This window comes from Lonchura striata, chromosome 15 (assembly GCF_046129695.1).
Source record: "Lonchura striata isolate bLonStr1 chromosome 15, bLonStr1.mat, whole genome shotgun sequence".
Lineage (NCBI taxonomy): Eukaryota > Metazoa > Chordata > Aves > Passeriformes > Estrildidae > Lonchura > Lonchura striata.
Window position 1 is genome coordinate 1,023,762 of NC_134617.1, and position 220,097 is coordinate 1,243,858.

A 220,097-nucleotide genomic window follows, 5' to 3' on the forward strand; every position below is an offset into this window, starting at 1 on the left:
TGAGGCAAACGCAGCTTTCCCTGAGAGCCATCGCAGGGAGTTTTAACGAGTTTTAGCCCCGCAGAGACCCGAGTGAGGCACCACTGCTCCCACCAGCGCCGTGACAGGGCACGGCGTGCCCGCAGGGATGGCAGACCCGGTGGCACCCCCCTGCCATCCATGCTCTGCCCACATCCGCACCTCTGAGCCAGGCTGCCCTTCCCCAGCGCCCACTGGGCCCCTCCGGCTCTCATTCAGGGGGTCGGAAGGCACAAACAGGATAAAAATGTTCATCCTGACGGCACCGAGCGGGTGGCACCAGGGTGTCCCCAAGGATGTCCTCAGAGGGCACCGCGGGGCAGGCAGGGGCAGGATGCCCGCAGGACCCGGACTGCTGGCACGGCGTGGAGCAGAGCTCCCCGCGTCCCTTCCCGTGCCCCTGCTGCCCTGTCCCCTCGTGTCCCTCTGCTCCTGGCACCGCTGCCATCGGGGGTGCTGGCAGCACGGGGACCGGGCTCGCCGCGGCTCGCTGCCCGGCTGCTGCCCGCTCCGAGCATATTTTTAATGTATTTATCTGCTGCCAGCTTCCTGCCAGGCTGCTCTGCGGGCAAACGGGCAGCGAGGGGCAAACGCTGCTGGCACGGGGCGCTCCGAGCCCGCAGCAGCGCCAGCGCCAGCCCCGGGATGTGGCAGGGTGGCCGGGCCGGTGCCCTCGCCACTGCCCGCCTCCATCGGCGCTCCGAGTGCTGCCCGGGGCGGGCGGGGACAGAAAGGGCCCCGCAGCAGGACGGGAGAGGCTGGCAGCGTGCGGGGATGGTGGCACGGCTGGTGGCACAGCTGGTGGCACATCTGATGGCACATCTGATGGCACAGCTTATGGTACAGCTGGTGGCACAGCTTATGGTACAGCTGGTGGCACAGCTGATGGCAGAGCTGGTGGCACAGCTGGTGGCACATCTGATAGCACAGCTTATGGTACAGCTGATGGCACAGCTTATGGTACAGCTTATGGTACAGCTGGTGGCACAGCTGATGGCACAGCTGGTGGTACAGCCGGTGCCACAGCTGGTGGCAGCCTTTGTCCCCGTGCCGCGGGCGGGCGGGCAGGCACAGGTCCTGGGAGGGCCTCCGGGAAGGGGGAGGCTGGATTTAATCCCTGTCTTTCACCTAGGCTGGAGTCCAGCCCCAAAATAGCCGTCCAAAAACAAGATCACATGAGAGGAAAAAAATAGCAAGGCGACGGATTATCCATCCATACTTCCCTGTCGAGTGGCAGTGCCCGGCTCGGGGGCAGCCGCGAGTGCCGCGGGGTCCCGGCTGTGGCCCCGGCAGGCGCTGCCAGGCTCCGGGAGGCGGAGCGAGGGGCAGGGTGACCCCGGCCCATCCCTGCCCACCCCGGGCAGGTCGGCGGCGCTGCCTCCCCGCCGCGCCCAGCGCCCAGCGCCGCGGCCCGGACCCTGCCCAGGTGAGTGCCCCTTCAGCATCCTGCACCTCCCAGCCTGGCACGGCGCCGCGGCTCCCCGGGGGCTTTGCAGCGCTTCCCCACGGGCTCCGCAGCACGTCCCGGCTCCCGAGCTCCTGGCCGAGCTCGGCAGCTCGCCCACGTGTGCGGTGCTGGGGGAGGACTGGGTTTCCTCTCCTCTGCCCGGCTCCGGGGTGGCAGGAGCCCCGTGCTGCTCCCAGCTCCTTCTGGGCTGAGCGCTCCCAGATCCTCACCTCAGGAGGGATGGAACCAAAGCAGGGCTGGAGGAACCCGAGGGTCTCACTCTAAATGTACAGGAGGTTTTGGTTAAGTGGTCTCTGCTGCGGGACCGTGGCTTGGGGGATGAGGAGCCGCCGGGACAGCGGGGCTGGGGCTCAGCTGCCCTCACTGGCACTGCCTGCGTGCCTGGGGCCGGGAAGGGAGCACCGCAGCTCCTCGGGGCTCCGTGGTTAATAATTCACCGTGCTTCAGCAGCCCCCGGAGCTCGGTGTTACTGATGGGACTCGAGCCCAGGGGCTGCTGGGCGTGAGGTCAGCAGGGTCCTTACCACGGAGAGGAGCCCATCAAATTCATCCCGAGAGCCCGAGAAACACCACAGGCATCTGCTGCAGGCGCTGCTGGCACTGCCCAGGCAGGGCTGGACTGGGGAGGGCAGGGGGGAGGCAGAGCTGCTGCCAGGGCAGTGCCCCCACCGCTGAACAGGCCCCGTTCCTGCAGTGTCCCCATCCCTGCAGTGTCCCCCATCCCTGCAGTGGCCCCACCCCTGTATTGACCCCATCCCTGTATTGATCCTATCTCTGCAGAGTTCCCCATTTCCACAGTGCCCCCATCCCTGCCATGCCCCAATCCCTGCAGTGTCCCCGTCCCAGGTGAGGGTGTCCCTATCCCTGCAGTGTCCCCACCCCTGTATTGACCCCATCCCTGTATTGATCCCATCCCTGCAGAGTTCCCCATTTCCACAGTGTCCCCACCCCTGAAGAGTTCCTCATTTCCATTGTGTCCCCAATCCCTGCAGTGTCCCCATCCCAGGTGAGGGTGTCCCCATCCCTGCAGTGTCCCCATCCCAGGTGAGGGTGTCCCCATCCCTGCAGTGTCCCCATCCCAGGTGAGGGTGTCCCCATCCCTGCAGTGTCCCCATCCCTGCAGTGTCCCCGTCCCAGGGTGTCCCCATCGCTCTGGCCCTCGGTGCAGGGCCCGGGGCCGCTGCAGCACTGTCGGTGTCTGGGTTTTGGCCGAGCCTCCTCCTCCTCGTGCCCGGCGCAGATCCCGCTGCCCAAGTCCGTGTTTGTTCTGTGTCTGCGTCGCTCCGGCTCTTGGCTCCATCCCGAGGCCATCAGCCCTCGGGACAAGCAGAAAGGACACAAATTTGGCAGGACACCATCTGCAAAGCACCGCAGCGGGGCTGCTGAGTGCCAGCCACAGCCAGGGGGCAAGGGCAGCCGGGCGGGTGGGGAGGGCTGGGCTGCAGGGATGGGGCAGCCCCTGCAGCTCCGAAACAAGGCGGGTGTTTCCTTCAGTGAGCAAATGGACCCGGATTTCCTAATCTTCCCCACGTCCTCACAACCCCCGTGCCTTTCGTCCAGGAGAGCCTGAGGCAGAGCCAGGCCTGCTCTTCTGTTAGATTCAGGAATGTTTGGCTATACCTATTTTTTGTTTTTTGAGAAAGCAAGAGGAAATCTTGGGCGAGATTATTAAAAATAAAGGAAAAAGTAAGTGTATCGATATGTCCGGAAAGCTCGGAATCCACCTGCGCCCTGGGGAGCGCTAGGAGCTGTCCCCGCAGGGGCTGGTAACCGCGCTCAGCTCGGGAATGTTTTCTCCAAGCGTCTGGGCTGCGGCATTCCCAGCCCGGAATTCCTGCCCAAAGCCGCCGGCTCCCCGGGAGCCGCGGCTGAGAGCCCATTCTGAGCGAGCTTTAGATAACAGCACCGCATCAAAGGGCTCGTGGAGCCCGGCCAAGCGCTCAAATCAGCGCCCGGGCTCCGTCATTAGTGCTTCATTAGCGCTTCATTAGTGATGCGGCAGCGACCTCGCACCCCACACAGCCGCACCCCGACCTGCGCCCACCCCGGCACCCCCCGAGCCCCGAGCCCACCCCGGCACCCCCCGAGCCCACCAGTGGCCCCAGCAAGGGCGATGGCCCGGCCCCCAGGGCAGAGCCAGCACGGCCACCAAGGCCCCAGCCCCGTCCCTGGGGACACGGAGCTGCGGTTTATCCGGCTGACAGCGCCCCGAACGCTTCGGCTTTTAAGGCCAAACTCGCCCGGTGCCAGCGCAACGCAGCCGTGCCCGGCACAGCCCTGGCGCTGCCCCGGGCCCTTCTCGGCAGCTGCCCCCGGGAGGGCAGGGACCCCCATGGGGAGGGCAGGGACCCCCATGGGGAGGGCAGGGACCCCCCGGGCAGGGCAGGGACCCCCATGGGGAGGGCAGGGATCCCCATGGGGAAGGCAGGGACCCCACCCCGGGAAGGCAGGGACCCCCACGGGGAGGACAGGGACCCCCACGGGCAGGGCAGGGACCCCCATGGGGAGGACAGGGACCCCCACGGGCAGGGCAGGGACCCCGTCCCCGCTGCCCGGGGCGCTCGGGGCTGACAGGGACGAGGAAGGCCATCGCCTTCCCGGAGGGCACTGAGACACCCAGAGCCGCAGGAATGCCGTGGGCAGCAGGGAAGGGAAAGGCGAGGGACGCGGAGGCGCTCCGGGTTCCGGGGGGTTCCCGGGGGGCGCGGCCGCCTCCCCCGCGCTGCCCGGGGCCGGGCGGTGCTGCAGGTGCCCGGCCCCGCTGCGGGGCTGGATGCGATCAGCCTCCCCCTTCCCCCCCGCGTCCTCCCCCGCCCCGAGGCAGCTCCTCCTCATCCTCCCCGGCCCCGCTCGCTCTGCTCCAGCCCGGTTCTCCCCGCCGCCGCCGCCGGAGCGCCGCGCAGCCGCCGGTAGGTGCGGGGCGGGGGCGCGGGGCCGCGCCGGGCTGGCCCCGCGGAGCCCCCGGGATGCTCAGGCGAACCCAGGGCACGATTGCCACCGCAGGCTCCGGGATGTTCTGCCACCCCCAGGGAGGTTCCGGGGTGCAGGCTCGGGCTGGGATGTGGGGAGGCAGCAGGTCCCTGCTCCCCCCAGCTGTGACAACCCCCCAAAAAAACCCTGCAGGTGCCCCCAAATTCCGGGAGGGAGGAGTGGCTCCCTGGAGCATCATTCCAAATGACAATCTCCGAATTACTGCAGATTCACCTGAAGCTCTGGGTGGAAGCAGAAGCCCAGATCAGAATTTGAACAGAAATATACTAGAACCCAAATATTTAAAATGGCAAAACACAATATTTGGACCATAAAAAAAAAAAAAAAAAAGAAAAACAAACTAAAATAAAACCCAAACAGACAGAACAACAAACAGAAAGGAAAATTGTTGCAGTGACACAGCACTATAAATGGTTCGTTTTTGATGCAAAATAAATAAATCACAGAACCATAGAATGGTTTGGGGAAGCCACAGTTTCTCTGGGTAATTAAGTATGATTAGGGATGCCTCATCCCTGGAAGTGTCCACGGCCAGGTTGGACAGGGGATGAAGCAACCTGGGATGGGAGGGGAGGGACTGGATGGGCTTTAAGGACCCTTCCAAGCCAAACCTGTCTGGGATGATTCTATGATTTATGAGTGAAATAGCACCACAGGGATTATCCTGATGGGCCTGACAGCCAAAACTCCTCATCACCAGCACGCTCTGAGCTGTGAGCTGCTCTCTCAGCCAAACCAAAGGTGCCAAACACAAATTTCTGCGGGCTCAAGTCTCCCTGACTGGGGGTGCAGGTGTCAGGCTGAGACTCTGCACGGCCCCGGGGCCAGAAATCCCCACTGCCCCCTTCCCTTGCCAGCACCTGCAGCCTCTTGGCTCCTTTGGGAGCAAAGGCAAAACCCCTGGCAGGGCAGCAGCAGCTCCCTGTCCCTGTCCCCCCTGGCAGCAGCTCCCTGTCCCTGTCCCCACCCTGCCGGGTCCTGGCACCGCGGGGCTTTGGCTCAGCTGGTTGGGAATAAGGACAAGGAGCCAGAGGCAGCTGCACCAGGAGCTGCCTCAGCTGGGAGGAAGATCAAGGTCTCAGCAGTGAGAGGAAGGCCAAAGGCATTTAGGGGAGCTCAGGAGGAAAAGTTTATCCCCAGGGCTGGGGTGGAGCTGGGAAGGAAAGTTTATCCAGAGGGCTCGCAGAGCTCTGGCTCTGGCTGGGGGCTCTGTCCAGCCCAAACCCAAAGTTTGTGTTCCTGCAGATCCCCGGCACGGGAAGCGGGGCTGACCCGGTGTGCAGGGAGAACAATTGGACATTGTGCTGCCTTATCACCAGGAGCCCTGAGGAACCGATTAAACTTTAGACCCCTCTTTGGGCAGGCCTTCCCGCATGTCTCCTGTGCCTCTTCAGCCTCCCACCCCTTTTCACCCTCCACTTTTTTTTATCTCTACTTGTCTTTTGGCCTCCCACTTTATTTTGGCCTCCTGCCCTTTTCAGCCTCTGCATTTCTTCCCCTCCCCCCACCACCACACACACTTTCTTGGCCTTCAACCCTTTTGCAGCCTCTATTTTTTCTGTCCTTGTTATTATTTCGGATCAATCTTTTTTTCTCTTGCACTCTTCAGCCTTTACTTTTTTTCCTCCCCAGCCTTGTGACTCCAATTCCTTGTGACTCTTCCTTCTCACCTTTAGCCTCCATTTCTCTTTCAGTCTTCCTTGCTTATTCCATCTCCTTTTTTTTTTTTTTTTTTTTTTTGCCCCTTCTTTACTGCCCTCAAAACACATCACTTGCACTGGATCTTACAAACCCTTTTAGTAAATATTCCCTGAAAATAAATGTATATTCCAGGGAGGTAAAGGCTGCCCTGACCTCGCAGGCTGCCCCTGGGTACCAGCACTTCTCCCTGCAGGGCACAGCGGGCACTGACTCACGGCTGGGGCATTTTTAGGTCTGTAAATGCAGAGCTATTGGGGATTATCGTGGGGGTTGGGTCTGGCTGGGTCTGTCTTTCAAACAGAAACCTCACATTAGAAATCTCTTTGCAGAAGGATTTGTTGAAAACCAGTTCAGTGAGAGACACAATGGCTTTGCCACGGTCTCTGCTGGGTGCAGGAATCCTCCCTCTCCCCCGTGTTTGAAAGGTGCCTGACTCGGTGTTCAGCTCCTAATCCTTCCCTTGTCTCCAACAACAGATTCTGTTTGTTTGAAGCTGTTGGGGAACCAAAGCAGAGGCCAGGGCCGTGCAGAGCAGCTGCAGCAGCAATCGGTGACTTGCAGGTTTTCTATTCCCCAAAATGTGGCCGTGTTTAACAGGGCAGGTGGCACTGCCCACCAAGGGATGGGGACTCGTGCCTCAGGCCTGCATCTGGCCTCCAGCCCTGAGGAGGCAGAGACAGTCTGCACCTGGCATCTGCAGTGCCAAAACTGTCTGCCACAGGTCCTGCTTTCCCCTCTGAAACCTTGAATAACAAAAGTGCTCCATTTCCATCTGGTGAGGGTGGCAGAGAAAGGCTCAGACAGACTCAGGTGGCCGAGACAGACTCGCACTGTGCCAAGGTCAATATTTAGGAATTCCCTTCAAGAATAGCTAATACACAGCCAGTGCTAAATAAAGTTCTATTAACCCCAGCACAGCATCATTAACATGCACCCATGGTCCAGCTTAAAGCCTGACCTCTGTTTTAATTAGGTAACAAACCCCATTCTGCTGGGTCTTAACTCAGGACTGAGCTCAGAGCCCCTTTCTTTCCCCTTTCCCCCCCTGTTTGTGCTTTCCCTGCCCCAGACTCTCTCCCTTGCCCAGGGAAAGCACCAGACTGAGAGAGCTGCTGGGGAAAGGACCAAGCTGGGATCCCACAGGCACATTCCCAAGCCACAGCATCAAAGCCTGGCAGCTGTCCCTGAGGACAGGGCAGAAGGGGGTTCACAGGCTGGCTGCCGTGCCCAGGTACCACTGACTCATGGCATGGCATCTAAAACCCTTTTGTCCCCTTCAGACTCCTTTTGGGAGTGGTGTTGTCTGCCCCGAGCCGTCCTCCCAGGCGTTTGCCCACTGCCCACAGCAGTCTGGGCACACAGTTCATCCATGACTCACGGCCCCTGGTGCTCACAAAGTCTGTCCTGGCTCCTGGCTCTTAATTTAGACCTGAGTGTCAGCCTTGAGCTCAGATCTTTCCTTTCCACAGCTCCAGGGCTGGGAAATCTGCCTGTCCCACCTGCAGACCAGCCTTGCCAGCTCTCACCTGTGCAGGAACCCTGTTTCTGCAGAATCACAGAATCCAAGAGCTTTCGTTTAGAAAACTCCTCCCAAATCATCGAGTCCAACCATTCCCCCAGCACTGCCAAGGCCACCACTAACCCCTGTCCCCAAGTGCCACATCCACACATCCTGCAGCGTGGAGCCAGCCTGGCAGTGACCCCTGTGAGGGCACAGTTGCCCACCCTGATGGTCCCACGGGGCATTCCCAGCCCAGGGGTCAGGCAGGCAGCTCCCCCAGCTGCACACTGAGATTCCTGCCCTGTGCTCAGGAGCAGCAGCCTGAGGAGTGCTTTCCCTCCCATCCTCGCTGGGGGCAGACAGGAGGGGGAGATCTTCACTGTGACAAACCCTGCTCTGCATCCCGAGATGAGCTCAGATCCCAGCTCAGATCCCAGCTCATCCCAGACACTCTGCACGCCATAAATCCCCTGGAAATTATGCTGATCGGTGCCAGACAATCCATCTGCTGCCTGCCCCTCTGCCTGGGACAGTCCCCTGGGCACAGGGAGATCCTGTGCCACCCAAACAGGACATGCCAAACCCCCAGACCTGGCACAGGGCCTGGCCTGTATCCATGGCAGGCCCCAAGGCTGCCCTGCTTTCCCCCACTCCAGTTATGTTGTCCCCAGAGAGGTTTCCTTGCTTTTCCCAGAGATCCATCATTACTTTGACAGCTGCACAGCCCCACAGGACGTGTGGGTTTTGTACACAAAACTACCCCAATGTGTACTTTTTCCACTGGCATTTCTATCTCTTTGATTCTCTGTAGAAGGTTAAATCTTGGGCACAAAGTACAAATATTTAACATCAAGTAAAACACCCTCCCTTCCCCTTCCTCAGTATTCCCATTGCTGCAGGGTGTTCACAAGAGCTTCCACTTGATGGAAGAGTTCCTAGTTCCTGGCTGCCAGACTCCAAAAGGGGATCTTGGTGCTCACACCCACCCTGGTGGGGATGTGATCCTCCCCAAACCACGGGGGATGCTCACTGACCCCCTGGGATCCCAGAGCAGGGCTGAATGTACAGGTCATGAGTAAGGAAAAGGTAAAACCCCACAGGGGTCCTGGCTGTGGCCAGGCAGGGGCACAGCAACTGCTGATCCACACACTCTGCCTGCTGGTCCCAACTTTTTTGGTTTAGTGTGGGTTTATTTTTCCACTTAGACAATCCAGGGCATTTTTCTGTCTTGATTATCACAAGCATCACAGCAGAGCAGCTGGGGCTGCCCCTGGATCCCTGGCAGTGCCCACGGCCAGGCTGGATGGGCTGGGAGCAGCCTGGGACAGTGGGAGCTGTCCCTGCCATGGCAGGGGTGAGGCTGGATGAGTTTAGGGTCCCTTCCAACCCAAAGCATCCTGTGATTCCATGATCCTTGGCTGCATCCCTGTGGGCCAGCCTGGCCCCAGAGCAGCTGTGGAAACAGCGGGCACAACAAAGGCCCCGGTGTCCCTGAGCTGCCCACTGGGGAGCTGGAAATAGCCAGCGTGGGTGAAACCTCCGGGGCTGAGCCTCAGCAGGTTGCTAAAATTGCAGCCTTCTGTCCTGCACCGTGCCCTTTGTGGTGCTTTGTTGTTTACGGAGAGGAGAAGGGGCAGAAGAGCATCCAAAACACATCCCCTTCCCTCTGAGGCTTCTGTAATGGAAACCCAAGGCCGGGCTCTGTTTTCCTTGGAGCAGTGGCTGCACTGCCTGCTCCTGCTGCTGTCACAGCCTGTGCTCACCCTTGTCACAGCAAGGCCCACACAGGTGCCCAGCTCTGCCGGGACACAGGTGTGCCCTGTCTGGGGCAGCAGGAGCAGAATCAGGGCTGTGCCCTCCACGGGGCCTGGCAGGTCCCCATGAGTGACTCTGGCTCATTCCCAGGCCAGAGCTGAGGGGGAACAGGAGAGCTCGGTGTCCTCCAGAGCCACCCCTGCCCCAGTGAGAATTCCCCATGAACACAGACCAAAGCAGTGACCTGTCTGCTTTACACACCACAAGAGGTGGAGATGCACAGCTGCTCTCCTTCGTTTACTCCAGTGACTACTTAGCCACACTAATTCCAGTTTTTTTTGCTGACCCACTTATCTCCATTTAACAAGATTCAGCCCTGAGCTTGCCCTGCTCTGATCTTCATCTGAAACACTCCTTGCCCACTCCTGCATGCTGCAGCTTTTCACTGGAAGGCGTTTTCTCCAGTCCCAAAGTCATGCAGATAAGAAAATTATTATTTATTGGAGGATTTTCCTAGTAATAGCCATTATTAACTCAAGCTTTTATCGCACTGTTATTGAGCAACAGCTTAAGCTCCTTATTCAGGCAGCTTGGAGGAAAAAAACAGGAGCTGGAATCCAGGGGTACTAGAGACTGAGTTTAAAATAAGACATTGGGCAACAGAATTAAGAACAGGATTCTTCCAGCCAGGCTTACTTAGATGTTAAAAAGAGCAGCTGTATAGCCCTTACACAAACACTGCAGGATGAACACCACTAACTGCCTGCACATTTTCATGGTAAATCACTGCTGAGCTGATGGTGAACCCAGAAACCAAGTGATTTTCCTTGGAACAGCCCAGACCGAGTCTGTGCTGGAGGAAGTTGGATTTCTGAGCGGTGATCCGTCTGCTGCTGGTTAACCACCAGGGTGGATGTGGGGTTTCGCTTGGCCTGGAGATGAAACCCTCGATTCCAGCACCCTCTGCTTCTCTGGGGAAGGACAGGGTATAAAGGCTGAAGCCAAGCTCAAATCCCAGTTTTGAAGCCAGAGCCAACCCTCGGCTGGGCTTGGCCACCCTTCAGAGGGCCAGCTGCAGGAAGTGCAGCCTGACCCCGGGTGAGCATTCCTGCTTTTCACTCCCAGCTCCAGCCCCTGAGCAGCAGCAGCAGCCTGGGAGGTGCTGGCACAGGGTGGCCGGGACACAGAGGGACTGGCACGCGCCTGGCAGGGCTCAGCAGAGGGGTGGCATTGCAGGGTTCACACATGGTGCCACAGGAGAGCCAGGTCACCATGGGATTAGCAGCACAGAGGGAACTGCTGGGCTGGGTTTGTCATTCGGTGCCGTCCGTCCGTCCGTGGGTGTGCGGGGCAGCCACACCTGCAGCACCAGCCCTGCCACAGCCAGGCTCTGCGGTCTGACTGTGCCCAGCGTCCTGCACGGACAGCGGGGTGGCAGGCAGGGCACAGGGACAGCGGAGAGGGCACTGCCGTGTTCCCAGCAGGAACCGGGCAGGGGTGGGCAGGACCCCAGTGCAGGGCTGCTGAGCAGGAGCCCAAGGACACACCGAGTGCCCCGGGTCCCCCACGTCATCACAAATCACCTGGGCAGCTGCATCTCACCTGCTTTCCACTCTCCCTTCCCCGGGAAGCCAAGCCCAGGCAGATCCAGGGAGGAGAGGTGCCCACAGCCCTGCCCAGAACCCAGGGGGCAAACCCAAAAAAAGGCAAACCTGGTGCGTCGTCCCTGAATCCTCAGGTTAAGGCAGCACAGAGCCACCCTCCTCTTCCTCCCCGGTGACAGGAATGAGACTGGTGTCACTCGTGGCACTGGTCAGTGGCTGCTCCCAGCCAGCTCCACGTGCTGGGAGGCAGCAAAGCACAGGAGCAGGGACGGTGCTTGGCACCGGTCCTGGCACAAACCTGGGAGAGGGAAGGGGCACCTGGAAAGGGCAGACAGGACCCACTGCATCCTGGAGGGAAGGGGAAGCCCGGGGTTCTTGCACTGCCTCCTGGACTGCAGGGACTGAGTTTTGGTGATCCTCTGCCCAGGGTGTTCTTCCCACCCAGCAGGTCCCACGCACCCACCCAGCTTGCTCCGGGGGACGCCGAAATCCGGGACAGGAGGCACTGGGATCTGCAGGGTTTGTGTGTGCAGCCACTGCTGCTCGTGCTCCTGTCCCTGCCCTTGGTCCCAGCCAGGACACGGGGGCAAGACCTTCCTGGCAAAGCTCCTGGGTTTGCTCCTGGGGCTGGAACTGCAATTAAGTTAATTAATGGGTGTGAAGGGCCGTGGGTGGGGGGTGGGAGAGGCGGGCAGGTAATTACAAAGTGGAGGTTGCCTTGGTTCTCCTGGCTCCCCACGGACAGCACCAGGTTGGTGGGAGGTTGCAGTGGCTGTCCCAGCAGCTGGGGTGTCCCGGGCTCAGAGCTCTGCAAAAGCCACATCTGGTTCCAGGGCAGGGATGGGGCTTCCCCTTGGGCATCTCTGAGGGCACAGGGCTGGGATGGGTCAGCCCTGTCCCTCTCATGATGCTGCTGTGTTGGTCAGCAGCCACTAGTGGCACCCACTCAGGAAACTGCTCAGGTTTCATCTTTCACAGCCCCTGTTTTACCTGCCACAAACCCAGCGTGCCTGAGTGGAATGGCTGTTTTCTGGTGGAGAGCAGGGAATGACGAGAGCAGGCATTAGTTACATTGATTTTTATGCTTTTGCTGCAGGTCACACAACATATTCCACTTGCAACGGGTAAAACCTGGCTGATAAATACTTCATTAAGCAGTTAATCACATACTAGAGATTAAATCACCTGGCCATAAACAAGACTAGAAACGAGCCAATGCATTCCACTGTTAGTCACAGAGTGATCTATTACATATTTATCGTATGTTTTGCCTATCATTTATTAAATCCTTCTAAGAGGATGTTCAGTCCAAGGAATTTGAGCTGTGCCTTGCACTGCCAGCCCTCAGGAGGGGAGGCTGCCCTCGCAGGCTGCCCATACTGATGATAACCCCAGACCCACTGAGCTGCTCCTGCAGCAGCCAGAGCATGAGGAAACCCCTGCCTGGTCTCAAATCCTCTCCTGGATGAGGAAATCCATCCTATGAAATGGTTCTCTAAAACTTACCATGAATAAAATCCCTGTTTATCTGGGAGATGTTTGTTCCATGTGCCCAGGTAGATCTCAGATTGCCCCAAAGCCCACAGGAACCCCTGGGAAAGGCAATTCAGAGCCTGAATTCCTTAAAAATATTCTACCTGTTCTAAGAGCTTTCCATTCCCATATGGAGTGTCTGCACTGCCTGGGAAGTGACTGTCCTGTTCAGGTGGCTGCAGGCAGCAGTGGGAAAGGGAAGGGAGCCCATCAGGAGGTGATGCTGTCTGATCCCAGCTGAGTCACACGTCCTGGAACAAACAGGATTTCTGCTTTAATGGAGAAAATAACACTTTCCAAAGTGAAACCAACTGGAGTCTTTCCACTGAATTCACCACAGCCAGATTCAGGAGACACTGATCTCATTACCCAGAGCTGGACAAAACCTCAGGAGACTCCTGGGGTTAGCAGTTCTCATCCCTCTGGAGCTCTCTGTGTGATCTTTAGCTGATCACCCAAATGACACTTGTGATTAGCTGCACTTTTCATCACTGTGGCCACTCAGAGGCCATGCAGGACATTACTTTCCAACCCTACATAAAAGATTGTGTCCAAAGCCAAGAACAATTTTGATGCATTTGAATCAATCCAATCTGGTTTTAACCAGAAGGTGAGATACTTCTGCTTTCCTCCATGTAGTAGCCAGGTATTTCATACCTAAGGAAAAAAAGGCTCACCAATGAATAAATAAATAAATAAATAAATAAATAAATAAAGCCACAAAAGTTCCTGGCAATTCTGACATGCAAAAGACTTTTGGACCATTAGGAAACCCCCACATTTCCATCAACACCACCTCTGTCATGCAAGCAAGGGCTGTGTGGTGAAGTCTGCATCAGAGAGACGGAGCTGGGAGGAGAGGTCCCTCTCCTTGCATGGCTCCAGCGTGTGCTGTTATTTCAGAGCTCACACGCCTGATGTTGGCAGCACAACCAGCCCTCCATGCTCAGAGTCAGATGCTTGCAGAGTTTGGGATCTCACATCAAAGCCACTGGTTTGGCCAGTGATAAAGTTTGGAACCGACCCCAAACTTCTCAGAATTTCACAGCTATTCCAGCCCTGCACTGGGCTCCCGTCCCTCAGAGCTGTAGGGAGCAGCACAGCGCAGCCACCACGGCCCAGCAGGACCTGGATCAAATGAGCATTCGGGTTTAACTCGCTTCCTAAGTCTTTTTTTAGCTTCAGAAATGATTTCTGGTCCTTTGGGGTGCTGCCACCTCCACCCAGCAGGGCGAGCTGGGTGCCCTGGGCTCCCCTCGCATGGGGCTGGGCTGTGCTGAGCAGGAGCCCTGGTGCAGCTCCCAGGGATTCCTCCTCGGTGTGCAAGGCTGTGCCCAGGGCTGGAGGGGAGAGGAGCCACAGACACAGCTGCCCGTGCACAAACAGGCTCCAAATCCAGCCCTGCTGTGAGCAGCACCCTTCCAGCCATCTCCTCTTGGAATGTTCTCCCTCCTCCATGGGGCACCAGCTAACCACGAGTGTGGTGTCTCTCAGCTTTGCATATTTGAGAGAGCTTTCTGCTCTGCTTTGAGCTATTTCATAGCATTGTTGGGCTGCTACCCAAAGAAATAAGGCCCTTTATGTTGTCTTTGGTTCAGGTTCTCCCTCTCACTTGAGCTTTTTAATTCCCATAAAAACCTAACATGCTCCTGCCAAAAGTAGAATGCTAGGGCCATGAGTGGTGGTGTTTGTAGAGGAACAACTCCATGGCCATAAAGTCTGAGAACAGCGATAGTATTTAGGAGACAAGGGGAGTGGAAAAGTGTTCACTGAGCTTTGCTGGGACACTCAGGGCAGCTGGCAAGCACTGGAGTCTTCCTGAAAATAGAAAAAATAACCTTAGAGGAAATTAGTGATGATGAAGAAGCTGTTTCCAGTTGCGCTGCTCTGGTCAAGCTGTCTGGAGATGCCCTCAGACCTCGAGGTGGCTGTGGTGGAATCCAGCCTGCTCCTCTGCTCAGAGCCCTTGGATCTGGGCTGCTTGCTTCTCAACACCATCCATCAGCAAGCCAGGAGACTTCTGGGTGCCTTTTACCCTCAGATAAAGGCTCAAGAAAAGCTTTGGTTCTAGGAAATTACCCAGTGCTGCAGATGTTGATTAAAGCTCAGGGGAGGACCAGAGCCCTGTGTGCCAGCCTGGGTGACCTGGCTTTTCCTTCAGGGAAAGGCTGGCAGCTGGCAGCTGAGAAGTAGGATGTCTTGAGAAAAAAATAACTTTTTATTATTATTTTATTGAGAGAAAAATAACTTTTCTTGAGAGAAAACTTCTTGAGAGAAAAATAACTATTTCTTAGACACTAAGAAATCATTTCACCTGACAATGGTGTTAAACCAAGATGTTGAGTCTGTATTTGGCACCTCCTGCTCTGGAAAGCACCAGGAGCCAGAGAGCTTCTGAGGCTGCATCTCCAGCCTCCTGCCCACAGGTGGGGGCTGGCCCATGTTGTCACTCCAGAAAGCACTTCCCAAAATCCCAGTCTGTGTCAACTGGGGCGTCTGAGGGCCTGGGCTGAGGTCTGTGTAGGCAGCAGAGTTGGTGCAGTGCTGGGGGTGCTCTCACCAACAGCCACACTCTTCATTTCCAGGAATCCATCTTTAGGCAATCCAACTTCCCAAGGTTTTTACTCTCTGCAGGCATCTGGGATCCATTTCCAGGAGTAGTTTCCTCTTCTTGCAGCTGCTTTTGCAGAGTTTTTTAAATACTAAAGACTTTAGAGGTGAGTGTTCAGAGATTCTCTGTGTATGTACATGTGTGTGAGTGTGTGTGCTGCCACCCTCAGCATCTGCCAGGGCACTCCAAGCACCACAGCAAACCCACACTGTGTGGTACTGGCTCCATCCCAGCGTGCCAGCAGCACAACTCAGTCCTAAAGAGACATTTTTACAATCTATAAACACATATAAACACTGACTATAAAATATTTTCCATAATATAGCTGTGGGAATACATGACATTTAAAGCAACTTCTTGTACCTAGATTTATTCTGCGCCGTGTCTTTTTCTGTTCATAAATCCACTTCTCTCCAAGCACTACAGAACCCTGTAGAATGAATTAGTGGGAGATTTTAAATGTAGTTTCTAGGCTGAAAGCATGACTGTACCTGGAATATCTGTGGGACTCTGGCCCCACCTGTGGCACCTCCTGATGCCACGTCTGCGATGGCACTTCTGTGACAGCACTTCTCACTGCTCAGCCTCCAGCATCCACAGCTCCTTTCTTTGATTGCCCCGGTGATGCCTTCAGGTTTTGGCACAGCATCTGCTCAAGCACAGATTGTGACCACAGGCTCCAGCAAAATGAGGTTTCAATGATCTTTCATTAGAGCAGCTCGCTCCAAGCCCCAGTGTCCTCCCTGGCCTTGGGCACTCCCAGGATCCAGGGGCAGCCCAGGCTGAGGGTCCTGTGCCAGGGCCTGCCCACCCTCCCGGGGAAGGATTTCTTCCCAAAATCCCATCTAACCCTGCCCTCTGGCAGCAGAAGCCATTCCCCCTTCTCCTGTCCCTCAGATCCTTGACCAAAGCCCCTCTCAGCGCTCTTGGAGCCTCTTCAGGCACTGAGATGCTGCTGGTTGACTCATGGCATGTCCTAGGCTCAAAATTCCCATTTTCCAAATGCTGTTGTTCAGAGTCTTGGTAAACCTGCTCAGGCCAGGCAGTGAAAGCTCCTGCCCCTGCCTCTCTCCCACCACATCTAACGTGTGTCCTGACCTTTTCCACGTGTGTCCTGGGCAGGTGAGCTGCAGAGTGTCAGGAGATGAGCAATATTTACTACCTGACACGCAGTGGGTGTTGCAATTCCTGCTCATAATTGTGTCTGAGAGTTATAATAGTGGAGGGAGAGTTTTACCTGGGCTCCCTTCCCACCTCTTGTGGGTTCCAATCAGACGCTGGGTGTTTTCCAAACTGGTTTTCTGAGCGTGTAATTTTAGCACGTACGTCAATAGAAGGGAGAACGAAAACAGAATTCACCGTGATAAAATTAAAAAGGACAGAGTCCCTCCTGCCCAGCCCCACCCAGCCAGGAGACAGCCCCCCACACCTCCCACGCTGGGGGAGCATCCCCTTGGGCGGGGGCCAGCCTGGGACCCCCGGGCTCCCTCCCTCCATCCCTGCCTGCCTTTAAAACCTGGAAGCAGCACAGCATGTGGCAGCGCTCGGTGCCACCCCTGCTGTCACCCGGGACCCCCAGGTTCCCTCCCTCCATCCCTGCCTGCCTTTAAAGCCCAGCAGCAGCAGCAGCAGCACTCAGTGCCACCCCTGCTATCACCCAGGACCCCCAGGCTCCCTCCCTCCATCCCTGCCTGCCTTTAAACCCTAGCAGCAGCAGCATGTGCCAGCACTCAGTGCCACCCCTGCTATCACCCAGGACCCCCAGGCTCCCTCCCTCCATCCCTGCCTGCCTTTAAAACCTGGAAGCAGCACAGCGTGTGGCAGCGCTCGGTGCCACCCCTGCTGTCACCTCTCTTGCAGCCCAGCCCCGGCACAGGCTGCGGGATGGCCGAGGGGGAGATCAGCACCTTCAGCGCCCTGACGGAGAAGTTCAACCTGCCCCCGGGTAACTACAAGAAGCCCAAACTGCTGTACTGCAGCAACGGGGGGCACTTCCTGCGCATCCTCCCCGACGGCACCGTGGATGGCACCAGGGACCGCAGCGACCAGCACAGTGAGCACAGTGTCCCGGGGGGCAGCCGGGGGACGGGAGCTGCAGGAGGCTGTGGGACAGCCCACCTGCCAGGGCCACACGCCCGCAGCTGGCACACGGGGCAGGGAGGGCTCACACGTGTGCTGTGCAGGAGTGGTGATGGAGCCAGCCTGGCTCAGGGGCTCCGTGTGGGGAAAAGTCTCTCCTCCAGCCCTGCTCCCAAAGAAAGGCTCAGCAGTCTCTGTTGTTGGGTCTCAAGGTAGTTTATTGCAAGTTATCTCAAAGATTTTCTCCTCGGGCTGCTGTGGTTTGCTCAGAGCTCAGGCAGAGGCACACACACACCCTGACATCCTCTCTGACCCCGACTGCTTCTTGTCTCCCACCCAGGGCTGCTGCTCTCTTTTATATGGGACATTACGTGTGACATGGTTACAGTTTTTCCCAATGCCTATTACCTATATCAAATGGTGCTTTTCTATCTTTTATATGGTACATTACGTGTTACATGTTCACAGTTTTCCCCAATGCCTGTTACCTATATGAAATGGTGATTTTCTATCTTTTATATGGTACATTACGTGTTACATGTTCACAGTTTTCCCCCAATGCCTATTACCTATATTAAATAGTGCTTTTCTATCTTTTATATGGTACATTACATGTTACATGGTTACAGTTTTTCCCCAATTTTACCTATATTAAATGGTGCTTTTCTATCTTTTATATGGTACATTACATGTTACATGTTCACAGTTTTTCCCAATGCCTATTACCTATATTAAATGGTGCCTTTCTACCCTAAACCAATCTGTGAGTGCCAACATCACCAAGAACATGGAGGTGAGGAAGGAGAAAGAGGGAGGACAGGGCAGGCCCAAATCCCAAATCCATCTTAAACCTTCTGACCCCCATGTACAAAACCAAAACCCCACTGTACAGCACTAAAATTTTTTTCCCTTTACTTTGTGACTACTTCTACTCTAATATCTAAACTTTTGTGACTTCTTGCTCTTCCTGCAAGGTTGGTAACTCATTCCATGGCTCAAACCCAAAATCACAGCTGTTTCCAGCTGTGCCAGGGTCTCAAATGCTTCTGACCTGGGCCCAGAACATCCAAAAATGTCTGAGGGACATTTTGAGTCCCACCAGTGTGGATGTGAGGTACAGGAATGTTCATCTCCAGTACTGAACCTGACACTGGCTTCACCTCGTGGCAGGCACAGGGGCACAGCAGGGCTGGCTGGCACAGGAGCTGGCAGGGGGCTCAGGGCAGCCTGGCACCCCACACACACAGCAGCACACGGAATTCTGTGCTGTCCTTGCACTGCCATCGTGTGCCACGGCCATTTCCTGGGTCACCCTTGCCAGGGTGTCCCCTTAGCTGTCCCCATCCCGGCAGTCAGGGACCTGGTGGCTCCAGCCCGTGGGACACTGGCACCTCTGCTGGGAGGAGCTGCTCCCACTGACTTGTCCCACTGAGGAATCATTGGGAATTCAATGCTTTTTGTGCTCCTGCGTTACCAAAAACTCTTCAGAGGATTTTTTAACCCGCTGCCCAGGAGAGCTGGACAGGCCACACAGCAAAGCTCCTGCAGGGCTCCGTGGGCAGCGGGGCTGGGCTCTTCCCCTTGGCAGCAGCCTCTGGGTTCATATCCTGAACATTTACTGGAATGGGACTGGGACCTGCCAGGCTCCTATCTCGTTAGAAGGAAGGGCTGGGAGGAGCCAAGCCAGCCTTACAAAGTGCTAAGAAAAGCACTTTTATTTTCTTTAAACCACAAGCACGCATGTGGCTTCTCCCCCCAAAACTTAACCTTTCCTCTTGCTATTGTTGTTTTACTAACAGGCAGTTTAGAGCCGAGTTTTAATGACAAACACTGTCTCCCCAGCACGAGGCAGTGCTGGGGGATGGATGAAGATGAGCCCCCTGAGGCTGGATAACCACAGCGTGCAGCTCCAGCCTCCAGGCAGGAATAAACCCAGCACATAACCCTCAAACCCCTGGAAAGGCTGTGGTGACCCAAAGGATCTGCAAGAGACAGGACTGGGCTCACAGACACAGCAGGAGAGGCGGTAGGAGCTCAGGCAGTGTCTCTGCAGCATTTTCCAGAGGTTTTGCTGGAGTCAGAAGGAAAAGCCAGGACCAAGACGGCATCTCCTGGGACATGGGGAGCCACCAAGGCCATGAGCCCACTCCTGTGCCCTGCCTCAGGCTGTTGTCTCCCAGCCCAGCCCTTTTCCCTCTGGAAAAGCAGCTCCAGCACCTTGGCGTGGTCCCCAGGGCTGCGCCGTGGGCAGCTCCTGCATCCCCCACCTCCCTGGCTGCTGGCCTGGGGCCACGTGTTTGCAAACCTGTGCCAGAAAGGAACCTCCTGCAAATGATCTCATAAACTGGGATACAGGAATATACTAATATTTACGGAGGAAACTCCTGGAAGGGCTGCGTGCCAGCAGAGCAGCCTTGCTGAGAGGTGCCCTGCTCTGGGCAGCCGTGCTGCCCAGGGCCCTGCCCTGCAGAACGCCTGGAACGTGATGGAGCCCTCAGCATCATTCCCTGTGTGCAGGAGGAGCAGCCCAGACCATGAGCAGCACTGTGGGACATTGTCACCCAGCTGGGACAGGGAGGGACACCCAGGGAGGGACAAGAGTTCTTGGGAGGCCAGTGGGGACAGCAGCTGCACCCGTGCTCTGCCAACTGCCCGTGCCCAAGTGCATTTTGTTCCAAATGCCAAAAATTCTTATTATTCTCTTAAATGGCCTCAGAATCAGGGAGGATCTCTAAGAAGAGCAGAAGGAGTCACTCTCTCTTAGCCTTTGGTGTCCAGCCCCACATCAGGATCCACTTCCCACAGCTTTTATGTGGGCATTCTAAACTTGCACCAAGGAATGGAAAGAAATCTCACCTGGACTCTGCAGATTCTCCAGGATGAAGCTCATGCCCATCTCTACAAAAAGTCTACTTTTGCCGCTTTCATCCCATTACTTTATGGAAGAAAATCCCTGTACAGACATGGAAGAGAACCTGAAAGAATTTAGTGCAGCAGCTCCTTCCCCTGGACCACTGTTCTCCCTCCCTCTGTGGCCAAAAGCCTCAGCACCCCCCTGGCAGCAGGAGGGTCCCTCCCTCCCCTCTCTCAGGGACAGCTTTTAGCACAGCATCATCCTTTTCATCCCCTTTCCCTCTCCTCCCTGGGCTGCTCCTGGGCCAGCTCCCAGGTCTGCAGCACCTCGGGGAACACAGGTGGGCTGGGGTTTTCCAGGGCACATTCCCAGCCCAAAGCAGGCCAAGGGTTCCTGCAAACCTGCACCCACACTGCTTCCTAATTAACTGTCATTTACTGAGCAGGAAATGCCATAAATGAAATATGTGAACCATTACAGCAAAGATTTCACTGCAATGGGTGTTCCACCAGGCCAAGAGGTAACACTGCCTTTTACCTCATCTAAATAAGGATAAATAAATTAAATATAAACAGGAAGGAAGGAAGGAGCTGGAGCCGAGACATCCGTCCATATTTCATTCCAACCAACCTAAATATTGCTGTTACAAATCTTAGGGAAAGAAGCTGCCTAGGAGATGGGAACGATCGCTGGGAAGAGCTGGAATTTGCAAGTCACTGTGACTGCAGGCACAGCCTTTTCTATTTCCCCATTCTCCATCTACAGTGCTCTGGATAAATCCAGCTGCAGCAGATGGCTGGATGGGATGCTGGATCAGGGGGTTGCAGTGCAGCATCTGGAGTCTGCCCGTCCCTGGCTCAGCTCTCAAAATACTTCTTCATATGTCACTCCTTAAGTGTCTTGTCAAACCACATGAGAAATTTGTAAATTAGAGCCAGAATTAAAACCCCAATCTCCTGTGGCCCATTCCAGCATCGTAACCAAAAGGCTGTCCTTCCTTTGATGTAAAATAAGGGAAAAATTGGTCTTTGGTTCCTAAAGGATGGCTGTGGGATTTCTTTGAAGCAGAGGGTACAAGGAGACACTTTTATTACACACTGTACTGTTTCCTATAAACTCTTTATAAGCCAGACTTCAACAAAATACCCCACTAAGCTTCCTGGCAGCTCTTTATCCCCCCCTTTTCCTATTTTCCTTTCACTGTTGTTGTTTTATCTTTCCTCCCAGTTCAGCTCCAGCTGAGTGCAGAGAGCGTGGGGGTGGTGCACATCCAGGGCACCCAGTCGGGGCAGTACCTGGCCATGGACACCAACGGGCTCCTCTACGGCTCGGTAGGTGGGAGCATCCCCTGGGAGCAGACAGGGCAGGGCTGCAGGGCTGCAGACACCTCACAGCTGAGTAAAGCAAACCACAGGCAGGAATCAGGCTCTGCTTGTGATTCTGGCAGCTGCACGGCCACTCTGCATCTGGCTTTATTTTGGGGGGACAGAAATAAATTAGCCAGTAATGCCATTTACTGCCCTGCCTCTGACAAATATTGTATTTCCTATCTGACACTGGATAAATATTGTGTTTCATACCTGGAGCAGCAGCTGCTCTGCAGCCCCTCAGCAGCTGCCACCCGGCGTAGGTGTCCCTGCCCGTGGCAAAGGGCTGGAGCTCGATGGTCTTTAAACCCTTCCAGCTCAAACTGCTCTGGTTCTGTGCTCTGAGCCTGCAGCTGCCACCACCCAGCCCAGGGCCAGAGCAGGAGCCAGGGCCAGGAGCAGCTTATGGGGCACGGGGCTGATTGGACACTGCCAATTAAAATCGCCAGCTCACAGACACCTGGCCACAGGAGTGACCCAGGGGAGTAAATGAAGGCCACCTAGCCCACAGTTTAACAGAGAGCTTTAGTGGGGTGTGGAAATCTCAGGGGTGGCTCTGGATGGCTCCTTAGAGGGGAAGCTGAGCAGGGATTGTCCCTCAGGAACATCCCCCGCTCACGGTCCCTCCCCGGGCTCTCTTTCAGCAGTTCCTGGGTGAGGAGTGTCTGTTCCTGGAAAGGCTGGAGGAGAACCATTACAACACCTACGTCTCCAAAATGCACGCGGACAAGAGCTGGTTCGTGGGGCTGAAGAAGAACGGGAACAGCAAGCTGGGCCCGCGGACTCACTACGGCCAGAAGGCGATCCTGTTCCTGCCGCTGCCCGTGGCGGCCGACTGAGCCCCAGGCTGAGCCGTGACCCCAAACCCCAAACCCAGCTGCTGCTGCCTCCTTGGAGCCCAGCAGTGACCCCAAACCCCAAACCCAGCTGCTGCTGCCTCCTTGGAGCCCAGCGGTGACCCCAAACCCCAAACCCAGCTGCTGCTGCTTCCTTAGAGCCCAGCGGTGACCCCAAACCCCAAACCCAGCTGCTGCTGCCTCCTTGGAGCCCAGCAGTGACCCCAAACCCCAAACCCAGCTGCTGCTGCCTCCTTGGAGCCCAGCAGTGACCCCAAACCCCAAAGCCAGCTGCTGCTGCCTCCTTGGAGCCCAGCAGTGACCCCAAACCCCAAACCCAGCTGCTGCTGCCTCCTTAGAGCCCAGCGGTGACCCCAAACCCCAAACCCAGCTGCTGCTGCCTCCTTGGAGCCCAGCAGTGACCCCAAACCCCAAACCCAGCTGCTGCTGCCTCCGTAGAGCTCAGCAGAGCTCCGAGCTTTAGGCCAAGGCTTTGCCAAACCCAGCCAAAGCAGAGCCCCTTTGCTCTGCACGAAGCTTTGCAGGGACGAGGGGACGAGCCCTGACACCATCCCGAGCTCCATGGGTCCCCATCTCCCCCTGCCCTCAGCCCCCTGCCCACGTGTGCCAGGACCTTCAGCCCTGTGCCACATGTGCCAGGACCCTCAGCTGTGTGCCCATATGTGCCCATGTGTGCCCATGTGTGCCCACGTGTGCCATGACCACGCTGCAGCTCCCGGGACCTGCCCTGGCCTGGCACCCAGAAACGTGCCCAAGGGTCATGCCAGTTCCCAGGGAAGTGCACACTTTGTGTCCCCAGGCATTCTAAGGCTTCCCTGGATAAAATATTTCCCTGTGTTAATATATTTATCCACCCAGGTGTGCAGCTTCTGACGTGCCCTCGAGCAACTCCAGATGGCACTGCCAGTCCCGTTATCCAGCCAGGGCCAGCCTGGTGCTGCCAGCTGGGCAAGTGGAGCTGCACTAGGCAAAGCTCCAGCCTCAGACCTTATCTCCCTCACATCAGTAGTGTGTATGTCATGCTGGTACCTGCCATGTGTTGTTTGTATTTATTTATTAAGTAAATATGTCTCTTCTACAAGCTGTCCACAAGTGATTGCAGGCACCCTGAGGCTGTCCCAGTGAGGATGGGCTGGGGCAGTGGCACTGAGGGGTGTGAGGGTGTGATGTACAACAGCAAGGGGCTGCACGAGGGTGGCAGAGCATCCCAGAGGGATTCCTCCCCCTGCCTCCCTGTCTGGGCTCTAAAAGCAGCCCTGAGGCCCCTTGGTGGCTCCCAAACCCCCTGAGAAGCTGAGCTTCTGCACAATGCACATCTCCCAAGCAGCTCAAGAGCCACTCGTGCCAGCTGAGAACATCAGAACACCACGCTGCCACCCGTGGCAAACACACAGCTGGGCAAGACGGGGCCGCGAGGGCAGGCGAGGAGCCACACTTCCCAAACTCGGTGCTCACTCACCCTGCAGAGCTGAGCCGGCGCTCAAGGGAAAAAAGCGAATTAACGCCTGAGTGGGGCGTGCGGGTTTCTAATGAAGGCGGAAGGCTGGACCGTGCCCTGCTGGCTTTGGCTGCCTCGCACCGCCTCGTTAACCCGGGGCTCGCTCCTGCTGCCCGCATTGCCCCGCGGGCACAGCTGGGCAATGCCAACAGCTGCTCCCAAAAAATCTCCGGGGAGCCACGGGAATTGCTCCGGACCACGGACAAGGCAGCGCCGCCCGGGAAACCGCGCTCACCGCGGGGCGCTTGTCCTCGGTGAGAGGCAAAAACCAGAATGGCAAGGCTGAATCAAATCCCTGCACGTGAATCTTTCCCGGTGAGTGCTGTGAGCCCCAGCGGGATGTGAGAGGGCTGCTGGGCAGGGCCGGGCAGGGCGAGAGGCAGCGCGGGATAAAGGAAATTCAAATGAAATAATGAAATGAAATGAAATGAAATGAAATGAAATGAAATGAAATGAAATGAAATGAAATGAAATGGAAAGTAATGGAATGGAATGGAATGGAATGGAATGGAATGGAATGGAATAGAATAGAATAGAATAGAATAGAATAGAATAGAATAGAATAGAATAGAATAGAATAGAATAGAATAGAAAATAGAAAATAGAAAATAGAAAATAGAGAATAGAATAGAATAGAATAGAATAGAATAGAATAGAATAGAATAGAATAGAATAGAATAGAATAGAATAGAATAGAATAGAATAGAATAGAATAGAATAATAAAGTAAAATAAAATAAAACCACTCGGGAGTCAGGAATCCCGAGAGGCACCATGGAATAAAGGAAATAAATAAATTCAGCCCGCAGGCCGGCTCGGGAGCCACCGGGATGCCTGGGAGGCACCATGGGATAAAGGAAATAAAATAAATAAATAAATAAACAAACAAATAAATGCATAAATAAATAAACTCGGGAGCCGGGATGCCCGGGAGGCACCGTGGAATAACGGAAATAACTAAAATAAATAAAACTCGGCAGCTGGGATGCCCGGGAGGCGCCGTGGGACAAAGGAAATAGATAAATAAAATAAATAAATAAACTCGGCAGCCGGGATGCCCGGGAGGTGGCAGTGCCGAGGCGCCGGAGCTCGGGCCGGGAGCGGGGACCGGGCATCCCCCGGCGGCAGCGCCAACATCTGCCTCAGCATCTGGCGCACAAACGCAGCGGGACGAGCTGCAGCGGCCCGGGCCGCGGAGCTGCATTTCTATTGATTTCCTTCATTTCTGCAAAAGGAAAGCTTGGGCTTCTGCTGCTCCCCTGCTGGCATTTTGGGAAGGCTGCCGGAGGACACACACGGCTCGGGACAGGAGCTGTGGGACAGTTTATTTAATAAACCCTCCCTACAACATTCACAGAATATTATCAAGAACACAGAATATGCATTCTTTGCAGTTAAAAATGGCTGTGACGCTTATGATAGCGGCAAAATAGTTTCCGTTTGCCTGTTAGGGGTGGGGTGAAGCCGGAGCGGGGGCAGAGGGAAGCAGCGTCTGCACTCCAAAGCCTTTGTAGGTCTGTCGGAATGCTCTGCATGCCCTGGACACGTGCTGGCCACCCCGAGCTGGGGCAGCATCGCCCCCTCCGAGGCTCCAGCAAGGACCCAGGCAGCCCCACAGCCCCGGCCTGGCCCTGGCGATGCCCATCCCTGCAGCCCTCCCTGGCACTGGGGTGTGCCCCCGCCCCACGCACCCTCCACTGCACCCCAGAGCTCCCTCCCCACTGGCCCGAGCTTATGCCAAACCATTTTGGGATGTCCTGGCTGGGAGAGGCTCTTGGGACAGCACATCCATCCCCCTTTGTGCCCTGACCGCTTTTAGAGGCAGCATCTGAACAATTCCCGAGCTGAGGAGGGAGCTGGGGCAAACCTCTGCCCAGAGTAGCAGAACAGTGCAAATCTGTTTGTTAACGAGGAGCGATTTCCACCAGGAAGGTCCCGTTGGGAAGAACGGAGGGATTTGCTGAGCAAAACCCCCAAAACTCTGCCCCACAGCATCACCAAGCTCTGGCAGGCTGGGCTCTCTCAGCACGAGCAGCAATTTGTTCTGGCTGGCGAGGGCGGCTGGTGGCAAGTGCTAATCCCAGCTCTGGGGTCGAGCCCCGGCTCCTCCCAGCCGCTGAGCAGCCAAAAGCAGCAGCTTTTTTAATTTTGTGTGTAATCCCCACACAAAGAGGTGCTCACTGTGATGGGTTTACCTGCCTCATTCTCCCTGGCCCTTCCTGGCTCTCGGGGTTTCCCTTCCCACCGCCTCAGTGCTGCAGGAAACTCTGCTTCCCACATCAAGCAGCTTGTCTGCAGCAGGACAGGCAGATGAATTTATCCTGCTGAATTGCCCAGGCGTTTCCAGGATATGAATCCTCTGTCACTCACATCCTTCCCTGCCCTGCTTCCGGAGCTCAGCCGTGGCACATTTATCAATTTATCACCGAGGCACAGAGCATCTTCAGCCCCCTGCTCCCAAAGCACTTCCCCTGCTGCCATCCATGGCCAGAGGAGCCCTGAGGCTCCTGGTGACCCCCAAATCATCTCCCACCCACTGCCAGGGCTCATCCCTGCCCAGCACAGCCCCACCTCGGAGGTCCTGGCGGTGGGTACGCTTGGGACACACTCAAACACTCCCCACTCCCCCAAATTTACTGCTTTCTGCAGAAATTATACCAACATGGGTTTCCTCTTCTTGCAGGAGAGAAGGTGGAAAGGACAGTCACACCCACATCTGCCAAATGAGCCAACCCCAGCAATGTGCCTCGATTAAAAATGGTTTCTAGGCTCAGACTAGCAAATGTTGGCCCCATTTGGGAGGAGGGGCTCGATCACAGATAGGCAGGACACTGGGCAGGACAATAATTTCCAGGCACAGCCATAGGGGTTGCAGCTTGATAATTCAGGCTGCAAGGTTTGTGCTCCTTGGAGAACAAGGCCTCAAGCTCCAAACCCTCCTCTCCAAGGACAGCCCCAGCTTTCCAAAGCAAACCCAAGCACAACTCAAAGCCATCAGAATCCAATTGCTGCTCACTCGAGCAGATCCCCCTTGTCACTGAGCATGGAAATTCAATATGTGGGAAGAACTTGCAAGAAAAAAAATGAAATTCTGTTTATTTTCTCAGCAGGAGTTTGGCCTAAACCCTTCACTTTTGGAAAGAGAGTCAGAAACTCTGTCACTTCTTTTTTTACCCTCCTTTAATTACTTTTCTAACCTAAATGAGAGCCAAGAGGAAGGCTTGGGGCACTATCACAGCATCGTTGGCCAGATGTACCCTGGCCAAAAATATGATTCCAAAATGAGACAGAGCACAATGAATTATAACTAAAATACCGTTTAACCAATTTTCCTTGGGATCTGGACAGGTTTTCTGCAATACAAAATAAATATTTTTTTTTTCCTAGCCAAACAACCTGTGGAAGGAAGAGCTTGGGAAGGGCATGAAGAGGATGTCAGTTGTCACTGACTCTGCTTTGTCCAGAGGGAAAGGCACACGGACACTGCTTTAGCTCCACCAACAGCCTGAGGAACCCTCAGCCCACGCTGCCGAGCTGGGTAACAGCTCCTCCACACGTCAGGCTGCAGCTCTGTGTGCACCACGGAGTTTATGTTGTTTGAAGCCCATCTAGACACAGAACCATTTCCTTCTCCCAGCCCCAGAGATTAACACTGTTCCACCGAGGAGCAGAGGGGTCCCCATGGCTCCTAAATGCCCTCTGCTCCCCCAGCCTGCTCTGGGCTGCCTTTCTGGAACAGATCTTCCTCCCTCCTAACGCTTGGGACACATTAATTCGTTCTGTGCCCATGGGATGGGTCCCAGTATGTGCAGAGCAGCTCCATGGACTGACTGGCTTCCCCAGCCAAGAGTTGTTCCATTCTGTTCCTCCAAACCCTTCAAAACCACCTCTTCTCCTTCCTCACTGAAATGCAGGTTTAGACCTCTTTTTTTCTTTTTTAGTAAAATCCTTTTTTGTGGTGTCCTTCACTGCTCTCTCAGGCTCTGCTGCCCGCTGCTGCCCACCCCATCTCCCAGCTCACCTGCCCCTGGAACCAACCAGAAATCACCCCCCACAGAAGGGTTAACCCAGCCTGGAGAGCTGCTTCTGTTTCTGCCCCGCTTTGCTGCCTGAACACCATCCAAAAGCAATTCCAGAGCACAACAACCACAGCCAGGAGCGCCAAGGGTCCGCAGGGACAGACAGACAGACAGACAGAGAGCAGCAGCATCGGCCACCCCGTCCTCGCCAGGATTTCCCCCAAGGCCATCTCCATTCCCAGACACAAACAGGTTTTCTTTCTGAAGCACTGAGCCCCCATTCTGGCTGTCCCCCTGGCAGGCTGGGCTGCCTGGCCCTGTCCCCACACACTCCTTGTGTCCCTGCGGGGCACAGGGACCCCAGGGAGGCCAACACGAAGTGCCACCAGGACACCACGCCTAACACCGGCCAATCTCCCAAGAAGTGCTGAAAAGAAGAAGAAAAGAAGAAATAAAAGGAGCCAGAGGAAGGAATCTGCTCGGGGAACAGCTCCATGTGGGCTTGGCACCAGGGCACTCAGCACATCACCACCAAGGGACGATGGGTCCTGGCCAGACGGAGCTGCTGGCCACTTCAACGCCGAGGCTGCAGGAATTCTCTGCTGGAAAAGGGGCCACACAGCCAGGGATTCCTGAGGAAAGCAGAGAGGTGGGTGCTTGCCTCGCTTCCCTGCCCTGGCCAGGCTGGGAAGGGTCCCCAGCAGCAGGAGCTGGGGACTGTGGGCAGCATCACCTCAGGTCTCCGTCCCACAGAGTCATCACTTCCTGCCTCTGTTCATTTATCCCACGTGTTTATTTTCTACCCAGTTTCTCCTGAAATATGGCACTTTGGGCTTTCGAGGCTTTCCTATCTGCTGGGGTAAGCTCCACATGTGGGATGACGAAGAGATGGAATCTTCTGTGCTCTGGTTTCTGCCAGCTCACAGAGCCTCTGTGGGCTTTGGGGGTTTTTGTTTCTTGGCCCTTTTTTTCTTTTTTTTTTTCCTCCTTTTTTCAGCTGAGCTCATGCTTTTGACACTTCCTAGCTTAAATATTTTCAAAATTTAGAAACAAGAAAGAAAAAAGCTCCACTGATAACAACTTGTCCAGGTTGTCCTGAAAATAAGAGACTCTCTCAGGATGCTGCAGGTGATTGCTGGGATGTGCCAATGGAACAGCCACCACAGGTCCTGTTCTGGGGGTGTAACAGTGCTCCCCCACCTTACCAGGACCTTAATTCTGGGCATTTTGGGACAGAGCTGCTCTGTGATGATGACAGCAGGATGCTCAGCCCCAGCTGGAGCAGTGCCATGACCATCCCCCAGCCCACGGATCAAGAATGAGAATTAAAAGAAAGAAAGGGGAAAAAAAACCCTCTTTGAAATCAGTTCTAAGTAAACAAAAAATTGATCTCACAAGCTTCAGTAACCACAAGCATAAATTTGGGGCTGGCTGGGCTCTGTTTTGCTTGGGTTCTTCTGCATCACATATGAAGCCTATTTCAGGATGATTTGCTTGAGCGGTTCAGCTCATCCCCAGGGCCAGCGTGCACTGCAGAGTCACCCAGGAGCCACTGCTGTCCCCACGGCCACGGGGAGAGGAGAGGCAGAGCTGCAGGGCAACAAAATCCCTCATCCCTGGGCTCCTGCTGCCACGGGCAAGGCTGGGAGCAGGACCCCAGGCAATGGGGTGAGGAACAGGACCCCAGGCAGTGGGGTGAGAGGAACAGGACCCCAGGAAATGGGGTGAGAGGAACAGGACCCCAGGCAGTGGGGTGAGGAACAGGACCCCAGGCAATGGGGTGAGAGGAACAGGACCCCAGGCAATGGGGTGAGGAACAGGACCCCAGGCAGTGGGGTGAGGAACAGGACCCCAGGCAATGGGGTGAGGAACAGGACCCCAGGCAGTGGGGTAAGGAACAGGACCCCAGGCAATGGGGTGAGGAACAGGACCCCAGGAAATGGGGTAAGGAACAGGACCCCAGGAAATGGGGTGAGAGGAACAGGACCCCAGGAAATGGGGTAAGGAACAGGACCCCAGGCAGTGGGGTAAGGAACAGGACCCCAGGCAGTGGGGTAAGGAACAGGACCCCAGGCAGTGGGGTGAGAGGAGCAGGACCCCAGGAAATGGGGTGAGGAACAGGACCCCAGGCAATGGGGTGAGGAACAGGACCCCAGGAAATGGGGTGAGGAACAGGACCCCAGGCAGTGGGGTGAGGAACAGGACCCCAGGAAATGGGGTGAGGAGCAGGACCCCAGGAAATGGGGTGAGGAACAGGACCCCAGGCAGTGGGGTGAGGAACAGGACCCCAGGCAGTGGGGTGAGGAACAGGACCCCAGGAAATGGGGTGAGGAACAGGACCCCAGGCAGTGGGGGACAAGCTCGGAGCTCTGGGGTGGATGAAGCCCAGTGCAGAAAGCCAAGTGCAGCACAGAACAGTGCAGCTGCTGTGAAATCAAAGTAGGAATTGCTGGGGCTGACACACCAGCGCTGAGGCTGGAGGCCACACACAGCTGGAGCTTTACCCACCCTCACAAAACCAGCAAATCAAACTCACACCTATAAAAGACCAGCAACTCATCCCCGAGTGTTTTGCATTTAAAGAACGGCTGCTGTTATCTTCCAAAACTCTGATGAAAATCTCTGTCTAACTGGCATGACTGCAGGTTAGCTGTGTTTATTCATTCACTAGGAGTGAGCTGCTCAGTTTTCCAGAATCCCAGCACAGAAATGCTCCCCGCTGAGATGAACAGGACGTGCTTTTAGTGGTTTAGCAACTGTGCATCCTGTGTGTCCTTCGTGACAGCCACGAGCCCCACCACGGCTCCCTCATGCTGCTTTAAGCACATCTGCACTTTTGTAGTAATTCAATATAAATACATATTTATATCGGGTCCAGCAGTTGGACTCGATGATCCCTGTGGGTCCCTTCCAACACAGGATATTCCGTGATTCTGTGATATATTTGTCATACGTTCAGGAAGGCTGGCTTTTCAAAGTCTTGCAGGGCTTGGAACGAGCAACGATTATAATCAGGAAAAGAGCAGAGTGAGACATCTCCCATCTTTTTATGGAATAAAAGTCCCATTTCCATCATTATAGGGATAGATCTGGTATTAAACTCAAGCTACATGAATACAGGAAAAAAAAAACCAGGATTCTACAGAGAAAATTCTATACTACTATTGTCAGATTTTAATATTACAAGACAGGTAGGAAAAGTATTTCTCACCTATGGCAGAATTCCACCTGGATATTCTGTGAAAAGAGCCTGAGCTGCTGTAGCACACAGAGGACATCACATGGAGACACCAGGGCCGGGGCAGCAGCTCACCTCACTCACCAAAGGCAGCTCAGGTGCATCACCTTGCACAGGACTTGGACCTCTTCCCCCCACAACAGCAACTCCTACCCCTGTGTGGTTTTTGTGCGTGCCCAGATGGAAAGAATAATTCCAATTATCCATTAGCTGTGATTATTTGGCATTAGTGAGGTTCTGCATTTTGCTGCTGGTGCTTAAAACCTGTCATGGTTGGCTGAGGAAGCCTGAGGATGGCCCAGGAGGTTTCTTAAAGTGTGGTTTCTATCAAGATAATGATTTTTTTTAATATTTTCTACGCTTTTGCCAATTTTATTTGAATCTAATAGACTTTAATCTCTCTAGCAGCAGCATCTGCACTCCGTGGACAGATGTGAGGGGGCACAAGGGACAAAGCCCCCATCCCCAGAGCTTGTCCTCCCTGGCCCTGCAATGTCCTACTCCAGAGCACAGGAGCTTTAGCCACCTGCTGCCAGCGGGAAATGACAATGACAGGGAGAAAAGGCAGATTTTATTGTGTCTGGAGAACTGCAGCTCCGTGAAGCTCAAGTATTTAAATAGACAAGAATCTTTTGTCCAGGAAACTGAGCACTAATAATAACATTTCCTCCCGCAAAGAAGGCTTCTTCCCAGCTGCTTTCCACGGTCTCTGCCTCCTCCTGTTCCCTGGCACCGTCCCAGACCTTGTCACCCCCCTTTCCCCTCTCAGGCTGCAGAACACCCCACGGTTTTGCAGGCTGCCTTCACGCCACTCCCCAGCTCTCCCTCCTCCACCAAACATCCGGATTTTCTATTTGCTCCCCTGCTCTGTTTTCTCCTCCAGGCTGCCTTGGCAAGCACACGCCAGAAAGAGGAAGCCTCTCCTCTGGTTCTGGTGGCCAGAGCCACGGCACAGCCCAGTTGCCCCAGCCTTACTGGGACAGACTGGTCCTGCTCCTACTGACATCCCACTCAGAGAGCACCAGCACAGAGCCACCACCTGCATCTCTTCCCAAATGCCCACAGCTTCCCAAAGCTGGGGGGGAATTTTACGAGGGATGAAAGAGGACACAGCCCAACATTCCATCTGCTCATCAACTTTCCAAACCCTGGCCAGAGCATGGAGGTGCTCCAGCTCTCCAACCAGCTACAAATTATTGAATTATGCATTCATTTCCTATGGGCACACTTCCCAAGTCAGCCCTGAAGAAAATCCACCCCAGGACACCAGTGCTGTGTGTGGGTGTCAGCATCCACTGCCGTGGCAGCAGCCGGGTACCTCACCGAGGGAAGACAGGGAATTTCCTGGAGCAAAGACCAAGCCCTGATTTGTTCCTGCCAGCACAGAACAATGTGCTGGAGGAGCCAGCAGCCATCCTCTGGAGAGCAGAGCTGTTTCCCATCCTGCCCTCTGGAATTGCATCCCTGTCCCCATGGCTGGGGGTTAGACACCAGAGCTCCAGGAGCCCAGGGCTGGGCGTTCCCCGGGACCATCCCATGGGACAGGAGCCAGCCCTGCAGCCTCCTGCTGGGACAAAACGTCAGGAAGAGATGGAGTGGCCAGAAAGGAGATCTTTTGGAAACTGAGTCTGACCTGGAGGAAATGTAGGGCTGAGGGAGCCGTGTCTGGGGTGGAAAGGAGGGGTCAGAGCAGAGATCTCAGCTCAGATCCTGCAATATCCTGCTGCTGCCAGGGGAGCAGAGGCTCAGCAGCACCACGGCTTCACAAGGTGACAAATCTGAAAAGCTAAGTGCTGGGTAACAAGAGGAATAGAAAGAGATGAGCAAAAATAAAGGGGTTTAATGAAAACATATCTTGTTTCCATCTTAAAAAAGGGGAAGAGGCAGAACAGTTCTTATCCATAGCTCAACATATTTGTTGGAATTAATTTAAGAGCAGAAAATTCACAGATAGAAAAAATATAGTTCAATCATGACTGAAGTGTCCTGACAGTGTTGGTGCAAAACCTTTGCTGGTTCTAGTAAAATAAATTGGATTTAATGGTGGTTTGATCTCTTGAGTTCAACAGGACCACAGCCCTGCCCTGCACCCTCAAGCCAGCCTCAGAGCAGAGGATGGGTGTGGAGTCAGGAAAGCTGCAAGATACTAATAAAAATATTGAAATTAGGGTCCGGGTTTCCATACACAAAACCCTAAAGAAACTGGATCCCAAGTGCCAGTTTTAATTAAATACCAGCTTGGAATATTATAAAAATCCAGGAGGTAACATGTTATTATGCATCTACAAAGCTGATGACTCAAATGATTCTATTGATTTGAAATACAGTGTGTCCAAATGCATTTTACATATGTAATAAACTTGTTAGCTTAATAAATGTGTGGAGACAATATTGAAACTTGTGTCTGATTTTAGAAACAAGTTGCTAAATCCCTGACCCATTTGTCTGCATGAGAAAAGTGAAAAAAAAAAAGGTTTCACTCCTTTTATTTTATTTTATTCTTACAGAAGTAATGATTTAGAAAATGTACATTATCATCAACACTATAATCACCATCCCAAGTCTGTAATTCCACAAGGGAAGCCTGCACTGCACATAAACTAAGCCTACTGGGGGCTGTTGAAGCTTAAGTTCCTTAAGAATTATTTTTAAGTTCCTCTCCATCAGGGATGTTATAAGTAATGAGAGCAGCTGCAATTGTGGCTTTTTTGAAAGCGTTCTCCCAGCTTGTTCTAGAAAAGCTGCTTTAAAGGTCGTGCTGCTGAGCCTGTGGTGCCTGGGCTGGCTGGTGGAACAGAACTGCATTTTAGCTGGCATCTGGCTGAGCTTGTATTTCATTTGTAAAAATTGAAAAATTCTTGGAAGAACTCCACAGCCTACAAAAAAATAAATGTTCTTCTTGAAAACTAGTTACAAGTTAATGATAATTCCACTTTGGGCAGGAAGGAAGGGTTTAGGCTGGATGTCCCTGGGTGAGTGGGGAGGATGTTAAACCACAGCCCAGCTCAGGTCCCACTCCCAGCCCAGGCTCTGCTCAACAGGACAAAACCTCCCATTTCCAGGAGATTCATGAAACCTCTTCCACAGAACCAAATTGCTTTTATAAACACTAAGTAATTCTGGATATGGGAAAACTTTCTGAATGGAGTTCAAATGCAGCTTTTCCTTTGATATATCCCTAGAAGGAACCTCAAACATTAACTCTTGAGAAATGTAGACAAAATCACGTAAAAGCCGAGACCTCCTGGATGTACAATGTACTTGGGTAAGCACAATGGGACCCCTTATGCCAGAGATACAGGGTAACAATCACAGACATCACAGCAAAACTCAAATTCTGATTTATCCCCACATTTACCTACAACCAGGCTACAATTCTGCTTAGAGTGTCTATTTGTTGAAAATATATCAGTTTAACAATCTTAATGAGCTTTGGAGCGATCCTGTGTTGGGAAAAGAGCAGGTCATTATTCAGAAGGACTTAATGAACTTCCTCACAAGAAAAAGGCTGGAGCACTGGAAATAACCAAAGGGGAGCTGTACAAGGACAGATGAACGACTCTCCTCTGCACAGAGGGAAAAACCTGCCCTGCTATTCACTTCTTTCCAATAAATGTCCAGGTTTAGGGTGGTTAGCATGGATTAGCAAGGTTCAGAACCCTAGAATCCAGCTTTACTCCATCTATTTCTTCACTGACATAAATCATGAAATCACATAGAATTGGGGAATTGTTACGGTTGGAAAAGACCTCTGAGATCAGATTCGACCATCAGTCCATCAGCACCATCATGTTCACCACCAAACCACGTCCTTAAGTGCCAGATCTACACTTTCCTTTAACACTTCCAGAGGTGATGACTCCACACTGCCCTGGGCAGACTCTTCCACTGCTTAACAAACCTTTCCATGAAAACTTTTCCTAATATCCAGCCTAAACCTTCCCTGGTACAACTTGAGGCCGTTTCGTCTTCTCCTGAGAGACTCAAGGGTGGGCACAGGACTTTTGCAGCTCCATAGTTTTGTACCAGGATTTATGCACCATACAGAAATAAGGAGCTGAGGAGAGGCAGGCAAAGCTGGAGAGCAGAGCGGGCAGCACCTCACCAGCTCCTGCCTGGCCCTGGGACATGTCCAGCTCTGCTGGCCCTCCAGCCAGGGTACCTGAGGGATCACCACCTCGGAGAGGAGTGAAAATGAGATAGATGTGTCCTGCTAATGCCTTTGCTGACAGCCCACACGAGCTGGGAGGTGCACATCAAAAACCCCGACTGTCCCTTGTCCCCTGCAGAGCTCCGGAGCTGCACCGCGTCCCGCGCTCATAAATGTTTCATTGCACTTCTGGAAAACAGGCGCTGCTTTGGAGCAGTCTATGAAACAGTATTGTAAACAGCTCAGCTATTCTCCCCTCTGGCCTGGGCAGAGCCAAGAACAATGTGAATTCAAGGATGAAAACCCTTCGCCTCGGGCATCCCCATCCAGGGATGCTCGGCGCTGCCTTCCCACTGCAGCAGGGAGAGGTGATGGGGCTGGATGGAGGCTCACGGTACAAAATGAGCCAGGCAAGAGACAGGGCTTGAAGCAAGCGAGCCCACGGTTGACAGGGATTGCAGGATTTAAGCTGGAGCCAGTGAACACCCCGGGCTGGATGCACCCGCCTGAAAAACAACAAAAAATCCAATAAAATGGGCAGATGGTCCTGGAGACGCAGGGGGAAGGGGGGCTGGAAACAAGGAAACCAGATATTAAAAAATGTAAATGAGAGGGAAATTATAAAAAGCATAAAGCTCCTGTCCCTGAGGGAACAGCTGTGTATGCTAATCCCTCCTGGGCTGCTCCTTTTGGATCTCCCTTCCTTCCTTCCTCCGTCCCTCTCTAATAGCTCCCTTGTTCCTGCTGGACAAAACCGGCCCTTTGTGGCTGCTCTCAGAACAACATTAAAAACAGGAATAGGGAAATTGTAAACAGGAGGCTTTTGGCCTACAGGCCAAGGCACACACCGGCCTCTGAGGTCTACTTCATGCTAAGCAAAGAAACAGATCTTTGTTGCTAAAGGGATTAGGGCTGCGGGATTTGGGAGGCTCGGCAGAGGCATTCAGCTGGCCTGAAGTGGGGGCTTTGTAAAGAGATACCTCCATTATGGCCCCGCCAGCGGAAACGCTCCCGCTCTTTATGCACCGGGGAAATGCGATCTTGTGGGGGGCTGAAGGGCTCTCCTGAACCGGCCCTGTCTGCTCAATGGCAAATTCTTTCCCTGCTCAATGGACGGGGGTAATTACCTTTGCTGGGGGGCAGGGAAGCTGCCCATCTTTAACCCTTAGGTGCTTTAGGGAGAGCCACCACCGCCTGCGGTTGCGATGGGTTTCCAGATGAGCATCCACCACCCTTTGTTCTAGCTCAAATTCCTCCGGCAAATAAACACATCCATAAAATATCCACCACCTGCATTGTTCCAAGGCTCCCTCAGGCCACCTTTGCTCCCAGGGTGCCAATAACCCACAGCACAAACCCCAGCACAGCCCTTGTTCAGAACCATCCATAGCACCAATCTTCCCAGTGCCCAGGGTTAGTGCCCTGCGTGGGGCTTGTGGTTGGGGTTTTAGCTGGGGGTGGCCTTTTTCCCCATTTTTTTTTTTTTTCTGTTTTAGAAACAATCAACTAACTCCTTCCTGCTGAACAATAACCCACATTCAGGTTTGCATTAAGATTATCCCTCAGCTGCACACAGCCCACACCACCTCTATGTAAGTATTATGGATTTTTCCATGGTTAACTTCTAATTAAATTCCCCAGCTGAGCCATGGGAAGATAGGCATGCTCACAAGCAGCATGGTACTGCCAGCCCCTGTGCTTCCAGTGGGAATCTCTCCTGGAAAAGAGAGCAGGGAGCACTGAGCCTGCCACAGCTGGGCCCTCTCCACTGGCACAAACATGCTGCCTTTGTGTTTGTAGGGCAACCAGGCATGGCTGCTCACACTTCTCTTAGTGCTACCTAAGAATTACTCCTTCTTCTCCCCCAAAACCAAGAGAATTTGCGACTGGAAGGTGGCTCTGTTCTGGAAAAGAAACAGAAGTTCACTGCAGAATTCAGAAAGGAGAATAAATACAAAATTATTTGCCTTGGGGGCTGTTGGACAAGAGATTCTGCTCAGGCTGTACCAGTGTCCTGCTGCTGGATGTCACCTCTGCCACCCACCCTTCTCCAGTGCCAGGGAGTCCTGTGGGGAGAGGAAAGAGCTGGGTTTGATGGCACTGCTCTAAGCCATTCCAATTTTCAATGACACAAACTGGAACTCACATTGGAATAAAGTTCCTTAAAACCCATTAAATTGAAGTTTACAGGTTGGCCTGATAATAAAAGCCAACTAGCATGCAATCCATCTTTAATTTTTTTTTTTTCAGGCACTGCCTAAATTTCCGTCTTCTCCTTTCTGGCTCTAGTTTCAAACTCTCTTCCCAGGAAAATGTTTGTAAAAATAATTTGCTATAATTAGAAAAACACTTCATTGGAAATTCATTACTGGAAGCCTGTCCTGCCAGTGGGAGCAAGGCAGGCTCCAAGACACCTCTCTTGGTGACATATTCCTGCTGAACTGACAACCCAAGAGACGCCCATGTTTGTGTTACAGGAGCTGGGCTTTGAGTTCCAGCTCCCAGAATCAAAGGATTATGTGTGGTTTGCTCCATCCATTAAAAAGATCTCTTGGTTCCAGTCCCTGTGCCTGGTGGGAGTCCTGACTCCCAGCGAGAATGGGAATAACAAGAGCAGGATATCTGTTATTTTGAGGGTATTTCATGTGATACCTGCTCAGGTGTGGCAGAGCCACAGAGCTGGGGCTGTACCTGTTTCTAGAACTCAGAATTTGGCCTCAAACACAGACACAGCCTCAGCATCCTGCCCTGGGTAACCTGGGAACCACCACCCCTGAGGAGAAGGGAGAACATCACGGCAAGGACGAGTGAGTTTGGGTGAGGCCACTAAGCCCAGCCTGAGTTTTAGGTGTGCCAGTGCTCTGAGTGAGGAGCTGTTATGCCATGCTCCCCCCGGGGTCAGCACAAAGGCTTCCCATGACTGGAAACCAGAACTCCAGCCAGGGATGAGCATTCCCTTCTCCATCCCTCTCTCCACCCCTTTGCTCCGATGCAGAGCCCTGCAGCATCCCCCTGCACTGCTGCAGCACAAATCCCTCTGCTCCCCCCGCCCCAGAGCTTCACCCCAGCAAGGAAAAGCAGGAAAAGCAGGAAAAGCAGGAAAAGCAGGAAAAGAACAGCTTGCTGGTGGTGCTGAAAAAGGGAGATGGCACAAAAAGGCCACCCCTGATCACATCCCTCTGGTCTGGGGCTGTGAGCTGTGAACATCCCTTCAGGTCTGGGACACAGAGAGGAGGCTGGGGGCTGAGGGATGGTAACTCTCTGACCAATTACAAAGTAATTAAGAGAGCCACAAAGAAAGCTTTGCATATGGATGTACAATTACTACACCACAGTCCTGCCAGAAAAACACAAAAGAGGATCTTGGGCAGCTCAGAGGATGCATATGGCTTGTGTAGGTGGAGAGACCTAAGAGACTGTAACTTTGGGTAGGAAGTGGATTTTCCCTCTCCTATAATCTTGTTAAATTACCTTGCTTTTAAATCAGTGATTTATATGTCCCTCTTCAAATCCAGAGGGAAAAAAAAAAAAAAAACCCAAACCCTCTCTAAACAGCCTGTGTGTGACAAGCAATACATTTTCACTTTCATTTACCCTCACACTGCAAAGTTCACTTAGCGAACCAGAAGTGTTAAAGGAAAATACTGGGAAGGACTGGTTAAAAAGAAAACCTTGGCTGAAGCGAGATGGAAAACAGATTTCCCGGGTTAGGTAAGTATCAGAAAATAATACATAATGTTAGACATCCGAAAAGGGAAGTAGGAAAATATTTAGGAATGTGCATAGCCATTTGCAGCCTACGAAAAGCACAAAAAAGCAGTTTCATTAGGAAAGGACACTCACTGCAAACAGTGCCAGGAGGTGCCACGCTCCAGGACCATCCTGGGAAACGGCCATACCCTGTGCCCAGCACTGGTTTTCTGGGAGTGCCTGTGTGCAGCTGGCTGAGGATTCACAGATTTTTGTTTCCCTTTGGGTTTCAGGGAGCCTCCCACCCTCCTCAACCAGTTTGCATCTGTGGGTCCTGCAGCTTCCAGGGGGAATCATCTCTTAGCAACACTGACAAAAATAAAATCAAGTAGGACCTGGCACAGACCTGGAAGCGAGGCCATGCTGCAGCCCACCTGCTCCACGTCTGCCCAATTAACATCTCCTCCACCTGCAGCCTTGTGAGAGCCCCTGGTGCTGCCAGGAGCACCAAGCCTTCGTTATCCAAAACCAGAGGTGCCCTGGGCTGCTCTGAGAGCAGGGTGGGCACAGGTGGAGGGAGGGGATTCCTCCCTCTTCTCCTCTCCTTCTCTCTTCTCCCACCTGGAGCCCAGTGTCCAGCCCTGGGTCCCCAGCCCAGGAAGGACCTGAGCTGCTGGCCTGAGTCCAGAGGAGGCCACAGAGCTGCTCCAAGGGCTCCTGCTCCAGGAGCAAACAGCTCCAGTGCCCCGCTGAGGCGGCACCAGCAGGGAGGAACTGCGTGTCCCAGAGCCAGGAGGACGCACAGACATCACCCAGGGATGCCTTCAGCCCCACTGAGTCACTGCTCTTCCTCAGCAGGGACAACAGCCCAGCCCCAGGAGCATTCCCAGATCCAGGAGCATTCCCAGCTCCAGGAATATTCCCAGCTCCAGGAGCATTCCCAGCCCCAGGAGCATTCCCAGCTCCAGGAACATTCCCAGCCCCAGGAGCATTCCCAACTCCAGGAACAATCCCAGCCCCAGGAGCATTCCCAACCTCAGGAGCATTCCCAGCTCCAGGAACATTCCCAGCCCCAGGAGCATTCCCAGCCCCAGGAGCATTCCCAGCCCCAGGAACATTCCCAGCCCCAGGAGCATTCCCAGCCCCAGGAACATTCCCAGCCCCAGGAACAATCCCAGCCCCAGGAACATTCCCAACTCCAGGAACATTCCCAGCCCCAGGAGCATTCCCAGCTCCAGGAACATTCCCAGCCCAGCCTGGCCCTGAACAAGAAGGGAACTCAAAGCAGCCCTTTCTGTTTCTGGGTGAGGTGGATGGAAGTCCCCAGGCTCCCTGTTCCCATGGGAAGACGTTAGGATCCTCCTGGACACTGTCCCCCCCTTTAACAGCAGTGCTATTATGGGATGCTGAGCGAGCAGCCATGGGGCTGGTGAGCCCCTGGTGAGCCCCTGGTGCCCCTTCCCCACCAGGCACTGCCAGCCTGGCACAGCACAGGACGGGACTTTGTGTGCCTGTCCCCACTGCCCACGGCGTGTTTGGAAAGGAAATCCCCCCACGTGGCCTGGAGCACCGTGAGGGGAGTAAAGCCATCTGTTCATTGAGGCAGGCCAGCTCCAAACCAATTAATGCAAAGAGCCTGCATTAAGGAGTCTCTCCTTGATGCAAATCCCCTCTTGTAAACAAACCTTACAGGCCCTAGCCCCAGTCTGCGAGGCAAGTTCCAATCTGATTAGTGACTCCACATGCCTTAGATTTCCCCTTACAGTCACCAGTGAATGAAACTATCTTTTTGCTGAGATATATTAAACACTTACTGATTTTCACCTTGAGGTGCCCTTTACTGTGGTAATTAGTGAAACTGGGACCTCTCTGGGCGAAAAACAAGCAATTTAATTTGGTTTTTTGGCAGTAGTTGTCCTCCAGACCATCACCCACAGAGCACAGCACCAGACCTCCACCACAGTCCAGCACACGCTGATTTTCATCTCCCATATTTGCACCACTCCAGACCCCTTTGGGTGCCTGCCTGGAGCAGAGCACAGAGTGCAAGGTATGCAGTTCAGTATATCAAAACCAGGAGGATGAATTAATGAGAAGGGAGTTCAGCAGCAGCTTTGTGCCATTCTCTGAGCAGCAGCCCTGGAAAGGATCCATGGGCAAAGCACTTGGCGCAGGTGAGCTCACCTGGGCAGGACAAGGGCTGAGAATTCCTGCAGGAACACACACTGTGGATTCTGGAAAGGCAGTGGGATGAGAAAACAGTTCCCCTGTGGAGGAAATGCATTTGTTAACTGATGGTTTAAACATGGGAGCAGCAAACTGGAGCCACAGGCTGCTCCTGCACAGCTCAAGGAGCCCCAAGGAAACTCCACAGCTCCTCGGAGCCTGAGCCTTCCCTCCCTCCACCAACACCCACTTTGTTTTCTCAGATAATTAACTTGTTGTCTCAGTCTCTCCATTCATTTCCTGAAAGCTCCCCAAATTGTAACACGGCCTGGAAAAGCATGATGTGCATCCCAGTCGTGTCCAGCTTCATCCCTGCCCCACTCTGCTCCTCTCAGCAGGGGTGTGGCTCCAGCTCACCTCAGCCCAGCATTACCAAGGGTTTGATCCTGAGCTGAAACCGGCCTGATCTCTTTTCCTTGCTTTGTACATCACTTTTTTCTTCTATTCTGTTTTAAAACAGACATGAAACAGATAAAATTATGAGAGATAAGTGAATATTAAGCACTTTATATCTCAGTGATTTGCGTTTCTTCCCTGCAAAGCAGAGCCTGTAGATGTTACCTGTGATGTTCATACAGAGGCTTTGCTTCTCTTGTCTTGCTTCAAGTCAGATCCCACAGTCTTCACTCAGGAGAAGTCCCTTTCCCCCAGCAGTAAGGGAAATTTCCCAAACATGGATATAATGATGGTCCTGCAGTAGAAGACAGTAAGAGAAGAGCGAGATGCATTTCCTGAAAGTAAAAAAAAGGATTTGCATAGGAGGTGAGTTCTGCTGTCAGCCCAAGGACTTCCAGGCAGGTCAGAACAAACATCTCCCCCTTGGCCTGAAGGACCAGAATGGCAACTTTTGGTCTTACAAAGAAATGAATGAAAAAGTGAAATTGTGGGTGCCCTGTGCCTGTGTGTGGGACTGAAGGCACCCAGAGCTGCTGGGCTGCCCTGAATCCAGTGCAGGTAAACAGGAAACCTGACAGCCAGAGAAGAGTCAGTGCTGGGAGAATTTGTGATTTTGGCATTGAAAGTGTTACAGAAAACTTGCCATAAAGTTCCTCTGAGGCTTTCATTTCCCTCCCCCAAATCTTCCTTTGATTTTGATCCCCTCCTTTCCTCGTGTCCTTTGAACTCTTAAAAAGGCACTTTGAAGAGATGTCATAAAGTGGGGGCTTTATTCAGGATCTCCTCTTTGATGCTTCTGCTCCGTGTGTGAAGTGCAGCCCCGCAGGATGTGGAGCCAGAGGAGCTGAAAGCCGAGACAGAAAGGAAAGGGCACAGAAGTAAAAGTGTGGATGTGGTGTTTGGGAACAGCTCCTGGAGCAGGGCACAGCCCCAGGGTGGATCCCGGGCTGCAGGGACCTGCTGTGGCTGCCCCTGCCAGGGGGAGCGATGGGGATGGAGGAGAGGGGCAGCGGGATGGGAATCCTTCATCCCAGTCCTTCATCCTTCATCCCCCTGGTCTCACCACAGGGTTACAGCTGGGTGACAACCCCCGTGCCTGGGTGACATCCCCGTGGAAGAGCTGTCTGTCACTTGGAGCACCTCTGGCAGCCCCCAGGGCTCAGCCCAGCCCAGCAGCTCCAGGAGTCGGTGCTGCCATCACCCTGCAGCCCTTCCCACCTCCAGCTCTCCCAGCCATAAAAGGTCCTGCTGTCCAGGACAGAAAACAGTATTAAATAATCAAAAATGTAAATAACCCTATTAAATAATCAAAAATGTAAATAATCCCATGCACACAAACCACCAAGAAGAGGCCTACAGCTTCCAAGCCTGTTCCATGGGAAGCTGGTGGCACTGCCCAGGCAGGAGGAAGCAGGAGCAGAGCTCAGCCCCAGCTCTTCAGACCCGGGGAGAGCACACTCCAAGCACCCTTTCCACACTGGAGTATCTAGAAAGCTCAGAATCAATAAACCCAGAGAGTCTAGAGAGCTCACAGGATCATCAAGGCTGGAAAAGCCCTCTGAGAACACCAAGTCCAACCCTGCTGCAACCCAGGCTGAGGCTGGTGACTCCTTTCCCCTCCTGAGCTTCTTCCCCTCCTTCCTTCTTCCACCATGGGACATTTCACAGTGAAGCTGCTGGTGCAGCACAGGCCCCGTGGCACAAAGCCACTGGCTGGAGCCTCTCAACTTTGTTTAACCTTTGCATAGGGAATTGCATTAACTCATCCAAGGGAACCTCTCAGCCAGGCAGAAACAGATGTTCAGGCCTTAGATAAGCTACGAGCAAGTCCACGGTGTTTATCAGCAGGGACGTGGGGTTGAGGGTTGAGTTTGGGTTTGTTATTTTTATTGGGTGACCAGTAGTAGGAATTATTCAGAAATAAGTGAAAATTATCCTGAAAGCTGCTTGAAGGGCTTCTGAAAGGATTTTTCCTCAGTTGCTCCTTCTTACCTGCAATATCAATTTTTTTTTTTTTTTTTTTTTTTTTTTTTTTTTTTTTTTTTTAGAATTACAGCCAAGTATCTGCTTCCAAGACTGAATGCAGATGCAGCTGGAACAGGAAATTTTAACTTGCTTCCAACCTGGGAATTTTGCACTTTAAACTTGAGATAAGGAGAGAACTTGATTTTAAAGACACATGTCCCCTAACAAAAGACAATTGTACTTGCAGAGGGGCCACCCCACAGCCCTCCTGAGAAACCAGTACTGCAGAAAATGGCAAGATATAAAGAACTAAGTAACCCTAAAGTGCAGGGACACCTTCCACTAGCTCAGGTTAATCCAGCCTGGCCTTGGACACTGCCAGGGATGGGGCAGCCACGGCTTCTCTGGGCACCCTGTGCCACCCAGGCAAAGCCACAGCTGCACTGGCATTGCCCAGAAGTTCTCACAGAGGACAAGGGAGACCTGACAAAGCAACCATGGCTTTTCTTGGTGCAGCCAAGGAGCCCTGGGAAGAACCACGGCAGCCTGGCTCCTCCTGCAGCTGCTGCCTTCACACAACCAGCCTTGAGGAAAGCAGAGAAAAAAATGTGGCAGTGAATGAAAAATTAGTATTTTGTGATGGGCATTTTGTGTTCCTGACCTGTGGCAGATGTTTTAAAGGTACAAACATCTAAAGCTGCAAATATAAAAGCTGGCACTGGGGTGAAAGCCAGCACCCAGCTCCCCACACATCACCTCAGCTCAGAGCCTGAAGTTTCCATCTCCTTAAGCCCTGCTCTCCCACTCACCCAGGGCATCTCCCCAGGACCTTTCCCAAGAGGAGGGCAGGGAGCAGAGAGCTGCCCTGCCCCGGCCAAACCCACTCTGCAGCAAAGTAGGTCAAGCTGAGACGCTCTGCTCTCAGCTGAAGGTCACCACTGTCTCCCCAGCCTGCTCTGGGCAAAGTGTATTTACATTGAGAAGATGTGGAGAGGTTTTGGAGCTGGAAGTGGTTAGAGGAAAAACAGGCTGTTAAAGAGAGCAGGAGCATGAGCCTGCATCCGAAATGCTGAACGCTGAGGGAGGAAAGAATAAGGAATCCCAAAGAACAGACATTTCCCTCAAAGGGCAGGAGTGTTAGAACTGCCTTCCCCGCTCCTGGGCAAGCACTGGGAGGTGTTCCTGTACAAACTACAGCACTGATGAGAGGTCTTGGGTAACATTTGCAGAGGGCTTTGACATGGAAAGTCCAAATTTCCCTTTACAGAGGCAAAGTCTGACAAAAGCAAAATGGAAAGAGGCTTCTGACGGACAAAAATTGACTCCCTGGCACACACACAAGCCCACGCAAACTTTCCAGCCTGCCCTCCAAGTGTGAGCACTGGTGTTTCCATTAAGTGCCTGAAAGCTCAGAAAGCTTCTGGAGAAAAGGTAAACTCATGATTAGACTGAGCACGATTTTTTCCTTGGGTTTCTGCAGAATTTTTACACATGGTTTTGTAATGGGAGCAGGGATTACCTGGGGGCATTTGTGGGTGTCTCTTCTGGCTGCCCTGCAGGAGGAACACAGATGTAGCCATTTTAGGGTATTTGTCTGAAATCACTGCTGGGGACATCTGTCAGAGGAGACTTCATACAGAAACAAAATCATAGGAGAAATCACAGAATTATTCAGGTTGGAAAAGCCCTCTAAGATCATTGAGTCCAACTCTTCCCCAGCACTGCCAATGCCACCTCTAACCCATGTCCCCAAGTGCCACACAGCTGTTAAGTCCCCCTGGGGATGGGGACTCCACTCTTCTTCCAGGGAAGAAATTTTCTCCAATATCCAACCTAAACCTCCCCTGGTGCAAACTTGAGGCCATTTCTTTTTGTCCTGTCACCTGTTGTCAGGAGAGGACACGATCCCCACCTGGCTACAACCTCCTACACAAAACAGCCCTGGCTCTGAAGGCACGCTGGACTTTGGGAAAGCCCAACCCTACAGCAGGCTGCCTCCTGTGCCCTGCTCTCCCCAGCACCATCCCACCACCCCGGGGCACTCCTGCAAGCCTCAGGCAGGGCACACGTGTTGAGGAGGTTCCACCATTGTCACCATCTACAGGCCATCTCCTCTGGCCCTGTGGAAGCCACAGCACTGCCTGCACAGGAGAGTTATGTTAGAAGACTAATTAATGTATTTTGGCTGTCTCCTAATGAAGCTCGGCAGCTGGAAGCGGGCACGGTGCCAGCGCCACGTGAGCGCCCCGCTCTCCCTTGGCCTGGGTTCAGGAATCCCTGCTCAACTATCCAGTTGTCCTGCACGACTCTTTTTCCCCCCAAACTGAACCAGGCAATGTCTGGCTGCCATTTATCATGGAGGGAGTGGGGGGAAACGTGCCTGGAAGAGCTGTTGTGCATCTCCCAGTGTATTCTAAGCCCGCTCCCATGCAGCCATACCCAGGATTCCACTCCTCCATTTATCTTCCCGTGAGCAGAACGGCTGGAAGCGGATGAGTGCCTGCCATGGAGAGCAGTTTTGAGTGAGGTTATTGCATTCTTGACTTAAGCCCATTTTTCTGGTTTCCATGCAAACGTCAATGAATTTTAAAAGGGAGCATTCAGCCCAGACCTTCCGATTCAGACAAAATACAGAATCTCTCTATATGGGGATTATACTCCTGCTTGGCAGAGGGGGAATCCATTGGATTTCTTCTCCTCTCCCCATTGTAACCCCTGACTGTCCCACACATCCCTGTTACATCCATCGGTTGCTGGACCATTCCCACGACTCCAGGCAGGACTACTGACTCTAAAAGCACAGGAATATAAACGCTTGCACCCCATACATGCACACCCACACACGTACAGGTGTGTGCCGGCACCGAGCACGGCAGGAATGTAAATATGTTTTACTCCTAATTCTGGAAAGTACTTTGGCAGGAGGCAGCCGGGGACACAAAGAGCTACTATTGAGGTTCCTCAGGCTGTGGCCTCCATTCAGCACACAATTGGCAATATTTAGACAGCATGGGCTGGTTCCTTCCTTCGCAAGGTAACTTCCTCCTCTGGCAGCCCCGGCAGGCTGTAAATGACCTTGTGTTTGAGGACAGTGTCAAATCAAATAAGTGCTCAAAGGCGAGCGCTGCCTGCTCGCTGCTGCTCCTCCACCTCCATGCCCTGCTCCCTGCTCTCCACCCGCAGCCCTGGGGCTGAACAGAGCTGCAGGAGATGCTCCTGTGCTGCCCAGCAGGGAGGCAGCACCGGGAGATCCCGCTGTGCAAAGCAGGGATAAAAACCATGGCATGCAAACAGAGAATTATATCAATCCCAAAGGAATCTCATCTGGGGTTTTGTCTCGCTCGTCTCTCCCCTCCCATTTTCAGCCTTCCCCAGGAAAACTCTGCCCTCTGAGATGCTCAAAGGTTTGCTGGTCTTCCACGGGGCAGCTTCGCTCCCAAACCCTTCCTCGCTGTCCATGCCCTGTTCCAGGCTGGCCTCTGTAACACACAGGGCCAGACCACAAGGCACATTGACTTCTGCAAGTCTGGCTCTAAAACCAAATAAAAAGCTTTTCATTGACACTCAAGTGTAGGTGCAGCAAGTCAAAAGCCTTATTTTCATGTTTTACAGCACTCCCACCTGAATAAATTCAATTTAAGTGCCACTTTTCCAGTTGTGGATTATGAGAGGTTGGGAGGTCTGGATGCCATCACCAGGAACCAAAAGGCAATCTATTACCCACTGCAGGAGCCTGTCAGTGCTGCTGTACCCCAAGGCATGGGCACTGCAGAGCCTTGCCAAGAACTGCCCCCGATGACTCCAGGAATGAGCAGAGCCCTGCCTCGGACACGCGGACAGACACACGGACACATGAGCACACAGACAGACGCATGGACAGCAGCGTGTCTGCTCCTTGCAGAGTGGGACAGGCACACAGTGGCCATAAAGCAATGGTGGGACTTGAATGTGACATGGCTCAGTGGAAAAAAAAATCCCTAATATAAAATATTTCCTAGTCCGCCCACCTTCCTGCTCCCGGTTGGAGCAGAAGGGCTCCATTGTGCTCTGGGGTTTGCTGAAGGCAGAGCCTGCACAGGGAAAGGAGGGGCTGCACATCCCTCAGTATGAACACACCCCCAAACTCAACTTGCAAACACCCAGCTTGGATCCAGGGCTAGCCCATTTCCAGCTACAATGCACAGCATCACCTTAAATTACAAATCACATGTACCTGTGGGTGTGAGTGCAAGCGCCTGAGGCAGATTTGGCACACCAACAGCTACAGGAGAAATCCGAAGAAATAAAGTGTCATGGGATTGTTGGCTTTGCATATATTTAATTTTCCAGCCATTTTTAAGCATATGGAACCACAGCTTAGGGGTGTTGGAGCATCACTGCTGCCAGCCCAGAGGACAGAGGTGCTCTGTCTGCTCAGCCACAGATCTGAAGCTCTGTCCACAGTGGGAACAGGCACCATCCTGTCAAACCCACAAAGCATCAGCAAGCTCAGCACCTGCCAGCAGGAAGGATCTCCAGGTTAAAAGCTAGGCCAGAAACAGGAGGTGCTCCCTGTTTTCTCCCTCAGCACACAGAAGGTTTCCCACAGCCCTTGATGGCTCTCGAGCCAAATTCCACTCGTGCCAGGAAACTCCTCTGAGAGAGCGAGCAGGGTTTGGCCGGGGAGCTGCAGCACCACTCCTCACACACAGCAGTGCAGGGACAGAAGCACTAGGTGGCAAAAAAAGCCAACAGGTCCTTATTAGTTACAATCTGGCAATGAGCATTAATGTCTCTATAAAATTTCAGGGAGTTTAAAACTGACGGGGCTCAGCCCAGGACTGTTCTGTTGTTCCCAGTGAAGGATGGAAAGGAGGGCTCACAATCAGACAAAGAAAAGGGGGAGAAAGGGGTTAAACCCCAAATTGTTACTGAATAAATAGTACCAAAGTAGAAAAAACATCTTGCTGGATTTCTGAGCACCATTTCCTTCCTGGCAATGACCGTGTAATAAAGCATCAAAATAAACAGTAATCAAAAAAATAAATGTCTGGAATTGGTCTGCATTCCAGATGAGAAACATCTGCAAGGGTAGATCAGCAGATCTTTTCTCTTTTTCCTGGGCAATTAGTTGGACAATTCTCTCTTATAAGTAAAATTATTCTTCCAGCCTCTTCTATCACCTCATAAATTAAATCAGTATTTTTGCAAAGGAAGGTAAAATCAATAAATACCTCCAGATAAATAAGAGCAAAAATCTCCCTTAGACACAGCTGAGCCATTCTCCTTGGACTGTTCCCTGTGCAGCTCTCCTCATTTCCAACTGCACTTTCTCAAAATGATGGGGGGGAGAACCAACCCTGAAATGTTTTAAAATTTAAAAATAAGGTGGTAATTTTTCCTGTGCAGAAATGAACATGAGATAAGGCTGGATTAGACCAATGTGTTGCCTGTGTGACTTGTTACAGACCACAAACAAGGACAGAACCATTCATTTTGGAACCACCACTGCCAATTATGAAAGCATTGTGCTTGCCATACACATTGATTAGAAAAGCTGTTTATTTGAACTAATAAAGCAGTAAATGAGCTCAAATTGTCTTTTCTTTATTTTTAATATGATAAATGGAATAAACTATGGGTACATCTGTTCCAAGATTCTTCTCCACAACATGTTATGTCTGAAAAGCCTGAAAAATGTTCGTTTCTATTCCAACATTTCAAAGTAATGATTTTCTGCAAAGCATCACCTACAAAACATCCATCAGGCTTACACAGTTTAATCCTCATTCTGCATTTAGTTCCCTTTCAGAGCTAAACCACATTACATGGGGAGGAGAAAAGAGGCATTAGTCTCCAGATAAATCATGGGCATCTCTGGCTCAGCACCCCAGGGTGCAGCTCTCCAAGGTGCCACAGGATCATGGAACCTTCAGGTTGGGAAAGGCCTCCAAGACGAGTGCCACCATTAAGCCACCACTAAACAAAGTCCCCAAGTGCCACTTCTACAGCTGTACCACTTTCAGACAAACCTGCATCTCAACAATAGGACACTTGCTCTATTTTAGCCACAAAATTAGTTTCCCCTCTCCCATTACCTCTGTTTTTTAAACCTTGCTGCTTAGGTCTCCGAGCCTCTCCCAGCAGGATAAACCCCTGGTCATCTTGAGCAGGAAAATGCACACAGACCTCTCAGATTTTAAAAACATTTCCACCAAATTACAAGAAAATTCCCTGCAGCATCTGTGCAGCACTGCAGCAAGCAGGCTCTGCTCCCCTGAGACATCACACCATTATTCCACAGAGTGAATGCTGAACCTTTTTTTGCCCAGGCACTGTGGTGACACAGCACATCAAGGTAAATCCATAATCCAGTTTTGGGGTCTCCCATTCCAGCTGGAGCTGCTGGGAATGCAGACCTGCTCCCTGCACTGCCGCAGAATGGGAGCTTAGTAAAATAACCAATAGAGAAAAAAAGTGTCACCAGATAATGAACACCTTATTTTAGGCTGTGGTTAAGTAATTTGCTTTTCTGAGAGGAGAGTTGTTTTATTGTATTTAGTGGGGGTTTAAGGGCAGCCATGGTGAAGTTTCTACATAAAGGAAAAGCAAACAGCTGAAGAGTCCTCCCTGGGCTTTGATCCTCCCTGCAGTGAGTAAACCATGAAGTGATTGTTAAATCCTAATCCGATTTAAAACTGCTTTTGAATGCTTTAGGGGAGGAAGTGCTGGCTCTCACCGTCCTTTCCAGCCCAGGGGTTTAAAGCTGTGTCACTCTGCCTGTGCACAGCCAGGATCTCCCTCCCTGGCAGCCCAAAACACCCACCACCTCGAGATGAAGCTCATTCCAACTGGGAGTGAACAAATCTCCCGTGTGGGCACCAGGAGAAACCTCTGTGCAACTCCCCATAACTCGGGGGAGCACTCCAGCCAGAGCCTGAAGCCAGAGCTGGCAGCCAGCACCAGAGAAGCTGCAGAGGGGTTGGACACGAGGGCATTGCCCTGCTGCCCACGCCTGGCACGGCAGGGCATGGCTGCAGGAACACGGCCCGTGGAGCAGGAACACGGCCCGTGGAACAGGAACACGGCCCGTGGAGCAGGAACACGGCCCGTGGAGCAGGAACACGGCCCGTGGAGCAGGAACATGGCCCGTGGAACAGGAACACGGCCTGTGGAACAGGAACACGGCCTGTGGAACAGGAACACGGCCCATGGAACAGGAACACGGCCCGTGGAACAGGAACACGGCCCGTGGAGCAGGAACACGGCCCGTGGAGCAGGAACACGGCCCATGGAACAGGAACACGGCCCATGGAGCAGGAACACGGCCCGTGGAGCAGGAACACGGCCCATGGAACAGGAACACGGCCCATGGAACAGGAACATGGCCCGTGGAACAGGAACACGGCCCATGGAACAGGAACACGGCCCATGGAGCAGGAACACGGCCCGTGGAACAGGAACACGGCCAGTGGAGCAGGAACACGGCCTGTGGAACAGGAACACGGCCCATGGAACAGGAACACGGCCCATGGAGCAGGAACACGGCCCATGGAGCAGGAACATGGCCTGTGGAACAGGAACACGGCCCATGGAACAGGAACACGGCCCGTGGAGCAGGAACACGGCCCATGGAGCAGGAACATGGCCCGTGGAGCAGGAACACGGCCCGTGGAGCAGAAACATGGCCCATGGAACAGGAACACGGCCCATGGAACAGGGTACAGAACACAGCCCATGGAACAGGGTACAGGAGCACAGATCATGGAACAGGGTGCAGAACACAGCCTGTGGAACAGGGTACAGGAGCACAGATCATGGAACAGGGTACAGAACACAGCCCGTGGAACAGGGTACAGGAGCACAGATCATGGAACAGGGTGCAGAACACAGCCTGTGGAACAGGGTGCAGAACACAGATCATGGAATATGGATCCCCCCATGATCAACTCCATGGAACAGAGCCTCCAAGGAGTTCCCACGCTGGGCAAAGCCTGCCTTTGATGTGACAGACCCTGCTGACAGCACAACCCAACCCAAGACCAACAACCTGCCCTGCCTCTCCTGAGGCGCATTTCTGGGTTGTGGATCCAGAGGAGTACTTCCCTTAATCTCTGTTGAACTTAGCACATAAAAATATTTATATTTTTTCTTCCAGAAATGCCATTCAAAAGGAATCAGGATCAAGCAACCTGCAAAAAGTAAGACAACAATTGCCAACCAAATTTCAGCTGCAGCATCTTTCCTGTGCGAGTCTCCCATGACACATGACATGCTGGCAGATGAGGTTTTTGCCACCTGTTGTTTATTCCATACCTTATTTTTCTGTGGACCCCTCTGGTTTGTCATTGAGATTATCTAGACGTGTAGCCCAATGACACCATGGTTACAGAGTTAGAGAGGTGTAGGACCCTGCCAGACCAGGAGCTGCACAGCCAGAGTGACAACCCTGGTTTCAAAGGGTTTATGAAGGAGAAAACCAGGAATACTGAAGGTTTAGGATCCTTACATCTGGATTCTGTCACTGTAGCAGGATAAAACAAAGCCATGATCCAACCTTCTTTGGTCAAGTGTGGATCAGAAGATGAGCAAACCCATCCCAGCTCAGCAAGTCGTTATTTTCTGTATGTTCAGTCCACCAAGAGCCTGGTAGGAACAGAGATTTCAACATGAAAACCAAGGCCCCAGGACACCAGGATTAGAAATGTGCTGGCAACTGGCAAGATATCAGAACAGTTTCCTTGGCCGCAGCCAAAAAGCAGCAATTTTGTCTTGGAACTGTTTATAAATCCCAGCTCCAGAAAAGCTTAAGAGACTGAGTGTGATCATTGACTCAGGAAAAGCAGGACACGGGTGCTGGTTCCGGGGACACGAAGCAGCATGGATCTTCAGGGGAAAAGCAGCTCCCGTGTGCCAGTGCACATTCAGCCCTGGCAGCTCCCCTGGCACTGGATCCCACCTTGGGCATGGTCTGAGAGCTGCTCCAGCCCCACAGCGAGAGACTTCTGCTCTCCAGCACGTTCCCAAAGGTGGGAATGAGGAAAGGCAAGAGCAGGACCCTCCACTCCCATCCACAAGCAACTTCTAAAGAGCAAAATGACCTTTACTCCAGGAGAATGTGCTTTTGTAGCAAGACTCTTACATTTTTTGAAATGATCTCTTTTCAAACAATTAAGATCCACGCCCACGCCATATGCAAGGCCACGAGTCAAATCTCTGCTTTACATCACACACGGCACTTTTAAATGACATCTCCTTTTTCCGGGGTGGAAAATCACAGTCAGCATTTGTATATAAATATTATTACACAGCTTGAACGTAGAAGCCAGGAAACAGAGTGCTGCATGACAACGTGCTAAAAATTCCTCGCTGCATTTTTTTTTTTTTTTTTGCGTGGAGAAGCCAGCACTGTTTGTGCAGGGATCCCATTGTCACACAGAGCGTTGTGCTCACAGCAGCTCGCCCAGGACCAACACCTCCTCCTGCAAGCAGAGTGAGCAGCACGTAGGAAATTCTCTCCTCAGCTCCTGATAATCATTCACCCCTCTCCTGAAAATTACGGATTCATTTAACCTGTGCATACATTAAATCCCAGGCTATTGTCATGCTCTCACTACTCACATGCCTAAGAACAGGAACACCATAATTAGGAGGGTGAGCTTGTCCTCCAAAGAGAAGCAGATGAAGAAACTGCTGGCACACATTCTCTTTTAAGTCATAATAGCATTAGTTATCTTAATAATATTGCCTTATTCTAATGAAAGTACATTTTATTAGACAGATTTTCGACCTCGCCAGTCCCCTTTCATTGCTTACAAGCGACTAACAGGGCCAAAGACTAGGACTGGACTTTGTTTTGGGCTAAGATCAAGCTTAGGGTCAGCTTGCAATAGCTTGAGCCTCTCTGAGTGGCATCAGATCCTCATTTCTCCTGGGATGCTTTAACTTGCCATTCCAGGGCTGGAGAGACAGGAGTTTAATAGCCCAGGGCTTTTCCATCGCCAGGGAACAAATGACAACACCTGAAATTGAAATCAGCCTCCAGATCACCAAACCTTAATCCCTCCATATCAAATGGTCCCATCTCTGCTGCTAAAAATACCCCAAACTGGCCGACGCCGGCTCTTCAAGCATCCAGAAATAGTGGCTGGTTTTTTGAAAGCCACACACTTCCATGTGTCCACAATGTGCTGCTTGCCTTTGAAAACAAAAACACTTCCACTGGAGATACACACTGTTCCATTCAAGCAGTCAGGCCAAGCCCTGAGGCACAAAAACCTCAGAGAGGGAGAAGCCACGTCCGGAACACGCCGCTCACAAATATCCAACAGAACAGGGGGCACCTTGGGGATGCAGCAAACCATCCCTGCTGGGAAGCAGCAAGAGGGTGGAGCAGGAGCAAGGGAAGACACCCCAGCACTAACAGGGACACGCCACGGGATGGGCACAGTGGGCAGCCCCTCCTCACGGCTCCTCAAATCATCTCACTGCAAAGCAAAAGTGACTCGTCAAAGGTGCTGAGGCTACTTCAGGTTTAAGAAAACAGCCCGGGACAGGAAAAGGAGTCATGACAGCTTCTAAAGAATATTTTTAAGAAAAAAACATGTCTGGAGGAGTAAAGTACCTGGGATGGGGAATCCAGGAAAAGTGGACTAAGGTGGGGCTTCCATTCAACCTGTTCGTCTACTGCTCTACAAATCTCCCTAAAATCCCTGAAGACAGCAAAACCTTTCCCTTTGGAGCTTCCAACCTCACAGCCCTTCAGAAGAGCCCACAGAGCTGGACCAGGGCCTCCTGCCTAAAATACGCCCAGGGTCAGGCAAGTAGGACAAATCCACATAATTTCATTACTCGTATCACTGAACTTGTTGAGATAGGACAAAAAATGTTGAGGGTTCCCTGCCCCTTTGGCTGCCAAGCTCCTGTCAGGGATTTCAATTTGCAGACCAGCTATAAGAATTTAACATTCCTGACAATTCTGGGGGCCAAGATTTTATCTGATTATGAAAATTCAGAGTCATTTCCAAACTTTATCCATTCTGGTTCTAATTACTTCGATAACTGAGACAAGTTTTGAGGTGAAATCTCAAGTCTCTTTCAACACATGCTTTAATGAAAAGAAATTCACACAAACAAAGGATAAACAGGTCAAAATTAGTACAAATAACTTTTCCCTTCTAACATTAACCCTTTCAAGGGATACTGGACATAACTTGATGGTCTTGGGAAGTGTTCCCATCCATTAGACAGACTGAGGACTTTGTTTAAGAAGTGACAAAGCGGGGCTGTAGATTGGACTGAAACACAAATCTCAAATTTCCCAAAATTCTGGACCAATAATTCACACCAGTTTCTAGTCCCTAGTTTTCCGCTTCCCAAGCATTCCCATCTGTCCCACAGATAAGCAAAGCCCCTGCACTGCTTTGCACCAAGATGCCAGTGAAGACGTGCCCGGGACTCGGGAGGATTTTCCCCCGGAGGAACTCGGCCGTCACATCCCATTCCAGTTGGAACTTGGGCTATTTTTGCCCTGTGCATCATCCAGTGCTCGTCCTCGCTGCCTCTCGCCTGCCAGGACGATGACTAACTTTCTCCCTCCACTTGTTCCCTCCACCCCTGAGAACATTCACATCCATCTGGAGTTCCTCACAACAAAATGTTTTTCAGCGAACCAAAACACTGTAAAACAGGATCAGGCACCCGGCCTGGCATCCTCCGGGCTCCTGGCAGAGCTGCTGCCCCTCCCCGGGGCTGGGGAGGCTCCCCTGGCCCCAGCCTGGCCCTGCAGGGTGCCCAGGTGAGGAACCCACAGAGCTTCCCTTCATCACTGAGACCCTGCTCGTCGCCTGGGCTTTACTTACTTCCCGTTTTAAGAGAAATGAAAGAGAATCCCAGACTGGTTTGGGCTGGAAGGGACCTGAAATCCCATCCATCCCCACCCCTGCCGTGGCAGGGACACCCCCACTGTCCCAGGAGCTCCCAGCCCCAGTGTCCAGCCTGGCCTTGGGCACTGCCAGGGATCCAGGGCCTGCCCACCCTCCCGGGGAGGGATTTGTCCCTGTATCCCATCCAGCCCTGCCTCTGGCAGTGGGAATTCCCTTGTCCTGTCATTCCATGCCCACATTTCCACCTGTTCCAGGCAGCCAGCCCCACCTCCCCTCCCCACCCTGCCAGGACAAGGAGGCTCTGGGGATGCTTCACCCAAACTCTGGCTCCTGTTCAAAGATCAGAAAGCTAAGGAGGGACAGGAACAAAAGGGTGCTATCAGCTGAGCTGGAATGACTCACATTAATTTCAAATACTATCTGCTTGTGTTCATCAGCAGCCAGGGCTAATTAAGGTGCTGAGGAAATGAATCCCCTCCCAGGTGCTGTCAGTGTCCTTTGTGCTGTGAGCCCCTGACACCGAGAAATCCCCACTCAGAAATCCCCCACTTACAGGAAGGAAGAAAACTCTGAAGGGAACCAGGAACAGCAGAGAGGAAGAAGATGCCCAAAAAAGAGCTCATGAGGAACAAAGTAAAAAAAAAAAAAAAAAAGCTTCTGAGATCCATTAAAGGCAAATCATTTAACATTTACTTTTCCTTCTGGTGCTGTTCTAAGTTTCCACATTACTGCACCATTAATTAGGCAAAACTACAGGAAATTATGGGTATTTTGACAGAGCATCGACTGCTGGACTCGGCCCAGCAGAGCTGTCATAACATCCTGATATACAGCATGAGGGGGCTGTGGGCTGGGGGGCTTTTAAAGGAAAAACTAAACCACAACAGAACACTAAACCCCAGTAATTCTGTCAAAGGCAACAGGTTAAGGCCACAAAGAAAAGTGGGGTTTAAGTGCAAAAAAAAATTTCCTTTCAAATCGTATATTTTCCAGTCTGTAAATTTTTAATGGATATAATCTGGGTATTTTCAAAGCAGAGACAGGAGGAAATTAGTCAGGAAAATATTTAAGTGTTAGAATGTGGTAATTATATACAATTATGTGACTCTGTAATACCCAGTGATACTTCAAAGAGGGAAGGGTTGGGTTGATTTTGTTCTACTGCTGTACCCTGTGGAGGAGTAAACACGAGGGATGGAAAACCAGGGGAATCAGAGCTGGTTGTGCAGGGAGAGCCAGGGAGAGACACCCACGTGCAGCTGGGGTGAGGTGCAAACTCCATCAGGGCCCCCACAACCTCCATCAACCCCCTGGAACGCTCACCCCAAACCTCAGCCTGGAGCAAACTCACACCAGTTCCTCAAGGAATGGCACTTCCCTGAAGGGACTTGAACTTGGAGGAATATTTTCACTTGCAATTTATTTTAGCAGTCATAAACCATGAATGAAATGCTAGATTTCAGCGTTTCCATTGTGATCTGCGTTACAGATCCCCCCAAAAACCAAACCCAGTTAAAAACGACGGCGTGGGGCTGGAGGCAGGAGCCACACAAACCAGATCAATGTCACAGCACCCAGAGGAGCTGTGGTTAAAAGATGCAGTTCATTAATCATCCCCCATCCTGGGGAGCCAGCAGAGAGCCACAATCCAGAGTGATTTTATAGGATAAAAACCCCAAGCCAGTTGTTTCCCACCAGCACAGCCCCTGCCACTGCAGCCCCCAGACATCTTCTCAGTGGAGTCCCTGCACTTTAAACCTCAACCTCAAAAAAATCAGAACTTACTCCACAGGAATACCTTTAACTGCTGCAGCAGCTACACTGGGATTAAATGTGTGCCTTTTTTCTCCAAGTTTCATAAACTTCAGGGCAGAAATGCAAGAGAAAAAGGATCCTGGCAGTGCCTTGGTGATCAAACCTCCCTCAGCTCCAGGGATTTATCCACTGGCATTGCAGGACTTCAGCTCTTTTTAAAGAAACAGCCCCAGCATCTTCCCCAGCAAGTAAAAACTAATTGGACACAAACAATGTTTGAAAGCTGACTAGAATATTTAACTGAAGAGACCTCTGAGATTGTTTTGATGTAATTTGGTTTTGGGGAAAGTTCAATCCTGAAAAAGAAGGAAAAACAAGAACATAACAGTAATTTATTTGAGTTTTTATGCTGATAAATTAATACAGCATGGCTGTTACTCATCAGTGTCCCTGCCTGTCTCAGGTGGAAGATACAGACCTTATTCCTGCCAAAATAAAGATGGATTTGCTGTCTGCTTTTGGTCACTTCAGTATATGTGCAAAAAATCAGTTGATATTTAAGTGTTTGCTTTGCTGTTCATTAATTACATTATGCAGTGAAAAGTTATGTGGCTCTCTAGAAGGAATTTGAGGATTTTCTGACCAAAATGTAGCTGAGTATTGGTGAGGGTTTTGGGCATGGATGCAGCATTGCATCAGGCTGCTGTCAATAATTTCTAGCTCTGGCCATGGACTGCAGAAGTGAGATCAATCCCAATACTCGGATTTTTCAGGCTCAGCCTGAGCTGCTGTTGCAGTACAGACACCAAAAGACCTGTAAAGCACTGCTGCACCAGCATGACTTTGGAGGTCAGGACTTTTCCACAATGTTGCTTTGCAGGCCAGGGATCAGCATTTCCTCCCTGTGAAAATTCATTTCCTAGTCCCAGGTGAAGTGATGGCTGCTGAGAGCCCTGAGCCAGCAGGTGCTGCCTGCTGGCATCACTTCTTCCCTGCCATTTCAAAAGCAGATATCCACCTCTCCTGAGCCTGGAAATCCATAGGAAAGCCAATTCCCAGCTGTTGCAGACTGGCAGAGAGGGGCTGTGCCCTGCCAGGGTCCACCTGCCACCACCCAGGGCAGTGCATTTGCATTATGAAGCTGCAGATGGCCAAAATCCCTGCCAGGGTCCCCAGACAGGGATGCTCCACAGGTACTTCTGCCCTGTCACACCCAGGGCACCTGGGGAGAGCTCCCAGGCTCTTGGAGAGAACGTGGATAGCTTCCCCTGCCCTGAAAATATGTTTGCATTTGTTCACTTAGTTGCTAAAAATGCTCCAGTCACATGGGAACGCCTGGGAATGCAGCCCAGGAATTTGGTTTGTAAGCAGAATTGTGTTTCTGGAGACTATTGACCCGAACCGTAAATAAATATTCAGGGGAAAAAAAAAATATGGACATATGCACAATTGATGGTCCTTGAGAGGATCGAGTCAATCAAAAGCAGCTGAAATATTTCCCTTCCTGAAATAATACCAAGTGGTTGAGTCCCACAGGTTGGAAAAGAACCCACAGCCCTTGCAAGAAGAGTGAGCAGCAGGTCCAGTTTCAGACCTGGAGCCCATGATGGGCAAATCCCTATCTCAGAGGGAGTCTGATAAGAGCTCTGCTGTTGTGCCAGCTGGGCAGCAGGAGGGATGTGCCAGTTGTGCCAGCAGCCCCAGAGCCCTGCCCACCCTCCACAGCCAGGCTGGGGCTGCTCTCCCTGCCTCAGGGGCTGTACCTGTGCAAAGCACAGCTCTGCAGAGCAGCCCGTCCAAAATCCCAGCCCTGCTCGGGTCCCAGCTTCACTCATTTGCATTTATCTCAGTGGAATTTTTTTATGCTGGTGCAAATTGCTCTGATATACTGAGTTCAGCTTGTGAGATGATGACACAGCCAGCACACAGCAAACATTAGTCAGAAAACATCTTCAAAGCAGCAAAACTCCAAAAAGACTGAAAGATGGGGCATTCAGGTGGAATTAAAGTTGCCAGATAGGGCAGATATAATTGCAAAAAAATGAACAAGTATAACAAAAAAGCCCCTTGTATACTTTATATATCCAGGGCCAGGCTGGACAGGGCTTGGAGCAGCCTGGGACAGTGAAGGTGTCCCTGCCATGGCAGGGGTGGAACAAGATGGGCTTTAAATTCCTCCCCACCCAAACCATTCCAGGATTCTGTGATTTGCCATTTTCCGAGTCCGAATTTGCTGCGCAGACTTCTGTTCAGGTTTGCTTCAGGATGTTTTATACCACTCGTAAGGAATTGGTTCAGAATTCCCCACCACAGACCGTGGCTGCAGCAGCAGTTCAGGACTAAAGAGCATCCCCTCTACCTGACTAAAATCTTCTCATCTTCCCCGAGCTGGTGCTCCCAAATTTCCAGTGCCTGTGTTAAAACCCAAAATAACCCTGAAGTCTCCACAGCCAGGTAAGGCCACGGAGCAGAACTGCAAGGGAAGGAAGGAAGGAAACGAAGCAGTTGGTGTTAATTATGCAAAACAAGATGTGACTCCAAGGATGTGAGTAATGTCTGGATACAACAACAGGTGCCTGATAAGAGAGAAGGAAGCCCAGACCTTTCATCTGTGCCAGAGCTGCACTGGGAATTGAGATAAGGATTCTTAGTCACCCCCAGGGCAGTTTGCAGAGTTTATGAGGTGATTTCATAACAGGAGGGGACGTGCTGCCCGTGCCAGGGGCCTGGCTGCCAGGGAGAGGCCCCTGCTGTGTGCCAGGCACCAGGATAAAGCTGGGGAACACTTCCTGAGCATCCGTGCACGGCTGAGCCCAGCACTGCCTCCCACCCCCACCAAAGCCAGCCCGGTGACACCCAGCCACACACCCACCCCTCCTGGCCACAGCAGCAGGCTCCTCTCACTTCCCAGAGGCTGCCATCCAGAGGGAAGCTCTGGGGATGGTGTTTCCCAGGCCTCCAGCAGCTCCCATCCTGCCAGCTTCTGCCAGTCTCCCCCTGCAGTGGGAGCTGCAGCTGCACCTCCACAGCTCAGCAGGTCCCTGGCACCTCTTGTGTGGCACCTGCTTTCTGTTTGGCATCTCCTCTCCATTTCAGGCTGTGCCCAGCCCACCGTCCCACTGTTTTCCCAACACTTCTGTGGTTCCACACCAACCCCTCTCCCTCCTCTCCACGACAGAGCAGCACAGTGTCTGCTGCTTGCAATGCACCAGGGGAGGAGAATTCCTACAGCAACACCCAAACAATTTCTCTGAATTACGTATGACATGGTGGCACAATCCACCAGTACTTATCAGTAGGACTCATCCTTCCTACTCTGCTGGAGGCATCACCAGCATCAAACAAATCAGAAATATGGGATGCTGCCCCAGATGGATTTTGGAGCAATGCATTTCCACCCAAGGGGCATGTTGTGTCAGTGGATTAAAAGAGAAGCATTCAGTTTTCCAGGTTTTATCAATTATTTCTAAGAGGTGATTAGATCTGAAATTCTCAGTTTTCATTTTTAACAGGAAAATTTAATCTAAAGTTTCCATCCTTATAACATGCAGGGCAAAAGTGAAGTAAATAATGAGAAGGAAGAGTTTCTTCTCCTTCTACCACCAAGAGATGGCAAAGCCACCCATGTGGGCATCCTTTGGTTCTGAGAGGCCAGGCAGGGTTCCAGACCACCTCCTCCACAGCAACCTGCACCCACCACCAGCAAATGAGAGAATCCCACAGGGGGATCAGCTGAGACAGGGAACGAGCTCCTTCCTCACCCCGGGTACCGTGAGCTCGACACCAGCCAGAAAGGATTTGGAGGAGCACGAAAAGCTCAGCAGATAAAGTCTGCACATGTGCTCCTGATCCAGCTCGAAGGCAGCAGGATGCAAAGTGGCCAGGGCTTGGGGCAGAGCACAGCTCCACGCTCAGAACGCCTCCGGAGCCCGAGTTACGCGCTCCCAGGGGGTTGCACTTTCACTTCCCTAAATTGCCTGCATATTTGCTTTTTTCTGATGGCAGATTAGGAGCCGTGCATTTCCTTAAACCGCCAGCTTTGGGCCAAGACACACACACCCTGCCTGGAGCTCTGCCAGCCCGCAGAGCAGAGGCAGAGCTGGGGAGCCGCGCTCAGGGCGAGCTGCTCCGGGGGGACCGGCGGCTGCCCAGGGCCAGCAGCCACGGACCCGGCTCTCCAGGCCTGGCAGGCTGCTCCCAGGATGGGCAAAACCTCCATGAGAGAACCTCAGAGGCAGAGCAAGAGTGGCAGCGTCACAATTCATCCCAGCGAAGAAATCGCGAGCAAAAATCTGCAGCCATTTCAGGGTTTAAACGGGCATGAAATGAGCCAGCAATTAATTTCCTGCACGAGGAAGGAGTGCAGAGTTCGGTATCAGCAGCACTGCCAACGTGTATAAACATATTGCATGTCCTGGGATAAGTGGTATTTCCCTCAAAGCCTCAGCTTCCAGAATCCCACATGGATAACACAGCACTCCTCCCCGGCTCTGCAGCAGCCCCAGAGCCCTCCTGGGCTGACCAGGAGTCTCCTCCCCGCAGGCACAACCTGCTTTCCACAGCAGCATGAGGAGATTCGGGAAGCAGAGCATCAGCAGAGGTGAGCAGAGCACCACCACCCCTGCCCTGCTCAGCCCAGCCCAGCAGCACAGGCATCTCCAGCTCCCTCCAGGAATCTGCAGTGAGAGCATCCACCACCCTCACCCTGGGCTCTGCCCCAGTGACCCCAGCTCGGCTTCTGGATCCTGATCCTGACCCAGGGCAGAGCCCACTGCTACAAACGGGAACAGCAGCTTGGAGGAACCCACGCGCAATTCCAAACCCACACACAATTCACACAATTCCAAATCCATGCACAATTCCAAACCCAAAGCCTCGCGTGCCTGGGCATAGCAACCAGGCTAAGATCTAGCCAGAAACACCTCTGTCCATAGGGGAGAATTAGTCAAATCCTGTTTTCAATACGTCTTAAGGAAGAGGTGAATTAGCTCCAAGATTTACAATCTCATAATTCTCTGCTTGAAAAGGTTTCATCAATCCACAGCCATGCCAGCAATCTTCCCTCTTTTCTCTCCCAAGAAGCGCACAGCCAGACCCCATTTCCTCCTCGCTCCTTCACACCTGGATAATAATTTTTGCTTCCTCTCCCCGGGTTTATTGCTGGGGGCTTTCAGGAGGGCAGGGGCTGGCAGGGAGGTGCCCGGGGCCGCTGGGGGTTCCGGCCTCGGGCACACGGGGCCGGGGCTCGCAGGGAGATGCTCAGCGCTCTGCAATGAAGAACTTCCCCCGCTATTGTGCCCGGCCCGGAGCGCAGCACTCGCATTCAGAGAGAAACCCTTCAATTCGGAGGCGCTCCACTCTCCCACTGCTGCGACGCTACAGAACACTGGCAGCACTCAAATCAAGGTGCAGAATCTACCCGGTGCCAGTGTTGCAAAATGATGGGATCCGAGATTTTTTCTTTTTTGTGCTCAGGAATTTGAGTCTCTCAGCTTTGGGCTGGTTTCCAGCACAAAATACAGCATGATTATATATTTTTATCTTTTCTTCTATAAAAGCTTTGTTTAAAATCACATTTTCTTCTATTATCTCTTTATTTGCCAATTTCCAAAATCATAGACATCCAATTTCTCTGCCTGCCTGTCCTTCCAGCAGTACTTCACTGCAAAGAACATAACCTGTAACAAAGCAACACTTTCACCAACCACCTTCTATTTCTTTTCAAAAGCACCCAGCTGATAGATTTGAAGGCCAGTAAGATTTTATGCAACCTTCTGGAAAAGCTGCTCTTTAGGGAGTCTCCATCTTCTGTCCTTTCCTTGTTAAATTGCATTTGCCCATGACCCATACCAGGGCTCCCACTCAGAAACGTGTCTGCCCTCGGAGACAAACACACCTAAGGAAAATGATCAGCCTCAGAGCTCTTGGAGGGAGAAATCCTTCCTGGAGAAAGAAATCTCCTGGTTTTGTATCTGTGGTAACATACATTGTTTGTATTAGCACTAAATAAATAAACAACAGGGTTTTCTTTTCAGTGTTGTGCAAGCTTTGAAACACACACGCCATAAATACGGCAGGAAATGAGCCGGGCCTTGGTTTGTACTCTGCAGATGACTCCGCACAGATATTAATATATATCATTAATGCATTTTCAGGAGAGCAACCTGTCTGGGAGGCTCCTGGGGGACCGCAGGGCCGAGGCCGCACCTGCAGCCGGAGCGGGACTCACCCGGGGCAGCGGGAGCGGGATTGACCCCAGGCAGCCGGAGCGGGATTGACCCGGGACAGCCGGAGCGGGATTGACCCGGGGCAGCCGGAGCGGGACTCACCCGGGGCGGGACTCACCCCGGGACAGCCGGAGCGGGACTCACCCGGGGCGGGACTCACCCCGGGACAGCCGGAGCGGGACTCACCCGGGGCGGGACTCACCCCGGACAGCGGGAGCGGGGCTCACCCCGGGACAGCCGGAGCGGGATTGACCCCGGGCAGCCGGAGCGGGATTGACCCGGGACAGCCGGAGCGGGATTGACCCGGGACAGCCGGAGCGGGATTGACCCGGGACAGCCGGAGCGGGACTCACCCCGGACAGCCGGAGCGGGATTGACCCCGGGCAGCCGGAGCGGGGCTCACCCGGGGCGGGACTCACCCCGGACAGCGGGAGCGGGACTCACCCCGGGCAGCCGGAGCGGGGCTCACCCCGGGACAGCCGGAGCGGGATTGACCCGGGACAGCCGGAGCGGGACTCACCCCGGACAGCCGGAGCGGGATTGACCCCGGGCAGCCGGAGCGGGACTCACCCCGGACAGCCGGAGCGGGATTGACCCCGGGCAGCCGGAGCGGGATTGACCCGGGACAGCCGGAGCGGGATTGACCCGGGACAGCCGGAGCGGGATTGACCCGGGACAGCCGGAGCGGGGCTCACCCCGGACAGCCGGAGCGGGATTCACCCGGGACAGCCGGAGCGGGATTGACCCGGGGCAGCCGGAGCGGGGCTCACCCGCGCCGAGCGGAGCCGCGGCTCGGGAGGACGCTCAGAGCCGGGCGGGGCTCTCGGGGCAGCCCGACACGAGCAGAGCAGCAGCGCTCGGCCAGGATGGGTGGGGAGCCCGGGGCAGGACCCGCCTGCGGAGCGCCCCCAAAAAGCTGAACGGGGGCAGAACTGTGGGGCTGGGAGCAGCAGCAATGGCCTCCCGTCCATGAACCGGGAGCAGCGGCTGGCGCTGGGCGGGTGCGGGGAACCTGCAGCTCTCCCCCACCTCCTCTCCTCCTCAGGAGAGAAGAGCCGTGAAACAAAGCCGCAGGTCGCACATCCATCGCTCGGGGTGGGCTGTGCTCGCGTTTTCACCCGGGCACCGCCACAAGCGCCAGGCACGGGGACGGACACGGGCGTGTGACGATGCTGCGGTGAACGGAACGAGCCGCGGCTCTCGGCACCGGCGAACGCAGCCGAGCGCTAACGGAGAGCCCTTCCCTTCGTTAAACTCACGGTCACACAGCCCAAAAGCGGGGACCGCCAGAACCTCCAGCCCAACGTGCCCCTGGCCCCGCCCGGCTCCCGGCGAGAGGCGCTGCCCGCTCCGCCGCCCCTCGCCGCGCTCCCGGCGGGATGCGGCCGCCCGGGGGTGCGGCTAGGGATGCCCGAGGGGCCGGGGGCACCCTCCCGGCTGCTCCCCGGGATCGGGCCCGCAGGGGAGGGGGCTCGGAGGTGCCCCCCGGCCGTCGGGTGCCCCCCAGCCCCGCGTTACCTCCAGCCCCGGGCGGGGGGCGCGGTGCATGCGCAGCCGCCGCTGCCCTTCATTCATAAAAAAAAAAAATAGGGAAAAAAAAAAAAAACCACAAAAAAACCGAGAGCCGCATCCGCGCTCCCCTCCAGCCCCCATTCATAAAAGGCAGCGGAGCATGCGCGGTGCCGCCGCGGTGCCCACCCATTCATAGAGTCGGGCGGCGGCGCACGCGCAGGAGCGGCCGCTGCCCTCCCATTCATAAAATAGCCATTTTCCCAGGCGGGCGGGCGGGCGCAGCGCCGCGGCCGCCGCTGACAGCGCCGCGCTCGCAGCTCCTGCCCGCCGCTCCCGCCGCTCGCCGGCGTCCTCCGGGGCCGGCCCCTCGCCTTTGGGATTAACTCGCCTGTGGAGACATGGTCCTAGCCGGATTATTTAAAGTAAGTACGAGATCGGGGCTTGCGAGCAATTGTTAAGTGTTTTAAGTAGAAAAAGCCAAGCCTGCTCCCCGAGGGAAAATCCTGCGCTCGTTCTAGATGCGTTGGGCTGCTCCTTACAGATCGCTGATCATGAGCATTTTTCTGGCGATGACTTTTCTAACAGTGATTAGCTATGATTACCTACAGTGGAGAGCTGCCTGGTGCTTCCCAGCCTAGAGGAGACCCGGCATTCTGGAGAAATATCCTGTTTCTTGCAGAATTTCCATTTGTGTCCCTGCGTCTCTGATTTATCCCTCTTTTCTGTGTTCTCCCATCAACATCTGCATTTGCTGTACATATATGGCAGGCAGGTTTCGGCACACTTGGGTCGGGCTTGTTTGCAGGCGTTTCCAGCAGAATAAGTGGCTTTTTTTCTGCTGATGGGATGTCTTCTCCTCCATCCCTCCTTCCTTCCCCGAAAAGGAGCATAAATACATGGTCACCTGGGCTGACAGGTCAGAATTGGATCTTTCTTGCTTTGGAACGGATTATCCGCATTTCCTCTCTTTTCCAAAGCCCTGTCTCGTGAGTGTCAAGTAGTTTTTAGCTGTCTCCATAATAGGACACTTCGGGAATCAGCCACTCATGTGTCAGACCTTTCCTGCGTGACCTTTGCTCTTCAGCATTTTATTTCATACAAGCCTTTTTTTCATTTTTTTTTGCTTCGGTGCCTTATTTCCATCACTGTTCTTCCTTGTCTTGCTGTACACTTGTTTTAAATCTGGATGGAAGCTGTATTTTAAAGGCTAGATGAGTAATAAAAATGGAATAACTTCATCTAATATACAAAATATTTTATGTATGGAGGCAAAACCTGTGCTGGCTGCTCCTTCCTACCAACTGCGTAGCAAAGATAAGCCAGGATTTTATTTTCTGGTACAGTCCTGGCGTCACAGGAGAAAGACAAGCCTAGAGACGACATGTTCTGAAAATTCATTATCAGGAGGGGAATGGAAAAAGCAGAAAGGGGCATGAAAAAGGCACAAAGGTCTCAGAGGAAAGCAGGAGTGAGAATGCAGACCTTGGAAATGGCAGTGCAAAGGAATATCACGGGGGAAAAGGCTTCCCTCTTTCACCTCCAGTTACCAAGGGTCTGATTTCTTCATTTAAGTCCTGTGTAGCCCCAAGTTTTTCTTTAAAGGGTGAAGGAGAGAAGGAAAAGCATCCCTGCATTATCCAGAGTGGAAAAGGCACCTTCTAGATTCTTTAAAACTTCTCCAGCTGCTGCCTTTCCTCCATACCATGCCAAGGGGACAGTATGGCAAGAAATTGCTGTTTAATTAGCTAAAGAGGAACTCGGCTTTCCCAATATTAAAGCTTCCCCTCTCTGCCTTTATTTTGGGTTAAAGAATAAAGCCCCAATTTGTGCACGGAATCACAATGATCCTGATGCCTGGCTTCCCCCTTGTCCATCTAAAAATGAATGATAGCAGGAGGAGGGGTTGCTCTCAGTTATTGGAACCCCGCTGGGGATGTCTCGTTGATAAATGTGCCCTTTTCCATGGGCTACTGTGTTTTCCCTTGCTGGAAGGGACTCTACATTGGGATTATAAAATTAAAAGGACCATTTCTGAATACTGCAGCCCTTTTGAAATTCTCCATGAGGTATGTGTAGGGGAGAAATTATTTGTTCTCCTCCTGAAACAGCAAAACAAAAGCTGTTTTCCTGGAATCATGACTAATTCCCAAATCGTACTGGGGAATGCAACATCTCAAAAAGCAATTCCTACCCCCCCCCAAAAAAAAAAAAAATCTGTTCTCAGACATCGATGAAATAAAATTCACATACCTTGCAACACTACAGCAATAATTAATTACCAGTTCTGACAGTTTTCATAAAATTAAACGTGAAAGAAAAAAATTCATTCATCACATTCCTATATAACTTTCCTGCTTCAGCCCAGTAGTAAAAACTGTGTTTTTATAGGCAAACAGTTGCACAAGTGTTGGTTTTTTAATCCTTTTTCAATGCAATACAATGTATTTCCTCAAGAAAATCTACAATCCTTCCAATAAGTTTATCATTTAGTACATTAGTTTAATAGATCATATCTGAGCTTAGTTTTCTGACCTTAAAATAAATGTTTTTGTCCAGCAAAAGGCTTTGACTGAGAAATCCAAGTCCCCAGAGATCTGAATGCTAGTGGGCCAAAATGTGCTTTATTCACTCGCACCATAGGAACAGACTTTAGCTGGACAGAGACAGCTTCTTGGAAGTCTACAGGTCTCATTTCCCAGCTCCTGAATTTCCACGCTCTGGCAAGAATGTAGTGTCTCGTTTTGAAAATGGCAGGTTTCCCTAATAAGCTTTCTAATTTTTTTCCTACCTTATTACTTGTAGAGAAGATTCTAGCTGGCCTTAGCTAGATAAGGCTGCTAAGGAGGGGAACAAAAAGAATGAATGCCAATATTTTGTTAATATTAATATACACTTTAGAGGAAAAAAGCTTTTTTTTTTCCTTTTTTTCGAAGTATTTATGGCTTGTCTCAAAATCCAGACAGCCGAACTCAGCCTTAATGAACTCCAACCTTATGAATTATTCTTAATCCCACATTAAAAACATGTGCTTGCTGCAAGGTCTCCTTTAACTACCTCTGAGTGTAGTCTTCCTCATTAAAAGCTTTAATTGAAGCCTTTGGCTTGCACCAGGAGCAGGGTGTCCCATGTCACTGCTGGCAGGCCTGGACAAGAGGATGTCCTTAATCCCAGCAAAGGCAGGGCAGGATTTGTTCCCTTGCCTCCAGCTCCTCTGCTGGGCCCTGGGGAACAAATCCTTTATTGATCACTGGGTGGGACCCTGCCCTGCCCGATGCTCAGGTGCAGCTCTGCCCAGCCTTCTAGAGGAGTGTTTTCACCAAAAACTGCTTTTTAACCAAGCCACCAGAGGAGACAGACCGGTGGTGACAGATCAGATTTGGCACTGGCTGCCATCGACTCTGAGCTGTGCTGCCTTGCACAGGCCTGGGAATGTTTCTGCCCACCCCTGGCATGATGCTGCTGCCAATGTATTGCTTTCAGTTATGATCATTTCCTGTATTAAGACTAAATATTCTGTGCTTTTCTTGTTTTCTTCCCCTTGCACTATTTCAGTATTTTCAGAAATTCATGTGTCCCAGACAGCAAAGAAAATAAACCAATTTCTGCAGTGCATTTACTGCAGCTATTGCTGCCTCTGTGTCAGTCTCAGTGAGTGACTGTCACAGCTCCTCCAGAGACTAATTCAACTTTTGCATTGGCAATGGAGTCACAGCCTGGTTTGGGATGGAAGGGACCCTAAAGCTCATCCCATTCCACCCCTGCCATGGCAGGGACACTCCCACTGTCCCAGGTGCTGCCAGCCCCATCCAGCCTGGCCTTGGGCACTGCCAGGGATCCAGGGGCAGCCCCGGCTGCTCTGGGCACCTGTGCCAGGGCTGCTCACTCTCACAGGAAACAATTTCTTCCTAAAATTTAATCTAGCCCAGGTGTAGTATCAGTGACCAAGAGAAGGCTGATCCCTCTGTAGGTGCCAAGATCCAGAGTTGTCTGGTCTGGCCCAAAGCAGATCCCCAGATGAGCAGCTCAGCTCTTACCCTGTCCCAGTGCAGGGCTCAGCCTTTCATCAGTCCGTGGCAATTTCTTCATCCCTTCTTCACAGCAGCTTGTGATGCTTCAACAGTTGGGAAACTCCTGGAAACCTGTGATTGAAAATTCATGTTGAAGCATCAAATTTGTTGTATTCCCTATACAGTTGGACTCGACGATCCTAAAGGTCCTTCCCAACCTTAACAACTCTAATATAAGGAGGTGGCCTTTTGTGCACCAGTGCTCTCCATGCCCCCAGCACCATTACAACCGTTTTCATTTATGAGATATATAAATATAATGGTCCTGGGGGTGGCCACCAGCCCCTGGCAAAGGGCAGCACGGCACCACTGGCAGGTTCAGCAGCTCCCTGATGTTCAGGGCACAGTCCAGTGATGTCACAGGACATGGAGGGGACAATCCAGTGCCAGCAACCCCAGGAGAAATCTTGGTTTGCTGAGGCAAGCAGCTCCTCCTGCCGTGGGTGCTGTCAGACACAACAGAAGGGACAGGCTGCTCAGGAGGTGTCATTAAGGTGGAATTAATTAGAGAGAGCTGAGTGGCCCCTGATCTGGAGCACACAGCTGACAGACACAAGGGTTTGGTGGCTGCATCACTTCCCTGCACACCCCGGGGTCTCTCAGCAAACACAGCCCAAGCAGCACATCTGGGCCTTTTTGGCTTTCTGTGACATTTGAGATTCCCTTTAGACATTTCCATGGAAGATCTCATGTCCAAAAAGGGTTGGGCAGAACTGTGGGACCTTGTGCCTGGTTCTGGCTGCAGAGGAGGAGCTCATGGCAGCTTTTCCCATTTTCCTGCTGGCTGCACTGGGGATGTGGCAGTGCTGGGTTGCCCAGGATTGCTTCCACATGGGACCCTCCTCTGGACTTAAGTCCCTTACTCTTATTATTCTTTTATTACCACAAACATCTAGAATATTGTTAAACACGTGAGAAAGAACTTGTTAAAATTATTAACCAGTGGGTGACTCAGATAGTTATGAACATTTGATTTTTAAGTGAAGATCCATTTTGTTTTTCAGTTACTGGAAGATTTGTTGTCCGACTCCACTCTGAAAATAAAGATATTAGACCCTTATTCTTTCAAAACTTGTTCTGAAGACGTTAATGGGAATGAGTTTTCCTGAGGGTTTACGTGACTTTCTCATGGAATTGCCTACAAGGACAAAATGATGTAGGAAAATCCAAAATCCTACTAAAACATAAAATGCCTTTTGTTTTAATTTCATCTGATTTCAAAACCCTTCAAAACTTCTGAGTCTGAAATAATACCAAAACACTTTACAATAACAGTTGGTTTCCTACAACTTTAGGACTTGCAATTACCCAGTACAACAGTAATTTTAAATTGGCCATATCTTGATGAAGAGATGGAACAAACACTGCAACACGTGTATGAACTTGACTTTGGAGTCCAATTTTACTCCCTTGGAAGGAAGTATATTTTGACTTGAAAATTGTATGTGGTGAGTGATTGTACAGTCATGGGGGAAGAGAATTTTTTCTCTACATGGGAGTTTGCTGCCTTGAAAAGAACCTCATTGTTTGCCTCTAAAGAATGAAAAATTCCCTATGTAAGAATAGTCATGAATTTTCCTTCATGTTATCTACTTTAAGAAAATTATCTGTACAGTTGCAAACAGTGAATTTGTGCCTGTGTTAATGCTGTAATACATCTGTAAATACCTGTGATCAAGAATTAACTAATTTTGTGTGCTATATGGCTTTTTTTCCTCAATTGAAATGCAATTTACAGTCAGGATTAGCGCAGTGGACAGCAAAGATCCCTAAGGTTGCACCCCTCAGCTCTTGTCCTCTTTCAAGGTCTAAAGTTCTGCTGGGTTACCCCAAACATTCATTTTGATTTGGGATCTGGCTGGGAGAAGCTGTATAAATTCAGTTTATAAGGTACCAGCGTTGCTGCTGAAGGCAGTGTTATCCTTGTGAGCAAACACCCCACGTGGTTTGGGGGTGAAGGAAAGGCTGCCCTGCCTCTGGGTACACAGCCAGGAAAGGTCCAGTGGTGCCTGGAGGATCATCCAGGGAAGTCACAGGGCCCCACCAGGTATCCAGGCCTGTCTCACTCCACAGGACCAGCCTGGCTTAGGATCTCCTTCTGCCCAGCACAAAGCCCTGACCCAGGATGGGCTGGACTGCTCTGTGCCAGGGCAGGGGGGCACAGTGCGCCTGTCCTGGGACACACACGGAGCACCAGCAGCTGAGGGGAAGGTGCCCAGAGCCAGACACAGCCTGGAGCTCTGCCCTGGCTGTCACCTGGCAGTGCCCAGGGGAGAGGAGGCTCCTGGCAGGACGAGCAGCACCCAGCTCGCTCCGAGTGCAGCGCTCGAGGCGTTTGACCCGGATCTGTCACCAGCGATCTCGCTGCGCTGCTGCGACTTCTGGTGACAAGGCCAGCAGCAGCAACCGAGTCATGGTCCTTGGAAAATTCCAGAAATATCAGCAATTGGTCTGCCAAGAGCAGCATGAAAGGGGAGAGCAGTTAACTGCAGAAACCCTCTGCTCAGGACGGAGAGGGCAGGGCAGAAAGTGAAGGACCACGTGTCCAAGCACCAAAACCTATCGGGGTGGACATCTGTGGTGGTTTAAAGGTGATAAAGACATCATGGCCAGAGCAGGGGTCTGGGAATGGGAAGAGCTGGGTCTTGTTTGGCTGTTTTCCCTCCACAGGCTTTATCCAAGTGGATCCTGTGCCCAGATATCTGCAGGGTCTTTGAGTTCACCATGTCAGGCTTCCCTTCCCCTTGTGCTGCAGAAATACTTTATCTATTAAAAAGACAATTTGAAACTGTACTACAGTGAAAAAAGAGGATGAAAAACTTCTATCCTTAACTCTCCTGACGTGTGGTGTTTAGTCCAGGGTCCCTCTCCTTTCTGTGGTAATTAACTGAAATCTTGATTAGCACTATCTCAGATAAGCCATCTTTAACATCTGCCTGCACGAGGCCCCGTCTGTGCACGGGGATGTTTGAGGAGTGGCCTGGCTCTAATCCTTCCCAAACTAATCTGGTGACACCATTCCTGTGTGATGGCACCACTGGCCCTGGAGCACAGCAGAGTTGATGGCATCTCCAGGGGCTCCCACAGTGCCACCAGCGATGCAGAACGCCCTCGGTGTGCCACCCTGGGCAGGCAGAGGTGCCACCCTGGGGACAGGCAGCCCCAGCTCACCGCCCGGGCTGGGCAGCTCTGCTCCACACACGTGCTGCCACACAAGGCAGACCTTGAAACAAATGGTTCTCCATGGATCCAGTGGCAATCTGGTGAACAAAGCAGATTCCCAAGAGCTGGTAACAAGTGGGAGTGAGCAGAGAGCCCTGGAGGGGCCACGAAGGCAGGGCTGGCAGGGCGAGGAGGAGCTGCAATGCCCTGCAGCGCTGCCACCATTTCCTCAGCTACCTTCCATCTAAGATCAGCTCTGCTGCACTTACTCTTGGCAACCAAAACAGCTGCATCTCTCTCCTTTAGAAAAAAAACCAAAAAAACCCAGTGGAATCAAAGTCTCCCTGCAAATGTAACACGCAGCCGATACAGAACTGATGATTTTGCTAAACTCTGACTTGCAGCAAATACTTTTTATATCATGACACTGGATGCTGATGCACAAAAGAAAATCAAGCTCTTTTCCCTCTGCACACACCATAGTTGTCAGAATCATTGCTTCTCTTTGTTTTTTACATACAGTAACTAGCAAGAGATGCTTTATAAACCCTCTTGTTCCTCCAGTCAGGATGTCAATGAGCTATGAATAATGAAATGATAAAAAATCCAAATGAATGGCTAAGACCCGGCAGAGAATTTTAACTGGGGAAGAGAAGCAGCATAAGGGCTGCATGACACTAATGATCATTACTGCTAATAAAGCAGTTCTTGCCGTGGTGCAGGGCACGCAGGGGCCCGGCGCGTGCCGTCCTGCCCACGCGCGGCCGCTGCGGCCTCAGCCCGCTCCCCTCCCACTGATCCCGGGAGGACTGGCGCTTCTCCAGCCCCAAATGCCAATGATCCATCAGAGCAACGATTTACAAACACAAGAGTGGACTCTGGGGGCGTTTTTCAGGGGGTAAAAATGGGCTTCCCTTTCTTCTTCCGAGAATGCGGAATCAGGTCTTGCTCCGATTTCTGTCGTGTTCGTTTTTGGGGAGATGTGCTCTCGCAGGAGTGTAAACACATTTACACACACACTTCTTGTGCATGATTTGGTTGTAGCTGGATGCAGTTTTTTCCTTTTTCCCACTGCTGTGACACTGAAAGTCATAGAATCACAGAATCATTTAGGTTGGAAAAGACCTTTAGGATCATCGAGCCCAGCTGTTAAACCAGCGCTGCCAAGACCAAATCTTTCACGCTGTTGGAAAAGGTTAATTTATTTGTTGAACACAAACAACTGGCAATGCCTTAAGCTGTTCACTACTTCCTTTTTCTTGATACCAGCAGCTTTTCCCCTCCTGCGACCGAAGCTTTACTCACCCCTTCTTTCTACTGATCTCCAGCATTATATTATTTATGAATAAAGGTCACCCCGTGAGGAAATGGCACATCTACTAGAAAACAATGTGCACTTTCTAAATTTGAACTGAGTCGTTTCCGTTCTTTGATTTAAGTTTAGTTACTTCCTGTGGTTTCTTGTCCTACGCCACTGCTGAATCTTTGGACTGACTCCAGGATAAATTGCACTCTTTCAATGAAATTAGAAACTGCGGCGCTGACGGCTCAGCCAGGGCGGCTGGTAAACAGCACTTCAGCTGAATATTAGTGCACTTAGTGGGCTGCACGAGTATCTCATTACCTGTGTGAGGTGATGGATCCGGCCTGAGCCGTGTGGGTGCTCTCCTGGGAGCTGCACCCTTGGCTCCCACCCTGGTTTGCCTCCAGACAAGGTGCTGAGCAAGCACTTCCACCTCCCCTGGGAGGGATGAAGGAGCCTCTGGAACCAGCGGCTCCTGATGGAGAGGAGACACTTCCTCACCAAAATCAATCCATCCTCCCACTGGCAGATCCTTGCTTAGCAAGGACAGGTGCTCAGCCCCATGCTCAAAAGCATCCTTGTACCAGGCCAATGCTTCCACAAGCCACAATCCTGCATCAAGTTTTTTAGGGATCAGGGTCAACTGGGGAAAGCCTCCAAAGTTTAGAGAAATCATTTCAGGAAATTTGCTGACAAAACCACATGTAAATGTACACCAGTAGCCCCCAGATTTGCTTTCCCTCTGTAAAACCATGAGTGAGCTCTTCAGGAGCCTGGAGTGACCACAGCCCTCCCGGGGCTGGAAGAGCTATAGATGGCCAGGTCAGGGAGAGGGACACGGTAGCAAAGGAGGAGTGAGGCACTTTGTACCTGGTGCTCTGCCTTCTCAGACACAAGTTTACCTTACAAAACCTTCAGCACAACAACCAGCCTCAGCAAGGAGCCCTCTTGGGCTGGGATTGCAGGATACCACAATAACAATGTGCTCTCTCTCCATCTCCCCCATCCCTTTTCTTTCTCCTTCCCTCCTCCCAGGACACTTGAGCACAGATTTCCCCCCCAGCAGTCAGCCTGATTTCTCAATGGAGCCCCGGATTCCCCACAACATCACCGTCGTCCCCAACTCTGCCATGGTGCAGCCCTTGCTGGACAGTTGGATCCCCTACGGGCGGCTGCAGCACCCGCTGACCATCCTGCCCATCGACCAGATGAAGACCACCCACATGGAGAACGACTACACCGACAACCCCAGCGCCTCCCAGCCGCCGGCCCAGAAGCGTCCCCGAGCCCCCCGCGAGCCGGGCTCGACCGGGCAGCACCCGCAGCGCTGCGAGCAGGATGTCACCCACCCCTGGATCTCCTTCAGCGGGCGGCCCAGCTCCATCAGCAGCAGCAGCAGCACATCCTCAGACCAAAGGCTCCTGGACCACATGGCCCCGGTGCCCGTGGCGGAGCAGTCGTCCCCCCGCGCCGTTCGCATCCAGCCCAAGGCCATCAACTGCAAACCCCTGGACCTGAAGGGCCCCGCGTCTCAGGAGCTGGACAAGCACTTCCTGCTGTGCGAGGCCTGCGGGAAATGCAAGTGCAAGGAGTGCGCCCTGCCCCGGACCCTGCCCTCGTGCTGGGTGTGCAACCAGGAGTGTCTGTGCTCGGCGCAGAACCTGGTCAACTACTCCACCTGCATGTGCCTGGTCAAGGGCGTCTTCTACCACTGCACCAACGAGGACGACGAGGGCACGTGCGCCGACCACCCCTGCTCCTGCTCCCACTCCAACTGCTGCGCCCGCTGGTCCTTCATGAGCGCCCTGTCCCTGGTGCTGCCCTGCCTGCTCTGCTACCTGCCGGCCACCGGCTGCGTCAAGCTGTCCCAGAGATGCTACGACCAGGTGAGCCGGCCCGGATGCAGATGCAAAAACACAAACAGTGTCATTTGCAAGGCGTTGCCAGAGAGCAAAGGGGCAGAAAAGCCCTTTTAATAGTTTGGGAGGATGGAGTTGGGAGGATGCTCCGCAGAGCAGGGTGGTGTTGGCTCTGTTTAACAACCTGTGTTCTGAGGAGAGCGTCAGCCTCTCGCCTTCGGAGAAAGCAGAAGCAAATATTTCCACAGACTGAAGCACTTTGGGTTATTCAGGGTTTTTGGAACTGGTCGCAGTTTAAATAGATGGGGCCAAAGGAGGAATGTTAGTAATGCAGAGTGAAGGCTGCAAACCCATGTACACCGTGAAGTACAGCTGCTGAAATCTCCCAGCTTGGACGGACGGCTGCTCACCAGGCCTGCACACCACAGGAACCATTAACTGCTCGCTCGGCAGGCACCGCCTCACAACCAATCCCCCATTCCCAGCTGCAAAAAGCTGCTTTGGATTCAGATTCAGGGCAGGCTACTTGCTTCCTGTCTCCTTCCAAACCCCAGCTCACTCCCAGCAGCCGTTGAAGGTGATGGGGGAACTCCCTGCACCCTCCCTCCCTCCTAGACACCACTCCAAGGGCTGGTTGCACACAAAGTACGTGTTTCTCAAAAGCTTTCTGTGTCCCTCAAAGATTTGTGGACCACAACTGAAACTAGATTTCATTTGTTGAAGGGTCTTCTGCCCTTTGGGTGTATCCCACCTGGTCCCACTGGTTTGGACCCTCTTTCTAAAGCAAGATGGTAGCAGGGCAACTCCTCCCAGGAGGAATTGCAGCAGGATGTGTTCAGGCAGTTGTATCAACACCAGGTCCTCCTGCCTGTAAGCTGATCCGTGGCATAAGGTTTCACTGGATGGAATATGAATTTTCCCTCTCCAGGAGGAAGGTGGCCAGTCCCGTTTCCCCCAGGCCCAGCTCGCTCCTGGTGCTGGAGCAAAGGGGAGGTGACTCAAGCCACAAAGCAAAGTCGGGTGGGGTTTGTTCTCTAAACCTCTTAAGCTCTGGTAAGAAGTCACACAAACCTAAGTGTACGATGCACATAGATGTATTTTTCTAGGGATCTCAATCCAGTACCTCCCCTCCTGGAACAAGCTCTTCTTTGCTCATTAGATATTAAGATTTGTTTTTGTCTTGGGGGTGAATGGCATTTGCTTGAAGTACAGCACATTCCCCCACCCCTATTGCTGCTGTTTGACTTTTGCCTCTTCTGTACAAAAGTGTCTTTTTAAATGTAAAGAATGCTTTTAGTGTTTATTTTCGTGTTAACACACACTAGGGAAAGCCAGGGGAAGGAGGAGAGTGTTGTTAACAAATGGGCCCGTGGTTTTCAGCATGCAAATATTGGCTCTGTCCGTGCCCTCATCCTGAGGCTGGTTCTGCCTTCCCCAAGGGTGCTGTGACCCCTCTCTCTTGACAACTACAAGGTGCTAAACAAGAATCTTGGTCCAAACATGCAACACTCTAACGAGTAGGTAGGTACTTGTTGCATGCAGAAAACTGACCCAGTCTCTCTTGGTATTTTTAATTAGAGGAGATGTCCTCAGTAAATGCACAACAGTGACAGTGAAATGTCATCTCTAATTAGATAAGCAATAGGCAGAGCTCATGTAGCATTTCCAGGAATCCCCTTGGCCTGGTTGTGATGCAGCCACGGGCAGGGGCTGGCAGCAGCGTCCTGATGGGACTCTGGTGTCTTTGTGTTTCAGAATTCAGCTCAGCTGGATATGACTTGGGGTTTAGCTCAATTGAACTGTAGATATTTATTGAATGGGGGAGTTAAAAAAAACATAAAACCAACCAACTTTTCTATTTATAACACTTGCTAGCTTGTACATGCTGAATCATATTAGAAAAGGATGTAATGCCTGTTACCAGATAACAGTTCCTACAGGGTAGCCTCATGTTAACTGTATGTGGGCACCAGGAAGCAGGTGGGGATCCAGAGCTGTATTTATTATCTTGCACAAATTGGAGGGGAAAAGATAAAAGGAAAACCAACCCCAAACTAGCTGAACTGTTGAATGTATAAGATATTGTATTTAATAAGAGAAATCATTTTCCTAAGACACAAGCAAGCTAGAAAAGGCCAGCAGGAGAGGTATTTACCTGCTGCCCTTCTCTGCTGGGACCACACGTGTCCAAAGGGCCTCCAGCCACGGCTGCTTTGCCTTTCTGACCCTCTGTCCCTGGCTGTTCCTGGGGAATCTGTGCTGAAAACCTGCTCTGGCAGAGCCCGTGGCCTGGCTGCATGGTCCTGTGAGCAAAGGCACTGCTGGAATGGTGGCCACCGTGCCAACCTGCACTCATGTACCCACCCCCAGCACCCCCAGCCGGGTTCCCTGTCACTGTACATAGCTGTAAACTATTTCTCTGTTGGTTTGTTTGGATACCTAAGCCCTGGAAGCCTGCACGCCGTGCTGAGCCTGCCGAGCGTCGTGGCTGTGTCCGAGCAGTGGGCAGTGTAGCAGAGTGACCCTCCCTCCTCCCCTGGGCTCCAGCACGGCCGCTGGGCTCTGCTCCAGCCCTCCCAGCCCCAGGCATGGCAGGAAGGAGCCTGGAGCTGGGGCAGGGCCCACAGGGCAGGGCTGTGCCAGGGGCTGTGCCAGGGGCTGTGCCAGGGGGAACAGCTCCCGTCAGCAGCATCGCTATTCCCGCTCTTCCCCAGCCAACAATTCCATCCCCCCGCTCCCTCTGAAGGTACTCGGCTCTCCTGCCACCCCAGAGCTGTACCAGGGGCACGGTCACCGTGTCACAGCCTCCACCCTGCCAGGGTCAGAGCCCTGCTAACGAAGGGACAGCTGCTAACGAGCACAGAGCGCTGCAGCCAGGGCGCTGCGTGGGGCAGGGCAGCTGCCCCTGGGCCAGGTGCCCTGCTCTGGAGGAGGAGGAGGATGGCAGGGCACCTGCACTGCTGATTGCTGCAGCTCTGCTAATTGCAGCAGCAGGCTCAGTTCGCCCCTGTCCTCACAGAGCAGCCCAGGCAGCAAGGAGGGGGGACCTGAGGGTGCTGGCAATGCCACACCTCAATCCCAGCAGCAGCAGAGTGGCCCCAGCAGACAAACACCCCCTCGCCACAGCCCCGTGCCCGCAGGTGCCAGCCCACATTTGGTGCTCCCTGGGCACTGCCTTTGCCACCCTGATGAGCCCTCACCTTCCCAGCACTGGGTATTCCCTTCTCCTCCCATGCTCAGACACCCTGAGAAATATTTCCCCACCTCCTCTTACCACCCCCCTCACATGTACACCCTGAAAAGTTACCACAGAAGGTTTTTCTTTGTATAGAATATTTATTTTGAAGTTCTATTTTAATAGTATTTATTTTAGAAAGTCTACTATTGTAAGAGTTCTTCTGTTTGTGAAGAAAAACAAGTACTGATGAATGTACTGATCTAGAAATTATATATATATATAAATATATATTGTTAAATATATAAATGGCTGTCGTGGTTCTTTAAAAAAAAAAAATCCCAAGAATGTTTATAGCAATTACTCTAAAAATACAAGCAGAGAGTAGCCCAGAATTGGTTATTTGATGCTCTCCAGCCCTGCCAAGGAACTCAGGGTGATGCTGGCATTGCTCTGCCCCCCAGCCTGGCACATCAGCAATTAATTACCCTCAGATCCCCTGAGTGGGAAGAGCCAGCACCTCAGTGAGGAGTACCAGCCTGCTCTGTGGACTTGTAGGAGCAATCCTCTCCTTCCCTGCACCGCTGAAAAATGCCAGCCTGGGAGCCAGGCTGCCCCTTCCAGGAGCCCTCAGTGTGCCAGGGGATGGGGGCAAAGAGAGCCAACCCAAAATCAGCAGCCCCAGCACACAGAGGGGTTGTGCCAGCCCATCCCACAGAGCCTCCCTCAGCTTTTCACACCCACTTCCAGCTCTCCTGCTTCTCCTTTCCAGGGGCAGAGCAGTGCTGCCCACACCACGACAGCCCCACCAGGGCCGTGGTGGGCACAGAGCATCCTCCAGCCCACCCCAAGGTCCCATGGGCACAGCCAGAACTCTCCCACCTCCTTGGAAAAGGACAAGAAGTTGCCAAGAATCAACTCCCCGGGCCTCTGCTCACCCTGCACAGCCCCTGAGCCACATCCTGGAGCTCCCACCCACCAGCACCCACCACCCTTCCTGCCCCCAGCTCCTCATGTGTCACCAGCATCACGCTGGACTGCTAAAAATACAGGATCCGGGTTATTTTTCACCATTCCTGTTATTTATTTGCACACACTGTGGAGCTGTGACTCACTGGAAGCTGTGCCATGTTTTGTGTCATCACAGAGGTAACACGAGTATGTTACCTGGCCTGAAATAATATTATTGAAACAATAATGTTGAATTAGTCAATGGATCAGATAAAGAGACAACAACTACACTGTGCACATCACATCATCTGATGCCAAAAAAATTGCAATAAGGAAAAGATACTGAATTTGTTGTGCTGGGGGTGGTTTTTCTTTTTTTTTTTTTTTTAACAAACAGGCTGAGCCAGGATGTATAAATTTAAATCAGAGTTTGGCAACACCAACTGATGTCTTGCACATAAAGCTTTAAAAATACCAACACGACGCTCATGTCTCTCTGCTGGAAGAGAACCAGAGCACTCTGCTTGATTTGAGCAGTAGATGTTAAAGCAATATTTTTTTAAATCTACTAGAATTATCAGCTTTTTTTTAATCCTTTTTTACATCATTTTCAGTTACTGGCTCTCAAAGGAAACCTGCTCCAATTCCAAAAGCACAGGCTATGGAACGGTGAAGAGATGCACAGAGCTAAGAGCACAACAGACTTCCCAGTCCTAGAGCAAGCCCAGCTCTTGGCTGGCAGACCTGAAAGGGAATTTCTAGTGAATCAAAGCACCCTAAAAATACCCTAAATCAATGTATTAATTCTGAGAGAATGGGCTGAAACTAACAGAAACTATGAACTTACAGGAATAAGTGACCAGATCAAGCAGGTTGCATCCCTTGATCCCTTTCAACCCAAACCATTCTGAGATGCTACAAAATGAGATAAAAACCTAATTTTTAATTACTTTTAGGACTATTTTTCTAAAATATCTACTTAATAAGCATGATGAGCTTTTCCCAAAGGTGCAAGTGTTGCAGACAGGTAAAAGATGTAATAAAAGGCTTTATGAAACCAGGCCCTACTCTGCTAGTCTGTCACTTCTTCTAATTTCAGATAACTTGCAAGTTCCCATATTAAACAATCTTGGGTATGAAAATTTTGTGAACTCAACAGCATATTCCTTGGGGAGAAAAACAGGGGCACCTATTTAAACAATAAATCTTGTCCCGTGGGAAGCCATAAAGAAAGGATGTAAAAACTTAAATGTATGTACACAGAAATCACCTTCTGACTAATAAATGAAGTAAGAAAACTATTAGCCAACTGGTGGTGCACACGAGGCCTGTGAAAACTGCCTAAAAGGAGTTATGTGAATAAAGAATTGGCTTTTCTGCATGAAGACAAGGCAGTCCCAGGTGCCTTCTCCAGCATTGGTGGGACCCGACGCGATCTGCGGAAGGCGGCGGCCGAGCCTCGCCACGACAGCGGCTCACGGCACGGGAACACGGGGCATGCAAAGTCACAAAAACACAGCTCTGGGGCGGGGGAGAAACGTGGGAAAACAGCAGCCCAGCTCTGTGAGACACAGCACACCGGTGCAACAGTTGGTGCAACCATCGGCGCAACCATCAGTGCAACCGTCGGCGCAGCTCCCACCGCCGCTGCCACACGGTCACTGCAGCGTTCTGACTCTGGGTGAGCATGCAAAGGCCAGGGGGCTGCACAGACAGCACCCCCAGGTCCCACCTTCTGCCAGGAATAAATGATTTCTCTCGCGGTGTGAATGGGGCGATGGAGGCCGAGCCCCATTCCTAGCCAGCCGCAGAGCTGCCCCCTCACAGGGCTCCACGCCAGCACACAGCAGCCAGGGATGAAGTTCGGCCCCGCTTCGAGTGGCAGGCAAATGGCCAGGACAGAGATAAATTGCCTTTGCACTTTGTTTTACTTCCTCCCCACAATAACCTCCTGTGGGAGCTCTGAATCCCTGGGCTCAGCCCCTGCTGAGCACCATAAAACTTCAGGGATGTCCTCAGAGGGGGTTCCCACACAGGGCAAGCTTCCCTTTCCAGGAGAAGGAGGAACTGGCTACAGAGGTGAAGGCAAAGCCTTTCAGCAGGGTCTCAGCCCTCCTCTCGCACCCACACAGCCTCCACAGGCTTTGAGGCAGAGCCACCCCAAACAGACCCCAGGGTCCAAGCTGGACACCAGGTTTTGAGGCACAACAGGGGTGAAGAGGCTTCACAGAAGTTTCTGACCATGCCCAGGCCACCAGAGCCCATCACAGCCCTGGACAGCCAGCCCTGATGACCAGCTAGGACACAACAAGGCTTCTGCTGCTGCTGCAGAAAATAAGTAAATGGCAAGTGAAAAACAACCAGCAAGTTGAGAAACATCAGCCAAAAATGTGACTGGAGGAGAGACTCAAGAGGTGTTTATAAAAATAAATAATAGAAACCTTTGTGTCTCCCTGGTGTAAACACCTGCATTTATTTCACGTGGGCTCAGCAGCCCCCCAGCAGCAGATGAGGGCTCAGGAGCAGAGTTCCACCCCGCCACAGCCTGTTAAACCCAGAAAAGAGCCAAGAGCCAGCCAGGATTTCAAGTTTAAGGTTTCTGATCACTCTGCCAGGCTCTTGCCCACACCAGCCAGGGACTGGGCAGGGAAAGCACCTCCTGCTCCCTCCCAGGCTAGCTGGGTTCTGTAAAACCAAGCAAGGCCTGTGCTCCCAAGCACAAAGACACAGGAATTTCTCCATAAAAACCCTAAAAAATTTACTCTTCAGTATTCCTGAAGAGAGGGAAGACTGAAGCACGTACTTCCCATTAGCACCACACCACTGCAGCTTCCATTGACATTTTCCTGCCCTTACAACAGGGAATAAATAGAAGTTTCTGCATGAAGAAACTCTTATGAATAAATCATCCAGCCCCGTTCTGCTCAGAGCAGGTATGTTTGTGATTATGATGCCATTATGTAACCCAGTGCTCCTAATCAGAAACACAATATTCTCAGAGCACAAAACTGGGACATTCTGCAGCACATCCCTCTGCTCCAGGTATGGCACTGGAGCCTTCAGCCACGTGTGGAGCAGCAAAACCCTCCACCCAGAAATGCCCTGCTCTGAGCTGGCAAGGAAATGGTTCACACCATCCCTTCAGGGAAGTCACTGTGTCCAAAGAGATGCTAAAGAATTAATTAATTCAAACTCCATCCTCGTTGTGACAGTGTTTAATTGCTTTTCATGGAGAGGGTGAGCCATCAGCACAGATCCTCCTTTCCAGCATACAGGGTCTATGATCTAGCACATCTAGAGCCCCACCAAAGCAAATTTTTCATCGTCTTTCATGTCTGAGGATGAGGGGTTACAGTTCTGTTTTCCTCAGCAGCAGCCCCATGACGAATAGCTTCAAGGCTGGCACAAACCAGCTCTCCTGATATTCCTGTAAATTATCCTTAGGACTACAACTAAATGTATGTTTTCTTTACATGGGTGCCTATCCACTGCTAAGAAACCTCCAGCTGTACTGGGGACTAGAATGAGATGGTCTTTAAAGTCCTTTCCAACCCAAGCCATCCTGTGTGATTCTGTGATTTCACAGTGACAGAAGCACAGGACTGGTGCTTCAGTGGGATTGGGTTCACATGAGTTATGGACAGGAGAAATCCCAGCTCCTGAGGAGCCTCTGCAGCCACGGTGCCCCTGTGCCTGCAGCTCGCTCTCCACAGAGGCAGGGAAGCATCAGCAAGCAGCTCCCACCTGATCTCAGCAGGAGACAGCTCTGGCCACACAGCTTTGGACTGAACGGGAAGGTGGGAGTGTAAAAGAAGACCAGAGAGGATTCAATGAAGTGTGGAGTTAAAAAAAAAATGGCTCGGAGGGACCCTGTGCCGCTGGAAAGCAAAGGGATTTTCTGCTGGTCCCAAAGATGGGAGCAGAAAATGGGGCTCAGGGCTCCAGGGAGGCAGCAATACATCCCAACGATCCCTCCTCTGCAGGGTCAGCCTGGCTGAACGCTGCAAACTGCAAAGGAAACCCAGAATGACAAACAATTGTAGGAACCTGAAAACCCCAGTTCCTCTGGATTCCATGGGAAGTGCGATTTTCAGTCCTCTGACCTGTCTGTCTGAGGGGAAGTGGGCAATAAATAGCAGCCGGGTTGTTATCAAGAGGATGTGAGCTATTTATAAAAAATTCTTGGGCTTTTTGAACTCTGTTTAAAGAGGCAATATCCTTGGCTTGGGTAATTGGGGGACTAAAATGCTAAAGCAAACACGATTACTCAGCCACCTTGGGAAAGTTTAGTGCTTACTTGTGCTCCTGAATTTTTGACCATATTTAAACAGCTGCACTGGTATTGCCCCCAGATGCAGAGGGGAGAAGGAAGAGGGTTTGGAGATCCCCGTGCAGGGCTGCAAAACTACAATATCCTGGCACTCCCAACCATCAGTGCTCAGCAATCCCGACAGCTGATGTTACATGGCTTAACTAAACTGAAAGCCCAGGCTGGACAGGGCTTGGAGCAGCCTGGGACAGTGGAAGTGTCCCTGCCCATGGCAGGGGTGCTGGAAATGGGTGATCTTGAAGGTCCCTTCCAAGCCAAACCATTCCATGACTAATTAAAAATACCTTACATGAATGAACTGCCTTGTCTGAGGGGTTTCTAGGTGCCTTACAACACGTTGGCTTCCCAGCAGGATTTAACCATCTCCAGCTCTGAGGCAAAGAGTGGGTGCCAGCTTGTGCCCTCTGCCACACAAGAGGGGAGGTTTTGGTGGGATGGCAAGGGGTAAACAAAGGCAAGATGAAGCCAACGTCCACACAAAGAGCTAAAGACCTCCTTGCTCAAGGAAACTCATCCCAGCCCTCTGACAAATTATTGTTTTTAACTAAAACCAGGAAAAACTGCTGGAACAGCCTGCACACAGAGATGCACCCAACTCTCGGAGAGTCGTGGCTGGGGCACAGCCACCCTCAGAAGGGCAGGTCACTGCCCAGGTCACACTGGCCATGCCAGCCTGACCCTCCCAGTGTCACTCGAGGGACAGATTTAGGGTCACTGGACTGGGGAGCTTTGAGCACAGCCCTCGGAGCTGCTCCCAGGCAGGAGGTCCTGACGCTCTCCACGCAGAGCAGCAGCTGGCACACGCCAGGGAAGGGTCCCTCCTGCCCAGCCTCACTGTCCCAGGGTCCTCGTGTCAGGATGTGGCACCAAACAGAACCCTCCAGCGTTTCCACTGGCTGCTGTCTCATTTTTGTGAGCCCAGCCATCAGGCAGACAACATTGCTCCTGTGTGGGAACCACACACAAAGTGTCCTGACAAAATGATGGCATCGTCTAAAATACACAAACACCCTCAAAAGAAGGAAAACCATGAAATTAAGGATAACAAACAACAAAGAGAAGCTCACACACAGAATCTGTTAGTGTTTATGAGTCACTGAGGCCTTCCTGTCTCCTCTTATAAATTGTGGGAATGTGCTGTGGTCCATCCTCTCCCTGAAAACCACCAAGGTGCTATTTTCCTCGGAGCCCAGCGCCGGGGGCGGGGAGAAACACTGCACAAATGAAAGATTTTTTTTTTCCCCTTTTTCCTTCTTATTTTTTTCCTTCAAAGTAGGAAACCAAATCTGAGGAGCAAATGCTGTGGGATGGGTAAACAGAGGCGAGTGCAGAAGCCTTGGGGATGAGATCATCGAGCGCCCTGGCCCGGCGCTGCTTTCCGACAGCAAAGGGCTTAACAATGGAATGGATGGGAAATGCCAGGAAAAGTTAAAGAGCTTTGGACACGAGGTCTTTGTAAAAGCTCATTCTTTGTTATTAACAAACAACTTCTCCCCATCTTCCTTCGTTTGGCCCTTCAGCAAATGAGGATTTTTTTTTCTCTTAAATCTTAATTCCTTTTTATCTTGGTGCTTTGGAGCTCTCCCAGCACGTCTGTTCTGCTGCACCCAAGGCTGCCAGGACACACCAACCACTGCATGACACCAGCACCCAGCGAAGGTGTCCCTGTCCATGGCACAGGGTGGCACTGGGCAAGCTCTGAGCTCCCTCCCAACCCAACCCAACCTCTCCCCATGACTCTGCAGCAGCCCCGAGCTGTGATCACTTCAGAGCCCGGGTTTCCCTCCAGGTTTGCAGCAGGGCCAGTCCCACCCCCAGGTGCTCTGGGAGGAGAGGCCATCAGCTCCTGGTGAGACAGAGCCTGTGCAAGCCCTGCTGTGCCCTGAGGGACGCAGGCTCAGCCCGTGCATCCCAGCTAAAACTGGAATGCACAAACTGGAGCCAGGAACACAGAGGTTTGAGGGATTTTTTTCATGTGAAAACCTCAAACAACAGGATCTCAGAGGGCTTCAAGAGAAGCCACCCAGGCTCAGTCCAAGCAGGGCCAGCCCTGAGCAGCTCACCCAAGCTGCAAGTAAAGCACCGGCTACACACGGGCACGTGCAGGGACTTGCAGTACCAACTCCATGTGTGCAGATAAAAACACCAACAGGATTGTAGGGTAATAAATAAAAATCCTTCCCTGGGAGGGTGGGCAGCCCTGGCACAGGCTGCCCAGAGCAGCTGGGGCTGCCCCTGGATCCCTGAGAGTGTCCAGGGCCAGGTTTGGACAGGGCTTGGAGCAGCCTGGGACAGTGGGAGGTGTCCCTGCCATGGCAGGGGTGGCACTGGGTGATCTTTAAGGTCTGTTCAACACAAAGCAGCTCTCTGGGATTCTGTGCTCTAAAACGGTGTTTGATACTAAACTAAACACCAATACCCTTGGAAGGGCAGCTCAGAACTCTACCCAGCACCTTGATGTGACAAACACCCCCTAAAGCTCTGGGGAGACGAAATGTCACCCTTTACTGTCAAAGCTCCTTCCTTGCCCTTTTCCTGAGGGAATGCCACCAGGCACTGCTTGGTTGAGTGGTTTGTCAAGCATTAAGGAAGGACAGAGCAGAGCAGGAGCTTCCTCAGCCTGGAGGAATTCCATGAGTGCCCAGCAACACCTCTGCTGCCATTTCTGCTCAGCGCACACGATCCCATCTGTCAGCTCTGAGAACACTGCTCCTGCTCCCCCTGGATTCCCTGGTTTGTGCACCACGAGCACTGGAAATGAAATTATCATAGTAATGAATATGCTACAACAAAAAGGCTACCCCCAAAATTACAACATTTGGAAGGAAAAAGAGAGTTAAAACCCCCAAAATGCCAACAGGGAGTGTTATAATTTGATGTTTGCACTGACTACAGGACACATCTCAGCAGCCCCTTTCAGCACCAATAACATCTCCCTGCCTGAGCTGCCCCGGGCTGGGGGACAGGCAGGGACCCTGCTGCCAACAAGGCTGAAAACACCAACTAAAAAGGATTCTGAACTACAAAAGAGAGAGAGCGGCACCAAAGCAGGGGTTTACAGCTATTTTGTACCACGGCAAATGGCTGCAGAAGGAGCAGAGCATCTCCTGGGCACCAAGATGCACCAAGGACAGGACAGTGCCTCTAGGAGATGAGGGCCTGGGGCTGGATTTTCTGCCCAGATTGACTCAATCATTCCTGACACAAGGGGAACAACTTCCTCAAGGTCTCTTTTCCTCCTGCGTGCACTGCCGAGCTCCCCAGTGGTACCTGTGACTGCAGAGGCAGCCCCAGCAGCCAGCCTGGGCAGTGCCACAGCCGTGGATGCTCGCCCAGCCGGGAGTCTGGGATTTCTGTAAATCCCAGTGGGAAAAGGCGCCGTGGATGTGCTGCTGTGCCACAGCCCACGCACAGCATCTGCTCATGCCCGTGGCAGAACCTCCAGCCCATGTGGCAGGGCTGGGAAGGCAGCGCTGACAGAGACCATGAATAAAACAATAGGTACCACTCATCGCCCCCAGGGCTTCCTCATACCGGCACCCAATTTCCCTGGAAAACAAAGAACAATTCCCTGCTTCGTGTACTGATGGCTCTTGGGTTTGGTCCCCTGTACAAACACACACACATTATTTCTTCTTTTACATTTTTGCCTGATGACTTGCGAGACAAGCCTAATAAAAGCCGAGACAAATAACCCAAAACACACAAAAATGCGATACTGTTTCCTATTAACATCCAAAGCACTTCAGCGACTGAAGAAATAAACTGCATTAAAACACATCAGAAAAAAAAAAAGAAAGAAAATCAAGCACATATGGAAAAATACATATTTAAAAGGGGGAGATATATATATATGGGATATATATATATATATATATATATGGGGAGGAGCCCACTGGCCAGGGCTGCTCCATGTGGGCATCCCCGTGAGCAGCTGCCAGATGCTGCAGTTTCAGCCCCAGCTGGCTCAGCACATCCAGAATCTATCCCTGCCTTTGGAACCACCACAGCAGGAGCCTGGAAACCAACTGGGTCCCCACCACGGGGCTCAGGATCCCTCCCCATCCTGGGGTGCCCACCGGGCAGCACAGCCCTGCACATGCCACTGCCCCCGTGGTCCATGGCTGCCCCCGTGGTCCATCCCTGCCCCCGTGGTCCATCCCTGCCCCACAGCCGGGCACTTTTGGGGGCATCACCCCGGGAGCAGCAAGAGGCACCAGGGAGCTCCCACAGCCCCCGGCCCTGGCACAGGAGCCTGCCCAGCCCTCGCTGAAGAACACCCCCTGTGCCGGGAGGGAGAGCAGAGTGGAAATGCCCCGGGCGTTCTGGGGGGTTTTTCTTGGCAGCAGCGATGGGGCTCTGCTTCCTGCCCGCCGGGGCACATCTTCCCCCAGGGATGGCACATCCCATTCCTGTCCTGCCTCCCGGCTGGAGAACCGGCTCTCCCCTCCAGCTGCATGGATGTGCTGGCCAAAGAAACGAGGAAAACCCAAAAACTACCAAAAACCACCAACAAAACATCTCTACTGTAACAGGAACATGAACAGCACACGCTTTAAGCCAGAAGCACTCTCCTCTCATTGATCTGCCTGTGGGTCTTGAAAGCTTTTTTGTCATCAAATTACCCCAGTGGCTGTGGGACTCAGGCATCAAAACTTAAAATTATGATCTATATGTGAACAGCTTTGTACAGAAATGGGAACAACTCTTCCAGAAGCTGATAGTGGACTGAAAACAAAACAACCTTTTCCAACTCCAATTGTGCCAAGCGGCTGCAAGAAAGAAACACCAGCGGGAATGGAAAAATGTTTCCATGTATTTTGCTGGGCTGGCTGCCATGGCAGAGCCCGGGGCAGAGGCACAGGGAGCCCCCAGGTGCTGCAGAGGCCAGGGGTGAATGTTTGGGGATCATCTTGCTGCAAGAAGCAGCCGGGACAGCGGGAGGTGGGCGAGTGGAAACTGGCCCCGCTCCGGCAGGCACAGGCCAGGAGCTCCACTTGAAACCACTTCCTCTACCTCCCAACAATGCACAGAGGAATTTCCACAAATCCCAAGGCTGCCCCGACTTCCATTTCTAAACTTGGAAAAAGAAATACCAGGACATTCCTTTGTTGTTCCTGCTCACTCGCTGTTTGATCTGGGGTTTTTGCTCCAGCTGAGCCAATTAAAGAATCCCAATTTCCCCTGGAAAATAAATTTTTAAAAAAGGCACAAACCAGTAACAAACAATGTGTTTGCTTCTTTAACTTTTAACTAATTGTTTTCATGTTGAACTGAAACCTGCCACCTCATTTGGGTCCATGTGGTTTGATGCTTAAATAGCATTTTGGCCAGAGAGATGGATGTGATAGAGGCATTTCCAGCTGCATTCCTGCCCTCTGGAGGGAAACACTCCACTGCTGCTTTTCTTCAATGTGGCTATTGGGGATCACATCAGCAGCTCGAAATATAAACACCCCCAGCCCAAACCCACAGGGCACGGTCTGACAGTGCCCTGCCCGGGCAGGAACTGCTCAGAAACACTTCTGTCCTTATTTCCTATGCATTCAATCGACTTTTCTACATTTATAGGAATCTGTATTTATTTTATTCACTTATGTTTGCAGTGGATTTGCCCTTCCCATGTGCTGTGCCACTCTGTCCTGATCCCTGCTACCTCAGTTCTCCTTTCCTGTCCCCCCTCTCGAGAACATCAAGGGAGTTTCAGCAGCGCCAAGTGTCAGATCCAGGTGCCCAAGCTCAGCAGGGATGAACACCCAAACTTTCAAAAACCATGTGGATGTGGCACTAGGGGACACGGTCAGTGCTGGGGGAGTGGCTGGGCTTGATGGTCTCAGGGGTTTCCAACCGAGTGAATCCATGGCTTTGTCCTGACTCAGAGAATGCAATTGCTAATCCCAAATCCCAGCACCAAAAATCATCCCACAGCCACCAAACTGCAAAGCTGCTGGGGCGCCTCTGGCCTCAAGGGCAAGGGCAGCATCTCTTCTTTGGCCAGGAAGAACGAGACACAAACCCTGAGCTCCAGGGTGAAGGAGCCTTGCTGTGGTTCACTGGAGCAGTTCATCACCTGTGAAAGGAGCTGGGCAGGGAGAGCAGCGTGGAGCCAGCTGGGGCACAGATGCAGGGAGAGGCAGGGACCCCATCCCCTCGCAGAGCTGGGGGCTGCAGAGCACGGCCCAAACCCACCTGTGAGCCCAGCCCAGCTGGGCTGAACCCCAGGGGTGCACCCAGACTGGACACAGACCGTCGTGTCCCCAGCAGCCACAAAGGAGGTGCTGCAGTGCAGCATCAAAGTAATGCTGGGCATCATTAGGGAAATTTTCTTCTCATGCTACAACAGAAGCAAAGCTCAGACCTCTTTTGCCTTTTTTTTTTTTTTTTTGGTAGTATCTTATCATCCAAGAGCTCATTAGGCAGGAATTCCTCATGCTGTTTATTTTCCATTTGTCCATATGTTCCCCACAAGCTCAGCCTCGTCTCTGTTTTAAGTTTATACTTAGCAGCAGTAATTGGAAAGGATGAACAAAGGCACGAAGGAAGGCAACACACACACAAACAAACTGCCCAGATGTTTTGGATTCCTGCATTTCCCCAAGAAGCAGGATCCTTATGTTTTGATCATGTCATCACAGCACAGAGCTGCAGTCCAGAGCACAACTGGCTCCTCTCTGCTGACTCTTGGCCACAGAGACAGAAATTCAAGCCACCAGAAGCGACCCAAATCTGCTCATCCCACAAGTGAAAGTGAAAACCTGGGATGAGCCTGATCAGCACCCGTGCCTGCAGTGGGCTTGTCCCAGGATGGATTTGGCTTTAGACTTTGAGACAGGACCAAGCCAAACCCCTCCATTCACACCACCTGCTCCTGACGTGGACCAAGAGCTCACCTGCCTCCCAAGGCATTATTTGAGCTGTTTGTTGTTTCAGTTGTGCTTTTATAACCCTTAAGTTTTAGGCCAGTTAGAAATCAATTTAAATTTCATCAAAATAAATCAGTTTTAATAATGGCAGGGAAAAGGAGAATGGTCTTGATCTGAGAGGAAAGAATGCAGGTTTAGGTTAGGTGTTAGGAAGGAATTGTTCCCTGGGAGGGTGGGCAGGCCTGGCACAGGGTGCCCAGAGCAGCTGGGGCTGCCCCTGGATCCCAAGGGCAGGCTGGATGGATTTGGAACAGCCAGGGACAGTGGGAGGTGTCCCTGCCCATGGCAGGGGCGGAATGGGATGAAGTTTAAGGTCCCTTCCAAGCCAAACCAGGCTGGGATTCTACATAATACAAAAAAAATGGCTTTGCACTGGTTAAATTAAAGTGGTCTATGCTTGCTTGGTTTTCAACACAGCTATTGCAAAACTCCTGGGACAACACAGAGATACTCCACAGAATGGAAAGAATTAAAATAAGAAATCCCAGCAGTTGTGCAGGGTCCAAGGAGCCATGGACAGCCTCGATGTTCCCATTCTCCATCCTCCCTCCCATGCAGAACAGAGAGAGAGAGCAGGACAGAAGATTAATGAGAGGAAAAACTGTGACCACAGCAAATAGAGTGACTCATGCCCACTTCATGGTCTTCATTTCTAATCTAGAATAGTAATTTACTGCAGGACCAGATTAAATATATTTCTCCTCCTGCTGAGCCTGTGGCCATGGGGATGCAGCAGCCCACACTGGGAGCACTGGCCACTGCCTGGATGAAGCCAGCCTCAAAATTATCCAAGCTCTGTCTCAGCCATGCACCAGGAACACAGGCTGGGGGTGAGGAAAAGAACACACAGCAAAGAAATCCCTCCTGCTCCCTTTGGTTCCAAAAGGAAGCCGAGTCCTCCAAATGCCACCTCTGCAGGCTGGCAGGAATCAGCTGGATCCAGGGAACTAATTAAAGGGAGAGCACTAAAAGCAGCCTGAAGACTGGAAATCATGTTCTAAACTCACATTAGGATCGGAAGGGGAACTTCCCAATTTGATAGCAGAAAGCAATTTACTTCAATTAGCAGGGACATAACCGGAGCAGTCACTTAATCGAAGCATTGCATCTCCGAAAACCAGCAGCTCCCTTAATTGCATCCCTTGGCACTTTGGAGCCTGCTTTAGGTGAGGGGGGCTGAAAGAACCCCTTGGTTCTTGCTTTGCAAATCTCCTGCCGGGATTTGAGCCCTGTCCCGGTGCAGAGGGCACACACTGACCAAAGAGGAGGTGGCCGAGGGGAAAAGCAGCAGGAAGAGCCTTTCCCTGCCTCCTCCTCCTCCTCCCGGCACAGCCCTGCCTGCTCTCTCCTGCTGGCAGCTGGCTCCGGCTCTGCCAACGTATGGATGAGTCATTCCCAGCAGCTTCAGGAAGTTCAGGCCTGTAAAGTGCTTCTTCCTCTCTATTTCCAGCTGGGAGGGTTGGGGTGACAGATCCGGGTCTGGTCAAAGCCCGTCACAAAGCAGCAGTGCCAAGGACAAGGGGCTGTCCCCACGTCCCAGCCCCAGGTTTATCCTGAGCATTTGGGGGCACTTTATGTCCTCTGAGACACAGATTGAGAGGGCTGTAAAATTCCTCCATAAATTTAGGAGCTATTTTGCTCCAAACAGACTAAAACCAACAAAAGACACTGACACAAACACCCACACAATGCAGGAATCAAGCACAAGGGACTCATCCCGAAGTCCCCACAAAGATTTCTGCATCCTGTGCCATGAGAAACCACTCCCCAAGAGATATTTAAAACTGAAACACCTGCCCAGGCTGAGCAGCTGCTCCTGTGGGGTCTTTAGGACTGGGCAGCCCCTTTAGGGCTGGGTAACCCCTGCCCAGCCACCAAGCCACCCTGGCACCAGGAAACAGCACCAGGATTTTTAGTTCCCAATACCAACTTAATCAGTGCAAGATCCAACCCCCATCTCTCCCCTCAGGGAACTTGGAGAGAATTTACCCTTCCAGGCTCTGTGGCCAGCCCCAGTCTAATCCTGAAGCCCAGGGTCAGTCTGAGAAGGGACCTGGCCAGCTCCATCAAGAGTTCCCCACCCAAAGGGCCAAAGCCCAGCGCCCTGTGCCAGCAGCAGGACTCACACTCACCTCGCTGAGCTGGGAAATCAGCAGCCACTCAGGCAAGTCCTCACACAAACCAGGAGCACGTCCCATGGCAAAGGATGCTGCTGGCACAGCTTTTAGCTCCCCTGGGGTCCCAGGCAGGGCTGGGGTGCAGGGGAGATAGGTCTTGCCCCAGAGAAAGCTGCCAAGACCTGCTGCAGGCACAGAGACCCCAGAACAAGAAACACCTGCCCCGGGCTGGGGCTGCGGGAGGCAGTGGGAGCTGATTGCAAACTCCCCACAGCTGCCCTGGCAGCACCGAGGCTGCTGCAGCTGCTCCCCCTCATCCCTGGCAGTGCCAGGCCAGGCTGGCCTCGGAGCAGCCGGGATGCTCTCGGCACCGCGGAGGCAGCAGGAGCGTGGCCCGAGCTGCTCCGTGCCGGGCCAGCCGCGCTGCGATGGGCGGGCTGGGGACGGGATGGAGCTGAACGGGAGCTGGGGCTCCATCCCAGCCCGGAGAGCCCGGGGCAGCCCCGCTCCCACCTCCCCCCGGCCGCGGCTCAGGGGCTGCCTTGGCACGGGATAAACCCTCCCCTGGGACGGGATAAACCCTGCCTTGGAACGGGATAAACCCTCCCTAGAACGGGATAAACCCTGCCTTAGAACGGGATAAACCCTCCCCTGGAACGGGATAAACCCTCCCTTGGAAAAGGATAAACCCTCCCCTGGCACGGTATAAATCCTCCTTTGGCACGGGATAAACCCTCCAGATGAAAGCCAGGCCACTGGCACCCTTTAACCCGGCTGCTGAGGGTCTGGCAGAGAGAGGAGCGGGAGCAAAGCCCCCAGAACCATCCCCGGACACGATCTGCGGGCAGGAGCAGAGCCCCCAAAACCATCCCCGGACACGATCTGCGGGCAGGAGCAGAGCCCCCAAAACCATCCCCGGACACGATCTGCGGGCAGGAGCAGAGCCCCCAAAACCATCCCTGGACACGATCTGCGGGCAGGAGCAGAGCCCCCAAAACCATCCCTGGACACGATCTGCGGGCACATCCTCTGCGGGCAGCAGCTCCGGAGCCGAGGATGGGCAGGGCACAGCCCCACCGTCCGGCCCTGCCGAGCTCGGCCTCTGCACATCTGCACCCCCTTTGCTTTCCTTTATTCTTTTTTTTTTCTTTTCTCCTCCCAGATCACTTTAAAGGTCCAGCTCAGGGCATTATTAGCACCGCAGTTAAAGTGGCGAGGGCAGTGACCTTCGGCGGTGGCAGGAAGCGGCAGCCGTGGGTGGCCGGGGGGGCACAGCCCCAGCCGGGCGCCCGGGATCAGCAGCGCCTTGTAAAACCCCGGCTGCCTCCGCACAGCCTCGGTGCCCGCATCTGCCCGATCACGCTGAGCTCCTGTCCCGTGGCACCACGATGCCCCATCCTCGCCGTGTCCCACCCAACACCCGTGGCCAAGGACTTGCCCAGCATCACCAGCCCGCAGCTCCCACCCGTGGCCGTGGCACTGTCCCCATGTCCTCCAGCCCCCACCCGTGACCCTGGCACTGTCCCCGTGTCCCCCACCCATGGCCGTGGCACTGTCCCCGTGTCCTCCAGCCCCCACCCATGGCCGTGGCACTGTCCCCATGTCCTCCAGCCCCCACCCGTGGCCGTGGCACTGTCCCCCTGTCCCCCACCCGTGGCCGTGGCACTGTCCCCGTGTCCTCCAGCCCCCACCCATGGCCGTGGCACTGCCCCCGTGTCCCCCACCCATGGCTGTGGCATTGTCCCCGTGTCCCCCACCCGTGGCCGTGGCACTGTCCCCGTGTCCCCCACCCGTGACCCTGGCACTGTCCCCACTGTCCCCCAGCCCCGTGGGCTGCGTTTCCATGTCTGAGCTCCCTTATCAGCAGCACGACCTTTGCTGGTCACAGCTCGGGGGCTGGAGCCGCTGGGATTTGTTTGATTTCTGTTGATGGTTATTAGGCAGAGGAAGTGCCAGAAGGGATTTTGACCTCGAGTTTCAACCTACCCCAATTAGAGCCACTGAGCCTTTAATTACGGCGCTCCGGCCACTTTGGTTAGAGCAACAACAAAACCAAACACAGAATCTGGTCAAAGATGGGCTTTCCTTCCCATGGCTCCTCTTTGTCCCTGTGCTGTGTGACCGTGGCATGGGGCGTTCTGGCCCACCAAGCCCCTCATGCTGCCTGCACACCCAGGGGTGACACCACTCCAGGTGACTCCCACGGGCAGGGGACACCTCACCCAGTGCCCCAGGGATGCTCCAGGGGAATCCCAGGAGCTCCAGTGAAACACACCCGAGGTTACAGCTCAGGGGTGATGGATATTTTGGAAACACCGATTTTTTATTTGACAGAGCTTCTATTCAATTGAGTTTTTTTAAAAAGCAAGTCCACAGTGATTCTTGTTCTTCGCTCCATTTGGCACATGGGCCAGGTTTCATCCCCTGGCACCATGGCACTCGGCACAGACCTTCCTGATGCTCCAGAGCCTGGCACAGATCCCTGCCTTTTGCTTTATTGTCACATTCCTTGATATGAGGCTTTATTAACACAGCTTAAGCTTAGCAAAACAGGGTTTGTATCCATGTAAGTCCTATGATTTATAATTACTTTCTAGGATATATCTTGTGGTTGATTTTTTACTTTAGACAGTAATGACCCTTGTGCTCTGACGATTTCCTTCCCTGACTGGCTTTTGTTCATTTTACCCAAAAGTCACAAAGGAAAAAAAGCCAAGGGGAAATTCTCCTTCTAAGCAGCACCAAGCCCTGAGTGGGATGAGGTGACAGCCCAGCTGAGCAACCAGTTGGAGCAGTGAATGGATTTGGGCATTCCCAGGACCTGGGGCAACACAACAACCCCACCAGTACCACACTGTGAAGTGTTTTATGTGATGAGTAACAGGTATCAGCACTAAAACAGCCCTTGTAAATGTTCTGTGTCGAGGTTTTAAATAGTTCTTTAATCCAGCTGCCTCCAGGTTTGGAGTACTTTGTGTATTTTCAAACACTTTTGGTTTCTCTGCTCCCGTGGAAGCTGTGCCATCTTTTGAACACAAGGCGGTGAAAACAAGAGTGGGTGCTATGAAAACTTAACTTCACATAAAAAGGAATTTCCTCAGGCACAGGTTGGGCACACGAAGCCACAGCAGCCCCAGGATGAGCTCTGCCCCTGTTACATTTTCTGGCCCTTTCAGCTGTTCCCTCCCAGCCCTGCCCCAGGATCTTGGGCCATCACACAAATCTGAGAGGAGAGGAGAGGTCAGGGCAATCACTGCCACTAACCCAGGCACCCAAAATGAGTCAGTCCTTGGCTTTGCGTGGCCAAGGCACACAGGGATTCATTCACTGGAGTGTTTCTCTGGTGAGAAAGGATTTCTACAATAAAGTCAAAATGTTTAGAGAAAGCATTCCTAGATCCAGCAGTATTTATTGATTTCTTGCACATGTAACTGAATTAGCCTGGTTGAGAGGAGAGGGGAAACATCCAGCTGAAGAAACTGGGAGGTCTCCAGTTGAGTGTTTTTATTCCTCGGTGTAATCCTCTATTTCACATTATGACAATCAGCACCAATATTTTCACAGAAGAGCACAGACAATGGGCAGACCCCACTCCTTTCCTCCATGGTGCTCTTACCTCCTCCAGAGGCAGATCTGATTTCTTCCAGCACGTGCTGTTCTCCCTTCAGCTGAGCCTTCTCCCCTGGGGTTGCTTTTCCATCTTCCATGGAAACTGGACATCAGATCTCAAGATGCACTTCTCACTGGTTTGGGCAGAAGGGACCTAAAGGCCCATTCAGTGCCACCCCCTGCCATGGGCAGGGACACCTCCCACTGTCCCAGATCGCTCCAAGCCCTGTCCAACCTGGCCTGGGACACTGCCAGGGAAGCCACCCTGTGCCAGGGCCTGCCCACCCTCACAGCCAGGAATGCCTTCCCATATCCCATCCAGCCCTGCCCTCTGGCAGGGGGAAGCATTCCCCCATCCTGTCACTCCCTGGCCGTGCCAGAGGTCCTGGGGAGCCTGAGCTCAGTCCCCAGCACGGCACAGCAGCACCAAAGGCTCCATCCACCCCCAGCCTGGCTGTCAGGAAGGCCTGAGGTGTTTACTTGGTCACTGCAGGTGACCACAGCCCTGCCACTTGGGTGCTGTGAAGTGGCTGAGCTGTCACAGAGCCAACACAAGTGTCTGAGCCTGGAGTTGGTGTGAACCCACAGCAAACACAGCGTGGCTTCCCCAGAGCCCGTCCTCCCCAGAGCCTCTGTCTGCGCAGGAACGCCGAGCTGGAGGTGTCTGCAGCTTCAGGCCACTGCAGGAGCAGCAACAGGAATGCCAAATATTCCAGTTCTCTGGATATTCAAGCCCAAATAAGGCCCAGATGCCAGGAGAGCAAACATGAGGCCGATCGACCAAGTTTGGGCAAATGTGATTCAGAGTTCCCCAACGTTGCAGATTTTGCCTTGTAGGATAAAATTCCTAATTCTATGTTGACTTATTCTTGTTTAAAGAGGAAGCTGTGGAACCTCGATCCATCTCTGTCAGCCCCAAATGCTCATTTGTGGGGACTGTACATTTGAGAAGTTCAGCTGTGAACCAAAACCAGTTTCATGGGTCAGGTAAGTCATGAAACTACCAAAAAATCCAACAAATTCCCCAAAATGGAATCACCTTTTCCTGACAGGCTTGGTTACAAAAAAGATGGACACCTTGCAGATTTGTGTTATGCCTTCCATGGAAAGAGATGGAATGCCCCCAGATAATCTGTGTTTATCATGGATAACCAGGTGCAATAAGACATCAAAACTCAATTAAACATTAACCTACAGCAACAATTGCTACAGAAGTGACATTTATTGATATTCTGCTGTATTTACAGGTTGAACATTGTAAAACTCCAAAGTGAATGACCACTTGGCAGAAAGCACAGGAGTGCACATTAAATCTACATTTCCAAAGCATCAGAGTCTCTGCTAACACAAATTATAAAAGCAAGAATTACAGGTATGTTAGGAATTGTCTCAAAAGTCCCAAGCCAAAGAAAAAAAAAGGCCTTTGTTTTGCAAGATGGTTTTTATACAAAGTTGCAACATGATCTTTTAGTTTTACACTACAGACCTGTTGGTGAAAACCCCTGGAGAGCCAAAAAGTTGGTGTGCGAAAGGAAAGGATACTACAACACCGAGAATAAAGACTGTTAAAAGTTAATACTTGTGCCACCTCTAAATTCCCAATGACACCTCGGAGCCTGGACTGCAGTGACCCCTTTTCCTCCACAGGCCCCTGGGTGCTGGGGGGCTGCAGCTCTGCCACCCTGCTGACACCTTCACAGGGCTGTCACCTCAGCTCGAGTCACCCTGCGTGCCAGGCAGGACAGGGGGACAGGGATGGACTGGGATGGACAGCAGGACAGGGGGACAGGGATGGACTGGGACGGACAGCAGGACACGGGGACAGGGATGGACTGGGACGGACAGCAGGACAGGGGGACAGGGATGGACAGCAGGACATGGGGGACAGGGATGGACTGGGATGGACAGCAGGACAGGGGGACAGGGATGGACAGCAGGACATGGGGGACAGGGATGGACTGGGATGGACAGCAGGACAGGGGGACAGGGATGGACAGCAGGACATGGGGGACAGGGATGGACTGGGACGGACAGCAGGACAGGGGGATAGGGATGGACAGCAGGACACAGGGACAGGGATGGACAGCAGGACACGGGGGACAGGGATGGACTGGGATGGACAGCAGGACATGGGGACAGGGATGGACAGGACATGGAGGACAGGGAGACAGGGATGAACAGGGACAGGATACAGAGTACAGGGGTGGACAGGACACAGAGTACATGGAGCACACAGGATGGATGGGACACGGAGTACATGGAGCACACAGGATGGACAGCACGTGGAGTACATGGAGGTCCATGGGTTGTACAGGACACGATGCACACAGGCTGGACAGGATGTGGCACATGGGGACTGTACAGGACATGGGCTTACATGGGCTGTGCAGGACACAGAGCACAGACTGTACAGGATGGGGTGTCACAGACTGTACAGGACACAGAGCACACACTGTGCAGGACAGGGTGTCACAGACTGTGCAGGACAGGGTGTCACACACTGTCCAGGATGGGGTGCCACAGACTGCACAGGGTGTCACACTCTGCACAGGGTGTCACACTCTGCACAGGGTGTCACTGCACAGGGTGTCACACTCAGCCCAGCACAGGCAGAGCAGGGCAGCTCCCAGGCTGGAGGAGGAACTAAAGCAAGCCTGGCCCCTGCTGGCCCCGGGACGGCTCCTGCTGCCCAAACACCACAAACTCGGCTGAACAGCTCCATCAGCACTCACTGCAAGAGCTGCTTCAAACATTAGCCACTAATGAGTCAACAATTACAGAATTCTGCGTTAATTATTAAAATTTTACACCTAAAAACAAATCAAAATAAATGCTTCTCCTTTTTTTTTTACTTTTTCCAACAGTACTTTTATTTATTTATTTTAAAGCAGGTGATTATTTTTTCTTCTGCTCCAGAGCCTTGATTCACTTCCTGCAGGTGTCCTGCTGCTTCTTGGGGGGGATTTCACTAATGCAGGAAGACATTTGCCAGAAAACATCTGTTGGAGAAGGATATTGAACACCGACACTGCAGTCAGAGGGTTATTTTGGATAACAGGAGGATGTTGTTCACACAGCACAGGATGTCTAGGGGCTTATGAAGTGTCTCAGCACACAATGATGTGACTCCAGCAAAATTCTCAGGAATCTGTGCGTATTTTATGGGATAACACCAGGATTGTGTCCATTACTGCACTCACAGCTGGAATACTAAACTCCAGCTTTTCACCAGATTCATTTCACCAGGTTGTATTTTCTGGTTTGCACTCATTATTGCCCTCCTAATTTTCTAAAAATTATCCCTGCTCTGAAATAAAACTAATCCCTCACTGTGCCCTTTGCATCACGCCTTGAAGAGGAAATCTAATCTAAGAACAGTAACACACTAAAAATCCAAGTTTTTTGTGGGTTTTTTTCACTCAGAATTCAGGATTAAAGATTTATTTTCAGGGGAAGTATCACAGTTGAAATATTTATGAATTATTCTGGACATTTATCTCAGCATATCTGAAAGTGCTTTTTGAAAATGTTCTAAAATGACACATAAATAAGAATTTAAACACTCCACACCTCCACACAAGCAAAGAGTGAAGCCAGGTCTCTAAAACTGTAATTTCAAACATAGGAGAAGTCTATGCAAAAAGAAACCACAGAGTTCATTTAGGAAATAAAAAATAAAGTTTGGATAAAGGAGCAAAATTTTTTTAAAAATTGTTCAGTCAGACAAAATACAGAGATAAAGCTGACTTTAAATGCTCACATTCTGTGACCATAAACGGGGGGAAATCAACCCTCTGGTGACTCAGCAGGAGTCTGGGAGGACATTACAGATCCTGAGGAGGTCACAAACCAGAACTTTGTTAAACAGAACTGAAACACATGAAGAAATTGGCTGAACTATTTTTACACACTATCACCAGAGGAAAGCAGTGCACAAAGGCTGTTCTGTGCTGCAGGTTCTCCTCACAGCCTGGAAATGAAGTAGAATCATGGGCAATTTGCAGTTTCTAATAAAAGGGAAGTGCATTTGGAAACCCAAGGCTCGGTTTTCAAATCTCAACAATTTAATGACCCCCAATTTAAAGCTGGGGTTGGTTTGGTTTCTTTGACTGTCCCAGCTGCAATTGCCTCTCTGGGGAAATGGAGTGTTATTATGATATTTCTAAAGGGAGCATCATGTTGCATTCCCCAGCTGGGAAGCAACCTATTCCAGGATTTCCTTCCCCTCGGGGAGGGACAGTTAATGCCAGGCCATTATCTGCTGTGAGCAGGAAATTATGCTACAAGGCTTCAGCTACTTAAGCCTCCTCCTTTAAAGCCCCATTAAGGCAGCCAGGCTGAGGCTCAGCACTGAAGCAAAAGACTCCCAGGCACTCAGGTGTTTGTAAGATGCTCAGGCAGGACAGCTCAGGCGTGTGGGAGGGTGTGAGGAGAGCAAAGGTGTGCAAGGCTGTCACTTCTTCAGGAGCCTGGCAGCAGTTTCAAACAGCAGAATTCAGACAAATTGCTCGTTCTGGGACAAAAGCCAAAGGCAGTGGCACGCCCCTCTAACAACATTTTGTGACCTCTCCTCGGGTTTGGGACACACCACGTGTTTCAGGCATGTGATTTATTCTCAAAGACACATTTGCCAAATCCACTGCAGAACCAAGGGGCAGGGGTTTTGTTCTCACAGTATTTAGTCAGGGAATCAAATGAATATCCATTCCCTCACAGCAAAACCTCAGGGAGAAATGTCCAGTGTTTCTCTGCCTCCCATCAGCCAGTCTGGGCTCTGCAGACTCAGAAGCTGGGTAGGGAGTACCAAGAAATAACTGTTCCCTGCTTCCTTGAGTTGTAAAAATATTCAACAATGGAAAGTGTAGCCCAGAAAAGTTATTAAATACAGTTAAAATCAAAGCAGAACAAATTCAGGAAAGCAGAAAATTTACCTTTAGTAAATAAAGAGAACTCTGGTCCTGGGAAGAGTGGAAAACGTATCTGGCATCTTCCTAACCTTTGCATAATTAATAAATCCTCTGAGAAACAGCAGAAAACCTGCAGGGGAGAGACACATTTGTCCAGTTAACACAGGTGTTGCTTCTTCAAGGAGAGGGAGCAGCTGAACCCCTGTCACCACCACAGAGGAACCTCATCACTGGGATGCACGGCAGCTGATCACACAGTAATTATTTTTGGTAGCAGTAACACCTCATCTTTCCATTTCAGGTAACTTCAGAAACAAACTTTCCTTGGGCAACCACAAAACCTTGGACTCCAAACAAGATCCAGTGACTCTCAAAGCAGGAAAGAGAAAATAAAACGAGGAAGGCAACAATCCACTCTTCCATTTAAGATGCAAGAACAGACAAAACATCAGTTACAAGCATTATTCTCTTCTTAACTTCTGGATGATGTCAGGATGCTGCCACAAAGAACTGGCAACAGAAGGACAGTGTTTACACATGCCTTTAAAACCTGAATGTGTTCAGCCAGTGGAGCATGAGGCTCACATTTCATCTGGACATCTACACACACATATTTAACAGCCAGGTATGCTCACAAAATCCTAACTGACTTTACAGAGTTTTTAAGCATCTTTCCCCCCACAGCACTCACCTAGTACAAGGAAGACCCACCAAAGCCAGTACTGGCCATCGAAGTAACCAGGAAAATAGGTGGAGAACTGAAAAACAGCCAAAAAATACAGTTTAGAGCACATGGAAGTTTGTGAACCAACATCTATCCCCACCAATTTTAGCAGTAACCAGATCAGGGCTGCACACAAGAGAACTCATGCAATGCTGCATTTCACCAGCTGCAGGAATGAGTTACCTCCACAAACTGTTATTTATGGTTTTTCTGCACCAGCTCCAACAAGGGGAATGGGACAGATTCAACACCCAGCTATGAACTCTGGCAATCAGTGAGGCATAAGGACACTGGGCAAATATTCCAGTTTTAAATTGTGTCCTGGATGCTTAGAAAGCACAAATACAGGTTCTGAAAGGGCAGAGCAGGCTTGCAGCAGCACAGCACATTCATTACACTGTCAGGTTGGATGGTGTAACAGCTGGGAAAGAAATCCCACATTTGTGGAATCCACTGACAGGACTCCCAATTGGGAAATTAAAGGTACCAACACTGTGAGAGCACTGAAGTTCACAGTTTCAGTATAAATACAGTATCATTCCTCTGGGTTTGTTCTATTCAAGTTTAAAAACCTAACAAAAGGTAAGTTAGTTACTGACATTAAAATCAAATCCAAAGTTAATGTCACCTCCTTCTGTCACACCTCTTAATCCAGCAAAGAGTCCTTAACACCTCTGTACCAAGATGACCATAAAAACTGCCTACAGAAAAGTGAAGAGATGCTGTATTTACAAATTAGAACTCCCAGCCCCAAAAGACAGGGTAGGAAGTGACATGAACACTCTCTACTTCTACTTACAGCCAGCAAGCTGCTTTGCTTGACAGTCAACTTTCAGCCCGGAATGCCATCATTTCACAGGCTCCAAATAAAGATTTCCTGATGGAAATACTCTCTCCCAATCCCTCAAAAAACATAAGAGCAAAAAGCCCGGAGCAGGATGGCAGCTTGCTCCTGGTGCCTGCTCCTGTGCCGCGGGGAGGCTGCAGCAGAGGGCAGCCACGGCCTTCTCCCACTGCTGCTCCAAGGCTCACTCCTGCCACGGCCCTCTTCCCTCTCCTCACCAGCATTTCAGAGATCTCCTTCTTTGCAGAGAGCCTAGGGCACAGCAGGCTGCAGAGGCCGAAGGCAGGGCTGATGTTTTCCCAGGATCAGAGGGGTGCTGCTGCTCAGCACAAACCACACTCTGAGCAGCCCAGTGCCTCTGGCAGACACAGAAAGAATCCCAGAATGGGCTGGGCTGGATCCTACAGCTCCTCTCTTCTGCCACAGAAAAGGACACCTTCCACTATCCCAGGAATCCCTGTCCAGCTTAAACCTGGACACTTCCAGGGATGGAGCACCCCCAAAGCATATCTGGGTGTGCAATCTTTCTTTTCTTTTACTACAATTGTAATTCCAGCATATAAACAGAATACAAGTATGAAAAAGCTCTGTTCTTGTGAGAACTTAAGAGTAAAAAAAAATTTTTTGTTTGTTTTGGGGTGTTCTGATTTTTAAAAAAACACTAACTTTAATTTTTATCTATAGAAAAAAAACTTAAGTTTTAAAGTAAACTAGAAACTCTCTCCTACCAGGAGAGCCCCCAAAGAGTTACCCAACTTAAAACCCACAAACTCACATGTTCATACTGAACAAGTAGTTCAAAAATTATTTCATTATTAAAAAAAAAAAACCAGCTAAATTTATCACTAACTTCAGTATAAGATAAAAATCTGCTGAGGAAAAAAAGAGTATCAGTGTCTGTACGTGGTTTTGCAGCACACAACTCACCCTGACAATAAGGATCCACTTAATAAGAGAGAGACCAAAGCCAGAAATGGCCCCATATCGTCCTGCAGCTGAAGTAGTCAGACAGAAAGACAGGAAAAATCCAATCCAGTTGAAGAGGAATGCCACTGAGAAAGCAGAAGAAAAGCAGCAGGTCAAGACACCTTTATATTCCAAGGAAAAAAAACATAAACCCCTTGCACACATGTTTTTCCTGGTGCTACATAAACATAAATGTGACCCTAACTATTCTGGGTCACTGCTTGGAAAAAAGTTCATTCCATCAGGTACTTACTGAAGAAAGTCAGCATGAAAATGCCATCATTTCCTATCCTCAGCTGGTCAGTGTCATCAAAGTCATCCCGTGTCACAAAGTCATCATCCTGCAATGCAGAGGGAGGCAGCACAAGGGGGATTTAGATCAGTCCAGTCTACACAGCAACCCTACTTCTGGGTGGGACTCTTCAAAACAAGGGCTGGAATCCTAAATCTCAAAAGGCTACAATGCAAGCATGAGAAAATTCTTGTTTCTCATCCTGAAATGGTGCAGGATATGAAATGTTATCTATATAATAGGAAATGTATCTTTATTTTTAATACAGTTGAGATCCAGCATGTTCTTGTTCTCACCGTGAAGAATTCTTCAACTCATCAAAAAATTATCATCTCAGCAAGGAATTTGGCTTCTGTGAAGAAGTGTAATGAGCAGTGGATTTCTCATGCTAGCAGGGGTGGAGGGAATGGCTGAACAAGAGATAATATTGAAAAAACAGAAAAATATAATTCTGATAGAATGGTTTTATCATCCTTGTATCAGCTACAATGACCTCCAGAAAAGTCAACTGAGTAAGCAGCAGGAGTATCAAGGGTAGATATGCCAGACAGCTGAAGAATTAATCCTAAATCTTTTTTAAAAATGAAAAAAAACCAACAAAAACCCCAGTGTCAGTGCACAGGGATACAGCACAGTCCCTCTGTCAGCTTGCCAAGCTAATCTGGCTAGCACATGCTGGCATCACTGAGATGTCTGACATCATCACAGCGCTCACAGGGAAAAAAAAACAGCCACAGGACTCTCAGAAGTGTGGAATATCACCACCCCAGAAAGCTTCAAAAAACACAAAAAAAACCAACACGAGTGTTAAAAGTCATGCCACATGACGGGCAGGAGTTGAAGCTGAGCTGCCCCCAGCAGTGCAGGGACAGGCAGGACACTCACCCTGCCAGGAACCAAGGGAATGGTGGCCTCGGCCTTGCTCCTCTCGGCCTCGTCGTAGCTGGGCAGGGTGGTGGCCACGTTGTAGGACGGTGGCTTCGGGAAGCCTGACTCATCCTTGTAGTCAAAGTAAGCTGCACAAAAACAGTGACACGGGAGGGAACTCAGCACTTCCTCACCACTCCGGGCTGGGAACGAGCAGTGCTCCAGGTGACTCCCAATGAGCCCCATCCCCCAGGCTGTCTGTCCCCTCCCCACCCTTCTGCCCACCCCAGCCTGCTGCCATCCCAAAGCAGAAAGGGAAAAGCACAGGAGCACCTTCTCTGACAGCCAGCAATCCAGAGAACACTCAGTGAACATGTCTGGCTGTGCTTCTGCTTAAACCAACACCACATGCTGTGCCTCTGCTGACTTGGATACTCAGAAACAGTCACGTTTCCAGATCCAAGTGGTTATTAAAGTTATTAGTGACAGGACAGGAGGATGATTCAAAGTCCCATCCTTATGGCCAAGTGCTTAGTTATTGGAAAGTGCAGGAAAAGTGAATTCTTTAAACCCTTTTAAGTAACAAATCCTTTAAGGAAGGGGCACAGCATCATCCAAATGCCAGATAATGAGAAGGGAACCACAAATCCTCCCAGCACTTTGATTTTTAACTGTCTTCAATTTACTGAGAACACTGTGAACTGTAACTTGAACACCCCTTGATGGGATGACATCAGATGAGTGCAGCCAAATTGCATCTCCTAAACCACAAGCAGCGACAGGCTGTGTGGATCAATCCCGACCCTTGCAGCTTGGGAAGGTGCTGCAGAGCCAGCTGTGGATGAGGAGAGCAGTCGGTGGCAGCGGAGCAATGCCAGCCCTCTGCCCAGGTGACAGTACCTGTGCTCTCTGCAGAGATGCTGCTGTAGGGCGGCGGGGCGTCGTTCACCACCGGCACGGCCTCGCCCGGCTCCTCTTCATTCTGCAGCTGAACAGAACCACACCCCGGGGTCAGGGGGCTCCTCGGGGCTCTGACACCACCCCTGCAGCTTGCTGTGTGCACACAACACACTCTTCTGGAAGGACACTGCTCTGCAGCACCGCGGGACGCAGAGCAGCTGCCCAGCCTCCCTCCGAAGCATTCCCACTTGAAATGATCAATCTTTCATCCCTGCTTTAATGTTGTTTTTAAATCCTCTCCTCACACACCTGGACTCCAGCAAAGCACAGCACACAGCTTTGCGGTACCTTTCCATTTCCCTGGCACTTCCTCAGCTCACACTGCTTGGAAGCTGCATTGCATCTGTTTTTAGTCAAAGAAATACAGAGAGCTACCCAACAAAAGGCTCCATTGCTGCCTGTGGCTTTGCTAAGGAAGGATGGATACATTTTCCACGGATACATTACATAATGATGCACAGAAGTATAAATGTTGCCATTTCCCTTCAACCTTTCACACTGCATGACTGAAAAGGAGCGGGTTTATTTTGTGCACTGTGCTTCCCACAGGCTCTGTATAAATAACCAGGAGCTATCACAGATCCAGCATCATCCACACGAGGCAGGTGTGCCATGGCAGCTTTGATCAGGGAGCAGCAGTGCCAGGCCAGAAAGGAGGTTACAGCTGCCATCTCACGTTCTCCTTCCTTCCATTTCCCATCACCTCAGCAGCACAGGCACTGAGGTTTTCTGCAGAATAACTCACCTCAATCAAGCACCTCCAGACTGAAGCACTGGGGTGAGCAGGAGGCACTGCCCTCGTTTGAGATCACCACCAATGTCTCCTCCAGCTCTCCCTCCTGCAATCCCACACATTTGCTCCTGAAGCCATCCAGGATATTTTGCTTTCTTTTCTTTGGAGAGACATGCTGCCATTCTCCTTGAGTGTTTAACACAGGGATGGGGGCGTAGGGGGATGTTCTTATCTTATTTGTATCAGGAGAAAATAAATCAGCTCACTCTTCTAAATGCAGATCTTGGATATCCAAGTGTTCGGTGCTTTGGAGTTTTATTCCTTTGCTGCTTAACATCAAAGATCACAGAATGGTTTGGGTTGGGCCATCTCATTCTACCCTCTGCCATGGGGAATCTCTCACTGTCCCTGGCTCCTCCATGCCCCAGTATCCAACCTGGCCCTGGGCACTGCCAGGGATCCAGGGACAGCCACAGCTGCTCTGTGCCAGTGAAAGTCAATAATCTATAGTCTGCTCCAGATCACACTGCATCCACATCCTCTGTGAAAGTCCTGACTGTGCTTAGCAGATGACAAGTGGTTCTGCTGGCATGTCCAAGGGGTCAGCTGAGAGGGAGAAAAGGGAGGAAATTACACTGGAAAGCACCAGAACAAAATCAGGAGCACTTTCTGCCAGTCCAGGTGCAATAAAACAGCAGAGCACCACCATCCTGCACTCCAGTTCCATGTCAGCTGAAGCTCACTCTGCTGCCCAGGAACATTTTCTGAACAGAATAGGTGGGGAAAAAAGAGTGCTTGGGTCAGCCCCAAGCTTTCTGAATAAGCAGTCCTCACATGACAATGCTGAACCATCTCCTTGAAGAAGGAGAAATGGGTGATCCGGATGAAAATTTAATCCGTGTTCCCGGGAGCAGCTCCCAGCACAGCTGTCAGCAGGACCTGGCCAGATGTGAGCAGAGCAAACAGCCCCAGGGTGTGAGGCCCTGCGGCTGGAGGTGGCAGGACCTGCCTCACCTGCAGCTTTACTGAGCCCCAGGGCACCGAGCAGGGACAGGAGAAGCTGCAGCAACTCCCACCACACCTTCATCTTCTCAAAGCCTTTCCAAGGAACAAAAACGCCTCATTTTATAAACCCCACGGAGCTCAGCATTAGAAGTAAATGCAAACTAACTTGAGAAGCAATTGCCTATTAGGATATGCTTTATTTTTTTTATAAAAAGACAACATTACTCCAGAAATCCCAAGCCACCCTGCACAGAGGAAGAGGGGCAATGAAAGGGACAGGAAAACACAGAGCCAAACTGCTTGATTCAATCTCTGCCCAGAGAGGCTGACCCTGGATCCCTGGGCATGACAGGGGCAAAAAAATATTTAAAAAATTAAGGTCATCCCAACCCAAACTACCCTGTGACTCCATGATTCTCCCAGCTCTGTAGTTTATGAATTCTCAGAAAATGCTCCACCATGCTTATTGTCAGTCTATCCACAAAAATTCAGCACTTCTTTTCTCCCTCTGCCTGTGCAGGACCTGGTCTATCAGCAGGAGGAAAGGCTCTGTCACAGCTGGGACACTCTGCATTCCACGTGCCCTTTGCTACCTGTTCTCCAGGTGAGGGGGTGGCAGAAATTCAACCCCTCATGCCTGTAAGAAAGAAGGCAGCTACAGCCTGAGAGCACAGCCAGGAGGGAGCAGGGAGGAAAGCACCACGTGTGACAACACTGGAAGAAATGAAACAAAGAGGACACAGATATTGAGTGGAATATTAACTCCTACCACTGGTCCTTCTTTCAATAGTAAAAAGAAATACATATTCTTCCACCAATGTAATGTGGGAGAAAGCAGCTGAATTCACTGCTGCCTTCAAACATCCCAGTTCAGGTAATGGATAATGGCACAAAAAATGCAGCTACTTTCTGAAGTTGAGCTGGAGGCTGTAGGAGGTTACAGTTATAGAAAACATATTTTTCTTCTAATGGACAAGGTACACAAATGCCTTCCAGCCTTTTTAATGATTCCAGGCATCTAAAATCAACTAAGTGCCTATTAGCAGAGCAGGGAGGGTTCATGTGACAGGAAGAGTGACTCATCAGGCCTCGCAGGGCTGCACTGCTGCCCCGGCCTGGCCCCGCTCCACCTGCCCTGCGCAGCTCCAGGTACAGACCCGCTCCCAGAGCATCCCCCGAGCCTGCAGAACCCAGAGAGCCCAGTTCAAAGCACTGTCTGACTCCAGGCTGCTCTGCTGAGGCCCTGGGATAATTCTTTCCTAGATTCACTGATGGATTTTAGCTTTTCAGGCAAGGTTCTGGATTTCGTGGCATAGAAAAATAAGACAGGCTTTACAGCCATGCATGTAGTTACTGAAACAGCTTGGCTGGGATTTTTTTCACCAGACTGCTAAAACAACAGAAAGTTAACTGACAGAACACCCAAGGATATTTATTTTCAAAAAAAAGAACCAGCATCAGAAGGCTGGCAATGAGCAGGACATCACCTCTGGTTGCCACTTGCCCTGACCGAGACCTGTCCCATATAAATACACAGCACAGCAACATAAAAGTTAAAATCTTCCAAGCTGTTTGGAAATATTTCCATGTAAACTTTGAAGAAAGCATTTCCAATAAATATATTGGTTAATTCTTCCAAATTTTCTAAACTCAGCATATGGGCTGCTCTCATAGTTTTGAGTCTTTATTTTTTAACTCCCCTTTGCCAAGTTCTGAGGCTGCACATGTAAATATTCTTTACACTAAATCAGCAACACTACATTAAACCAACATTACTACAAGCTTGGCCTTAGCAATAGATCACATATCATTACATATCTTCAGCCTTTTGGAAGTAAATTAAAGTCACTGCCAACTCTGAAAAGCAGAGTTATTTTTACTGACTTTCACTTTTCTTAATTAAACACACCCTGATTTAAAATCCTGACTTTTGCTCGATGTTGTTGCAAATTCCTGTAACTTAATATCAGCTTATTAATCAGCAGGAATAATGATAAGCTAGCAGACAAGCCAACCCACACCCTGCAGCTCTCTCCCTGATGAGCAAATAACTGTTTTCTCCCATTTTCTCTTCCATTTCCCCGGAGCAGTGACAGCTCTGAGTGTCTGGCCCAGCCCCTCACTGGCACAGGTGTGTTGGGCACCTCTCAGGTGGCACATCTGGCACCCGTGCCAAGCCACCCCTCCCTGGGGAGATGCTGACGCTGCTGCCCGAGCCCTGAGCAGAGCCCAGCCCTGGGACTGACCTCCCTACGGTGCCAACCCGAGAATTTCCCCATGGAAAGGGGGCTCAGGCCTTGGCAGGGGCTGCCCAGGGGCGTTTGGAGTGCCCATCCTTGGAGGTGGCACCTGGAGGTGGCACTCAGTGCTCTGGGCTGGGGACAAGGTGGGCATGGGGCACAACTTGGACTCGATTTTTCCAAACCGAGTGACTTTGGGAATCTGAGGCACTCCTCCCTTTTAACAAAGGACTGAAAACTGTGCCCCCACTCCCCAAGCCCAGCTGTTTCTCCCCAGCTGGAGCAGCTCCCTGGCACCCAGTGAGCACACTCAGAGCAGCAGCATCCAGCTGAGGGGGGCGATGGCAACAACCCCGTGAGCCACCAAAAGGCAAAACCACAAACCAAAACCAATTTTATGTCCATAAAATACAACCTGTGCTCATGAGGGTGTTGTCCTCTGACTCACTGCAGCCAAGGCATGACACCACAGAAATGCTCCTCAATCCTGGGAAACAAGCTGGTCTAATTCCCTCATTTCTGTTCAAACAGGGAGTTAGACTGGTCTGGACAGACTGGAAACAAGCACTTGGGCCAGCACAAACCTGTGCCACACACTGGCCTTAGACTTGAGAGATCGAGGTCTTAATATGGAAAAAATAGGTTTTAATCTGGGATAGCTGTAATTAAATTTCCCACACTTAAAGCATAAGGCCTTCTCATAATATTTAGAATCAGATTAATATTCTTCTGGACATTAGGGTATTTTGATAAGACTTCTAAACATTTTAAAATATCACATTTTTTAAATGGTCATATGAAGAAGGTTAAGTATCTTCCATAGAAAAAAAAATCCCATTGTGCCAGCATAGATCAAATTTGGATATTTCACAACAGGCAGGAACAGAATGACTGGATAGCCCTTGATACTGAATTTTGCTCACCTGTCCCTATGACAAAGGATCAGAATTCACACACAAACACAGAACTTTTGATCCTTGCTTTCTGTATGGTTACTTCTAAGTCATGATGCCAAACCCACAGAAAAAGGTTGCTCATCTCCTGGGAGCACTTAACAACCCAAAGCCCTTGGGGATTGTTCCTACAGCTGCTTCCCAGTGGGGTTACTGAGCCCCACTGAATTTTAGTCATGAGAGCAAAGTTACTAAAAAAGCCCAACTCAGAGCTCAACACCATCCTGGTGCCTGAGATAATACTGTATTTAAAAGTTTGCATGCAAAGCTATTTTCTCCTGCTACACAAGCTGTGAGATGACCCTGGACTGCTGCTGCTTTCCTGCCTTTCCCACATCCTTTGATTTTTAGGGACAGAATGTATTTAAATTCTATAATAACTTTTTCACACAGAATCACTAAACCCTTGCAAACTTACCTGATGGGTACTGTTGCCTACAGAGGTGGATGTTTCAGAGGAAAATAACCAGATTTTGGTCACCTGAGCACAGCTGAGACTGGACACAGGGCAGAGGCTGCACAAACAATTTCACTGCAATTTTTCTAAATTTACTGGGTTTATGTCAATGGCATTTCCTATTCTGCTTACAAACAGAACAAAATACATAAATAAATATGCAAACAACCTACCCTGCAACTTTTCTTACCATTCTTATCTTTAGCCAGCACATTTTGCACACTGCAAGGACCTCACTGAGGAAACAGTCACTGACATTTCTGATTCTAACTGCTTACATGAAAAGATTTGGGATGTTCTCATTTTTTGTTTCAAGATGTGTGCCCATTTCAGCTGAAAAATTAAACACAATCTTAAGGTACACACAAGGCAGGAACTGGTATCTGCCTCCCTGTTCCACTCCAGCCTCCCCAGATATTAAAGAAGCATTGTAGCCCTTCATGGATTTCAACTCTATTACCATTCTATTTCCAGCAATGTATTTCTTCTACAATTTTCACAGAACAAAAAACAAACAAACAAAAAAATCTTTCTTCCTTATTTTTCCCATCGACACCTCCCTTTATGGAATGATTCATGATCCATGTAAACCTTCAACAAGTGGAACAGGAAGACACAATACTTAAAAAGGAATACATCTTCATTATTTAACACTCCCACCATTTCCTAGGTGGGTTTACATTACTCATACACCTCACATGTATTTTTGAACGCTTCAAGTGCAAAGCATGCCTGGAAAACACAGAGTGTAAATAAACCTGTTAAAGCTGGGCTATTTTTTCCAGAATGGAAGGTAATTTCTATTCCAAGGATGAAATACAGTTCTGCCAACTGAACTCTCAATCCAGGGTTATGCTGGAAAGGCTTTAAGTCCACTAATCCCAACAACATCCCTGTATAACTTTCCCAAAGGCAGACTGAAATGACAACAGCCTCTCAATGTCCCTTTTTGGGACACAGCAGTGCCCGGAATAACAGTACCAGGGTGGACTGCAACTCTCTGTCCTTCTTCCCAAACCTCTCCATTCCCACCTCCACAAGCACCTGGCCTGCAGAGGAGGATCCAAATCCAGCAGCCTGAGCCTGTCCCTGCCCTGCTCCCCATGGAAGGGGTGGGGGAGGCTGAAATCCCTTCTCCAGAGTTTCAGTTTTATTTTGCACGGGGCTGCACTTCCTCAGTACGTGAGCGGACATCACTTTTTGCAGGCTACTTTTTATCAGATTATCTCGTGCCTGAACAAAGCCATGGGCTAGGAAGTTGGCTTTGGAAAATAAATGAGTGCACAGCCCTTGCACACTGTCCACGATGGTGAACAGACACGGGCTGGGAGTTTGCAGGGAAGAAAGAGGCTGCTGATGGAGCACAGCCCACATTCCCACCTTCCCACATCCCACCTGCACGGCTGAGGAAGGGCTGGGAGAGGAGAGGAAACACACAGATAAACTGGGGTATCGAGTTCTGTTGTGCTCAGATCATGGTCACTAACTCTCACCTTTTTTCCTGAAATTACAGACAATTGAGGAATCCTACAAATACTGTGCAGGTTCCACAGTGCCCACACCTCAGTGCTGCTCCTACATACACATGGATACATCAGGAACCCATCCCAGAGTGAGAGTTACATATCCCTGGCATGCTTGGACAATCAACTTACCAGTACAGGAACCACCTACCTATATAACCAATTCCATTAATGCATTACCCCATCACCCAAAACCATCAAGCTTTAAAAATTCCTCCACTGACTCATTATCCAATAATTTAAAGGATTAAATGAGCTCGTTTTGAATTTCTCCAGGCTACCTCCACTGAGTCCTGTATTCACTCTAGCCCTTGCAGTTACCACTTCACTATCAGTCTCTCTTCCTTGGCACATGGTACATTCATTATTGTACATTCCCACACACAATAAGTTTCAAAATATGGGGGAGAAATTGGCACATTCAATGCTGCAGAAACTCTCCCACTCTCTCATCCTCTCTTTATCTAAATCTCAACTGCATCTCCACAGCTTGCAGGGTTTTGAAGCAGCACAAGCATTAGCAGCCAGTTCAGTGGTACCACACTTCGCAACGGGAACACCTGGGTTCTGGCAGAGGACAAGAAGCAATTTCTAAACAGCTGCACAAAAGTAAATACATTTACATGTGAGAATCTGCCTCTCATTCCAGTTTAACCAGTGGCTCCACAGGCCTCCATTATGTGCTTGTCTTTAGCAGTGCAAATCCTCTGGCACAGCCTGGATCCCTAATCTCCGCAGATGAGTCCGCCCTGGCTCTGCCGAGGTGTGAGCAGACACAACACCGAGCTGGCAAACAACAGCTTTACACACTCCTCTCTAGGGAAACCAGGAGTGTGTGCATCAGCCAGGGAACACCACAGCGGGCAGCAGGGTCCTTCAGTGACTGTGTCACCCATCCCCACTGCTCCGGGCGATGGGACACGCTGCACATCCCTTGGGAAAGACATTTGTGAAGACACTTGTTGGGGTCAACACCACCAGCAGGACTCTGCCAGGAAAGGCGATTAGTGCAGAAATCTGGTTATCTGTCCCTAGCAGGTCCCAGACAACACAAAGAGATTTGTCATTGTAAGTGAGCACATATGTCTAGCACTGAACAATAAAAAAAAAAAAAAAAAAAAAACAACAAACCTAAGTTTTACTTAACTTCTACATTTCCAGTATGTAAAAACACAGAAAACACAGAGACCTGCAGCTGTCAGACGAGACAAGTACTCCGTCCCATGGGAGTGTATCTCAAACTCTGCCGAGCGCCAGCCTACCCACGCCGGGAATGCTACCCAGGAAAAGTCACAACACAGCGATTTCTTGGGAGAGCCTGGGTTCAGCAGGAGCGAGCTGTCTGCTGTTTTGATGGATTTCTGCATTACTCTAAGTAAAGAATTCTCCATGTTTGATGTCGGAAAGGCGCCTGCCAGAACTGGGTCACAGCGGGGCTGACACCCGGCCCTCTCCGCGGGGCCGGCACTGCAGACAAACGGGAGGAGGGAGCGCAGAACGACCCCAATTGCCCAGGGAGCTCTTTCGGGCCAGCCCTGGCCTCGGGGCAGTCCGCACGCTCAAGATGGAAGGAGCCTAACGGTGACCTCGGCACGACGCGGAGCGGGGCGGTTCGCCGGCCGCGGCGGGGAAGGACCGGCGGGTCAGCGCCCGGCGCCAAGGTCGCCGCGGGGACCGGGCGAACGCCGGGACGGAGCAAACAGCGGCCCCGGCCCCGTGCGGGCCCCAGCCCCAGGACGGAGCAAACAGCGGCCCCGGCCCCGTGCGGACCCCAGCCCCAGGGCAGAGCAAACAGCGGCCCCGGCCCCGTGCGGGCCCCAGCCCCAGGGCAAACAGCGGCCCCGGCTCCGTGCGAGCCCCAGCCCCAGGGCAAACAGCGGCCCCGGCCCCGTGCGAGCCCCAGCCCCAGGACGGAGCAAACAGCGGCCCCGGCTCCGTGCGAGCCCCAGCCCCAGAGCAAACAGCGGTCCCGGCTCCGTGCGAGCCCCAGGGCAGAGCAAACACCGGCCCCGGCTCCGTGCGGGCCCCAGGGCAGAGCAAACAGCGGCCCCGGCCCCGTGCGGGCCCCAGCCCCAGGGCAGAGCAAACACCGGCCCCGGCTCCGTGCGGGCCCCAGCCCCAGGGCAGAGCAAACAGCGGCCCCGGCCCCGTGCGAGCCCCAGCCCCAGGGCAGAGCAAACAGCGGCCCCGGCTCCGTGCGAGCCCCAGCCCCAGGGCAAACAGCGGCCCCGGCCCCGTGCGAGCCCCAGGGCAGAGCAAACAGCGGCCCCGGCCCCGTGCGGGCCCCAGCCCCAGGGCAAACAGCGGCCCCGGCCCCGTGCGAGCCCCAGGGCAGAGCAAACAGCGGCCCCGGCCCCGTGCGGGCCCCAGCCCCAGGGCAGAGCAAACAGCGGCCCCGGCCCCGCACGAACCGCGGGCACACCCCGCCCCGAGCCCGGCCCGGCCCCCGCGGCCTCCGCCCCGGGCGCTGCCGCCAGCGCAGGCCCCGCGGCCGCGGGAGCCGCCCGGGCCCGGCCCCGCCGCCCTCACCTGCTGGTAGCGGCCGGTGCTGGGCTCGGCGGCCGCCATGGTGCGCTGGGTGCGGGCCCGGGCGCTGCTCGCTGCGGGCTCCGCTCGCTCCCGCCCTCCCCGTCACGCTCGGCCGCGCCGCCTCCCGCCCCGCCCGCCGCCGGAGCCGCCCCGGGCCGCCGGCGGCGCTCCCGAGGGGCCGCGGGGCCGGCGAGGCTGGGAGGGAGCTGCGACTGCAGCGAGTCCAGGCTGCGACCGACGCCCGCCCGGTCCCCAGCCCACAGCACCCAGTGCCAGCTCCAGCCCTTCCTGGGACACCCCAGGGATGGGATCCAAACCCCCCCGGACAGTTCCAGTGCCTGACACCCGTTTCCATGGGGAAATTCCTGCTGATGTCCACCCTGAGCCTGCCCTGGTCCAGCCTGAGGAGTCCTCCTCAGCAGAAGTTTCCTGAGGAATCTAATCTACTCCTGTCCCTGTTCCTGGGAGCACAGCCTGACCCCACCCTGGCTGTCCCCTCCTGTCAGGAGCTGTGCAAAGCCACAAGTTTTCCCCGAGCCTCCTTTCTTCTCCAGGCTGAGCCCCTTTCCATGGGGAAATTCCTGCTGATGTCCAGCCAGAGCCTGCCCTGGCCCAGCCTGAAGCCATTCCCTCTCCTCCTGTCCCTGTTCCTGGGAGCACAGCCTGACCCCACCCCGGCTGTTCCCTCCTGCCAGGAGCTGTGCAGAGCCACAAGTTCACCCTGAGCCTCCTCCAGGTTGAGCCCCTTTCCCAGCTCCCTCAGGAATTCTCCAGCCCCTTCCCAGCTCCGTTCCCTTTCCTGGACACGCTCCAGCCCCTCAATGTGTCTCTCACCATGAGGGGCTCAGAACTGGACGCAGCATTCAAGGCGCTTCAGCAGTGCCAGCACAGGGGACAGTCCCTGCCCTGCTCCTGCTGCCACACGATTGCTGAGACAGGCCAGGTGCTGTTGGCTTCTTGCCCTCCTGGGCACACGCTGGTTCCTGTTCAGCTGCTGTCAACCAGCATCCCCAGGTCCTTCTCTGCTGGGCTGGTTTCCAAGCAGGACAGCTCCACCGGGGCTGGAGGTGAGGGAGCAAGCCCGGAGCCAGCCTGGCTGGGTGCAGGGAGCCGTGGGAATGCCGAGAGCCAGCCATGTCCCCAGCGCCACCACAGCCGCAGGAGCCACCCCACAAGCTCCGTGCACTACATATAATGGACATTGTGGAACTGAAGTATAATTTTCAGAGTGGAAGCTGCCACAGGATGTGTTAGTGAAACCTAGGGAGTCAGGAAATTGATGTAAAGCCATGCTGCCTCAGCAGAGACACACCAGAGCCAGCACTGAGGAACCAGCCCTGTGTGAGGCACACTGACCAAGCCTGGGTCACACATGACCCCAGCCATCCCTGTCACCACACGGGCAGGGAACAGGCCAGCAGCTGCTGCACCAAACACGAGGTGTTTGCCGTCAGATCTTCCATACCCACAGGGAGCAGATGGTGTTGAGCTCCTTCTTTCCAAAAGGAGCACGTGTAGGAAACCACGCAGTGAGAGAAGTTGGTTTATTCTGAGTTCTTCAGTGTTACATTGGCCAAAACACTTCTCAGCTTGTGTAACATTTGTTTTCTACATGTGCGGTTCAGCTCTAGTCAGGCTTGCACATCAATCCCTAAGGTGGATGAGATTTAAATATATCAGCTTTAGGATAAGGAAGGCTGAATCAGCCCCGCTGGGATTCCAAACTGCAAATTCAGAGAGTTGCAAGCATTGAAGCCCGAGGACATGGTTTTGAACTGCACACTCAGTCATAAATACAGGCCTCAATGCTCATTATTCCCTACCATAATCAGCCTGGATTCTTTCCTCCCTGTATTTTGCCTTTGAGGGGTAGGGAGTTCATCGATGTCTTAGTGAGATGAATGAACATCCCAGCTCTCATGCTGAAGGAGAGGCAGGAACCGTGAAGGATTTTAGCGATGAATAACCTCAAAGAGTGGCTCCTGAGAAATGCGGGAGACACAAGGATGAGGCAGGGTTCTTGCAACACAGGTGCCTTTGAAGGAGCTGGAACAAGAGCTGCAGACTCTGGTTTCACCTTTCCACAAGACTCTCCATTTGCACTGAGCCTTTCCCTGCAGTGAGGAGCTGTCCTGATGACGTGCATGGATTTACTCGCTGCTGAGGTGGGATTACACCCCTAAGTAAGGCTGTGGCAGCAGTGGTAATTAGCTGCACAGTGATTGACTTGGACAACACAGAGACTAAAATAAGATTCAACCTGTGCATGTCCTCAGAGAAAATGCTGGATCTTATCCTGGAGAAATTGTGAAACCATTTGTGTCAAAGCCATTTTGGGGCCAGTGGAGGCAAATCACGGCCTAATTAGCCCATCTAGTCTGAGCATGACTGACTCCGGAGGGGTAAGGGCAATTCCTTCCAGCCTCTCTCCCTGCATTTATTTTTGTTTTCTAAGGTGGGGAAGGAAGCTCAGTAGAAAGATGATGCTGTGGTTAAAGCACATGACTGGTTCTGCTTTCATTTCCCAAGTGGTTTGAGGCAAATCACTTCATGCCTCTGTGTTTTTGGTCTTTTTCTCCAGTAGAAAATGTCTTTTCTCCCAAGAGACACTTGAAGCTTGAAGTCATTGATTTTAGTGACTTCCGTACGGGATGTGCTGTGAAAGTATTTCAAGGCAATTGAAAGTATGACAAGTAGTGGAGTGAGTCCTCTGAAATCTTGGAGCTAAACATTTGTTCCTTTAATTATTGTGTACAACTGAGCAATAAAGGGAACACTTTTAATGTGCACTTTGTAATAAATATTGAACACTAAAAGCTAAATAATAAACTTCAAAAGCAGGGTGTGTAAGCTAAACTAGTAAGAACTGAGTAGGACATTAAAGCTAGATCTTTGTTCTAACCTTTTAGTGCTAAATTACCCAATTAAAAAAAATCAAAATGTTCACATGACAGAAACATTTTGTCATCCATCCAAAAGTAGTCCTGTGTCCCTGGAGGCAGAGACACTCCATGTGCAAGAATCGGATTCACAGGGTTTGAATATACATAGATGTCATTTCCCACTGTGGAATAACATCCTGAATTAGAGTTGTATAGTTAAGCTGGAGAGATTTGTTAAGGATTAATAAATGCTGTCTAACAGATGCTCCTCCCCAAAATATCACTTGGCCACAAAGACTTTTTATGCTTGAGATCATCTTGTGCTTGAATAATCTTTGATCTTTTTGCCCAAAAATGTGAAACTGTGTCTGGCCCATCCCTGGAAGTGTCTAAGGCCAGGTTGTATTGGGCTTGGAACCACCTGGGATGGTGGAATGCTCATGGCACGGGGTGAAAGTGGATGATCTTAAGGTCCCTTCCCACCCAAACCGTTCTGTGGCTCTGCCCCTGCCCAGGGAAGCTGCCCCACTGCCTCGGAAGCAGCAGGTTCTGCAGGTGTGGGGTTTTGGACATGCAGGCAGCTGCAATTTTGGTGTTTATCGCAGCAACAAAAGCCACTCGGTCACATGGGGTCTGCTGGAACGAGGAGAGCCCCAGCGAGCCCAGCCACACGTCCCACAGCCGGGTGGGAGCCGTGCCTTGCTCACTGGTGTGGAAAATGATGGCCCAGTAAGCCACGAGTATTGTGAGGAGGAGGAATGAAAACAACAGTGGCGTTGAATTGGAAGAATTCCCCAATGGGAGTTCTCTTCCCCTGAAAGCCAGCAGCAGAACCGAGGTGCAGATATGGGGGGATGCAGTGAGGTGTGCTGGATGGTGCACGGGGCACACAGAGCTGAGCTCCAAATTGCCTCCACATAGCATAGCCAGCTCAGTCCAGCCTGACTTCAGGGTCAGCTCAATGCCCTTCGTTGCTCCATTGTTCTTCACCCTACTGGAGAAATAACAATTAACCAATGGTTAATTTAACCTTGCTATCCAGGTTAAATCCCTTACTGCTTCGGCTGGCAATTTTGAACCTGGTGAGGAGTGAGGTCCTGACAGATTTGTCATGGGAACGTCACCAGCAAAATGGGAAGGGACTGGCATGGGTGCTCTCCAGAGCTGCCTGTTCATGCATTGCCCTACACATCGGCTTGTTGTGACCCCAAAAATATCCTTAACTAGGACTTGGGTGCTGCTGGGAGAGCTAGGATGTGCATGGAGCTTGCAGGAAAGAGCAGCTCTACTCCAGATCTATTATTTCTCCTTTTCTTATAAATTGGGGTCAGAAGGTAAATGGAACATGCTGGAGCAGGAAAGGGTGACTGATGGTGTATATTAAAAAGACTCTTTAATTACAGGAATTACAGAGAGGATTCTTCATGGAGATAATTTTTTAATTGTTGCTGTTTTCAGGAAAATAATCCCAGTGCTCCCAAGCAGTTCCCAATAGCAAAAGCCCTGGTCTCTGAGCACTGCTGAGTCTGATCCCTTCAAGATGGGGCAAAAGAAAATGCTGTGCTTGTTAGAGCTCCCGCATTAAACTTCAACTTCTCCTGAAGAGAAGTGTTTGTTTCCTTCCATCTGCTGCTTTTGCAAGGAAGGGAAATCAGCCTGTTCAGACACCAGGAAGTTCTTCATCACGGGAACAGCTCGCTGTAAATGCAGGAACAATAACGGGCAGAAATTACCATACCTAAAAATACCCAGCACGGCCCAGGCCGGAGCAGCCCGGAGGAGCACAGGGTGGATGGAGCGTGTGGATCCACAGGATGTGCTGGGCGTGGGCAGCGCGGGGGCACCTGCCTGGCTCTGCTGCAGTTTTTGCTTTCACCAAAACATGTTTTGCTTTTACGGGGAGCTGTCGGCTCCTCCTGCATCTTTGTGCACTGCAGCTGCTCAAGCCGCTGGCAGGGGAGATGAAAGCCACACCTGTGCAGTCAGAGCCCTCCAACACCTGGATTTCACCGACCCCATCCCCACAACGGCGCTGTGTGAGCAGCTCTGGCGGAAAGGCAGCAGCTCTCCACTCGTCCCAGGAGAGCCAGGGATGAGGTGATGAGCCAGGTGGAGGCAGGGGATGAAGTGATGCTGTCCACAGGCCACTCTGAGGGCAGACAAAGCCCACAACCCGCAGCTCACCCGGTTGTTGCCCTAGAGCTCACCGCCGAGGGAAGCCCGTGGTGTCTCCTGCCATCAATTCCTATGCGGGCTGTGCCTCCGGTATTTGCTTTTCCGAAATTTCCGAGCGCCGGCCGCGTTTCCCTGGTAACGCCGAGCGAGCCGCTGAGGATTCTTTGGGGAGCGGCGGTGCCGATGCTCTCTCCGCGCCGAGCCCTGCAGCAGTTTTGGCTTTGCACACCAGAATCTGCACTTGTGCCACAACAGGGGTGGAGCCCTGCAGCAGTTTTGGCTTTGCACACCAGAATCTGCACTTGTGCCACAACAGGGGTGGAGCCCTGCAGCAGTTTTGGCTTTGCACACCAGAATCTGCACTTGTGCCACAACAGGGGTGGAGCCCTGCAGCAGTTTTGGCTTTGCACACCAGAATCTGCACTTGTGCCACAACAGGGGTGGAGCCCTGCAGCAGTTTTGGCTTTGCACACCAGAATCTGCACTTGTGCCACAACAGGGGTGGAGCCCTGCAGCAGTTTTGGCTTTGCACACCAGAATCTGCACTTGTGCCACAACAGGGGTGCTGTGGGAGCTCCCAAGGTGTGTGTGCAGGTCAGCTGTGCGCTCACCGGGTGGGCAGCATCCTGGAGAAAGGACTGAAGCAGCTCCAGGGTGGGAAGGTCCAGACCTCAGCCAGGTCCCCATCGCCTCCATCCCAGCGGGGCACAGCCCCTGCTTAGCCCGGCACCTCGGTGCTGTGCCTCTGAGCCCTCCGCTGCCGTGATTCCACCGGGGGCCGCGGGAGCCCTGGGTCTGTCGCACCGAATGGCCCCGGTGGCACAAGTGAAGAGCTGTGTCCCGCAGAGCCAGGGCCAGGCTGCCCTGCCTGCCCTGCGGGAGAGCCGGGAATGCCGCTGCTGCCAGCTCCTCACCTGCCCCTGGGCTGACACCGCTCATGGAAACACACGGCCGTGGAATTTATTTCGTGTCTGTGGCCTAAAACTCTCCCCGTGTCTGCCCACAGCCTGCCACACCCATCATTCCATCCCAGCGCAAACCAAGGGCTCTCCAGGAAGAGACAATACCCGGAGCACTGGTTCTAGCCAGGTCATTTAAATTATTAAAATGAGAAGTAACTGCATGGGCTGGATCCCAGAAAAGCAATTTGTAGCTCATTGTTCCTTCTGATGAAATAGAAAATCGGTCTAACTTTGAAGTAAGAGCTTTGTATCCCAACAATGAACCAAGCCTGTGCAAGGAGAGGTCAGGCACATTTTCATGGGAGCTTGAAGGCACCAGGAGCAACAGCAGGAAGGTGTTTTGGGGATACCACTGTGCCAGGAGCAAGGACACACAGAGATCATGGTCTCTGCACCCCCCAGTGAAACATAAACTTTAAGGTATTTAGAGATTTTAGAGGAACTAAGATTTTAGTTAGAGATAAGTCTTACCAGAGTTAATTAAAATAAATGAGTAGGCCTTGATGAAGTTAAGAGTTAGTAGTTAACTAATAACTACACACAATGTTTAGTTAGCTGGGTTTATAATGAAGAATACACAAACTGACAAATAGTTTTTAGGAACATAAGACAATTGTGGGCCTCCTCTGCTCTGAAACCAATTGAAGACAAGGAATGGGAGTTCTACCAAGAGTTCATTTGTCATATTGGCATTGAAAAGGTAGAAAGGTCAGAACGAGGAAGACTTCATTGATTTCCTCATTTTGGGATCCCTCCCCATGAAAGGGACACCGACCCATTTCAAGGGACAAACTATGCAGGTTTAATAGCTTTTGAAATTATTAGCGTATGAAGCGAGGAATGGGTTGCACCAAAATTATGAATATGTATTTGTATTTTGGCTATTCAATACTTGTATGGATAAAAGGGCTCTGTAATCACTTGGAAGCTGTGGTGTGTATTTGGGAGCTGTCCCACACACAATAAACATACACTTTCTAAGTTTAAACTGTTAAGAGTGTTTTTGTGTCTCAGTTGGATATCGGTACTAGATCAATATCCATATTTCTTTAATAATTCACCAGAACGACCCCAACATGCCCCAAAGTGAGTCCCTACAGAACAGTCCAAGCGTGAGAACAGCTCGTTTTGGTGGAACACGGCTGGGAGATTCCCTTCAGGGCTGAGAAGCCGAACGACAGAGTCGGGCGGCTCCGTGCTGCGACGGCGGCACTCCGGCAGAGCACACCGGGACACGGCCGGCCGTTTCGGAGCACCGGGAGGGAGCACCGCTGCCCCCCGAGCACCGCCCGGCACCGCCGGGGCCCGGCTCGGCCCTGCCCCGCTCCTCCCGCCCAGCCGGGCGGCCGCGGAAGCGATCCCGGGCAGGAAGAGCCGGGAGGAAGCGGAGCTTACGGGCAGGGGCGGGCCGGGAGGCGGCGGCGGGCCCCGGTGAAGGCGGCCCGGGAGGCAGCGGCGATCCCGGAGGCAGCGGCGATCCCAGTGAAGGCGATCCCCGGTGAAGGTGATCCGAGAGGCAGCGGCGGTCCCGGTGAAAGCGATCCGGGAGTCAGCGGCGATCCCCGGTGAAGGCAGCGGCGATCCCCGGTGAAGCCGATCCCCGGTGAAGGTGATCCGAGAGGCAGCGGCGGTCCCGGTGAAGGTGATCCCCGGTGAAGGTGATCCGAGAGGCAGCGGCGGTCCCGGTGAAGCCGATCCCCGGCGAAGGCAGCGGCGATCCCCGGTGAAGGCGATCCCCGGTGAAGGCGATCCCCGGTGAAAGCGATCCCGGAGGCAGCGGCGATTCCTGGTGAAGGCGATCCGGGAGTCAGCGGCGATCCCCGGTGAAGGTGATCCCCGGTGAAGGCAGCGGCGATCCCCGGTGAAAGCGATCCCGGAGGCAGCGGAGATCCCCGGTGAAGGCAGCGGCGATCCCCGGCGAAGGCAGCGGCGATCCCCGGTGAAGGCGATCCCCGGTGAAGGCGATCCCCGGCGAAGGCAGCGGCGATCCCGGTGAAAGCGATCCCCGGTGAAGGCGATCCCCGGTGAAGGCAGCGGCGATCCCCGGCGAAGGCAGCGGCGATCCCCGGTGAAGGTGATCCGAGAGGCAGCGGCGGTCCCGGTGAAAGCGATCCCGGAGGCAGCGGCGATCCCCGGTGAAGGCAGCGGCGATCCCCGGTGAAGGCAGCGGAGATCCCCGGTGAAGGCGATCCCCGGTGAAGGCAGCGGAGATCCCCGGTGAAGGCGATCCCCGGTGAAGGCAGCGGAGATCCCCGGCGAAGGCAGCGGCGATCCCCGGCGAAAGCGATCCGGGAGTCAGCGGCGGTCTCCAGCCAAGGCGACCCCGGGCTGCTCCAGCATGAAGCTCATCATCCTGGAGAATTACTCGCAGGCCAGCGAGTGGGCGGCCAAGTACATCCGCAACCGCATCGTGCAGTTCGGGCCCGGCCCCGGGCGCTTCTTCACGCTGGGGCTGCCCACAGGTGGGTGCCGGGGGGCGGCCGGGCCGGGGCCGAGCGCGGGCCCTGCCCCGGCTCAGGCGGCCGCTCCCCGCAGGCAGCACTCCCCTGGGCTGCTACAGCAAGCTGGTGGAGTATTACCGCAACGGGGACCTCTCCTTCAAGTACGTGAAGACCTTCAACATGGACGAGTACGTGGGTGAGTGCCGCAGCCACTTGTCCTGTCACCTTTGTCCCTGCCCGGGAGCTGCTGGGCATTTATCCCGGCAGAGCCTGGCGATGCCCGAAATCCACCTGTCCAGGTAAGATGGACAACGTTTCACAGAGTTACAGCACCAACATTTCAGTTACAGCATCAAAGTTTCGCAGAGTCACAGCACCAACGTTTCACAGAGTCACAGCATCAGTTAGGATGGAAAAGAGCTCTGAGATCACCGGGTCCAGCCTGTGACCCCACCCCGGTGTCAGCTGAACCATGGCTCTGAGTGCCACAGAGTCACAGAATCATGAGGTTGGAAGAGATCTTTAAGATCATCAAGTCCAACCTGTGCCCCAACACCTCAGCTAGACTATAGCATCAAGTGCCATGTCCAGTCTTTTTTTAAACACATCTAGTCTGTCCTTAAACACCTCCAGGGAATTAGCAAAGGGGGACAATTTGAAAACCTAGGGAAGAAATGTGAAATTTTTCCATAGGTTTGAAAACGTATGGACAAAACTGGATGCTGGGTGTTGCCCAGTATTGCACACACCATCACAGACACTGCTGTGTGTTAGCTGCACTCAGGGACTGACCAGGCAAGGAACAGCTTATCACTGCAGGCTCAGCACCTTTGCTCTGGGATTATAAAGGTCCCTTACAACGACCACTGTGTTCCCTGAGAGCCCTCTGGTATCTCCTGCTGAGATAGCAAAGTCATGCCATCTCTGCAGTCATGGTGAAACAGTCTCCTCAGAAGAAATAGATCCAAAGGTGAAAAACATACAAGCTAAATATTTGCTAATGTTAATTTTATCCTGGTCAAAGAGGGTTTTTTTCTGTGAATAATTCCAATCCAGCAGCATTCGTGAGTATCCCAATAAGAGTCCAGTGTGGGTTTACAGCATTCAAGGGGGGGTAAATATGCAATAATTATACAGTAATTATTATTTCCCAGGCTTCTGTACAGTTTTTTAGTAATTCTTACTAATATGAAATGGGAAAAGGGCTGAAAAGGTACTGGCAGAGGAGGCACAGCATACACCTGCTTTTTGAACATCTGTTGTATATTAATATGGGCATGTGTCTTACAGGAGCTGAGATTAATTCTGGTATTTAGGGAAATAAAAACAGCTCTGAAAGCTGAGGGTGTGACAAAGGAAAGAGAGAGCACTGCTCTGTCACCAAAGCCACTGCAGGGGTGTGGAAGTGCTTTGTTATGGGTGATGCTGTTCCAGTTGGCCTCAGTCCTGCGTGTTCTGTTACCAGGCCTCCCGAGGGATCACCCAGAAAGTTACCATTCCTTCATGTGGAATAACTTCTTCAAGCACATCGACATCTCACCAGAAAACGTCCACATCTTGGATGGAAATGCCCCTGATCTCCAGGCTGAGTGTGATGCATTTGAGGAGAAAATCAAAGCAGCTGGAGGCATCGAGCTCTTTGTTGGAGGTGAGAACCCGAGAGCAGTGGCCTCTAAAACCTGTCCCAGAGCTGTGCCTGTCCTCCCCAGCTCTCATTTATTGCCAGGATTATTCACTTTCAGTGCATTTGCAGTGAAATCCACCCCACAGTCCCTGGCCCTGGGCACTGCAGTGTCCTGGCAGCAGGACACTGGGGACCTTGTCTCCCTGCCTACACTCCCAGCTTTAGGGCTTTCAGTGCAGGCAGTGAATTGTTCAGGAAGTGTTAGCAGGAGAAATGGGAAGGGCTGGAACTGTACAAATAGGAGGTATTTATCAATTGTCAGTGGCAACAGGAAACTGCTGGGAGTAGCTTTTCCCACACAAGCTCTTCCCATTTTTGGGAAGACATTTTGGGAAGCTTTTCCCACACAAGCTCTTCCCAGTTTGCCATAAGGTTCTGCCACCTGCTTTGCTTTGTCGTTGTGCCAGTGCAATCAGGGCACTGTCTGGTGGCTCCTGAGGGGGCTCTTGATGTTGTTCCTAGCAGACACAAATCTGAGCTGGAGCAGAGGAACTGCAGGGGTTTTTCTGAGCTCTGTGATCCCAGGAGCACTGCCTGTGCTTCTCCTGGGAGAGCTGCTGGCTCTGCTGGCTCAGCTGAGCCTCTGCTGACGCTGTCCCTGTCCAGGTATCGGCCCCGACGGTCACATCGCCTTCAACGAGCCGGGATCCAGTCTGGTGTCCAGGACACGAGTGAAGACCTTGGCCATGGACACCATACTGGCCAATGCCAGGTTCTTTGATGGTGACCTCTCCAAAGTGCCCACCATGGCTTTGACAGTTGGAGTAGGCACTGTCATGGATGCCAGAGAGGTGAGGAAATAAGAAGAGGCTTCCTGCAGTTCCTCTGGAGCAGCCAAAGGTTATCCTGTCATGGAGCAGCCACGTGTCCTCTGGTGTAGGGTGTTCTGCCACAGAATGCCTGATCCTCCTGTCCTCTGGCATCCTGCAACACCATGGAGAGGCTCTTGCTCCTTGTCTCTGCTGGCACTTGTGTTTGTGTAACCCTGCAGCAGCTGTTCCCCCCAGGGAGCCGGGGAGGTTTGGGAGAGTGTCTTTGGTTAGGAATCTTACCTGGAGAGTAACTGCTTGAGTCGATGTGACACCAGCAGGCCATGAAAACTGTGGGACCACTTTTACTGGAATCTATTCTTGATCTACACTTGTTACATGTCAGTGTGCAGGTGCCCGAAGGATCATTGCAGTGACGCAGCAGGCTGTGATGTCACTGAGAGCTGAAGCAGCCAGAGCAGCAGCAGCACAGAGAAGTGGCTGTGGGGAGGGTGACAGGGGTGTCCCCATTCTCAGCTTGGCAGGGCGTGGCTGGGCTCCCCTGACCCCGGCCAGGCCCTGACTGCCCCTCTGTGTGTCTGGGGGTGCAGGTGATGATCCTGATCACGGGAGCCCACAAAGCCTTTGCTCTGTACAAAGCCATCGAGGACGGTGTCAACCACATGTGGACGGTGTCGGCCTTCCAGCAGCACCCCAACACCGTGTTCGTGTGCGACGAGGACGCCACGCTGGAGCTCAAAGTCAAAACGGTGAAATACTTCAAAGGTGAGTGTTTGACCAGGCCAGGCAGCTCTTCTGTTGCATTTTTAGGAGCCACGAGCCATGCTTTGCAGAAGTGTTGCTGTATAAGTAACTCCCAAAGGAGTTATTCCTTAATAACTCCTTAGTAATTCTTCCCTAATAATTCCTTACTAACTCCCAAAGGAGTTATTCCTTGTATTTAAGGTATATTCCTTAAATATACCACAGTAGTACCTGTGAAGGTAATTGCTTAATGCTTGGTGTGGAAGCAAAGGCACAAGGACAACAGTGATGTCTAATTCCATTAGTATCCAATGAAGGAGAATTTTCCTTTATTATGTCTACTAAAATTACCTTTTGACTCTCTCCATCAGGTTTGATGCTGGTTCACAACAAGCTCGTGGAGCCCTTGTACAGCATGAAGGAGATGGGAGCAGAGAGGAGCCAGCCCAAGAAGCCATACAGTGATTAATGTGCTGGGGCAGTGCTGAACCAGCTGCTGAGAACAGCTGGGACAAAAGGGAATTGCTGCAGAAACTGATCTCGTTTTTGTTCTTAAATTAGCAGAATGATCATATGGTTCCCTCTCTCCATTGAAGAGACAGATGCCAAACACCTGCCTTAATTAACCAAAGGAGGATGGGATCCAGTGTTCTGTGTTCCACAAACTTTTGCCACCAACTCATTCTCTGAAGGAAATGAAGAATGAATTGTTTGATCTGTGAACTGACTGTAATCACAGGCTGAAGGCTGCAGAACTGAAATGTGAGGATAAATGAAAGCACAATGTTTCAGAAATAAGTGGGTGATAACTCTGGGGTGTACTCCTTGCAATTAGGACAAGTATCTGTTATTCCTGCCTCCTCCATGAAACACTCTTACATTAGAATCCTGGAAAACAGGATTGTCCAGCTGGAGAAGGGAAAGCTCAGAGCAGCACCCACAGCCAGGAGAAGGCAGCAGGAAGATGGAGCCAGGGGGAAGAAGAGAAGGGACAGTGGGGTGGGAGTGGAGACGGGATGCTCACGCTGGAGAGGGTAAAACCCCACTGTGGGAACAGAAAAGCAGTGGGACAGGATCCCCATGGCTGTGCAGGCTCTCTCCTTAGGAGACTGCCAAGAACTGACTGGATAAAGCCCTGGCTGAGCCCTGCTTTGAGCCACTGTTGGACTTGAGACCTCCAGCAGCATCCCCCACACAGGGTCCAGGGTGCAGCTCGGGCACCTGAGGATGTCACTGGTGTCACACACAAAGCCCTTGTTCATGTTCAGGCCCAGCTATGATTTGCTGTGCCTGGTGCTCTCCAGAAATTTCCATTTCTCTGAGGAAATGCCAAACCAGCCCCAAAGGAAACACTCTGTTTAACACTCTGTCAGCCTCTGTTTAATGACAGACACCCCACACAGGTGGACAACAGCCAAGACCCCACCAATTCGGAAATGTGATTTCTGTCCAGTGCTCTCACATAAGGGGCAAGAAAACTGGGCAAACTTTATTTTCTTTATACAGAAGTTTTGTAAGTTGTTGATCTGTTATGTAACTTTGTTCACTAAATGTCTTTAGTTTTTTAAAATGGTGACATTTGGCTGTATCTGGTGCTTGGTCTCAGTGTGCTTGTGGTAGCAAAGCAGTCCTGGAGGCAGTGTGGTGGGAAGAGCTCCTGCTGCTCCCCTTCCTTGCCCAGTGCTTGCTGGCAGGTTTTCCTCGGAGGGCAAGGCAGGGCCCTCGGGGTGGGAAGGCACTCTGAACACATTAAATCCCACCAGCAGAGCACAGCCCTGCCAGCTCCAGGTGGGAGCTCTGGGCTGTCCCACTCCCAGGAGCACCTGGGCACACCTGTGCTGCCAAATCCATGCCAGAAGGAAGACAAACAGGGACACTGCATTTACCATCCTAAGGTGAACTTAGTGACTTGAATTTAGTGCAGGAAAAACAAACCATCCACATCATACACTTCACCTACACACTGACCTAGAGATTCAGCTGAGGTGAGATTTGCTTTTCCTTCCATCTCTTTAATCTCGGTGCCAGTTCCAACAGTGCAGACTCCTCCTCTGCACAGGGAACTGAAGCACCACTTGTTTTGGCCACACATCCCAGGATAAATTTATTAAGTCTCAGTCAGAGCTGAGTGAGCTGTGATCACACGCAGTTCCTGAGGAGTCTCAGCTCCAGAGCTTTCCATCCAGGCCTTACTGCTCTTGAACACAGCACATGCAGCTTTATTTTCCAAATAACCTTTTAGACTGTTCTGCAAGTGGAAAAACTTGTAAAAAAAATCAGTGTTTGCCTCCAGTAATCACATTCATACTCAAAACCACTTGCTGAGACTTTAGGGGAAACAATTTTGTTACTGAAATAATTTAAAGTGCAAAACCAGTGGAAAGAAAGGATCTAGTCCAGAAGCAAAAGTATCAACCATCAAATTTCTTATAGGAAGAGTTAATTAAAAATAAATACTTCATCAACTGAGAACAACAGGTAATTGTCAGTATCTTGAAGAATTCAAGTTCATCTCTTCCTGATACTTTGTACCCTCACTGGTCACATCCTCATCCCTGCCAAAACAAGGACAGGCAAGGTGAGGGAATCCAACAGCAACACAGGGAGTCACCAACCTCACAGAAATCCCTGGAAATGCCTGTTGGTCATTTGCTGCCCAAACTCTCAGGGATGCAAAGGCTCAGGCACAGCAGCCAACGAGAGGGGTTGGGGATAATCAGCTTTAATGTCATTAGAAAGTACCAGTGACAGAGCCAGGAGCTGCTTTTCAGAGAAGCACATCAGGAAACTCAGAAGCAACAAACTTTGTTGCTGAATACAGAAGAAATTGTCTGTATTGTATCAGAAAACTCCCCCAGTGCAAGCAGCTCCAGAGAGAGCACTGCAGCTCCACCAAACCACCCCAAACCCCACAATATTCAGGATCCAAGGGTGAGTCTCCCTGAAGGAAACCCCCAAAATACTTCCAGGATTTGAGGCTTCAATTTTGTCTGTTGGCTTTTAAAAAAAGGGGCACCTTTTTATATATTTTTTTCAATGGATTTCCAATTTCTGACTTTAATAATGGACATGTTTGTTTGGGCGTTCCATGATGATCCTGATCCCAGGATGGGGAAAAGGTCTCCTTTGGTTTTGGCAACAGGCTCTGAGGTGTGAGTGTCCTGCAGTGCAGTTACCACTCTTCTGTCACACAATGGAAGTGAAAAGCAAACAGAGGACACAAAAAGCATCTGTCTCTGGTTTGTTCACCTTTTGGTGCTGGAGGAAGCTACTGATTATCATCTTCCACTTCCCAGAACTCCCTATCATCAATGTGCATGGCTTGAAACAATCTGCAAGACAGAAAAGCAGTGTTGTTATCAGGGTGTAAAAAAAAGTAAAATACGTTAAAAAAGCATCACCCTAAATGCAAAAACAAGTACAGCAAGTTCCCTTGGCTTTTTCAGTATCACAAACCACCATCTGTGCCCTGTGGAAGGGACAAGAGAGGCTGGCATTGTCCCTCTGCTGTCACCTGCCTGTCTCCTGTCCCACATCCCCAAGGGAATGTCAGGCAAATCTGCAGCTCCTTGAAGCAGCTCTTCCCCAAATCCTCGAGCTGCTCCTGAGCACTGGCAGGGAAGCACTTCCCTGCAGGCTGTGGCAGCACAGAAAGGGTGAGGTCATGACCTGACCAAAAAAACCAGGAATAGGCTCAGAGGACTCCTCCAGAATTTTAAACCCAAAGTCCTTCAAAAGCAAAACCATATCCTGAACCACTCCTGATTTTTACTGTTAGTGCAAATATTTGAGAGGAGAAACTGTGTCTTAAACTGTGGCTACAAATGTCAGGTAAGAATCTGGGAGAGACTGTGAGGAAAAGCAGCAAATGGGTGTTCCAGCAGTGGGGGGGTCCCTGAAGCACCCACCTGTTGAAGCAGGGGGAGGAGGGGTCGTTGAAATGCCGGTAGGGGTTGGCCCGGGACAGGGAGCCCATGCAAAGCCAGCAGAAATACTGCATGCACCCTGTGCAGGTCATCTTGTTACAGCCATCCAGTTTCTGGGGGAAAAAAATCAAGAAATGGTGATAAGGGACCCACTGTGGCAGGCCTGTCCCTCTCTGCCAGCAGCCCCCAGAACCACAGCACAGTGAGCACATTCCCCTCCCTGGCTCCACCACACACTGGGATCCCAGCACTGGAAATTGGTTAAAATACTAAAAATACTGGAAATAAGTCTTTTTCTGAAGCTGGATTGATTTCCTGGCTCTAGTGTGAGCCAGGGGTAACCTGAAACACCAGGAAAACAAAAGGATTCATACAGATCCAGAGTCAGCCTGGATCTGTTTAGTGTGGGAGCCTGTCATTGTTTGTACTCCAGTCCTTGGACCCACCTCACCTCCTTTTCCATGCCACACAGAAATGGGAAGCTCTCTTAGTATTTCCTAGAGATTTCCTCTCCCCAGAGACTCCAACACACCCAGAACTGCCTCCTTGTGAGTTATTTTCTGCTCCATGATTCCCCAGCCTTCCCCTCCTCACTCACCTCGATGTGGGTCCCACAGCAAGGACAAGACTTGGAGTTCTTTTCCAGCCATTCCTTACTCTTCATCTCCTCCAGGGCTTTCTGAATCACTCTCTTGCCATAGCGTTGTTCCAAAAATCTTTTATTTGCCTCATCTGCTTCTAAATATTCGTTCCTCAGCTCCATTAATTTCTCTGGGAGGCAAAATCAAACCAAACCAGACAGCTTTTGTAAGATATTAGATATAGAAGTCCAGCTAATTGCAGCACAAAGATTCTCAAAAAACAATAATGTCATTAATTAAAAAGCAAGAAAACTATTAAAATATATAAGTTGATAATATTAAAACCACTCTGTATCAAAATTCAGCAGTTTTACACTGTTTATTATAAAAGAGATCTGCTGATGGAATTAGAACAATGTAAAATAAACTGAAAATGGATTTTTTTTTCTGACTATATATTTAATGAAATTCTGTCATAATATTTTAAGGCTAGACAGAGAAGGCTCCACCTGATTACAGAATTAACTCTATGACAATACAAATAAAAATATAAAGGAATTCTTCCCCTGCTACAGCCTCTCAGCACTTGACAACCAGCAGTTTAGGGAGCTCCTGAGCTGAGGAGTCTCACCAAAGGAATATTTAATTGCCAGCAACAGCCCTCCTCCAAATGAGAGCACCTTTCAGAAAGCTCAGGGCCAGGAGCTCCCTCACCCAGCTTTGGATTTTTCCACCCAAGATTGAGCTGTGTGCGGGCGTGACCGTGGAGCCCAGGGGAGGGGACTCACCTGCAGTGACCTTGCAGGGGGACACGCCATGGTAAGTCATCTTGCAGAGGGTGCAGAAGGCGTAGTTGCAGCAGGAGCAGATGCCCATGGTGCAGCCGGGCTCCTGCATGACGGGGGTCTGGCAGCCAGGCCGGGGACAATAAACCACGTCGGCCATCAGGTCCAGGCTGGACTGCAGCAGCAGGCGGTCGTAGCGGGCAAAGAGCTCCTCCCCAACCAGCTCCTTCACCTGCCAACACAGCCCAGGCAGGCGACACAGCTTCACCCACACGCACCCAGGCCTGGCACAGCTGCCCACAGCATCCCTGCATCCCTGGCAGTGCCCAAGGCCAGGCTGACAGCACGTGGAGCAGCCTGGCACAGTGGAGGGTGTCCCTGCCTGTGGCACTGGATGAGCTTTGTGGTCCCTTCCAACCCAAACCAGGCTGGGATTCCCTGATTCCTTGCATCTGTAATTCTGAGCCTGCTGCAGCAACAAACAGCAAGTCACTGAAAAGGTACCAAGAGATGGATGGATCCACTTTAGATTCTCCAAAAGGTCACAGGGGGTCAGGGATCTGCTTCCAGGGAACAGGGACAGGAGGAGAGGGAACGGCCTCAGGCTGGGCCAGGGGAGGCTCAGGGTGGACATCAGCAGGAATTTCCCCATGGAAAGGGGGGTCAGGGATTGGAACTGCCCAGGGAGGTTTGGATCCCCAACCCTGGGGTGTCCAAGGAAGTGACACTTCCTGACACAGTTTAGTGACACGGTGGGACTGGATCAAAGGCTGAACTTGGTGAACTTGGAGGTCTTTTCTGACCTAAATGACTCTGACTGCCAATGTCCAGCTGCAGGGCCACAGCCAGGCCCTGAACTCGAGCTGCGTTCCAGAGCTCCCAGCCCCTGTGCATGGGAATTACCTGGCCTGGAGTGGCGACAGAAGAACACTTGGGCTCGGGGCAGTTGAGGCAGTGCACCTGTCCATCCCTGATCTGGATTTCAAAGTAGTCCTTCAGGCAGGCCTTGCAGTACACGTGGCTGCACTCGGTGAAGTGCATGCACTCACTGCCCAGCTTCTCACAGAAGCAGATACTGCACAAGTACATCTTGCTGTTAAAGCACTTCCTCCTCTGCGCCTGGTCGAAGTCCAAGATCTCCCTGATCAGACTGGACAGGGACTCCACATCCTGCACAGCCCTGGCATCCACCATCTCCTCCTCAGCTGTGGCAGAGCCTGTGGCACCCCCACAGTCCTTCCCAGCCTCGGGGGGCCCCACTCCTGTCCGGCCCTGCCCCTTCCCCTGAGGGCACATTTGCAGCTCGTAGGGCGAGGAGATGTTCAGGTAATTCAGCGTTTCCTCCTTCAGAAACTGCATCCAGGCAAAGAGCACAACGCAGCCTCGGTTCTCCTCCCACACGTTGTCCAAGTGCTTGCAAAGAGCGCTGAGCTGGGAAGGAACAGAGAATTCCTGATTTTATTAAGTTTGTACCTCCCCACTGGGCTCCTCCCCTCACACAGTCCTTAGTGCAAACTTTGATTTCAGATTCAACAGTTTTCATGCTGAATAAAATAATTCTCACAGATTCAAGTTTTCCTTCTTCAGAATAGTTCTCAAATGAAAACCAGCAAGAGATAAAGAGCCAAGTGAGGAGCAACGTCATTGGTTTTTTTACTTTGCTTAACTGTTAATAATTAACTTACTCAGCAGTCAAAATGTAAAAAATCCTCTGCAAACCTGGGCCTGGGAGAGCCATTTCCCACTGAGGGTGAACACGGGCGGGGAGGTTGATGGGTAGTCGGGTGGGAGCTCAAAATTCAGCACGAGGGGAGGCAGGAAGCACACAGAGTACTCGAATCCACTGCTCTGGAGGCTCTCTGTGGAACTGCCTGAGCCAGGGCCCACCAAGGCAGTGGGAGAAATAACAGAAAAACGAAAATGAACCAACTGTTACTGCTTCTGACAGCACCCAGTGTCTGTTAATTGGATATATTTCTGGGGTTAAAACTATTTGTTCCACCTTAAATAACAGAACTCTCAATGCAGTAAAATGTCAAGGGTTGGAGGTCTGTGATTAAAGCAGTTAAACAGCAGCACTGTGAAATGTCAGATTCTGCACAAACCAGAGCCTGGAAACACAGATCCTCGGGGGAATAAAAACCCAATAAAGAAACTTAATTATTCTGAAGAAGTGCTAGTACTCATCTGTGATTTCTAAGTTTACTGAGGACGTTCTGTGTATGAGGATTAAACTGCTCAAACACAATCCCCAACAAGCAGAACAGAGGGTGAGCCACAGCTCTGTCCAGTCACTGCTGCCTCAGGTCACTCCCCAACAACCACCTGAGCTTGGTAAAGCCTCCCTTGGGATAACACAAAACATCTCAACTCACCCCTCACAAAAATTTTGAAGTCTTGAGGCAACTCCAGGCAAATTCTTGTTTCTCCCCCTTGGGCAGAGTCTGCTCTCTTAAACTCATCCTCATCGTAGATGCTGGCCAGAGCCAGCAGCTCGTCCTCCTGAGCCTCCTTGTCCTCTGAAGACATTTAACTTTTCTGTGGAGTTGCCACCACTCTGCAACATCACCCAAGTTAATGCATCCAATTCAAATTATCAATTTGAGGCAGCTATTTTATAGCATAGAAAACTTTAGAAAAACCACGGTAACCAATCTAAAACAATTTGAAATATAATTAGGTATTTTACAGGTTAAAAAAAAAATATTGGTAGCTTTATAAAATTTTTTTAAATGCCCAACAGAATATTGAAAAGTCAGAAAGCAAACTGTGTAAAGACAGCTGTAAGGAGGGAAATAATGAAATACGGAGATACAGGCACAGGTGACACAGGGACAGGTGTCACCGGCACAGCTGACATAGGGACATTTCACTGATGTATGGAAGAAAACAGATCCCCCAAAAAACACAGGAGAAACGAATTAGAAACAGTAACGAAACAGGGGAACAGTTCCATTTGTGATTGAAAATACCACAAGAAGGTTCAAATCCCGCACAGGCATCTTGTAGGCGCACTCGTGGAGCACCTCCGCTCTCCATTTGGGGAAATAAAGCCAGTTTGCTGGGTTACCTCGAGTCAGGGCAGCGCGGAGGCAGAGCCGGGGAGCCGCTCCCGGAGCATCCCTCCAGGGCCGGGCGCTGCTCGTCCCTCGGGGCACGGACACGGCGCTGCGGACGAACAACAGCAGCACGGCTTAGAGCCCGCCCGGCGCCCCGTGCCCCGCAGCAGGCCGCGGCTGGGGCTCACTGCCAGCCGCAGCAGCGGCGACCGAGCCGCGGGCCGGGCCCGGGAGCGAGCCCGGCCCGGGAGCGAGCCCGGCCCCGCTCCTCACCGGGGCAGCCGCGGCCGGGCCGAGCGGGCGGGGAAGCGGCGGGGACCCGGCCCTGCCCTGGCGGAGCGGCGGCGGGGACCGCAAAGGAAGGGAAGGGAAGGGACGGGAAGGGACGGGAAGGGAAGGGAAGGGACGGGAAGGGAAGCGCCGGCGGGCGGAGGAGGCGCCGGGCCGGCCCCGCAGCTCCCCCGGCGGCCGGGAGGGCCCGGCCGGCCCGGCCCGGGCTGCTCGGGGCCGCTCCTGCCGCGGTGCCGGGCACGAACGGGCACGAACGGGCACGAACGGGCACGGAGCGGGCACGGAGCGGGCACGGAGCGGGCACGGAGCGGGCACGAACGGGCACGAACGGGCACGGAGCGGGCACGGAGCGGGCACAGAACGGGCACGAACGGGCACGGAGCGGGCACGGAGCGGGCATGGAGCAGGCACGGAACGGGCACGAACGGGCACAGAACGGGCACGAAGCGGGCATGAACGGGCACGGAGCGGGCATGGAGCAGGCACGAACGGGCACGGAGCGGGCACGGAGCGGGCACAGAACGGGCACGGAACGGGCACGGAGCAGGCACGAACGGGCACGGAGCGGGCACGGAGCGGGCACGGAGCGGGCACGGGGGCAGCACTCACTGAGCCCTATGGGCCCCTTCCAACGCGGCGCATTCCGTGGTTGTGACTCACTGCACGGAGATTACACCCACCCACCCACACCCCTGGGAAGCCGCAAGGCCCCAGAGCAGCCCCCCAAAGCTCCTCGCACAGCCCAAGGACCAGGGGCACAGCCCTTCCCTCCAGCCCACACCGCCCTCTCTGCCTCGGAATCAACAGCCGCAGCAGATGATCCAGTAGAATCCAGTGCATTTATTTCTTGCAATAACTGAATGGGTGGTTTTCAGCTTTGGATTTTAACACATACAAATTAATTTTTGCAAGTTTAATGACAATCAGTACTAGAAGCAATTCATTGTATAAAGCTCATAGAAAAAAAAAAAAAAAAAACAAACAAAACAAACCAACATATCCATCAGTTCTTGGTTTTCCTGGAAAAAAAAGAAACCAAAACAAAAAACCAAGCATTCCAAATGAAGGCCTCATGGAAGCAAGCATACCCCTGCCAGAAAAAGTTAGGAACAAGTCAGAATCAACTATCAGCATAGGCAGCTGAAATACAAGTATTCACTCTTTCTACAAGCAGCTAATTTAACTAAAGACAAGGAGTTTACAGGGCCTAATTAGCTGGGGAGTTTGTGAGAAACCCACTCCCCTGTCCAGGAGCACATTCTGAGTCTGATCTGCAGCCTGGCCTAAGAATAAAGGTGCTGATGAGCCACCCCCTGCTCTGCAAACCTCCTGTAACCATCAACTGTTCCAGTGCAAATCAGAGTGAGTCCAGAGCAGGCATTCACACTAAACCAAGAGCAATGGAAGACTCTGCCTTGGCTCTCCCCTGCCCTCCCTGCAGTGCCAGTGCTGCAACCCACAGGGAATGGGAAGAGCAGGGTGCACATCAGACTTCAGAAGTTGCTGTCTCCCTCCTTCAAGGGAGAACTGACTCAGCCTGGACATTAGAAATGGAGAAGCAGCTTATGGCTGTTCCTAGATGTCTAGTTAGACTACCAAAACTTCTAGATACAATCAATAAAGGCGAACACTGCTGAGCTGAGCGAGTCCTTCGCCACCTCCGTGTTCTGACCTGCTGCCCTGCCCAAACCTCTCCAAGAGTTACCAAGAGTGCTGTGGGATTCACTTGCTTCAGTTTGTATTCAGAACGTACAAAGTCGACAACTTAAAGCTTTATTGTAGTTTGCAATAATATAAACAAGTGCTGAAATTCAGTCAATGTCCATTTCTGGAAGCTTCTTGTCGGTGGCTGTGGGGGCAGAGCCCTGCTCGGGGGGCTGGGTCCCGCTCCCGGTGTCGCCCTGCCCGTCCAATGGTCCGTTGGCTTCCGTCGGCTTCTGCTCCTCCTTCGGCAGCTCCACCTTGGGTTTGGGTTTGTTCACTATGGGGTTACAAATACTTGCCAACTCCTAGAAAACACAGAAACAACACGTCCTTAGAAATGGTTTTATCTCCCACTGTTGAACTTTAACTTCTGAAACCACTGTTGGGAATGCTCCAGTTAAGGGTTGATGTTCCCTGGTACTTTTGAGATTTCTCACCTCAGAGTTTTCTGATCAGAGTAATAAACACAAACATTCAGAAATACAGTGAATTATGCAGAAAAACGTACTTTTGCTTTCGACTGTATGTCTTTTGCTTTTATAACTGGGTCCAAAGTAAGACTTCTCTTGTTCTGCAGGTTGAGGTTGTTGTTCATCCACTCCATGGCTTCATTGGTGCTCTTCTCCACCTTTGCCACGTCTGCTTCATCAAGATGCTCATACAGTTCATCCTGCAACACCCGAACAGGAGCAGCTGTGTCAGAGTTTGAGCACAACCTGCATCCTGACATCCTCAAAACTTAGCTTCAAAATACTGAAAGCCCATTTAGTCAAGAGCTGTTGTGGTTAACAAATCAACAGAACTGATCACCCACAGCTCAGTAACCAGAGACTGAAAATCTCCTGCTGCTGGCATTTTGCCTGCATGAGGAAATGAACACATGATTAAAAAGGGACCGAGATGTGCAAGGCCCAAAAGCTACTTCTGAAAGTCTATTAAACATCAAGAACTCGTAAGTTCACTGGGAGGTTGCACCAGATTTTTGTCTGAAATTTACCTAAAATTCAGAAAATATTTGTACAATTTCCTTGCATTTTTCAGAAATTAAGTATAAAAATACCTTCGCTTTGAATGCATGAACAGCTTTCATGTATTGCTGGATTTGCTTCCCCAAGTCCTCAAATGCTTTTGGTCTTTCCTCTGATTCTTGGAATCTTGCCTGAATAGGCTGACCCAGAGTCTGAAACAAAGCACAAGTATAAAACTCATGGAGCATTGCTGAGGGATCCTCAAGGTTTGACAGGATACATCAACTTTCCTGAATTCCTTGGAACTCTGACTCTTCCTTCAACTTACAGGAAAGACTGAGCCGCCCCCAGCCCTGCTGTTACAGGTCTGTTGGAGACCTACTCCCCACACACTAACAATCCAAAGCAGGCTGTTGTTACCTCAGAACCAGCAGACCCCAGACAGCTCCTGACTGGAACAAAGTTCTCCAGCTCTGGTAAATTCCCATGGGAATGTAAAAACCACTCACCTTCAGTTCTGCCAGTTTATCAATGTATATTTGTTTGGGCTGGTCTTCACCATCTTCATAAAGCCAATTTTCTGTATCTTCTAGCTTCAGTGTGAAGCTATTTCGATCCTGCAGCAATGCACACAAAACAGGCAGGTGACATCATTTATTAGGTAACAAACTGCATTAAATGGTACTTGGAACCTTTCTGGAAGGGTTGTATTTTTAGAATATAAAGAACTCTGCCTGGAACCCTTTATCCTATTTTAGAGAAAAGTAAGAAATAAATTTTCTTCTGTAGAGCTTTGTGCTGGATTCCAGGCCCAAGAAAGAAGCATGTGTGACAGCCACAGTTCAGATCAAATACTGTCACATCAAAGGCTTTTTTGTCCCCTGCACGTTTACATTGTCACTACATAAGCAAGCCTGAGAACACAGGGAAACTCTTCTTTAGCAAAGGTGCCACAAATGTCACCTGGCATGTCCCAGTTTGGGCTCTGCAGGCACCTGGCTGGCAAAGCTCCATTGCAGTCAATGGAGATGCACTCAGGTGTTCAGTCATCCCTAAAAGCAGAGTTAACTTCATTACACACCAAGCTCCTTCAGTAAAACAGGGAAAGCTGCCTAATAATACCAAGAGATTTTTAGACAACCAGTTCAGATACAGTTGTCTACATTTAGTAGATTATCATCAGAGCCAGAAAGGTTACAATGATTTCTTCAAATTTTAAGTCTGACTATGTAATTTATATAAGTACAGTATGTGATACAGGTCAAACATTACTAAGTCCAACTGCTGATTGTACCACAATGTATCAGGACAGCTGAGCAGCAATACTCACATCCTCACTGACGAATTTCTCATAAACACTGCAGAGTTTGTCTCTCATTTCGTACACATACTCCTCCACTGCATTCTTGGCATCATTCCTCTCCTTCTCCAGCTTATCCTGCATTATCATCTTACCCTGTGAACAAGGTATCAAATTAATTGACTAAAAAGCTCATTATTTAACATTTATTTCCAGGGCACCTTGTTAGCAAAGGCTCAAACCAGATCAAGATTTTGCAAAACTGTTCTAACACAGCAAATGACTGAAAACTGATTTCAGTTTTGGTGTGATGTCCAATCCTTCTCCAGCTGAGGAACCTCCACCCTGAGGGCCACCTGCACCTTCTGGAGGTTTTCTGCAGAACAGCCCTTTGAGAGTGACAGCTCCCCTGACCAGGAACAATAAATGTACATTGCGTCCACGGGGCACTGTTGTTCACCTCTGACTGCTAACCACTTGTTTTATTCCTTTTAATCCTTTTCTTGGCCATCCTTAACTATTTTAATGAACAACAGCATTTCTGGAGACCAACAAGTGACGTTTTTTGCTTGGCAGGAAGAGTTTACCTCGTTCTCAATGAACAAGTTGAGCATGTCCTTCCCAATCTGCCACACCAGCTGGTTCTCGATGGGAAGGTCCACTGTGGTCGTCTTCACTTTGGCCTTCTTGGCCTGAGGTGGCTGATCCACTTTCTTGTCCTTCGAGTCAGCCTGGCAAGTCTGCATTAAAATATAATTACATTCACAGTAAAAACAGCATCACCACTCAGTTCAAGGGGAGCAGTCAAAGTTTACATCAGAAAAACTGAGTTAGCACCTCAACAAGAAAACCAAGCACTCCCTGCCATTCTGACACCTCATCTGCTGAAGCCTGAGACAATTAATGCAGCCACTGACCTTTTCTGGGCACTCTACATTCATGGGAGAGGGTGCTCATGGCAGAACACTATTCTAGTATTCAAGTTGTTGAAAACTAGATGATTATTTCTTCCCTGAACAGGAGAGTTCCCCCATTTTATCAGTACCAGGTCACCTGACAGGTCTGCAGTTATCAGTGCTATTTGTGGCCTTTCTAAAGGTCTAATCACAATAGACCACCAGTGCATTGAAATACAAGTTCAGCTTCCAGAACTATGACAAAGGTAGCAAATGTGCTCACACTCCTCATATTCTCACAGATCTCATGAAAAGAAAGTCTCAAATGCTCCTGTTACCTCCATTTCTTCAGACTCTGCCTTATTTTCAGGCTGGGTTTGCTGTTGCTCTTCAGCCTTTTGTTGCTCCTCGTCTACTTGCATCTTCTGAAATTCAGAGAGATCCAATTTCACACATTAAAAAAATGCAGATCACTGCTTCAGTTCCTAGACTGATCCCATAACACCTCTAATGGTCTTTAGGCAAAACAAACAGAATGAAAACTGCAGGAATAAATTATGAGCTCCAGTCTTTGCTCCAGCAAGCCACAGCTCTATCAGTAAGAATGAGATCTACACCTCAAGTCCTAATTTCAAGAGATCTATCACTGGTGCAACATACTACAATGAGTATTCTATCTCGTATTTCAGCTGTGGGCATGTCTAGTAAATCCTTACACGAGCCTGAGCCCATGGCCAGCTGTGTTTCCTGGGGATTCTGAGCAGCTGGGAGCAGTGAGTCTGTTACCTCTTCCTCCTTCGCGTGCTGATCTGTCTCCATTGGCTCCTCGTTCTCATCAAATTTATGAACCTCCACCAGAGATGCACTTGAAACACTGAAGATGCCATGGATATTTATTCTAACTTTGACTTTCACTTTGGAACTGGATCCATCTGTTTGAGGAGTGACCTTCTGAACCAAGAAGTGAGCTACATAGACAAAAAAAAAAAAACAAAAAACAAACACTTTTGATTAACCTCAGTTCTGAATGCAAAGCAAACCCCAACTGCCGCTGACACAGCTGACTGCAGTGTGCTCAGGTAATGTTAAAACCCACTCAAGTTGGACAATCCAGTTTTTTTACTCAGCAATGCTGGGGCACAGCTACTGGGAATTCTTTATGTCAAACCTGGTGTTACTTTTATCAGAGCAAAAGATTGCACAACTCTTAGTGTGCCCCTTTCATGTTTACCCCAGTATTAGGAGCTTTTTGCCCATAAACTTCATGCTACTCCACCTATTTTACTAAAAATTAATTTGAAATGTTGTCCTGAGAGCATTTGCAGTAGGCTGCATGTCCACCCTAATTAGAAAGAAAAGGTTTGAAACCCAGGAAAGACTCTTAGTTAAAGGTACAAAATGGTGCTAACCTATAGCAGGGTCTGGGTAAGGCAGCTCCTTGGGGGAACTGTAGTAGGCCTCCAGAGTGAAGGGCTCCTTCCTGTAGAAAGTGAGGACCTTGGAAAAGGGAGCAGGGTGGTTCTTGGGGAAGACCTCAAAGTCACTGCAAGAGAAAACACAGCCTGTGTTCAGTATGACAACACAGCTGGTAAGGTAACTAAACATTTCTGGATACTCTTAGGGAAAAAGTTTCCTTAAGAAGTGACAAGACTGTCCTGATCTTTCAGGTTAAGTAACAAAACAGCCACGCAGGAAGTGCCAAACTGCCACTCAACCTTGGTTTTGTTTTCTGCCATCATTAACGTCACAAGTATCAAAACTGGAAGTGTTAAATGGGCATTTAACCCTGGAAATACACTGTTCTAAGGGTATTTATTGATGTTTGTTATGTACTCTAATCATCACCAGTAATTTTAAGCTGTAACATGCAAGAAGATTGTACTAATTTTACCTCAGAGCTTCTTCTGGTGAATTCCATCGCAAAGAAATGGGGTACGGTATCAAATCTGTGATAGAAAACTCTCTCACTTTGAAAGCCGGGGACAAAATTGCACACTGCAAGAGCACAAAAGCCACATTACAAATGTTCAGACTTTAGGTGAACAAGCATTTCATTCAGCAAGTCGCTATTGATGCTGCTTAATATTCTCACAGCTAAAGCAAACAGCACTTTTTACCTGCAGTGCACAGCCTCGTGCCACAGCCTCATCCGCATTCAGGGTCGTACTGACTTCTTTGCCAAAAAATTTACTGATCTTCTCTTTGACAGCAGGGATTCTTGTGGTACCACCAACTATCTCTACTGCATGAATATCCTCCTTTTTCAACCCTAGAAAGGAGTCAGACAATACATGAAACGTTTCTCTTTCACATTAACACACCAACATATAAACCGGAAGTTTTAATAGACCATCTTTAGGCAAAGTAAAAATTTCAGCTCTTAGCTTGGGTGAGAAAGTTTTTTAATCTTGTAATTCCTAAGCAAGAAACTGTTGTTTGTGGTAACCGTTGTGTCCAACATGCAAAGGCAGCCTGCACTCTGGCTGGCTCCTGTCTGCATGCAGAGCACCCCTTATCCCCACACTCCCACTTACTGGCTTGCTCCAGCACGCTGCGAAGGGGAGGCTCCACTCTTGCCAGAAGTCCTTCACACATCTCTAAAAATTTGCTTCTGTTGGAAGAAGACATAAACAAAGCTCTAGCACACCATAAAGAAACATTGCAAACAACAGGATGCCCAAACTGAAGGAATGACATTTTCACTGTGTACTGCAGGGTTTTCTCTCCCCCAGTCCCAGCTTTATACTTTGTATGTTCTCCCAGACAAAACCAGGTTCCAGTAACCCTGGCATCCTTGCAACATCCCCAGTCCTCCCTCCTAACCTCAAGGCCACTGACCAGGCTCTAAACACTTGCATTTCCAGCAGCATTCCTGCACATGTTGCTCTTTGATTTCTCACCTCCCTGCAGCCCTAAGAGCTGACACTTCATACCAAGTTTTTAACTGCCTGAAGGGCACTCTGAAGTTTCCCCTTGTAGGGGAAACCCCAAGGTTACCTGTTCATGGTTCCAGACACATCTATATCATTCATGAAGCACTCTATGTTCATGGGCAGGTCAGAGGCATTGGCACTCATCAGCTTCTTCAGCCTCTCACACTCCTGGTACAGCCTCAGCAGTGCTCGGATCTTGGACTTGATGTCAAGTTTGTATTTCTTCCCAAACTCCTCACAAAAGTATTCCACCAACACCTCATCAAACTTCCTGCCTCCAAGGGTTGTATCAAATGCTGTAGCAAGAACCTTAAAGGAAGGGAACCCTTCAGTAACAGTACAATGTGCCATTACCCAATGAAAGCAATCAGCAGTCTACATCAAAGCAGTGCTTTGTTTCAAACATAGTTTAACTCTAAGTCAGAGAAATCGCCTTCCTGGAATAAGGCGACAACTGCTTTTAAAGGAATTCAGGGAGATCGGACAGGACTTAGCAACACAATCTGCTCCATAGCTTGTGCTGAGAGCAGATCTCTGCTCCAAATTCTGCTTAGCCACTGTCAGTTTGAGTCATATCCCAGTTTAATATTTGATGCCTCCTAAGGGTGGAACATGCTTACACCAAGCTAAAAATAAAACAGGAAGCAAATAAATAATATTAACTCTTAAAACAGGTGCTCCTTTTTGATGAAGGAATTATCTGCAAAGAACACCTGCAGCCCACCCACCTCAGCTCATTCTGCTCTGTAAACACACCAGGAATTCATTTTTTTAGGAACAGAAATCATTACCCTCAATACCTTTCAGATGGCTTTGGCCTCTACACAGGCTAACAGCCCTGCACTCTGGAACCCAAAGCATCCTTTCCACACTGCCATGGCTTCCAAGTTTAAAAAACAAATGCAAAAGAAACACAAAGGTTCCATTTCCTCAAATAAATAAAACTGAGAAAACTAATGTTGTCAGAACATTTCTCTGCATTTCACTACCTCATAATTTAAATTCTGCATCTCTTTCTCCAGCCAATCATTAGAAAGGTATTTCAACTGCCAGGTCCAGATTGTAATAATTAATAATAATAATAATAAAAAAATAAAAATGCCAGAAGAAATGTTAGTGCTTGCTGCAAAACAGCAACGCTATGACAGTGTACACTCACAAGTACACTGTCATCTGCTGAGCTTCCACTGGCAGTTTAAAGCAATCAGGAATGTTTCTTCTCCTGTACATGAACCACAGTGAGGGTTCAACAATATCTGTCACTTACACCACTGCAGGAATTCCTGCTTCAACACCAGATCTCATGACTGAATTGGAGTATTTTCTGAAAGCAGCACAGTCAGATATGATAATTTCTGAATAAACCATTTAATCCAGGTTTTTTATTCTTTGCCTGCTGATTAAGGCATGTTTGCTTCCTCCACACACTGCTCAAAAGCCCTCTAGTTCCCTGACCTACTTTTTGCTCCAGACAAAGTGCAATTTTAAGAACAAGAATTGAACTGTGTGGATGCCCCTCTGTGAAGCCAGTCAGGCTTGCCTGCCACAGTCCATGGATGTGCTGATAAATGTTCTACAGATAATCAAAATGGATGTGTAACAGCTTGTTTACTTTCAGTTTGCCTTTGTTGAATGCACAAACAGAAACTTGATATGCAGAATGCCCCATGTCCACAAAAACAACGTTCCGTGGCTTTTCTTCAAAGGCAGGCAGGTCTTGCTTATAGATCCCATATGCAAGTGCAACTACAGAAATAAAAGTATAGTTAGGACACAGAGGTTTGTAATTATCAAGAAATAAGTGGCAATCAGGAATCAGCATTAGCATTTTATCATGCTCCTCAAGCTACAGACATTGAATAAACAGAATTCTCAATGCCAAAGAAACATGGAAGAACATTAAACAGTACCAACCCTCCCTCATTAAAACAGATATTCACCAAATATCTTTATGCCTTTCTAATAATGAAAAGACAAGCTAGTATTTAAGAAACTTTCTGATCAACTCATCTATTCCAAGTGTATAAAACCAGCTGTAACTCCAGAAAGCAAGGCTCACTGGCAGAATAAAAATCTTTTCACGTAGTAAAACTGCAACACTGAGTGTGAGACAGGTAGAAATTACCTGCAGTTGTTTCATTGATTAGTCTCAGACAGTTGAGACCAGCAATCTGGGTAGCATCCATCACAGATCTCCTTTCTGCATCTGTGTAGAAACAAGGAACCTGCAAGGAGGTCAGAGAGCAAATATTAACAATTCCAGGAGCCACCTTCAGGAAACAGTTACAAGGGTGGACAGTGAGCTCATGGAGCACAAAGCTCCTTCAAATGCAGTGCTCATTTCAGTTGCAATAGAGGAAAAGCGAAAAAAAATACATAAAGACAAAGTTCCTTTTTCTATTTTACATCACAAGGCACTCATTTCTGGAGCACATAATCAGAAAATAGGAATCAAGTATTACTTATACTTCTAATTAGCAGCAATTTAAGACCATTAATGATGTAAGTCTAGTTTCCAAGAGGTGTAAGATTCTGTTTAAACAGAAAAGAAAGATACCTAGACATTTAAGTTTACTGGCCAATTTAATCAGATTTAATTGAATGCTGCAGCCATTTCAGTTCAGACAGTAACTAGTTCTGTGTGTTTTGTTGGATTCCATACTTACAGAAACAACACAGTCAACCACAGGCTTCTTAAGCGCATTCTCAGCAGTCTCCTTTAATTTGGTCAGAAGCATTCCTGTCACCTGCTCAATTGTAAAGTTTCTTTCTTCTTCCATATACATGGCCTTCAAATAAAAATTGTGCATGCTCATTACACTGCAGTGGAACCCAAGCACCATCTCCATTATCAGCCTTTTATTCCCTTCCCTACTAAGGCTTTCCATTTGAAAGAGAACACAAACTACAGCGAGCAGATTGAAAACAGAGAAATAAAAGGAAATTTTATCAGTTTCCTCCTCTGGCTCGTTCTCAAACATGCCAGACTTACCTTGATGCCAGTTGAGCCTGTTGGCAGCTGGACAAGTTCATAGGCAAGGCTTTCTTTTTCAGCTTGAACAAAGGGATCTGAGAATGCACGACCATGAAATCTTTTAAAACTTTGTACTGTATTCTTTGCATTTGAAATAACCTAGAGGAAAAGAAATCTTTAATACAACGCGGCAGGGGAACATCTGAATTTCAAACAGAAGACAGAGTTTTGTTCTCATGCTTCTCCCGCCAGGGCATTTTTGTCATTTGTATCTTAACAGTATCTGGGCAGGTGCTGGGAGGCAACTTCCCTCTGGTTGCTCAGGGAACCTACAGAAACTTGAGATGGAAAATAAAATGTACACTAAAAACCGAGCCAAGTCTATAAAATATTGATTACAACCACATTCAAATTTCATAGGGCACGTGTAGGAAACTCTTTAGAACTGTTAGCAAAATCTCTTTCCCACTTACCTATTCTCTACCCACTACCTTTCTACAACCAGTGATTGCCCAAACATAACAAGCACATGGATGTAAACTCCAGCTTAGGTTCATCACATGCACGACACTCAACACACAGATATTCTCACAAAACAACTCAAGGACCAGCTCATGAAGCTTTAGGAGGTAAGGAGGTCCCATAAAATGATGCTATCACCTGGACTTAACTGACAAAAGGTAGACTGACTTTCATTACCAGCAGAGATCAGCACAGAGAAGTGAAAGCCCATCCCAGCTGGCTTCACGTAGCACAAGTGAAGGGAATTCTGTCACTGACACCAGAGCGAGGCACGCACTGAAAACCACAGGCACTGAGAGAGCAGACAGGCACTGTTCCACAGATCATTACCTGGGATTTGGGCTCAGGCAGGAGTCTACTTCCTAAGTAACTTGGGCTGGATGTTCTCTAAGTTTAGTCTGTGCAGGACATACTCATCTCTACAGGGCTCTGCACCAATGGATTTCGTTAAGCTAAGCAGACTCAATTCCAGAAAAAACAGCTGTGTTTGGTTCTAGTACAGTTGTGCTGTTCTTGAATAACATGGCTGTGTCCAGGCATTTTTGTATTTTAGATAAAGAATCTTCACAAATCTCTAGGCTTTTTAGGCTAAGGAAAAACAACTGTTTGACTAGTCACTTCCTGTAGAAGACTCGGAAAAAATACATCATCTTTTATAGGGGTTATTTACACAGCAACACAAAATCTGATACAGCAGGACCCAAATACCACAAGTAGGACAAATCACCTTAACTTTTTCTCAGTCCTTAAATTACATTTACCTACCTATAGCAACAGAAACTCAGACTATGGGCTTGAACACCCAAAAACTATATTTAAATTGTAATTCAGCCCCAAAGGGTCACAAAAGCTCTGTCTATTTACACTCAAATATACCCCCTTTCTGCCCATCATGCACTTAATGGAATACTATTGAACAGAGTCACATAATTAAATTCCATCATAAAGCATAGGAACTGGAACAAACTAGGGCAGGGTGAAGCACCACTTGTGAATTTAGGTTTGCAACTTAAAAAAGAAATTAGTAGTTATCAGAATTTCTTAAGAGGCACAGCTTTATTCTGCTCACACTTCATTATGTGCAAGGATCAACCCTGAAATTTCTCTGCCAGATGACAAAGCAGCAGCCCATGGTGAACAGCTGAGGGCAGCTCAGCTGTTCGCTGGTTAAGGAGACACCAGGGCAGCAGCTCAGGGACATCTGTTATCTGCAGTGACAAACCCCACACTGCTGCTCTGAAGTTGTTCTACCCAAAGCCCACACTCACCTGGCTTTTAGCTGCAGCACCAATGGAGCGATTCTTGGGCCCAAAGGATATACAGGCTCTGCAAGAAAAGGAGCAAGTTCAGTCAGTGACTCTACAGCTGCACATCTTCTGGGTAAAAAGTACTGATACTGTCTAGAAAATCACTGTAATCGATATGATTTGGGCCATTAAAAACGTTGGTAACTCGCTGCAACCTGTGCATGGAACATTCTGTGGATTCTGGGAAAATCAGGCTCTCTAACTGCATTTAAAACACCAATGGTCCCTCCTGCAGAACAAACTAACCCCAAACTCATCCATGCTCCTTCAAGCTTCCCATCTAAGCACTGACTGGTCAGCCAGCCTTATCTCACTAACTGCCCATGCATGTGATGCACTCAGGGATAAGCTGTAGCCAATACCACAGGAAACATTCGACTGCTCAGCAGACAAACACAAGGCACAAAAGATATTACATCGTTCCTACACATCTGTAGCAGATGCTAACTAAGCCTTCCAGGTTTAAGGCAAACCCTTCCAGGGCAGAAAGAAACTATCTGCAGAGAAGATTGGTGTTTCAGAGTTTCATCTGTACCCACTGAAATAACATGGAGCACAGGAAGAGAAATTATGTTTTACTCCGCCCTGCCTTGTGACAGCCTGCAGTTCTGAATAGAGAAATCCTCCTTTTAGGAGAAATTCCTTGGCCGATTAAGCCTCTTGATTTACATATTTAACAAACTGTAGGAGCCCTAACAAAACAAAATCCAGCCATCTAATCCAAGTTGTTCATACCACTGAGGTAAGCTTGGTGGGGGGAAGCCTGCCATTAGGTAAGCAGATCCTTACTGCTCACACAACATGCCAACTAAGTCTAATTAAGCTGCTCCCCATGCAGCAGGTAAAGAATCTGTTTTACAGCAGGGTGATGTGCAGGGCTGCCACAGGAAACATTCCAGCTCAGCCTGAGCTTTGGAATTGGGCATTCCGAGCAGAAACTGTCAAAACCAACCTGAAGGCTGGGGTGATAGAACTGCACTGGGTTTGTATCTTCTTCCAATTTACTAACAACTTCACAAATGCAACAAGGCCTACCCTAAAACATGTGCAACAACAGAATTAACATTTCTGAATAAATCTGCAGTTGTTTGAAACAACTATTCATGATATTAGTTAAAAAAAAAAAAAAAACCAGCTAAGTTTGTGCTCTGCAGACCCTTGGGCCCACACCAAAAGAACAGGAGGTAAAAACCTAATGAGCCCAAGCAAGGAGCTGGTTATTAATTTACTCTGGTCTCCTGAAAGGAATTAAGACATGAATTGTTGCCCTTCTCTTGGACAAAAAAAAAATATCCACTACTCCACTGCTGAACTCACAAACCAAGATCCCCTCACCAACACAAATCACTAACTTAGATGAAAGCCCTGGTAGTGAGTTTCATTCACAGCGGCGAGTGAAACCAGGAACGAGAAGAAAAGGAAGAATTTTCAACCGGTCCCATTTCCCAGATCAGTTCACAAGAACCAGTGAACTCATGAAATACAAATTACACTATGACAGGATTTCTGGGAGCAGAAAAACTAACCAGTGCATTTTAAGCAGAAACATTCACAGTGAAGGTCATCAGAGGTCCTCTGCACTGACCATCAGCACCAGCTCCAGAAGGTCAATCACAATGACTTCATTTAACTCAAGGCCCTTCATGCCTACAGAAATAATTAAACTCTTATTTTTTCCTCTCAGTTTCCACTACCTTTCTCTCCACCACTTTTCCATATCCAAAGACAAACACAGTTTGCACAGCTTTGGGATGTACAAGTTTAAATTTTACAGCACTCCAGAAGAATCCAAGTACCAGAGCTGAAGGCAGATTCTGTGGGAGTGTCATCTGTGCCACTGAACTCAGAGCAATGCACTCAGGGGGGTTTATTTTAATAATACAAATTATTACAATAACACATACAAAACACAGTGTTTAACCCTGACCATGAGCCAGTGCCTGAGGAAACCTGTCACTACACCTTGCATGACTTCCCCACTGTAACAACTGCTCAGCGCTGACTTTTTGAACCAGGCGTCTGATTCCAAGTCACTTAAAAACCATGCAGAAGTTCTTTTAATAGAAGGGTCTGCTTGCAGAATGATTTTCTGCATTCCGTCAGAACCTGGAGATTAAGCCCTGCTAAAACCCTCTCATTTGCATTATGCTCATTTTTTCCATTTCGCTTCAGGCTCCCATAACTGAATTATTTCCCAAGAGATGCACCGTGTCAGATATTTTATTTAGCTCATCTCCTTCAACAAGGGACATTTGTGATCACATCTCAAATATATAGATGTATTTATCAGCAGAACTTCAACTCCCTGAGAGCCAAATACCTACAGCTATTAGAACCCAGCTCTGATACTCTCTACATTCAATATTTTCTCAGTACATCTAACCTTTAAACTTCCACATTATTGAGAACACTTAAGAAATCTCCAGATACTCGGGCACACATGCTGAATTCAAAATTTCCTTCTCCATTTATTCACTGCTTAGAGACAGGAGGAAGCAAACAGTGATGTATTGTCTAATGAGAAGCAAGGTCACTTTGGGCTTTCTGGAGTGATGCGAGGGATCTAAAAAACCCCAAACACTGAAGATGACGCAACTGTCTCACCAAGATAGCCACTTCAGGATCTGCCTAAATAAAGCCAAAGTGCAACAGAGGGGAACCTCCAGAAACACTTCTAGGACAGCCTTCCCCACAGTTCCTCTCCAGGTCTGATGCCCAATTCTTGATGCAAATTCTTTTCCCACTTTTATTTTGCAACTCATTCATAAGAGTTTTACAGCAATTCTCTCTTTCCTTCTTAGGAGTTTCTTAATGAACTGAGACAATGAACGGTCCTGTTGAGAATGTGTTAGGAGGGATCATTACACAAGCAGGGCTAGAATATACTGACCACACTGTACCACAGAATCATGGAATGATGTGGGTTGGGAGGGACCTTAAAGCTCATCCAGTCCCCTGCAATGGGGAGGGACCCCTTCCACTATGCCAGGTGGCACCAAGCCTCATACAGCCTGGCCTTGGACACTCCCAGAGACCCAGGGGCAGCTTCTCTGGGCACCCTGTGCCAGGGTCTGCCCACCCTCACAGGGAAGGATTTCTTCCCAATATCCAGTCCAAAGCTCCTCTCTGTCACTTTTGAAGCCATTCCCCTGGCACTGCAGGGCGCTGAGCACCTTTTCAAACTCTGATCCCAGGACAAGCATGGGGCTCACACCAAGCCCCACATCAGCCCAGCTCAGCCCTTCCCTTCCTGGGACCTGCTGCGCTGGGATCGCAGGGGAATGACAGCCGTGATTCCAGAACACGGAGCATGAACACACAGGGAATTAAGTCTGGCACTTGCAGCAGCCAGGGATGCTTTTCTCTACGCTCACAGCCCCCGTCCTTCTAACCCCAAGGGCAGAGCCCGCCTCGGGGGGGACAAACCGGCCGTACTGCACGGCAAGGCTGGAGAGCTGGGGCTGCTCAGCCGGGAAATGAGGAGGCTGTGCGGACACCTGGAGCGTCCTGCAGCTCAAGGGGCTACAAGGAAGCCGGAGTTTCTGCATCAGGAACTGGACTGACAGCACAAGGGGGTGCTGAAAGAACAAGGCTTCAGACTGAAAGAACGGAAATTTAAGTTAGATGTAGGGTACAAAGTCTTCCCCGTGAGGGTGAGGAGACAGAGTGCCCACAGAAACTGTGGCTGCCCCATCCCTGGAAGTGTTCGAGGCCAGGCTGGACGGGGTTTGGAGTACCGTGGGGTGGTGGAAGGTGCCCCTGCCCATGGCAGGAGTAGAACTGTATCAGCTTCAAAATCTCTTCCACCCCCTTAGCATCCTATGATTCTGTGATTCTATGGAAGGCAGCTGAGAGGGTCTCCCGAAGCCCCCTCCGTGTCCGCCGCGTTTTCCCACATCTCTGTACGCACTTTATACCTCCGCTCCTCCCGGCCCCACCGCTTCCCTCCCTCCCCGGCCCCGCCACGCCGGGCCCCGCGGGCGCCTTGCCGCCGCCTCAGCGCGGCTTGCCGGGCTGACTCACGGCGTGCAGCGGTCGCTGTACTCGTTGGCGACAGTCTCGATGCCGCCGGCGCGGGCCACAGCCACGTAGCAGCTCTGGAAGCCCAGGTCGATGCCCACCACGGACATGGCGGCGGCGCTGAGGGGGGAGCGCGGTACCGGCAATTCTCGAAAGATCCCGTCGGGCCGCGGCCGCGCCGGCGCGCAGGGCGGCCGAGATCTCGCGAGAGCGCGGCGGGGCGGAGGGCGGGCTCCGTGAGGGGCTCGGAGGGCGGGCTCCGTGAGGGGCTCCGTGAGGGGCTCGGAGGGCGGGCTCCGTGAGGGGCTCCGTGAGGGGCTCCGAGGGCGCTCGGTTCCGTCTCGCTTTTCCCCTTTGTCCAAGTTATTTCCTTGCGTCAGGAATGGCAGAAAAAGGCGATAAAGGCACAGCTTGGCAGCACTGCTCAGGTGGCTGAGTTGTTGTGATTTATTAAAAAAATATGGATATTGATTTAGTATCGATATCAAAGTGTGACAGACAAAATCTCTCTAACAGTTTAAAGTTAGAAAGTGTGTGTTGTGTGTGGGATCACTCCCAAATACACACCGCGCCTTCCAAGTGATTACAGAGTCCTTTTATACATCCAAGTATTGAATACCCAAAATACAAATACATATTCATAATTTTAGTACATCCCATTCCCAAATACACACCACACCTTCCAAGTACAGAGCCCTTTTATCCATACAAGTATTGAATAGCCAAAATACAAATACACATTCCTCATTTTGGTACATCCCATTCCTTGCTTCGTACACTAATAATTTCAAAAGCTATTAAACCTGCATAGTTTGTCCCTTGAAATGGGTCTGTGTCCCTTTCATGGGGAGGAGTCCCAAAATGAGGAAGTAAATGAAGTCTTCCTCGTTCTGACCTTTCCACCTTTTCAATGCAAATATGACAAATGAACTCTTGGTAGAACTCCCATCCCTTGTCTTCAGTTGGTTTTAGAACAGAGGAGGCCCACAATTGTCTTATGTTCCTAAAAGCAACTTGTCAGTTTGTGTATTCTTCATTATAAACCCAAGTGTTGACAAGCAATCAATTATTAGTTAACTACTAACTCTTAACTTCATCAAGGCCTACTCATTTATTTTAATTAACTCTAGTAAGGCTTATCTCTAACTAAAATCTTAGCTCCTCTAAAATCTCTAAATTCCTTAAAATTTACATTTCAGCTGCCCTTAGTCCGAAGCGGTGCCACACAAAAGCTGTTTAATGAAACCTTTTCCTTGCCTATGATGTAAGGACCTGAGGGTGACAGATGTGGTGGATGGGAACAGCGCAAACACCGTGAGATGTAATGATAATACAAGTGCAGTCTCTGGAAACATAGTTTTTGCAGAAAATTACTTAAATGCCTCCTTATAATTTTTCTTTTGTGACTCAGACATTGCTTGAAATGTCCAAGGCCAGATTGGATGGGACTTGGAGCACTCTGGGGTAGCAGAAGCTGTCCCTGCCCATGGCAGGGGTGGGATGGGCTTTAGGGTCCTTTCAACCCAAAGCTTTCTGGAATTCCATGTTCTAATTATTCCTGAATTACAGCAGAAGGTCCAAAGCTGGTTTTGATGAGCCCAGGTTGAAAATCCAAGGTGTCATAATTTAAGATTGTGTTAAAAGATAATTTGTTACCAACCACACTCCAAATAAAATTCAGCATTCAATTGCTTTATGTCCAGTAGGATTTACAGTACACTTGGCATATGATCATCACAGAATATTTTAATATAATATATTTTAATATAATAATATTGCATCTCACTGGGGCCCTCTGCTGCAGTTTGGATGAGTGCAGATACACTGTGTTTTCCAGGGCAGTGTTTGGCCACCAAGTGCTTTGTGGGCTGGTAGGAGAAAAGTCCTTTGAAGGATCCCTAAACAAATCCCAATTCCCTAAACAATAATAATAATAAAAAAAATCCCTAGAAGTTCCTGGGACATTCCACAGTCCCAGCAGTGGAGGGGGCAGTGGACAGTGGAGTTGTTCCCCTGGGCAGTGTGAAAGGCTCTGCCAAGGGACATTTTGGGATGAAAGCACAAGGCATTGGTGGATTCATCCTAAGACTGTTTAGGAATACTTTGAATTCCATGATGAAACACGCCAAAAGCAGCCGTGGCAATGCAGTGTGTCACAAACAGAGCGTCACCAAGGGCCCAGCGCTGCATTTCCAGGCTGCTCCTTGTTGCAGTGACACAGGACACACAGCCAGAGACACTCAGCAGGACTGGCAGGGGAACTCCTGCCCCAGAGCCACCGCCTGGCTCAGCTCCGGCAGCTGCAGGGGGCTGGGAATTGCCCCGGGAATTGCATCACGGTGCTAATGACGTGATATTAATGAACTGTTTGACCTCGGGCGTCCTTGTGATGCCTTCACTTTGAGCTTTCCTGTTTTCCAGACTCTGTACTGCATTTATCACTCTGAACTTCATGTAAAGTGTTATCAAATTCTCCTCACAGCTCAGGCACACAGAACAATCCTTCTCCAGCCCAGAACCAAGGACACTGCTGCAGCTTCAGCCCCAAAAAGTGCAAACAGCAGGAATGGAGGAGAGCAGCCTGGGAGGGTGGGACTGCATCACCTGGAGCTGGAATTGGACAATGAACCCCAACATGGAAATGGACCCAAACTCATAAAAGTGTCAAAACTCGTGAGCAGGAGCCCACCTGGGGTGGAGCCACGGGCGGGCTCTGGCACTGCCCAAGGTGTATCCTGTGAAGGCCTTTCCATAAATCCCTGCTTTATTCCCATGGCTCTGCCCAGCCTCACTTTACACTTCATTGCCATCCCAGTTCAGTCTCAGAATTCATTAATGCCAGCCAAATACAACCGTGAATCTGGACTTAAAATAATCCCTGGCTGCTCTCTGTCCCAGGCTCTTCCTCGGGCTGCTGAAATAGCCCTCACACGTCACCCGACCGAAGGTTCACTGGGCTATTCTGGGATATTCAAATAGGAAAGGGCTTTGTGATCCCCTCTGCTGAGGGATCTGCAGTCATGCTGCCCAAGCTCTGACATAAATCCCACCAGAGATAACCCAGCTCTCCGAAATCCCACCTGTGCTACCAACATCACCCAGGAGCCATTTCCACCAGCTCCCTTAGATCAGGAGTTCGCAGGGAAACAGATATTAAAATGATAAACTGCCTTTTCTTCTGGTTTCATGGCTTTCCATCAAACCTGAAAGAGAATTAGATATCATGGGTTTCCAAATTAAACCATCAGGGCTGGATGACTGTCCACGGAATAAACTGCAAAGTGTCCAAGACAGGGACAGGGACAGGAACTGGGATAGGGACAGGAACTGGGATAGGGACAGGTACAGAACAGAAACAGGGACAGGAATAGGAACAGGACAGCGACAGGGACACGAAAAGGGCCCAGGCCCACTGCAATGAGGCAGTGGGAGCGGCAGGGGCGGTAGAGAGTGCAGGCCTGCGGGTGCTGCCACTCTGGCCGCCGGAGGCCTCGTTCTCTATGGCCCTGGAGGCCTTGTTCTCTATGACCCAGGAGGCCTGGCTCTCTGTGACCCTGGAGGCCTGGCTCTCTGTGACCCTGGAGGACTGGCTCTCCATGGTCCTGGAGGACTGGCTCTCTGTGACCCTGGAGGCCTGGCTCTCTGTGACCCTGGAGGACTGGCTCTCTGTGGCCCTGGAGGCCTGGCTCTCTGTGGTCCTGGAGGACTGGCTCTCTGTGGCCCTGGAGGCCTGGCTCTCTGTGACCCTGGAGGCCTGGCTCTCCGTGGCCCTGGAGGCCTGGCTCTCCGTGGCCCTGGAGGCCTGGCTCTCTGTGGCCATGACCCTGGAGGCCTGGCTCTCTATGGCCATGACCCTGGAGGCCTGGCTCTCTATGGCCCTGGAGGCCTGGCTCTCTATGGCCATGACCCTGGAGGCCTGGCTCTCTATGGCCCTGGAGGCCTGGCTCTCTATGGCCATGACCCTGGAGGCCTGGCTCTCTATGACTCTGGAGGCCTGGCTCTCTGTGGCCCTGGAGGCCTGGCTCTCTATGACCCTGGAGGCCTGGCTCTCTATGACTCTGGAGGCCTGGCTCTCTGTGGCCCTGGAGGCCTGGCTCTCTATGACCCTGGAGGCCTGGCTCTCTATGACCCTGGAGGCCTGGCTCTCTGTGGCCCTGGAGGCCTGGCTCTCTGTGGCCCTGGAGGCCTGGCTCTCTGTGACCCAGGAGGACTGGCTCTCTGTGGCCATGACCCTGGAGGCCTGGCTCTCTATGGCCCTGGAGGCCTGGCTCTCTATGACCCAGGAGGAGTGGCTCTCTATGACCCCGGAGGCCTGGCTCTCTGTGGCCCTGGAGGCCTGGCTCTCTATGGCCATGACCCAGGAGGCCTGGCTCTCTATGACCCTGGAGGCCTGGCTCTCCGTGGCCCTGGAGGCCTGGCTCTCTGTGGCCCCGGAGGCCTGGCTCTCTATGACCCTGGAGGCCTGGCTCTCTGTGACCCTGGAGGCCTGGCTCTCTGTGACCCTGGAGGACTGGCTCTCTATGACCCTGGAGGCCTGGCTCTCTGTGGCCCTGGAGGCCTGGCTCTCTATGACCCCGGAGGCCTGGCTCTCTATGACCCCGGAGGCCTGGCTCTCTATGGCCCTGGAGGCCTGGCTCTCCGTGGCCCTGGAGGACTGGCTCTCTGTGACCCCGGAGGCCTGGCTCTCCGTGGCCCCGGCCGCCCCCGTCCCGCCGTTCCCCGGCGCAGCCTCACTTCCGGCGCGGGCGCTAAGATGGCGACGCCCATGCACCGGCTGATCGCGCGCAGACAGGCGTGAGTGGGACCGGGGGGACAGCGCGGGGCGGGGGTGCGGAGCGGCGGGCTCTGCTGCGGCCGCGCTGCCCGGCCTTTTCCCGCCGCTCCGCGGCCTCCGCTGTGTCCCGGGAGGGGCCGCAGCTCGACTGAGGGGAAACCGCTCCAAAACGCGGCTGGGGCGGAACGAGGGCGGCCTCGGGTGGCCGTGCAGGGCCGGGGCTTGGAATCGAGCGCCTTTCTGCTCCGGGCGTCCCGCGGGAGCGAGGTGCGGAGGTGCAGAGGCGCGGAGGATCAGGGCTGAGGGAGTTCTGGCCCGGCTGCTGCCGTGGGCAGCGCTGGGAGCGGGACCGGTGCTCGGGAGCAGCGCCCGGGGACATTTCCCCGCTCCTCAGCGCACACCCAGCCCTTCAAGCACGAAACAAGAACCTTCAGCTTCACGTTGTTAGCATGAATTCGCGCAGCTGTCAAAAAGGCCAAAAGCCAAGCGAGTGGCTCTTGCTCTCACGGGGGTGTTGCAATCGAGGAGTGAATACCCTCAGCACCGAGGGGCTCTGATTGCAGAGCCCTGGAATGAGGAAATTACATTTTTGCTTTTTCTGTCCCTATCCTGTCCCCGTTGCTATTATTTTTTTGCTATCCCGCTCCCGTGGGGTGCTGACATTGGTTTTTCAGCTCTTTGTTGGTTTGGGTGTGGTTTTTTTTGTTTTTGTTTTTTTTTTTTTTTCCCATTAAATTAATTTATTTCTCTTGTTTCAATTTTTGGGCTGTGGGCTTTTTGCCCAATCACAGTGTGCAGAATGTGGTCAATTTCTTTGTGATTTAGGAATAATTTCTTTCCTGTTTTCCAGCAGAAAGTAACTTGAGAGTTCAAAGTGCTCCTGGAACACTTTTTCTTTTGAGTTGCTGTTTTATTGGAGTTGAGGACCCTTGTTTAGCTTTGATGTCTTTATGCTTGCCGGGTGTGTGCTGAGCTCTCTGCTCCAGCCCTGGGGTCACTGATCCCTGCTCAGAGTTTCCCTCGGTTCTGTGCTCTTCATTAGTGCCAGACTCGTTAGTGCTGCTGTGCTGTTTGTGGGTCTGCAGTGCTGAGCAGGGCTGCTGTTCCCTGTGGATTTGCTTGGCTTTTTCGGTGCCTCACCTCTCACCCTTTGATGTCCGTGGAGCTGGGGCTGAGCGTTCTGCAGCTCCCAGTTTGGGGCTGGTGCTGTGGGCACAGCTTGGGGAGGGGCTGAGGGACAAGCAGGGTTGGGGTTTGTGCTGAGGAGGAGGAGGGAGAGCTGAGGCTGAAGCAAAGCAAAGCAAAGCCCCCTGAGCTGCTGGGCCCTGCCCATTCCCAGCTGTTCTGGGTCCTGCCCAAGGCCAGGTTCGTTGTGCTCCTCAGCCTGGCAGTTCAGTCAGATTTTTGTGCTCCTTTAGCTGAGCATTTCTGAGGCCTGAGGATGAATCCAAATGCTCTGCACTGAAAAAGGGATGAATGTTCAGCACCAGATTCCCTGCAGGAGCTGGCACAGAGAGTAGTGGCTGAAGCTGAGGGAGGAGCAGTTCACAGCCTGGCTGGGAGAGGGAAAATGCTCCCTGCTGCTCTGTCACTTCATCTCACACATGAGATGAAGCTTCTAGATCAGCCAGGCTGCAATTGCAGGGAGTTTAGATAGGTTGGCCTTGAAAAATTCATGTTTTGGTGCTTGGAACAAAAACTGAAGGTGGCAGGGAACTGAAGTGGCACAGCCCTGAGCTCAGGACTAATTTTGGCTGTGACCTTGGGCAGCTCCTGGTCTGGGTGAGTTCCCTTCTTTGTAAAGGAGGAGAGCAGCTGGGAGAGGAGGCAAAACAACTTTGCAGAGCTTCAGAAGAACAGCTTAAGAGCTCCAGCATGAACACAGGAGTGTTTTCCCTTCCATGACTGCTAAAAATGCCCTTGGGAACTGGAGTGGAGTGAAATGTCCCTTCTGCTGCAGGTGTTTGGGGGTGGGACAGCCAGGGAGGGAATGCCTGGAGTCACTCTGCACAGACTGAGCAGGAGTCTGGCTGTCCCAAAGATAAACCTTGTGCCAGGCTTTTCCAGCTCCTGGCTGGAGCTTATTTGGATTTCCTGGGAGCCTCTCAGAGAGTCCTGGGCTCTGAGAGTTGGGCAGTTTGGGACTTGGGACTGGAAATGAAGCTGCTGCTCTTTGTTCTAAGCCAGAATTTCAGTGTTTCTCTGAAGCCAGAACCACCTGCAGCTGTTGGATAGCAGCAAACTGGGCACTGAGATTGTTTTAATAAATGAAGATCTGTCTGCCTGAATTCTGTGTCTGCTTGGTGTTACTGCCCATGTCCTGATTCAAAAGAAAACCTGAAGCACCTGTGAAATTTGGTTTAATCATAACCTGATTAAATCTGCTTGATAAAAAACTTAAGTATTTTTTCACTGTGTAGAACAGACCTGGAATGAGTTACTTAAGCAATTGTGCATTTTTCTAGGGAGGCAAACAAGCAGCATGTGAGGTGTCAGAAGTGTTTAGAGTTTGGCCACTGGACATATGAATGTAAAGGGAAGAGAAAATACCTGCACAGGCCTTCAAGGACAGCTCAGCTGGCCAAAATCCTTAAGGAGAAAGAAAAGCAACTCCTGCTGCAGCAGAGGTAAGACTGGCAAGATGAAATGTCTAGTTTGTGATTGAAATAAAAAATGTTGTCCGAGACCATTTTCTGTGATCTTTTCCTCGAGACTGTGGAATGTGTCCTTGATTTAATGTTAGAGCTTATTTGTGTGCTGATTTGTGAAATATGTACACTCAGGTCCCAGAGAATTAAAATCAGCATTTTAATTTCATCAACACCTGCTCATATGAAATACCTTTAAAACTGTTTTGGCCTGTCTGAAACCAAAGCCATGCACTGAGCCAAAGTTAAATCAGTTGGAGGCTTTTTGGTTGTGAAGCAGTTTCCTGAATTCCTTGGTTGTTTGAGTTGTTTGTTGTTGAGTTGTGCTGTCCAGGCAGTGAAAGCTGCAGATTTATTTCTAGCAAGGCAGCAATTCTTGCCCCGTGTCCAGATGTGCAGCTCAGAGCTGCAGCTAAACCTGGCCCAGCCCTGCTGCTGCTGCTCCCTGGGAGCTGCAGGGCTCAGGCAGCTGAGTGAGAGTTGGGTTATCAGCTTCAACTCAAGCATAAAGTGAAAACAGCTCACTGAATTGCACAATTATTTCCTCTTGTGACAGCCCAGAAGGTGGAAGGAGCAGAGAAACCTAAACAGAGCTCTGCCTGTGGCACCTGATTTCCTTTCCCCTTTGCCCTGGGAGTACTTTGATGCTTCCCCCCAGGTTAATAATTGTTTTAACAAGCAAAACTAATGCAGCGCCTCAGTTCTCCATGCAATTCCATGTGTCAGGGTCCTTGCTGCCACTCCAGTTTTGTTTTGGGAGCTGCAGGGGGACAGGGTCACTCCCAGTGCCACTCCTTGCACCTGGAATTCCTGAGGCTTTGGCTCAGTCCCTCATCCCCGGCCGGATGGGAGGTGGGGACAGCATTCCCAGCTCTGCTCCTGCAGGTGGCACAGGGAGCTCAGGCAGGCAGGGCTCCTCAGCCTGCCCAGCAGCTCTGAGTCACAGCCGAAACCTTGCCTGCAGCAGGGACTCCTTAGCTTGGGAGGAGAGCGATGTAAAGTGATTGATTTGGAAATGACTCCTGATCCACAGAGTAATTGGGATGCAATTGGAGTCACCCAGTGTTGTAGACAGATCAGCAGTGCTTGGACTCTGACACTTGGCTCCATTTGGAGGCCGAGCCTCTTCAGAGAGTCAAGTTTTTTAGGCTAAGTTTGAGTTTAAGGCTCAGATTATTTCCTTGTTGCTTTTCTGCCCCTTTTCTGGTGGATTCTGCAGGTTACCACTGGAGGATGGTGAATTGAGGATGAAATCCCTTGTCCTGTCCTTGGGTTTGAATCTGAGTGTGGGATCACTTTGTGTGGGAGTTACAGGACTGGCCAGTCTGGCACAGAAGGAGCTTTGGGGCTCTAACAGTGAGAGGCACGTGCTGAGGAAAATCCTCTTGTGAAAGGAAGCCTGAGTAACCCCAGGTGGGAGCAGTGCTTCATCTGGGCCATGGGGCTGCATTCCCTGGGGTTCTGTCATCAGCAGCTCCTCAGCTGTGCCAGGAGGGATCCTGGTCCTCAGCTGCCAGGGCTACACTTCCAAGGGTGAAGCTTTTTTCTTTGTGGAAAATCTACTTCCTGGGTCACACTTGTGCTTTTTGTGTCACTTGCTTTGGGAGGTTCTCCTTGCTTTTGGAGAAGTTGGGTCTCCCACAGGTCTGCCACACAGGAATCATTAACCAGCAGGCAAACCCAGCCTAAAAAGGTCAATATTTACTTCTGACAAACTCATCCAGGCTTTTCCAGCATGAACTCCTTTCCCAGTTGTTCCAGGCTCCCCGTGCTTGCCTCGTGCTGGCCCCACAATTCTGATTGAGCCTAGAGCAGGGCAGGGAGCTGAGGGAATGCTCATTCCTGGAGATGCTGGAGCTCTGAGCCCAGCCCTGAGCTGGGGTTTTGGCTCAGATTATGGAGGGAGTGTCCAGAGCAGGTCTGGCCTGAGACTAGGAGCTCCTGGAGTAAGTCTTGAGTAACCCACATCTCACACATAGGAGGGAGGCACTCCCTGAGCTAGGTCCTGTCCCCTCAAAGGTTTGGGGTTGAATTCTGTTCTCACAGGGACTCCTCTTACCTGGGAACCCCCTGGTTCCCTGCAGAGGGTCTGAGGCCTTAGGAATGTAAATATGGTTGGGAAAGTTGGAATCTGAATATCAGTGACTTCCCCTTGCCCACAGGGGAGAGTGGAGAACTCTTGTGCTGGTAATGTTGTCATACCTTGTGTCTGAAAATAAAAACATGGAGAAATCTCACTTTTCTGGTGACACACAAAGAACCTTCCTCTGTGGCACCACTAAAACTGTGTGAGGGGATGAACACTTGGGAATCTGACAGACACACAGCTGGAAAGCATCAATATAAATGGACTTTTCTGTTTCTATTGGCACTTGAAAGAAATGTGAAAGCTACAGGCTAAGTCAAGCTTTTACCCTTGTTTTCAATCAATTCACTTATTGCTAAATATAGTTTCACACAACTTATTTGTATCCTTTCCTCCTGTGCTTTTCACATTCCAGCTGCTGCTGTCCATACAAAATGAGACAAAGGGGAGAGCAGAGCATAAATAGCACAGAAAATTAGAGGTGAATTGCTGGGTTTTCCTCCCCTGGCTCATAGATGGGTTTTCTCAGCTTTGCACAGGACTGAGCTGCCCAGTGCCCTTTGAATATTAAACTTAGCCTCAGTCTGCTGCTATTTATTTAATTTTCCTGTTGCATTAATCAAAGCCATTATTTTTTCCCCCTTAATTAGTGCTGGAGAAAGTGCTGCAGAAAAGAAAACCAAGAAGAAAAGGTATGTGGGGACTGGTGGGGACAGGTCCTGCACTGGCTGTTCCAGCACGACTTTGGAAGGGGGGGTGGCAAAAGTAGCTTTGTACAGAAGTTTTGGTTTTACTGCTTTGAGGCTGTTACAGCTTTTGTCTGACAGGCATCTGGAGAATTTCTACTCCTCCCTGTCCAAAATCTCTCAAAGTTTTATTCTCTTTTTCTCCCTGCTGATTTTCCTCCCCCTGCATGATCTTGCTGTAGGAATAAAAGTCTTCCCATTTCTGCCTCAGAGTCCATCAGGAGTCTCTGAAACAAGACTGGCACAGGGGTTTCTGGTCTCTCATTGCTCCACCTGCCCATCCTGCTCTGTCTTCTACTCTCTTCATTCCCTTTGCCAATTCTCTCTCTCTCTCAAGTTTTGTCTAAAGGATTAAATAAAACATCTTAAAAAACCCAACCCCAAAACCAAACAAACCCCCCTGATGTCAAACTAAAGCAAAAGCCAGAAAATGACCCTGGCCCTCTCCTGGCTCTGTTTGGAGCCAGGAACTCTTTTGACATTGTTTGTACTTTACCTTGCATTAATGTTTACTTGGGAATTTGCTTTCTTAGCAGATGGAAAGGAGGAACAGCCAGAACTGTGGCTGTAACACTCCTGGAATGGGGGTTTTACACCAGGGAATGTTTGTGCAGTAACAGCCCAGTATCTCTTCCCCTTTAGTGTCACTTGTGTGTCCCTCAGTTTGATCTAACCCAGTTTTCAGGAGGTGTTTAAAGGCCAGGCCTTTGCTGTGTGTGGCAGGCAGTAAATAAGGCAGAGCAGATATTTAAAGTGTTTTTATCCCAGGCTGCTCGGCGGAATGTGCTTTATTGGAATGGGCTGTCTCAGTGTGTTCTAGCAAAGGCTGCTTTCCCAGAAGTGCCAATTTATTGCTGGGCTGGTGAGATCATGAATTAACTGGTTTTGAGCTGGGCAGCTCAGGCCTCTTCCTGCCTCAGCTTCCTCTGACCCTGCAGCCTTTGCTGGCATAATTATTTACAGAGTATTTGAGCTCCAAACCAGTGCAAAAATGGACAGAGCAAAAGGGTTCATGGGGAGGGGGTGGTTTGGACACTTTTTCCATGAAGTTGTAAAACTCTTGTAAATTAGAGTTATTCTCCTTCTTCTATGCAAGCCCAGAACAATCCATCAATATAAATTCCTTTCCCGTCAGTTTGCTATTTAGATTTTTATTACAACATGGGAAGAATGAAATGTGGAGAATCCGGCATATTTATAAGTTCCAGATTTAAAATAAAGCTGTAAAAGTTTGGGTTCTGGCAGGAGGAGCAGGAACCTTTTCCAGAAAGTGTGTTTGTTTTGATATAAACACTAATAATGGAGCTCAGGCCCAACCAGAAAAACAGGCTGAGGTAGAGCAGCTGCTGCAGAGCCCTGTGACCTCAGTGACAGAGCCAATTCCAGGTGCTGCTTGGCTTCAGTGTCCCACCTGGAATGCCTGAATTCCCTGCCCCTTTCCCTGCCCCCTTCCCTGCCCTCCTCAGGTCCCAGCTGTGGCTGTGCCCACAGTTGTGGGTTGGGTATCAGAGCAGAGCAGGGTGCCAGCCTGGGCGTGCCAGCCTGGGCTCCAACAGCACTTGGCCCACACAGGGGCACAGAACCAGAGATGAACTCTTGGAAACGTGTCCTGAGGAGGATGAATGATACCTACTTTAAAAATTCTGTGCTTTCCCAGAGGTGTGATAAGCCCCACAATCTTAGATTAGCAGCCTCCAGGCTGTTTATTGTCCCACTCCTAAATTGTATTTTGAGTTTTACCTGTCCCATCTCCATCCTCCTGCTGTCAGTGCCAGCAGCCACGTGTTGCCTTCCCTGAGAACAAGCTCCTGCCTGTTCCCTCTGGGAAAGGCTGCTTTAATGTAGTATCCTGATGTTTCTGGGAGTGAGTTTTGGAATAAACCTAAACACTGGATGTCCATGGATTGCTGCTATGCATTCTGTGAAAGGTGATCAGGAAAAGCAAGTTCAGAGTTACTCAGGGGATCCTCTCATTCCTGCCCATCTCATGGAACTGCTCAGACTGAAACTACTACTCCCATATTTTTTATTTTCCTCATCTTAGTGCTGTTTTTTTCTCCAGAAAAGTCAGTGTTTAAGCAGCCCTTATGGATTTATCAGTAATGAACAGTTGTTGTGTCTGCACATGGAGACAGCAGATTACAGATGTATTGTAAAAACTTCAGTGCTTTGTGGCTGAATCCACACCCACGTTTGTCAGCTAACAGGGCTGATATGATGAAAAAACCTCACACTCTTCAATAACCTTAACACAGGCACTTCCTGAGCTGTTACATTGAACCAAACCCTCTGATAAAAAATACTGCATTAATTTTCTAATGGGAACAAGAGTCTGCATTATCATAATTTACATTTTTGGATGCTCTTTGATTGACTTTGGTGGGAAGGGAGGTGAATCAGTGTCTTGTACTTCAGGGAAAGACCTCTGAGAGAATTGAATTGTACTTTCTTAGAATTTGTATCACCCCCCTAAATCAGAGACATTGATCTTGAGAACAGTGGCCCCAGGAAGGGCTGAACATGAAAAACTAATGCAGAGCATACAGAAATCCTCTCTGCTGTGTTCATCATTCTGTCTTAATCTTGGATTGCTTCCACCCTTCTCCACCTGGAAAACATCCTGTAGTGACAGGTACTTTGGGTTCTTTTGCCAGGAGTAATCTAAGAACAGTTTTTTACTGGGAACAGCTCTGACCTTGGTGAAATCACTGCTGAAACCTCCCCTGGCTGTTGCAGTGGCAGAATTTCCCTGCTGCAGAGGTGAGGCAGGGGCTGAGCCTGGCGAGTTGAGGGCAGCCAGGCCAGCCAAGCCCCTGCTCAGGGCGAGGAAGGAGATCCTGGCCAGCTTTCCCTCCCTGCTGTCCTGCTGGGTTCTGGCGTGTCCTGGGGCCACTCTGCCATGGCTCAAACGGCCAAAATCCACTCATCCAGGAGGGGAGAAGGGAGGGAGGGCACAGGGATTCATCTTAGGTGGTGAGGCCTGGAAATTTTGCTGATGAGGTGTGGGAATTTTCAAGGCAGATAATTGATCTTTGGATGATGGTGACAGAGCAGAGGGAGCTCTGAGGGTGTTGGGCTCTGGCAGGGCTGTGCTCAGCTCTTTGTTCTCTCTCAGGTCCAAGAGTGTGACCAGCTCCAGCAGCAGCAGCAGTGACAGCTCAGCCAGCGACTCCTCCTCTGACAGCGAGGACTCCTCTACCTCCTCCTCCTCCTCGTCCTCCTCCTCAGACAGTGACAGTGAGGACAGCAGCTCCTCCTCCTCCTCCCCCTCCTCCAGCAGCTCCTCCTCTGACTTCGAGTCGGATTCCAGCTCCTCCAGCAGCAGCAGCAGCAGCAGCAGCACAGACAGCAGCTCTGAGGACGAGCCCCCGAAGAAGAAGAAGAAGAAATAGCTGGGGAGGTGCAGGACTGGTGTGGAGCAAGGGACACTGCCCTGCCAGGGGCTGGAGCACACGGCTGCCAAATGCTCCATTTCAGCTTTTCTACTGCTCACATTTCTAAGTGTTCTGCATAGTTGTTCATAGGACATGGAAGGTATTAAATGGCACGTGAGACTTACTGAGAGAGTATTTTTGTGGTTTATCCTTTTATGGAAGATTATACTTTTTTAGTTCCTGAAAAAAAAAAAAAATCTATCATCAGATTTGTTTATATGAGCTAAAGTCCAGTAACCTGGATGTTTACATGCTGGAAAGCAAAAGCTTTTTGTTGTAGATTATGCTGTGCATCATGTGCTGTTCCTCTGTTAATGACAGTTTCACTTCCATTGAGAAAAATCCTCTAAACTGTTAAAAGCAGAAGTTTTTCAGTGCTGCTGTGGAGCTCTGGCATTGTTGAACCTGAATGCACAACGTGTCCCACGCAGAGCCTCCCATCTGGCTGTGACAGACGGGTTCTGTGATGCTGAGCTTGTGTTCCAGTGGCTTCTCCTGATGCTTCCAGCTCGAGTCTTAACTGCAGCAGCCAGCTGAGCTGTGTTGATTTGTCCCTGAGCAGTGTCGTGTTGTCCTGCCCACAGGGCTCTTCCCTCCCCCTGTCCTTGGCTGCTTGTTGGAGGTGTTTGCTGAGACACAGGGTTGGTGTTGGAGAGCAGCAGCTCAGTGAACCGGGGCTGCTGCTGCTTTAGGAGTTTCATCTTTGTGCCTTTTTTTTTGTAAATTCAGTGTACCCCAGCGAGACAAGGGCTGGAGTGGGTGTTCTGCAGAACTCCATCAGAATATTCCCATCCCTAATAGGGTCAGCAAAAGCAGAGAAAAAATAACAAACAGAACTGGGCACTGTCTCCACTGGATGCTCAGTAAAGAAGAGACTCCTTGAAGTAAAGGTCTCAGAGGAAAGCATTTCCCAAGGAATGTGTGAAATGCAGGATTGCCAAGTGAGTGCAAACCCCACAAACCCAACAAAAGCAGATCCCAGCATGCTGCAGAACAGGGATTGCTGGATGCAGAGTGGGAATTATTTGGTTTTCTGGTGGATTGAAGCAGTTGCTGTTAGTATTTTATTTGGTGATGCTGAATTTCTAACTGTTGGAGTGCCCTTTTGGGGAGGGGGCATCACTTGTGGAAGAATTCTCAAGTTATCTTGGTTTAGGTTAAATACAGTAACTAAACTATTTTTTATATTTTTATGAAAAGAGTAGTGTGTAGACTTACTTTGGAATAAACTGTATTTATTTAAATGCTTGAAAATACCCATGTTGTGTGTCTGTTTTGTGACCACTCCTGTGTTTTACAGACCATGCTGCAGGCTGTAAATAAAACTACCAGAAAGGTGTTCAAGTCTTGTGGAGTGAATGTGCCATTTAATGGGAAAGTGGAAAAATTATTAAACACTAGTTGCCAAGTTGAGGCTTACTGCAAATATCTAAAATATTTGTGGTGTTTGTGTGCAGGTTTCAGCTGGAGCTGCCCTGGCATTCCCTCGCAGAGGGGCAGAGTTGCTCCCCAGGAAGTTCTCCAGCCAGAGGTCCCTCTGTATCCAGAGTTTTAAAAAAAGAAACAAAAAAAAAGTTTAGTTTCAAATACAATGTTTGTATTGGTTTTTTGATTTTGTTTTTAACCTTCTTGCCTTTTCTGGTTACTTTGTCTCTATGTGTTGTTATTTTCTAGGGGCAGGGTTGCTCCCCAGGAAGTTCTCCAGCCGGAAGTCCCTCTGTATCCAAGTTTAAAAGAAAAAAAAAAAAGTTTAGTTTCAAATACAATAATGTATTGGCTTTTTTTTTTTTTTAACCTTCTTGTCTTTTCGGGTTACTTTGTCTCTAGGTGTTGTTATTTTCTAGGGGCAGGGTTGCTCCTCAGGAAGTTCTCCAGTCAGAAGTCCCTCTGTATCCAGAGTTTTAAAAAAGAACAAAAAAGTTTAGTTTCAAATACAATGTTTGTATTGGCTTTTTTTTTTAACCTTCTTGCCTTTTCGGGTTACTTTGTCTCTAGGTGTTCTTGCCCTCCTGCGTCTGCCGCTGCCTCAGTTCTGCTCTGCTGGCGGATCAGGGATTTTCCAAAACCCTGTTAACAAGGAGTGGTTCCAGGGTTTGCCCTGTTCCATCCCTCCCTCTCCAAAGCTGCCACTGCTCACCTCGGGGGAGCAGCTGGTGCAGCCTGGCAGGAAAAGAGCCTCGGGAAAAAAAGCCTTCACCTGCCAAGGAGAAAGGGAGGGAGAGCAGGACAGGGGGACAGAGCCCCACTGCTGCGTGCAGGGCTGGATTAGCCCGACCTGCTGCGCTCTGGGTGCCCGGTGGGAGGGCACGGCTCAGTCTGTGCCTCAGGCTTTGCTTTGTTTGCCTGGGGAGGAGTTCTTCAAAAACCGGAGCTTCCCCAGCCAATGGATTTGCCTTGTGAGATTCTGTTTGTCCCACGGTGCCCTGAGCAGCCCCCGGGACAATGGCTCCTGTCGGAGCTGGGGCTGCACAGCCTCCTTTGTTCACCGGGCTGCAAACCTTGGCCCCACAACAGCGGAGAATCCCAGGGAACCAGGCTTGGGATGGACCTGAAATGGACCTTAAATCCCAATTAATTCCGTGGCTCACCCGTGCCGTGGCAGGGACACTCCCACTGTCCCGGGTGCTCCCAGCCCCGTCCAGCCTGGCCTGGGCACTGCCGGGGCTGGAGCAGCCGCGGGGTCTCGGGGTGGGCTCTGCCAGGCCTGCCCACCCTGCCGGGAACGATTCCTGCCCGGCATCCCGCCGTTCCCCGGGTCTGCGCCTCCGGGCCCTGGAATCCTCCCCTCTCCATCTGCACTGGGAGGGCACGGTTGGGTCACCCCGGAGCTTCTCCTGTCCCGGGCTGTCTCGGGCTGTCCCGGGCTGTCCCGGGCTGTCCCGAGCTCTCCCGGGCTGTCTCGGGCTGTCCCGGGCTGTCCCGGGCTCTCCCGGGCTGTCTCGGGCTGTCCCGAGCTCTCCCGGGCTGTCCCGAGCTCTCCCGGGCTGTCCTGGGCTGTCCCGAGCTCTCCCGGGCTGTCCCGGGCTGTCCCGGTCCCTCCCATTCCAGCCGCCGCCGCCAGGGGGCGCCTCGGCCGCGGGGGCGCTCCCCGCGCGCCGCCCCACGTGACTCTCCCGCCGCCGCGCGCGGGGAGGCGGGGCCGGGCCCTCGCCACGCCCCCTGCGCGCGCGCGGGCGCGCTCCGCCGGGGCGGGGTCACGTGGGGGTCCCCCCCCCTCATCCCGCGTCACGTGATCGGGGCGGCGGCGGCGCGCGGGGGCCGCCGGGAAGCGCCAGGCGGGACCGGGCCGGGATCGGGATCGGCACCGGGACCGGGCCCAGCGCAGCCCCGGCCAGCCCTGCCAGCCGCCAGCCCGCCGCCGGCCCGCCATGGACCGCCGGGACCCCCACGGAGCGGCCGCCCGCTTGTGAGCCGCCCCCCTCCCTTCCCCCCCACGGGCCGGGCCCGCCCCGCGCCCCCCGGCGCTCCGTGACTCGCCGGCGGCTCCTCGGGCCTCATCGTTCGCCGGCGGCGGCAGCCGGGAGATGGTCCGGGCCTAGCGGAGCGGCCAGCGCAGGTGAGCGCGGCCGGGCCGGGCCTCCCGCCGGCAGCGGGGCCGCCCCGGGCGCCCCCGGGACATCCCGGCCGGGCCCCGCGGCGGAACCGGCGGGCCCGGGCCGGGCCCGGCCGCTGCGGGCGCTTCTCCCGCCGGGGAGCGCGGGTTTGCCCGCGGTGATGCCGTGCGGAGGGCGGGGGTCCCTCCCGGGAGGCGCGGCCGGGGCATTCCCGGTACCGGCGCTCGGGGCCGCCGGGCCCGCCCCGGTGATGGTTGAATCCCGTTCCGGTAATTGACGTCAGGGCTTTGTTCCTTCCCCTCTCCGCGGCCGCTCCGGGCCCGGCCGGTGCCGCTCGGGGGAGCGGCCTGGGCAGCGGCTGCCGGAGCTCGGGGGGCAGAGCCGGGACAAGCCGGGACACCGGAGCCGGGACAAGCCGGGACACCGGAGCCGGCGGGGGCTGTTGTGTAAAGCCGCCTCCCGGTGGGATGGCGCTGGGCTCCGGAGAAGAGCGGTCGCTCAGCGTTCCTGCGCTCCGCGCTGACTTTTCCCCGTTTTTTCCCTTTTCCGATGACCGAAACAAAGCGAGGAAGCGTTGAGGTGTGTAGCCCAGCATCGCTGCGTTCAGCGCTGTGCCTGTGGCTCTCCTCTGGACACGAGCAAGCGTTCCAGTGAATTTTGGGGCAGAGCTGAGTGCCCAAACCTCACTCACAGCCCGGGCAGGTGCTGCACGATGGAAAAGGAGCCTGAAAAGGGGCGGGTGTGGGGCCTGCTGTGCCCCCAGCTCATCTCTCCCCTTACTACAGCCTAGTCTGATCGTTTTCTCAGGAATATTAGTGCTTTTAAACACCCCCGTGTTTCCAGCGGTGGCAGCCAGGCCCCCCTGCCCCTGTGGCACTGAGCAGGCCCTGCCTCAGTGTCCCTGAGCTGGTTGTGCTCTGCTCTCAGTGTTTATTTGTCACCTGGGCTCCTTTCCAGCTGCTGATCTCTCAGGTGTGTTTCTAGCTCCTGGCGTTCCTTTAAAAGTACTGAATTCTTCTCTCAGGTCCCTGGCACATGGGGATTTGCAGCCTGGGGGGTTATTGCAAAACAGGGTCTAGTGAAGTGCTTTGCAGGAGAGCTTGTGCTGAACCTGATTGGTGCTTCATGGCTCCTCCAGTGAGGAAAATGTGATTAAACTCCCGGCCTGGAGGTGTGGGACAGTCCCTGTGTCATCCTGGAGTTACTCAGTGGCTGAACTGGGGCAAGTCAGGAGCAAAAGGGAAAATTTCTCTTTTGGCATTATTAATATCTTGGATTTATTAGTGTCTCAAAGTCGATTTTTGGCACTTGCTGCCTCCTGCACAGTGTGTTTGCAGCTCTGTGTGAGAGCAGACTCTCCTGTGTTCAGGACTGAGACAATCCTGGAATATTCTGAGCTGGAAGGGATCATCTAGCCCAGCTCAGCCCCAAAATCCCACTCTGGGCTTCCCTGGGAGCAGTGTCCCATTCATTCCTTGGGGAGCCTGGGCAGTGCCAGCACCCTCTGGGCAAGAACCTTTCCCAAAATCCACCCTGAGCTGCCCTGGCCCAGCTCCAGCCCTTCCCTGGCTCCTGTCCCTGTCCCAGAGCAGAGATTGGAGCTGCAGCCCTCAATGAACTCTGACTTCAGGCTCCTCTTCTCCAGCAGAACAATCCCAGTGCCCTCAGCAGTTCCTTCGTGGTCCTTCCATACCCTTCCCCATCTCCCTGTCCCTTCTTTGGATGCTATCAGCTTTTTATCTTTTTTATATTGTGGCACACAAAAGTACCCCCAGGATTCCAGTGCAGTTTAACAGCAGTGAAGGAAAAGAGTGGATTTCAACTCCGATCTCAAAAGCTGTCTCAGGTCCCTGATATTTCCTCTAAACACCTCTGCGTTTCTTGTTTTATGACTTTTCTCCTTGCCTCAAACATTGAGCGAGTGAGACTGAGCCCCTGGGGTCAGTTTTTGTGTGAGAAGCCACACAGCAACCCAGAAAAATAATTCATATTTATGTACTTTGCATTCTTGCCAGTTCTAGTGACCTGGACTTGATAAACCACGATAAAACCCCAGTGAAATATGGCTTGGATTTCTAGGATGGTTTTTTTAGGAAGCTGGAATGTGCAGATGCTTTTGCAGGGTTACGACCCAGTTCTTTAATGAGAAGATGCCTCACTTCTGTCTGCACAAACCATGGACTTTGCTTCCTGGGGGCCTTGTAGATAAAGAGCTGCAGCAGAAATCTGTCCTGAGGTTGCAGCTGGCCCGTGACAGGGTGGCATTTGCCACCAGCTGCTCCCGTGGCTGCCGGTGGGTGTGTGCTGCCCCGGTGTTTTCCAGCGTGGGTGCTCCTGTGTCGGATGTGACTAAGGACATACGTGACTGAGCCAGCAGCCCTTGGCATCTTCTGCCTGGCACCAGGGACTGTGACCAGGTGATGCTGGAACTGCTGTCATCGTGTCCCTCACTGCATTTCCAGTGCTTAGGACAGGTGACAAAGCTGCCCTGTGACTGTTCCGATGCCTCCCTCCCCCCCGTTCCTGCTCATCCTCTCGGTTTGGGAGTTCTGTCATCATCACTGCTCTTACTCTTTGCTCCAGATCATCAGAAATTCGCAGCGTTGAGGGCGGAAATACTGAGAGTTGAGTCTGGAGAGCTGAGCCAGGAAAGCAGCACCTCTGCCATGGGCAGATTTGGGCACGTGGAGAGACCTTGAGCAGCTTCCAGGAGGCCACAGCGATGTGTGTGCTGGGCTGGGAGGAGTAGGAGTTGCAGTGTCGTGTTTGGAGTCCCCCTGTGTGAGGCCTTAGGAATAGTCTGGAGTTTTTGGTGACCAAGGTTTCTTTTCTGTAGCAATAATTGTTCTTGGCCACATAATTTCAGTTTGTTACTCACCTGTGGTTTGTTCTACAGGCCTATTTCCTTTCTCTCGCTACTCTGTCACAGTTATCTTCAGCACAGGCTCAGAAATAACTAAATTTGAGATTAACTTCAGTTTAAATTCAATCCACAGAAGGAATCCTTCCCTGGCAGGGTGGGCAGGCCCTGGCACAGGGTGCCCAGAGCAGCTCCAGCTGCCCCTGGATCCCTGGCAGTGCCCAAAACCAGGCTGGACAGGGCTTGGAGCAGCCTGGGACAGTGGGAGGTGTCCCTGCCATGGCAGGGGTGGCACTGGAGGGGCTTTGAGGTCACCAGGACTCCCTGTCCTCCTTCACCTTCAGTGTCTACGTCAGAGTATGTACCAAAACCGAAATGAGGTTGGTGTCACCTTCTCAGAACTGGGAGAACAGAACACCCGAGCTGTGGGGAGATGGAGAGGCTGTAGGATGAAGAGGGAGTGTCTGGAAGCGAGTCAAGAAACTTCAACAGATCACATTTAGCTAGAGCAGGGTTAGATGTATGTAAAATATCTTGCTAACTGTGTTAAACTAAGAAAATAAGCAATCAAGTTCATAGAATTGCAAAACTCAAGATGAAAGAACTTGTGTGGCAGTTACTCTTCTCTGGCAGGATGGTTCCTTCTCTGCAGTCACTAATGAGTAATGAGATGCTGTTCAGCTTGTGAAATGACAGGGCTGCTGCCCGTGCTTGGGAAATCAGCTCAGCCCCTGCCCCTTCCTGCCACCGAGGTGCAGCCAGTCCTGAAGCTGTGCTGCTCTCCCCTTGCTTCTGTCCTGCAGGAATCCACCTTTATTTCCTTTCCAGCTGCTTGCACTCGGTGCCCGGCTGAATGAACACTTCAGCGTGGAGCAGTGCTGAGGTGACCTGTGCTCAGAGCTCGGCTCCTTGGGGCTGGGCCAGCCCGGACGTGCCGGCCAAAATTCCGCCTTCCCCGGAGCTGGGAGCTCGTTGGGCTCGTGTCTCCTGCCTGGCTGCCATCTCCCCAGGCTCTCACACTCTCACTGCTTCCCGAGGTGCTTTCTTCAGCTCTGTGTTTCACAGCCCCTTTTCCCTCACTCTGTCTTTTCTCCCTTGGAGTTCTCCTTGGGTTGTCTTGTCTCTTGTTCTTGCTTGGTTCATTAATTCCTGCTGGTGAATGTAAGACCTGGGTTATGAACTGCCAGTAGGTACCAGCAGGAAGAAAAATCTCCTTATCCTCCATACTGTACAAACCTGGAATAAGGGAAGTTCTTGCCCTGAAGTCTTGAACTAATTTTCTTCTGTTAACAGCTCATTAAGAGAAATCTTCCTGCTCATCTTTTTATGGAAAACAGCACCTCATGAGGCAGCTCAGAGCCCCTTTTTTCTGCCTTTTTTTTTTTTTTTACAGTTCATCTTAGTTTTTATTCATGTCACAACATTTATTGATAAATTACTTTATCAACGTGCCGCATTCATGTTTTATAATTAAGCAAATAGAGTGCACTTTTACTAATGTGTAATCCTGTAGTGATCACGTTGTCCAGGAGAGGCTGTTTTATCATTCCATGCCTCTCCCTGTGGGTAGATGTGCTCCCCTGCAGCCCCACAGTGGTTTGTGAGTATTCCCAGTGCTACACTGGGAACACGAAGAGGCAGGAGACCAGAGGCAGGATAATGGTGTGCTTCTTTTCAGCGTGGTTGTTTCTCAGGGATTGATGTTCCCACATTATTTGCAGTTTCCAAGAGCAGCTTTAAGCTGTTTGTCCTTTAGGCTGGAGACTTCCCTCAGCTTTTCAGCTTGGTGGGTTCCTCGTGGAGGGGCAGAAAATGAGCCCTGGGAGGGTTGTGCTCCTCCTGCAGCTCCTGGGGTGGCTGAGGGTTGGGAATATCAGAAAAGGTCCCAAACCAAAGCACATCCCAAAACTCTGCGCTTTTCCAACTCTGGAATCTTTGGTGGTAAGCTGAGAGGGCAGCCAGGTTTTGGTGTCACTTCGTCATCTCCTGGAAGTGGGGGCAGGCCTTGGTGCCTCACTGCAGTTGGGTCATACTTCACTTTATTGACAGACATTTTCCAGTTTAAGAAGAAAAATAAAGGATGTTTAATTTGCAGAACCAGACACTGGGAAAACAGTGTTTGTGATCAGTAACAAGCTAAACTCCTGAGACACAGGAAACTGTTTCCACTTGTCCCTAGCTGGGATTCTAAGATTTCACAGAGGTAAATTGTTCCAGAGTAGATATTTCCCTCAACAATTGGTTCCTGTGGAAATTTCACGCCATTGAACAGTAATTAGGTTTTTCACTTCATTTTCCTTTGAAATTCCTAATGTTCACTTTCCTTGGTGTGATCCTGTTGAAGGGGTCTGATTTTAAATGAGTATTGGATATTTATATTGGTTATCTGCTGTATTTTTATATAAATTAGGCTTCAAAAACGGTGTACTCCCTTGTATTTCCCCATTCCTGCTGACATGACTATGAAAGCTCAAACCTGACCATAAGTGTCCAGCTTTGTGCATTTCACATGGAGATTTTTTGTTTCTGCATTTAATTTAATTTCCAAAAGACGTTAAAGAGATTGCAGTGATGGAAGTGCTTAAATGGTTTTAATCAGGCTTTGATGTGCACAAATCATTAAAGCGAGGAGGATGAAGAGATCAGAGTCCCCAGTTCCCTTTGTATGGCTGGGCTGCAGAGGAACTCACGGCAGGAGGAAAGGGCTCAGGAAATCTCAAAGGAAAACAGCCTCAAGCTGTGCCAGGGGAGCTTCAGGATGGATTTTGGGAAAATTCCCTCGTGGAAAAGGCTGTCCAGCCTCCCACAGGCTGCCCAGGGCAGGGCTGGAGTCCCCATCCCTGCGTGGCTGTAAATGTGGAGGTGGCACTTTCTGACTTGGGGCAGTGGCAATGCTTGGACTTGAGGAACTTGGAAGGCTTTTCCAGCCTAAACAATTCTATAATTCTGTTTTTCCCACAGGGAGGGGAAACAGCAAACCAAAAAAAGCGACATCAAAATGGGAATTTGGTTTGTGTGATGTCGTGCATTTCGCGGGTAGAGGAATAACCACAGTTTCTCTGGAAAAAAAAAATCATTTGAGAGATCTGCCAATGTGACTTTCCAGTGTTGCATTACAATTAACATAAGCATTTCCTTATTTAAAGATAATTTTTAAATTGTTTGGTCAAAATCCAGATTTGAAAACATTAAGATGGGAATTTCAGAAAACTGAATATGGGAGACAGGTTGAAGAACTTGGAGGAGCATATTGTAACTTCAGCAAGTTGTCTTTTGCTTTGGCTTAAATAAAATGAACCTAATGGAAATTGCTGAGTGAAAAATGCTTGATTTTACAAAGATCTCCTAATATTATTGTATTTTTGTAACTTCAAGAGGCCTTGAAGCACAAAGATTGGCCAAGAGGAGGTTAAATGAATTGATGTACTGATATTTTCCCTTTTTGCTGGGTTTTTTTTATGTTCTGAGTTGTCCTCTATGGAGCAGAGCTTCCTGAGAGTTTGTTTGTGTGTTTTGAGGAGGTTTTTATATTTTGGAGTGAGGTGCTGTGTTTGTTTGACTTTTCCCATTTAACCTTCCAGTTCACCTCTGACTCTTGCTGGTGTGGAGCTGCTGGAATCCCCCTGGCTGTGGGTGAAAAGCACTGTGGCCACATGGAATATTGATTTAAATTGCCTGGTGAAGTTTGGGATTTCTAGCTAATGAATTTATTTAAAAATTAATTAATTTAGATTTAATTTAGCCTTCTGATAACGATAGGATAAATTAGCATCACATTATAGCATTGATTTGCCATGGTGGAAACTGGTGTTTGGTGTAAAACAGCCTTTAAGAGATAAAGGGTGAAAAGGTTTTTCCTGGAGCAATTGCTTGTGCTGAAAGAGCTCCACTAATTATATTTAATGAGCAAAAAACACAAGTAAGGACTTTGCACTGTGAGACATTCTTAGCCAATAATTACCAGAAATATGTTTTAATAGGAGAGAGTTTTAACAAGTAGTCTTCACCTAAATTTGTTAATCACTAATAACCTCCTAAAAACCTACTTTCTTAGGGCTTTTTCTTCAGTTTTTTTTTCTTCATCTTTCTCTTTTTTTTTAAGTGGAAAAAGTTGCATTATTTCCTGGCCACGTGAAGCAAGGTCCATGCTGAATTGGCATTCAGAAATGTTTTTGTTTGTTTTTTCTTATTTATTCAGAGGAATGCTCAAATCTATCCAGTCATGGTTTGCTGACAGATTGAAGCTCAAGCTGGTCAGAAATGGGTGTGGTTTAATCTTCATTGCTATTTTAGACTATGAGATTTGGATCTCATTAGCTGCTCTAATGGTCTGATTCCTTGCTATGCAATTTATTTCAATCCATTATTCAATTAAAAAAATATATATTATGTGTGACTCTCACTACAAATAGTGAATCATACCTTAAAAAAAATTAATTTGAACTTGTGCTTAGAATTGCATGAATTGAAGCCCCAGCTAGGGGTGCCCATCAGTGCCTGGTGCCTGTTGAGCTGCAGCTGATGTGCCCAGCACAGCCTGGGAGCTGTAGCAGCTCCCACCATGGAATTTCTGTGGCACTTGAGGCAGTTTTGGCTCTTCCAGAGGCATTTCCAAGCTCCAGCTCTGACCCAGCTCAGTGTGAAGTGGCCTCTTGCATGAAGGGTTTTGAAACCCAACTGAATTTTGATTCAGCCTTTGCAATGGTTCTTATGTTTGTCTTTAACTTTGTGCCACAAAAAGCTGAATTTCTCTTTCTGGTGGCAAAACTCACCGAGTCTCCCTGACTGGAAGTGAAATGTGTTGGCAGAATTCTATGTTTTGTAGTTTATTGTCTTTTGGTTTAGGGCCACATCCAGAAAAGTACAAAAAGTTGTAAGAACTTTGGGGGGAAAAAACCCAAACATCATTATTTTGGGAAAATATGATGTCATTTATATGAAGAGAGTTTGTACAGCTAAATTAATATTTATTAACTGTTTTCCTGATGTAAAAGATACCTCACTAAATGCCCTGTGACTCAGTGGGGACAGAAATGTGAATGTTTTTCTCAGTCTGCTCAGGGGGATTATAAAATACAGGTGACATTTAGTAGGCAGGATGAAAAGTGAAAACTTTCCAGATTTTAAGCAGTGTTTGTTTGGAAGCACAGCACATCAAAGCTGTGGCTTTCCCGCTGCATTTCAGCTTCCCTCCGTAGATAGTTCTGGGCCCTTCCTCTCGCTTCCAAATTTTTTTGCTCTGCCTGCAAATCTTAAATGCCCCCCTTCCCTAGGTTTTTCCAGAGTTTTAACTACTCTGTGCTCTCATCTTCAGCGTGTTGGAAATTTTAAAAGAAAGTTTGAAGGTACCAGGCAGTGTAGATCTCAAAGGTGTCATGTTCTGACAGTAGATTTTAGACCAGTAGGAAATGATGCTGAGTTTGGTGAACCTTTTGAATACGAGTTAGGGCTGAAAACTGGGAGGGAAAACTTGTGTTCTCACTTCTCTGGTACTCAGAATTTTGGATTTTGTGAAATCTGTAAAGCAATCCTAGAACTGCTGCAGCTGCAGTGGGGAGCACTGGCTCTGTGAGAGTTCAAGGCACCACTTTTGAAAAGATACTGATAATATTAAATTGATGATAATGTAGAAAATATATTGCTGCTGGCATGGATCCACCCTGGTGGTTTTGGTGCTTCCCCTGCAGTTGTTCTGGGACCAGCCTGGACACAGATTTCCCTCTGGGTCTCTCAGTTGTTCTGTGGCTCACCCCAAGTGGTTTGCCATGGTTCTGGGGAGAGTTAAATCATTGAACAGTGAAGTTTTTCATTCTGGTTGCTGTGCTGACCTGCTCCCCAGCATCCTCCTGCTCTTCCTCCATCCCTCACAAGCACGTTGCAGAATTATTATCTCAAACCCTGCTGCTCAGTGGAGTGGGGGATGCAGCACAGTGGGTGAACCTTGGTCACCATGGGAGTCTGAGATAAATGTCTTGAGACAGTGCAGACATGATCTTACACTGAGGCTGGAGGAAGTGACAGTTAAACCAGGGTAAAAATGGCTGATAAACTTTTCTCTCCTTTCTTTTTTTGTAGTTGAGATGGGAGAAGGATGTGAACCTCCAATGTGATTTTCTCTTTTGCCTTTTCACTGCTGGTTTAGATGGCACCTCACCTTGTCTGCTGTTTCAAATCTTACACAGAGCAGATTTATCTGAGGATTCCTGTCAAGTGAATACTTTCTTAATCCTAGTGCCACAGAGTTCATAGTACTCAAATGTAATGATGTCTTCTGTGAAAGTAAATTATTGGGAGGAAGTCAGAATGATAATAGCCAGATTAATGTTAGATGTCTGAATAACTATTGCTTAATAAAATCTAAATGCCAATTGTCTTGGCTTCAAAGTTTAAGCAGATGAACATGTAGGCACAGGAATTGGGTTATTATGTTTCTGCCCAATTAAAGGGCAGAAATTTGTTGGGAAACTGTGTTGGAATATGCTTTGGTTAGCCTGTGTGGACACGAAAGGATTCCACGTAAAAATGCTGAATTTGTGATGGTCCATCTTTGCACTGGGGGAATTAAAGACTCTCCCAGTGATGAAGAGTGGAGAAGATGGGGAGGATGTCCTTGGCTGGGTGGGAGATGGAATTGGGCTGAAGTTGGCTGGGGAGAGATTTAACTGAGAAAGGAAAGGTGGATGGCTGAGCTGGAGGTCAGCCTGCACTGCTGGGCTGCTGGTGAAGTCATTTCAGCTGTGGCATCTCAGGATAAGGAGTTTCACTGCCTGGTTAAGAAAGCCCCCTGTTCCTCCGAGTAGATATTGCAGGATGAAGCAAATAGAAGTGCAGAGGCTTGGGAAGGCAAAGCTGAAATTCAGCTTTGCTGAGCAGCAGCAGCTTCACTTCCCTCTCCTGGCTGGGCTGGTTCTTGTGGCAGGAGCTCATTGAGGCTCCTGTGCCTTTTCTGACCTGGAGTCCTGACCTGGCCTTGGGCTAGGTGCAGAAAAGGACAATTTTAGTGGCTTTGTGGTCTCATGGTGTCAGTCCCTGAGGTTCCTCTCCTCTGAGTCAGGGCTGGCACTGTGGGATCTGGGGTGTGCTCCAGGATGGAGCCTGGGGAGAGAGGGACAGTGGCAGGAGGAGTGACCCTCCCTCTGCTCCCTGGCCGTGGAGGGAGGAGCAGGGAGCAGGGCTCTGTGCTGTCACTTGTTGGGCTTTCCTGTTCCTCTCCCACTCCTGAAGATACAGGGCAGAAAGGAGGGACCAATGTCCTTTGAGCAGCTCTGCTCCCTGTGAAGGAAAAGAGTTGGGAATTCATTTCTGTGTTCATCAGGGAGGGGGGACCAGACATTTTCCCTCCTGGGCAGTATTTCTGCACAAAAATGAGACATTTAAGATGTGTGGTTGTGCATTTTTAAGATCTCTTGAGTGAATTACATCAAAGTAGTCTTGTAAATTCTCAGACATAAACAATTTTAAGCTGTTTTAGTAGTATGATTTTAAAATGGACTTAAAAATAGTTTAAAATGGGCTGCACTTCAAGTGCTGAATTTAGAAATGTCCTCCTGGACTTGGCTTCTAAAATCCAGTTGCTGGGGGTTCACTTTTACCTTACCTTGGCAGGGGATGTGGAACTGGATTTTTAAAATCTCTTCCAACCCAAACTCCATTTCTCCCTTGGTTCTGTGTGCTGAATCTCATGTGCGATGAATGATGCACCCAGTTCTCATCTGGACTTGTTAAATGAAATATTACACTTACAGAGCCTCTTTCTAAAGGATCCCCAAGTCCTTTTCCAGTGGTTAGTGTTGAGTTACAAATGATCACTGTAATCTTTTATCCACCATCGCTGTGTGTTGGCTTCTCAGGTGGAAGATGCTGACTGATCCTCAGGTAACCTGATATTTGAAGGATGAAGGGGACTCTGACAGCTAAAACTCCAAAGCAGGATGTAATTACTTGCACCATCACTTGTCTGAGACGCTGGAATTAAGGCAGTGCTCCCCAGAAGGTGCTGTGGAATTCTCTCAGCTAACGGTGGTGAAGGATTTGTGCTGCTTTGTCTGGGGAGCAGCACAAGTCCAGGCACATCGTGCTTGGTGGGGATTTCTGGGTGCTCCAGAGCTGAGTGGGAAGGAGAAGTGCCTGCAGCAAACTGCTGGCTCTGCCCTCCCTGGGAGTTCTTGTCAAACATTAACCAGACCTAGGCCAACTCACTTTTTTATTATTTCCATTTAAAGCTCTCCCACCCTCAGTATGTACAAAGGTGTTCCCAGACAGCTCTTGGGGCACTTCATGTTCTCCCTGTTGAATGTGCAGTAGGAACTCCTGATGTGAAGGGTGGGACAGAAGCATTTGTGTTTGTATTGTAGGAATGAGAAACATTTATGTTTCAGTTAGTGGTGAATCTGATTTATATTTGTATCATGTTACCAGTACAATTGTATTTGAATTGTATTCCCAAGAGCTCTAATGAAACCTTGGAAAGAGGGAGATGGAGCTGTGGAAAAGTTCATTCTCATCAAAATAGCTGAGCAAGATGAAAGTTCAGGGTTCCCTGTGCTCCCCTGTGCAGCCTCCCCCTGTGATTCCCAGTTCCTGGGATAGAATTTTGGGATACTGGTGGTATCACAGCCTTTCCTTTGGCAGAGCAGGTCCCAAGTGCACCAGGAGCCATCCCAAACCAAATCCCCCTCCCTTGGCATGGAGCCTTTGTGTCAGAGGGTGAGGGACAGAAACAGAAAATTTCATGCTTTTGAGAAGTTTTTTTCCTCTGTCTGGACACATTCAAAAACTACTTGTATGCTGTGTAAACTCTTGTTTTTAGTTGTGTTCCTTATTTCAGTTATAAAACTCTGAAGGTGACTCTGCTGCTTCTGTATTTGCACCATCACAGTTACCCTATAAACTTCTCCTGAGGAATCATCCTGTTTGTGCTTTTTTGGGCAAAGCTGTATTGTTTTAGTAGGAAATACTGTATTTTTTTCTGTTTTTCTTCTTCATCACATAGAACCTGGAAGTTAAGATTTTATGTGCACTTCTATAAGTTGCTTTTGGTGACACCGAGGCATGTTCCTCTTTGCGTGTTGGTGATTTTCTGTTGATTTTGTTGTTGCAGGGCAATTATTTTTCAATATATCCCATTTTAAACAGCTCCTCTGGGAGTGTATTTTCTTAAAAGCTGACAGAGCAGTATTTTAGGCTCATGCACATGATTTCAGGGCAGGATTTGTGGTGATGCCCTACTTGATGCACAAGCTGGGAGAAGTGTCCTGTTCCTGAGCTGCCCCTTGCCCGTGCTAAAAAGAATAATTAAAATAATCATCAGGCATCTTTGGATGCACCATTAAGGCAGCTTCAGGTATTCTTAAATGCCTTCTGAAAACATCATTCCTTGTTATAGGCAGCCTCTCCAGCTCTTTTTTCCCTTCCTTTTGAGAAAAAAGGATGAAATCATGGGAGCTGGGTGTGCCCCACAGCTGGGCGTGCCCCACACGGCGCTGGGATCCTGCACGTTCCCTCTCGGCCTGTTTATCCTTCCTATCCTTCGCCAAAAATTGTCAAACAAAATTGGGGTTTCACGGCAGCCAATTAGCCAATTAACTGTTTGATTCCTCCTGCTCACAAATCCAGTTGAGATTGAAGAAGGCCTCGAGTGAAGTGAGGGTGTCCTGCAGGAAGGGGAGGTGTTGTGAGCAGGCTTGGAAGGTGCCCTGGTGGCTGGGTGAGGTGTGCTGGGTCAGATCCCTTTGGTTGGGCTGCCTGTGGAGGGGTCCCTGGGCCAGCTCTGCCTTTGATGGTTTTGCCTCACAGTGTCTGGGAAGATGAAGAGATGCTGCTGGTGCTGAGCTGGAGCGAGGACTTGGGCGCTTGATGTGGTTCGGGGGGGTGAGAAGGGTTTGGCCAAGGTTCTCTTTCTTTTAACAGCTTTGCCAGGAAAACTCAGGCAGTGTGGGTGTGCTGGTTGGGGTTTATCTTTAGTCTGGAGTTGTGCTCCAAAAGCCCCAGAGCTGGGATGTGCCCCCTGCCCACAGCTGAGGGAGTGGGAGGTGGGGAGCAGGAGGAGAAGGCAGCACCAGCACTGCCAGCTCATACCACAGGTTACACACCCTAGATGATCATCTCTCAAACCAAAGGCATGCCCTTGTTGGATTAGGGATGAACAGAAATACCAGATGGGATTTAGGAAGAGGTTGGAAGGAGAAAGGAAAGCTGTGTCTGGTCTGGGGGATGCGGTGATGCTGGTGTTGATGTGCCTGGAGCAGCCAGGAGTGCACACAGGGGAAGGCTGGGCCAGGAGTTTCTGTGAATTCCCTGCTGGATTTCCTGCTTGCTTTCAGCTCTTCCTGTTGAGCTGGAGCAGAGGCATGAGATGTGAAGGGTTGGTGGTGCAGGGAAGTCTCAGCCACAGGGACTGTTCAAAGTACAGTGGGACACACTGCAGGAGTGACTCAGACCATATAGAGTTCAACTTCCTAAAAATGGAAATACTCTGCTGTGCTTTAGGCCTGCTCTCTGGCTTTGTTTTTTTTTTTTTTTTTAATTTTTGAACTTCTCTTTTCCCAGATGTGGAAACTGAGATGACTTTGGCCCTTGCTGCAGGGACATTGTTCTGGCTCTCTCAGCCTGGCTCTGCTCTTCCTTCACACTTTAGTTCAGGCCACCTGGGAAAAGGGGAATTTTAGCAGGGTTATCTTGGTAGCATCAGGTAGAAGGGAAGTTTTTCATCTTCCACTTCCAGGCCTGTGCAGGGAAGAGCATAGATGCTGTTATTGTTCCCAGAGGATGGGGTAGGAGTGGTGGGAGCAGTGCACTTCGTGGATATTAAAGGTTTGTTACAAGTAACAGTGGTCTGAAAACGGAGCTCCTGCAGTCTCCTACCTGCTGGAGTTCATTGCCAGCGATGCTGGCCTTGGTCATCTGCCTTTCAAATCCCTCTCCTTGCTTCTCCTGAGCATGGGAACATTTCCCTTCTGTAGGCTCGTGGCTGTGGAAGGTGTGGGTTTGAGTGGGAAGCTATCTGAAGTAGAGCTAAGGAAGCCCCACCAACTTCCTCTATTTACACATTTCATGCTGGTGTGATTTTAATGGCCTTGTACATGTTAAAGGCACTTAAAATAGCTCTGTGTGGAGATTGGATGATTAGATACCAACAAGTCAAACTTGTATCACAGTCAAGCTATTTGCTCTAATGAAAAATGTAAAAGAGTTAAAGAAAGCTAAACTAATTCCCCATACAGTCAAGGTGACTCCCCATGAGGGTGTTTATCATTTACTCTATTACAAAAGGCTGGGGAGGAGTGGTTAAAAGTGTCATTAACTGGTGTCTTTCTGATGACTAATTTTACATTGACCTGGGCAGGTACAGCCAGATCAGCTCTGGGTTTGCACCACTCAGATCTCAAGTGAATCTTTGTTGTAGTGTTCCTTTTGTGTGACAGTGTTGGTACAAATGTTGGTTTTTCTTCAGCTCTGAGAATTATAGGAAATGCTGATGCAATTTTAAAAGATTATGCTTATCTCTGTAAAAAATAGTGAATGTCTTTGTAAATATTTAACCCTCTATTTGGAAAACAGAGATGTAACATTCTTTGGTAAGATTATAATATTCTGGATATATAGCTGTATGTAATTCCTGATCTTTGTGTATTGGGGAATGAACCACCCAGAGCCAGAGCATTCCTATTCCCTGCCTCAAAATTTGCCTTTAATACTAAATGCCATGGACTCAGACTGTTCCAGTTGGCTTTAACTGATCAGTGTCTATAATTAAATCTGATATTTATCTGTGTTGAAATCCTACATATGTGACAAATTGGGCTGCAGTCTCACGAATGAGCTTTTCAAGCCTCAGACTTCTAAAACAAGTTTGTCATCAATGCCAGAATGATCCCAGGAGTTTGCTGGCCACATTCCAGTGCACAGGTCCCTCTCTCAGCCCTGGTGGCCACCTGTGGTTACTTGAGTTCAGCAGGTTACAGGAGAACTGGAGAAAAAAGTGATTTTTCATGTAAAATGTAAATTGTATTCACGTGTTTGGTATCAGCACAGAGTTGGGTTATGCCAGTGCTTGTACCTTGTTTGCAAGTCAGGGATATAAAACAAACCTGGTGCTTTAGAAAGCATCAAAGATCTCAACTTACACCCTGGGTTTGGTCTGCTTTGGGCAGCCTCTGGGATTTCAGGGCAGTAGGCAGAGTGAAGCCAAATGGGGAAGAAATGTAAGAGGCAAAAATGTTACTGAGGTGCAAAAACTCATGTTTTTAAAAACTGAGTGATGGTTGAAGTTTTCCTGTTGAGAATGCAATAGGTGGGTTTGCATAGCTTTCACAGTCATGCTCTAGCAAATAATTTATTATTTTTAATAATCAGACAGCAGTCTAAAGACATGAAATAATGATTTTCTAAGCAGCCAACATTTTCATTTTAGACTGCAAATTATGTGGGGAAACATTGCTTTCTTTCCTGGGTGCACCAACTGTACTTTGTGCAGATCAGTAAAGAATATTTCTAAATCTCTTGATGCAGAGTTTAGCACATATTGTGGCTGCCCCTGGAGCCCTGGCAGTGCCCAGGGCCAGGCTGGACAGGGTTTGCAGCAGCCAGGGACAGTGGGAGGTGTTCCTGGCATGGCAGGGTGGCACTGGATGGGCTTTAAGGCCCCTCCCAACCCAAACCATTCTGGGGTTTGATGTTAAAGGAGTTAGTGGCACCTTATTTATCATCTAATTTTGTTTACTTCTTTATATCCCAATGCTGTGTCAAGCTCAGAGGGAATATTTTCAACTTTTGTGTGCGTTTTGCAAGGATTTGATGTGTTTCTGTTAACACAAGCAGCAAGACCAAACTGCAAAGGAAAGTTTGTTAAGAAGAGGGATTGGCAGGATCTTAATCTGCATTTTGGCAGTAGGAGGATATGGTCCAAGGCAAAAGGTGCATTATTGCCAGAACTTCCCTGAAATTACTGCTTTGAGTTGAAATGCCTTTTGGGAATCAGGGAGGGAGAGAGACCTGGAAACCACATCAAAGCTTGAGGTTAGAATATGTTAGAGAATGGGTGCCAAAAAAAGGTATGCCAGCACCAAAAATAACCCTAATCTACAGGAGAAGTCAGGCACTGAATGGGTGGGGGGATGGCAGAACATCTGGGGGATGTGGGGGAGAAAAGGTATTTTAGAAATGAATGGGAGATGTTGGCGTGGGCTGGAACTGAGATGATTCGAGCGGGTGAAGTGGTTTGAAATAGCTGCTTGCCTGAGGACCTGCTGAGGTTTTTTTTTAATTTTTTTTTTTTTATTGCTACGTAAAGTTTCCCTGTTAGAAGCCAGCTGTGGGTTGGGGGTTACAGCCCTTTGGAGGGGGCTGAAATGGGACAGTTCTGAGGAATTGTGGCCCTCAGTGGGTTCTTAATGGAGATCATTCCATGGCCAAACAGGGCCAGAGGCTGCTTGGGGGCACTTAGATCCCTCCTTTGGGCACTCTCATCCCTCCCCTGGGCCCTGACATCCCTCCTGCTGCTTCCCTGTGTGATCAGGACTGATCTTTTTGCTCGCAGCAACATGAACCGTGAAGACCGGAATGTGCTGCGTATGAAAGAAAGGGAAAGGCGAAATCAAGAAATTCAGCAGGGTGACGAAGCCTTCCCACCCAACTCTCCTCTCTTTGCTGAACCATACAAAGTGGTGAGTTCCTGCACCTCAGAAAAATGAAGGTTTTAGAACACAAATCATGTGCAAGTTCTTGTTCTGTTTTTTTATTTGTGTTTTTGTTAGGTCGAGAGCTCTTAGGGCAATCAGGTGTTAAAGCAGGGCTTGAAAATAAAGCTGGACAGTCACAGCTCCACTGGCAGATTTGTAATGCTCGGGAAGGGGAGGAGCCTTTATAGGGAGTGAGAAAAAGGAAAATAAAACCATTAAATTTTTTTCCTTCCTTCACCTTCTATACAGTGACTCAAAACAGTTAAGCTGTCCATTGTGTGATGCCAAATTGCCATTTTTGGGGTGCTTTAGCCTGCTGCTAAACTTTCTAACCTTTCACCAATGCAATCCAGACCTGGATAAATTCAGGAAGAGAATGTTTAAATAGGAGATTAATTCAAAATGCTGGAATGTTTGATATGACTATGTTTGATATGATATATCAGCTCTAACTAGTGCTCCAGTGGTTTGTATCTGATATTTTAGTTTGTTTTGAAGGAGTTGATTCTGTTTGTGGTCCTGCACAGCTTTCAGCCTGTGTTGAGTTTCCTTCCAGGTTGCTATGCTGAACAGTACTGGAAAAAATAACCTAATTCTGGAATAACTATTAAAATATTATTTAATAGGTTAATTACGTAGTTCAAAACTCACTTTGAAAGTGAACTCTTCTCTTGTTGCAATTTCAGCTGGTTTGCAAGAAGTAAAACATGACTGAAAACTCTCTTCCTGCAAGAGGAAAATTGAGAAATACCTGTTGTTTTTTTTGTTCCTATGCTCGATAACCAAATTCCACATGTGTGAAGTTAACTGGAGCTGGTTGGGATGCATGGGAGAATGATCCAGAATCCCAGATTTGGAAAACAAAATGGTTATGGAACAAAGAACCCTTTTAACTATGTGCAGCAAACATTGTGCCAATATAAATACCAATTAAAAATGACTTATGAGGTTGAGGTTAAGTTGATTTTATTTTACTGCTAATTAAAACCTTTTAGAACTGATGCATTCTGAATTAGAGAAGTTACAGTCTGTAAGGTGACAGGAGGCATTACAGCTTTGGAACTGGCATCCAGCTCAGCGGTACATTATTTGATTATTGCTGGTTCAGCTGTCCCTGCTGCTGAATCTTTCCTATGTTTTAGGGAGTTAAATATATATTGTTACAAACTTTTAATACGTTTTAGGGAGTCAAATTGCTGTTTTAAGACCTAAAATTCAGAATTGGAAACACTGGCAAAGAAAGAGGTGTATCCTAGGTGAAACTCGGGCTGAGTGCTGTAGTTACCAGACAGTTTGATGTGGTGTGAAGCTGCGATTGGTTCTAAATCCCGTTTTGGTGGCTTGTCGTCCCAGACCAGCAAAGAAGACAAGCTGTCGAGCCGCATCCAGAGCATGCTCGGTAACTATGATGAGATGACGGATCTCATCGGCGACCGGCCGCTCCAGAAGATCGTCGCCATCCCCAAGCCCTCGGTTCCCGCGGCGCCCGATGACAAACCCACGCCCGGCTTCTTCGGCGAGCAGCGGCACGGCGCGGGCTCTCACCAGAGCAGCAAATGGACCCCGGTGGGGCCGGCCCCCAGCACCTCGGCCCAGTCCCAGAAGCGCTCGGCGGGGCCGGGGGCCCACGGGCAGCGCTCCGGGGCCGGCGCGGCCGGCGCCGCGGCCCGGCACGAGCGCGACTCCTACGGCGGCCGCAAGAAGGGCCAGCACGGCTCGGAGCACTCCAAGGGCCGCTCCGGCAGCCCCGGGAAGCCGCCGGCCGTGTCCTCGCTGGCCTCCGGCCACTCCAGAGCCCACGGCGGCGACCACCACGGCAAGGACCACCAGCGCTCCAAGTCGCCCCGGGACCCCGAGCCCAGCTGGGACTCTCCCTCCCGCGTGCCCTCGTTCGCCAGCGGGCAGCACTCGACCCAGTCCTTCCCACCCTCTCTGATGTCCAAGTCCAGTTCAATGTTACAGAAACCCACTGCCTACGTCAGGCCGATGGATGGGCAGGAGTCCATGGAGCCAAAGCTATCCTCGGAACACTACAGCAGCCAGAGCCACGGCGGCGGCGTCAACGAGCTGAAGCCCAGCAGCAAAGCGCACCTGACCAAGCTGAAAATTCCTTCTCAGCCACTGGATGTAAGTTGCTGGCCGTGTCCTGCCTTCTTAAATGTAAATCCACCTGGGCTGGGATTTTCCAGCGTCTCCAAAATCCCAATTTGCCTAACCCAAATGGAGTTTTTAGTAAACACTGTGTTTTTGTTCCTCAAAGCACCTTCACCTAAGCTGTATTTTCAGTGGGGAACATGCAAAAGTAATTGTTTTTGTCTTCTGCTTCTTCAATGTGGATACTGGGATTTTTATTAAATAAAGGCTGAGAAATTCAGAAAGGCTTACTTAACCCCAAGAGGCCAATTTTCAGGGAGTATTTCTCCAGTCAGGAGTTAGAGAAATTGTAGGATACCCGCAAATATTTTGACAAGCTGGGTAAATACATTGTTGTTCCTGGGAGCTGAATTGACTTAGAGTTGTTGATACAACCTGCCTGTATCAGATTTTCTTTTGAAGTGAGTAGCAATTACTAGATGTGATTATTATACCTTCACACCAAATTGAACTGGGTGCAGAACTTTTATCAGTTGTGCTGGATATAAAATACTGTTAGGTTAACAACTTGGAGGAGTTTGGCAATTCCCGAATCATTAGGACACTGACTCCAGCTCACAAGGAAAGTGCCTTTCCTAGTAATAAAGTCTCGTTTCATCTCCTGTCTATCTGCTGGAATCATGATAGCCAGAGAAAAGCCCTTGTTCCTGGGATTGCAACAGATAGCAAAGTAAGATCCAGCACACAGGTAAGGAAATCAGGAATTACTTTATTTATGAAGACTTGCCACTGCTGATGCAGTGAATCCTTAAGTAGCTTTGTTTCTTTCTGTTTGTGACAGCCAGGGATGCAGAGGATTCATAGTTTGGTAATTATTGCTGTTTCTGGGATCTCTCTGTGATGACTGTTTTACTTGGGAATGCAGTTTGTCATTCCTGTGCATTCACGGTCCTGCGCTTGAATTCAGCTATTATCCTGGGGCTGCTACCAGGAAATGATTGAAAGCTGTGATTCTCTTTCCCCTCTCTACAAGTTTTTAATATCACTGCCTGCCTGTGATCACTTTAACTGTCAAGTGAAAAGTGAGAGATTATTATCACAGTTTTATGGATGTCATGTATTTGCTTTTCATAACTGTGACTCATGCCATAAAAACCTGGATCTATCTGATGTTAAAATTGATGAAAAGAGTTAGCAAGGGCTGTTTGTGTCTATGTAGAGTCCATATGAGTCACAATAAGGATTGAAGTTTATTTTTAACAGTTTCTAGTCTGTGGAAAATTTGGGAGATGTTAATTTTGAGTTTTGATTTGTAGGCATCAGCCTCTGGTGAGGTGAGCTGCGTGGATGAAATCCTCAAAGTAAGTTCTTGGTGTTCTTGTTCCAAACTTTGTTGAAAATACAGCCATTCCCAAGGAGGGGGAAGGACTCTGCAGTGTTAGAATCTGTCCAAGTGCAGGTCCAAGAATCTGTCCAAGCCCAGGAAGACTCTCCAGCACAGGGGGACTGGGCCAAACTGGGAGCAGAGCTGGCCACTGGGTGTTGTGGTGTGCACATCATCTGGAGATCCTCACTGCATTCCTCCTCCCTGATAACCAGAACTACATTTCTTCCACCAAATTACAGTTTTTAATCCTCATATTTTAGATTATAGTAAATGCTTTGCTGCCCCATGGCAGCACTTTCCCTCTCTCCTACCTGGGTTATTTTCCCAAATCCTTTTGTCCCTCCTGTGATGCCCTGTCCTATGTCTGCTCTCACAAAAGGATCATCAGGTCCCTCTGGAACATTTCCATGGCTTATTACTTCCTGTGACCTTCAGTCCTCCAGGGCCTTGGGGATGCTTTGAGAGAACAGGAGGCACTTTCCAGCTGCAGGCATTTGATTTCCCCCTTTTCCTCTAACTCTACAGGCTTCCCTTTCCTAGGATTCTTCTTCCCACACAGTCTGAAGGGATCAGACTGACTTGCACTGCAGTTTATCTTCAGGCCAGCCCAGTTGATTGATTTATGCTTTGCTGGTTGTTATTATGTCATAACTCCCTCTTCTCCTGGGTAGCAATTTAGCATTCAGGTTTACATGCAAAATTTTTGTAGCACGTTTGGGAAATTAAGATTTGAATATAAAGCTTAGTGAAGGGTGAACAATGAACTGAAAATTGAGAGAATCCAGATTGCAAGTTGAAATCTGATTTATTTTGTTAATAATTTCAGTTTTTGTTGTGTTGTAGGAGATGACCCACTCCTGGCCTCCTCCACTGACTGCCATCCACACCCCCTGCAAAACTGAACCCTCCAAATTCCCCTTTCCAACAAAGGTCAGTGTTGAATCCAACAGTGGATACCGTTGAAAAAGTAACTCCAGTTAAAGATCAGGATTTTGGAACTCCTACATTCAGTTCTGTATAACCTGGGTTTGTTTCAGTGGTTTGGCTCTCTTTATTTTACTTCACTTCATCTGTCAGCAGTAGCCTTAGGAAAAATGTCCTTGGTTTTCCTCTGCTTTGCACAGACAGTCTGCAAAGTTCTCTATGATACAGCTTACCTTTTTAAGTTTTGTTGGATAAATTCAAACTTTCAAACTTTTGAAGCTTGGAAGTTCCTTTGAGCCCTTTCCCTAACAGGGAAATGCTCTGCACCATTTTGTGTAGAACCAAGTGAGTTTCCCTCCATGTAGCAAAACAGAGGCTGAATGGTAAAGGCTGAGAAATTTAAATGGACTTTTCTATATAAACTGAATTTTCCTCTAAGTTTGAAGTCCACTAATAGTTGTGTGAGATTTTTTTTCATTTTCAATTACAAAAAAATAAGACTTTTAAGAATCATATGTTTTGCTGAAGAAATCAGTTGTTCCAAAAGATCCTCTTCCCAACTTCCTGTGTTCTTAAGAGCTGCTGAAGGGTTTAAGCAGTTAATTCCAGAGAGAAATCCACCTCTGCTGCTGCTGAGAGCACAGGGCACGTGTCCAGGGGAGCTGCTGGAGCTGACACCTCTGAGGAAGGAATTCTGCTGCTGCCTTCCCTGAGGCTGGAGCTGGCAGCTCCAGGGTTCTAGGGCACACACAGGGAATTGTTTGTCTGGAAGAGCAGCTCTGCAGGATCCTGGAAACCCAGGGGAGGCAGCTGTGGGTGAAACCCAGCATGGGGAGCTGACTCACGCAGGAATTCATGATCTGGTTCCTGGGTCTGCTGATTACCAGTAAAAGATTCAACTCAACAATGGGATTTTTCTCCATATTCAACATCTCTCTGGGATGAATTGGGGTGCTCCACCCCTAATTTGGCAGAGCTTCAGAGTGAAGGAATTGCCCTGTTTGTCTTTAAAAGTTACCTGTGTAATAATTCAGCCCATGCTCTCTCTGACTGTTCTAGACACCACTTAATTGCTCTTAATTTCCTGTTTGATCCAAATTGCTCCCCGAAACAGAACATCTGAAGGAATAATTTTGAGAAGACTTTCTCACTGAGGTTTCTACTGTCATCTCTCTAATCCCATCCTTTTGTGTGAATGCGTTGACGTGACCTTCCTTCAGCCAAAGGTTCCAGTCCCTGTTGGAAGGGCACATCCACAAACCTTCCCCAGACTGGTCCACGTTCAGGTTCTCATCCTGGCTGGACATCCCAGAGCCAGGACAGTCCTGCTGTCACCACCTCTGAGTGACCTGTCCCTGGCTCACTGCATTTTGCTTCTCTTCAATATTAAAAAAACCCAGAATTTACCATTCAGTTCTCAGCTTTACTTTGGAAGGCATACCTAGAAATAAATCCTGTTTTCTGTTTTCCTAGCATTAGATCAATATTAATCTTGCAAATATTACTTTTAGTCAGGGTTTATTTGTGTGCTATGTAAAACTGTCAGCCTGGAAATAATTCTTATAAGATCCTTTTCTTATAAGGAAAGAAATTCCACACCTTTCCTCATCAACAAAGGTCCTTATTCCTCTGCTTTGAGTGCTCATTCCTGAACCTTTGGGGAGATATTTTCCCTTTGCATTTTGGGCACCCTTGGCTGTGGGGCTGCTTGGTTTTAGTTTCCCTGGCATTTGACTGAGCTGGGGGAGAGGAAGGTGTGCAGAAATCCATGTGGCTGTGCCACAGAGGCCACGTAACACTGCACAGCTCTGGCAGTGTCTGAACAAAAAGGAGGCTTGTGGGGCTTTTTGAACCTCTCAACCTGGATTGTGTCTCTTCACCCAGTTTGCAAAAAATTCCATTTATGGCTGCTCTGAGTCTTTTTGACTTTTTGCCAGCTTTTTTATTTTGTGGCTGCACATCTTAGCCATGGAACTCTGTCAAATTCTCTCTCTGCATCCAAAGCCTATAATTTCCTCTGCCTTTCTCCCCTCTTGTCATTCTTGGCAGCAGCAGCTCTGCAGAATTCCAGGGAGTTAGTGAGCCATGGGCCTGTGCAGTCTGGGCCCAGAGCAGAATCCACCAAGTAAAACACAACAGTGGTTTGCTTTAATCAAGCAGTTCTGTTGGAGGAAAGCTCCTTCTCTGTAAAACTGTGCTCCATTTATTGCTGAAGTGTTTCACAGCATTGCCCCTGTGGGCACAGCTTGGTGTGTTCTTCCTGCTCACATAAAGTGAAGCTGCCCTTGGTAGACCACTTGATTTTATTTGTCAGACTCTTGGGATGGGATCGCTTTCCCTGTGTGTAGGGAGTGAGTAACTCCAAGGAACCCAACCTCCTGACTGAGGCCTCTCTGACTGCTATAAATATATCTAATAGTTCCCAGGAAGTCTTTGGATCAGAAGAGAAAACTCCATGAAAATAGGTCAGGGAAAGTTTTATGGATGCTATGGAAAAATGCAGATTGCTGTGTCTTGATAAAAAATGTTATGCTGTGACCTAACACTCTATAATTTTGTCCATGGGCTCACAGTCAGACACTCCAGAAATGCTGGCAGTGTTTGTAAAATGCATTGAGCAGCCCAGCTGCAGGCTGGGGGAGGAAGGCTGGGATTCCAGGGGTCTTGCTGTGCCTGTACCTCTGCAGGGCTGGGGCCAGCAGGAGCCCTCCTGCCATCCCTGCCCTGCTGGGACACACAGATTTCCTCCTGGGAAGCAGAAAGGAGATCCTGCCCTGCTGGGACACACAGATTTCCTCCTGGGAAGCAGAAAGGAGATCTCACCTGAGCTTTTGGTGTCCCCTGGGAATGGCCTCGTTCCCCTCAGCCACGGCTGTGGGATGGGAACCCAGCCCTGCTGCCTCTGTCCAGCTGCAGAATTCCTCTCCCCAGGTGTTTTTGTCAGAGTTTTTGTTTCCTGCTCCAGTGTCTTCCCTGTGTAACCTCAGTCCATTAAACTTTGCTTTAAAGGGTTTCTTTCCTTTCAGTTGGTTGCAATTTCTTTCTCAAGCAGAAGCTGCTTTCTCTTTAGAAGCTGCTGCTCTCAATAACCTGGGAGTTGAAAGTAGAACTTTTTTTTTTTTTAGTGTCTGAGTTTCTTAAAGAAATATGTATCCAGCAGATGGCAAGGGAGTTGGAAAAAGTTGCACATTGAACCATAACACCTCATTAAAATGCACTTAGCTGAGAGCCAGTGCTTTGCCTCTGAAATAGGAAGTTGACTCAAATGAGGAATTAGGCAGGTGTGTTCTGCAGAGTTCCCAATCCCTGTGCTGCTGGAAGGGGTGCCAGTTCCCTATCCCATTCTCCTTCAGTGCTGTGGCTTTGCAAATGTAGAGTTTGAAGTCTTTATTTGTTTTTTTCACTCAGTTTGTTGGCTTGGCTGAGCTGCCAGCGGCAAAAGGTAACCAGGGATTCCCACCTGCCTCCTCCTACTTGTGAAATTTTAAGAAATAAATTTATTTTGAAGGGAGTGTAGCTGTTCACAAGGCTCCTCTCCAGTTTTGCTTTGCTTTTGAATTCTTTCTCAATTTTTTATTATTGTTTTTGTTGTCCCTTCCTTTCAATTAGTAAAGATTAGTAGTATTAGTATTTGAAATACTTCCCAAGGAAAGGTCCTTATGAAGTTTTCCATCCACAAAAGTCTTGTTCAATGCATTGTTCCATTTTTGAAATACAAAGCTGAAGGAAAATGAAAACACCTCAAGAGTGCTTTGCTGTATAAAGCTTTTGTGTGTTTAAAAACTTCATTCTGTAAATTGCCTCTGTAACCACTGCCTGGCACTGGCTTGGTGTGAGGGAAAACCAGGTCAGAGGTGGACCAGGAAAAGTGGAATTCATTGTTGAATGGTAGTTCTGGTTTGCCATTGCCAGAGCATGTAAGTAAAATGTGTGTATACAACTAGAAATTGCAAATATTGGACTGAGTTTGTTTTTCTGGGGTCGTCAGTTGTCCTCATTTTGAAATGAGGTCAGGAAGGTCCTGTTTTAAAAAGGCACTCGAGCCTGGAAGGGAGTTTGAGGTGGCTCAGTAGCCTCTGTGTGTTTGTTAAAACAATGGTTTAGGATTTCAAAAACATTCATAATCTGCTGTATCTTGGGAGTCAGAATTGGAGTTTCTGAAATGGGAATACTGAGGATGATAGAAGTGCTAAAACCTGCAAGGTTTCCTCTTTCCTGGCTGGTTTTACAGGATATTGGGCAGGAATTGTTTCCTGGCAGGGTGGGCAGCCCTGGCACAGGTACCCAGAGCAGCTGTGGCTGCCCCTGGATCCCTGGCAGTGCCCAAGGCCAGGCTGGACAGGGCTTGGGGACACCTGGGACAGTGGGAGGTGTCCCTGCCGTGGCGGGGTTTGCACTGGGTGAGCTTTGGGATCCCTTCCAGCCCAGCCCAGCCCAGCCCATCCTGTGAATCTAAAATACCATTTTACTGGCTTTTCTGCCAGAGCTGGCTGTTGCAGGCTGGAATTCTGTGCTGCCCACCCAGGCTGGGCTTGCCAGGGACCCACGTGGAGCCTTTGGGGCAGAGTGTGCAGAGCTGGTCCCATTTGAAAGCTCACCTTGTCCCTGAGGCTTCTGCGTGGCTGAGGAATATTGTTTGTTGGGAGATTTTCCCTGTTCCAATTGCTGTGTGTGCTTGAAGAACTTCAAACAGCAGCAAAGTTTGTGTGTGTATCAGGAGCATAAATAAACATCCTGAACAGTTCCTTTCCATCCTAAACACAGAGGAGGAGGGGATTTAGGGAAGTCACACGGGGATTTGGGAGTTTCAGCCCTGATGTGCCTTTGGGAACAGCAGGAAGTGGGTGAGGAAGAGGAGTGTGAAGGTCTCACCTGGGGAAAGAATCCCCCTTTCTCTGCCTGTTATTGTTTTTTCACCTTTTCCAGAGACTTAAGTGTCATCCATTAAGTAGAAAGGATATCTTCCTTCCAGCCTGGTTTTTAGTACCTTAAATTCCCACTGAAAAAAAACCCACTTGTGATGTTTTATTCCCCCAGGAGTCTCAGCAGTCCAGTTTTGGCACTGGAGAACAGAGTGAGTACATGAAACTTCCTGGAATGTGTTGAATGTTTTTGTTGTCTTTCGGTGTTCTCAGCATCTCCCAAGATGTCAGAGTTTTAGGAAATGAGGTTTTCCAGACTGCTCACAGGATGGAGACTCACTTCAGATTTTCTCTACTTTCTCAACTTTTAAGCTGTTAAACAGTTGCTTGATTTTATTCTGCTTTTCTTGTTCAGATCTTGGAGGTTATCACTGAGTGGAAGGGTGGTGTGTTTGAGGGAAAAGATTTATTTTAATTGATCCAATTCTTTACAAAATGCCTCTATGGTTGATTGATTTGAAAGTAACTGAGTACTAAACCAAAATACCTTAAAAAACCCAACCCCCTGCTTAGGGACATATTAGAAACCAGAAGAGTGCTTTTGATTTTATTCCAGTAGAAAAAGCACACAGCATTTTCACTGGTTTTCTTTTTTTTTTACTTTGACATTTTAAAGTCAAGAGAGAGAACTGGTCAAGAACTTAAATCACATGATATTATCCTTGAGTTTCTTGCACTTTTAGACTTCAGAAAAAAGTCGCTTTTATTTCTTTGTCATTATTTTGAGTATTGCTTAAAAGAACATAAAACTCAGGTAAATACCAGGTAAAATTGAATTAAGTTTGTGCTGTTACCTTCCAAAAGTCCTTCCACTCCCTCTTGAAGTGATTAAACAGCTTAAATAGTAAAAGAAGAATGGTTTATTCTTAGATATTCACAAGCAGCTTAATCTGAACATCTGATACAGTGGGGAATTAAGGAAACAAATTCAAGCTTAATTCCATAATGCTAAACCCTAGGCTCACGTTATAGGGGCAGCTGATCTTTAGGTGTGGAAAAGAAGAGCCAAGGTTAATTAAACGCAGAGCCAGTTTCCTGTGCCTGTTTGGGTTTTCTGGAGAGCTTTTAACAGCCTCTGCTCTTGTTTTTGTTGAGCTGCACCCAGTTATTTACAAGAATGAAAGAAAAGGGAAGGGAAGAAACCCCAAACTGAGAAACAGATTTTGTCAGGGTGTGTTCCTGCTGTCGCAGTTAGTGTGTGAGTTGGATTTTGGGGTGTGGAGGTTCTCATCCATCAGAGGCTGTGTGCAGGTGGATCCATGTCCTGCATGTGTAAAGCAAGAATTTTGTCTTGCTAGGAGCAGAACAATTTTCACACCATTAATGACAAATTAAGTGTGTATTGGTTTACACAGCAATGATTTAGCTGATTTTCTCTATTTTCTTGGTTAAATGATTTGCTGTATTTAGTGTTTTGTCTCTGCATTGCTCCCTCCCTCAGCCTGGGGGAGGTGGTACCTGGTGTCACCTGGGTGCTGCTCCCTCCTGTCCCCTCACATGGCCTTGCTTTATCCATCCTTGTGGTAGCTTTGGGGGCACTTCTGCTGTGCCTGAGTTTTCAGCTGTGCTTTTCTTCTTTTCTTCTCCTAGAACGATACAATCCCTCCTCCAAAACATCCAATGGTCATCAATCCAAATCGTAAGTGGCTGGTGGAAAACATTTCACAAACAAAAGTTATGTTTTAAGAGATGTAGGAAAAGGTGTTTAGTAGAATGTGAGTTCCACTCCAGCATCCATCTCCTTGGCTGGCAGGAAAAGGTTTTTTGGGACAATAAACCAAATATTGCTCACTGGAGTGAGTAAAAAATACCCTGAGCTGCCTTTCTGCTCCTTTGCTTTCCTGTCAGCTGCCAGGAGAGGAGCAGGAGTTCGGAATTGGCTTGGGAATCAGAAAGGATGGGACCTAACAGGCCTTGCAGAGCTGGCAGCTGGAAGTTGCACAAATTCAGGATGAGGGAAGGTTTTTTATTGGAGGAGACAGAAAACTGGGTCTGGGATCTTGTGAGGTTTGTTCTGCTTTCTCTTTAAGTCCCTGACAAACATTTTGCAGACCCAGCAACACAGAAAAACACAGAGGCAACTGGAATGTTCTACATGGCTGTAATCCACCTTCCTCAGACTTAAAAATCAATGATATGCAGTTTAAAGATGGTCTCCAAATAAATGTGCCCATAAAAATAAATATTTACCAGCTGATAGTGTGTTGATGAAAGCTGGCTCTGAAAGATGACTGGGTTAGTAACATTCCTCAGTTAACTTTTGTTGGGATGCACACACAGGATGCAGCCTGGTGCTTCTGCCACAGAATTGGTAAGATGAAAAAGCACCTGACCTGTGAGAAAGAAATAAAACAAAAGAAACCCCCTTCAATTCATACAAACCTGGAGCCAGTGTCCCAAAATCAGGCAGTTCAGAGAGGTGCTGAGAGGGAGCTGTGCCATTGCCAAAGCTGGGAATGAGAGAACCCCTGAGAGAAGAGGCAGCATTGGACACCTGCTGAGCTGGGATGCAGGAGAAGGAAGTTTAAATGATGTTTAACTGTGACAAAGCAACTTCAAATATATATCTTTAAGTGATTATGACCTGGTAAAGAAAACCCTTAAAAAGGAGATAAATGCATAATTTGTAAAATTATAGCAATGGCCAGGAGTTCAGGAGTGAGCTCCTTGAGGTTGATGTTCCTGTTCAGATCATCAGCAGAGCAGCTCATGGGAAGCTCAGGAAGAGTCAGACTTAATTCTTTCTTATTTTCCCTCCACAGATGTGAATCGAACCAGACAGAGTAAGATGTTTTCTTTTTATAATCAAATGTTTCCAGTAATCACAAAGGCCCTGCTGTGTGTTTTCATTGTGCTCATGTATTCTCAGTATGTGGAACTGTGTGTGTGTGTGTGACTACCAGCAGTAATTATGGCTTTGGATAACAGTAATTAATGATGGCTTAGGACAGTTGCACTGCTGCCATGAGACAGGAAGCAGCCACTGGGGCTGGCTTTTTTTCCTCCATTTCAAACACAATTCTTGGCCATTGTGTGTAAGGAGTTGAACATAACACAAGTTACCTCCTCCCACACCAGTAAATTGTGTCAGATTTCCTTTCTAAATTTAACAGAATGGACTCAGGAGCCAAAATACCTGAATCCTCATTCTTTGAAGAATGACTCAACTCCCCATTCTTAACCATGAAATGTGTGAGTGCTGTCTGGTGGCTCTCACCCACGCAGCCCCTGCAGGATAAACAGTGCCATGGTGAGATCTAGCAGAATGCTTTGGAAGTAATTAAAGTACTTGGAAAAACTTGTCTCACTTTCTCCCTTTTCCCTTAGTATGTTGAAAGATGACTTAAAACTTAGCAGTAGTGAAGACAGCGATGGAGAGCAGGTATGTTCCTTAGATCAGTTCCCAAAAAACTCTGCACTCGTCCATGGGGCAGCCCTGGGCAGGGAGCATGGCCCAGCAGCAAACTGGGCAGCTTAGCAGGAGAGCTGTGAAACTGAAATCTCATGGAATGTTTTTAGACAAACTCAGGCATTCTTAAATGTAATCTTGGGGAAAATTTTGTGCAAGCAAAATGAAATGTTGTGTTTTGTGGAAACAGTTTGCTTTTATCTAGAAATTTTTATTAACAGATTTCACATGGGCCTTCTCTGAACATCAAATAACAGTAGTGTACTTTAAAACTGGTATAATGGCTCCTTAATTAAAGATAAACCCCTTTGTGTTCTGCCATCCCAGCTACAGAGCTCATGGTGTGAACATCTGTGTGCATTGGTGCCCTGGGGTATTTGGGGTGACAGGGAGTCCCTGGGAGCACAGCTGCACCTTCACATTTATCAAAAAGTCTCTTTTTCATTCTTCTCGGGATTAACTTTGTGCAGCTTCTGCCAGACTGGCACTTAACTTGCTAAATAAAAATAAAATGTGTCTGTACTGCCCAGTAACCCCCACTGCTCTGGGGTTTCTTCTGTTCCTGTTCCCAGTTCTGGTACTTGATTTTCTTCAAGTGGAAAACTGGGAGTTGGTGACTTTACTTACCTTGAGCATCTCAGAAAATCATTGTGAAATGCTGAATCATCTGATTCAAAAAGGTGGAAACAGGATATTAATTAGTGGTAGAAATGGGAACTCTCACAAATGGAGTCAGAATATAGAGATTTGTACTGAAAATTTGGAGCAAATAACGCTGCTTCTCTTTCTGCATAAGGAAAATGCAGATAAATTTAAACTACTGCAAATAATGATTTTTTAAACAATTAAAGGCTCTAAACCAATGTTGTGCAACTTAATTGTATATGCCAGCCTAAAATAGCTTCTAGAAGCTTCATGCTCTTTTTTTTTAATTGCAGGACTGCGATAAGACCGTGCCAAGGAGCACACCTGGAAGGTAGGAATTCCTGGGGGATTGCAGCACAGTGGGGAAGTTCAGCCCTGTCAGCACTCCTGGCTTGGTCTCCTTTCCAAATTCATCTTTGCCTTGTACTAAAGCAAAAATGATGAGAATTTAATCAGTGATTAAATAGTAATAAATATAATATTAAGTATTGCAAATTAGACTGACCACTTTGGGAAGGAACAACACCCAAAGGCTGTTTGTTTCCAGGCTGATCTGTGTTCACCTAGGCTGAATTTTCTCCTGATTTTTTTTGTCACTCCTAATGAAAGGATTTGAAGGATGTACCTGTGCCTCAGGTAATGCTTGGTTTCCCTGCTTTCTGTTGCAGTAATTCTGAGCCTTCCCAGCACAACAGTGAAGGAGCAGACAACTCCAGGGATGACTCGAGCAGCCACAGCGGCTCCGAGAGCAGCTCCGGCTCCGACTCGGAGAGCGAGAGCAGCTCCAGTGACAGCGAGGCCAACGAGCCATCCCAGAGTGCATCCCCCGAGGTAGGGCAGCCAGGGCCTGCCTTCAGCAGCTGGGCTCCAGTCCTGCCACTTACCAGCACAAAAGTTCAGTAAATTCTCACTGTTAAAGACAAAGCACTGACCAACATGGGCTCGCTGTCGGGCTGGGCTGTTCTGCTCCAGTTCCTGTGGTGCATGTGGCAGTTCTCTAGAAGCCCACATCTGATGTTTGATTTTAGGTGGTTTTTACCACCAGTTGTCTGTTGGAGAGCAGAGTTAGATATGGTATCAGAACCCTAAAAAATCATGGCATCAAATACAACTTGCCTGTTGGTAGCAAACAAAGGGAAAATTTGTGTTATTTGGGCCTGTATTTCATTTATTTATCTCGGGTTTTGGGTGTACCTTGTGCATTGGTGTGCAGCATCATACAGCTGCCACGTGGAAAAGATGGAAGAAGTGGGAAATATTTTATTTAACTCTGTTTTTTACTTTGTTTTTAGCCAGAGCCACCACCCACAAACAAGTGGCAGCTGGATAACTGGTTGAACAAAGTCAATTCCCATAAAGTGTCACCAGCTTCTTCCGTGGACAGCAATATCCCTTCTTCCCAAGGCTACAAGAAAGAGGGACGAGATCAGGGTACAGGGAGTGGGTACACTGATCAAGGTGGATCCAAGGATTCCATTTCTTCTACACCAGGGAGAGATTCCAAACCCACCCAGAAGGGCTCGGAGAGCAGTCGCGGGAGGCAGAAATCACCTGCCCAGAGCGACAGCTCGACTCAAAGGAGGACTGTAGGCAAAAAACAGCCCAAGAAAGCAGAAAAGACATCTGTGGAAGAGCCCAGAGGAGGTCTTAAAATAGAAAGTGAAACCCCAGTAGACATGGCAACAAATATCCCTTCAAACAGGCACAAGGCAGCCACCAAAGGCTCCAGGAAACCCAATATAAAAAAGGAGCCCAAGTCTTCCCCTCGACCTACAACAGAGAAAAAGAAATACAAGGCTTCAAGCAAATCTGCCCAGAAATCCAGGGAATTCATCGAAACAGATACCTCATCCTCTGATTCAGATGAAAATGAGAGTCTGCCTCCTTCCTCACAAACACCCAAATACTCTGAGAGCAATAGGACTCCTGTTAAATCTTCCATGGAGGAGGATGACAGCTTTTTTCGGCAAAGAATGTTCTCTCCTATGGAAGAGAAAGAGCTTCTGTCCCCACTGAGTGATCCTGATGAAAGGTACCCACTCATTGTGAAGATTGACCTGAGCCTCTTATCCAGGATACCAGGGAAGCCTTACAAGGACGCCGAGGGAGCCAAGGCGGAGAAGAAGAGCGCTCCGGAGAAACACGCCCGCGAGGCCCAGAAACAGCCCTCGGACAAGAGCTCCACCAAAGGCAAGAGGAAACACAAACAGGTCAGCACTCTGGGGAGATCTCCCTCTTCTCCCAGCCCTCAGAGCGTTGAGCAGCACAGAATGCAGGTGGCACCTCAGGGCAGGGACTGAGCTGTGCAGGAGGGGCTCTGCTGCCCTGTGTAGAACGGCATCATCCCTGTGGATCATCCCTGTGCTGGTGCAGGAGACTGTTGGGATTTTCTTGCAGAGACTGTTGGGATTTTCTTGCAGAAACACCTCTAGGGGTGGCAGCCCTGTAGCCAGAGCTCAGGGAGGTCACAGATCTGTGCCTCTGAGCTCTGCCCCCGGCCCTCTCCTGCCTCCCTGGCACAGCCCCTGGTGCTCTGCAGGTCAGCTCAGACAGCTAATCCAATGGGAAATCCACCTGGGGGAAAAAACCCCAAAAGTCAGTTTTCAGCTGGATCAGCTCCCTGAGCCGTGGAATTGCCCATTGACAGGAGAAAGGATGGGGCAGGACTGGGCCTGGGGCATGGCAGCAGCAGCAAACATCTCAAGTGCTGCTTTACTGGGAGCAGTGTCATCTCTCTGTTATAATACTGCATGTGTTCCAAAAGCATTTCATCTTTTCAGCTAGAAGAAAGAAGCAGGAATGGCTGGGAGACAGTAAAATGACAAGAGTCAGATCTGAACAGAAGGGATACTCTTGGAGGGGGGAATGTGAGAAGTCAATGCTGGTGTAATTTTAAACAGCTTGCTGGAAGCTCAGCACAGGGACCCTGTATAAAGGGCAAAGCTGGGGCTGTCAGCTGGGCTCGGTGATCCAGGGAGTCTGGTTTCCTAGAGTGTAGGGCTATGAGGCCCTGGGGCAGGGATTCAAAATCCCTGTGCTGCTCTGGATGTCCCTCTAAAAATCCCATTTTACCATGTCAAAGGGATCTGACAGGGGCTGCAGTCCCAGGATTGTGGGAGATCATTCCCAGAGGAGAATGGATCATTCCAGTTCCACCAGTTTCCTACTGAGCAACCAAAGTAAACTTGATCACTGGCTGAAGTCAGTGTTGTGCAGGAGCCCTGACATGTAACTGCAAACAGATTTGTCCTGTACTGTTCCTAACTGAGATTGCTGTTTTCTCTGGCTGAAGAAGTGAAGTGAGAAATGAGCTTCTTTTGTAAAAAGGGAATAACTCTGCCCAGTACAGTGAGCAATTACTTTTGCAGGTGTTGCTGTATAATTCCTGATGTTCCTGGGAATGCACTCACATGTTCCAGTGGGTCTGCATTCCCTGATTTCTCTCTCTTTGGCTAGTTTTGCCTTTAAGATCACATTTGGAATTACAGTATTAAAGATCCGTAGTCTCACAGCCAAACCACAAAGCTTTGGTGAGACCAGTTAAATTCAGGCTTTTTCCCAGGAAACAGTGGTGGTTAAATGTTGTGAAGCCTCAGATCCCTCTGATGCTTCCTGAGAGGATGGAAACCTGGGTGAGGCAAGGACAGAACCCCTTTCCCCACCCTGCAGTTTTAAGTTTGTGCTCCAAACCCAAGTGCTACCACTTGATTTTCTACATTTCCTGAGTTTCCTTGATCCCAGTTGTCAGGTTGCAGCTTCAGTAACAAAACCAGAACCTTTAGGGTTTCAATCTGGATTTGTTGCCAGATGATTTATTCTGTGAGGCCCCATTTTCCCTCTTATTCACTGGATTGAGCTCTCCAGTGCTCAGTGAAGACATCTTAGAAATTTACCTTCAAGAACCTGTGACCTGAGGATTAAATTAATATCAATACCTAGTCTTCACCATCTCTGAGCTGACTTTAATAGACTGATGATTAGATTTTTACCCTTTTCTGGCATTCATCAGACACCTCTTTAGACCCCACAACATCAAATCTGTCTCCTGATCTTGCCAAAGCCTTTGGCAGATTTTCCTGAGATTCATGGCTGTAATTGATCTGTGCTGAAATGAACAACTTGGCTGTTGCTGCTTTTATCAGGTTGTGATTTAGCAGCCAGACTGGGATTTTCATTTTGTTCCAATACCAGGGTCTGGTAAGGATTTGTAAGGATGGTTTTGGGGTCTGTAGTGACTGTGAAACACCTGCTGAACGATGGCTCTCAGTGTGAAAAATCCACTCTCAGTGATGTGTAAATGTGGATCTTTTTGCTCAGAACGAGGATGAAAACAGAGCCAGTGAAAGCAAGAAAACGAAACTGGAAGAAAAAGCTCCCTCAGGACACAAGAATTCCAGCAGCAGGGAGTGAGTATCTGCTCTTCCTGCTCTGGGGTCTGGGTGGCTCTGGAGAGAATGGTGCTCATCTTCCCCCTCTTCTCCTCTCTCCCACCCCAAGATTTCCTCAAAAAATTGGTAACATTTTTTTCTTACCTTTCCAACAAATGTACTTCAGAGTTTCTACAAGCAATTGGTGGAAATGAATTTCCATCCCTAAAAACACTGGCCAAGGACAATTGTGTTCCTTAACAAAATGAGGTGACCTCTCCTGTGAAGGGAAATTTCCTTCCTGGTTTTCTCTGATACACAGTGGGGCTTGGATTTGGACTATAAATCAAACTCTGGGCTTTTAAATTAACCCCTTCTGGTAATTCTCTGTTTAGTAAGTTTTAAACTGGGAATAAACACCTGAGCTGGTTTTCTTTGGGAAGCTGATGGCATTGAGCTTTGGATCCATGGATTTACCTCCGTTCTCTTGATTTGTTAGTGCAAGAAAAGTGTGATACCAAAGCAAAGTAGTACAGAATGAGCAGATCAGTCCCATTGTTTAATATGCTTTTTCTGGATTCCCCATGCTTTTTGCAATACCTGTTTTGCCTTTATTTGATTGATTCCTTGGTCAGTGTTAACCCACAGGAGAGATACAGTTTTTTCCACTGCATTTTGAAAGTTCTGTTTCAGTTCAAGCAACAAAAACTGGTATAATTGTGTCATGGAAAATATTCCTGTCCAGTGAGTAATTGCCAAATTATAAAGGTGTGAGAAGCTGCAGCAGTTTGGATGCTACAACTTGTGTTTGCCCCTTCTAAATTAAACAGTGTCTTACTGTTTGATAGGAAACAGCTGTAGAATGAATGGATATTTGATTTTTTACCTGATATTTGATTTTTTCTGTTGTTTGCTTGATTGCCAGTGCAGTTCTCCAAAGGCCATTTAATTAAATGAAATATAATTTCTCTAGAAATAATGTGTAAAAATAATAATGGTGGGAGGGCAGGAATAGCCAAGAGCATCCCTCAGCTGCCAAGTGAGAGTGTCCTGAAAGGCTGTGCTGGGGAAGTTTCCCCTTGCCTGGGTTCCAGAGCTTTATCTGCAGCATCTTTCCCTGCAGCTGTTGGCTGCCTGGTGTGCACAGACAGCCTGATGCTGGCACTGGCTCCCACTGCTGAAATTGGGAGGGATTGGGGTGGTTTTTGTACAGAACTGGTGCAGGGGTGTGGTTTTATGGTTAGAACTTGTCTGGGTTTGCCTGTGCTTTCAGGTCAGAACAAATAAAATGGTGAAAACAAGTTCAATCTGGCTGTGGAGAAACCTACTCACTGAGAGGATTATTCTGCTTTTCTCCAAAGCTGGGGCTGACAGTAAAAATCTTGGGGGGGAAAAAAGGTGTTTAGTTAGAGATTTAAAAAATCTGAATTTTGTTTTTTTTGGGGTTGTTTTCATTTGTTTTGATTTTGGTTTTGTTTGTTAAGAAACCCAAACCCTGAATTTGTTCTTCTTTTCCAGGTCTTCAAAGCCAAGTGCTGTTAAAGAGAAGGATTTGCTGCCCTCCCCTGCTGCCCCAGCCCTGCAGAAGGATTCCAAGCAGGAACACAGCTCCAGGAAGAGAACAGTCAGTCAGTCCTCATCCCTAAAATCCAGCAGCAACCCGGGCAAGGAGAGCAGCAGTGGCAGCAAGAGCAGCTCCTCTTCCAAGCAGAAGAAGACAGAGGGGAAGGGCTCCAGCAGTGCCAAGGAAGCCAAGGTAAAGGACTGGTTCTGTCCCTGCCTCTTGTACTTTTTTATAGTTTGATCTAAACAACCATTTCCAGTTCAGTTTAAAACACCAATTAGTTTGGGGTGTGCATTGTTTCCTGTCATAGAGCTCAAGTGCCTTGGAAGGCCACAAATGAGAGGACACCTTGGAGAGATCATGGAATACAACTGTTTATCCTGCCAGATCCCTGTGTTAGTGGAGGAATGGGCTTAGTCACCCCTGGTGGCTGGTGCTGCCTGTTCAGTTCAGGTGGTTAATAAGAACATCACTAGAAAGCTGAAAATTGAGCTGTGAGTCTGCTCTTGTCTCCTCAGAGCAGACACAGAACTTGTCCTGGTTTCAGAGGACAGCAGGAGCTCAGTCCATGCTCTGGCGCTCATTTTATGACACTGTAGAAATATTATTTCAACTCCAGCTTAGCAATTTACAGAGCTCTCCATGGTTGGAGGGGAGAAAACATGGTTATGGAGATGGTGCAGAAAATGGTTTGTAAGAGATTTAGGGTGGGAAGATCTATGTGATAGAATTTAAAAATATGAATGTCCCCCAGCCAGCTGTTAATTTGTGGTATGTTTGTTGTTTTATACTTCAGGTGTGCTTTTACTCATGTCTTTCTCAGAGGAGTAACTACTCCTGTGTGAGCTTTTCAAGGCAAAGGCATTCAGAGAGAGTGTTGTTGATAGAAAGCCTCCAAATCTTCCTCATCTCTGTTAGAGTAGAAAAGCAGGATTTAGAAACAGTGACAGGTGAGATGAGGGGAGGAATTTCCTGACCCTGGTGATTCTGGAGGGCTGCACCCTCCCCTCTGCAGGAGGAGCCCCAGCCCAGCCCTGTGGGAGCATCCTGAAATAACTGAATAACTGAAAGCTGAGTTATTCCCAGTGCTCCTGCAGGCTGTCCTTCCTGGGGGGAATGGGGAAGCCATGGGGGAATTTACACCACAAATGCTTTTCTTGTAATCATGGCATGGATTTCCCTTCCAGGAAAAGATCCTGAACAATTCCTCCAGCTGCCCTCCCGCCTCTGCTCAGGCCACGGAAAGTGCAAAGTCGAGGAGAGCAAAGCTCGTTTTTGATGATAGGTAAGGACAGAAAATTCCCTTTCCCTCCCTGGAGCTCAGGATCTCGAGCACAAGCAGCTCCCACGGAGCAGAGCTGGCATTTTCCTCCGCAGAAGATGTTACACACAAGCTCTTTGTCAAAGAAAATACCTTGAAAAGAAAAGAAATATTTCACCATCTTGTGCAGACTTGAGGTTTCAGTTGGGCCAATTCAGATGTCAGCTTGCTCTGAAAGCCCTTCCTTAAATTCACTTTACAGATGAAATTATGTTTGCACCAAATGTAGAGTAACTTTCTGCTTAAGAACTTGCTTGAAATACTGTTGGAATTACCTGATACTAGAGAATTAACTTGAAACTACTTTTAACAATTTTTAGTTAACTAAATTAATAGATCCCATTAAACAGTTTTATCATAGCATAAGTTAGAGCAGGAAAAGCCCTGAAATGTGGTAGTATGAAGGAGATGAAGTTACAAAAGGCTGTGTAAGTGGGTGGCTCCAGTCCCTCAGTCTGTGTCCTCTCTTGCAGGACTTACTCAGCTGATCATTATTTGCAGGAAGCAAAGAAGCTGAAACACAATGCAGATGCTTTGGTGAGTGGCTCTCCAGTGCCCCCCCAGCGTGTGCCCCTGATCCTGGGGCTGGCTTGCTGCCTTTGCCATTCTCCTGCCCTCTGTGCTGCAATTTCCCTGCTTTGTGTTCCTGAGCTCTTCCTCCTCCCGCAGTCGGACAGGTTCGAGAAGGCCGTGTACTACCTGGATGCTGTCGTGTCCTTCATTGAGTGTGGGAATGCATTGGAGAAAAATGCTCAGGAATCCAAGTCCCCGTTCCCTATGTATTCAGAAACTGTGGAATTAATCAAGTAAGCTTTGCTGAGCTCCTGCAGGGGCTGGTGGGTGGGGGGAGCTCTGGGAGTCAGAGGTTTGGCCCAGGTTTTGAGATCTGTTGTCATTCCTAGTAACACTGGAGCAGTGACCAGTAATTTCAGTTGCTGGGTTTAAAGCATTTCCAGGAAGGGTGAGGTGATTTCTGCTGAGGCTTCAAGTCCCTTTACAATGAGTGACCCACAAGGAGCAGAATTATTCTGGTAACTGCTGAGTAAGTGCTTAATTCGGGGCTGAGAGATGTTCCTAAAACAGCGGGGACAGCAGAAACTGGCAATTCATGAGAACATGAGTGTTGTGTGAATGATAAATGGAAGTGGTTTTTGTTTTGGGGCTGATCTGCTGCCTTTCTCTGCAGATACACTATGAAACTGAAGAATTACTTGGCCCCGGATGCGACGGCTGCAGACAAAAGGCTGGCAGTGCTTTGGTGAGTGTGCTGGCACTCCTGCAGTGCCCTCGTGCATTTCACATCTGTAACCTGCACAAATTGCTGGTTTACACTGAGCTCTTGGGTGTTCCTGAAGCAAACACAGGAGTTTCCACTTGGCTGTACACGAACATTAATCTCTGTCTGATTGCTGTAGATGGGCCAGCTGTAAATGTTGCCTGATTGCTGTAAATGCTGCCAGCAAGGGCCAAGGCATTGCAGCACTGAAGGGTGAGAGCAGGAGGTGCCTCCTGAGCCCTGAGCCAGGGATAAATCACACTTGGACTGGCTGTGGGGACTGGCAGCAGCCCTGAGGCTGAGGGAGCAGGAGGTGTAGAGGACCAGAGGTTCAGGGGGGAGCAGAGGGACTCACTGGGTGGTGTCTCCCAAGCCCAACAGAGCACTGCGAGTTTCAGTTCCAGCTCCAGGCACAAGGAGCTGTTCCAGTTCTAAATTCCCTTCAGAATTTCAAGGTGGTTGTGGATTTTCTGGTTGAGTATCAACTTGAGAGCTGAGTTGGCAGGGAGAACATCAAGTCCACAGCTATTAGATTTTTGCAATTCACTGAGTTGAGATAAACCTGACTTTAATTGTGACTGATTGTCCTGTCTTTGGGCAGCCTTCGGTGCCAAGCTCTGCTCTACCTGAGGCTTTTCAAACTGAAAAAGGAAAGTGCATTGAAATACTCAAAAACTCTGACTGAACATCTGAAGGTAATTGCATCTGTATTTTCTAAACATTAAAACTAATGATGTGGAAGCTCTACATCACTTAAAGTCCCCAAATCCAATTTGAGACTGCTGCATGTGAACACCTGTTTAGAACTGGACTTGAAGGTGTATTAAATCTGGGCAGAGCTTTAATAACCATAACCCTGCTGATCCTGGCATGACAACTCTGTTCATTTGATTTTCTTTAATAAATGTAGTAGGCTTCAAGGAGAAGGTTGTTTGCCATGGGATGTTGGCTGGGTTTGGGGAAATTACCCATAAATTTATCTAAATTCCTGTGCAGCTGATTCTGAAGTTTCCAGCTCTCAGTGCTGAGAGGAAACAGGCTCATCACATACCCAGTCTCAGATTTGTGATATCTTTAATTGTTCACTGCCAGTGATAACAAATTCTTTCTGTTAAAGGGCTGGAAAAAACCTAAAATGTTTCCATAAGGGACAACGAGCTAATACTTGTTTGCTTTGCTAAAATAACCGCTTAATTTGTGTCTTGGCCATCAGTAAAAAAGGATATTTCTCTAAATTACAGTTTACTGTGATATTATTGAGAACATAACTTGAAAGTACAACTGGAAAAAAAAAAAAATGGTTAAAAAGAACCAATTAAACAACCAAGTAAAATATAGCTAGTGAAAGTATAAGGACAAATCAGGTGAAATGTGTCTTTTTCCCCACACAGAATTGCTACAATAATTCTCAAGCACCATCCCCTGGTATGGGAAGGTGAGTGGCAAAAGCTGTTACTTCTATTTCTCAACGTAAAGGACGTTTTCTCCATTTTCTGAGTGCCAGGGGGCTCAGGGAGCAGCTTTTGGGGTGGTTATTTGAAGGGTGTGGATTTTGATCCATTTTTTGTGTAATTATCATGGTGCAGGGAGGTGCTGCAGCTCTGCAGGGTTTGTCAGGCTAAAAAAGGAGCAGTGTGCCACTAACCCACAAACCATTTATCCCAGGGAGTTTTGGTGTTTTAATTTAATGCTTCTCCCCCCAAACAAGAGCTTTATTAGTGCTGCAAGGCCAGAGGTTACAAGCACTTGCAGGATTCTCTGTTCCATAGTTTAGCAATTACTTCTGCTCTTTTAAACCCAATAATGGACCTTTGATAAATTATTCCATGAGTTTAAGGTGGAGGCCACTTCAGATTTCCATTGTGTTATCTACTGTAATGTTACACAGTGCAATATTCTGGCAATGGAGTTACCAGGTAGCTGTAATTTTTTTGTTCTTATTCTTTAAGGTTCATTTAAACTATTAATTTTAGATTTTATTGAATTCTGAGATGCTGAGGTTTGGTAATTAGGTTTTGTAAGCTATAAATAATTATTGGAGGATCCTCAGCAGTTCCCAGCTCGAGATTTCCATTAGTTGTAGGGCAAATCCTGATTTTTGGTGTGTAAAGTGGGAGTGTTTTCCCATCCCACACCCTGAGTGTGGGCAGAGTGATCTTAGGGGACATCTCAGAGCATGGTGTGTCTAAAGCTGGTCCATTTCTGCCTTTCCAATTCCATCTTCCCCTCTGGGTGAGCAGCAAACCTGTCGGGATGCCATCTCCAGTCTCTCCAAAGCTGTCTCCAGGGAATTCAGGAAATTACTCTTCCGGGGCAGCCAACCCTTCAGGGAGCGGGTCCTCGGTGACGATCCCGCAGCGCATCCATCAGATGGCTGCCAGCTACGTCCAGGTCACCTCCAACTTCCTCTATGCCACTGAAATCTGGGAACAAGCAGAACAGCTCTCGAGAGAGCAGAAAGGTAAGGCTTAGGGGGCTGGAACACTCCCAGGCTTTGATTCTGTTGATGGAGCCCTGGATGCTGAACCTCTGCAAAATCCAGGGGGAAGGTGCCACCTTGGGTTGTAGGGATACCCCAGGCTGGGCGTTGTGGTTGTCAAGGTGGTGTTGGAGTTGTGACATAAAGATGTTTGCTGCGTTTCCTGTAAAATGTTCAGTGTAGGAAGATGAACTTGGTGCATTTCCCTTTCCGGAATTCTTTAGCGAAAACTCCTTAAGGAAGTTTGGCAGTAGTTTAATTATTGTCAGCTAGTGAGATACAAGTTTTAGGGGAAAACCAAGAAGTTTGGCAATGGTTTAGTTGTTTCCAAGCAGTCTTGTGCAGAAGAGTAAAGACATGGATTAGCAAGGACCTTTCTCCTGACTCCCCCATTCCCCCACCTCTCCTCATTCCCTTTTTTCCTACCGCAGCCGTTGATGCTGGGAGCTGGGGTCGGGTGTGGTTACCAAAGGTGCTTCTTTAACCTGTGTTTGTGCTGTTGCAGAGTTCTTTGCAGAACTGGACAAGGTGATGGGGCCCCTGGTGTTTAACACGAGCATCATGACGGAGCTGGTGCGTTACACGCGGCAGGGCCTGCACTGGCTGCGCCTGGACGCCAAGTGAGGAGCCCAGCCCAGCCCTGCCCTGCCCTTCTTCAGCTGCCTCTGATTCCTCTCCACAACACTGTGTCATGTCAATAAGGAAGACTGCCATAACACATTGCTTAGTTGACACTAAGAGCAAGGAATGCTTTCCCACGTCTCCCATCCTCATTTGTGTTTTGTGTTTAACCCCAAATCAGCTGGTTCATGGACTTCTCCAGTATTCCCGGTTTAAGTTATTTAAATATTTGAAAATTTGCTACGTAAAAGTTGTAGTTTTGCTGATCTGTCATGGATAGATCATTGGAATTCCAGTCACAATACATGAATAGTCAGTTTAAATCCTATTTATTTTAATTTTTTTTATTTTAATTTTGAAAAGCCCCCTTTGGGGCTGGTTTTAGCTATATCTTCCCTAAATTTCCCCTTTTGAGTACTTAGAAATTAAACCTAGACACTTTATTTAAGTACTTTGTGAGCTTTGTTACTCTGTAATGTCTTGTGGTGGTAGAGCCTGTAAAAGGAACTAGGGTTGATAGGTTCTAACGAGTAGGGACACCATACTTCTCATGCCTAATGCCTATGAGTCGACTAATAAATGACAACTACAGATTTATTATTGCAGAATTTGTACTAAATAGAAAAGTTCCAGATATTCTTCTACGTATTGAGATACTTCATTTAAATGAATTATAAAGAAATTTATATGGAAAAATATTTAGCTGGATCTGTCTTGGATTGTTTCCAAGGCAGCTTCAAGCCATCGATTAACACTATAACAATCACAAAACATTACAGTAATTTGCATTTAATGTAACGTCCAGGCAATGGTGTAGGAATGACCTTCAGTCCGATGGGTGCGATGCAAACAGGAAAGGCTTTGGAAAAGGACAATCTCGTGCTTTTTTGCATCTTTTCATTTCAAATTCCTTTTGTTTCCGTGCTTGTCACTTTCGGACAGTTACGAAATTGGGGAACTTTGTGGTTCCAAACCCAAGAGTAGCTCAGTTCCTACCAGAACAGTCATTTGCATCTTTTCCATTGACTGAGAAACCAGGAATCTTTGGTAGAACTCTAGGTCCATTTTGTCCTCTTAGGGTCTGCTGGGGATGGACACTACAGGCTGGCAGTGCAGCAGGCACCGTGGGGTGGGAGCAGAGCTGCTCCTGCAGGAAGCACTGTTCTGTGCAGGATGGATGGCAAACTTGGCTTTACCCCGTGCTGATGAAGGTCCCGTTCATGTCACTAACGTCTGCTCCCGAGGGGGCTGCTGGGTGCCACAGAGGGTTGGTGGAGCTGCAGGTGGCCCCTCTCCGAGTGCAAACCAAAGTACCTTTCCACGTGAGGTGCTTGTCTGAGTTAAAGGTTTCAAATGCTACTGCTTTCAGTATTGCTTAGTGCCCCCAACATGTCTGGTGTGCCTTATGCCTTACTTTTAGATGAAGATTTTATGAACTGTTTACAAGATGTTTTACAGCAGGACCAGGTATACTGTATGCAGTGGTCTTCTGCAGTACTTGGGTAAAATTCCATTTCCTTTTTCAAAGTCCCAGTGTCTGTCACACAAACTGACTCATCGTGGTGGTCTCCTTCCCCAGAGTCCAACTCTGAATCCTTTGGAGTGAGATTGTGGAATGCTGCTTTGTTTTCTCTCCCATTGAACCCTTTATTCTGTACCAGATATGAACGTGCATGTTCAGGAAAATTATTGCACTAAATTTTTTGTGTAGGTGTAGTTAAGTGCCAAAATCACGGCAACCTCGAGAGAAGGAATAGAATTCTACGCTCCTTAGTACTGCAGTATGTCCTATGGGCTTTAAGAGTTTAGAAGTTTTGCAAATTAGTAACCTACTACAAGGTAGCTGCATCTTCGTAGAGCTTCCTTTGCGTCCCAGCGTGTTTTGTACTTCCAGAAAAGCTTTGCTACGTCCGGATTGATAAACGGGGAACAGACCTGGGGCTCTCCCTGACTCGACTCTTCAGGTCTGTCCCAGCATCCTTTTTATGGAATCACTGTGCAAGGTCACCTTTCTGTTAGTCTTTGCTGTTGGAGACAGAACTCTGTACCCTCAAACTCCCCACCGTGGGCATGGGACACTGTCAGCTGTGTTTCCTTTCCTCCTCTGAAGTGCCTCGCACACCTCTGACGCTGAGAAATCCCTTGGTAGAAGTTGCATTCGTGGGTGGGTTTGTGTGTAGTGCTGCACTAGCCAGCGTGGCTGTTCTTGGCTTGCTCCTTTGTGCACAGTCACCATTGCTGTCAGCAGGAATGGTGGCATCTCGGGGAATTTTTTTTCCTTAACTAGAGTCCCACAAATACCTTTCGGTGTCACCAAAATTGGCCCCTTGAAAACGCATTGCTTATCCCTAGAGCAGTGGATCTTAGAAATTGGCTTTAAACAACCAGAAGGCTTTTTTAGCATTGTGTCCAAGTGTGGAGCTGAGCTGGTTGGAAGTGTCCCAGCTGAAGGGTGAGTGAACTCCATGGTGGCATTTCCTCCGGAGCGCTGTCCCAGGCGTTGTGTCCGTGCAGGATCCGCAGGGGATGGCTGGGAAACGCCTTGTGCAGCTGGGACTGGTGCAAACAGATCAGTTCAAACCTCACAATTCCAAAAGCGTATCTTAATTTGGGATTGACCCTTGTTTCCAAGAGGAAAGTTCTGTACTTGATCAGATTTTATAGCCAAAAAAATAAAGCAATTAAGTCCTAGGCTTCCATCCCTCTGCCAAAGCAGGAGGGCTCTGTCCCTGTCCTGGCAGCTCCCAGCACCACAGGGGAGTTGCAGGTCACAGGAGTGACTTAAGGAGGGATTCCCCAGTCCTGGCTTCCCAAATGATTCCCTGGGCAGGGAATATGGATCAATGCATATCAATGCTGTAATTTGAATTCCCTTGCTGATCATGGCCCCAGTTGGTGAATCTTATAAATGGCTCAATCAGACTAGGCTTGCTCAGCTATCTGTGCTGTTTGACTTTGCTCTCAGACTTGCAGGTTCCAGGTGATAAAGGTGCAAACCATTTATAATTCCAAACAAATCTTCAGGACCCCAGAGTAAACCAGCCCAAGAGTTTTGTTTTGATTTGAATCTCAGCCATAAAGCAGAGCAGACGGATGGCTCTCCTTGGCTTCGATGGCAGTATGCAATTTGTATTGTATGTGTCTTTTAATATATATGTATATATCTATGACTCAGTCTGTCCAAAGTATATGTTATACTTGTTTTTAGATTATGGTGCAACTGACTATATTGATATATTATTTATTGAGTGCTGAGTCACCATCTTATTGGTGATAAATATTGCATATTATCCAGGAGTGCAATGTATATTCCTTTAGATTGCTGAGGCTTGATTGCTGTGGTAACAAAAAATGCCCTGAAATGTATTTATGAATGGCCCCAACACACAGAGAGTCAGAATTTATGGGAATGATGTAGCACTTGCCTGGGGCAAGTAAAATAAAGCCGTAGGCAGAGAATTATGGAATTTGCCCAAAAGGCAAACTGCTGGAAAGAGAAAGAAACTACCTTTGCTGTATTTAATGTCATTTTCCGAACAGACTTTTGCTGTCACTGCAGTGTTTCCATTGAGGCAGATCCACAAGGGCCTGAGCAAGTCAAGTTTGAATTACCCATTGGGGAGTAAACAACTTTCCAAATTCTTCCCTTCACGACAAATCCTTGGGTCAGGGTTGAAACTTCTCCCTGTGATGTGTCGGCGTTCTGGAAATCCCCTGTTCCCGAGCAGCAGCAGCGGGGTCAGTGCTGGGCATCCTGAAGGACAGAGAGGAGCCAGAGCTTTGCTCACCAAACCAGAGCAGTTCCAGAGCAGGCGGTGGGGTCTCGCTGTGCCCGGGGCTGGGCTGGGCTGGGCTGGCCCCGGGGAGGGAAGGGGTTGCAGTGACCCTGGGCAGCTCAGCTCAGCCCCTGCGTGTCCCGGGAGCTGTTCCAGCTCCCAGCTGGGCTCTTGGTGTGCCCGTGCTTGCCCTGCTTCAATCCCACCTGGGAGCTCAGTTCCCCCTGGCCGTGTGCCCGTCCCTGGGGCTGCCCTCCCTGCCGCCAGCCCTGCCCCGGCTCCTGGCGCTGCCTTGGCATTCCATGTCCCAAACCCTACTCCAAGGACCAGGCATGACTTTCCAAGCACAGTTCCTGACATTTGTATCTGGTCCCCCTTTTAAATTGTTTAAAAAAAAAAAAAATTTGTATATGGAGGATAAAGTGCTTATATATTTATTAAAAATCCTTTATCTTATTTGAAATTATTATTTGGTGAAGAAGGGGTTTTTCTTTTGGGGGAGGGCTGGGGAGGGGAGGTAACTTTTAACCTGTCACTTATAAATGAAGCCCTGATTAATCCTACAGAAAGGTACTGTTAGTAACTAATGGGATGTCTCTGTTTTATGCTTTGTACATGACAAGTCCATGTGTTACATTTTGTTTTCTATCGAAATATTTGGGCATCTGTCTTCAACCAAAACCAGAAAAAATAGAAACAAACTGTGATTTTATTTGTTGCAATACATTTGAAATTTCAAAGGGTACTTTGGGGCTCAAAATTAGGATTTCTAAGTCAGTATGTGCATTTCACGTAATAAAGCTGTTAATGGTGAGCAAAGTATTATATACTAACTAGATTTTTTCCACATCTGTATAGTATATTCTATGTATTTTGTGGTATTGAGATTATAGAAAGTTTAGTGTCTGAAACATGCGTTTAATGTGTATTTTTAAACAAATTTATGGCAATTAAAATATTTGGAGAAAAGGGTATCACATTTCAATTTGTAAAGATCTTTTTAACTACTGTGTCATTAAAATGCTTTGTACAATGCAAAACTGTAACTGGAGAAACTAAGTTTAATAAATATCAAATAGATTTTCTGTATTAAACTTCCAACCCCCTGTGCTTGTATCTGTTTTGTGAGGCCTTCTCCTCCCTGGAAGTGCATTTTGAGGCAGAATTTTCATTCCTTGATCCTACTGTTTTGTGAAACAAAAGAAAAGTAGCATCCAACGTGTGTGTCCAGACTTGCTGATATTTTTTTTTTTTGTCTTTCAGCCTCCGAGTCAACATCCAACACATCAAAACATCATTTTGGTCAATTCATTTTAAGACAGGAGAGAAGGTCAGTGGCAAAAGTCAGTCTAGGACCTGTATTTAAGTAACTTTGAATAGAAGTAATTAGAAGTAAATAGTTCTCAATCTATGTATTGCTGGATATATTTAGGATACTGGAATTGCTATCGGTATTATCAGTTTGGTTCCCTCTTTCCAACAGGGCTTTATCAGAGTGCTGATAAGAGCTGATAAGAGCTGGATTGGGAGGAGATGGGGCCTGATCTACTTGATGCTCTTGCCAGGGGGAAGGATAAATGTCCAAAGTCTGGCTGGAACTGAGCCCCAGCTCTGTGCTCACCATCCATGTGCCCAAGATACAAGGAAAACCAAGCTGCTTTGCTGAATATATATTTTAATTCTCACCTTCAAATAAATAATAGGAAGCATTACAAAAAAACCAAACGAGGAGGAGATGCAGAGCCCTTTTATTGAGCTTGGCCAGAGGCCTCCAGAGGCGTGGCTGTGGGAGGAGATGCTCTCAAGCTCCTTGAAGTCCTTTCATCAGCACATGTGACAGAAATATTAAATCCTCTGATTGCTGGAGGCCCTTGCAGCTCCTGAGCAGTCAATAAATACATCCCAAGGGTGTGGAACAGGATCAGCAGTAACAGTGCAGGCTGTGCTTGGTGCCAGCTCACGCTGAGGCCGTGGAGAGGAGGCAGCGATTTTTCCTGGGAAAAAAATCCCATCATGAGGCACTGAGGGCTGGGGCTGTCCTGCCAGGCTCAGCCAGGGGTCCCAGGTACATTTGTGCCCCTGTGCCAGCAGTGCTGGGTTCAGGCACTCTGTATTCCCCTCAGCTATTCAGTCTTAATTCATTTTTTGGTCTTCGCTTTCCATCAGAATTACAAACATAGCATAGCAGCTCCAACCACCGTGTCATATTTACTTACTTATCCTGATAATTTCTAATATAAAATAAGCTTACTTATAATAATATTCATTAATAATAGGATATACATATAGTGTATTATCTATATATTATAATATATATAGTATATAATATTTATTAAGAATAGGATATACTTATCCATTAGTGCTACTTACATATAGTAGAAAATGACTATTTTCTATCTTGTCTCTGTGTGCTGGTCTATGTGTGTAACAGGTGCCACACAAAATCACCTTTCAGTCATTAAGTAGTAATTTTAACTAATCAGTTTACATGTTATTGGACAATTTGCTCATGCCTAATGAGAATTAAATAGCTTTTGATATTGTAGTTGCTTTCTAAACTATGAGCTTAAATAATCACCTTAAAGTGATTAATTTAGGGTAAGATATTAATAGAGGATTTTTCACTTTTTGTTAGTACATGCTTTACGAGGAAGGATTAATGGGAAGGTCTATAAATGGCCCAAAAGCTGTCTGGAGCCCTCTGTTCTCTTTGCCCAGCCAGGTTATTTGGGGTTGCAGTGAAAGGACTGGGGCTGGCACTCAGGAGTCCTGGACTCTGCTCTGTTTGTTCTGCTTACTAAAGAGTCTGAGTGTGTTACCCCATCTATTCCTGGCATCTTTTGTATGCCCGGAGTGACCTCTGGGGCCCGTTTGGAGAGCCCAGGTGGGGAGCTGAGCGTGGTTACCTGCAGAGCATGGTGAGGCACTCGCTGTTGTCTCTGCACGAGGCTCCGATGGGTCTCAGGGACACCCCTCTCCAGAAGGGCGTCATGCGCCGCTGCCGGGGGCTGCGGGGCTGCCTCGGGGACAGGGACACGCCGTGGCTCTGGAACAGAGCAGGGGGACTGTCAGCACACGTGGCAGCTGCAGGCTCCCTTCTGCTGCTGCTGAGGCCAGCAGTCTTCATTGTAAGTGAAGCGCTTGAAATCTTTCTGGTTTTCAGATCGCAGCACCCGCTGGGTAAAGCACGGCTTGCAGCCCAACCCCGAAGAAATACCTACCCAAATTAATGATGGTTTTAATCTTCTTGGGAGTGAAGGCAGAATCACTGGCTGAGCTATGGCCCAGAGTGGCCCAGTATTCACTAGGTAGTAACTCTTACATTTTTATGATGTTGAATCCTGTAAAAAGCCCTGCTGTCACCTCTTAACTCCTGCCAGTTGTCCGTCCAAATCACAATGGCTTGTATGGACTGCCTGTCCTTTGAATTAGCCCTTTAAATAGTTTATTTCAGTATGATCTCAGTTTACCTGGCTGAGCAGCAGTGAGCAGAGCAGAAGGGCTGCCATCACTTTCCACCAGTGCATCTTCCCAGAGGGAGCTGTCACTTGGAGCAGCCGTGGGCAGAGGAGGCACAAAGAGCTCCAGTCGGGACTTCCCAGGCTGTCAGCCACATTTTTATAGACTTCATTCTCTTATCGTTGCATCACCTGCCAGTTATTACAGGAGCAAAGTTCACCTTGGAGCAAGGGAGAATTGCTAAGTCTACATCTGCTGCAGTGATCTGGTTCAAGGCCTATCTCGAGCTAATGATTTACTCCCCTTCCACTTGTACTTTGTCTGGTCAGCTGTGCTGACCTCTTGTGCCAGCTGTTCCTTTTTTTAAATTCCTCCTAAGATGTTACCAGAACTCCATGGTCTATTTGTAAGCAAAAGGGGGGTGGCCCAAAGCCTAATTTAACTTCTATAGCTCTGAGTTAGCCAACCAGGGGTAAGGGTTGTCTTACCAAGCTGATTTGGAGCAGAGAGCTGTACTTTTGATTTGTTTCTCACTCTTGGTACGTGAAAGAACCATAAGGAAGTTGCTTAACCTTTATTTCCAGGCACACAGTGCTCAAAAAGCAGGTGTAACACTTTCCAGCTGGGTTTGGGAATGCAAAATGTGTGATAACTCCCAGAGCTCTTGCAAGGTGTCAAAGATAATCATCTCTAGGTCGATAATGGAAAAGGCTGCTCAGGGCTTGTCTGGAGCTGGGGAGCTCCATGTGCAGACTGTGGTTTCATGGATGAGCCATCTCTGCCCCAAGCTGTGTCACTCAGCATCAGGCTTCCAAAAGTGCCAGCAGCTCCCATGGGGGTGGAGGGGCTCATTGTCATCAAGAGGAAACTGCAGTTTTTCCATTGTGGAGTGAGATTGCAGCAGCTGCAGAGGAAAGGGTGAGCACAGCTGGCACCTCATCTCCTCTCCCCTCTGCCTACACACCTGTGCTTGTCCCAGTGTCTCATGGCTCCTCACCTGTGGGATCTTGTGGGTCTCGTTGGATGGGGCTTGGAGCAACCTGGGCTAGTGAAGGGTGGGGGGGAGCTGCAAGAGCCTTTCCAACCCAAACCACACTGTGGTTCTGTCTGGTACCCACATCTGTCGGGTCAAGACATCAGAGATTGCAGAGTGATGCAGAGAATTCCAACTTGTGTCGCCATGTGCAGGTTTTGGAATACTGAATTCAAGTAAATACTTTAATAAGTGTATAATGAACTGTTTTAGCTAAATTGTAAATACAAATCTGGATGCCACGGGCTCTATTTCTCTGATTGCTTAATATGAAGGCACAAGTGCCAGCGTGGAGGGCAAGTGACTTAGATTAAGATAATGCTGTGATGTCAGATGATTACCCCTTAGCCCAAATTTCATTGGGATTAAAAGAAAAACCTTTCCAGCACAGTGTACAACACTATTTTATCCTTCTCATCATAGGATGGTTCTTACACACCTTCCTCTGCCCTACTTATTTTGCTTCTCTGGGAGGAGGAAGCAAAATTTTCATTATTTCACCTTCTTGGATCTTAAGAAGAGAAGAAAATGGGACAGTAAATCATGACAGACAAGTAGCTGAACTTTAAAAGTTTCTTTTTTATTTGGCTGGGCATTTCTCAGTTGTTTTTCCCATGGAGTCCTTCCTCGTTCATCTCAGTTCTAATTTCTGCTGTTCCATCAGGCACTAGTGTAGAACACAAAGGAGGACAAGCACTAGGAGCCCTGACTTCTTCCATGAAGCACAGGATTTGGAAGAGCA

General features: G+C 49.8%; 9 protein-coding genes and 1 long non-coding RNA gene across 13 annotated transcripts; 5 read left to right on the top strand and 5 right to left on the bottom strand.

Annotated features, from left to right (window-relative positions):
• Positions 1-1,368: 1,368 nt before the first annotated feature.
• Positions 1,369-23,419, top strand: FGF1 (fibroblast growth factor 1). Of its 3 annotated transcripts, none has more exons than XM_077786639.1 (4): positions 1,369-1,444; positions 17,042-17,234; positions 21,342-21,445; positions 22,126-23,419. In XM_077786639.1, the coding sequence occupies exons 2-4, from the start codon at positions 17,066-17,068 to the stop codon at positions 22,318-22,320; spliced, it is 468 nt and encodes a 155-aa protein (XP_077642765.1). In that variant the 5' UTR covers positions 1,369-1,444; positions 17,042-17,065; the 3' UTR covers positions 22,321-23,419. The 3 variants fall into 3 exon arrangements, with proteins under 3 accessions (XP_077642765.1, XP_077642767.1, XP_077642766.1); XM_077786641.1 differs by having other exon boundaries at positions 22,129-23,419; XM_077786640.1 differs by lacking the exon at positions 1,369-1,444 and adding an exon at positions 4,320-4,394.
• A 17,383-nt stretch (positions 23,420-40,802) lies between these two features.
• LOC116184130 (uncharacterized) lies at positions 40,803-64,941 on the bottom strand. The gene is made up of 4 exons (XR_004148870.2): positions 64,884-64,941; positions 41,720-41,849; positions 41,516-41,604; positions 40,803-41,199 (listed from the first exon to the last, which is right to left on the bottom strand). It is a non-coding gene; the product is annotated as an uncharacterized LOC116184130 (long non-coding RNA).
• Positions 64,942-65,154: 213 nt separating this feature from the next.
• On the top strand, positions 65,155-78,752 carry SPRY4 (sprouty RTK signaling antagonist 4). The gene is made up of 2 exons (XM_021541255.3): positions 65,155-65,299; positions 74,445-78,752. Exon 2 carries the CDS (start codon positions 74,492-74,494, stop codon positions 75,383-75,385), a length of 894 nt encoding a protein of 297 aa, XP_021396930.1. The 5' UTR covers positions 65,155-65,299; positions 74,445-74,491; the 3' UTR covers positions 75,386-78,752.
• Positions 78,753-97,576: 18,824 nt separating this feature from the next.
• Positions 97,577-115,496, bottom strand: NDFIP1 (Nedd4 family interacting protein 1). The gene is made up of 8 exons (XM_021541274.3): positions 115,374-115,496; positions 105,874-105,961; positions 104,992-105,122; positions 104,068-104,155; positions 103,776-103,900; positions 101,972-102,038; positions 101,305-101,410; positions 97,577-99,372 (listed from the first exon to the last, which is right to left on the bottom strand). The coding sequence occupies exons 1-7, from the start codon at positions 115,410-115,412 to the stop codon at positions 101,307-101,309; spliced, it is 642 nt and encodes a 213-aa protein (XP_021396949.1). The 5' UTR covers positions 115,413-115,496; the 3' UTR covers positions 97,577-99,372; positions 101,305-101,306.
• Positions 115,497-123,460: 7,964 nt separating this feature from the next.
• Positions 123,461-128,607, top strand: GNPDA1 (glucosamine-6-phosphate deaminase 1). The gene is made up of 6 exons (XM_021541273.2): positions 123,461-123,854; positions 123,928-124,029; positions 125,299-125,481; positions 126,124-126,308; positions 126,878-127,052; positions 127,403-128,607. The coding sequence occupies exons 1-6, from the start codon at positions 123,731-123,733 to the stop codon at positions 127,498-127,500; spliced, it is 867 nt and encodes a 288-aa protein (XP_021396948.1). The 5' UTR covers positions 123,461-123,730; the 3' UTR covers positions 127,501-128,607.
• Positions 128,608-129,737: 1,130 nt separating this feature from the next.
• On the bottom strand, positions 129,738-135,707 carry RNF14 (ring finger protein 14). 2 transcript variants are annotated; one of them, XM_021541272.3, is made up of 9 exons: positions 135,656-135,707; positions 135,394-135,491; positions 134,699-134,842; positions 134,043-134,194; positions 133,227-133,754; positions 132,327-132,555; positions 131,556-131,728; positions 130,940-131,070; positions 129,738-130,363 (listed from the first exon to the last, which is right to left on the bottom strand). In XM_021541272.3, exons 5-9 carry the CDS (start codon positions 133,680-133,682, stop codon positions 130,300-130,302), a joined length of 1,053 nt encoding a protein of 350 aa, XP_021396947.2. In that variant the 5' UTR covers positions 133,683-133,754; positions 134,043-134,194; positions 134,699-134,842; positions 135,394-135,491; positions 135,656-135,707; the 3' UTR covers positions 129,738-130,299. The 2 variants fall into 2 exon arrangements, with proteins under 2 accessions (XP_021396947.2, XP_021396945.2); XM_021541270.3 differs by lacking the exon at positions 135,656-135,707 and having other exon boundaries at positions 134,699-134,880; positions 135,394-135,609.
• A 786-nt stretch (positions 135,708-136,493) lies between these two features.
• Positions 136,494-152,491, bottom strand: HSPA4 (heat shock protein family A (Hsp70) member 4). The gene is made up of 19 exons (XM_021541267.3): positions 152,301-152,491; positions 148,239-148,296; positions 146,467-146,607; positions 146,141-146,263; positions 145,600-145,699; positions 145,087-145,220; positions 143,539-143,783; positions 143,076-143,152; positions 142,659-142,810; positions 142,433-142,536; positions 141,951-142,084; positions 141,328-141,509; positions 140,880-140,966; positions 140,233-140,385; positions 139,676-139,801; positions 138,855-138,962; positions 138,438-138,557; positions 137,886-138,047; positions 136,494-137,682 (listed from the first exon to the last, which is right to left on the bottom strand). The coding sequence occupies exons 1-19, from the start codon at positions 152,405-152,407 to the stop codon at positions 137,485-137,487; spliced, it is 2,511 nt and encodes an 836-aa protein (XP_021396942.1). The 5' UTR covers positions 152,408-152,491; the 3' UTR covers positions 136,494-137,484.
• A 4,540-nt stretch (positions 152,492-157,031) lies between these two features.
• Positions 157,032-167,332, top strand: ZCCHC10 (zinc finger CCHC-type containing 10). The gene is made up of 4 exons (XM_021541254.3): positions 157,032-157,091; positions 159,537-159,698; positions 162,456-162,497; positions 165,667-167,332. The coding sequence occupies exons 1-4, from the start codon at positions 157,051-157,053 to the stop codon at positions 165,941-165,943; spliced, it is 522 nt and encodes a 173-aa protein (XP_021396929.1). The 5' UTR covers positions 157,032-157,050; the 3' UTR covers positions 165,944-167,332.
• A 2,095-nt stretch (positions 167,333-169,427) lies between these two features.
• AFF4 (ALF transcription elongation factor 4) lies at positions 169,428-215,964 on the top strand. The gene is made up of 22 exons (XM_021541265.3): positions 169,428-169,541; positions 185,937-186,063; positions 187,432-188,205; positions 189,489-189,533; positions 190,403-190,489; positions 195,521-195,557; positions 196,996-197,044; positions 198,168-198,188; positions 198,733-198,787; positions 199,753-199,790; positions 200,128-200,290; positions 200,752-201,669; positions 203,777-203,865; positions 205,345-205,582; positions 206,578-206,675; positions 207,185-207,248; positions 207,381-207,517; positions 207,898-207,969; positions 208,589-208,682; positions 209,379-209,422; positions 210,228-210,448; positions 210,972-215,964. Exons 2-22 carry the CDS (start codon positions 185,941-185,943, stop codon positions 211,088-211,090), a joined length of 3,486 nt encoding a protein of 1,161 aa, XP_021396940.1. The 5' UTR covers positions 169,428-169,541; positions 185,937-185,940; the 3' UTR covers positions 211,091-215,964.
• A 557-nt stretch (positions 215,965-216,521) lies between these two features.
• Positions 216,522-218,476, bottom strand: LEAP2 (liver enriched antimicrobial peptide 2). The gene is made up of 3 exons (XM_077786642.1): positions 218,334-218,476; positions 217,770-217,909; positions 216,522-216,857 (listed from the first exon to the last, which is right to left on the bottom strand). Exons 1-3 carry the CDS (start codon positions 218,388-218,390, stop codon positions 216,821-216,823), a joined length of 234 nt encoding a protein of 77 aa, XP_077642768.1. The 5' UTR covers positions 218,391-218,476; the 3' UTR covers positions 216,522-216,820.
• Positions 218,477-220,097: the final 1,621 nt, after the last annotated feature.

Bases quoted from the DNA above. Each gene is read 5' to 3' on its own strand.
- NDFIP1 (XM_021541274.3), bottom strand. From the start codon at position 115,412: ATGGCGGCCGCCGAGCCCAGCACCGGCCGCTACCAGCAG. The intron at 105,962-115,373 runs GTGAGGGCGGCG...GGTTCTGTTCAG, and splicing joins GCACCGGCCGCTACCAGCAG to CTGCAGAATGAAGAGGAGCC. The intron at 104,156-104,991 runs GTGAGTGTCCTG...TCTGCATTGCAG, and splicing joins TTCCCTTGGTTCCTGGCAGG to GATGATGACTTTGTGACACG.
- GNPDA1 (XM_021541273.2), top strand. From the start codon at position 123,731: ATGAAGCTCATCATCCTGGAGAATTACTCGCAGGCCAGCGAGTGGGCG. The intron at 124,030-125,298 runs GTGAGTGCCGCA...TTCTGTTACCAG, and splicing joins CAACATGGACGAGTACGTGG to GCCTCCCGAGGGATCACCCA. The intron at 125,482-126,123 runs GTGAGAACCCGA...GTCCCTGTCCAG, and splicing joins CATCGAGCTCTTTGTTGGAG to GTATCGGCCCCGACGGTCAC.
- SPRY4 (XM_021541255.3), top strand. From the start codon at position 74,492: ATGGAGCCCCGGATTCCCCACAACATCACCGTCGTCCCCAACTCTGCC.
- RNF14 (XM_021541270.3), bottom strand. From the start codon at position 134,852: ATGTCTTCAGAGGACAAGGAGGCTCAGGAGGACGAGCTGCTGGCTCTG. The intron at 133,755-134,042 runs GTTTGCAGAGGA...GTTCCTTCCCAG, and splicing joins AATGGCTCTCCCAGGCCCAG to CTCAGCGCTCTTTGCAAGCA. The intron at 130,364-130,939 runs GTGGGTGCTTCA...TCTGTCTTGCAG, and splicing joins TCCTCCCCCTGCTTCAACAG to ATTGTTTCAAGCCATGCACA.
- AFF4 (XM_021541265.3), top strand. From the start codon at position 185,941: ATGAACCGTGAAGACCGGAATGTGCTGCGTATGAAAGAAAGGGAAAGG. The intron at 200,291-200,751 runs GTAGGGCAGCCA...CTTTGTTTTTAG, and splicing joins CCCAGAGTGCATCCCCCGAG to CCAGAGCCACCACCCACAAA. The intron at 203,866-205,344 runs GTGAGTATCTGC...CTTCTTTTCCAG, and splicing joins AAGAATTCCAGCAGCAGGGA to GTCTTCAAAGCCAAGTGCTG.
- FGF1 (XM_077786639.1), top strand. From the start codon at position 17,066: ATGGCCGAGGGGGAGATCAGCACCTTCAGCGCCCTGACGGAGAAGTTC. The intron at 17,235-21,341 runs GTGAGCACAGTG...CTTTCCTCCCAG, and splicing joins GGACCGCAGCGACCAGCACA to TTCAGCTCCAGCTGAGTGCA. The intron at 21,446-22,125 runs GTAGGTGGGAGC...GCTCTCTTTCAG, and splicing joins ACGGGCTCCTCTACGGCTCG to CAGTTCCTGGGTGAGGAGTG.
- LEAP2 (XM_077786642.1), bottom strand. From the start codon at position 218,390: ATGCACTGGTGGAAAGTGATGGCAGCCCTTCTGCTCTGCTCACTGCTG. The intron at 217,910-218,333 runs GTAAACTGAGAT...GCTCTGTTCCAG, and splicing joins GCTCACTGCTGCTCAGCCAG to AGCCACGGCGTGTCCCTGTC. The intron at 216,858-217,769 runs GTAACCACGCTC...TTTTTTTCCCAG, and splicing joins TGCCTCACCATGCTCTGCAG to GAAAAATCGCTGCCTCCTCT.
- ZCCHC10 (XM_021541254.3), top strand. From the start codon at position 157,051: ATGGCGACGCCCATGCACCGGCTGATCGCGCGCAGACAGGC. The intron at 157,092-159,536 runs GTGAGTGGGACC...GCATTTTTCTAG, and splicing joins CTGATCGCGCGCAGACAGGC to GGAGGCAAACAAGCAGCATG. The intron at 162,498-165,666 runs GTATGTGGGGAC...GTTCTCTCTCAG, and splicing joins AAGAAAACCAAGAAGAAAAG to GTCCAAGAGTGTGACCAGCT.
- HSPA4 (XM_021541267.3), bottom strand. From the start codon at position 152,407: ATGTCCGTGGTGGGCATCGACCTGGGCTTCCAGAGCTGCTACGTGGCT. The intron at 141,510-141,950 runs GTTAGCACCATT...TTGTCTATGTAG, and splicing joins TTACCCAGACCCTGCTATAG to CTCACTTCTTGGTTCAGAAG. The intron at 138,558-138,854 runs GTGAGTGGTTTT...GCTTTGTTTCAG, and splicing joins ATAAACTGGCAGAACTGAAG to ACTCTGGGTCAGCCTATTCA.